The sequence below is a fragment of the Gopherus evgoodei genome, chromosome 5, assembly GCF_007399415.2.
Source record: "Gopherus evgoodei ecotype Sinaloan lineage chromosome 5, rGopEvg1_v1.p, whole genome shotgun sequence".
Taxonomy (NCBI): domain Eukaryota; kingdom Metazoa; phylum Chordata; order Testudines; family Testudinidae; genus Gopherus; species Gopherus evgoodei.
Window position 1 is genome coordinate 113,358,355 of NC_044326.1, and position 288,358 is coordinate 113,646,712.

Here is a 288,358-nt window from a genome sequence, read left to right on the forward strand (position 1 = left end):
AGAGTGAGGAAAAGCAGTGGCTTAAGACAGACTCTAAGCTATCAGACTGACCAATGAAATGAAAAAGAAAATCAGTTCTTATTGAACAATTAGTGAGACTGAGCAAGAAAGAAGGACTTCTTCCTTTCTAATAGTTTGGCAGATTCTGAGTTGTGCAAATCATTCATAATAAAAATGGGTGAAACATAGTGATCTTGGCTGAGTTTTGGATATTGTCCCAACTACTGTTCAGGCATCCTGGCTTCTTCTTCATCAACAACATAATAGATCTTCTTTCCTGTTTCTGCACCCCAGTGTGGTTTGGGGGTTATAGCTGAGTTTGAGGGTCTAATGTTAGTGCAAACTTGCAAACTGGTCTTGTGAGATTTTGCCCCTAAATTATGGAAAACTCATCAATTCAGCTGATTTAATGAGAATTCTACACTCATGAATAATGCAACCTAGTTGAAGTCCAGCAGTTCTCACAAGACTTCAGTTTTGTGCCAAAATCTCATGAAAATGGAAGTTCTTGTGAGATTTTGTTCACGTGAATTGGAACTGGAATATATACTTTTAGTTTTGGATCCAGCCTAGAACCAAATCAGCAGGGACAGTTTCACACCTGGGAAGTTGAATCAAAACCTCCTCCAGAAATTAGAAATATGTTAGGCCAAAACCACAATTTGAAGTCCATCTCATATTAGTTGTGACCTTTGGCATCAAACATACTAGAGGGTGTGTGTGTGGAGGGGGAGAATTTTGTAAATCATACCTGAGAATTACAAAAATGTTAACCAGTGATATTCCTGGGTGAAATGTTGCACCTGTGAATGACAAATCTTGTCATGACTGTCTGATATTTATAGTTCATGCCTATATTTTATGGCATCATAGACAATAGTGTAGGACAGGCCCAGAAATGCACAGTTCCAGTGCCAGTGGAAGCTTGTTGTGAATGCAGGGTGGTGCTCTAGATGTGGAATGGGGGGGTAGGAGCAGAGGGGAATGTTGGGGTGCCGGGGATAGGAAGGGGAAGGGGTGGTGCTCAGTGAAGGGCATTTAAAGAGACTCCGAGGGTGTGCGAGTCCTACCTGCTCCCATCCGCATCCCAGATGTGATGACCAGTCCCTGCTCTTGCCTCCACCCCACCTTGCAACAACTGTGCATTGTTTATGGGCAGTGACAGAGGGGCAGAAACATAGATCAACCCAGCCCACCCCACCCTCACTATATTTCCACTGCAGAGGTGCTAGCTCCCATTCCTCCCACCTCTGGTTTTGCTGCCCCCGCAGTTTCTTCATTTATTTATTGTAGTTCCTCAAACTATGTGTCTTTGGGATGTTGTCATCACTGGTGGCCCACCAGAGCTTCATGCTGATTCAGCATGCTTAAAGCTGTGTTTAATTTCTTCTTTAAAAGGGATTAAGCTAAAAGAAACTAAGGCTTCTTTACTTCTGAATAAGAGCATCCACACGGGTGGCTAATGCACTTTAACTAACACACTTTAAAGTCGTGTCTTTAGTTAATCTGGCTTAATGTTCCTGAGTGTCTCTAGCAGAGGTATCCCCAGACTGTTATGTTGATTTTAATTATTAGCACATCCCGGTGCCACGGGAGTGGGTGGGGCCAAGAGGAAAATGAGGATATTTACTGACCTGATTTATGGGCAGTCCCATTTGCCAATATCTAGGAGTCGCTGAATGGATTAGGTAGGTGCCAAGTCCCTTCTTTCCTCGCAGCCTGCCACCACCACTGGCAGGAACTGCAAAGCAACGTTGCGGGGGAACAATAACTCAGGGTATGTCTACATCTACAATTTTGCCGTGCTGGTTGTTACAGCTGTATTAGTATAGCTGTATAGGGCCAGCGCTGCACAGTGGCCACATTTACAGCAACCAGCGCTGCAAGTGGTGTTAGATGTGGCCACACTGCAGCGCTGTTGGGCGGCTTCAAGGGGGGTTCGGGGAACGCGAGAGCAAACCGGGGAAGGAGACCTGCTTGATTACCAGAGAGGCTTCCTCAGGTATGCTGCGATACCTGCTTATTCCACGGAGGTCAAGAAAAGCGCTGGTAAGTGTCTACACTTGATTACCAGCGCTGGATCACCAGCGCTGGATCCTCTACACCCGAGACAAAATGGGAGTACGGCCAGCGCTGCAAACAGGGAGTTGCAGCGCTGGTGATGCCCTGCAGATGTGTACACCTCTTAAGTTGCAGAGCTGTAACCCCCTCACCAGCGCTGCAACTTTGTGATGTAGACAAGCCCTCAGAGCCTTGTGCTGCTTTATTTACTCTCCTCCCACCCCCGATCTCTCTGCAGGGCTGAGGGCCGCTGCTGCTCCTGCTGCGTGAAGGGGACAGCGAACGGAGGCAGGACTCAGCGGAAGGCTGTGGGTCTGAGAAGAGGGAACCCCCTAGGCTGGGGACGTCACGCTCCAGCTGGGGGGCGGAGTCGGGGACTCCCCCAGGCGTCTGGGCCGAATCGCGGCGCACAGAGCTCGGCCCCCAGCCAATCCCAGGAGGCGAGGCGGGCGGGGCCGGGCGCTGGCTGGCTGTAGCAGCGCCTCGGGGATGTAGCGGCTGCCGCGCTGCTAGGGCCGGATGGCCTGTGCGGGGCTGGCGGGCTGGTCCTGGCCGCTGCAGGACCTGGGCTGTTGCGCGCTGCTGGCGACCGCCGGGCTCTTGCTGGGGCTCTGCTGGCTGCTGAGCCGCCCGCCCCGGGGGCTCCCGCCCGGCCCCAGCCCCTGGCCGCTGGTGGGCAACCTCGGCTTCGCGCTGCTGCCCGGCCCGCTGCGGAGGCGTTGGCTCCTGGGCGGGCAGGGGGGCTCCCGGCCGCTCTCCCCGCACCTGCTCCTGACCCGCCTGGCCAAGGTCTACGGCAGCGTCTTCAGCCTCTTCGTGGGCAGCCGCCCTATGATCGTGCTCAGCGACTTCGAGGCGGTGCGGGAGGCGCTGGTCAGCCAGGCCGAGGTGTTCAGCGACCGGCCCAGCGTCCCCATCGTGGCCATGCTCACCAAGAAGAAGGGTGAGCGCCGGGGCTGGGGGAGCAGCCGAGTGAGCCCCCGGCCGGGCTCGGGGCACTGTCCTGGCGCCGGCCGGCCGGGGCTGCAGATCCAGGGGTGGCTCCCCCGCATTGCACGGGGGTCCCTACAGGAGGGAAATGTGGCCAGGTGGCTCCCTTTGAGCCGGTGCAGCATCCTCTCCAGGCAGGTTTTCCCAACCGGCCTTGTGGGAGAGGGTGCCAGGTAAGGGGCAAACCTCACCTCTCCAAACAGGGAAGCCCCTTACCCTGGCAATGGAGCCTTAAGGGGTGGCCTGCTGGTTTCCTTATACTCACAACAAAAACGGCTTGAGATACAGCAGGGCTGGGAAGAGATTGGCTTTTATTTCCTGGCCCGTTTATTGACATGGGTCAGATTATTAAAGGTCCTATGGTGGCCGGGGTCAATATCCACTGACTGGTGGCTGTTGTTCCCCCCCTCCCCCCATGTACGCAGGTACAAAGGAGCATGAGACAAAATGTGTCAGGGTGTATCCTGAAGAATTGGCTTGCTTACCTTTCCCAGAAGTCTTAGGTCCTGTGTGCAGGGTGGAAGGATGGTGTAGCAAAGGCCTCATCTACACTCAAAAGTTGAGTCAACCCAGCTACGTCACTCAGGGGTGTGAAAAATCCACCTCCCTGAGTGATGTAGTTAAGTTGGAATAGCCCTTGGGGAAGAATTCTTCTTTCGACCTACCTACTGCCTGTTGGGGAGGTGGATTAACTAAGCTGACTGGAGAACCCCCTCATCACTGTAGTGAGTGTCTACAATGAGCTCTATAGCAATGCTGGTGTTTCAAGTGCAGACAAACCCTAAGTCACTGGAGTGGGTCTCAGTATATCTGGGTTCAGTTATCAGATCTGCCACAGACTTCCTGCAAGGCTTGGGCAAGACTCTCTCCCTCTTTATTCCCCATCTGTAAAATTGGGAGAACGGTATTCCTGTATGTAACGGGGAGCTATTACAGTAAATTCATTACCGTTTTGCAAGATATTTGGATATGATGGTCATGGGTCAGGACCTATGTAGATAAAAGTTGGATAGGAATTGGCTATACATTAGAAAATTAGGTTGGTTTAACTACCTTAGTTGAGTGAAAAATCCACACCTCTGGGCACCCTAGTTAAACCAACCTAAATACCCATGTAGACAGCGCTAGGTCAACAGAAGAATTCTTCTGTTGATGTAGCTACCGCCTCTCAGGGAGGTGAATTACCTACTCCATAAGGAAGCTCTACTGTGGCACGGCTGCAACTGTGCAGCTGTGCCTCTCTAACATTTAAACTGTAGACAAGCCCTTAGTGGGGATGAATAAGAAGAACAGGGATTGTTTTGTATTATTAGTCTAGTGTCCAGGACTTAATATATTTAGTCCTAGATCAGTACCAAAATATCACTATAATTCTGAGGGGCCAATGTCATCTAGTGTGTCCTATGTTCATCATGCTGGTATTTGAGTGTACAATAAATAAGTGGTTTTCTGACACCGGGTCTGTCTCCTTCTGTAAGTAGGTGTTAGAATTCTTAGGTTTTGGCACATCTTACTTTTGGGAATTCTAGCTTATACAGGGGGTGTTTTGTATTTTGTCCTAAACGTGGTATGTTCTGCCATCCAAACCAGCCATGTCTGAGGGCTGGCTTCTGACTGCTCTTCCCGCTTTTTTGTGAATTTCAGCCATTAATGTTTTCATTTTTTCTAATAAGTATAATAGATTTAGTGGCTCTTGGTCTCTCAGGTAGTCCAGACCTGGCCCACTGAGGGCTTTAAATGTCAAGGCCAGAAGTTTGAATTTGATCTGTATCTCACAGGGAGTCAGTGAAATATGCAGAGTCCCAAGGTGACATGGCTGTGTGGGCTGGAAAGCAGGTTGCTGCATTCTTAACTAGCTGTTGCTTTTATCACACTTTAAGTTCTGATGCCTTGCGAACCAGGGCTGAAAAATTCACTGGACTCCTAGTAACCAGATGTGAAAGGTTGGGGCAAGGATGCTACCACTTAAGGCCTGTGGTAGCATCTTTTCTCCTCTCTGGACCTCCTGGTTGCTATGTATACTTGAGGGAAAACTATCAACTGGAAAATCTTGGCTGCTGTTTAGGATGGAGAGTGTTTTTCACTCTCCCAGCCTCTGGCCTGGTCTACACTATGCGTTTAAACCGATTTCAGCAGCGTTAAACCGATTTAACGCTGTACCCGTCCACACTACGAGGCCCTTTATATCGATATAAAGGGCTCTTTAAATCGGTTTCTGTACTCCTTCCCAACCAGAGGAGTAGCGCTAAAATTGGTATTACCATATCGGATTAGGGTTAGTGTGGCCACAAATCGACAGTATTGGCCTCCGGGCGGTATCCCACAGTGCACCACTGTGACCGCTCTGGACAGCAATCTGAACTTGGATGCAGTGGCCAGGTAAACAGGAAAAGCCCCGCGAAATTTTGATTTTCATTTCCTGTTTGCCCAGCGTGGAGCTCTGATCAGCACGGGTGGTGATGGAGTCCCAAATCCAAAAAGAGCTCCAGACTGGACCATACAGGAGATACTGGATCTGATCGCTGTATGGGGAAACAAATCTGTTCTATCAGAGCTCCGTTACAGAAGACGAAATGCCAAAGCATTTGAAAAAAAAATCTACAGGCTACACAGTGCTGCGTGACAAGCGTAACGGGAAGCAAGAGACTCAAATGGATGCTCATGGAGGGAAGGAGGGGGTACTGAGGACTCCAGCTATCTTACAGTCCCCAGCAGTCTCCGAAAAGTATTTGCATTCTTGGCTGAGCTCTCAATGCCTGTAGGTTCAAACACATTGTCCGGCGTGGTTCAGGGAATAGATCGTCAATTTACTCCCCTCCCCAAGTGAAAGAAAAGGGAAAGAAAGCGTTTCTTGACTTCTTTCAGTGTCACCCTATGTCTACTGAATGCTGCTGGTAGATGCGATGCTGCAGCAGTGAAGAGCAGTATCCGCTCCTCTCCCCTCCCTGGTGGCAGACGTTACAATAAGACTGATATCCGTCGTCACCATCAGCCTGTGAGTGCTCCTGGCTTGCCTCGGATGAGGTCGGCCGGTGGCGCCTGGGTGAAAATAGAAATGATTCCTGGTCATTCCCAGTAGATGGGACAGAACGGCTGGTAACCGTCCTCATCATAGTAACTGGGGGCTGAGCTCCATCAGCCCCCTCCCTTTCCTGTGTAAAGAAAAGATTCTGTACTGCCTGGACTATCACAGCAACGGGATGCTGGGCTCCTCTCCTCCGCACCGCTTAATGTCCTGCCTGGACTGTCATAGCACCGGGAGGCTTCCTCCTCCTCATTTTATCTCACTAGCAAGTCACTATTTCTTATTCCTGCATTTTTTATAACTTCATGACACAAATGGGGGGGGACACTGCCACGGTAGCCCAAGAAGGTTGGGGGAGAAGGGAAACAACGAGTGAGGTTGTAGCAGGGGCATCCCCCGTGAATGGCATGTAGCTCATCGTTTCTGCGGGATCTGACATGGAGCAGCTGTGCTCTCTGATACACTGGTTCTCTAGTACACTTGCCCCATATTCTAGGCAGGACTGACTCTATTTTTAGAAACCATAAAGGAGGGATTGACTCAGGGAGTCATTCCCAGTTTTGCTTTTGCGCCCCCAGCTGATTTCAGCCAGGGGCACCCATGATCGCAGCAGACAGTACAGAAAGACAGATAACCGTCATCTCATTGCCAATTTACACTGGCAGCAGACGGTACAGAACAACTGGTAACCGTCTCTGCTATCATGCAAAAGCAAATGAATGCTGCTCTGTAGCGCTGGAGTATCGCCTCTGTCAGCGGCATCCAGTACACATACGGTGACTGTTTTAAAAGAAAAAAAAGCTGAACTGGCTCCATGGTTTCCTTGCTATGGCATCTGCCAGGGCAATCCGTGGAAAAAGGGCGTGAAATGATTGTCTGCCGTTGCTTTCCTGGAGGAAGGAATGACTGACGACATTTACCCAGAACCACCCGTGACAATGATTTTTGCCCCATCAGCCACTGTGCTCTCAACCCAGAATTCTAAGGGGCGGGGGAGATTGCGGGAGCTATGGGATAGCTACGGAATAGCTACCCACAGTGCAACACTCCGGAAATCGTCGCTAGCCTCGGACCATGGACGCACACCACCGAATTAGTGTGCTTAGTGTGGCCGCGTGCACTCGACTTTATACAATCTGTTTTATAAAACCGGTTTATGTAAAATCGGAATAATCCCGTAGTGTAGACGTATCCTCTGTTTGTTGAGTCCTCTCATGAATAACTTCAGTACCTGCCTCTGCTGCTCTGTGTAGCCTTCTTGAGCAGCAGCAGATTGAAAGTGGCGTGATCTTTGACCATTTAACTGCAACCCACCAAGTTCCGAGTAGCAGCTATGAAACTGACTGATCCTGTTAGCCCACATGTACACTATGCTCACATTTTTCTTCTAGCTGTCCACCAGTAAACTGCTACAGCTCAGCTCTACCTGTAGCAGCAATGTGGGGCATTAATGTGGTCTGCCAGCTTCTGGCAACCTCTGTTTTAACCACCACATCACCCAGAGCTGCTCTGAGCAGTGTTAGACAAGGTGGTGATAAAAGCACCAGCAGCAAGTCCATTCTAGCATTCGCACCATTGCTGTGGCCACTGAAGCTGCACCAGTGGCTGTGCAATGATGAGAAAGTTGATGAGAAATGCGAATGGAAACAAGGCCTACAGGTAGAGCTGTTGTGTTTTTGTTGTCAGTAAGGTGAGATGAGGTCTGAGTTGTGTCCTCTGCAGTTTTTCTGCTACAAAACCAAGGCTGGGCCATAGCTCATTAATGGTACCATACACACAAATTGAATAGGATAACTGGTGTATTTTGGAAAGTCTGGGAAGGTAGCCCATAGTAAATACTTCTACAGGGCACAGAGTACCCTGAGGACATACACAGATAGGGGCATCAGCACCACATGCAAAAGTGCATCCTGGGATATTTTTTGTACTCTGTGGTAAGAATGAGTCATGCCATGCCAGTCAATATAGTGCAAAATAAGCATGTGCTTGGTGGTTATGGTAAGACGACAACTGTTTGCTTATCAGGGTGGTACAGAGTGGGCCAGCACTATAACCAGTGCATGCAAGCATTTTAAATAGAATATCAACAACAATTTAAATTCCAGAGGTGGAGAGGGGAGTTGTAGTACAGGGAATGTCTGAATTTCACTCTGCAGCTGCTTTGAAAGCTCTGTGTAGCAGCAAAGAAATTGAAGTCTGCAGGCTCTAGCAGGTAAGGTGACACTGGCTTATCTGTGGTTCATGTTTGGAAAGGTATCTCAGCAATACACTGTGCTCTGTTATGGGATAGCTGCCCAGAGCATCCCCAAGTGTGTTGAATTTTTGAAAATGAAATCTTAAATTCTACAGAAACTGATGGTGTAGGTCCCCTTATTTGGAAGCCCAGCACTTGGTTCTAACTATGGCAAATAGTGGACTATTGGATTTTAATGATCATTCTGGTCACTGTAAAGTACTTGCCCTTATTTTCCTTGAGAAAGAGTGGAGCTAGAAATCAGTGTTTTATGCTCTCTGAAAGTTCTGCATTCCACACTTTCTGTAGCATAGGCACAGTGTTCATCTCTATTTCCAGCAGATTATGAGATATTGGCTAAAATTGTTTGTGTAACCCACTAGTCAGTGTGTGTTGTGTTCCCCTGATTCACAGAGGATGTTAACAGCTCCTAGCTAGAGTGTTTGGCTCTTTGGCTCAAGCTGTAGATACTTACGCTTTTAAGACTGGAGGTGATTTAGTTCAATCCCTGCTGTCAGCCAAGGTGATAGCTGTCACATCAGCATGTGTGGGTGTAAGTAAGTTGATTGTTGGAATTGGTAATGTGATTTAAGATCTGTTGTTTCACAACATTGTCAGAGCTTGGAATCAGGACATACAGGTGTGTGGTATGATTGGTTTTTTTTAAAAACAAACAAACAAAAAACTTTTCCACATATTGGCTCAGGATCAGTGATAAAATACTGATCGTTGGTTTTTAATGTTGCATTGTTAAGAAAACTACTACTCTCCAAATGAGAATACACTATTCAGAACAGTTTTCAGAGTGGTAGTCGTGTTACTTTGTATCAGCAAAAAGAACAAGGAGTACTTGTGCACCTTCGAGGCTAACAAATTTATTTGGGGATAAGTTTTCGTGGGCTAAAACCCACTTCATTGGATGCATGCAGACTCCAACGAGAAACTGCAGAACTGGAATTAATTTACAAACTGGACACCATTAAATTAGGCTTAAATAAAGACTGGGAATGGATGGGTCATTACACAAAGTAAAAACTATTTCCCCATGTTAATTTTTCCCCTACTGTTACTCACACCTTCTTGTCAACTGATTATCCTTACAAAAGTGTTTTTCTCCTGCTGATAATAGCCCACCTTAATTGATTAGTCTCATTAGATTTGGTATGGCAACACCTATTCTTTTCATGTTCTCGGTGTGTATATATATCTTCCTACTGTATTTTCCACTGCATAAATCTGATGAAGTGGGTTTTAGCCCACAAAAGCTTATGCCCAAATAAATTTTAGTCTTAAGGTGCCACAAGTACTCCTCTATTTTTTTTTTTTTTCTGTTCAGAATGGTGTATTTGACTATCTTTTCCTTCTGGGCTCTGTAGCCTCCCATTGTAAAGAAATGCTTAGTTGTTTTCTCTTCAGTGCAATCCATTCTTCTTCCTCTCATTCACTTAAGTTATCCAGAAAGGGATATAGTCACATGCAATTCTTTGTAGGGTACATGCTTTCAGCAGAGCAAACAAAACCGAAACTAAAATTGCTAAAAAGTAAACCAACTTAGTAATTCCAGTAGCTCCAAATAACCTTTTTTTTTCTCGTTGGGCACCAGTGATCCCTGTACTACTTTATCCTTTTCAACATATTATCATCACTGACCCCCCACTCTCCATGCTTCTCCTCTAATCCAATCCACATGTTTAAAAAAGAGCCTACATTTTCAGTTGAATGCAACAACTGTATTTTTCCTATTTACATTGCCATAATGAGTTAATTTTTATTTTACAAACAAATACATGATGCAAATTGCCTGGAAAGTGCATTACAAAAAACAGTACATATATCATGTTTACATTTCCCCATAGACAAATACCACCAAAAAGTAACATTTCTCCTACTTTTTCATGTACTGATATAATTGATCTTAGATAAAGTTAATTAACTTGTTTATGGTTTCAGGAGTAAGTTTATCATCTAGTCTAAAAAATTCTTGTAGTGACAGATCCAAAAATGGAGTTGTATTAAACCCAGAAGCCATGTTGACATAATTTAAAATACATAGATTTGTGTTTTATGGGAGGTCAGCAAACTTTGTGCCAGTATTGGCAATATTAAGTATGGTCTTCCATGTTGTAGTAGTTGTTGGAAGACATATTGGATAACTCAGAAATATATAGTGGCTGAACGGTTGGGTGGTAGAGTTTCTGTCAAAAGTGGTATGCCTTGTCTATAGATATGGAGGTTTCTTGGTTTGGTTTTTTTTGGCAAAAAACCCCAAAACTCTCACTGATATAACTCCAACAGTGGTAGCAATGGTGTGAGCTCTAGCATTATAAACCTAGAAGTCTAATAAGACCATCTAATTCAGGGATTTTGAGCAATCAGTTTTTGAATTGCTCCTCTCCAGCTCCACTCTGGCACCAATAGTGACTGCTCCAGCTCCGTTCCAACTCTGCACCGTGCGCCAACTCAAATTAATTTTTAACTAAAGAAAAAAGTGCATACTGTAATTTTGAAAACATTTTTATTCAGACTTTTAAAACAATTTAAATGTCATCAATGATACAAACTAAAATCATTCATAATTCATTCTGTAAAAAATTATTGCAGCAATCAAGTCGTCTTTCATAGCCTGTCACAAATCATTTAAAATTAACTTTAAAGCCGAAAATGGTCGCGCTACACTAGCTTGAGTTGTTGTCACGCTTAAAGCAATTCTACAGGCATCCTGAATGTGGTGTGGGTAGCTGTGAATGGCCTCAAAAACAGACTTAACTTTTAGCCTACCAATAGATTTCATTGCCTCACAATCTTCCTGAAATTTTCTCTCAAATAATGCTTCATTGCATTTTATGAATTGCAGAAACTCACCGGCATCTTTCTTGCTTATTCAATTTCTTTTCGAAGTCGTCATCTTCTGAAGAATTGATGCTTGAATTATCTCCATTTTCCCGTGATGGTTGAAGATGTCTCAAGGATGGATGCTTGAACAAGTTCAGAGTGGAGATGGAAGTTTGAGAACAGCCTGCTATTTCTGAAGGATGCGAACTTTCCGAAACTGCAAATTCAATTGTTGATTACTCCTTTTGTTGTGTTTCATTTTCTTCAACCTGTTTTGCCGAGTTCAAATGTAGCAATAGATTGTGTTGTTCAAGTTGTCGAGCAATATCAAGGAGCCCTTCTTTTGCCCTTGGTATTTCCCTTGAGGTAAGAAGAATCTGATACTGTGGGTCAACATAAACTCTAGCAAGGAAATGAATATTGTCAAAAAGCTTCTCTTCATGTTTCTGCATGGAGGATAGAATTCCTTCTGCAATTTGTCCACCATTTTCTTGCAAGAATTTTGACAGCTTTCGCCATTCCTTCATTAAAACTCTTGGGGTTACATCGACAGCTTGAAGATTCACGGTTGTTTGGTTTGGCTTTGCCAAGAGGTCTCGCAGGTTCTTCGCTTCGTCCCATTCGGCTTTTGTTAATTTGAGTTCTCTTGTTCCAGCAGCAGCTGCTTGTTCACAGTAAGATTGAAAAATGAGAAGTCAATCAATCATTGCAAATGTTGAACCCCAGCGAGTCACAGTATCCAATGATTGTTACCCCATGTAGACCAAGCAGAACATTTGAATACTTGGGGTTTGTAGTTTGACAACGACTTGCCAAATTTTAGCCAGGAATTTCTTCGCATGTTCTTTGTTCAGGCCATCCCAGATTGCCAACTGAAGAGTATGAATACCACACCTCATCAGTTGGACTTTTGAGCCGTCCTCATGAAGCCATGTTGGAAGTATGAGGCTAGGGTCATTAACCCATTGCGCAGCAGCATCCATGTTGAATTCGATTTCATCCATTCCTTTAGTTCCTTCATCAGGCAAAATAGCTTCAGTTCTGTCCACATCCCTGTTCTCAGAAATGGTTTCATTGTCCTCCCTGAAATTTTTGACAGCACACATCATGTTTGCTGCATTATCAACACAGATGCTCAGCACTGGCATTTCACTGATCCCAAATTTTTCTAAAATAGCTTTTACTTGACTTTTCATGTACGAAGAATTGTGACACCCTTCAGTGTTGATTATGTCCAAGGTTTTACCACAGCTTTATCTTTTCCTTCTTCATAGTACTGAGCATTGATAGCAAGGAAATTTCTGTTTCCACGGGTTGCCGCATCCATTTTCAGGTAGCACAGTTTTTGCTCCAAAGCTTTCTTGAGCTCTTGGTGACCAGACTCAGCTGTGCTGACAACTAAATGACGAACCTCATCGTGCCCTGTCGAAACTCCAAGGTGCCGACCCATTTCACCTGCAATTTTTTGGAATCCTTTGTTCTTTAGCCTAAAGGAAATGGTTTCCTTGAGTTCAACAGCACTCACTACCATCAGCCCTTCATGGAAAGTATTGGCATCCATAATGACTGTAACCTTTGAGGACTTCAAATACGAGTCAAGTTTTGTTTGCTCAATTTTGGGTTTCTTTTCAGATGAAGCTCTGCAAAAAATCTTTTCTCTAGGACTTTTCAAAGAGCCAGATAAATTGCAAGTTAGTTTTTCTTATGAAAATTTGCAGTAAAAATATTCAAAATATTTTCCAAGTTTTTAATTAATATCTCAAAAATGCTTTAATATAGATATATCAATGAAATTTTGTATGTGCCATAGTGTTTAGTATGTTCCACAACACTAATTGTTGGGAAATAACGAGGCTATGTGTTACAAGGTTGAAAATAAGCTTTCCCGTTAAAGTTTATTTCCAATGTTCTATCATACAACATCATTCAAATAAAATTATTTAAACTACAGGCGTCATGAACTGGGGGGACTGGGCCAATTTTATTTAATATTTTTTTAAAATCTTTGACTATTTAACAGATACGACCCTGGAATATGATTTAATGCTAAAACATGCATTAAAATGGTACTCTTAATTTATTTTGTATAATTAACTGTTTCTGAGAAAACTGTTTAAAAATTTTAATCTTCTTAGATGCTTATAATGATACAAATAATTTTACTTATTTTTCAACTTTGGAACCATACATGTTAAGCATAATAATAAATAATAACCAAAATGTATTAACTTATTATGAAACATCATATTACCGCTCGTAGCCAGAGGCAGTCAACGACAAGCCTTTTTTTGAAATATGAAATAAAAATGACCAACTGCCAGTTTGGGATGCGTATGGTTTAAATAGTTTTGGATAACGTAATATGGTAGCACATACTAACGCTAAGATACAGACATGATTTCATTACTGTATATTAGTGTTTTTTGAGATATTGATCAAAAATTCATTTTTCATCATCTTCTTGAAGGGACTGTTGCTCCTTTAGGAAGAATTTTAGGACACGTGTTCACAAAAATGCTTTTTCTTAAAATGACCTAAGGATTCACCCTCAAAGTTGTGTTGGACATTTTCCAATCACTCTGGATATATCACAAACATCACTCCTAATTTATGCAAAAATGTTTACTCTGTGTGTGTGTGTGTGTGTGTGTGTGTGTATAAATAAATAAAATGCCTGCTGCACGTGACTTTTTCAGTAAATTTAAAATTACAAACAATGCTACCAAAAGACAGTTGAACAGATGACATATAAAATAAGTCTGCCAGAGTGATACGGGAGCATGTACAAATGAACAAATGTAACAGGAGCCCGTGTGAGAAATAAGCTTAAGTGGTTAATATCTCTTGCAATATCTTAATACATCAATAAACAAAAACTTTTTTTTGCAATATATCTGTTTGTGCTATCATAAATGTTACATCTTGCGTCACACTTTTCCGTAATCGCAGCACTCAGCGTATCTCATTGATCAACCCTTACAAAAGAAGTATCAACACATACTTATCTATCTATGCAAGTACATATTCGTCTAACCTTGGCACAAGGGTGGGAGCAGTCCGCAGTGTTGCCAGATGTCTGATAATTAATCTGATTCTTTAATAAAACACATTTCCAAAAAATTTTATAATTTTGTATCTGTACATTAAATCTTGATTTCGGCCAAAGTGAGAAGAGCTGTGACATATTATGTAAAGTGGTAAAGTAGATGTTAATATCAATTGTTATACAATCTGAAACTTTTTGGCACCTTTAGGACTTTTTTTGCTAAATATCATTCATTTTGGATTGAAAATGGGGTGGGTGGGGAGCCTGGAGCAGTCAAGATTTTCTGTGCTCCAGCTCTGTTCCAGCTCCAGGCAAAAACCTGCAGCTCCACTGCTCCGGGCTCTGCTACAAAGCCCTGGTCTAATTCTCGTTGCTTGATGCACTTTTATGGCTTATTCAAATTCTTCCTTGTATATACCCATTCCTGGGTACACTTGGCTCTCAGCTCATGTACAGAGCAAAGTGCTGCTTTCCCTAGCTTTTTTTTTTTTCCCCAATGATCTTCTGTTAATAAAAAAAAGTGCCCGATTACTCCTCTTTATTTTTAGCTGGCATTCAGCCAGTGGATTCAAGTTTTTTTTTCTGATCTCCGTTGTTCTAATCTAATGCTTTCTCCTTTTTAATATATTTCTCCATCTCTGTTAGTTTCTGCCTATAGTAAGCTAGTTGTCAGTGTTGCTAAATGAGCTGGGATTTCCAGGATTTTGATGATCTCATATGACAGTCTTCTCTGTGGAACCATGTCTGAAAAGATTTTTACAGTAAAACCTCCGAGTTATGAACACTTTGGGGATGGAGGTTGTTCATAACTCTGAACAAAATGTTATGGTGTTTTTCAAAAGTTTACAACTGAACATTGACTTCATACAGCTTTGAAACTTCGCTGTGTAGAAGAAAAATGCTGCTTTCATTTCATTTTTTTTTTTAGTAGCTTACGTGTAACACAGTACGTTTCTGTTTATGCTGCTGATTGCATACTTCCAGTTCCAAATGAGATGTATGGTTGACTGGTCAGTTCCTAACTCTGAGGTTCTACTGTAATATGAAATTGGGACAGTCTTGGTTCGCCAGCTCAGCTTTTAATGCATAAATTGAAGGGAGTTTGCTCCCTTAAAAGATAATGAGACTGTCTTCTCCTCTGGATGGGATTCATGTCCTGAAACTACTCTTCCCCCTTCTGGAGGCAGGAAAAGGTAGTGCTGAATTGTGGTTTGGTTTTGTTGTAGTACTTGCTTTAGGCCAAGATAGAAGTGTTCTGTTTCACTGGAATGATTAATATGTTCTTGGACAATTTCAGTATCAGATATGCCTTAACTTTTCACTTGTCCCAGTTGATGTTACTGCTGCTACACAGAAACACTGCCGTGGGGTCGGTAATCTGACAAGCTGAGAACCAACAAAAACAAAAAAGTGTTCTATACAGAAAATGTATTGCTGAGAAGCTGTCCTTCAAAGCATATTTATAGGGAGACAAAATGAGGTTCATTTGAATAGCTGTTCACTCAGTTGGTAAAGTACAGTGACCTTCTTAATCAAGGACTGATCATAATACTCTGCTTAATTTGTTCAAGACCTTTGGAACTAAACAATGTATTCAGATTTTTCAGCCTAATACAATCTCTCACTTTAATAGATAATTCAGTCAGAAAAATCTAATCATGAAGACCACATACCAATCTTTATTTTGCCCTTCCATATCTCTTAGATTGTCCTGACCCTGAATAGTTTACATTCTCTTTGGCATATACTACCCTTTGTACATTATTATACCCACTCATTTAAATAACTTTGGATTTATTTTAGTGTTAATTCATTTTCATGTTTTGACTATTAGGTCCTTTTATCAAAATGTGGATGCCTATCCAGTATCAAGAACACACATCTTTCTGTTACCAATTTCTATTGGTCAGTGAGTTTCTCTCTTGTTCTGTATCTGACCATATGTTAGATTTGGCATTAAGCTCTTACCAAACTGCCTTTCACAAATCAATGAATTTTTAAAAAAGATCTTTGAAACTTAACATTAATGGTGAGACATGTGGTTGACATGTAGCTTTTGTGAAACAAGCTGCTTTTTCTTAAAAAACATAATGTGAGTTCACCATAAGTAGCACTAAAATATTGGTTCTTGCTCTGATGGCTTAAAATACTTTTCCAAGTTAACCAAATAAACTTAACCTGATCAGAGAAAGTCACTGTAGCTAGCTGTTTTTTGTTTATATAGTTATTACTGTAAATGTGTACATTGTCTATTGTCAAACACAACAAGATGCATCTATCTGCATGTAAATTAATATTTATAGTTGACTCCAAAGAAGCCCATGAACAAAAAAAGTATATAAAATTGACTCGGGGGTATTCTTCATAATAAGAAACACCCATGGAGAACATGTCTAAAGTTTTGAAAACTCCCCACTAATGCAAATCCAAGGGCATTTTTACCCAGAAGTTTTAAATATATAGTCACCTTCCCAGTCTGTCTGTAGCTTTTATATCCTGTTGCCTAATTGTTTCATAAAAATGTAGGCGTCAACTTGAATTTTCTCTTTCATGGGAGTTGCATGCACACAGACAGTACTGGGAGGTGTGTACCATGGAGAGAGTCGTCTTGTAATGTCACACTGCAGAACAAACTGTGTTTGAATATTTGGTTATCTCCATCTTGCTCATGGCATTTGTGTAGGAGGTCTCCCCTCCCCCCTTTTTTTGAATGAGGGGTGGGGGGGTCATTTGTTTAAAGGGTTACTGCTACCGTATGTCCAAAATTTGACATTGCTGTGAAATGCTTACAAGACGGTAAGCAATAATGGTTCTATACTGCCATCCAACTGAGGATCTCAAAACATATTTCAAACACTAAGCCTGTTGAGGTAGCCATTTTACAGATTGGAAAACTGAGGTACAGAGTTGCCCAAGGCCATGTAAGAAGTCTTAGAGCTGGAACAGAGTCATCTTTCTCTGGCTCCTAGTTCTGTGCCTTGATCACATGACTCTCCTTCCTTTTTGGAAAGTTCCTGATCTGGTTGTGAGTGTTGGGGGTTTTTTTGGGGGGGAAGGGGAGGAATTTAAATTAAATTCTCACCTTGAGAATATAGTTGCTCAATTTGGGATTCACCCCTTCTTCTCCTCCCTCCTCCCCCAGGTGTTGTTTTTGCACCATATGGCCCGGTATGGAGACAACAGAGGAAGTTTTCTCACTCAACTCTTCGTCATTTTGGATTAGGAAAGCATAGCCTGGAACCGAAAATCATTGAAGAACTGAAGTATGTGAAAGAAGAAATGCTAAGATATGGAAAAGATCCATTTAACCCCTTTCCTATTATCAGCAACTCTGTGTCCAATGTTATCTGTTCTATGGCCTTCGGCAGGCGCTTTGACTATGAAGACATTGAGTTTAAGACCATGCTAAGTCTCATGTCACGTGCACTAGAGATAAGTGTGAACAGCCATGTACTTCTGGTCAACATTTGTCCTTGGCTGTATTATCTTCCCTTTGGCCCTTTCAGAGAACTGAGACAAATTGAGTTTGATGTCACAGTTTTTCTAAAGAAAATAATTGCACAGCACAGGGACACTCTAGATAGAGAAAATCCCAGGGACTTCATCGATATGTATCTCCTCCAAGTGGAAGAAGAGAGAGAGAGCAACAGTGAGAGCAGCTTTAACGAAGACTACTTGTTTTTTATCATTGGTGACCTCTTCATCGCAGGCACTGACACCACTACCAACACACTGCTCTGGTGTCTGCTCTATATGTCTCTCCACTCAGAAGTACAAGGTAAATGAGACTTTTCTAACCGTATTTATTGTACGCTGGACTACAAGACTGTGTTGTTGTTTTTATAGAGTGCTGTATTTTATCAGGAAGGCAAGTAACCCAAAATTGTGTTAATCTGAAATTAAAGTTTTATAAATAGGTAGAACTAACTTAAAGGGCTAAGCACCTCAATATTCTAGTTTTATCAAATACAAGCGCCCTCCCCCCAAAATAACCAAACCAACCATGAGTACCCCAAATGGCATTAACGTTGCCCACGCAATCCCTGCCATACTGTGCATTTGCCACCTAAATTTTCTAGATATGCATCTAAGGCAAGTATTGCAGCTAGTTGACATGTCAAACTTGGATACATCGATGTTTTGGCCAGGAACCCCCCCTCTAGGTTTCATAGCCTGAGCTCCAGCCCGAGCTGCTGTCTGCTAGACAAGGAAGGTTTCAAGTACGAGGCACTGTGACGTGGCTATAGTACTGCCTACAACACTTCTGTCAGTGCCTCCTAATCTAGAGTAATCTCTTCAAAAAGGTCAAGGTAATAGTTTAGTCTCCAAACTCAATCATAAATCTTTTTCAGGCAAAGATTGTACAATAGGACAGCAGTTCAGCATTCTGGAGATAAATGAGTTCACTCAGTGCTAATTTTAAAGCACCATTTTGTTGCCTGTTGTTAGATTGGAACAGCCAAACTCTGTCACCTAGGGACAAACTCTTTTCTAGGGTGACCATACTTCTTAAAGTAAAAACAGGATGGCCCAGGGCTCGCCCAAGCCATTGTGTTACCTATGTTGACCTTAATTGTCCTCCAGCGGCTGTCTCACAATGCCTAATACTGACTGCTCTGGTCGCAACTCTGAACTCCACTGCCAAGGGCTCACAGGGACTGGAAATTGCCCTTTTAAAGCCCTACAGAATGTTTAAATGCCTTTTCCTGATTGTCCAGCTTGGAAGTTGGTGAGCATATCTAGCAGTTCTCCATTGTGTGCAACTCCCTAGCTGACCATGCCAGCTGCATGCTCTAGAGATGCTCTGTCCTGGAGTAAACATGAGATATTGGATCTCTTGGGCCTGTGGGGAGAAAAGACTGTGCAGGCACAGCTACAGACCAGCTGTAGAAATGTGAACATCTGCAAGCAGGTTGCTCAGGGAATGCAAGAGAAAGGGTACAACAGAGATCAGCAGCAGTGCCTCATGAAAGCGCCTCTCTTTCACCAATAGAAATCTGTCCAATAAAAGATATTTCCTCACCCAACTTTGTCTCTCTCATAGGAGTTGGAGTATCTTTACCACTTTGGCTAACAGAGCAATAATATGAATGAAAAACATTTTAAAATCCACTTCATGGGTTGGGGTTTAGAAGGTGTTTGTGAGTTTTGTGTCTTTAGCCTCTTTCTCCACTTACACATGCTAGTAATTTTTCTCCTTTTTGCTGTTGATTTGAACCATTTTTGTCACTTGTCTTTGAACCCCATCTCTTTCTGCTGTTTTCAGATGAGGTGACCAGAACTGAGTGTAGTATTCCAGGGGAGTGTGAAACATTGATTATATAACAGCACTATTTCCTTACCAGTGTGATCTCCCATCCCATACTTTATGCATCATAATATTTTTCTCTGCTTTCACTTGGCCAGACTGGGAGTCTTGCTGTGCCACCTCTTTTTCCTGGCCATGAGGCTTCTTCAGCTCTTGTGAGGAAGTGGCCTGGTCAGGCAGTTCACAGAACTAGCACTTGTTGGCGGCAAACTCTTCTGTCAAGGAGGAAGCTGGGCTAGAAGGGAGGCAAGGTGAGAAGAAAGAGTTGGTCTTGCTATTTGCTGGAAGAAGAAGCTCCACTTTTAGCCCTTGTGGGATCTAAAGAGGGAGAGACGGGGAGGAGGGAGACAGAGGCTTGGTCTACACTACGCGTTTAAACCGATTTTAGCAGCGTTAAACCGATTTAACAACGCACCCGTCCACACTACGAGGCCCTTTATATCAATATAAAAGGCTCTTTACATCGGTTTCTGTACTCCTCCCCGACGAGAGGAGTAGCAATAAAATCGGTATTACCATATCGGATTAGGGTTAGTGTGGCCGCAAATCGATGGTATTGGCCTCCGGGCGGTATCCCACAGTGCACCACTGTGACCGCTCTGGACAGCAATCTGAACTCGGATGCACTGGCCAGGTATACAGGAAAAGCCCTGCGAACTCTTGAATTTCATTTCCTGTTTGGCCAGCGTGGAGCTCTGATCAGCACAGGTGACCACACAGAGCTCATCAGCACAGGTAGCAATGCAGTCCCCTCAGAATCGAAAAAGAGCTCCAGAATGGACCACACGGGAGGTACTGGATCTGATCGCTATATGGGGAGAGGATTCAGTGCTAGCAGAACTCTGTTCCAAAAGACGAAATGAAAAAATATTTGAAAAAATTTCCAAGGCTATGGTGGAAAAAGGCCACACCAGGGACTCAGTGCAGTGCAGAGTGAAAGTTAAGGAGCTCAGACAAGCCTTCCAGAAAACCAAAGCAGCAAACGGAAGGTCCGGGTCAGGGCCGAAAACATGCCACTTCTACGCTGAGCTGCATGCAATTTTAGGGGGCTGCGCCACCACTACACCCTCCCGTCTGTGGATTCCGAGGTGGGGGTTGTAATCTCACCCATGGCTGAGGATTCTGCAGAGGGGGAAGATGAGGAGGAGGAGGAGGAGGAGGAGGAGGAGGAGGAGGACCTTGCAGCAAGCACACGGCACTCCGCTAGTCCCAACAGCTAGGAGCTTTTTGTGACCCAGACGGAGTTACCCTCCCAGCCCTCCCAAGCCACTAGCCCAGACAGTGAAGCCATGGAAGCAACCTCTGGTGAGTGTACCTTTGTAAATATAAAACATGGTTTAAAAGCAAGCGTTTTTTAATGATTGATTTGCCATGAGGGCTTGGGATGCATTCGCGGCGAGTAAAGTTACTGGAAAAGTTTAACATGTCTGGGGATGGAGCGGAAATTCTCCAGGGACATCTCCATGAAGCGCTCCTGGAGGTACTCCAAAAGCCTTTGCGGAAGATTTCTGGGCAAGGCAGCCTTGTTCCATCCACCATGGTAGGACACTTTACCACGCCATGCATGTAGCAAGTAATCGGGTATCATTGTATGACAAAGCATAGCTGCGTATGGTCCCGGTGATTGCTGGCATTCAAGAAACATCCATTCTTTATCTCGTTCTGTTATCCTCAGCAGAATGATATCATTCATGGTAACCTGGTTGAAATTAAAGAATTTAATTAAGGGGACAGAGATGGCCATTTTCCTACTGGGCTGTTGCTTAAAATAAATCCTTCCTTGCACGTAGCCAAGCCGGGAGAGGGGAGGAAGGATAGCGCTGAGCTTTTTTGCGTTTGGCTAGCAGGAATCTTCCCAGCTACCAGCCACACGGTGGGGGGGGAAAGGGGGGTGATTAGCAGTGATCTTCCATGATACCAGCCATGCGGTGGGGGGAGGGGTAAAGCAATCATCCTAGAGAATTGGATGGGGGGTGTTGGCTTCTGCTGCTGCGTGTTAACAGGAAAGAAGCATCAGAGGGCATTGTGTATATGAAGACTGGAGAAGCCGAAAGACAATGCTTACCATGGCCGCATGCAAGCTGAATTCTGATGCCTGGACCTGCATCTGAGAGATCTGTAACACCAGAGCCGCAGGCACTCAATATTAAGATGCAAAATGCGACCTTGTAGTGAAATCACATGTGCTATGTAAGGTGAATAGTGTTGTTCACTGTGAAAGAGTACAACCATTGTTCTGTAAAATGTATCTTTTTAAATACTTATCTCCCTTTTTTCCCCTCCCTTACGCAGCTGCACATTTTTCAAGCCTCCCTACTCCATCCCAAAGGCTATCTCAGATAAGGCGGAGGAAAAAGAAGACGCGAGACGAAATGTTCTTGGAAATCATAGAAGTAACCCGCAATGAAAGAGCTCATCTGAATGAGTGGAAGGACATGGTAGCAAAGTACAGGAAAGATGCCAGTGACCGTGAGGATAGGAGGGATGAGCGTGAGGATAGGAGGGATGCTCGAGATGAGAGGTGGCGGCAGGAAGATCAGAGGTGTAGAAAGGAAGATCAGCGGTGGTGGGATGCAACGCTGGAGCTGCTGCGTGATCAAACTGACATCCTCCATCTGGTGGATCTTCAGGAAGAGCAGCGGGGTCACTGCTGCTGAAGCCCCTGTGTAACAACCTCCACCACTCACCATGTTCCATATCTTCCTCACCCAGATCTGTAAGAACGCGTGGGGGAAGGCTTCGTGCACCCGCCCACTCCACACCCGTGGACAGTCCAACCAAAAGGCTGTCATTACATTGAAATGTGTTCAATGGCCTTTTCCTTCCCTCCTATCCTCCTCCGAAACCACACCCAGGATACCTTGTCAGTTCTCTGCCAATTTTTATAATGACTTTTTAATAATGAATACATGATTTTTAAACGATAGTGACTTTATTTCCTTAAGCAAGCTGTAATTGAAGGGGGAGGGTGGGTTGCTTACAGAGAAAGAGTCAATAAAGGAGGGGAGGCTCATGAAGGGGAAACAAACACAGCCGTCACACTGTACCCTGGCCCGTGATGAAACTCTTTTTCAAAGCTTCTCTGATGCGCACCTCTTCATGGTGTGCTCTTCTAATCGCCCTGGTGTCTGGCTGCGCGTAATCAGTGGCCAGGTGATTTGCCTCAGCCTCCCACCCTGCCATAAAGGTCTCCCCCTTACTCTCACAGAGATTGTGGAGCACACAGCAAGCAGCAATAACAAAGAGGACATTGGTTTGGCTGAGGTCTGAGCGAGTCAGTAATGTGCGCCAGTGCGCCTTTAAATGGCCAAATGCACATTCTACCACCATCCTGCACTTGCTCAGCCTGTAGTTGAACAGCTCCTGACCACTGTCCAGGCTGCCTGTGTATGGCTTCATGAGCCATGGCATCAAGGGGTAGGCTGGGTCACTGAGGGTAACTATAGGCATTTCAGCATCCCCAACTGTTACTTTCTGGTCTGGGAAGTAATTCCCTTGCTGCAGCAGTTTAAACAGAGCAGCGCTTCTGAAGACGCGAGCGTCATGAACCCTTCCTAGCCATCCAACGTGGATGTTGGGGAAACGTCCCTTGTGATCCACCAGTGCTTGCAGCACCATTGAAAAGTAACCCTTGCGGTATACGTACTGGGTGCCCTGGTGCTCCGGTGCCAAGATAGGAATATGGCTTCCATCTATTGCCCCCCCACAGTTAAGGAATCCCATTGCAGCAAAGCCATTCACTATGACCTGGATGTTTCCCAGAGTCACAACCTTTCGTAGCAGCAGCTTAGTGATTGCTTTGGCTACTTGCATCACAGCAGCCCCCACAGTAGATTTTCCCACTCCAAATTGATTCCAGACTGACCGGTAGCTGTCTGGCATTGCAAGCTTCCAGAGGGCTATTGCCACTCGCTTCTCCACTGTGAGGGCTGCTCTCATCTTGGTATTATGGCATTTCAGGGCAGGAAAAAAGCAAGTCACAAAGTTCCAAGAAAGTGCCCTTACCCATGCGAAAGTTTCGCAGCCACTGGGGATCATCCCACACCCACAAAACTATGCGGTCCCACCAGTCTGTGCTTGTTTCCCGGGCCCAAAATCGGCATTCAATGGCTAGAACCTGCCCCATTACCAGCAGGATCTCCAAAGCGCAGGGGCCCGCGGTTTGAGATAATTCTGTGTCCATGTCCTCATCACTCTCGTCGCCGTGGTGCCGTAGCCGCCACTGCCTCCTCGCCTGGCTTTGCAGGTCCCGGTTCAGCATAGACTGCACAAGAATGCCCGAGGTGTTTACAACGTCCATGATTGCGGTATTGATCTGAGCAGGGTCCATGCTTGCTGTGCTATGGTGTTTGCACAGTTCACCCAGGAAAAAAGGCTCGAAATGGTTGTCTGCTGCTTTCACGAAGGGAGAGGTGAGGCTGTACCCAGAACCACCCGTGACAATGATTTTTGCCCCATCAGGCACTGGGCTCTCAACCCAGAATTTCAAGGGGCGGGGGAGACTGCGGGGACTACGGGATAGCTATCCACAGTGCAACGCTCCAGAAATTGACACTAGCCTCAGACCATGGATGCACACCATCAAATTGATGTGCTTAGTGTGGCTGCGTGCACTCGACTTTATACAATCTGTTTTACAAAACTGGTTTATGTAAAATCGGAATAATCCCGTAGTGTAGACGTACCCAGAGACAGGAAAGAGACATGCATGATCAAAACTAACTGGGCTCCAGTCCTATTTCAATTCCACAGATAAGTATATTTGTCCAGGATCTGAGGGACTTTTAATTACTGCTTTTTTTCCCCCTAAGCAAAGATAATGTAGCAGTCTAGACATGCTATTAACTAAAAAATCAAGAAATCTTGCACCTTGCAGTCAGCCATGGAAACAGCAAAGCATCTAGGTAGTTTTATTACAGTCCCACAAATCTCTTCAGGATCCCACAGACTTCATCCTGGGGATACAACACTTTGGTGACCTAGTGTGTGTGTGTAGACAAGTGAACAACCCTGAGATGGCTCATCCTCAAAATTAAAATTATTTTCTGCCCCTTGAAAAATGTTTTCCATTGAACCACTCTGGACATGCCAGGCACTAGTTCAAAGATCAGAATCTATCGATATGAAAAGCAACCCTGGTATTTTAAACAGGCAAATGGGTAATCCACTGTCATCGCTATAAAGAAGTTAGTTTACTTTGTGTTCCTCATTTGAGCAGAAATTAATTTAGCATATCCATAGATGGCAACATATGTCTGTTTAGCAAGTGATGATTGCTGAATCCGTTTCCTTGCCTTTGTGGTAATACCAAGAACTTTTTCTTATGCTGACTGAGCAGATAATTAACCTTCAATTGCTGTTGAGGATGTGGCAGGTCTAAAGCTGAAAGGTAGAACTGGCAAACAGAAGAACCACTACAGACACAGGGTTTCCAGGGAAGTTGTGGATAACTAATATTAGCTATTACTTAAACAAACAAACAACTCAGTTTGGATATTTTTCCCCTCTGGCCTGCCCTTCATCTTTTGCTTGTCTATTTAGATTGAGAGTTCTTTGGGGCAGGGTCTCCATCTTCATAGCTGAGTGGAAAGCACTTAGTGAATGCTGCTGTAATGAACTTAATACTATATGGTGAGCCCTCAATGCAATGATAAATAGGTTGAAAGAAGGAGATTGCACCTTCCTCCATTACTTTGGGCCTAATATACATGACAGGGTAGGATAGAATAGAGGGTCGGCTTTCATTTATCCTTTGGTAGCTTGGGTGAGATGGGGCAAGGAGGAAAGAGAGAGTGTGTAGAAACTCTTTCCAACAGTGTGGCTGATGAGATTTTTGTGTACTGGTAATGGGTGTTCTGTTTTGTTAAACCATTACCCCACCACTCTGAGGAAGGCTGTGCAATCCCTGAGCCAAGTAGAGTGCTAGAGAGGCCAGGACTGAGAATCACAGGCCCAAAGGGAGAGACTTTAGTTCAAGTTAATATTTGGATTTAATGAAGTAGAACTCCAGTCCATTACTACAGAGGTCTGCTGTGTATCTGAGAGGGCTACTGCCTCTACTCAGGTACTCATATACTGGAGCTGGAACCCCAACAGCCATGGCTGCCCCTCCATATGCCAGTAAAGGAAGGTAATCATCTTGCAGCTAAGGAAGGTGTCTGTGCCTGGTCATCCCTCCTTGATAGGAGGGTTGGGGAAGAAGGGGAGTTTCAGAATCCCACTTTTGGTACAAGTTGTCATGGGGCATGCCTACCGTAGAGCACCCTGCTGAGCTAGTGTGGCTCTGCAGGCACTCCCTGCCTTGGTTTCATCTCTCTGAGGGCCATTTAAGATCTCACGCAGCCCACACGGTATAAGACACAATCCCCCTCCTGGGGTTGTAGTTTAGTTCCAGGTTATTTTGGATTTTAAAAGGGCTCTTTCCCTAGTCTCAAGGGTTGCAGAACCCTCCTCCTCGGGGCCTGTGGTTCTCAGTCCTGGAAGCTCCTTTCCTTTGGGAGAGGTTCTCTCTCTGTGAGCATCTACCTGTAACTGAGCTCTGAGGATCTTTTATTGGCCCAGGTGTTCATTAGCCAGATGGGCTCTAATTTAGCTCCTTGTGGGTAGCCTGGGCACAGACTCTCTTTAAAGGACCAGCAAACTCTAAACTGTCATTAGAAAATGCCTATGCACTTGGCTGCCTAGAAGTGAAAGTCCCTAGCCATCCTATTATCAGTACTCGTAGTTTTCCTCAACTGTATCGTGATTGAGAGTAATGTAAATCTGAAAGTGTGTCAGTGCCTTTGCTCCTAGTTTTCATGTTTCTTTTTACTCCTCCCTTCTTTTGCATAGAAAAGGTTCATACAGAAATTGAAGTGGTCATTGGGCGTGACAGAGCTCCTTCTCTCACTGACAAGGCTCATATGCCCTTCACAGAGGCGACCATCATGGAGGTCCAGAGAATGACTGTGGTTGTTCCTCTTTCTGTTCCTCGAATGACCTCAGCAACTGCTGGTAAGTGTTTGTTTGTAGGTTTGTTTGGTTTTGGGGGTTTGTGGTTTTTTTTTTTTTACATTTTGTAGCTGAAATGTCTGATGGGACAGGTGTTGAGAACTTTGACGATTGCAGTTATGCAGGTACAGATGTAACTTCAGTGTGTAAAATGCCATCTCTTTAGACAGAAGGGCTAGGAATGTTTATCCAATCATCCAAAGTGGTTAACTGAAGATGCCCAAGTATTTCATAATTAGAGTCCTATCTGTTGATGAACAGGAATTGTGTGAGCCTTTGTTGATAGACTCAGCCTTTGGGAACAGTAAAGAGAATCTGAGCTTTCATTTTACAAAAACAAAAAAGTCTCTAGCCCTTTTCCTGGCACAAAGAGCCTTGAAAATATTAACATGATGTAAACAGATTGCTAAGCTGGAAAGGAATGTGCTGCTGATTTTTATTTCTACAGAAAACAATCTCACCCTCTCCCAAAGTCCTGTTGCTGATCCCTATTGCCAGGGGTGTGATAGCGGTAGACAGGAATTGATTAACTTGGGTGGATGGTAGCAAAAAAACATCTTGCAAGCCACCCAAAAGCATATCCTTCTTTAAATTTTTCAACACCTGCTACAGTGATGCTAGCTGCTTCAAGGAGAATTCCCTCCTTTCATCCCCCCACAGTGCCTCAAGGTGGTCATGGAGAGATGAACTAGTTCCCTTTACCACATTCTTCTCATAGACTCTACAACAGTGTATGTGGAGGAGGAGAGCTGGTGCCAAGCCACTGCTGCTTTGAGTGGGATTCCTGTACCTGCTACAGGCAGACCCTCTCCTTGCCAATGTTTGCCTTCCTCTCAGGTCTTAGGAGCTGACACTGGGTGCTCTGGCCTGGAGCTCTGACACCTCCAGCACAAATCCAACTGACCACTGAGCTGGACATCAGAGGGAACATCATCCCCACTCAGTCAAATAGCTTACAGACAGACTGCAGGACATATTGCTGGTTGCAATCAGAGTTTGTGGGATGGCCTGCCAGCTCTGATAAACAGCTGCCTGCTAGAGGAGCCTCAGTGAATTACTAGGAACTAGAAAGGGGAAACATGATAGACCAAGACTTACTAGACTGGAGATTGGGAAGGATTATGGGTGTGAGGATGGGGAAGGGAAAATGGAATTAATGGACCTGGGGGAGAGGACAAGGTTTTGGAATGGATTGATGTTTGTGGGCAGGGGAATATTGTTGAATACATTTTGAGGAAGCCCTGTGTTCAAAAGGCTGGCAGTATAGGCCTGGTCCTGTCTGTGTTCCTGTGAAACTTTTTGGGTCAGTTTAATGGTTGCAACAGTAAAAGATCTGAAATGTCTCTGCCATTCTAGATAATGGTAAATGATCTTAGTAAACTAAAGGGATTCGCACACATCATGCAGTGTTTGCTTTGCAGTGCATCACCAGTGAATTCTAGTTTTATCAGCATTAGCTAGTTGTGGGAGGATCATCCCAATGTAAGGGGTTCCTTTAGTGGGACAACGTCTAATGGTCAATCTTACTGTCTTCTGCTGCTGGCATATTGAGTGAGACTTTCTGGAAACATAACATGGCTGAGACTTTCCCACACCCTGTTGATCCCTGACTGTTAGCATAATTTAGTATACTTCTGGCTGCTCTAAGTTGTGCTGAGAGACTAAGCTGGCACACAGCCAGCCCAGAATCAGGGGAGCACGAGGACCACCTTTGCACCCAGACTTCCATCCTCTGTCCTGAGATGTGGTGGGTGTTCATTGTCCATAGCTGAGGATCTGAGCTATTGTTTAATTACTATAGTCCTCCTTCTGTTAAGCGCAAAATCTCTCATGTTTGCTCTTAACATCTGTCAAATCTCCTGTCTCTGGTTTTTGTTTTGAAGTGCTACGGGGATATACTATTCCTAAAGGCAGTGTGATTGTGCCCAACTTATGGTCAGTGCACAGAGATCCAAATATATGGGAGAGACCAGATGACTTCCAACCAACAAGATTTCTGGATGAAAATGGCCAGCTAATCAAAAGAGAAATGTTCATTCCTTTCGGAATTGGTAAAATATCTAGATACAGCTGGAATGGGCTTTTTTGTTTAAAGTTTGGGGTGAGAGTTGCACTTCCAAAAAGCCTTTGGCATTTGCCATTTTCTTATTTTGTCATAGAAAATAATATTCATTGTTGAAAATAGAATAAAAGTTGAAATGTATATGGTGCACATTGATTACTTAAACTTTTTATGGGTTTTTTTAAACCTCTTGGGAGTGTCCTGCAAAATACAGTAATTTAGTTCCTACCAAACCCAGCTGCAAGTTTAAATAAGTGCAACCTTCTCCCAGTAGCGTCCCCAAGATGGGTTAGGTGATACTATAGAAGTGGTTTTACTGCCATAAAGTGTTAAAACTGTATGTGCTTCTAATGTTAAATAATAAAACCAAGTGAAATCCAAAACAGGACGCTGAATCCCAACTTTAGAAAGTTCAATTCTCTGCTTGGAACAAGGTTGTAGGGAAATTGTAGGGCTGTATTTGAATGAGTCAACAGTATAAGAATCAGTAATATTTAACTTTCTAACCTCTCTTTAGGTAAACGTGTGTGCATGGGAGAGCAGCTGGCAAAAATGGAGCTGTTCTTGATGTTTGTAAATCTCATGCAAAATTTCACCTTTTTGTATCCTGAGAATGCTACAAAACCAGCCATGGAAGGAAGATTTGGTCTAACTTTAGCTCCATTTCCATTCAATATAATTGCTTTGAAGAGATGAAGAAACTTGAAAAAAGACTAAATGAAGAGATACTGCACTTAGCAAATTCAGCTTTATATTTTTATCATTCTAAGGTATGAAAACATATGAACTAGTAACTCCAGGTTAGCTGCTGAGTTCCAAAAGTGACTGGATGAGAGCATGTTAGCCAGTCTGATGTTCTTCGCCTTTTTATTTCTTTTTTAAGATGCAGTTACCCAATCTGTTACCATTAATTTTGGGACAAAGGACCAAAATAACACATGACGCTTTACAAGTATCAAGTGTCATTTTGGTCAATATGTTGTCAAAGTGCTTTGTGTATACACTTGCCAAACAAAAGGAAGGATGTGATCAACTAATACTAGAGGAAGCATTAAATGACTTAAGGGATTTGTATGTTTGTATGAAGAAACATGGTGACTAAATGCTATGTTGCTGAAGAGTGTTAGAAATGACAAGAACAGTGATACTAAGGCTCGCAAGTGGCTCTTTAATGTTTCTCCTGTGGCTCTTTGCAGCACTAGATATTAAAACACATCTGTGATTTAATTATTAACCAATCAGGATGCTTTTACTATGTTATTAACCAGTTGTAGGTGATAAAACAATACTTGGTCAGTCATTTTGCTGTGAGAACTATATATAATAAACTATATATTTCTCTATCATACTATTTAAATATGAATATTTAGTACTATAGTAAACTAAACAATGAATTAATACTACCGTGGCTCTTTTGGATAATGCTGATTGCTAATTTGGCTCCTAACCAGTGAGGTCTGAGTATCGCTGGACTAGAGGACACTTTCTGTAATCTTGGGAGGATTTTTGATTTTTTTAATCTAAATGACTTGTAATTTATAGATAGAGGGCAAACCAAAATGCCTCACTGGATCCTGAATCAGAACACTCCTGAGTATTGGGACTTTGTGAAAATTCAGATTCATACTCCAAGGAGAGCCCTATCTCATGCTCTCTATGGGTACGTCTACACAGCCAGTAGAAGCAAGCTTCTGACTGAGTCGACAGACTCGAGCTCACGCTACTGTCCTTGAAATAGCTGTGAGGACAGAGCTTTTAAGTTGTGGCTTGGCACACCCCCGTTCTCTAGGTTTAAGAGCCTGAGCCCAGCCTTAACTGCAATGTCTACACAGCTATTTGTAATGTGGTAGTCAGAACATAAGAATGGCCCTACTGGGTCAGACCAAAGGTCCATCTAGCCCAGTAATCCTGTCTTCCGACAGTGGCCAGTGCCAGGTGCCTCAGAGAATGAACAGAACAGGTAATCATCAAGTGATTCATCCCGTCGCTCATTCCCAGTTTCTGGCAAACAGAGGCTAGGACACCATGTGGGCCCAAGTCTGTCAATCTGAGCTCAGAGGCTTGCTGGCGTGGACTGTGTAGACCTACACTAATAGGCCAAATTAAAATCCCAGCTCCAACAACCATCAGACTGTGCAAGTGAAAAGAAAACATGAGTATAGAAGCAAAAACAAACTGTAATTTAATGAGGTGTAATTTATCTTTTCAAACAAGCATCCTAAAACTGTTATAGGATAGTAAAAAGTTGAGTTGGAACCAATGCTAGCAGTGTTAGTAGTAGTAATGGCTAAGAGGGGTGAAAACATTATGTACTGCTTTGAAATATTTACTGCTTTTATATTGCTTTCATCTCTTGCAAGACAAAAACCTTCATTTGATGCTCCCGTTACATGTTGTTTGTTTACACAACAGATGATGTCAAAAGGCTATGAGACATCAATTCATTGATCTCTTGGTATGGTTTTAGCAATATGAAATCTGAGCCTTTGTCAGGGACCGCATCGAAGAACTGTTGGACCAGCTCCATGTGTGTACCAACTTAATTCTAGAACATCGGTCTCATGCGAAGCATGACTATCTTTCAAGAGTTCTTAAGGAGAATGACATTTTCTTGTAGAGTAACATCATCACTCATGCTGCAGATTATGAGCAAGATGTAAAATTCCTGTTTGTTAGCTTGTTGCCACCATGAACAACCAAGTATTGCCTTGCCATGTATATTAGGCACGGTCTTAAAGATGTCTCAGTCCTGGAGGAGTTTACTTTGCTGCACTAAGAATCAGACAACTGATCATAACTAATGTGTGCAGACTTTCAAATCTTGAATAGCTGAAGCACATACTACCATTTTCTCCCCACCAAGATTTGTATCTTGGTGATTTTAATAGCCACCACTCACAGTAGGGCTATAGCAGAAATGATAACGCTGGTTAGCAACTCACCGGTTGGGCCTTGTTTACAAATGTCCATTATTATTACTTTTTTTTACCCTAAAACTATTGACTTTTTTCACTTGGCCAGATGGAATGCTAAACACAGTCTTGACCTATGCTTTCTGATTAAAGACAATTCTGGTATTCCTCTGCAAGCTTCAGGAACAGTCCTTAGAAATTTCCTTGCCGCCAACAATGGCACATTATTCTGCATGTCTGCTTTGGAGTTCCATTGATTGAATCGGCACTGAAACCATGCAAGAATTTCTGCAAAGCAAACTGGGTTGCATATACTGCAGAAGTTGAAGATTGGATACACGGTATCAAACCAATCCCAGAAAATTGACTGTTTTGTTCACCTTCTTATTAAATGCATTCCTCACACCTATCGCAAGGTCTATATTTCTTGCTGGCAGCTGGAGACAGAAGCACTCTTCAAAGAACATGAGAAGAGTGGTGATCCAGACACCAAAAAAGCAGGAATAGTCACTGAACTCTGCTCGCCTGAAGAGATTGAATGAGACAGTGGAGGATCTTGACTTCACCCATTTCAGTTGCAAAGCCTGGACATTCCTCCATAAGCTTGGAGCTGCTGACTTAGTGAAACAACACCAACTGAAATTTTCAGCCAGTTGTGTTGCCACACACCTGCTCTGTAACTCAAAGATCAAAACCAACAAGTTGACTAGACAGAAGACTGAGGAAAGAGCTCTTTTCAAATGTCCAACACAGCCCTACCACTTCGCTGCTATTATCTCCTTAATACTGCAGAAGAAATAAACAAGGCTCTCATGGCCTCCAAAGCGGGAATGCTGCTGGCAAGGGTGGCATTTATCCTGATATCCTAAAGAATTCAGGGACCAAAGGGACAAGCATAGTTGGCAGACCTATTCGCTGCCATGTATTTAAACAGGGAATAGTCCAAAAAGCTGGAATGAGGCAATAGTCATTGGCCTCCTCAAACATGGGAAACCACCAAATGGTGCTACCAGTTATCACTCAATATTGCTCATCTCCACAACTTGTGAGTTAATGGAGCGGGTTTTACTGGCTCATCTCACCCCTATCTTTGAGGCCATCCTGCCAACAGGCCAGTTTCAGACTGGGACAAAGTTGCTGTGACCAGGTTCTCACCACTAATAGTTACATTGAAACTGGCTTCCAGAAGAATCTAAGACCCAGAACAGCACTATAGGTTTATCCACTGCCTATGACATAGTATGAAGAGAGTGGCTATGGCTCAAGGTATCAAGGGTCATCAAATACCAACTCCTGACCACAATGTTCAGCAACTGTAAATATTGCATCCCTTTTGAAAGGGCCGATCAGCAAAGCATGTATCTTCAGTGATGGTTAACCTCAAGGATCCCTGCAGGCTCTTTCACTATTCAACATCTATATTAGTGATTTACGTTACACAATTTCACATAAATTCATTTATGCTACTGATGTTGCTCTTGTGGTACATGGCAAAAGGCCTCACTATCATCGGCAACATGCTCTTCACCAGCCTCAGGATAATGGCAGAATACGTTCAATATTGGAAACTCGGCCCCAGTGCATCCTCCAAAAATCTTAGTAACTGCCTTTGGTAACTGCCTTTCTCCTAAGCAACAAAATTGCCAAGGAACTACTTAGTGTGACCTTCAGCGATCAACAGATTCAAAATCAGCTCTATCCAAAATCCCTGGGTACACCTTTGGACAGTAGCTTGACTTTTCAAGTTCATCTGAAGAAATGCAAAAGGCAAAGACTAGCTTTGTCCAAAAGCATGCAGACACAACATGGGGTGCCACTATATGTGGATGCTTCAAACAGTGCGTCTAGCATGTGTTCTTGATTGCTGAATATTGTGCCTTGGTCTGGATAGGCAGCTTAATGCTACAATGAGAATTATAACAAACATGAAAATCATCACCTGTTCAATGGTTGCCCACTCTGACACACACACTCTCACCCAAGATCCAGAGAGACGCATACAGCTTGTGATTGCAGACACCAGAAAAGAATTTCTAGGCTTCAATCTACCCCCAGAACAGTGGTCCACATTGTACTGTTTGAGAACATCACGTAGTAGATGCTGTCAAATTTCTCATCTCTGGAAGATGAGAGACAATGCACAATGTGTCTATGGAACCCAGTTGCAAACTGTGGGACCAGTCTAAGTCAGAGCCCATTTCAGTCATTTGCCAGTGGTATCTTAGGCTTCTATCAAGCCATTTCTGAGACTACCTGTTGGCTCACCAATCTGTACTTGGCTATATGAATGTTGCTAATTACTCCTCTTACCATAAACGAGAAATCTCCTTAGAGCAGGTCGAGGTGAAGAGGTTCCTGCACATCTGGAATTTGTCTGTCTGAAAATCCTTATTCTAGAAATCTTCAGTTGCAAAGCTACAATAAAATGCTGATAATTTTTTAATTAGACTTCTGTTAAATGCCTACCCAAACACCATGATAATGCTGGCTATGCAACTGATTGATTTATATAAAGTACATACACTTATCCTCTTAAGTCGAGGGTAAGCACTTCTAAAATTTTGGCAGAATCCAAAGAAACTACACAAAACAATAGGAGTAGGTACCTACATCTTAATTATATGGGATTGCACATGAATTGTTGTGTGCTCTTGCTGCAGTCTGCCTTCTAAACCAGTGATCTGCAGAGAAGTTTGGTATGTAAAATGTCATACTACTTCCGAAACTGTTATTTTACAAATAATCCCTTAAGAGTTGTAGCTTCTGACTGTACATAGAATCCAATGCTGCATGATGTGATACATATGCTATTAGGGTAACCATTATCATGTCTGCCAGAACACTAGTTGCTGCTGCAACTGACACAAAAGCCTTTCATCCCTGGCAAATAAAATTAAGGTTTCTACTAGTTCCTGAGAGAGAGACTAGAAACTGCATGACCTAGAGGAAGTAAATTGCTCTTGTTTATGTAATTTATACCCTTCTGCTGTGGAGCAAAGGTAAATTGGTAACAGACGTAAGCTGAGAGGAGACCTGGATTGTGCAATATTGACCTAAATTGTTTTTGTGACTGATAAGTTTTGAACGTGCCCTCTATATATCTATTGCTGAATGCAAAAATTGGTGCCTACATTTATGCCACTTGAGAATTAGTTTCACTGTAATCTTTTGTTTAATTTTTAATCAAGGCTTTTTCAAAGCTATTAAACATTCAGTTTTAGTCACTGGGAGACGCATAGTAGTGCCCTTGACATTTGGTTAGCAGAACTACCAGCTTCCACCACCTCTATAATTGTTTGATGCTAGACATTAATACATGCCTGCATAAGAATCTCTCTCATTTTAGTAGTGCCCATCCTTCCAAAACAGTTGAAAAATGTTGACACCCTGAAAAAGGAGGAATGGTGGAGTGGGGAATAAAGAGGATTGGGGAGGGGAGAAATAGGGAGGGAATGGGGGTGCACAGAGCCCCTGGCATGGTGGGAGAAAATGGGGTACCTTGGCATGAGAGATGGGGGAGGGGTGTTGCAGACAGTCTTTGAAATGGAACAGGATCAGTGGGGAGCTTGGGTGGAATAGAGGGATGTGTAAAGCCCCTGGCACATTGCTTTTGTAGGCTGAACTCAGTTCACAACTAGTATTCATAATTTTACATTGGACTACTTGCTCCCCTCTGTACTCCTTGGGGAATGTTGACTGCTGTTAACATTGGAAATATTAAAGTAAAGCTACTATAACATTAACCTGATTTTACCTGTATGACCTGTTATCAGTACTGCAAAACTGTGGGCGTTCACACACACAAGATTTAAATATAATAGAATTAGGCTTGGTTTATACTTAAAATTTAGGTCAGCATAGCTACAGCACTTAGAACTGTGAAAAATCCATATCCCGCAGCACCGTAGTTATGCTGCACTTATCCCAGTGTAAACCATTGATGAATATATTCTAGCCAGCATCATATAAATAGTATGCATTAGACTATATCATTATTATAATATTTATGCTTAAACTGTCTTATACCATAATCCTATTAATTTATTCTAAATATCCCATAACACCTTGCATTTGCTGAAGTAAGCATTTGGTGCAAAAAGTTAGGAAACTTGTCAAGATACGTTTATTCTCTGCCATAGTACAAAGCTAGGGAAGTGCCTTCATGCAAAAGTACCTGGAATGCTAGTATCCAAAACAAAGATAAGGAAGGAACAGAACAAGAAGTTAGGGAACTGGAACAAACAGATGGGTTGGATTTTAGTGATGCGTAGGTGGATTTGGGTTGGATTTTACGTGTAGGGAAATGTAACTTGTAAAATCATGTAAATAATGGCAGCTGAAATGTATAACTTGGGGAGCACACCTTCTGTATAAGGTGATTGTAACATCACTGCCTGGGATGGCTCCTCAGAGATGAGTATTGAACCTTTTTCCCGTACCATATTAATAAATCTCACTGAGTGGTTATTTGGTCTCTTGACCATATATTTCAAAATTAAATAATAAACCAAAATGTGATTAAGCAATTGACTATACAATTTATCAACAGGACACAGCTGGATCTGTGCTTGTCAACTTAACTACCATCAGTGTTCAGGGAGGTGGTGGTCCTAAAGCAAAGGAAAAACCTTTTCCATCACTGTAGGCTCTCTCCACTACAGGATTATGGTAAATTGGTAACTTCATGAGAGCAAACAAGTTAAATAGGGTCACACTCTGGAACAGTATGTTAAAGTAACTTACATGCCAGTGGGCTATATTGCCTACTTGAAAAAGGGCTGTTAGTTCAGATGCCATTCAAGCCAAGCAGACCATATGACAAATTACCCATTTAGCATGGCAAGAACATTAAAGATTATTATTGTTACTGTTTATACAGCACCACACTTGGGAGTAGGGAATATAGGAACTGGAGTGTCATCTTAATAGCTCCAAGAATTGGAACCTTGTCTGTACCAAAATCATAATCATTCTATATTATTATTTGTATTACTGTAGCATCTAGAAGCCCTAGTCATGAACCAGGACTACCTTGTACTGCATTGTACAAACAGAGAATGAAAAGATGAGGCCTGCCCTAAAGAGCTAATAATCTAAGTATGGAAGATAACTTTAATTGATGCCATGTAGGCTGCCAATGCTGCCTGAAAACCCCATCCTGTTACTTGATGATCCTGTTGAGAGAGGATTTTTAAAATTTTAAAATGGAAGAGAAGTAGAAAGTTAGTGATGGGGGTGTATGTTTGTTGCAGCAGCAGAAGATGTCAGCAACAGCATTTTGAAAATACGGTAAGGAGAGAGATGATTATCAAGACATGCACCAGATAACGGTGAGAGCGGTTCTGTTTCTCCTTCTGAACCTAACAGGAGGGCTCTCCCCTCCTCATGTCTTTTGTATAAAATACTGTGGGCTTCACCTGGCTGAAGAGAAGCGGATCTTCTTTTTCTCTTGTGCTCCTGGGAGTCCTGACTAAAGAGCTTTGCTTATTTTGCTTAATATTATTCTGCATATGTGACCAGGATTTGAGTGTTTGTTTGATAAAGTCTCCCTCAGACAGAGCAGGTGTTCAGTTCATATCTATGAATATTGAGCAATAGAATTTCTGTTTAGGTGATGCTTGTTTTCATCTGTAATTGGCTAGTCCTGAATAATCTTCAGTCAGATAAAGTTTACTAAGGAACAAAGCACCTCATCTGTATCTCAAAGCCGGCTTTTGTTGCAGTGATCTTTTAGCACAAAATGCCAAAGATGAATGCACTTAATTTTTTCTGAAGAAACAACTTAATCTGGTGAATTGCTCAAATAAACTTTGTCACAGTATGTTGCCAGCTGCTGGGATTTTATAGTCTCTCTCTCTCTCTCTCTCTCTCAATAATAGGTGTTTTTCTTAAAGTCCAGCACTTACATTCTTGTGATTCAGATTGTAATTTAAAAAAAAATTTTTTTTTAAATGTATACATATGGTTGGGAGGAAAAGTCTGAATATGTGATCCAAGTGTAACCCCACAGACTCAAAACACTACATAGATTCGAAGGCCAGAAGGGACCATTGGATCTAGTCTGACCTCCTTTATATCACAAGCCATTGAACTTCCCCAGAATAAAAAACTGCCCAAGCAAGCATTTGAAAGCAAATAAAAACACAATATACTTGTGACACCCTGACATCTTAATATTCACCACTGTCATGTAATTAGGATGTGTTTTGTACCAAGTATGTCTTGTGAGATGTCATTCTAAAAGTCTTGATCTGCTAGACATTAATATCTCACTGTATTGTATGTGCTATCATTGTATGTGAAGTTACGAAGTTTGGTTTGTGTGTGTTACTGTAACATGCTGTGAGTTTGAAAGCACCAAAAGCAGCCTCTCAAGTACAACAGGAGAAAGGCCAAACAATGTTAATGACTTATTGAGGAAATGCACACAAGCGCAAAGATTACCCCAGGAACTGTGTGCAATAGAAACCTCTCAGAGATAGCACTACACAGTGGGAACTGTTTGATCCAAGTCACAGCAAAAGAGCTTCCCAGATATCAAAGGGTGGGACAATGACATCCCAGGGGGACTTCAATCTCCCTGCAACAACATACCTAGAAACTCCTAAGGGGCAAGGACTGAACTGTGGGAAGTGATGGTCCCAGGCTAGAAGGATCTTTAGCTTGTGTATGAAAATGTGGGAAAGCCAAGGCAACTTGTGCCTTAAGAGTCTACCAGGCTGCTTACCACTCAGCGTGAGAATTTGCTAATACATATCCTACCTATCTAGTGTGTTAAGCTCAGTTTGTGGCTTTTGTTTATTTACTAAGATAATCTGCTTGGATCTATTTGCTAACCCTTATCGCTTAAAATCTACCTTTTGTAGTTTATAGACTTTTGTTTTTCTCTAATCCCACTTTGTGGAAGTGTGTGTGTGTGTGTGTGTGTGTGTGTGTGTGTGTGCGCGCGTATCTCCACATTGAGGGAGAGGGTGAATTTAAATTTGCTTATGCTGTCCACGCCTCCTCTAAACACGCTGAGGGCCTGGCTCAGCAGGACAAGATAAGGGAGCCCAGGCTGGTGGAACAGGTGAGCTCATTGGTACCCAGTACATCAGGTGCCACCCCAGAATGGGGGAGAGGGTAACCCTTCATAGTACTACTTTAAAAAAAAAACACACTTTTGTGGTGGCAGTACTGTAGTTGGTGGTTGCTCAGGCTGTTCTTTAGTAGATTAGAGAGGGAAAAGTGAGATATACCAAAGTTAATGTAATCACGGGGATAAGCCAGTAGAGTTGAGTATGCTTGTGCCAGCATTGAGGTTGAGCTAAAATCTTTAGAATGGTCTCCTGGCAGGGCAGTTGCTGATAAAACAGATTTCTCAATCATGGAAAAAGCTGGGTAAAAGGGAATGTAAAATTTATTGCTTGCCTTGAACAGATGTAAAATGCCAAATATTATTTTTTAAACTGTGTTCCTGTGAATTTAATGTTTGTTTTTTTCTTACACAAACTCAATATTTCTTACAAATGTTTAACAATCTTTTCAGCTCAACAAACATTTGGGTAGTGCTTGTCCTGTACAAGCAAAAATGGTTCAATTTGGTTTGAACATGTCAAATAGGATTATGCAATCCGCTTTAAGGGCCTCAATCTGTACCCTATTTGCATGTGTAACTCAGGCCCTAAGCTTTTACTTAAACTGATGGTATCAAAACCTGCCTCCAGGATCTATTATTGTGTAGAAGAAAATTGCAATTAAATGATTATAAATAATCATGTCTAAAGCTTGTTTCCTGAGTGCCCCGAAGTCTGAGTGCAGTCAGTGTAAATTGATGGAGTTTGGTGCCTGGTATAATTCAGCTTTCACTATCCTACAGAGAAAGGATTACCTGTTAAATAAGGGGTCCAGTTTTGTTTATGGCCTATTAGAACTAGCACCAAAACTTTCTAGCCTACACTTACTATTGTTATATGTTATAGCATCTTATTGTGAGGAATTATTATAATCCATAACAGCAGTTATGATGCCTTTGTGTGCAATAAAATCTGACCTTTGCTATTGTATGTATTTTAGGCAGTTTCTTCAGTGAGTCTACCAGTAGCAGATTCCACCAAGCAGGCTGTTTTGAACATGCATGGGATTTTGTTGCAGGGGACCTGGTGTTGCTCGTTTAACCCTTTTGAGGAATCAGAATCGGTAATGACAATGTGGAAAGTATTAAGCTACCCCCAGAACACCTCATTCACTTTCTTAAAAGTTTTACCACTTTTATAATTAAAATCAGGACCTCCATTATATGCAATTTTCTTTCTCTCTCAAACTAGTGTAAGAGGGAATGAAGGATGACTTGGCTGTACTGACATATCTTTAGTACGAGCATTCCTACCACCCATGGCTTGTGAATCCACCAAAGAGAAGAAAAAAGGGACATGCATTGTGATGCATGGGCTTAAATGTTACCTGTTGGTTATTTTTGCACATTTTGCTGTTTATTATGAAGAGAGAGTGGGAGTGGACATGGCCCTTTCAGGGCCTGGGGTAGCTCTTGCCCAGGGTGTGGGGTGGGATGCCTAGGGGAGTGGTGTGGGTGGCTCTTGCCCATGTTGCGGGCACTCTGCCACCCAGCTGAGTTTTGCTCAGTGCCGGGCGGGCGTCTGGGCGATTGCTGCCCTTCACAGCCCGGACGGCCGGTATCGCGGGGGGCGTGGCCAGAGGCTGCCGCGGCCCCGCCCTTCCCCTGACACCGCCCCTCCAGCTGGGCTGCTGCCTGCAGCCGCCCCCGCCCGCTCACTCCGCTCGCCATGGCCTTCGCCACGCGCTGCTTCGTGCGCTCCGCGTCCTCCGCCGCCACCGCGGCCGCCAAGAAGCTGATCGTGAAGCATGTGACCGTGATCGGGGGCGGCCTGATGGGCGCGGGCATCGCGCAGGTGAGCGGCGGGGCCGGGCCGGGCCGGGCCTCACCCCGCTGGGGAAGGGAGACCCGGGGCGAGTAGCAAGGGCGCCCCCGCCCCCGCCCCCGGGAGTCTCTGCCCCGCCCGGCCCGTGTCACCGCTGCGGGGAGCCCGCGCTCGTGGGCTGTCCAAGCGGCCCCTGGCCCGCCTTGAAGTGCAGCCCGGGCGCCTTGGCTGCGTTATCCCGGCCTGGCCTACCTGCCCCTTTGCACGGCGGGGTGGCTGCACTCCGCCCCAGGCGCGCCTCTCCGAGCGGCGGCGTGTCCGCTCCGTGCAGCTCCGCGCCGCCCTTCGGAGGTGGGAGTCTGCCCTGCGGCAGTGAGCGCGGCTGGCTGCGCTGCTCTCCGTGCGCACAGGAGTCGTGTGCATGTGGGGGGCGAACAGGCCCCTCTTTTTTAACTGCTCCTGGCTTTGTTGCGTTTTCTTGCCACTTCGCCCCTGTCCGCTTCAGCTAGTTGTCTCCCCAGCCACTGTATATTAACTGTCATTAATTATTTGAGAGCAGGAAGCTCCTGGTTATGTATTTGTACCGTGCCTAGCACCCTGGGGCCCTGATCCTGATTAGGGCTCCAGGGGATTAGCATAATATAAATAACACTGCCTCTGCCACTTCTTCGCTCTTATGGTTTCTGTTATATCTTGTCGTTTCTGCCACAGGCTCTCTTTCTGCCGTGTGTCACTTAACTTGGCTTGATATTTTAACTCTGAGCAAATAATTAGCTGCATAAAGGTCCTGTGTAGGCAGGTCTTCAAGACTTTGTTCTTAAACATCTGATAACCTGGGACTTTGGATTTACAATCACACTCTGTTCAGTTTTTGAGTGCGTTTTAACCCAGGGGTAGGCAACCTGTGGCAGGAGTGTCAAAGGCAACATGCAAGCTGATTTTCAGTGGCACTCACTCCCTGGCCACTGGTCTGGGGGACTGTGCATTTTAATTTAATTTTAGATGAAGCTTCTTAAACATTTTAAAAACGTTATTTACTTTACATACAATAGTTTACTTATTTATTATAGATTTATAGAAAGAGACCTTCTAAAACATTAAAATGTATTACTGGCACATGAAACCTTAAATTAGAATGAATAAATGAAGACTCAGCACAACACTTCTGAAAGGTTGCTGACCCCTGTTCTAACCTATAGTAGTCATCTCTTATCTCTGGTTAAAAATGTGAGAAACTGCAGTAAACTGTCCAGCACAGAGTTGATGCATTCATTTTCTTCATCCCCTTTGTGCTCCACATTAGTATTAGAATGGATATGAATTGGATTCAGCTTCAGTAGGGACACAGTAAATATGTAAGTTGGTCCATTTTAAAAAAAGGAATTAAAAGTAGTTTCAGGTATTGCACCTACTGCTTAGTTACCTTGTTTTGTGATTATACAGTAACATTTTCCAGTCTTTTAAAATGTTTATGGGGGGGTTGACAAAACAATGGAGAAACTGACTATGTAGGGGAAATGGTAACTATACACAAAGTGTGGTCATGCACAAAGCAAACGCTGCAAAAACAAATATTTTTAAAAACTTTACTATAGCAATCTTAGACCCCGGTCTTGAAATTAGCTCCCATGCTGTCCCACTGAAGCCAGTGTGGTTCTGTGAGAGACATGCAGCCTGTCCATTTGGACTCTGTGCAGGATCGCGGCCAGAGGGATTACTTGCAACACTATGAGGTACAAAATAAGTAGATGATTTTTGTTTGTTTTTTAAAACCTTAATACAAGCCATGCCTTTCCAATGTATATTTGTGTTCAGGGTGTTCTTCACAATTCTCCAATCTGTATTTGTCACGGAAAAGTACAAAGTTTGGGTTTTTCTTGTGACTCTTTCACACCCTGCCTGACTGATAAGGCAGAAGAAGAAAGACCTATGAAAATGATTTAGTACCAGCTTGACATGGAACAGATTGATTGACAGTCTCACTAAATAGCGAGAGAACTAAATTTTGTTAAAATACTGTATCCTTATTTGTAATCTGTAGTGTCTTACAGTGGGTTTATTAAATGGGATTTGCTTGTTTTCCCAGAGTGTTCAGCCATTATAGCCTTTGACTTGTAAAGTTCACTTTTAACTTGACATTTTTATCTATCAAATGGCTGATTGCCAAGCCAAGGACAGGACTATTTCAGATATATTTACTTATTTTACAAGGAAAATAATACTTTGAACATCTATAGCACCTTTCATTTACAGATCTCAAAGCACTTTACAAACAATAATTAAGCCACACAGCACTCCTGTGAGGTAGGGGTGCTATTATTTCACCCATTTTACAGACAGGAAAACAGGCACACAGAGGTAAGGTGATTTGCCCAAGGTCACAAAGCAAACTAGGAGTAAATCCCAGGAGTTCCTAGCTTTGGATTTCCAGTTCTGTCAACTCAGTAGTGCTCCCTCAGAGGTATAGCTTTTTCTGATATTCTCGTTGCATCTATTGTAGAAGGAGGTCCATGTATTTGTCTGCTACTTAAAGTGAGGTTAATCATCTATAACTTTAATTTCTCTATAAAAATAATCTCTCTCACCCTTATCGCTGGAATTTGGGATTTCTTCTGAAAGAGCCTCAAGGCCTGTCTCAATAAATGTGCAGTGCCACATGAGTATGTGGTGAGATCCATAAATATGTGCCCTGAAGTTTCAGGAATGTGCGCACTGTTTAAAATTCATTAGTCCAGAAAGACAGCTGAAGGCTGTTACGTGTTCTGACTCTTTTTGGCAACTGTTTGTAAAGAGAAACAGGCATGGTTCTTGACAGGGACCCTGGCATGCAGGAATCCAAGTCCTCAGGGTGAAGGGATGCCTTGGGTGTCTTTGCTTCCTTGTGCTCACTGCATCCTATTGTAATTATAAAGATGGGATTATTCCAGAGCCAGGGTGACTGTGGTACTGCCTGGGAGCAACACTTAATTTTTTATTTGCAGTGACATGTTTTTTCATTTAAGGCTTTGGAAGATGCCTTCTTTTAAATCTTTCCGTACTGCGAGTGGGGGAGGTTGGCTGTTGCTTAAGTATAGGTGTGACATACGGTACAATCCAGACTAAGGAGCAGCTGTGTCACCCCTGCCCTGAAACCTTGGTTGTCTTACAATACCTTGCTTTACAATACCTCACAAACAGCCTTCCAGCATGCATGCCTCACCCTCATTGTCTGTGCACTTACAGCTTACCGACTTCACTTGGGTTACACTCTTGCTTTTACTAGCCTTGGATATACTGCAGAGTAATTCCAACACACCACTAGTCCTCGATTTTCCCGCAGAAATACGTGTCTTGTACTCCCCAGCCCTCTCCTGGACAATTCAAGTTATATTAAGCCTGTTGTTCCTTTAATAGAAATAATATGCGCACAGCTTGTCACCCCAAATGGAGTTTCCCACACACTGGATTAGATAAAACAATAACATTTGTTTATTAACTACAAAGAGAGAGATTTTTAAGTGTGTAGAAGTAATGAGGGATAAAAGTCAGAACTGATTACAAGAAAAATAAAAAATGCTATTGGTGCCTAATTTAACAAACTGTTAAATTCAAAGCTTTCTCACCACATGCTTTCCATAGTCTTACTGATCAAACTTCTTATATCAGGACCTCCCCTCCCCTAGTCCAACAGCTGTTTTCTCCCTTCAGGAGCAGTGAATTGACGGGCAGGGGGTGGGTGGTCCCTTGGTGTGTATCTTCCTTCTTTTTATAGTTTGTCTGTCTTTTCCCCCCTCCACCCCCAAAAAACATTTCCAGCTCAGTACTAGGAGGCAAAAAGTTTACGTGGAAGGATGTTCCCTGCTGCTTTTTTCTCAACTGTTGCGCTTCCTTTGTTTCCCTTCCTGCTTGATGCCTCTGTTTACTGCTTAAATGCAAATTAAGCAGGGCAGGTATTCCATTGTTTAGCGACAAACTTGTTTCTCAACTTTTGTTTGGAACGTGTTAATAATACAGTGGAATCTTATAACTTCACATGCAGTGTTGCCAAAGATATTTTACCAGTACAGTAATGACCAGCAAATTGGAAGTTTTTAAATAATACCTCAAAAGATATGATTTGTACAAAGATTATTACAGTAGTGTATAGGGCAGTGGTTCTCAACCTGTAGCCCAGGCAGTGCATAACTGCGGCCCATGTAACACACTCAGGGCCATGCAGGTAGTACACCTCTACCTCGATATAACACAGTCATCAGGAGCCAAAAAAATCTCACCATTTTATAAGTGAGACCATGTTATATCAGGGTAGGGAGAGAAAACCACTCCCCACCTCAGCTCACCTCTGCTCTGCCTCCGCTTCCTCCCTGAGTGCACTGCTACTGCTCCACTTCTCCCTCTCCCTCCCTCCCAGGCTTGCTGCACCAATCAGCTGTTTGGCCCGGCAAGCCTGGAGGGCGAGGTGGGGAGAAGCAGTGGCTGTGGCATGCTCAGGGGAGGAGGTGGAGATGAGCTGGAGTGGGGAGCGGTTCCTCTGTGTGCCCCCTTACTTGCTGCAGCCCCCAACCCAACTCACCTCTGCTCTGCCTCCTCCCACGGTGAGCTGCAGCTCTGCTTCTCCTCCCTCCCAGGCTTGCCGCGCCAAACAGCTGATTGGTGCAGCAAGCCTGGAAGGGAGGAGAAGTGGAGCTGCAGCATGCTTTTGGGAGGAGGCGGAGCAGAGGTGAGCTGGGGTGGGGGGGCCCTGGGGAGGGCTGCAGCAAGCAACAGGCGGGCATAGAGGAACCGCTTGCGGTAACACGAATTCAGATATAACAAGGTAAAGCAGCCCCGTTCCCCACAGCGCTGCTTTACTGCGTTATATCCGAATTCACGTTACATTGGACCGCATTATATCGAGGTAGAGGTGTATATATATTGTGTGGATGCAGCCCACATAACACAGAGAGAGCTGCATATATAGTCCAAAACAGTAAATAAGTTGAGAACCACTGGTGGAGGGTGTGAATACAAGAGTACATTTTGTCACAACAGGATCAGGACCAGCACCTCTTCCTGTTTTTCTTCTCTTTTTTGAAAGAAGAAACTGTGAATGTGGCTGTGGTCAGAGTGAGGGCCTGAAAGAGGTGGTAGTCTTGTCAATAACTCCCTTCTCTCTAGTAGTCTCTGCCACCTGCTGTATTTTAGTATAGCACCTTAGAAAACAATAAACTAGTTCAAGGGAATATTTGTTACATCATTTCTTTGTCCAAGTTGGAAGCATTACTTTGTTCAGCACCATGTAGAAAGACTAAACAAAAGACAGGGAATATAGTTATAGCATGTTGCAATGCAGCCTTGTAGAACAGTGATTTTCAACCTTTTTACATTTGTGGTTCCCTTAAAAAATTTCAAATGGAGTTTGGACCCCTTTGGAAATCTTAGACGTGATCTGTAGTGCAACCACTGATGTAGAATGTTATAACCATCTTTTGTCCTTGACCATCAGTATGGTGCCTCCTAACTGCACCTTTTCTTCATATCCTTGTACTACTTGTTTTGGTGTACAAGTAATTTGCAATAGATGAAATGTGAAGGGAGGAGTTAGCACAGTGGTGGTAGCAGTTGTCTCTCAAGCGTGATAAATTACAATATATGGAATTTTTCAAATCTTACACCATGGCTGTGGTGGAAATAAAGAAAGTAATCTTGTTTTCCACTATTACTCATATCTATGAAATCTTGATCAACTGAGCTGTTCCAGGTGGTAGAAAAAGCTTATACAGAACTCAAGGCCAAAAGAAATGTGTGTAACTTAAAAAAAAAAAAAAAAAAAATTCCAGTGAAAACAGATGTTTCAACAAATGTTTCCTAGCAGGGTATGCCACCCAACAGTATAGTACTCTATTAATGCATAGAAACCTGCTGATTAAATCAACTAATAATTTTCATTGTCCAACATGAGAAGAATGCAAATGCATACACAGTGAATAGTGATCAACGCCCTCCACCCCCACAGCACGCCTTTCAAGATCATGTGGTGTACTTCATCCAGTGCCCAAAAAACTATGTGGGTGAAATCTGACAATCAGTATGCCCTTAGAGGAATTATCACAGAAAAATGTGTCTTGTATATCCTGGGACCAACACAGCTGCAACATCACTGCAAATAAATAATGAAGTAGCATAGATAGTAAAAAGCTGACTTTTTAAGATTGAGTTGTAATAATCTGAGCTGTATGTAACAGAAGAAAGAACTTTAGGTGTATTTTTAAGATTTTAAACTGAAAAGTCTCTCTTTTTTAATATTGTTTATAGATGAGCCAATATTTAGGTGCCAAATACAAAATCAAGATTCCCCTTTATCCTATGGAGTAACTGCTTAAATTTAATTTTCTCCCCTCCCCTTTCTCATTTTCCCTCCTATTAGCCCAATTGACTTGTCTCTTTGACATTCTTAATAGCTCCTTTCTTCCCATTCCTTCTCCCCAGGTTGCTGCAGCAACTGGTCACACTGTGGTGTTAGTGGACCAGACAGATGAAATCCTGAAGAACTCCAGGAAAGGGATTGAGGATAGTTTGAAAAGAATGACAAAGAAGATGTTTGCAGACAAGCCTGAGGTGACATCTTGGTATTTATAACCACTAGACAAACTTCACTGAATTTGATAGAGTTACTGTTTTAATGTTGTGATTGTTGTCAATTAGTGCATAGATGAATACAAGAGAATCAGATTGGTAGAATAGTATTAAAAATGCATTCAAAACGCTAGGAAGATAAGAGGTTAAAATATTTTCAGGGTTTTTTGATCGGGAAAGTTGGTGCATTGTGTCTTTTTCTGGTTTTTCAGATTGTAGTCTTAAATGACAGATTAACCTCAAAAACTGGGAAGCCTTTGAAAACTAATGTTAGAGCTCAAAGTTTAAGTGGTACATTAATTATCCTTATCTAATAGGTTTCTTTAAACCATCGTAAAGTGCTGTACACCAACTTTACCCCAAAGCAGAAATTACAGGATTGTAATTATACCATTTAAGGAACCTCAGATAGATTTGCTTTAGTTGCTGCATGGGGGAACGGAGAAGCATAGCTTTGCATTTTATGACAGACATCTGCTCTCCCTTTGTATCAGGATCACAGTTTACCCAAAAGTGGTGGGCATAACTAATGTGCTTGAAATAATTGCTGGCTTTGAAAGAGTGAGCTTTCCAAACTGTACTGGGGCCATTGATGGCACTCATATGCCCATAATGTGCCCTCCACCAGGAGCAGATGAATATGTCAACCCAAAAGGTAGTACTCCATTGTTCTGCAGGCCTTGATCAACCACAGAGATGGGTTCCTGGGCACTGTGAGATGTACTGGTTCTGCGGAGATGCCATGAACACTGTGAGATAGCAGAGTTCTGTGGAGATCAGGCACTTACCATTTTGGACAAGTGGGAACCATGTATCTCCCAAATTGTTATCAGTGGGGTCTCAGTGCCCTCTGTTATATTAGGAGACCTTGTTTACCCTCTTCTACCGTGGTTCATGAAACTATACCCTAGAGTTAGAGGACTTGACAAAAGAAGGTTCAGGAGTTGCTGGATGGTGGTGGAGTGCACATTTGGGAGACTCAGAGCAAGATGGAGCCATAGGGATAAAAGGGACCAAAACAGTCATCTAGTCTGTCTGTGAAAACACTTGGATGTCAGTGTTTCTAGTGCCATCCATATTATTGTGTCCTGTTGTCCACTGCACGATTTCTGCAAGGCAAAATGGAGACTGTTTTCACCTGAAGTGGACTCAGGATGCTGCTGGTTTGTAAGCCTAGTACAGACAAGTAGACAATGCACCTGACACTACTGAGGTTGGATCTGAACAGACAAGGGAAATCAGGGATGCCATGTGTGTTCACAGGGTGCTGTGTGTGAGAGGATGTGATTTTTAACATGCTAACGAATGGGGCACATTGCAGCTTATGTGCCACTGCTTTATTGTATGTAGGCATTAAGCTACTGCTATATTAAGGATTTTGATTCTTCTGGATTTAATAAATCCTTTGGCTAGAACGTTGAGACTTACTCTTTTTGTAACCACAATAGTTTATTGAAAAATATTCATTCCAATTACATTGAAAAATCCTTGGCATCCCAGCTGCCATCAAAAAACCAAACCAAACAAACAACCACACCAAAAGAGCAGAATAGGCAAACAGTCAGACAGAAGTGGCAAACTGTATAAGTTCAACCACTATGGTTGTACCGGTAGTGAAACTGCATGTCTCGTGTGTGTGTGTTCTCCTTTGCCCTGGTGGAGTGTGTTGTGTGGGATGTCCGTAGATGTGTTCCGTGAGTGGTTCATGGCCCACTGAACCCCTGAATTGTCCAGTGGCTGTGCAGGCTGCAGGAAGTGGTAGCATGATGGGGATTCTGTGTTTGCTGGAGCTGGGACTTGCTGCTTGGTGGCTATGAGTGCAAGCAGCCTCTCACACGGGTCCTTCTCCCTCAGTTTCTGTTCATGATCAAGGAACAATGTCACCATTTTCTCTTCCAACTTGGCTGTCTCCCTCCCTCTCTGAAGCTTCCAATCCTGCTTCCCTCTCTGGAAGACCAGTTGCTCATCTGCCATGGCCGCAGTGTCCTGCAGCATTTTGTCCCGGACACTTCTCCTTTTCCTTGTTGCTGGTTGTGCATCAGCTCCCCAAGACATCTAGTTTGATGCCTGTCCAACAGAGATGGAAAGAACTGCCAAGGAAATGAAAGTGCATTATTTTGTGTCCATCGGCGGGAGGAAAGAAAGTAATCCCTTGCCCCTTTTTTACATTCTGCATTATGTCAAGACCACAGGCTGATACTTTTATCTCCTTGGTGGTGTTATTTTTATTATTGTTCATTCTTTAGTCACTGACCTGTTAAGAAGCTCTAGCCAGCCACATTGCCAGCCCAGATACATTATGGTACGAATTGCATACTAGAGTCAATTAAAAATCCTCTTAAAAAAATTTCAGCTATGGCTGGGGGGTAGAGTGGGTCTTCATGCCAAAGGGCCTGTTATAAGTTTCTATTGTAACATTATTTCAGGCTAAGTAAGCCTTAGAAGACATTCATCTACCAGAGGTGCCAGAGGGATCTATTATTGTAGGCCGGCAAAGGAATACCACTCCTCTATGCAAAGGAGATTTTTCAGTGTCGGGTGACTGAACAGCACGTCTATGAAAGGAATGGGCTAGTGAGCTACAGAGTTGGCTGTAATAAGTGTATCCTGCCCTGGAATCTGACCAACCATATAGTTTTTGCTGCATGAAAAGTTTTCAAGCATGTACTAGCCAGGAGTGAGAGAAAATTCAGGCAAAAATCAGTAAGATGCTGAACTAGGGTGGAAATGCTTTATAGCTATGGAACAGGCCACCTTCTGCTGCCACTTCCACCCTGGCCTATTTTGGACAGCATGCTACGAGTGGACAGGGACCCAGGCGACAAAATACAGCCACTGCAGCCATTATGATGGGTAATCCAGGCAGAACTGCACCAGTGCAGGCAGCGATGAAACTCAAAACAACATGCTGGTGTGACTGAGTTGCACACATAGCACTGCGTGGTGAAATATGCACCCACGCTTACTGAGATTATTACCCCTTTTCTAACAATAACCATATAACCAGTAAAAAGCTATCGCTAGCTGCTCGTTTTAATTTTTTCCTTTCTTGACGTCCATCATGGAGCCCACATGGAATTGAGGTGTGGGTGGGGAAATGGCCGGGCTTGTGGTCTCAGTAAAATACAACTCCCTGCATGTAATTTTTCTCTATAATAATAATTGTATTGCTCATAGCCTGGAAATCTCTCCCACTTGTTATAATAACCAAGATTTTAGGTGTCACTTACCAGACTACAACTCCCGCTGCATTGTCACTTCCTCTCCTGACTGTTCCATCCCCATCCCCAAACAGTTACTGTGAATATGGGCCCAGGATGCCCTAATTGATCCAGTTCCATTACCTGGTGCAGATCTGATGCCAGCACCCTGCTGTGTTCGGGGTCTTGCTCCTGTGACTCTAGTGGTGACCCTTTCTCTGCCTCCAAGTTTCTAAGCATATCCACCGGGACTATAGACTCAGTACTGGGGTTGGTTCCCAGCTGTTGGTTGAATTCCTTGTAGATGATCTTGAGGTGCATGATTTACACTCAGCACTGGTCAGTGGTTTGGTTGAGCCCCAACTCTGTCAAGCTTTTGTGCTGGTTTTTGTTGCTTTTCCCAAAATCTTGGGCCTTGCGGTCCTCACACCATAGATGGAGAAGAAACCTGGTATGGACTTCTCTCTGCTTTTCTGACAAGCAAGGCTCAGCTGTGTTTGAAGTTGAGCAGTCTGCATGCAGTGAAGGGTTAAATGTAGAGCAGCTGCATTTGAACTAACAGGTTGCTTTCAGTGTATAGGGGGTGAGTGAGAAGTTGGACGGTAGAAGAGCTGGAGCATACAGGCCCCAGGAATTGTGGGGTCACGTTGGTGGTTTATCAGAACACAAGCACTACAACACATGCTTTAGCTATGTCCTCACTGCAAAGTGAGAAGGCTGGGACAGGGGCTACAGCATGACACTTTTATCTGTGCCCCTGCATGAGCCAGCAAGCCTGTGTTCTGAGGCGGTAACAAGCATAGGTTAGAAGGCTCTGTGTGTGGATGGTAGGAAGGTTGGGTTTAAGCATGTATCAGAGCCCATGTCTGCATGGGGAAATTTACCAACATAAAAATACCAATATAATTATATAGCTATAGGGCTTGTCTACATTACCTGCAGGATTGACGGGCAGCGATCCATCCAGTGGCGTCAATTTATCATGTCTAGCGCTCTCCTGTCGACTCCGGTACTCCACCGGAGCGAGAGGTGCAGGCAGAGTTGAAAGGGTAGCGTCAGCTGTTGACTCACTGCAGTGAAGACACAGTGGTGAGTAGGTCTAAGTACGTCGACTTCAGCTACGTTATTCACGTAGTTGAAGTTGCGAAACTTAGGTCGATTTCCCCCCCTTTCCCACCCCGGTAGACCAGGCCATAGTTGTAGCAGTATAACTCCCTGTAGGAACACTTGTATTCCAGAATAAGGAGTACCTTTTTTCAGTTTAGTTTATGCTGCTCTGAAACCTGTATAAGCTAAATTGGGAAAAGGCACTCCTTATTCTGGAATACATGTGTCCACATGAAGAGTTATACAAGCATAACTATCGCTGTATAATTATAGTAGTATAGTGATGCTGGTAAATTTCCCTACGTAAACAAGTTCTCAGACCCCAAAATGTAGTATACAAGTGTCTGTTTGCAACTGTACCGCGTCTCCATTCTCTCGTTTAAAAAGCCTGTCTTTGTATTTGATCTGTCCTCATAAACTCTGTCAGTGATTAACAGCTTTGACAGTCACAAAAGAGATTAAAAATTTTGTTCCCATTCCCAGGAGAACTCTAATATATTGGATGTTGCCTGTAAGCCATTTCATTCCCTGAGGTGTCCATGAAGGGCTTTGAATTATAACAATGAGCTGTGAAACCAGATAGCTCACTTATGGAAGGAAAAACAATATAATGGTTTAAAACCGAAGAAGTCCTTTTTCACTGAGGGCAGGTCAGGATTCTCCTGGGACAGTATTGAAGTGATAAGTCAGTTGTTTACTGGAACTGTCATTCTGAAGGTTGAAATAAAGGGCGGGGTGGAGAACAGTCATCCTAAAAGAATGAAATAAAGGATTTGTGAGAAGACTTGAGTTGCTGTGAAAGTTTTAGTCCATCTCTGGAAGTATAGTACCCTCATGAATTTAAAGCTTTCTAATTGATCTGGAAATATAGTGCAGGTTATAACGCCTAATATTTTTAAGGCTCAAAAAAGCGATTAGTGAAATAAATTGACCTGTGAGAACTTTCAGACCAAAGAAATGAAACCTTTTAGAAATAGGTTTTGTGACTTCTGTTTCACCTTTCAGGCTGCTGCTCAGTTCATTGAGAAGACCCTAAAGAACCTAACAGTGAGCACAGACCCAGTAGCAGTAGTACACAGCACCGACCTTGTGGTTGAGGCCATTGTGGAGAACCTGCAGGTGAAAAATGATCTCTTCAAGAGACTGGACAAGTTTGCTCCAGAGTATGTATGATTAAAGTACAATGAACTGGAATCCGTCACCACTTGTCTCTTAGGTTGTTTTGAAATTTGTAGCTAATATCTTTTTCTTGAAATGACAGTTTTATGTCATTTTCTTAGCTTCTATGCTTAAGCAAGCTTTTCTTAGGCTCCCTTTCACTCCAGACTATCACGTGATATGGAGTATTTGACATGGCAATTGCTGATTTTCTGAACACATGGCATGTGTAGTTACCCAATTTATTTTCAAATGTTATGCCTCATTCAAGGGATTTCGTGGTATGCATAGGCAGAAAATGAGTTCATCGCAAATTCCTTCTGTTCTGTGGATTTGTAGTATACTTTTCCATGTCATGTTAAGGATCTCTTTGTTTTAATTGTTCCAACAATATGTTTTTCAAGTCAAAGAGAAACATTAGGCCTGGGCTTTTCTTTTTTTTGTAGCAGTGGTTTTAAGGTTTTGTTTATAACTTTTTAATACTGACAGTTGGTTAGCATGGCAGCCAGCAAACCAAAAGATGTAATTGTCAAACTTATTTCTTTGTAATATTTTACACACGTTCCATCTTTCACCCCAATATTCATCACAAATTTTATGCATATAGCACCAGTGCAATGCAGAATTATTTCCCTCCCCCCATTAAAATAGGAATTGACTTCTAAGGGAAATAAAGGGCGCACAGTTCTCCAATCTGAGTTTATGAGCAAAGATTAAAAAAATACAGAGAACCCAGTGAACCAATTAGAATGAATTATTTAACTAACCACCCCCCCCCCTCCTCCTTTCAGTTCTTCACACCAAAGAGGTTTAATTTTTATTGGTGCTATAGAAATGGAGATCTGACAGGCCCTGTCCTAAAATGGAAAATACTATCAATTACTTTGTCAGGCTGATAAATAATCAATCAAGGAGGCTGCAGAGGTGAGAATCATGATTCCAAACCCATTTTGTCATGTGCTTCTCAAAAACAGCTGCAGAAGTTCTGATCAGTAAAGGATTAGCAAAAGTCAGAGTTGCATTTAGGCAGCCTATATGCAGGACCAGCGCTAGAGTTTTTCGCGCCCTAGGCGCATGGCCATTTCGCTGCCCGCGTGCCGCTCCCGCGGCTCCGGTGGAGCTGCCGCAGCCATTTCTGCGGAGGGTCTGGAGCCGCGGACCAACGGACCCTCTGCAGGCACGACTGCGGCAGCTCCACCGGAGCCGCCTGCCGCCCCCTCCCGGCAAAATGCCGCCCCCCAAAAATCCTGGTGCCCTAGGCGATTGCCTAGTTCGCCTCAATGGAAGCGCCGGCCCTGCCTATATGCTCTGAGATAAACATCACTCACATACAGTGGCTGGGATGGGTACCAGCACTCATACAAATACTATTGGTATCACTGAGCTGTAATCCTAACCCAAATATACCCACAGAATGGTAATTTAAAGTTCTCCTGACACAGCTATTGATAGGATTATTATACAGATTGTACTAAGTGCATACAATAAGTCAGTTCCAGTCTGTAGTATTTAAATCAAGTAGGGCTCAGGGAGAAGATGTGAGATTTCCTTGCATCTAGTGATGATGACTTCCTCCTTCCGCGCTTCCTAGGTACAGCTAACCATCCAGAGTGGGTGACATTTTATTGTGTGGCTCACAAAGTTATATGTTCTATACAGTCCAGATTCCACCAACTGGCAAGTATGGGAGGGCAAGAAATTCCCCAGGGAGGAGACTTCCTTACAGAATCCCTCCCCCTTTAAAAAGCTTTATCCCTTTCCTGCTCCTCTGCAAATTATTCAGTTCAGGCTATGGAGACGTGTTTGTATTCGGGGAAGATTGTCTACCTGGATAAGTACCCAGTATCAAATAATTTTGTTTGTATTATAAAGATAGCATAATAGTTGTAATGAAGGTATAGAGTGGACTCTAAATTCAGGAAATGCGCTAAGTGGTTGAGGCACTCTGTGTAAAAAAAAAAAAAATAGAATTAATATGTTAGCACAGTATTTACTAACTGCTCTCATTCTTTGCACCAGCAGTGGTGTCTGCGTATTATATGTTTAAACATTACGTAGCGTGGGATGCCTAGCTCTCTCTACTGAGATTTAAGGTAGTGATCTATGACTTCTCACGTGGAGAAAATGAATGGTAAGACGAAAGCAAACATATCTCTCTGATGGGTCACTAAATGCATATCTGTAAATGTTGACAACTACTGCATTTTCCTACTATGTATTTTGATTGATATTAGGCTTTTATTTTCATTATGGGGGGGGGGGGGCGTGAAGGAAAGAGAGAAGATCCTCCTGCCGCCATGCCTTCTTCAAATTGGCACAGAAATTGAAGAATGGTGGTGGTAGAGAATTATGTTACTTCTAAGTGTCTTTTCCCCACTGGCTCAACAAAGTGATAGGATTGTAGCCAAAAAGAGTTCTAATATATTCCCTACCCTAGAATGAAAAATTCTGCTTTTATGTTTATTTCTCTTCATCTTCCTGTGCCTTCCCCATAGCTTGGAATAATTTTGAGTCCCTGTTTCCTGTATGTGCACATACCCACAGAAGAGCTGCTAGTGGAAAGGAGACAGGTTCCTAAGTTGCTTTCTTTTTTTCTCCCTCCATTAACTACCCATAAGCCTAATTGGTTTAAGAGCTGGTGAGATGGATGTAAGAGCGAATGAGGTTTGGGGTTAGCTGACTCCTTTCCCTTTCTTCTTGCAGGTCATATATGTTGCTGTATGCCAGGTTAAAGGTTGGGTCTTTCCTTGTAACCCAAACCACTGGCAGTAGCAAATCTGGGCAGGGTCAGAGCTGAGACTCCTGCTCAGCAAATGTAGTGGCAGCTCCTTGTGGCAGCATTCTGAGCTGTGCAGTGTTGGAGGGTGTGCCAGGTGTGATCTCCTACTGCTTTTCCCTCAGAACTCCAGCCTGCTAGTAATTAGCCAAAGCACTGAGCAGCATCAGCCTTGCGTGGAGATAGCAGCCTATTCTCCCTTATCAGAAGAATCCTTGAACTGTGGAAGCTATTGAAAATATTACCTAATCCCTGTGACAGTGCAGCTTGGCAAGGGGTGGTACAGACCTTCCTCTCCAAAAATATCTAGCTTGCTGAGGTTGAAGTGAAGACCAAGTGTTGTATAGCTCGGTTTGAGCTAGAACTGAAAACTTATTTCACGAAAGTAAGCTCAAGTAGCATTTCAGCTTACTGTTCAGAAAACTGTTTGAGTTGACTTAAAATAAGTTACTTATTGTACTTTCCTGCCCTTACTGCCGTTTAGTATGCAGAAGCAGTTATACGTCTGTATTCTACACAGTAAACTTAGTTAACTTTATCGCTGTGATTGCTACAAGGAATATAACCCTTGTGCAGAACACATAATGAGCCCCAGCCTATTTTCTTCCTCCTCCACTCTCATCCCTATCTTAAAGAAATGAGATGGAAAAAACCCCAAATTCCTCTGTGTGGAGGGCAAAGTTTTCTACATTGTTTCTTGTGTCCAGACTCCTTGGAAAATCTTTGTGCCAGGTGAATTGTTTTCTACTGTTGAAGGCTTAGGGTTCACAGGAGGGGAGCCTGCTGCTGTGAACCTTCTCAGAAACTTGTAGAAGTAAATTGGTTTATAGCTCAGCCAAGTTAGTGAGCTTTAAGCAGATTTGCTTCTACAATCATAAGTCTTTAAGGAGCTCAAATAAGGTGGGGCTGCCTCTATCTTCCTGTGGTGATGCTAAGCTTCATTAAGCTACCTGGCAGCCCCACGCAGTTCACTACTTTGTGGAGTTGCTGAACTCTGTTGCGGTGCGGGGGAAGGAGTCAGCCTTGCCAACTCTCCATTTGTATAGCTTAATACTTTTGCAGAGGAATGAAAGCTGCATGGGGCAAACAGGTAGTTTGTGGGAATTTAGCATCCCCAGAGAGCACTGGGGAATGGGGGTAGCTATTGTCCATGCTGACTGCATGAAATTTTATGCTTGTAGATACAAATTGACTTAAACTAAGCCAGTTAAGTGCTTTAACAGTACAGAAGTTTTATACAAGTACAACTCAAAGCACTAAATCTGCACCCAGCAAGCTGAAGGGGCTCTGGCTGCAGCTGTCACCCGTGGTTTCTATTTCAGCCTAGGTGAATCATGCCACTGATTTGTATGCATAGCACTCTGCATTCTTATGCCACCTTCCATGTGAGGATTTGCTGGCACTTTACAGACATTAATGAATTTACCCTCACAGCAGCACTGTGTTACAGGGAAATAGAGAAGTGTAATTACTTCCTCAAGCTTTGCCTAATTGTGTTGGCAGGTTATCTTGTTTTCAGTATTACATTTGAGAATCCTCTTACTATTTGGAAATGTATTTATGATGCCTCCTCTTCATAAGTAATCAGTGACCCTGGGTAATGTCTCTAGGTTTGATTTTCAGCATAGTGATATGGATGGGTTCCCCTCCTTATGCACTGCGTGTCCTACTGTCATTGACTCAGTTTCTGTCCTGCTCTAAATAGACCAGTGTAGGATTTTCATGTCACTTCCTGCATCCATTATTATGTGTGCATTTAATTTATGTTGCTGCTACTTTAGACAGGAGTATCAGTCATCGGATAGTGAGAATTCTTCATTATTTCTTTTCCGGAGAGCCCCCCTGCCTTTTCTGTCTGCCTCCCTAACTGTAGACTGCCAATTTCTGTGCAGTGGGCATTGCATATCATTTTGATCCAGGTTTTATCTTTCTGTTAAGGCACCAACCTCAGCCGGGAGTTGGCTAGTGTCTGGATTGTGGTTTGTATTCTGAAATTGTGTACAAAACTGGCCAGAAGGAGGAATTCTTTCATCCACAACTTCAGCATTTTTAAAAACGGAGCTGGACAGTGTGGGTAACTTCACTGGAAGGCTATATTTTTTCTCGTCTTTTGAGTTTTGAGATTCTGTATAATTCTTCTTCAGACCCACTAGGTGGCACTGCAGGCAAGCACACCTGATGCCAAAATCTTTCATTAGGGGTTTGTCAGTACTTCCATTTACTAAATGCAATTTTCAAAGGTTGTAAAACTTTGCTCTAGGCTGGAACTTTGACTAGGAGGTCCAAGTCATGGAGGCGCTTATCCTCTATCTAAATTTGGTTTAAACAAATTTATTGGTTTAAATAGATAATGTGGGCAAGGCACTCTCAGATACAGTTTGGAAAAAAATCCTCATTAAAGCTAGATTGTATTTATAGAACAATGCAAAGCTTTAATTTAACAGTAAGGTTCCAATTTTTACCCACAGAAGTGGGCATTTCAGAGATTAGAAGCTTAACTGAAAAATTCGGATCCTGCAACCGTTAGTTTGTGAGAAGGAATCTTCTCCGTTAGGTTTGTTTAAGTATTTGAGAGACTTCTGGATGGAAGTTCATTGGAAGCAATGGTGAACATTCTGAATAGGGTGGGTCATGAATTGTTGTTGTCCTTCATATTCTTTGACCTTTGGAAATCTTAACTACTGATATCAGAATTGTGGGTGAAAAACATTCTTTCAGTGCCCTACTCCAGAATAATCTAAGGGCTTGTCTACACAGTGCATTAGTCTGCCTAGAGAGGTGTAAATGCTAATGTACACTAGCATGTTGCATACTAACTGGCCTATGCGACCCTGCTGGCACTCACTAAAAGTTCTCTAGTGCGCATTAATGTGCACTAGCATGGTGCACTCCTTACACTAGAATTTACATCCCACCGCTGTGGACTAGTGCACTGTGTGGACAAGCCCTAAGGCTTGTTTTGTGGTGCTGTTGCCAGGGAGAAGTGATTAAAGGATAGCTGGGGAAATATGTAGGTAAGATTTTTAGAGACGCTTTTGTGATTGTCAGACAAATTCAGATATTGTACATGAAATAAAAATGCAGCGGCTTTCACAGTCTCTTTTTACATACCAATTGTTTTTCTCACCCCTCAAGATCTGTGATGCTCTCCTGACTCAAAGAAGAAACAGTTTCTCCAAAGCTTTTTCCTGTCCCAGGACATAGTTATAGCTAAGTGAACTACGGTACATAACAACATTTGACTGACTCCAGGGGATGTTTTTCTGGGAGGGAGTCTGTTTAGAACAGGCAACTGGAAGTAAGGACTTCATTCCTGACTTTGCCACTGACTTGTGTGACCTAGAGCAAGTCACTTAATTTTTCTCTTCCTCAGTTTCCCCATCAGTAAAATAAACCTTATCTATCTAACAAGTGTTGTGAGGCTTAATAATTGAAAAATGCTCTGAAATCTCATTAACAGAAGGTAATATATGAATTATTTAAATTTAAGAAATGATTTATGCCAATGGATGGATTTCCTTCCCTTGCCATTATAAATCTTAAAAAAACACCCCACCCACCACATATCTGGATATGGTCCTGTCTACTGAATGACTGTGCTGTGTGCAGCAATTCTTGTCTCTTTGTGGCATCTCTGTTTTCCTGCTCTCCTTTTCCCTTTTGCAATATATCTGCTGTCTAGATCTGTCAGTGTATACCAAGGGTAGATAACCTATGGCACAGGTGCCAAAGGCGGTACATGAGCTGATTTTCAGTGGCACTCACACTGCCTGGGTCCTGGCCATGGTCTGGGGGGCTCTGCATTTTAATTTAATTTTAAATGAAGCTTCTAAAACATTTAAAAAACCTTATTTACTTTACATACAACAATAGTTTAGTTATATATTATAGACTTACAGAAAGAGACTTAAAAATGTTAAAATGTATTACTGACATGTGAAACCTTAAATTAGAGTGAATAAATGAAGACTTGGCACACTGCTTCTGAAAGGTTGCTGACCCCTGGTGTATACTGTGAAAAGATTATTGGCAAAAATTTTCAAAAGCTAGGCTCCTAGATCTGAATTTTCCTGAAATAAGAGATTTATGATGAAGACTACAAAACTTTTGTACTTTTAATGGAAAAAACACTTTTCTTGATCCAGTGAGGTGTGACCTATATAGTCTTCTTGGAGTTAAGAATTCATACAACTTTCAGAGACAAGCTTAACTATTGGTCATTGCGGTGCTATTTTAGTTGTATGCTGTGGGAAGCAGTGAAGGGTAGTGTCAGCTATGTATGATGGGGTACTTTTAAAAACACTTGGCCTACGATAGGCTAGCTGAAAAAAAAAGACACTCCTGATTAGCCACTGAATGCCCATAGCAGGTCTGTTGATCTTTAGGGCACAGACTTTGTTCACAAAGATAGCTGTCATTTACACAATCCTCACTTCCTTTCCCCACAGAAACACAATATTTGCGAGCAACACTTCATCTTTGCAAATAACAGACATAGCCAACTCCACCACCAGGCAGGACCGCTTTGGTGGCCTCCATTTCTTTAACCCAGTGCCTGTGATGAAGCTTGTGGAGGTAAGTGTTTGATAGTATTCTGATGATAAATATTATAGCATGGTAATATACTTGTACTTCACTGAGAGTTCATTAAAGTAATAGGATGTATCCCAGCATGCAGCCCTCCATACCAGGAGTTACTTTTAGAGATAAGAAGGTGAAATGACCTCCATTCCAAGAGAGGGAGATGGACTGAATAGTCCTCTTTCATTTCTGACTCCTAAGACACTCTGGTTGATCCATCTTCATGTCCAGTCAGCTTCTGGCCTCTCCGCTTAGATTCCCAACAAGATCATCAGTTTTGATGATGATTTCAGTCACATGGACAACTTTCTGATAAGAACTTTTTGTGTTTTAAGTCATCAGGCAACGGGTAGAGGAATTTTGGTTCCAACAAGCCCAGACTGGATATGAACTGATGTTAAAAGAGGTGAAAGACCCCATGTTCTGTTGCCAGTCCCGAGTCATTAATTCCTTTATTGTGAATGTTTCAGAACGTTCTAATCTAATCCTCAGGATCTTTGAAATAATATATATTCTTATGCTTCTGCAATATTTCAGGCGAAGTGTGTGGAGATTTTGAAATATTTGTTTTTAATACCAGGTTTGAATCTTTATTTCTTAGTTGTATTAAGGTACGAAAAATACAATTATTTTAAAGCTACTTCACTGTTCATCTAAAGGCACATGTGCCTGGTGCCTATCTTTTTAATAGATTATAAAATATGTATTCATCTTGCTACTTAGAGTAGAATAATAAATGCATCCCATGTGGAAGTGTACAGGAGCACATGAAGTCCGTCCCACCATAACAACACTACTATAATCCTTGCACAATTTACCCCCCTCACCGAAAAATAATGACCAGCATGACTATTTTTTCTAACCTCTGATGCCTATTCAGTGGGAATAGGGGTGAGCCATAACCCCAGATCTGAAGCACTTACCATAATTCCCCCACACTTGTGGGGGAGGGGAAGAGGAAGGGAGTTTGAATTTCACAGCTGTATCTATCTTTGAAATAGGTCAAACCAAAAACTGCAGAGACAAACACCTATGAACTTTTGGGTATGTCTGAAAGTGACCTTTGGGCCCATCTCTGCTACACAGCAAGATTTCCTCCTCCCCACGCCCTAAAGTGCTGTGCTTCTTTTTTCTCTCTCTCTCTCTCTCTCTTTTTTTCCCCTTTTCCCCCAACATATGAATAATTCTAGAGTTTCCTCAGTAACAACATTCACCTATGTTGTGCTATCTGTTATAACGTCCTAGTTTCTGAGGCTTATTTTTTTGTAATAATTTTCTGGATGAAATCTTCCATGCCTTATCTCATCCTAAAATACATGATATTTCAAGAAAATTTGAACAAAATCTGCCCATCTTTTGAGTTCTGAAAATGTGAAATGATGCACATTTTCTGCTGTAAAAATATTTCTCTCGAGGCATGAATCATATGGCAGATCTTTGCAGGCTGAAATTTTCCACCTCCGTAGTGAATACTGAGGACTAATCTTCAGGACAGCTTACAAAGTGGTATTTACAGGACTGTGAAACAGTAGCTTTGTATCTTCACTGGAGCTGGTCAAAACTCAGAATTTCCATTCCATGGGGAAACTCTGACAATGAGAAAATATTTTCCCACAGAAAAGAAATTCTAAAAAATTTCATTTTGGAAAACTCAAGATGTTTCCATTCAACTTTTTTGTCCAAAATGAAACCGAGCAGCTAGCAACTCTTGGCTCCAAGGGACCCGGAGGACTGCCTGGGGAATCCCCTGCTGTAGAGTGGGGAGTCTTAAAAGTCCAGAGCTGAGGCCATCATGGTCCTGTCTCCACAGCAGGAGTCTGGAAGCCCTGGGGTCTGTCACTGAGGCAATCTGTATGGCACAGCTGCCCCAGAGCTTCAGGCCCTGGAAACCCAGGCTTCCCAGCAGCTTCTCAAGGTAGCTGGTAGAACACCGGGCATGAAGCCGATAGGTTTCCATCAGAACTCTTGGAGTGCACTGGCAGAAGTTTGTCAAACTGAAATGAAAGAACGTTTTGGTTTGAAGAATCAGCATTTTCCAATGAAAAACTGTTTTGTTCTAAAATTCCCAATCAGCTATAATTGTCACTGGCCTGATCCTGCAGAGGGTGTTGGCACTGGGACTTTATATAGGCATAAATATCTGTCTGAGTTCTCTTTTTTTGTAGGGTTGAAACCAATGTTAAAAACAGAAATAGACATATTAGTTTTTCCTTTTGTCTAGAGGCTCTTTCAAGGCTGTCCTGCAGCATCATAGTTTTTGGGTTGGCAAACACTGCAGACCAGTGTTCACTAGGTAGAATAGGTGTTTCAGATGGAAATAAAGAAAAAACGTAGAAATATGTGTTTTATCATTACAACAGTGAGATTTGTTTAGAGAGACATTGTACAATAATACAATCATCAGACCTCTCTAACAGGAGGTTACCTTATTACATGGTGAGCATCTTTACATTACCCTGACATGTCATCTCCAATGATTTTATCAAATTGAGTGAAAACTCTGACTACACATATTTAACAAACCAGGCATGGCTACAAATGTTAACATTCAAAAAAATTGGACAAATACGTTGGGGGGTTTTGCCGGTGAAATGTTCTCTGTCTGAACATTAAGTGGTAACCAAATATGTAGAAACATTTCAGTTATGAAGCTTATTTTTATGAAACCTCAATTTGGGGCCTAATTCCATGTGACATTAAACGTTTATGTAAAGAAATACAAGGTCAGATTCCTATAGTAACAATAATTCATTCATATTGCATATATAGAGTATTTTAGATTAATAGTTTTGCTATTAAATGCTTGACAGAGACCTGTCTACCCACAGTTTTGCACCAATGTGAACACTTCATTTTTGGTTAAGAGTGACTTATTTCAGTTTAGCTTAAACATGTTCCCAACTTAAGTTGAACTGGAATAACTTTATTTAAATTGAAATAAAAATATCCACATGGCCTTTTGAACTGGCTTAACTAAATCTGTTTAAAATCACACTTTATATTAATCCTGGGCATCTTTGTGTATAGACAGGTCTTAATATACAGTGGGCCAGATCCTACCTTCCAGTATGAGCATTCACCTCTAAGTAACAAATGGTTTTAAGGGCAAAACTGAGTCTTGTTACAATGTGAGCAAGTTAAGAGTTCTATTTAATATTTTATTATAGATAATCCCTTCTAAAGGACTTTAGTGCTTTTTCAAATCATATCTTTATAGCAGTGCTGAATGCAATGAACTGTAGGATCAGATTGCACTCAAATTCTGTGGTGATGAATACATGAGAACCTGCCTAGATACATAGTCCTCTGCTGTGTGGCACCTTGCATAATAGTGGAAGAATTGCACATTTTGGCCCTACTCTTTCCAAAAGTGCCGTGTCTGTTTAGAGAAAATGAACCTATGTGTCTTTTAAGGCCCTGTCTGAAAAACTCGATATGGTAACTGAATGGCACTGAGTTTCTTTGTTTGAGAATGACAAAGGTCAGAATAGGTGTAGTCCACTTGCATTGCATTACCTAAAAGGGGAGGTCTGGAAGAAGGCAAACATATTTAAGGAGGAAAGAGATTCAGAACAGAATTGCAGGAAAAGTGATACTTTTGATTATACATCTGGAGAGAACGTACCTGTGCCACTGCAGCAGGCTTCAGTATCGATTTGAAATGTTCTAGTGTATTTAAATTTTATATAGATTTTTTTCAGTGAGATGTGCATTTTGATCCTGTGACACTTAAGCATTTGCTTTAAGGATTAACAGTTTGAACTCTGGACAGTCTAGCCACGTGGCTAACTAAAACTACACTGTTAAGATGCTGTGATCAAATCTGTCACAAATTCCTTTGAAGATTGTCTAAAGGTCACTTATTTAGTCCATGCAGAAATTCTCACTGACTCTAACTGGACACCTTTCACAGACAGATATTCTCTTACCTGGTTGGTTCTTATTTGCATCGGTTTAACTGATCGCCAGATGTGGGATCAGGAAGGAATTTTCCCCCATGTCAAATTGGCAGTGACCATGTGGAGGTTTCACCTTCCTCTGCAGCATGTGTGTGTGGGTCACTTGCCAGGATTATCTGGATATATCTCAATCATTTCCCTGCCAGTGCAGGGGTCTCAGGTATTGGTGCCCCTCAGACCTCTCCTATTCTCTGTCTGTGGTGCACAATAGTCTAGTCTCCTGTGGGCCATAATACTTGGCCTAATTTTGATAGTTGGAGTTAGCTGGGCAGTGTTGGTGGCATGTGATATTCAAGAGGTTAGACTAGATCAGGATCCCCAACGCAGTGCCTGCGGGCACCATGGTGCCTGCCGGGGCATCTATGTGTACCTGCATACTGGCCGGCGGACAAGCATCCATCAAAAAGCGGCGTCACCAAAAGGCGTCGCCGCCGAAATGCCAGTGATTTTTGGCGGGATTTCGGCGGTGCCGCCTCTAGACATTGCCGCTTCATGGTCCTCAGTGGCTCGTTGTCTGGCACCTGCCACCCGGAAAAGGTTGGGGACCACTGGACTAGATGATCTGGTGATCCCTTCTGGCCTTAAACTCTGACTCTTTTTCAGAAAAGAAGAACAGATTTTTGGGGATTTTTCCTTTAACAGTTTGAGAGACTAGTATTTGGGCTTCAAAATTCCTAGAAGTGAAATAAATTCAAGCTTCCTTGAAACTAGTGTACTGTCTTATGTGTGAATGTCTTCCAGATGCTTAGATCTAACTTCTGTTCTAGCTGCTGAGAAACAAATCCTGCTGTTTTTATTCCATGCTCACTGTGTTTGTGTGTTGATATCATCAGTAGTCATTCTGGTGCTTAGGAGACCAAATTCCACTGAAAATCTTGTGATATAGTCTACCTCTCACTGCTTATGTAGCATAGTTGATTCTGAGTGGCTGCATAGAGAGTCCAAGTTAACTAACAAACGTTATTTCCAGAGCTGTATTGCCATCATTTTCTCATTCTGGGGCACTAATAAATAAGTAAACAGATATCTTGTTCAGTTCAAACTGTTAAAATCTTTAGAAAAATCCAAGTTTGCCAAAAGGTGAGGACAAAATTGCTAAGAAAATAATTTGGGTCCTTCCTACTCTTAAGCTTATACGAGGCCTTTGCACAGTTTAAAAAGTAGAAATTAAAAACTGTTTTCTTTAGACCTCATGTGTTGATATAATAGTGTCTGTGCACCTGTTTATATTGGCCAAGGAAGCCATGTTACACCCTTTCTATGAAGAACTGTGTGTAAACATGGTTCTCTAGAATGTCGCCAGTGCGTTTCCCTGGGCATTAGAGACCATATGGCTTTTGAAGTTTTTATACTATCCACACAGGAGCCTTTGCAGTAGAGTTCTAAAAAGATGAACTCCATTGCTTTGAACCTGGTGGACGTTTTAAATGTCTTACAGTAACAATTTCAGAACGTGGAGGGTGCTTTGGAGTGCTTTAAAATAGGTTTCACTGTTTTATTGTTGTATGTATATTTTTCTGGGTTAGTGTGACTGTTCTTCCTAATATAGATATTTTGTGGAATATTCAGAGAACATTCTGAATCATGGTTTAATTTTTGGCACAGTGATCGGGATGGGGAGAGAAAATGGCTTCTGGTTGCTTATTAACACATGTTGGTTCCCTGCTAGGTCATCAAGACGCCAATGACCAGCCAAAAGACTTTTGAGTCACTCATGGAATTTACCAAAACATTGGGAAAGAATCCAATATCTTGCAAGGCAAGTAGCTCTAGATTGTGAGGAGAGACGAGCAACACTCAGGGAGCTTCTGTTCTGCTCATTTTAAAAAACTGTTCATTTTAAGGTGGTGTGTAATTGCATGAACACAATGAAAATTTTCTACTCTGTGTCTAGTGCAGATCATCCCTTCCTATGCAGATCCCTTCAGGCGAGAACAACTCTCTAGCTAAAAGTCCTTGAAAGAGAGAGAGATCCCAGTCTGCCATATCAGTGTGTGAATGGGGTGGGTCTGGCTGTTGTGTGGAAAGGGCAAGGGATAGTTCTGGCAAACCTAGTGCAGGTCAGGGATCACAGTTAACTGCTCCAGTCCATTCAGACCCTAACTACAGTGGAGAAGCAGAAACCCCTCCCTCTGGAATCTTGGACCCCTTGCCCTCCGAACACCTGAGGCACCACAGCCAATTCATGTTCTGCTTTGCTTTTGGATCCTCCACTGTGGGTAGTGTATGCACATTATTCTCTCTCAGTGTAGGTCAGACCAGTGTTAATCTTCACTGCTTTCTGCTCATTAGCTGTAGAGAGGGCTTCTGGGGACTGGAGTTGTGGGGAAGGAGGGACAGCGTGATTGCTCCCTACCTTTCATGGAGGCATCTGGCCCATAGAAAAAAGGAATTATTGTGAAGTAGTTGTTGGCATCCTGGGTTCTATTTTCAGCTGTACCACTGCATTGCTTTGTGGTCTTCGGCAGGTTTTTTTTTTTTTTTTAAATCTCCATACCTCAGTTTCCCAAATCGTAAAGTGTAGATAACTGTTTCCCTTCTCATCAGTAACTGTTTGTAAAGTACTTTGAGTTCCATGAGCGAAGAGCACTATGGAAGTGAGACCTTGGACAAGTTCCTTCACCGTTCTGTGTGTTAATTTTCCCCTGTGTAAAACGGGGATTATAATGCTTCCCTAACATTGTGAAGCTCTTGGAGTATATACTTGCTGTGTAAGAGTGGGAGGTGTGGTGTTTTTGTACTATTATGTATTAATTATTATCCTAACGTGATAGTATATTAAATAGTACTGGTATTTACAGTACTCTTTCATATGTTCTATTTTTCATTTCCCTTTACATTTTTGATTACTATAGAAGCTTACATTAAAACAAGATCTTGGTTGTTTGGGAGTCAACCTGCCCCTGCTGCATAATTCTCAACCCAGATCATCACCTTCTGTTTGCAAAATTGGTATTGGTTGCTGTTGAAGTGATTATGATGTCACAGAAGTTTGATTTACAATGATGAATTAACGGCAGGAGTAGATAAGTTCTTAAGCCATGAATGTGTTTATTAATAAATTCACACACAAAAGGGAAGAACTCCTCTCCCTAGATCACCAAAAACATCCAGTACCAGCAGAATTTTTCTGACTAGCTAGTATTTTCCAAGTAGCACTCTAAGAGGCAACACTGAGTCTTTTAAGATGAATTAATAATTAAGAATGGAGATGAGGCACTTTTAGGTTCCTCAGCCATATTTGATCACATAATAGTTCTTAGTTATTAGATTCATTTCTGTTAAACAATAGTAATGAACAGGTAAATCAAGCAAAAGACCAGTAGCCCAGAGTGAAGTGAAACTTGGTGAGATAATAAGAAACTTCCTTGTTGAACTTATAATACAACGTTCGGCAATAGTATCAGTATAGAGGGTTTATTTAGAATCTCTCTTTTTTACAGGATACCCCAGGATTTGTTGTAAATCGTCTCCTGGTGCCATACCTGATGGAAGCAGTCCGGCTTTATGAGCGAGGTATTTACCAGTGGTATTTACTCTGTAGGATGTTGATGTTACTCTGCTAGATATTAATCTCTTCTGATAAGTGTTGGGATTGTTATAAATCTTTGATCTTTTAGGAATCAGTCAGGTGATAAAAGGTTGTGATCACGTCAAATGTCAGCCTATGGATGTAATTAAAAGAATTTCTCATCTGAATTTTGAGATGCTGAGCAATCCCTGGATGCTGAATCAGTATTTATAAATTGGTTATGTGAATTTTCCGATGGCTGGGAAATGCTTGAAGTTTAGAGATGATGGGGAGAGTTGGCTTGGTTAGAACACCTGTTCTTGGGTTAAAATGGGTGACTTTATGAACATGTTTTAGTAGCCTAAGAACATATGTACACATGAAAACTAATCCGGGATAAGGTAGGGTATGAGTTTAAAGTAGATTAACTATTCCAGATTAACTCCTTGTGTGGACGCTCTTATTTCTGGAATACGAGAGTCCGTACCTGAAATTAATCTGGAATAGCATTCTGGAATAAATCCTCTTCTGGACAAGCCCTAATACCCATTTTCAAAAGTGTCTTGGGCACATAGGAACCTTGGACTTTCTGCACTTAAACATTATATCTGCATAGCTACAGTGGTCAAGGATTTGAAAAAACCAACCCCCTGACCAACATAGCTATGCCGACAAAATTCCCAGTGTAGGTGCAGCTGATGTTCCCACACCAACAGATAAACTCCAGTTGCTGTAGGCTGTGTGTATTCTGGGGTGTTATGCTGGCTGGCTGACAGACTCGGTAGTGTAGACAGAACCTCAGTCCCATTGACTTCCAGTAACCTCTTGCTCCTCTCCCACTAGCCCTAGTTGCTTTAGCACTAAAACAGGAGTTCCCAGTCTCTTTTGCATTAGAATTTGGAAGGGAAAGATTCCTGACTCCCATAACCAAACCCAGCTAATCTTAAAAACCTAAACCATTTTAAAAAAAGCTAGTAATGTGAGTGGATAAGGGCAAATTACAGACGCCATGTCTGCACTGCAAAATTAAGTTGACCTAACTCACACTGGCATATAGGCACCGCAGTAATTACTCTGTGCCTGTCTACACTTTTCTCCTTGTATCAGCAGTGCACATCCTCACCAGGAGTGCTTGTATCAATTGCACTGTCAGTTTGGGGCATTGTAGAACAGTTCCTGAAGGCCAGTAACAGTCAGCGTAGTGGGGCAGTTACGTCAGCAGGAGCAAAATCTAAGTGTAGACACTTCCATAGTTAAGTCGACATAAGCTGCCTTGTCGACTTAACCTCGGTAGTGTAGACCAGACCTTAGTGCAGTTGTTCTTATTTCAGGCACTCTGGTCATCGCTGCATGCTATTAAGATTGTCTTTTCAAAGTTTTGTTTTTGAAAGCAGCATTTTCTTACAGATGAAAGCACTCCATTACCAGAATTCCAGCTAATATGCTATAAATATTAAAAAATCTCCTTTATAGTTTGTGGAAGTGATGGTTTGATCTCCAGGAGAAATTTAAACTTGTGCTACTTGTTTATCCATCAACAAATGTACCTAATTACTTCTCGAAGGGAGAACAGAGCAAATTACAGTGACTTGAAAGGCAAAGGAGTGGGAGTGGAACGGGACAGCTTTTCTCTTAATAAAATATCACAATTTGGAGTACGGAGATGCCTTTGTTAAATGATAGATGTGATTTTACGCACTTAAGGAGACAGCAGATTTTTAAATTTTATAGAAAAATTGACAAAGATTTTATAATAAAATCAACTCCCCTTTGCCCAAGCAAAAGCATTATTTTGATTTCAGCTTTGTTCTGGTTGGTGTTTTTGGTTGAAGAATACAAGGATTCCACACTTGTTTAAAATTTATTAATGAACTTTAATTATTTAGTGTGTTGACTGAAGTTGCGTTAAAGCCTGAAGACCTGAAGTTACATTGATTCATATTCTCTGTTGGAACGTGTTAAACTTGTATCCTATCTGTTCCTCTTGTGTTGATCCTAATGGTAGTGACTTTACTGACCTTAGCAGGGAATCTAGGATATTTCTTGACAATAATAGTCATTGAAACTTTAATTTTTTGGGGTCAATCATTGAAGTCCTTAGGCATGCAAAGTACCCACTAGCTCAAATGTGTATTGTGCCTGAATAAAGATTTCAGGATTTCAGCTTTTGCATAGATTTTATTCCTCTAATGAAACTGTGCAAGTAATTATTTAAATTTGTGCCGCCTTATAAGGATTAGTATAGGAGAATTCATATTTCACTCTTTTTATTGAAAAACCAAGAAACCACAGTAAATTAGTCTGGCTTACATGGAATCCTGTATTTAGGTAGCTCTGACTATGAATTGGGGAACATCTTTTTTGGTACTGTTGTCCTTCTAATTGTATTCTATCTTTTTGTTTCCAGGAGATAGAAAGTTCTGCAACTAGTTAATGTCTGTAGGTGATCAAGTATCTAAGGCTTTGTCTACACTGGACTTTTGTCAGCAAAGCTTTTGTTGTTCAGGGATGTGAAAAAAAATCACACCTACCCACCCCCCATGCAAAACGACAAAATTTTTGCTGACGAAAAGCGCTTGTGTGAACAGTGCTTTGTCTGCAGCAGAGCTCTCCTGCCCACAAAGCTATTGCTGCTTGTTGAAGGTGGAAGGCTTTGTCAGCTGGAGAGCTCTCTCCTGCCGACAAACAGTGGCACAGCTGTTGCTAAAAGGTGTGTAGTGTAGACAGAGCCTAAGTGGTAATGTGTCTACTATTGCAAAGAAAGTAAACCAAATATTTTGCTATTGTAAGTAGGTACAATTCCATGAACTTCAACCTAGTTGCATCCATTCAGCTGTGATGAATTAAGCCCAATAGTTTAGATCATGTTGAAATTAAGCATCATTAAAAATTGTCTATTAGTGAAACAGGCTGGTTCTTAACATCTTTCAAAAGTAAAATGTGGATCCCAAGCATTTCAACATGATTTTTTTAAAAAGGGCACAGAAAGGGAAATGAGCCTTAAAAACAGCTGCTTCAGAAGCGGATCAGCAGTTGAAGGTGTCATGCTTAAATAAAAGGCAGTTTGAAAATGTATTGCTCATGTTCCACGATTCAGAGCATTCTCGTTGATTTATGAGTAAGAATGGAGCCCAGGGGCTTGAATCCTACAAGCTGCTGCACACTCTCATTTCTCCTTAGTGGGAGTTGACTTGACATGTCACAGAATCGGGCCCTTTGAGACTTGTTTAACTCGATCACTTCAGGCTTGAACCAAAGTCCCTGGAAGTCAATCGAAAGATTCCCTTTGACTCCAAGGAGCTTTGTGTAAGTCCCCTTAATAGCTAGCCTGTCTCTGACATCTTTCTTTGTATCTAATCTCTATCTGGCTGAGTTCTGTTCTACGTTCCTTTCCTTTCCTTTTTTTTTTAAAACCACGTGAAATTATTTTTCAGATTCACATTATAAAGCTATAAATTAAAAGTCTCAGTGTTTTGGAATCTTATTAATGACATTTCTGTATATTGTGTATGTTTATAAAGTCTGAAATGCAGAGACTTATACCGGAGCAAGATATTTTTATGAAAACTTAAAAATAATGAAGCACAAAATTTCTTCAAAGTGACTTGTTTGCAAGATTTCAATCAACTTTAACTTCAGTTAAAATGGCGCTTTCTTCTTCTCCTGCTAGCGTACCCTGGATTAGGGGGTCTTTTGTATTATGATCCTCACATACAGCACAAAAGCCTGTGCCAATACATGCAATAGAATAAGGACGAAGTCAGGAAAATAGGAATTAGGCCCACAAACATACTGTGGGAGAGGCTCAGCTTTGTACTCTTCTTTCTAGCACTTTCTGCCAGCTCCTGCTTTGCTGGCTGGGCCCACATTTTGTAGCCGTTGAGCCCCCAGGGGTCTATCGGTTTATTGGCTTCTGGATTTTTCTCACAACTTTGATCTATGGGTCCATATTTGGCCTTAACCTGTACTTGAAAGTATGCCAGTGAGGATAGCCAGATAGCGCTATTCTGTATACTACTTAATATTTACTGTTTTATATTTCTGCTGATAACCATGCCAAACACAAGGCTTATTTCCATAACACATTTACTGTGTGCTGGCTCAGTTTTAGTGGACTTGCAAAGATTACTGTAAAGAGCTGTGCCATCATGAAATAACACTGTGTTAATTATTTAAAAATGGTGGAAAATAGATGCAGAATTTTCTCTGTTCATCAACTGTCAATATTTTCTCTAGGAGATGCATCAAAGGAAGATATTGATGTTGCTATGAAGCTGGGAGCTGGCTATCCCATGGGTCCATTTGAACTGCTGGACTATGTTGGGTTGGATACCAGTAAATATATTATAGATGGTACTGTATACACATTTTCTTTCTTTCTTAGCTAAATTGTAACTGGAGGTGTCAACTTAAGTCTGAGTCTTCCTCAGTTTAAACTGAGTGTAAGTGACTTTGCCAGTTAAGGATTGGGAGAATAATCCTGAATGATTAGCATCAGTAATAACACGCCTTCGTTTTCAAAGGCATGTGTGTATGATATCGGGGTAGTTCATGCCAAGTGACCCTGGTGGTTCTGAGGGTCCGTTTGGATGCGTCCGCACTAGAATAATTAGTACCCGTGTTGCAGCACTGGTGTTCAGTGCTTATGCAGCCATGGCTCAGGCTTTGAGCAGTTTGCTAACATAGCCCACTGCCGGAATATAGGTGCTTTTTCTAACAGGGACCAGGCCACAGTGTGTTGTGGGGGTGAGAGAAGCATGAAATGTAGCTGAACTGTTGAACTGTTCATCTTCCCCCTTAAAGAACATGAGGAGAGATGTTGTGCTCCAAAGAACACCATAAACTCATTCTGTAAAATCGCTTCCAAACTTCTCTGGCTTTAATTTATAAAACTGACTTAAATCTCCTTGGCGAATGGTGCATGTGTATGTATACGTGAAGTGAAATAAGAAATCCTTTTGCATATGCAGTTTTTGTTTTGATTGGAGGAGCTCTGCTAAGTGATTTCCAACAGTTATTTTGGAGAGAGAAACCCACCTCTTTAAAATAAATGTGGTTACTGCAACTCTAATCAAACAATTAGGAAAATGGATTGCACACTGTAGAAAAACAAGTTGGCTGCTTTTGAGTGCCAGAGCGACTGGAGAGTTTGGCAGTTCAGAGCAGCATAAGGGAAAGCTATAAAGATTCAGCAAAAATATCTGATAGGAATCACAACACAAGGACGTGCAAATTCTAAATGCAGGCCTGTGTTTACTGGAGGTAATTGTGAGAGAGAACTTGGAAGTTTGCCATAGAGTTAAGCAAGTTGGGTGAAAGGGAGCTCCCTTCTCGTGGAATGGTGTAAAGATTGTGTGGAAAAGTAACTGGGAAACATCAGGAAGAGCGGTCAGACACTTTTCTTGATACTAGGAGGGAAAAAGTGATAATTGGGAATCATCTTAAACTAGTCTCTTTGTCAAGACGATCTCCAGTGGGTGAGTGAGCTGGGAGCGTAAGTCTTCAGACTGTGGATAGTAAAGGCTTAAACAAGAAGCATAAATATGTACATATCGCTTCTAATGAATTTCTCGTATAAATATTATATAGTCTTCCTTCTGTAACAAATGTGTGAGAGAGTTCCCAGACACGTTTGTCATTATTGTTGCTCATACTCTATCTCTAGTGTTGAAATGTTATTGCTGAGCACCATACTTAAGTGTTAACATCCTGAAAGCCCGTTTCAAACGAGAGCTCAAAACATCTCTGTGAGGTGTAGGGAAGTAGTAGTAGCCCCATTTTACTGATGGTAAAACCAAGAATGGTTATTTGGCTGATGTAGACTGTGTTTTCAACAGAGAGGTATCAATGCAGGTTAATAATCCCAATGAAACTGTAGAAGCTAATGAAAAATGGGGAAGAAAGGGAGAAGAGGGATGAATTGAAAGTGACAGATATTTAGGAATATATTTCCTCCAGTCTATCTTCCAACATGTTTTACAAACCATATTTCACTACAGAGCTAATAGGGAAGTCATTTATATTTGTTAAAAGTTGAATGTCTCGTCATGTATAAGTGAACAACAAAATACGCAGCTCTAAAGCTCTTGGCTTCTCAATGGCTATAAGATATCAGACCCCAAAAGGAGATGTTCTGAGTTTGATTCCAACCTATTATCCCTGTAACCTAATGCCTCCCCTTGCTATGCTCAATAACAAGGGCCTGTAGTAATTGTTTTCCTGTAGAATTATTCTGGCAAATGTATTTTGAGGGGTCAGGTATAAGTGCTGTCCTTGCAGAGGTTACCATAGTGACATCTGTCATGACAGCTGCTCCTCCGCATGCAGTAGGTCTCAAGGTGAAGGAAGGGCCCCTCTCACCCCAGTTGATAGATGGTTGGACACTGGTTTAATGACTGGCCCTGCTTTCCTGATCAGAAATAGGAGACTGGGGAGCAGTTGATGACACATTGTCTGACGAATTGTTTAAACAGCTCAGCTGTATTCAGCTGGTGTTCTAAAAAGGTCTGCTTGAAACAGAATTTCACTTCCAGAAAATGCTCTTCAGTAAATCACTGGGCTTTCTGTTAATCAATACTTCTGAGCAGTGTTACGTTTTCTGACTGTTGCACAGATTAAAATCCTTCTTTCACCCTTGCTCTTCCCGTCCTTCCCTCTTGTCTCCTAGACTCTCCTCAGTATTTTTAGCACTATATAATATCGCAGCTGCTGGGACCATGGGGATAACCTCCTTCAATAATATGTAGAATATACCTAGGGTGTAATCCATTAAGGTACATGGGTGTCTAAGTCCTGTTTTTAGACACCAGTGCAATGCACAAAACTTCCATTCAGCTGCCACTTAACCCTATAGGTGCTTAAGCTCACTCAGCACCTAAGCTTTTGCATCTGGCCATGCACACTGCAGCCTCTCTCTAGGGACCTGGGCAGTCTCTTGCCTGAGCCCCAGAGCAATTCACATCTCAGGGAAGATGGCTATATAAGTCACATGTGGGGACTTGATCCAGTAGGCATGTGTGCTCCACCTCCTAGCTGAGCCCCCTCAGGTGAGTTCACACAGAATAACTGGTGGGAGGGAGAGGAGGATAACCTCTCATTATCTTTAATGTAGTGGTTAGGGAACTCACCCAGGATGTGGGAGACCTCCCCCCTCTGCCTGATAAGGAGAAGGGATTTGAACAAGGATCTGCCATCTGACATGAGTGCCCTAATCACTAGGCTCTACAGTCACTAATTTTTTCTCTGGTCCAATTAAAGTGGAAGAACTTAAATAGGAGAGAATGACAAGACCCACATGAGAACATTTCATGGAAGAGTACTGAAGTGTCCCTGACATCTAGGAGACTGTCGTCTTTGCAAATAATAAATATCACCACTAACCTATCGTTCCTTTCTTCCACCAGGGTGGCATCTGTTAGAGCCAAACAATCCTCTGTTTGCTCCGAGCCCACTGCTGAATAAATTAGTGGAGGAGAGGAAGATGGGTAAGAAGACTGGTGAAGGATTTTACAAATACAAATGAACTCCAGCATATGAGGGGTGGTCAAGCCATACATATAAGCATGTGCCATGCAGCATTTCTCCTACTACGCTAGGAATGCTGCTTGACCAAGCCTTTCCTCGAATGTCACAAGCAGTTCTGTGCATTTTGATTGTAATCTGTCTCTGAAGTGATTGTTTACACCAGTTAACAATTTCTGTGCTGAGGGCTGATTTGGTAGATTAATTTTTTTTTGTAATTCTGAAAGCTTTACACACATGGTGCCTATGTTGATCTTCCAGGCACAAGACATTTTCTTGCAGACAAAAGTGAAAACAGCATTCATGTTTTTGAACAGTTTATTATATTAACAAAATAACTCCTGCACATTTTAGTGAAAATAAAATTGTCAACAATTCTGTATTCAGTCCACTGGCTTTGAATTGGTATACTTGGTTCTAATCCACTGGGTGGCAGTCTGTTTGCGTCCTGGTAAATGTAGAGGCAGAAACGCAATGTCTGATTTTGTTCTGACGTTTTTTTAAAAAAAGCTAATCTATAGACCATAATAATAGTTGGGTTACAATATAGTAGTACCTTAAACAGATTATTTTATAGGTTCTGTATTTTTAAAAATTAATCTTGAAACGATTTGTACTGTCATTTGTGGCTGATTCCTCAGGAAAAAAGCTGTTTTAATACTGTGTTTTAAAGCAGTAATAATTATTTCTATTGGGGTAGCACTTAAGGGCTCAAATCATTGTGCTACCTGCTGTACAAATATATAACAAAGATGGCCCACCCTGGAAGAATGTATAGTCTTAAGGGCATGGATTTATTTTAAGCAGCTAGAATAAAAAGCTTGTAAGCATTTTTATAAATTTTGGGGAGTCCCATAAGCTACCTTTTTTTTACTGGGACTTTTTCAAAAACTACATTTATTTTTTTGTAGTGTCACTCTCCTTGTACCAGGCGGCTGTAGTTGAGCTCTTTAAGATCAAGTCCCATCTGTGTAAATGTATAGGCAGGGCACTCGTTTTATAATGGGTCCTTGGGTTTGGACTTTTCTTTCCCCTGAGCTTGCGAGAGCCCACATTTTGTTAATATTTCATGCCTCATTTTCTCAGGCTATTGTGGAGGAAATGGGCAGAGGGTCGGGATTTTCATTTCTTTGGTAGCCCTTTTCTGTTATTTAGTTTGTGATACTTTATAGGATGGGTGCCTATAACTATATTTTATAAATTTGAAGAAATAAGGTGACAATTCTTCCATTCAAAGATCCCGCAGAGCTTTGCAAACCCTCATTGTACAGATAGAGAAACTGAGGCACCGACTATTAAGTGGCTTGGCCAAGGTCACATAGGATGTGTGTGTCAGAGGCAGGAAGAGAAATCATTAACTTCAGTGAGGTCAGGATTTCAGCCCAGATCTGATGCCCAGTCCTGTGCCTTATGAGAGCAATGTCACATTAAAGAAATGTTACTGTAAACCAGAATTGTTGGTATTGATCACACTTTAGCCTGTTAAAACTGAATAAATTTTTAAAATATAGTTAAGTTTTTATGATCAGTGCTCTTCACTTTTTGAAATTTTTCCAGCATGGACACAGAAATGGAGGAAGTTAGTTTCACTTTAAGGTTCTCAGTGTTTGAATTGTGAATCGTGTTTTGTGGAAGCTTTTTTGTTTTAAACACAAAATCAGTGTTTGGGGCCAAATTTGAGTTGATAGTCTTCCCTTTAGTCATAAGATCATTTTTCATTTAATTTGAAGAATTTATGTTTAAAGTCCTACATAACTTTAAACATAAGCTATTTCATGATAAATTTAAATATAATCAATCACCAGTAAATGTGATATTCTGGGAAAACAAACTTTCCCTTGTGCAATATTTTCTTTTCAAGAGCTGTAACAGATAACAGTTTGTGTACGTGCATATAAACTATATACCCAAAATCTGCAAGTGGCATTTGTAGGTTCAGCTTGCTGTTCCTGAAAAGTTTTCCCTCCAAAACAAATGGAACATTTGAAGATGCTTAATCTGAGGGAGTGGTGTCTGTGTCCTTCAGGAATGCTTGGGACTGCTGTGCCAGACAAAGCAACATAGGTAAGAGATACCAGGTCAACATTTCAAACCTGAGTACCTAAAGTTAGCCCCATAAATCCATATCAAGGCACAGAAATATAGGATATGCATAAGTCCCATTGAAGCTATGCTTTTGAAAACCAGTCTACTTTTGTTGATGCATCTTAATATGGATTTAAGGGGCTAACTTCAGACACTCAGGTTTGAGAACATAGGCCAACAGCCATCAAATCAAAAAAACTTTTTTTTTTTAGGTTTAGTGTTCTCAGGAATGCATAGAACTTTTTGGAAGTAACTTGTGTTCAAGGGATTATGATGAAACAAGTTTGAAGTGGTAACAGCTACAAAAAGCCTTTGTGCTACAGTTCAAATATCCCTTCTCTAGAGATGATTATGCAGTAGTTTGAGTCAATTTAAGATTCAGATTAGGGTAGTGGTGATGCATGAGGGATCATACCCCTAAAGGAATTATTTCCTTTAATGACAAGATGGGATTCAAATCAAACTTGAAATGCAAATAGTAAATGGAAAATTGTAGAAGAACTTTTTCCATCATTTTCTGGCAAAAATTTGTTTAAAGACACCTTTGGGAAATTAGCTTAAAATGATGACTAATTAAATTCAACAGAGGAAACACCTGTTTGTACCTTTCATCACTAAAGATTACCCAAGGATTCAGCTCCTTGCCCTCAAGGGGATGAAAAGAGGATGTGGTAACCTGGCCCGGCTAATCACTTACACTCTTCCTGATAAAGTAAAGGAAAGCAAATTGTGAAAAACTGGGGAATAGGGAAGAAAAAAGTTTTTTGTTTCCATCTCTACTTGCTTTTAAACCCTTTGTCTTCCTTGTCCTTTTTCTCAGCAGGAGCATTCACTGCATTTCCCTCAAAGCTTTGGGATGTGTGCTTGGCACACATCTGGGGGACAGCTTGACAGTCAACAGAGGAGTCAGATGCAAGCTCAGATACTGCAGCTGGAAAGATGGCTCAGAACTTAGCATCTGGGTCATTTGGTTGCCAAACGTGCTCCATCTATGGTCATCCTAGCTGCTGACTGAGGAGAGCACAGGAACATGGCCTACTTCACAAATGCAGTTTTAACCAGAATCTTAATGGGGCTGTCTTAGTCGGAATGCTTTGTACTGGGAGGGAGGTGTAAGATGCAAGCCATGGCAGTGAGTATGACAGGGATGCTAAGAAGGCTCAAGCCTTGTGCAAAGGTCGTAAGTCTGGCTGCCTGTTGGTAGAGGAAACACTCGCTATGTTGTATCAGCACCAAAGGATATTCCTCCTAATGTCCCTTTTTGGCTTCATAATTACAGTTGCCCAGTAGATAATGCAAGCATATTTTGGTTATGTTTGTACTTACAGATGTCAGTCTGATTCTCCAGCATATTACTGTATGTGATGGGAGCTACTACTCTACTACTCTTTGCAGGATGGCACCTCCTGGCAATTCTGGGGATTAGCTCTGCCAGGGAGACACCCCTTCTAATAGTTATTCTCTGCCCTTCTCTTACTCCAGGAAGTGCAGAGTCCTCTTTGTGACTCAGCCCTTGGGCCAGGTCAGTATGTGGTTTCCCCTTCCAGGGATGTGCATCGAAGTCCCTGCTCACCAACAGTTTCAGGCAGTGCTCCCATTTGCTGCCCCAGGTGCCAGTCCCTCAGTGGCTGATAGGGAAACCTGAACCTGCCCTCTACTCTGGGTTCTGGCTGAGGGACCCTCTAAATCAGGGGTAGGCAACCTGTGGCACGTGATTTTCAGTAGCACTCACACTGGCCAGGTCCTGGCCACCGGTCCAGGGGGCTCTGAGTTTTAATTTAATTTTAAATGAAGCTTCTTAGACATTTAAAAAACCTTATTTACTTTATATACAACAATTGTTTATTTATATATTATAGAAAGAGACCTTCTAAAAAGTATGACTGGCATGCAAAACCTTAAATTAGAGTGAATAAATGAAGACTAGGCACCCCACTTCTGAAAGGTTGCTGACTCATGCTCTAAATAGTAGCCAAGGTGGGTTCCCTCCTGTGCCTTGCTGCCTTTCCCTGAGCCTCTCAGCCCTCCCAACTCCTCTGGGTTTGCCAGCTTCTCAACTCCCTCCTTCCAGGGAGTAACCAGGAGCTATTGGTCTCTCTACACCCCCTTCCTCCTAGGGAATGACTGCAGACTTATCTCCCCCCAGTTTGCTGTCATTCTATAAGCCCTGTCTGCTCCTACACAGGTGAGCTTCCCCTAGTTAGAGCTTTCCACCCAGGCTTAATTCTCCCAGAGTGCAGCCTAATTGGCTGATTAAGGCCACTTGGCACATTCAGCTCTTGCAGGGCCAGTGTGGAGTGTACAGCCCATCGCACTGTGGTAGATATTTTCCTCCCTAGATAGTGAGGATAGCAGCTAGATAGCGTTATTTAATTGACTCTAGGATGAGCCTATATGTAGCTGTTTTTTAAATGGTGTGGAGGACTTTTGAGAACAGATTGTCTTGTGCACCACCTTTTTCCATTGGCAATCACAGAACATCTCCGGCAGCTGTAGCAATGGTTTAGATGAAAAAACAATATTACAAAAACAATTACATGTATTGTAGCTGTTTATAGATTCGCTTTTGGCAGCTGGAAATGAGAATTCGTCACCATATGACCTAGCAGCTCTCCACTGACCGCAGCTTCAGAATCTCTGCTGTGTTTTGTATGCCAAAGAGTGATTGCGCAGCCAAATGAAGCTACTTGAAAAAGGTAACCCTTTCATCCCTTAGACTGATCACCTTTCTGACTCTCCCACAAAGCGTTTTGGTTGCAAATGGTTTTGGAGCAAAAGTCATTTTAAACCAGCTTTTTGTTTTCTAAAATGTCAGTGAATTGTGACAGAAATGGAGCTTCGCAGTTGTTATGGCAGGTTCTTAACCTGTGAGGCACAACCCTGTGTCAGGGACTCAGTGCTGCAGGCATTCAACAACCATGAGTCAGGCCTTGAAAAATGATGATGTTGGCTTGAAAATCATGAGTTTTGGGGGGTTTTTTAACCTGATTTCTGAGCCTTTAGTATGCACTCTGTCACATTTCAAGCTTTTCTTTACAACCATCAGGCTAGAAACTTTCTCTTTTTTTAAATGAATGCTCAGATTCTCAGGTAATTGCCTGCCTCCAGAAGCTTTAAGAAAATTTCCCGTATCATGAAAACTGTCAGTGTGGGGTTGCAACTACTCTGCCTTTCCCGTATTGCTAGATCCCAGCTAGGGAGAGGGGACTCTGGGGAGTGTTGTTGTGGAAAGGGGTGAGAACAACTTGTCTAAGACAAAGCCTTTTTACCTGTGTTCCCTCCTTTTAGGATGTGTGTTGTAGCAGTAGTAGCTTTCACGTGGTGAGATTCCACCACTCCTTTAAAAAATAAAGGGGTGACCAGTTAGAAATCTCTGTACTACTCGTGCTGTTGCTCTTTGAAGGATGACTTACTTGATGAATTATTCCAATTCTTGCAAGAGAACTAAAATGAAATTACCATCTGTTAAGTGCAGTCTTCCTACTCTCTTGGATACTTCGAGTATCAAGGAGCTAGGATTTTTTTTGTTTCATTTAGACAAATGCTGTTCAAAGAAGTGTTCATTTTGATGTATTCCTGATGATTTCAAATATTTAAAACCCTCAGCTAAAAAAAATATCAGCCCATAATTGTCAAACAACATAATATGCTTTTGCCATTCTCAGGACTGGAAAAAGCCATTTGCTGGTAGCATGTTAGAAAGTGTCCCTGTAAAGATGTTGGGGAATTATATCTTATATTGTACTGCAAGAGACTGCATATACACCATACATTCCTGTTGATGCACATGGAAGTAACTGTGTGATCTGGGTCAGGAAATCTGCATAAGGGCCTGGCGGTGAACCAGTGCAGAACAATGGGATTGCTGCTATTAATTCACCAGCCAGTTGTGTTTGTGTAGAGCAGCTCTGTGCTTATGTTATAGTTATGTGTGGGGTTTTTTCCTATTCCTACCCCTTTGTGTTAGTTTCTAGTGTTTGTTACTTTTTGCATTTTGTTTTAAATTATAGTGCAAGCACTTTGGGGCAAAGGACAAAGACTGCCTGTGGTTTGAGCATTGGCCTGCTAAACCCAGGATTGTGAGTTCAGTCCTTGAGGGGACCACTTGGGATCTGGGGCAAAAATCAGTACTTGGTCCTGCTAGTGAAGGCAGGGGGCTGGACTCAATGACCTTTCAGGGTCCCTTCCAGTTCTATGAGATAGTCAGGAGTGGAGCCCTATTTACTTATACCTGTGGCCTGTAGGCGCTCCTGATGTATAAGTAACTTAACTACCTGAACTGGCACTTCTAGTATTAACTCATGTATTCTGCATGTGGTGATGTTTATAATAAAATGAAGCAGGAAGTTAGGTTTGGTTTTCAGCCTTGGTTCGGATTGTGCAGGTTGGGCAGAGGCTTTTTAAGTACAGGGCAGCCGCTTAGCAGGCACTAAGGGCTAAATCCACAAAGGGACTTGGGTGTTACAATGCTGAGGGCCCTACTGCCCAGTCAGACATGCAGGATCCCCATGCTTTGTGTGGGAAGAATTAGGGGCCTAAGAGAGATTCTCAGAAGTCAGCAAAATGAGTGAAGTGTTTCCTAAGAGAGGCAGAGGAGCATTTAGGTCCCACCTCTCAAAGATAGTTGAGTGTCTAACTTTTGGGCTGAAAGGAACACCTGGCTGTGCTCAGGATTCACAGCTGTGAACTCTCTTCTGGAGTTACACACCTATGCCAGGTCAGTCCTTTCCTGAGAAAAATGAGAGAGAGATTTGGCAATAGAGTGGGAGTCATAGTCCAGTGGTTAGATCACTCACCTGGAATGTGGAAGACATTTTTCCAAATCCCTGCTCTGCCTGACTTGAACTTGGCTCTCCCATAATCATGGTGAGTGCACTGAGCACCAGGCTTTTCGTTTTTCTGCTGCAGATATACACACAGTATACTGTCTTCCTGCTCAGATCACCTCTGGCTCTCTTGTGGATGGGTTACTCATGCTCTCTGAGCATGCCCCTTGGATTAGGCTAGATAAGCAAGAGAATGCCTAGTATAAGAATCCCACTGGGCCTTGTGTGACTTCTGAGCATGCCTTCAAGGTTAGGTGGCAGATAAGCAGATTTTGAAGATCTCAGTTGTACCTAAATGTTGGATTTAGGCACCTAAGTCCCTTTGTGGGTCAAGCCATAAGTAACTGCACATATCCTGACTCTCGTGTTGGCTGTTCCAGACCATAGGATTTTTCCTTTTCTGTTCTGATACTAAGCAGAAGAGAAACGCACCAACAAAATAGTAACAGCCTGAGCTATTCTGGTCCCACACTTCTGCCAGCAACCACTTCTAGGGTGGTTTTCCATAAGTGGACAAATGCTTCCAGTAGACACACCATTCAAAAGAATGCAAAACGTTTGTCACTGGTAACCTAACCTCCCACTGGGGGCCTTAACTCAGCAGAGAGCCGCTTGCTGTAACTATGGGAAGAAGGTTGTAAACCTGCTTTTGTGAAGGTTGGTCTACAATAAATAGCTGGCACATGTATATGGTGAATTAACACCAACTAAAATCCCCCTTTTCTGCTTAATTGTCACTGTAAGTCAGCAGAATTGATTTAGTAAACATCTACAAGTACAGGAGAAACTTGCTCAACTGCACATACCAATAAAGTGGATTTGAGTGCACTGACCAGTGAGATTTGGCTGCTATGATGAAGATTCCATCTTCATGTTTTCTCTGCTTATTCTTGCACAAACTACTCTAGGAATGAGCAGTATCAATGTGGAGTTAGAAGCTTGTCACAGGCTCCACTTCAGCTAGTTTGCTCAAGAATTGGGGGTTTATTAAGAGAGTGATTGTACCAAGTGATAGTTTCTTTAGTATCACACATGCTTCAGAAGGTGATAGGTTTCCTTGGAGAGAGAGCGAATAGTGTGTGTGTGTTGATGGGTATAATTGAATATTTTTTCCCTAACAGCTATCATGTGCAAATGTTTAGGGAAGATCTGCAAAAGCATGTAACAGAGCAAAGGGAAGGTTGGTCTGTAGTGTACAGCAGTTGTAGTACTGTTCAATGGCTTAAACCGCCAAAGCAAACACAAAGAAGTTGGGTCAGGTATGTTGGTAGTAGCAACTCTAACTGCTTCCCAGCAGAAGTCCTAATATTGTAATAAGCAGTAGTATAAGCCCCACCCTATTCACCTTGATCAAATCCTTAGGACTAGAATCCATAACAGCTAGAACAATCCGTTTAAATTAGATAGCTCATGCTAAATTACTCTTAACTGGACAAGTAATGTTTTATTACAAAGCTTTTATTTAAAAAACAAATGCTCAGCACATTAACTCAAACTGGAATGACAACAAAATTCAGTTGACAGTATTTTTGGCAAAGGCTGTGCCTTACTGTTAAAAAATGGGTACATCGATGCTCATTTCAGTAACTGGCATAAAATCCCACTAACAGGCTAACAAACAGATACAAATACACAACAAGTGAAGTAAATTCAAGTGCTGGGCTTGTTTTGTTTTTACAAGGAGAAAGGAAAGGGGTGAGAAGAACTCACTGCAGTTGAATTTACAAAGTGTAAATGAAACAGGAGTGACATGTCTACTGACCAGCTGATTGTGGTGTTACATTTAGTTCTCTAGGACAATCTATTACATAGACTGAGAGGCCACTATTTGTTACAAATAGTTTAACAAAAAGCCACACTTTCCAAACAGGTTTTTTCTCCTCCAGCAGAAAAAAAGATAAAAAAAATCAGATACTTGAAGCTTATTTCAAAGCTCACAACTAGTAAAATATACACCAATGACGTTAGAAACTAAAAGTTAAAATATAAAAGCATTCAAGTTTCTTAAAGCTAAAAACAATTGATCCTTTTGCACCATTAAATAAAAATGTTTGAGCGTCTTCCTCAACCAAATGAATTCCATTCTTCCATGTGCTATATGAGTAGCTATTAGTCTACGTTATTCAGTTGGCTGAAGCAGGCAGAGACAGCTGACCTAGCTGTTGCCGATTCAATATGGAGACAGGAGAGAGAGACTTAGGAGTGCAAGGTGAAGATGTTCTGCTGACCTGGGAGTTCTGAAATGCTCATTTGCTCCTTTTTATAATCAGGGTTGGGGTCCTGTGGTAGTGAAGAGTTTTGACAGTGATTGTCTTTATGGTTCAGTGTCTTTAGCAGTGACATCATGGTGAATTCGACCTCCTAGAAAGACCCTGGGAGTGGTCTGTGCAGATGAAGGACACCTGGGGTTTTAACAAGCTTCCATTTCCAGAAGGGGTCCTGGTGGTGCTGCCTTTGTTTTGCATGTTGAGAAAGCATTTCTTTTCCCACCTACAGAGGAAGGAGGGGAAAAAAGTATCAACCAAAACCAATTTGCTTTAAGCACTGTCCAAGGAGCCCTCTGAACAAATACACCTTAACCAGGCTTCCTCTGGGAATGCCTATGATGCTCACAGTAATCTCATGGACCAACTGTATCAGGGGACTGATTTGGGAATAACTGGAGTTCTAGCAGTGCTTTGGCTCATAGTGGAAGCCAGCTGGAATGTTCAGGGCTCTTGTTTTAATATAGTCACCAGATTATTTTGCATTAACATTTAAGGTGCCCATAGCTCTAGAATGTGAAAGTCAAAAAAGTGTTAAGCAATGTCACATGACAAAATAAAACTACCTCCAACAAGGTGTGGTAGCTTTGGCCATGGGAGCGTGGCTCCTGTCGTCAAAGTGCTGTCCACGCTTTACATCAAAACTTGTCGTTCGGGAGGAGCTGCGGTGGGTGTTTTCACACTCTAATGACACAAGTGCCAGTGTAGACCTAGCTTTAGAGAAATAATTCCTGGGTAGGGGAGGGGGCTTTAGTTCTTTGCAACAATTGACCTAGAAGTCTGTTAGAGGATTAGACATCCTCACCCCTCATTACAACAATAATAGGAATTAGAGGTGCAGCTTGGTTGGTGCCTTATGCCCTGCTCTACTAAGGCTGTGTCTACACTACACAGCTTTTAGGGACATGGCCGTGTCACTACAGCAGTGCTGCTAAAAGTCATGCAGTATAGCAGCTGTTTGGTGGCTCTCCTGCTGACTAAAAGCATCAACCCCCAACAAGCCGGCAGGAGAGCGCTCCTGCTGACAATGCACTGTTCACACTGGCACCTGCTGCGGCAAAACTTTTGTCTTTCCAGGGAGGGGGATTTAACATCTCTGAAGGACAAAAGTTGTATCGTTCAATTACCAGCGCAGAGTGCCTTTGAAACAAATGGTCTTTTTTTAAGCAACTATGGGGAAGGCTAAATGGGAGGCTGCTTAGCAGGGTCCTCTGAACCCATGCCATGGTGTCAAACAGCGAGAACAGGCCCTATCAGCCAGCTAGGGCAGTGTTTCCCAAACTTGGGACACCGCTTGTGTAGGGAAAGCCGCTAACAGGCCAGGCCGGTTTGTTTACTTGCCCTATCCACAGGTCCAGCTGATTGCAGCTCCTACTGGCCACTGGAAGCTGCTGGAAATGGCACAGGCCAAGGGATGTACTGGCTGCTACTTCCAGCAACTCCCTTTGGCCTGGAGCAGCAAACCGCGGCCAGTAGGACCCGCAAGCGGCTGAACCTGCGGACCCAGCAGGTAAACAAATCAGCCCAGCCCACCGGAGGCTTTCCCTTCACAAGCAGCATCCCAAGTTTGGGAAACACTGAGCTAGGGTATGGCTTCTAGGTCATTCAGAGACTGCGGTCAGAGACCACAGGGCTCAGATATCTGAGGACAGAGTTTGTAAGGATCTTAGGAATGGCTAATATTATGGCATGCAAAAGGTCAACAGTGCAAACCTTAAGTACTGTTCATGTCCCCTCCAGAGATAAACAATCCTGATTGTTAGCCAGGTTTAGGTAATACAGACACCTATAAAGACTAACACAGGTACCCCTCTGAAACAGAGACCTGTGTAATTGATTCAACAGTCACCCATGCCCTCCTGACCCAGACAGCAGGATTATAAAAACACTTCCCAATGCTTGTCTAGTGAGTCATGCCACAGTACTAGATGGTGAATCAGGTATTTTCAGCATAAAGATCAAACTTCAAGGGTGAGCTGAGTGCGACTGTTATGCCATCACCATCTACATGTGCAGTACCTGAAGGGTTACAGTTCAACTGCCATTCACTTAAACTTTCCCATTAGAAGAGCTTTTAAATTTACTGGAAATTCTCTCAGATTTCAACAGACTTCATAGATAATCCAAAGATTTTCTCAGCTGTCTGGGATAAATGAGGTAATATCTTTAGTCCAACCTCTGATGGAGAGGAGAGAGAAAAGCTTTTGGTGCTTACGGAGCTGCTCTACAGGGCCTGGGAAACTACAGTCAAGGTGGAACCTATTGTTTAGTGTAAGCAGTTAACACCTCTCCAGTCTTTGTGGGGGGCAGGGAGGAGCAAAGGAGAAAAAAGAATGACAAACACTAAAGAAAAGGTGATAGTGATTTAACAAATGAGATAGTATAGCACCTTGGATCAGGTAAGCCACAAGATGATAAACCCTTTCCAAACAAATGGGTTACAGGGTTAATTTATTAAATTATGTCAAAGCAGAGAATCATATTGCTGAGTGGCTCTATCATGTCATCAGAGCTGTAACTAAAGCCTGCTAACTTTACAGTGCAAATATTTATCCAGTGTGCCAGACTTGAAAATGTAAAGTACATTCCTGTCAGCAGTTTAAACTGAAGTCTCATTATAGAAGGTGTTTAACCAATAGTCAAGATGCACTGTACAGACAGCTGTTGACTTATACTTTAATTGAGCAAGCACCAAGCTAAAGCTCTCTAGGGACCAAATCCAAACACATGCTGAAATCAAGACATTTCTTTAGTAGGTGCAGGATCAGGTCCTAAATCCCAACTAGTAAGTTGAATTATCAGAAGAGTCCACTAAAAACCATTATTTTGGTGGAAGAGAAAAAGTAAGGGAGGACTTAACACTGAATAAACAAGGCTGCTTCAGAACTGCACTAGAATGAAAATGCAAATCCTGCTGCAAAATCCATTCTGTCTCACCCTCCTCCCTACTTAACTGAATAAGGGAAATTTTCACTTGGTGCTGTGCTTGGTAGTCACAAAAACAGCAAGTAAAGCTGCTGTGCCCTTAAAGAGCAAAGTCAAATGCTCATTGCAAAGAAACAGCTGTTTCAACAGACATGGTCTGTATTGACTAATTCAGTTCCTATTTCCTTGGAAAACCATCCCAAGCCCCAACTAAAAAAAGCCTCTTCAGTTTCCTGCATTTTTTTTTAAAGTAGCACATTGCTCCATATCATATGGGGATCAAAGAGTTATGAAGGGCTCTACCTTTCCAAGGAGCACGAGAGAGAGGCCAAGCAAACAGCAGAGGAACACTGGTAAGAGCACCCTGCAGATTTATATTTACTTTGTGCCTTTTCATCCCAGATTTTCAAAGGTTTGGTCCAGGTTTCTCTTCCTGGGAAGGTTTTCCTCTCAGTCTTACATGAAAACATTCAGCTTCCTGTTGAGGAATGGCCGTGAGGCGCCAGGCCAGTAGTTCACAGCAGTCTGATACAAGTGCTGTGATTTAGAACTACTCCCCATTAGCAGCCACCAATGTCTACTTCAGTGAAGGAAATGAAATGCTCTTCTGTTGAGATGATTCCCTACCTCCTCCCCCTTCCCTTCCCACCAAGCTGTCTTTGAAGTCAGAAGGTTAAAATAACGACGACGGCCTTGCTCTGGCCTTCAGTTTTTAAACTGGGACCTTTACTACTTTGAGTCAAAGTACAACTGTAGCAATTTCTGGCTCATTTTCATAACCTCTCCCTTCCTCTCCTCACTCCTTTTTCCACCAGTAAAAGGAGGCTGCTTACATGGATTCCAATTGTACAAAGCAGTGTTAAAAAGGACGCCTAAAGTTATTGTTTCCAGGGTAATACTACAGAAAATTACACAGTAGTTATCCTGAAAATGAGGGCTAAGATACAGTTTTTCCCAGCTGCCTATTTTTTAAGGCTACAAACTGAAAGTAACTTCTACTGTTGATAGACCAAACAGTACCTTTAAAAAAACCCCGAACTACTATAGTGTTGCCTTAAAGATATAAAACAGGTCAAATCAGGATTCTTTTCAAGAAACCACAGGCATGTGCTGAGGAGACTGAAGACTTCCCACATCTGAGACTTCACTGGGGGGCTGCAGCTGAAGTCTGGCCAAGCCAGGCATGCCCCAGCAAAGCCCAATCCACAAGTGAAGTCGGCGCAATCAAAGACTGCAATTACAGTTCCCTGGCTGTGGTTAGGCTTCAAAGAAAGTGCTGCAAGTCACATTTTACATATGTGAAGTCTTGAGCCTAAGCCACAACCTGCCACTTGCATAGTACATCAGACTGCAGAAAATACACACAACCCCTCTCTGTCTTTGGACTAAGTAACCTAAATGGAAATACAATCAAACATAAAAAGCTCTTAGATTTTGATAAAGCTGAACTTCAGCAACTAGCAACCCCAGACTTGTAACTCACAACTGGAAGTTAGTTGGGTGAAACAAAAAATGATTTTTGTTTTCCAAAAAAGAGCGACTAAAGTTTTGCACCCTTTTCCTCCCTACTCTTTGCAATGAAATGGAATGAACACTAGCCCCTGGAGGCCTTATCAGCCTTATCTCACAGGACATTACAAAATAAAGTTACTCATCTTCATGATTAAACAAAGTTTAGAGAGGATGACATACTGGAGCTTACATAGATTCATCCAATTTGGATCAGTTAGTGGAAGCAGGATGTGTAAGTAGCCTTACAAAGGAGGTGGACAGCCCTCTGGAAAAGGCTATTTGAGAACAAGTGTGCTTTAAAATGGGCTGCATTTGCCTGGTTTTTCCAGCACACTCTGGGATGGGGCAGTGGAAAGAAGGGAAGGGGGGGGGTTCCCAATTACAAAACCTGCTTTTTATTAGTGTGTTTTGAATGACATGTCATTCAAATGTCCTGAGCAAAACTAATTGGAAATCCAAAAATGTATTTTCTTTTGGAATTTGCAGAACTGTTGCTAAAGGCTCAACTTCTTGCTACTGTTTCACAATATTAAAGACAGAAGTAAATAGAAAAAGAATATCAAGCGAGATGTTTAAGTAACACACAGTCACATTGAGGCCTTGTCTTCATCCATGCTAGCACCAGTTCAGCTCCATTGCTGGCGATTACAGTGGAATTACTAGTGTTATGCTGGTGTTTTATATAACATGAGTCAAACCTACTCCAAAACGGGGGTTAATGACAGGGCTTACAGTGCCAGTGGCTACCTAAAGCCCTGGCTTTGCTAGGGCTCCCACTGGTCGAGTAGAACCAGCAGCAGATTTTGTTAAAGGTCTTCTAGAGAGCCTGAAGATGACCCTCAAACTATCACTGTTACAGTGATTGAAGGGATTATACTGGAAACTCTGGACACATTCTTTCCATTTCAAACAAACAATGGACTTTGTGTAGTTTATAATAAAACCTTCAGGTTACCTCGAGGTAGCCAAGACTCCAGCAGCTTCTCTGAGGGAAGAATAATCAGTATATTAAGTGACCTGCAAGGGAGGAAAAATGGGTTGTGCCCTTTTTGCTTCTTTATGATGTATAATAAACATTTGAAGGAATAAATGTTTCAAGGGTGGGGGGTGGTTGCTTTAATTTTTTACATTAGAAATTCAGTTTTTGTCTACACTATTCCTGCTGTAAGATTTGGTCTGATAGAAGAAAGTATACATCACAAGTATCAAGGAAGTAAAACCTGCACAATTGAGAGAAGGGAATTTAGTCAAAGTTTCAGATTTTGTTAACATGCAACACCTAACTCAAGCACCTGACAGTGTCAGGTGCAAAGATTTCCTTCAGTTCTCATGTTCCAAGAAAGTTTCTTGCAATAACAGGGAAAACTTGATTTACTTTTTAAGTATCAAGAATATCAAGTAAAAATTTCTTCAAGTAAAAAGCAGCAGCAAAAAATGGCAAAAACTTTTCCCCCTTGTAAATCACATTTAAGCTATAGCAAGTACAATTTTTGGTTTGACTTTTAACTCTGATTTGAAGAACCAACTTCAAAATTCAGCCTATGCTCATGAATAAGTTAGAGAGAGAATTTTATATTGGAGCAAAAAATCTCTCAATTGTTACAGCCATCTGTTTTTACATAGCTCCATTAACCCCTTCTTTCCCAAGTCCAAAGTTTCCAGTACGAAGTAGCAATGCATAGAACTCACTATCCCAGCACTATGGAATCCAAAGGCTCAATCATTCCCTAACCACCAACTGCTACAAACAACAAAACCTTCTCTGTTGTGCTCTCATGCTGGAGTACTTAAGGCAAATAGCAATACACATTAGTCTCCAATTCTAACAACTCATGAAGGGATAAATTGGCAAGAAAAAAAAATCACAACAGTTTTAACAAAATAAAGCTTTCATCAACTTTCAAGTGAATGCAATTTTTTCCACGATGGAACCTGGAGCTATTTTTGCACTAAAATTCTACCTTCTGACCTTTGAATATATTGAGGGAGGCTGTGCTTTCCAAAAGTCACATGCTGGGAATCAGGGTGTCCAGAGTTCTAATTCCACCTAAATGAGAGCAGATTTCATAAAGTGAACTTTTCTGTAGCTCTTCATAAACATTGTGTGCATAGCACATTATCCTCATTTTTACACTGCGGAAGCAGACTCAGAAAAAGTAAATGGAGCCACTCACATAATAGCACAGATGAATCTACGTCAGCGGGGGGGAAGACGAAGTCCTGTCCTTCCCCATCCAGGCCAGGACTAGCAGCTAGGAACCCCCGACTGGGGTGCTCCCAGCAGCAGCACAGGGGAGATCAGACCCACCTCCAGAAACCTCCCCTGGCTTCAGAAATCTTCACAGCTTCTGAGAGCTCAACTCTGAAGGCCGCGCAGAAGTGAGAGTGGCAATCCCGTGACCCCTCCCCAACAGCTTGCGACCCCCCCCAACCCTTTTTTTGGTCAGAACTCCTACAGTTACAACATTGTGAGCTTTCAGATGTGAAACTGAGGAATTTTAAAGCCATGAAATCGATCAAAATGGACTGTGACTTTGGTAAGGCCCTACCTATACGTATGGCTGTGGAAGTCTTAACCCTGTACACCTTCAGATTTTTGCTCATGGTTGAAGACTTGAAACTGGGGAGGATCAAAGATTGATTAAATAGACTTGTGTGAGGGGCACTGAGAGATAGATAGTTGTTTAATTACGAGATCAGGCTCAGGAGACTGGTTCAGTTAACAATTGGCAGAGGTCATGCTGCCAAATCAAAACCTCTGCGCCTCAGGTTGCTTATGTGGAAGATGGTTGTTTTCATGTTTTACTTACTACATAATGTTAGAGTGTTTCCCAAGGGCAAAGTACTATAAAATGCCAGCCAGTGGTAGAGGAGAAATAGAACTCAGGACTAGAGCTGGTCAGAGAATCAGTGGAACCATATTCTGTTGGAATATGCAGTTCCATTGAAACTGAAACGCTTCATGATTTGCTTGATTTTGCCAAAAATTTATTTCAGGGGGGAAAAAATTCTGAATGTCAAAACAGGATGATTTTAGAACAAAATATTTTGATACAACTTTTTATTTTTGTAAAGGAGAATGTTGAAATTTTCAAGTTTCATTCTGATTTGAAATCATTCTCTTTCACAAACTATTTTAAGATTTTTCACCCTCAACACGAGGCTCTACTCAGAACTACAGTTGCCTGTTGGTGCTAAATTCACTCAACCATGCAATTCTGAGCAGGGCTGGAGATGGACTACCAGCAGCCTTCCACTCCCCTCCCTTTTCCCAAAAGGTCAAAATTAGAGCAAAATATTTTCTATGGATGGGATTTCAAGATCTTGTAAAACTCCTCCTGCCTCACAGAAGTTTCCTTTGAAACAGGGTTTTGTTTTATTAATTTAAAATGTTCATTCTATATAGTTAACACTGATTTACTTACTTTTTGGACTTCATAAATTTGGAACATGAAAAGGGACAAGTCAGTTTCATTTGTGTATGGCTGATTTCACTTTCTAGCTCTTGCAGTAGAGTATGTGGGTTGCAAATATTGCAGGTTGGGATTTAAATACCAATCAACTTAATAGTTTAAATGCATGGAATCACTTTGACCTTAAATTTGTAAAAAAAGTTTAGAAAATGTATATGTTCACCCTAGATTCACCTGCCAATGGTCCCTTAAAGATCAACAAAAAACAAACCACACACTATGCCCTAGGTAACAGATAGAGACATGGCACAAAAACTTTACAGGTTTATTCTGGAATCTACTACAAATGCCAAAAGGTAAGTAGAAGAATGTTCTATCCCTCATCTCTCCCAATAGGTGGCACTGTATTCTCCAAATGTTACCTGAAAAGGATAATTAAAAAAAAAAAGTTTGTCTTTTTTGTTTCTTCATAATCTGTGAACACCTGAAGGGGGGAGACTTTCCTTGTTTATATTTCACATTAGAAATGTCACTATCAAATCTGATCTCCCCTTGGTTTTCTGGCAGACCTGCTGTGTATGTTAAGTCCATATGTGCTTTTACACATTCTTTGAAGCTTCAACAAAAGATACCTACAGGTATTTCCAAAATGTTATTCCCTGATATTAACACCTGTTTCAACAAAAACATTGTAAATAGCTTCTGCTCAGTGGCCCAGTTTTCACTCTCTCAAAACATGTCATCATTACCCTATTTCTTCAGCCATCAGAGAGCTTCCAGGGTAGACAAGACCTAATTTCTCATGTGATAACAGATTTTTAAAAAATGCAAATAAGCTTTATATATCAAAGCACCAGAGGAGACCATGCACTTTGCTGGTCACTTAAGGCTTAGAAATTAGATTAATTGCAGTAGTCATATTGCTATTTTTTTTTTAAGGGAAACTGGCAGGGTAATTATTTTCACCATTATAGCTTAGGGTATTGATAAGATATACTAGGTACACTCTCTCTTGCTCCTCTGCCAGTGCTGAGGCGCCCCCTGGTGTTTACTGCCTGAAATGCAGGTTTTCTGTTGCCTCCTGGGGTCAGCCTAGCAAGAGTGCCTTTTTTTTCCCTCTAGCTAATCTTTTAAATGTAAAGTAAACCAGAAAAAACCACTTTATTTGCATGTGTATTGTGCTGGCTACTTGACTCTCAATCGGAGTGCTATTGTCTAAGACCCTTTGTCAATCCTTAATGGTTCCTTAATATGCAAGCCAGAAACTGCAAGAGAGCAGAAAAAAAAATCTCTCTCTGGCTCTGTTTAAAACCACCCTTTCTCTCTGCATAAAAGCCCTACCAGAGAAAAAGAAAATATTCCTACTGGCTTCTGGATTCTATCTTTCCCACAACGCTGCACACCATGTCATAACATTTCTTCCCAGATCTGGACCTTAGCGTCCAAAATATGGGTGTTAGCATGAAAACCTCCAAGCTTAGTTACCAGCTTGGACCTAGTAATTGCTGCCACCAGCCAGGAATTCTACAGTGCCTAGCTCACTGTGGTCTCCCCAAAACCTTCCCTGGGGGACCCCAAGACTCAGATTCCTTGAGTCTCACAACAAAGGGGAATAAACCATTTCCCTTCCCCCTCCTCCCCTCCAGGTGTTCCCTCCCTGGGTTCCTGGAGAGATATACAGAAGCAAGCTCCGTGAATCTAAACAAAGGGATTCCATGCTCCCTGCTTCAAGTCCTTGAAACACAAGCACTGAGAGATCTAACCTCTCTCTCCCTCACCCAGAGGTATGCAAAGTCAGGCTTAGTAAATCTAACACAAAGATTTTTCCCCCTGACTTCTTCCTCCCACCAATCCCCTGGTGAGCTGCAGACTCAATTCCCTGGAGTCCCCACTAAAGAAAAACTCCAACAGGTCTTAAAAAGAAAGCTTTATATAAAAAGAATGAAAAAGGACATAAAATGGTCTCTGTATTAAGGTGACAATATACAGGGTCAATTGCTTAAAGGAAAAAAATGAACAAACAGCCTTATCCAAAAAGAATACAATTTAACACATTCCAGCAACTACAAACATATAAATACAAAAAAAAACCAAAACACAATATAAACCTATTGTCTTACTATCCTTGTACTTACAACTTGGAAACAGAAGATTAGAAAATCTGGAGATAGAAAAAATCATTCTCAGAGCCGAGAGGGCACAGACCCAAGACAAAGAACAAAGAACTTACACCCAAAACTTCCCTCCACCCAGATTTGAAAAAGTCTTGTTTCCTGATTGGTTCTCTGGTTAGGTGTTTGGTTACCTGTGTTAACCCTTTACAGGTAAAAGAACATTAACCCTTAGCTATCTGTTTATGACACTCTCTCTCTTGCTCCTCTGCCAGATAACATTCAGGGTCACAATGTTCATACCTCAAAAAGACTTTTACTGCCAGCCACCTTGCCTATATCCAAACACACTTTACTAGAATAACTATGTGCACCAAACACAAAATTTATAAGCGTTAAAGTAAATAAAACCTGAATTACTCCCCCTCCCAACTCCTGACACATTAATACATCCAGGGCCACATTTCTGATGTTCTCCACACTCTGCTTACTGAACTCTCCAATCTGTCACTAGATTGCTTTTATTTTTTTACGTTATCTACCAGCAATTTAAAGAGCTTTACCAGACAAGCAATAAGATGTGTACTTCATCTTTATGTTTCTACATGACATCGACCAGGAAACTACCTGGTCAACTGCAGTCATCTGACCAAGTTCTTTGCTACGTATTATTTATGGCAGTGGGCTTGGTCTAGTTCATATTGTTTTTGTCACTGTCTCACGCATTTCCACTACTGCTTAGAAATAAATTTTGGTTTGGATTCGTTAGTTACCAGCCGTTCAAAATCTCATCCCTTTTTAAATAGAATTTGGCTCCAATATTTCTGTAAGGGAACAGATATTTAAAAGTAAAATAGTCAAATCAGTCTTCCACTTAAGTCTCACCAAAAAAAAAAAAAATCATTAATGTTTTGATTGTAAATAAAAATGATTCAGGATTTCTCCTCATGTTTGAGAGTGCTGCTGAACTAAATGCTAAAGCTGCAAATAAAGATATAGTTAATTCTCCCAACTTTATTTCTAATTACTTTATCACTCCTTAACCAGCTGAGAACTTGACATATAGCAGGGTGCAAACGATTAAGTGATATGCCAGTCGTGGTTCTTGTATGTGTCAAGTTAAATATTTCCTCAGTGTAACAATCTGCCCCCCCCCCAAGAGTGACCTTTCATTATCAATTCATTGATCTGAAGCCACCTTCCCCACCAAAATGCCACTTTACCATTGTCAAGTCATATGGCACCTTCAGATTGATTCTAGAAAAAGTGTTTTTCCAACAAAGCAATATTTCTGATGCTGTGTTAAGCAATATCTGCTTACAACCATCACCACCATGTGTTTGGAGACAATTCTGCAATGCTTTGAAATCCGCCATATGCATCTGAGGATCACAGAGTAGTTTCCAAACACTGGATTGCCAAGCACTGAGCTCAGTATTGCAGCATGCCATTTTCAAACAACTGTATTAAGCTTAGTCAGAATCCAATCTCCAAGTCTCATGCAGCAGACAGGTGAGCATGAAGCAGGGTTTCAAATGAAAACTAACTTTAAATCACCAACAGCTCATCCTTCTTTCAGCTACACTCCCCTTAGTACAGAAGTCTCAAGCTGACCTCCCCTGCTTAGACCTATGGATTCTCTCTTTGCTCCCTCCCAACTAATTTCTGTTTATTCTCAGAGCCCTAACCACTTGCCCTCTGACCTTCAGTGGACTCCCTACATTTGTAGAGATGGTATGTGGTGTGCCAATTTAGCACTGCTTCCCTAAGATCTTCAGATCTCAGACCCTTTAGTGAATCTCATTTTAAGGGCACTCCCAAATGCATTATGGTCACTCATCCCCAGGGAAGTCCCAGAGACTGATTTCAGAAAGGTCTGGCCAGTACAGACTGCAACAACCCTATTGTGGATACTGTAGTATACTAAGAAAACTGATGCCTATGGTAGGAAAAATATACCCTGGACTGGGTGTGGAAAGGATACCTACTCTAGCCTTCAAAGTAAACATGCATTATTTTAAGTCTGGGGGGACTTAGGTTTTCTGAATCTCTCACTGGAACACATTTGCACTGCCCTTATAATCACACACAATCACTTTATCAACAAGTGTCATTCAAAAAAAGCTATCTGCACAGAACAAACAAGACAACTCAGCTCCAATGGAGAAAAAGATACCTACCATTCTCAAATTCCATGTTATAAACTGCATGAGGATAGAGAGACAGGTATTATAACACTTCCCACGCCAGTTAGGGAAACACAAACACAACACATTCATTCACTTCTATTTCAGCTAGTAAGAACGTGCTCTTTGTTATCGACAGAGCTCATAAAAATATTCCAAAACACAAATAATTCACTTGAGGCAGGGCATCTGTCCTGAGAATCAAAGCAATCCAAGAAAAACTGAATATTTCCCAATGTTCAAGAGCTTTTAACTGAGTGGAATATATCGAAGTCTTACATGTTAAGAGATTTTAACCACTTAAGTATTTGCCCATCTACAAAAATTCAGAAAGAGTATAAATTTCGACCTGTGAGGATAGTAAGTCAAAAGATCAGTTTTATCATAACTCTAAAGCCCACAATTAAACCGTGTACATGACATTTTTATTAAACGTGGCAAGGAGATAAAGGTTGAGCCAAGTAGGATATTACTCACATGCTGAGAAGTGTCATGGTTTGTATTTCCCAATTTTAATACTTGGGCCACCACTGTTCTCTTATTGGGCAAATGATTCCATGCAAATAGCAAGAACCATCCTACCTGGTATGCCTGCATAATAAAAGTAGACCTAGTTCCACATGATCTACATGCATGTAATCTGCAAAAAAGGGACCTTGCCAAAGTATTTTCAATTTCAATACAATTGAAAATATTTACTAGAGGCTCCTTTTTCTGTTTTATCATTAGGGATATGTAGAGATGATTTTTGCTGGTTAGGCATCAATCTGTTCCTGCTTCTTATTCCTCCACTTGCAGTCATGAGCTTTTTCACTATATAAATGACTTCTACAAATAGTAGTGAGGTCTCAGAAAAGAGGATTTCAGGTGAATAAGCAACAGGAGTTGCTTGCAGATGTGTTTCTAACAAAGAATGAGCCTATTTTTATTCATGGTACAGAGTGTGTATTTTAGCACAGTACTCCATAAAACTTGTATTTAGCGATTGCAAGGAAGGAGGTACAGAGTCTAATACTTCAGGCATTCACGTTTACTTTTGACAAATCTGACTTCAGAATATTTGCTGTGCAGACTCTAATAGTCAGGTTTACTATAGAAAGGGTCTGGGTCAGATTTTCTGAAATTTTGCATAAAAGGCAAAACATCCAACCTTACATTTACTTGTATATTTCCCTTCCCCCATTCATTTCAACCAGATTGCACCCCTTAGATTTCACTATTAAAAACAACAAATAGCTCTTCAACACAACCCAGTTTAGACTGAACAACATGACAGCATAACATGCAGAAGGGTGGTGAGTTTTATTCTGAGTGGCATATAGCACAGGGGAAATACTAGGGTAGCTTAGCTTGTATTCCTCTGGTAGAGCACAAGCAGCTGAACATCCAATAGATAACAGTTTTACTGGCTACTTTCAAAGCGTGAAGTCAGCCATGGAAACAAACAATAGAGAAAGAGAAGGGACCTGGAATGTGGTTCAGACCTCACACTGGCAATGAAAGGGTTAAGGGGCATTGGTGAGCTCAATTAGCAACTACAGGGCACATCAGGCTCAATTAAGGCTATTATGTAGCGGAAAAGCTTTGTGGTTAGTATAAAGAGAAGGTTTCAGGGCAAAGGAGGAAAGAAGCCCAGGAGAGAAGGCCCTGGTGTTCTCTCCTGAGAAAGAAAGTCTGAATTGGTCAGGAGAGAGATTAAGAAACTACACGGGTGGATAAAAGAGCAAGAACCAGATGTCCTGGGGGGAAAGCTCTGGGCAGTGTTGCTCACTACCAGAGGCAGAAAGGAGCTGGGCAAGAGGGCCTAGGAACAGACCAAGATAGGAAGAACCCAGGGAACAGCAAGAAGTTGGAGGGAGCAGACCTTGGGACCAGGACCAGAACCCAGAGGGTTGTGGGGGATCTGGGTTCCTCTCCCCAAACCAAGGAAGGTTGTGTCAAACCCCATCATGCAAGATATAAAGACTACTGGAAGCCATTAGACAAGAAAGTGGAAGGACCACTGGACTCAGGGTTAGGGGCCAAAACCCCGACATAAGGTCATTTAATTCTATTTATCGGTTGGACTTTGTTACCCTTAGTCTCTCCCCACCAAGGTATGTCTACACTACAAAATTACAGAATTTATAGAAGTAGATTTTTTAGAAATCAATTTTATACAGTCGATTATGTGTACAGCCATTTAAGACCATTAACTTGGCAGAGTGCGCCCACAGTACCGAGGCTAGCGTCGACTTCTGGAGCATTGCACTGTGGTAGCTATCCCACAGTTGCTGCAGTCTTTGCTGCCCATTGGAATTCTGGGTTGAGATCCCAAGCTTGATGTGTCAAAAACATTGTCGCAGGTGGTTCTGGGTACATGTAATCAGGCCCTCCCTCCGTGAAAGCAATGGCAAACAATCATTTCTCGCCTTTTTTCCCCCGAGTTACCCATGCGGACACCATCCCACGGCAAGCATGGAACCCACTCAGCTCACCATCATCGTACGGCTCCTGGGTGCTGGCAGACGTGGCACTGCATTGCTACACAGCAGCAGCTCATTGCCTTTTGGCAGCAGATCATGCATTACATTGGTAGCCATCGTCATCACCTCCTGGGTGCTCTTTTAACCAGCCTTGGTGAGGTCAGTCAGGGACGCCTGGGCAGACATGAGTGCTCCTGGCATCCCTCGTAAGGTCTGGTCAGGACGCCTGGCATAATGGAAGTGACTCCAGGTCATTCTCTTTTTAAGTTTCATCTCCTGGAGATTCAGTCCTGCCTGCAGTCATTCTGCACTGTCTTCTGGCAAGTAGCCAGGAGATGATGATGGCTAGCAATCGTACTGGCACCGTCTGCTGCCAGCCTAAGATGTATAAGAGAGATGGAGTGGATCAAAAGAAGAAAGATACCAGATTTGGTTTGTATTCATTTGCTCCCCCCTCCTGCCTTCTGTGAAATCAATGTCCAACAACAGTTTCAGTGAGGTCTGTCAGGGCACCTTGAAAAGTTTAATGGAGATTCAGTCCTGCCTGGAATATAGGGGAGGAATAGCTCAGTGGTTTGAGTACTGGCCTGCTAAACCCAGGGTTTGAGTTCAAATCCTTCAAGGGGCCATTTTGTGTGACAGTGGGGTGCGTTTTTCCTTGATGCAATCCACCCCCTTTGTTGATTACTTCCCTGTAAGCTATGTCCTCAGTTGACCCTCCCTTGGCACAATGCAGCTCCTGGAGACCAATACCATCAAATTGCGACCACACTACCCCAAATTCGACCCGGCAAGGTCAATTTCAGCACTAATCCCTCATCAGGGAGGAGTATAGAAAATCAATTTTAAGATCCCTTTAAGTAAAAAAACAAAAAAAAACAAACCACACACACACCTTGTCGTGTGTACGGGGGCAGGGTTAAATCGATGTAATGCTGCTAAATTTAACCTAAGCTCGTAGTGTAGACCAGGACTAAGTGACCTGCCAGAGATGGAGAGAAGAATCTCTAATCTCTAAACTGGAGAGCAGACCTTGAAATATAAAAACAAACAGGGACTTAGCCCAATCATCACAGGAGAAAAATTCTTAATAGCTGAAATAGTCTATTTTCTTATACCTCGCTTTTTGTTAGTGTTTATGAATCATTTCAATTAAAGTATAAGACTTGAGAAAAGCAAACCAGTGCACCCAGCCAACCAGCATCTTCAAGTCAGCAACAAGTTAATTGCAGTGCTACAAAGCACAGCTCTAACCTGCCCTTTATGAATTGTGTGGTGTGCTGGCTGGAAGGGTTTATATTGCTTAATAAAGCCATCCTTGTGCTTCACAGGCAGACTTGCAGCTAGTCAGTGAGGTATGGTCTGTTTGAAAAATGTAAATAAGAACAGGGAAGTGGTACATCTCTAATACATAGCCGGTATAAAAACCATCAATAATCAAAACAAGGTTTTTTTGGGATATGGTATTTCTATAATTTGTGCTAAATTTAGATTTAATTGTAGAATTAAATCTAAGTAGTTTTACAAGATTGTCTTTCACAACTGAATTTTAGCAGCAAAGCTTTAGAGATGTTCTTACCATGCTTCAGATGTAGGCAGCTGTCATTCTGGGGCCTGTACCTGTAGAAGATTGTTGTTCTTTAACAAAATTTCCATAGAAGAGTTTTTGCACATTCCAAATAAGTTTTATACCACAATATGTTATAATTTGTTTTGTTCTTTTTTATGGTTCTTATACCAGCCATTTTGTTGTTTTTTTAAATATATTTTTCAAGGACAAGGACAAGGAAAAGAAAGACCTCACTGATGCTTTGAGCCAACCTATAAGGCAGCTGTTAATGTACAAAAACTAAAATGTAAAAACACAATGGAAATACTACAGTGATTACTAAAGAGACATGAAAGGATTATTTAGTGTCAAAATAATCACAGGTCTGACACACTTTCTTTGTCTAAGTATGATAGGGAAAATGGGCATAAAGGAAATAAACAAGCAAAACAAGACAAGGTGGCAATGGATAAGTTTATCCAAAGTGAAAACACTCAGTTTCTATCTGAGGAGTGAAAAAGCGTATTTGATGTATGTTTAGTCACTCACATTCAAAATAAAATATTTTAAATATAAGAAGAGGTGAATCAGAAACAAGTGAAAGTGTTCTGAAATGGAACAGTAAGTGGTGTGTGTGTGTGAGAGAGATTGATTCCACATGTGACGTGGAAAGTAAAAACAAAAACAAGAGAGACAGCCACTCTCAACATACCTGCCGTTGACTCCTGTAGCTTCTCTCTCTTCCTCTTCTTTTTCTTCCCCTGGAAGATAGATGATTTTACCATACCGCTCTATATATATAATTTTTTTTTCCTTTGTCATCTCCACCCAATAACCATTAAATGAATTCTTTGCATAACACCCCAAATCTGAGGATATTGCGAGAAAGTGGCATTGAAGCAATAGCATTTTCAATGTAGTTAAAACCCAATCTTACCTTTCTTCCAGCTGTTCCAACTGTAGCCACAGATTTACCCTTTTCATGCTTATGGAGAAATGTGCAAGGGCCTTAGAATGCGTTTTTTTTAAAATGTGACAATTCTAGACACCTAGCATTTGCCAGCATTACTTCGTCCCAGGTAGACCACCAGCAGAAATATTTTCTTGCTGATGTAGAAACACTAGGTGAGTGCCATAATTTACAGTCCTAAGATGCCTTCATATTTCATCTTAGAATCTAATAGGAAAGAAATGGTCTTATGTGACACCAACAGAAGGGTTTTCCAGGTGCAGAAATAGTTGGCAACTAAACTTGCCCTCCTGTTATAAATCATTCAGGGAAAGTTTGTTCCAGTATGTTAACTGTAAAAATCAAGGACCTGTGTGTCATGAGGCTGAACAATTTGCCACAGAAGCCACCCTTAGAGCAGATTTCATTAAAAAATTGTTAGCCCTTGTGCTCACAAAGGTAACCTTTTAAAAACCATGAACCAAGTATAAAATCCATGCAGCATGGTCTCTGAGTTTGCAAAGAGCCTGAAACAATAGCTCAAAGAGCCAAGATGTGGTATTAACTGAGGGAGGGGCGGTCGGCTTAACTACATTGCTCAGGGGTATGGATTTTTACACCCCAGAGCAATGTAATGGAGTCGACCTAACTTTTTAGTGTAGACCAGGCCTAAGACATTTTTAAAATCAACTATAGAATACCAGAAACTTGCTTGGAATATATTGAGTTCAAATGTAGTTTTGTTTACCATATTACTCATAGACTCATAGACTCATAGACTCTAGGACTGGAAGGGACCTCGAGAGGTCATCGAGTCCAGTCCCCTGCCCTCATGGCAGGACCAAATACTGTCTAAACCATCCCTAATAGACATTTATCTAACCTAACTCTTAAATAATCTCCAGCGATGGAGATTCCACAACTTCCCTAGGCAATCTATTCCAGTGTTTAACTACCGACAGTTAGGAACTTTTTCCTAATGTCCAACCTAAATCTCCCTTGCTGCAGTTTAAGCCCATTGCTTCTTGTTCTATCACTGGAGGCTAAGGTGAACAAGTTTTCTCCCTCCTCCTGATGACACCCTTTTAGATACCTGAAAACTGATATCAGGTCCCCTCTCAGTCTTCTCTTTTCCAAACTAAACAAACCCATTCCTTCAGCCTTCCTTCATAGGTCATGTTCTCAAGACTTTAATCATTCTTGTTGCTCTTCTCTGGACCCTCTCCATTTCTCCACATCTTTTCTTGAAATGCGGTGCCCAGAACTGGACACAATACTCCAGTTGAGGCCTAACCAGCGCAGAGTAAAGCGGAAGAATGACTTCTCGTGTCTTGTTTACAACACACCTGTTAATGCATCCCAGAATCATGTTTGCTTTTTTTGCTGATGAGTGGGAGTGTAAAACTCATGTTAATAAGTAAAGTGGTCAGCCAAAAGGACTGGTGAACAACTCCTGATTTGTATCAGATCACTCATTCAAGTATCTCAAAGCACTTTTGCAGACACTAAATTCCAAGCACACGTGGTAGGGATATCTACTTCACATATGTAAACAAAGGCACAAAATGTTAGATTATTTGCCCAGGATCACAACAATTTTTTAGCCACTGAATGCAACAGAACCGTTAAGGATAGGCCATAAAGGCTTTAGATGTGACCAGAACTCCTGCCTTGCTTTAACACTATATGAGCACTTATGTGGCCACCTAGCAGTCATGCCAACTCACATAGTAAAAGAATGTGTCAGGAGTTAACCGTTTCCCTCTTCATATATGAAAGAGGGCAGGACCTCATCTGTGATCTTTACAAAGCTTCAGTTTTTAACAAGGCCCACAATTTTAGCTTCTGTTGGCCTTCGCCCATTCTAACTGCCATCTCTACATCCTTCAGTGGCGATTCTTTCCTGCCCTACATTGCTATCAAAACTCTGGTCTTCTAAGCTTCATTGGGATGATGAGGAAGAGTAAGTCTGTGATCTGACCCAGCTAGTATTTGTTAAGGGTCTATTTCCAAACATTATGCCAGTTTCCACTCAGCACTCTGCCAATCCTGGCCTGCATCACTCCTCATGTTCACCTCCTTGACTGTCCTCAGCAGAGCGCCAATAGCACCAGATAACTGGATCTGAATCAGCTTTCAGAAGCTAGATCAAGACCAAACACTTAACTTGTGAGCAAAACCAAATGTCAAGGGCTCTGAAAGCACATCAGCACCTGTGCCATCTAGATCTCTAGAGAGAGTGCCTCTTTACAGAGCAGCTGTCATGATGCAACATGCAGTCTGAGAATATCAGGAGAGCAAGACCTTTTTTTGTTTGACCCTGCCATCTGAGGTGAAGTTATGAATACACTGGAGTATTAAGACAGATGAAAACTATTTGAAATTAAATCAGGAAATCCGGGAAAAGTTAGTTGTCAGCATTCCCCCAAAAAAGGATATTAAATTCTGACAGCTCAGACATTGCTACATTAACATTATTTTCTTGGTCTCTCGCAAATGGTGTTATCAAATGACAGAAGTAGTTTTGCTAGCAATTTCCCCCTCTTTACTGATGAGGATCCCAATACAATGTCTTTTCAAGAATACCATGAGAAATTTTTTTTTGCCAAGGATCTTGTCACCTTAAACAACAATGCACTTAGGAAATGTTCCTTCTCATGAGATTTCAGAGAGAGCCCGAATAAAACAAAAGCATCACATGGAGTGGGGGAGGGAGGGGAAGAGACGTTGTATACATTAATAGCCCCAAAACATAGTAACATCCAAGGGTATTTATACCTCATGTACTAGATGTATATTGACCAGTCTAAAGTCCAATTCAAACATAACCAGGCAAAGTGAGCATTTTAAAAAAGTGAATCACTGTTGAAGCAATTTATTTTAAGTCAAACTGCTCTCTGCTGGGCTGTTATGCTCATCACCTCTGTGACACAGAACTGTATTCTTCTAAGAGGAAAAAGGTACTGCAACCTTGTGTCCATCATACACATGCACCCAGAGAAGTGTGTGACAGTACTAAACAAAACAGTTGGTGACACCAAAAACAGGAGTGCCCTTATTTGCAACATCAAAAATACCCAATGGTCTCAAAATACCACTTCTTCCTCACTGTCAGAATGTAATGGCTAGCAGCATGCTCTGATTTGGGCTTGAAAATAATGCCAACAAATCATTGATCTGGAGGTGCTGCACTGGATAGACATCAAACCCAATTTCCCTATGGTCTCCCCTATATAGGTTATTGCCAGCATTTCCTCACACAGGGTGCGGGTTCTCCTACCCAAGGCACTGTTACAGATATTGCCTAGCTCTCTGGTTCATCTATGGAGTATTGCTGGGCTGGCCATGCAACAGAACAGGGAGCCCGATGCAGCTGCAACTTGGAATATTCCGTAAGAGGAAAGCTCTGTGGTGAGGTGCACAAATACCATGTTGATGGGTGGCACAGAAGAGTCTATTAATAGGTGGAACAGGTCAATCTCTTACCATAGACAGGGCTTACAAGAAGTAATAGTGTGCGCTAACATAGCTGGGCATGGAGTCAGGTGGGAACAGCCAATTTTTTTGGTAAGAAAAATAGCCCTGAAACCACTTGACTGACTAACACCCTCACTGCTAAGAATTCCCCCCACACCCTCACCCCCACTCAGGGTTTATTTAGTGAGTTAACTCAAAGAAAAACGGTTTATAATGAAAACTGTAGCTACCATGGGCTCTTTTAGGTATTTGTTTTCAGTTGACTCAGAACATCCGGAGTGCTTTGTTTTGATTCTGCTATTTTCTGGTGTTTTTCAGCCTGTGTGGGTTTTTATTTATTTATATGAAGATTTCAAATTCAAATGTGGCCAATGTTTAGAGACACAAAAGTCTAAACAAAACATTTTTTCTTTTGAAATTCTTCTTTTTTCTTGTTAAAAATCTGAGTCAAATTCAACCTGAATTCACAAATAGGCTTCAGTGCTCCAAAACGATTAAAAAGGCAGCTTTATTTAGCTCCAGGATCAGAGCATCACACAATGATTAGAATATTTATTCTCCAACACCTGTAAGATAGTGTAATAAAAGTGCATTCTCTAAGTGACCAAGATCACAGATTGCAGAGGCAGAAATTAAACCCTGCTCTCCCAAGTCAGTGGCTAGGATGCTGCTTCCTACAGAACCACAAGCTTCATGTTTTGACCAGGTCACATTTGCCCAGGTCACATTTTGACCTGTTAAAGTAGTTACAAGCACAGACATTATGAAATTAAGTTTGGAGCCTCCTTTTCAGCAATCAATGGGCAATAGATCAGTTTGGATATGTCTTCATGAGGTATAACAGTAGATTCAAAAGGCTACACTTTCAGAGCAGCAGACTGATATTTAATTGCTTGGCTCTCTCAAGGCTAAATTCTCTCCACAGCTTTGAATATTCACTCCAGAATGCAGCATGAGCAAGGGCCAGATTTTAGCCAACTGCATTTTCCTTCCGTTCATAAATCTCTTACAATTACATGTACAATGAAGGAACATCCCAGCAAACACTGTAAATAAGTCTTTTCCTTACTTTGGATCTTACTCCGGGTGGCGTCATGCTGAAAACTTTATTCACAACTTGATTTGGTATTTCAAAGTAATTTAGGATTTTTGGAGAAATGGGAAATTTTAAGATTTGAGATAAAGATCACTTTTCCGCAAACACACTGATTTTTATGTTCTCCTATAAAAGTGTCCATTCTGTGGAAGTTCTCTCAAAAGAAGATTTTTGGATAGCAATAGGCCAGACCAAATGGAAAACAGCACGTGAAATTTGAAAAGAGTGGCTTTCACAGAGCTATACGTAGTAATATAATAAATTGTATAGGCCACATGATAATCTTAAGGGAGGAAAATCTTAATTCACTAATTCTACATGTTGAACTTTGAGTTTCCTCTTTCAGAAAAACATGAGGCATCATGCTCATGCATCACTCAGAAAGTATTAGGCTACAAAGTTTTCCAAACTTGGATGTTTAAAGTGAAGACCAAAACTTTTACACATCTATATGTATTGTCATTTTAGGCTAGGATTTTCAGAGAAGCCTCAGGGACTTAAGGTGACCAAACTCCCTTTGCTTCTTATCTACTCCACCCACACAGTTCTACACTAATTTGTAATTATGACACAAGAAGCACTAATGCAACTGCTAGCAGATTTCCTTAAAGAAAAGTAAATACAAGGGGAATTTTTTATGACCCTTTACCACCCCACCTCCCAGAGCCTTTTAAAGTAAAAATCAGTTAGGAAACACTAGTCGAAAATATCCATCAAGTGAATGACTTACATAGTTATCTCTTGCAGACCAGCCTGGGTAAAGCTGCATGTGTAGCTGCCTTTCTTTCCGAGCTAGTTCATAATATTTAGCTTGTTCTTCACGGGAGAGAGCATGCCACTGGAAATAAAACAAACAGTGTTAAACTAGGAAATACATCACACTCGAGCAATGTGTCTCATGAACAAATGTTTCTGTGACCCTTTTTTGGTCTTTCCCCCCTGCAAGTGGAGAAGAAATTCATTACTGATCATGAGCTCTAGCATTTCCTACCCAACCATTTGAACATTTGTAAGCAATATAAATGCCAGCTGCCTACAGCAAGACAAAATTTGTTTATGCTAACTAGAGGATTCTCCATATAATCTATTCAAGAAGCCATGATTGTCCATCGTCACGTGAGAAGCCGACAGTACTGATAATAAAACAAATTTGCCTTTACACAGCCTTCTCCATTTCACATTTTGAATGCAACATTAAAGGTATGTCTTACACTACAGCAGTGAAACTGTGCAGCCATAGCACCATACTGTAGATGCTTCCTACAATCGACAAAAGGGGTTTTTCCATCAGTGTAGTTAATGTCTCTCAAAAGGAAGTAGCTAGGTCAATGGAAGAATTTTTCCCATCAACCTTGCTGCATCTACTCCAGGGATTAGGTCAACCTAACCCCAGCACTTGGGGCAAATTTTTTTCACAGCCCCAAGTGACGTACCTAGACTGGGTTTGTTTTTTTGTTTTTGTTTTTTTTTAAGAGTTAAGACTAGGCCTAAGTCTTGGTCTACACTTAGACATTAGGTTGCCGTAGCTACGTTGTTCATGGCAAGTCACACTCCTGACAGACACAGCTATGTCAACCGAACCCTCAATATAGGCACAGCTGTGTCAACGGGAAAATGTGGGTCATGTTTCTAAATTTATGGAAAAAACCTCCCATAAAGTATACAGCACATATGTCTACAGTACAGGGGAAGGCCGGCATAGCTATGCCAGCACTTTCTCCACAGTGGAGAGACAGCCTAAGTAAGGCTCAAATACAAGAGAGCCTCCTGTCTTAGGTTTAAAAACAACTAATATATCCATATTCCTATAGGCTCGACTCTAACATGAAGGCTGGTAAATGAAGTTACAGAAAGAACGTCAGAAGCTATTTGGGGAAGGGACTTTTTGTTTGGTATCTGTACAGTGCCTAGCACTGTGGGATCCTGTTCCATGATTGGGACTCCTAGGCATTATGGTAATATAGAAAATTAACTTTTGCAAGTTTGCACCAGTAAGGCAACCAGATAGCTGAAGCATATCCTTGGAACCATCAATTCCACATTGCAGCAGCAGCATCTTCAGCTCTGACTGTGACCTGTCCCCCTGCAAACATTAAACCAGTCTTTTGCTGGCTCCTGGGTGCAGAGAAACGTTTCTAAAAATACTGGAACAAGGACATTCCTCCTTTCCATCTTCCTAGCTTCATTAATGAATTTCCAATGGCCAAAAAAAAGCGATGCTTTGTTATTACCCACTTTTAAAAACTAACCTGCATAGTTGGCGGGGCACTGCCAGATAACAGGGGTCAATGTCTGACCTTTTTCAACTTCAGAACTAAAGAGTTTAGATAACTTTTTAAACTTGTGCAGAGTCAAATTTGTGGTTTTCCCCAGAAGAGCCATTTCCCTTGTTTGTTTGGATTCTTCACATAACGTGGAAGAGTTGTTTTTAAAAATGACAACGTGACGAACTAGCAGGGAGACTCAGAAGCAGGAGTGCCCAACTGAAACTAAACTACTTTTAACAAAAGACGAGGATTTCGGCTCAGGAGCGTCCTTTTAATGTCTTTTTGACACTTATGTCAAAGATGCACAGTAAAAGGTTTGGTTTTAACTTGGCAAGTTCCAAGATGTTGCTGAAAGCATAACAATATAGCCTATTGATGGCTTTCTACCAAACTAAATGCATGGTATCTCAATGCTCTCCAAAAAGCACCAACTATTCCAGAATAAATAATGTTAGTCTTTTACATCTGAGCAGTCAGTCAATCTGGGACAGCCAGTAACGAAAGTAACAGCTATGGAACAAATGCCACACAAAGAACGCCATTCAGGCAGCAGGTAGACACAGCTAAGGCAGCCAACTTTCATAGAAAGATGAGGCTAACTAGAAAGGTCTGAGTACCTCAACTAGCTGCAAGTTTAGACATTTCTGCTCCAATGCACGGAAAGTGAAAATGCTTAGAAAAGTGTTTCAGATAAGATAGACATGTTTTTGGGAAGATTATGCTGTTCATAGCAAAATGATGCATTGGCTATAGCTGCCTTACGACCATGAAAACAAAAACATCTAATAAAGGGAGCTCACCTTTCCATTCAAAACTTAGTAGGAAGTTTACATGTAACATGAGCAGATGAAAGTGCAGTGGCAAGAGGAATTCCATTTTATTTTCTGGGGTCACTGGTTCCTAAAGGTCATGCAACTGTTTCTGATGTGGCTGAGCAGCAGGAGTTTCATTTCTCACTGGCTTTATCGTTCAGACTCCTGGACTATCCAGCAAAGCCTGGACTTCAAAATCTTACAGAAGATTTACTTGTACAAGTGCAGAGGCCCCTTTGGATAAAGGAGATGTTCTCCCATATCACATCTCTTGAAAGTGTGCTACACATGTTCAAATTAAGGTTTCATTGACTACTTCTATATACAAGGATTTCAATTCAGGGTCTAAAAAAAGAACTCAGGAAAGCAAGAGAATTCAGAGTTCAGAATGCACATTGGAGCTGGCACAGAGACCATCATTCACAAAGTTATGCCAAGTGTGATGGGGGGTGTTGAGAGGGCAGGTATAACGATGCTAGTAAGGCTAGAATGATAGCCTAGATTTGCAGCCTTAAGGCTGCATTTCCTGACTTATGGGCATAAAACAATGCCCTATTACATTATCTGATGCTTTAAAAAAAAACAACAACATAGGCAGGCATTAGGAGCCATCATAATCTATAGATAAATTCTAATTTCACTACAGAGTAGACACGAAAGACCCATAAAGTTGCATTTTGTCAGATTCTGCAATTTTCATGGGTTTTTTTTAATTAGATATCTATGTCTTGATATTTAACAGTTGCATCCACTACAGTCAGCAGTTCTCACTGATCCCAGAGCTCTGCCAACTTAAAATCTAGACTCCAGAGAGGCTCAGAGAATAGGAACTCATCCCACTTACAGCCAGGAATTTGTCAAAGAGGTCACCATTTCACAATAGCATCAGAATGCCCAAAAGCCTGCAAGGGTGTCAGAATACAAGCTCTTTGAGGCAGAGACCACGTCCCTGTGTCTAACTGACAAGAGGCAATGAAAGGGAATGAAGGAGAGAGAGCAAATAAGGGCTCATCTTCACTTGACACACTAGAGTGGTGCAGCTGCAGCACTTCAGCATAGACACTATTTACACCAACAGGAGGGTTCTCCTATCAGCACAGGTAATCTACCTCCCCAAGAAGAGCTAGCTAGGTTGACAGAAGAATTTTTCCATTGGCCTAGCACTGTCTACATCAGGGTGTATCAGCTTTACTGTGTTACTCAGGGATGTGGATTTTTCAGGCCCCTGAACAATGTAGCTGGGTCAACCTAACTGGAATGTAGACCAGGCCTAAGGTTACAAACACTCAAGAGGCGCGTGCGCGCGCGCGCACACACACACACACACACACACACACACACACACACACACGTTTTGTGTTTGTTTTGTTTCATTGAGGGAGATGGGGTGGTGGTGGATTAGTTAGAAAGTAAGCCACATAAAGTTGTTGACACACCTTAAAAGTAGGTCTTGAGGTACATTAGTGAGATTAGCGTGATAGCCTGGATTAAAAGATTCTGAGACTTGTGAGATAAACAAAATGGAGCATCAAGGCCAGAATGATTAGTGGAGAGAAGGTGAGTATATTATTTTTTATATATAAGAATAATCAATCAAATAAAGCATGTTTTACTGGAGCCAGAAAGCAAACTCTACAATATACTTTACGAACAGAACCATAATCACATTGACACCAAACCGTTTTAAAAGCCAAGGGCTTTAAGTAGCTGGCAAGCACAGGTCAAACTAAAGAAGCCCCAGAAGAGAGAGAAAAACTGATCTTATTGGCAGTCTCAGAACTTGCACAGAAGGAAGAGAGAGAGGGGCTTTTTAATCATGTTCCTTGCACGTATTCTGATCTGATTTATAAAGTAAAAATGCAGTGTACCAAGGCAACACAGCTTCACTACATCTCCTTGGCTAGTTTACTCATGCTGGGCATGGATAATTCTAAGGTCTGGTCTACAATAGGAAGATAGGTTGGTATAACTACATCACAGAGTGATGTGAAAAATTCACATCACAAACAATGCAGTTAAACCAACCTAAGCCCCAGTGTAGACAGCAAAGAATCCTCCTGTCAACCTAACTACCAGCTCTTGAGGATTATCTACAATGAGAGCATCCCTCCTCTCAGCATAGGTAGTGTCTACACTGAAGCAACAGCTATGCTGCTGTGGCATTTTATGTATAGACAAGTCCAAGGGATGGATTGTGGTTCTACTTAGAACATGCATTTTATTTTTAGATCAACTGAATCTAATAAAAGTCTTTCCACTTGCTTTTTACTCCCAAGATAGAGTTAGGGAAATATTAAGACAGTCCTTGGTAACATACACATTAGACAGAATCACAACTTTTATGTTGAGTGCTGCAGTCAAAAGATAGGGGCAGTCTGATGATATGGCTACTCCCCTGCATGAAACCAAGATGACAGTTTTTAATTTTTAGTTGCATATCCTTGCTTCTACTAACCGTTAATGTGTATTCTAGTCAACACATCAAGAGCCAGGAAATTTGCCTTAAACCCTCTAAAAAGGCTATATACACCAATTACTAGTAAGTACATATGACTGTACATACCCTTCTGCCAAGAATCTGGTTGATAGCTGCGCTCATCTTTCAGAGTACACTCTGCTACGACGTTGCTCTCATTTCTTTCATGTATAACATAAAGCATTCAGAGGTTTTTTAATGTGAGGTCTTTCGCTCTTGCTCTTTTCTCTGTTCATGCGGAGGCTTCCTAAAACGTGGTGGGGGGAAAAAGACAGAACATCTATTTACCCTTAGCCTAAAAGTTATTGAGAGGAATATTTTCAAGCTTCAATTTGAAATTAAGGATGTGCTACTGTAAAGTTTGAGAGCTCATGTTTGATCTATTACTTGCAACTTTTGAACTTACAGTAGAATCTCAATGTTACAAACACCAGAGTTATGAACTGACTGGTCAACCACATGCCTCATTTGAACCAGAAATGGAGATGGAAGGAGGAGGAGGAGGAAAACGAAGAAAAGAAAAGAAAGCAAATACTGTACAGTACTGTGTTACGCTACTAAAAATAAAAGGGAAGTTTACTAAAAGTTTTGACGAGGTAAGGAAACTTTCTGTGCTTGTTGCATTTAAATTAAAATGGATAAAAACAGCATTTTTCTTCTGCCTAGCAAAGTTTCAAAGCTGTATTAAGTCAATGTTCGGTTGCAAACTTGTGAAAGAACAACTGCAACATTTTGTTCAGAGTTATGAACAGCCTCCATTCCTGAGGTGTTCGTAACCATGAGGTTCTACTGTGTTCTGTACTTAGGACTGAATTTAGTCCTCATGGGAGGACTGTTGGATTGGCAGTCCTTGACGATGAATGAAATTTTACTTGATTTATCCATGAAAAAAAACACACACTGCCAGCATGTTTCCCCAGTGCTTGGAGGACATCTTTAGAGGTGAAAAGGTAGGTCAGTCTCCTTGCCCATTTATTTCTTGAGCCCTTTGTGTTCATCTGCTAAAAAGGATGCCAAATTATAGTGGTGGCTTTTGCAGTTAACACCTTTGCACTAGAAACTGACTGAGTATCAGCTCACAAGCCTAGTTTCAGATATGCCACCGAATGGCAATACACTTTTCGGCAGCTACCACCTTAGATAACATTCAAGGGAGTGACCTAGAAATAAAGGTTTCATTCATCTCAATACTCTTTCCATGAGCCATCCACTCCCCCGTTTAGTTATGGCAAACTTTTACAGAATCATAATTCAGAGTGACTATGAAGGACACTTGCTTTGTTTTTTTACTTCTCAGCCCTCCTTTTAACTATTAATCTGCAAACACTTCAGGATTTAAGGGCTAGCACAGAAAGGCAGACTCACACATGCATTAAGTCGCTGTCAGTGTGTGGATGTTCTTGTTTGACTTGAGGTGTTACAATAGCTGGGTGAGGAATTCCAGTTGCGTGAGGGCCTGCAGGACCAGGAATCATATGATGTGAAAACCTAAAAAAACAAACCAAGTAGAGAGTCTATAACAATAGGAAGAACAGGCTGCACCTCCAAAGCTTGTACATTAGCAGTAGAACACTACACAGCTTGCAACAAAGAATATGTAAAAATTAGTTAGTGAAGAGTCATGCATTGTATCTAAGCTTATTCAAAATAGGCCAACATTTTGGTCTGAAGAAGTTATTTTGTTACTTCTCAGATAAAGAGATGGCAATGTACACAAGTAAGTGTAACATACTTACTGTTGCACTAGATATCAACAAAAATACATTTTCCCTTAACCAAAAGGGACATTTCCATAGCAGCATACAAGTGCTGAAAATATCCATCACCAGCCAACAAAGGAGGGAGCTGCCATGCAGGGGGAGGGCAAAAAGGAAGAACACAGTTCTTTCAAAAAAAACCATAGGTATGTTGGTATTTAGTTTAGAACCTTTGGCTTTTCAAAATATTTTAAAGTAAACATGTAAGAGTCCAAGATCATTTCACCTATACCCCTACTTCCCCGACATTCTGGGCTAAATCTTTTAACTCTGAAGGCAAATCTGGTATTTTGGAAGGGAAAACCAACTGGTTCTTCCAGAACTAGACGACGTTCCCTTTCATTGTGTTAAGAATGAAGTCATCCTCATAATCAGGTGTACGATCCTCAAAGTACTGAGCATTCTGGTTCCAATCAAGCAATGCATTCAAGCACGTCGTTTATCTTTGAGCATGCAAAATAGTCTGCTGTAAAAGCAAGAACATGCCTCGGTAGCTTGCTTGCTTGCAGTCCCAAGTGTTCAGTACTTGCAGGATCAAGCCCCAAAAGAGAGCTGTTTATTGCATTTGTCAGTGTTAAAGCTTATGCTACAGTGATTTGCACAAGAGAGCCCAGTAACCCAACAGAATGAGGTTGGGAGGGGGCAAAGTTTGTTGTGGGGAGAGCAGCTATTTTCCCTCTTGGATACCCTGACTGAAACATGCCTGTAGTTCACCTGAAAAGGAGTAGAGGAAGAGCAATTAAACACAGAAGCCCATATAAAAAGTTGTGAGGAGCCCACCACTTAAGTGGACAATCCAAAGCCCAGTGTGAAAGCAAAACAAAATGCAGAGATGAGACATTGCAACCTTGTGTACATCAAGCACAGGATGTGTAAGCCATCTTTCCAGAGTGCAAAAGCATTACACAGAGAAGATTTGGAGTTTGGCATGGCCAAGTCTCAGTTAGCATTGCTTGCTTGCACTAATATGTAAACATAGTGCCTGATTCACACACCAGTACAGACATACTGTGTGTATTTACAGCTTGTTGGCATCCCTTTCCTTCTAATAGCTTTGGGCTAAGAAATTCCAACTGGGGAGTAGTTCTGCATATTTCCACATGGCACAGAACCCAATTTGAACTATTTAAGAGTGTAATTACATAATTCAAACTGGAATGAGAAGTTTTGCCTGGTTTCATATTTGAAGAATAAAAACGGGTATTTCCTAATTCATTGTGTCTAACAAACAATGCCCATTTTATATGAAATGGTTTGATTATCCATTAGCACAATTCATAAGTGTTCTAATTTCAATACTTCACTGACTGTCAGGGAAATACTGAATGAGACTAGTATGGGATCCAGGCAAACTGTACATACACAAACATTTTAAATAAAAATTATACATACATTTTTCACTGACTGAAAAGCAAACAAAGGCAGACCAAGATGCAAGCAGAAGAGCAACTTGCCCTTTAATGCCAGCAGTTACTCCCCGGTCATACACCTCCTACACCTACCTGGACATGGAAGGGTCGACTGAGAGTGAGGATGGGTAGGGCTGCCTGAATCCACTCGAGATGGGATATACAGGCTGACCTTGCCTGAGGTCACAGAAGAAAGGAACCCATCAATAATAGGATATTGTATTAAAAGATACCCTAGAGTCACAAGCACTTGATGGGAACTCAGCATGGTAGCATAAACAGTTATGTGCCATGTATTCTATAGCTCATAGGTGTCTACATGCTTGCACTGAATAAGATTTCTCTCGCCTACAAATATCTTTTCAGTAATCTAGGTTTTGTTTAAAAAAAAACAAAAAAACATTGCCTAGTTTTAAGTCATTGGGCCAGGTTCCAATACCATCAACTCCTGTGGAACAGTAGTCCCACTGCAATCAGTATATGAATACCAGAGTCTGGTGCACTGGTAGTGTATTAACAGTGACTTCCACAGAACTATTTGGAGAGTTTTCTTTCTTTTTTGGGGGGGTGGGGTGGGGATTTTTGAAATCCCAGGCCTGTCTTCATTTTACATTTCATACAGCATGTCACAAGTTGTCAGCACTTTTAAGAAGCTAAACAAAAAAGTTATATTTTATTAATAAATATAAATAAAAATGAAAAGTACACTTTAGTTACTTGGGTTTAAGACTTTTTGGGGGAGGAGGAGGGGCAATCAAGCGACTAAAACCAGCTCATTTGAAACCCTACCATTCTTTAGAATTTCTTAAAGATATCGTCACTATATCTGGAATTCTATCACCAATTAATGCTTCATACACTTTGAACTTTTTCTGCTTAGTTCACATCGTCTTCACTTCCAGTTGGCATTGATGCAACTCTTGAACAAGGATTAATGCACTCAAGTAATAAAGTTCAGACAGAATAATTGATCCAGCTTTGAAAGACTAAGCTCAAATCAATTCTATTCAAACACTTATTGATAGACAACTTTAGTGTTAAAACTGGGACTTCCAAAGCTGCTGGCATTTATAATGCTCAGGATGAGAGTTTTCACACTAAGTGAGTGGAGGTGGGTGGTGGGGAGAAGAGTGCTCAAACCCAGAAAAAAGTGGTAGAAATCTCAGTAATGCTGCAGCACAGAAATGAGCTGGAAAGAGGCAGAGCATAACTGACTGTGGAATATGTTCAGGTATGAGTGAGCACTGCTGAGTGGATTTCCAAATTTACAATTAAATAGTCTCTCCTTTTCCTTCCAGTTTCCTTCCTCCCTTCCACACCCTCCCAATCTTTGCATCAAGAGACTATTCAGAAGAAATGCTGGCACTTAACCAAAGCTTGAAAAGGACCACCAGAAATCATCTGGTAGAGGTGGAGGCGGCAGCTCAGTCTCGAGACCAGTGAACAGTAAACTGGAAATCAGGTGCTCTGTCTTTGTTATTAACTTACTATTGTGGCTTTCAGCCAGTGATTTTTGTCCTGATATCACAAGACACAGAGCACCCAGAGCTCAGACTCAGACTTTATGTCCAGAAGGGACCATCATCATCATCATCATCTAGTCTAACCTGACCTCTTGCACACAGCAGGCCACAGACCCTTGCCCAGCCACTCCTGCAATAGACCCATAACCTCTGGCTGAGTTACTTAAATCTTCAAATCTTGATTTAAAGACTGCAAGTTTCAGAGAATCCACCATTTACTCTACTCCAGTTCAAACCAGCCAGTGACTTGTGCCCCATGCTGCAGAGGAGGGTGAAAGACTCCCTGAATCTCTGCCAATCTGATCTGGAGCAAAATTCTTTGAAGGCCATATCTGGAGTTGGGAATCAGACCCTGAGCATGTGGGTGAGACCCACCAGCCAAACACCAGGGAAAGAATTCTCCGTAGTAACTCTGAGCCCTCTTCATCTACTGTCCTATTTCTGGCCATTGGAGATATTTGCCACTGTAAGCAATCATCATACCATCCCCTCCATAACCTTATCAAGCTCAATCTTAAAACACATGTATTTTTGCCCTCTTTGGAACTTCACTCCTCTGACCATCAGCAACCTAAATTTCTAATCTAAACTTCTTGATGGCCAATATATATCCATTTGTTCCATCTTGTTCCAACTTTGGACCTTAATTTAAAGACTCCTCTCTCTCCCTGCTGTTTATCCCTCTGATGAATTTAGAGAATCATTTCTCCTCAACCTTCATTTGGTTAAGATAAACAAGCCAGGCTCCTTAAGTTGAGAGGCTGCTCAGCACCTTGCATTATCTGGTCTGAAATGTATGTTGGTTTCCCCTCAATCTAAAATTGGAATGGTAATACTTACCATTAGATAGGGCACAGAATTGAGTAACAAGGTATGGGATTCTAATTCACTTAACCCCTCTGCATTCAGATTGTCCTCCTATAGTTATGTATACACATTTGTTATCCATTCTAAAATGCTTGGAGATTCTCAGACAGTAAGCATCGAGCATTATTGATCATTCTGTAATGGGAGATATTATATGTAAACACTACCTCCTGAAGGAATCCTACTCTGAACATGGGAGTAGGAGCCTTAGACTGCTAGTGTTAAAAATTAACAAAAATATACAAGCTCTCCAGTAACTGAGTACTGTCCTCAAATCTTATTGATTTTGTAAGGAACATAATATAAAGTTTGTTCTCTATTTTGGTGCAGTTTCCAGTAAATAAACAATTCCATACTTGAAAGTTTGTTACAAGTAATTGCAATTTTGTTTGTTAAAAAAATTTGATATTTCTTGAGACCTGTTTTTCTGCAATCCTACCACATGTCAAGACCCAGAAATGTGAGCCATAAAAACTATTCTCACTTCAAAGTGAAATCTGTGTATTTCAATTCCTGTACATGTTAAAACACAGATCCAATTCATTTCAAAGATAAAAAAATGTTGATCTTTCAAACTAAAATAAAATATAGTCATTTCTCTGACCGTAGCGATGTTTTTCTTAGTTCATAAATTCTGCATTTCATTCAATTATCCTAGAGGATGTGCGTGAACATATGTCTAAGCAGCAGCAAGAGGATCTTACCAGCCAAGAGGTGGCGTTATCTGTCCTACGCCACCAGGAGACAAGGGATAGAAGGTAGGGATATCAGGAGCTGGAGGGTGTCTGGACATGCCTGTCAGAGTATGGAGAACAAGTTTGGTATTTAAGTGAAAATGTGATTAATACTATAATACAAAAATAACATGGTTAACATCGCAGTAAAAATTGTTGTTCTATACAAGGAAGTCTAGCTTCATTTTTGGTTAGTATTACAAGAGAAACACCATTAATTCCAGCCTTTAGAATAATAAATAGAGCTTGCATCCTTTACTAGATGCAGGATTAAAAGGGCGGGGGGGGGGGGAGAACCTCTTGAGACAAGTAAAGTGGAAGGAGAAGACAAAAACAACCACTAAAAAAAACCCTGACCATGAATGCAGCCCCCATGAAATCTAAAAATCGTATGGAGATGCTGTGGCAATACTTCATCTCTGAAGTGTTGCACTGAACCTACTGACAGAGTCCTGAGCAAATGTTCTGAAGAGCCACATGAAATGAGAAAAATAAAGCGTTTTCAAACAGGCAGCACACCAGAGCTAACAGATTAGGTAAATTGTTACTTGTACATTTTTCACTAGTTCCCTTATGAATTTACAGATTTTCGAAACTTGCTACCACAGAGGATCAGTAGTTAATTAAGAATCATTTTCAGGCCTGTAATGGTCACACTTGATATGATTCATTTGGCTTCTGATTGTCACTCCAGCTCCAACTAAGCTCTTCATCAAGTTGACTCCTATGGGCTCCAAGGTCAATCTCTGTTGCACTGGTAGTGTTTCATGGAAAAAAATAAGAGTCCCATGAGAAGTGATCCATCAGTTCACATTCCCCAGAATACAAAGTCCTACAACTGTAGGAATCACCTCAAGATTAAAACTTATCCTAGTCCCAACTGGGTCTGTGGTTAACATGTTTTACCTAAAACTCATGCTCCAAGGAGAGAAAGAATTATGGCTAGAGGTCACAGAGACATTGGTTTATTTAAAATATGTTTCAGGAGGAGGAGGGGTTTGGAACAGCAAGAATTGCAAATTTAACTTCACATGTTAAATCAGCTACTTGAAAATGTGTATTAAATATTTATATAGAGACACTCTAAAGGTGAAAAATGGAATGTGTCTGATCTTTACTTTGAGACTCTTAATGTTGATATATTTTGACCACAAACTGATTTTTAAAATCTGCATTTAAGATTAAGGGATTTAAAAGGGTATGTTAGAAATCTTAAAATTGTAGTGGGGAGGGGGTGAGGATGGCAAAAATGTCACCTTAACGGTGTTGCTGCTACTCTGTCAGTTTTGACATTTCAGTACGAGCTGAAATGAATAATTTAAGACCAGAAAATTCATCTATGGTAAATTCATGGTTACAAGGGGGCGGGGGGGACACCCAGAAACTAGGATCTGAAGCAATTCATTTGATTGAGTTCTCAGATCAAAGAGTAACCAGAAGATAGGACACAAACACCAATGGAAGCATATGGCAGGAAGCTTTCTTGAAGTTTACCGCGGACATCTGGTCATTCTACATTTTACTAGATTCTGGTGTACAGACAGTATTTAAATTGGGAGACCTAGTTTGACTAAAACCGTGGAGTATTTGGTCACCTTAGAGGCCTCCAGCCTTCTCGTTCATTCCCACTTCCAGCAACCTTTCATCTGCTCAGAAGCATGAGCACTGGAAGATCCCCTAGTTCAGTGAGAATAGGACCTATTCCTTGTGTTAAGGGAAAGATCTGGCAAGGAGAGAGAAAGGAAGGACAACAACAGAAGAAACCAAAATAAGGGAGGACTTTAAGCTAGGGCCTATGATGGATACAAGAGAAAAATGACTGTTGTACAGAAAGACACATGAAAAGCAAATCCTGGCTGAAGTCTCAACATCTTCGGAGTTCCTGTGCTGTGCACCCGATGAGCCACCACAGGCTGGCAACTCTGACATAAGGGATAAAACTTCAGTGTCATAATGGGGGCACATCATAGCAATGGGACTGAGTAATTTGTTCAAAGTCCCCGATGAATTAGTTCATATACATATTTATCTTCTGCATTCATGCCCAGAGAGCAAGACTCACAAGACCAGCAGAGTCAGTACTACTGTCCCCGTTATAGGAGCTGGAGTAGTGCCCTGGTCTATACTTGCTTGCCCCAAGGCTTAAATTCAGACCATTTCACAGGCTAGACATTTAGGAATTAAACAGGAATCACACAAGAGTGTGACTGGTTCTTGGATACAGTCCATTGATATTGGTGGCATAGGAAGGACAATGAGCACACGAAGGATACATGGGATGAGTTTAGAAAACCTCCCTCAAATGGACAATACTGACAAGTACTCAACGATTTGTCTAGAGATGGGCTTGCACCAGGACCCCAATCCAGAACTCAATGGACCTTCACATTCTAGCTGTGCAGCTTGGCAGTCCTCCAGGAGTATACAAGAGTACTGAAACTAAGGGAGGCAACTGCTACTGATTTCAGTCTATGGATTACGCACATAGCTAGTCCCCTATGCAACCTGAGCCAGCTGCCACCAGTCCCTCCACAAGGCCAAGTCTGCTGCCTTTGTTTCCCCAGTAGAGACCATGACCATCACAGACCCAAGGCAGCAGCCTCTGAGCAGGCCCTCTACGGAGGGCAAGGAGCTCTGCTTTCTTTTTCTCCAGGTGCTACTGGCTGCCCTAACATCCAAGGTAAGCAAGAGACTTTTCTACAGCCTCCTAACTACCTGTTTTAATAATGATAGCATCTATTAAATCTGTGCCTCTATTGCTCCATCTGCTGGGCTACCCTGGCCTCTGAACCCTCTGTTGTTCCTTTTCCTTATCTCCAAATGCTGTGCCACTATCTTCTGACCTGGATCACCCCTCCACTCTCAGCTTCACCTTGTTCATCATTGTGCCTCGTGTGTCTAGCTTATACCCACCTCGCTTGCTCCTTCCTTGTTCTTGCCAGTCCCCTTCCCTCACCACACCATACTCCCCTCCTTCTCATTTCCCCTCCTGGGGGTCTCATTGGGAGCTTGTTTCCTTGCTCTCAAATCCACTCATCTCCATCGCGTTCTGTGCATCTTCATTTCTGGTGATCTGTCTCAATCCAGGTTAGTGCACTCCCACACCACGTTTTAGGAGCAATTGAACCATGAGACTAAATTAATCAAGACCCACATGGTTTTAGGTGAAAACTACCAGCACCCCTGGTTTCAAACAAGATTCGTAGATCTTCTCAAGTCTTTCAGTGAAGCCCCATAAATTGCACTTAGTGACATTGTGTTTGTATGTTGCAGGACAAAGCTGCCCAGCATACTGTAAATCTGTTCAATGGCCACTACATCCAGGAGATAAACTTACAAAACTATTTGATTTTGTATGTTTTACATGCACAAAAAAACAGCTGACATCTAAAGATGCATACATCTAAAAATCAGTCTTTTTGCAAGTTTAGAAATCTTACACAATTCACCTACATGCCCAAGATTGTTATACTTACATTGCTTCAAATTGTGTGTTCTGAAAACTACACATGTATTTTATAGACCACTACTCAATTAAGATAAGTAGCAATAAGGAGAGAGGGAACTGAGAACCTTCCTCTTGCACGGCACTACATTTTGGAATATGATGAAATATGGAAAGGAAATAAGGACATGAAATACAAGTTTGAGAAAACAAGGAACTTAAGGTTTTAAATATATAATTCAACTCACCTTCCTGTGTCTCAAATAATTGAGATTTCATATTATGTCTGTATGCTGCAATACTTGGGCACAACAGGGGGCGCCAAGGACTAATTTTTTTTAATAATTTTAAAATACTTTGATGAGCAAAATAAGACAAAGTGATAAAAATGTGCACTGTCCTCCAACTTTAAACAGCCAGTTAAGAGATCCGTATTACGTAAGACTAGCTGTCCCATACCAACACATGACATGTCAAGTTTCAGAGGAAGATAATTTGCTAAATTGAGACCCTTGAAACCAGGATTTAGAATAGATCCTTTGATATGCTGGCGGGCTTCAGGGTACTAGAGCTCTAAAACTAGCATCCACAGTTGTTTCTTGTGCTTTCCTTTAGTTGTTAGAAGTAACCTCACCTTGTTTTGAGTTGGCATCTGAGGGGATGTGTGAAGGGTGTGACCCTGGAGAAAAGTGCTCATCGCTGTAAGTGATAAGTGGGGTGAGAGGGTGAACCGCATGTGAAGGCTGCACCACTGGCACCTTATTTGACTGCAAGAGAGTAAAAACAAGAAGTATTAGTAATAATTCTCAATTCTGTTGTTTTTGGCGGGGGGTGCGGACACTCATGGTAACTAGTTTTAAAACGAATTTGCATTACTGACCACATTTAACCTCCTTGCTTCTGAACATAGAAAACATGGAACTCTCACCTGCTAGGACAGAGTGCTTTTGAGGGGGGATAAGGCATGATAGTCACGCTTGTAGTGGCAGCCTGAAGACTGTTGGGGCGGACCAGATAGAGAGGATGCTGAAGCCAGAAAGTTTCTGTGATTAGGTGGAGAGACAGCCACAGCTGCTCTTGGGAGGCCTAGTGGAGTGGGGTTATGGGAAGAAGCAAGAGGAGGAGCTGACTGGTAGGAGGGCAAGCAGAGGCCAAGCAGTCCACATAGTACCAGAATAGGACCAACTACACAGCAGAAATTAAATTATGGGAAAGCTCTACACCACCAATTGCAGTTTGCATTTCTTCGGCCTTGAACAGCGAAACCAGTCTGATCAGTGTCGTTTTTGTTTAATGTCACTGCCTGGTTCTTATGCATTAATACAGTGCTATACTGTTGAAAATTTCCAACACTGCTGAGGTATTGGCTCCTTCCTTCTGCCCTATTCCAATTCCCCAAAAGAATGATGAATTTTTAGATAAATATTTCAGTTCATAGCAGAGAACAGAACAGTCCCCCACAAGAGTGTAATTTGGGGTATGAGGAGTTGACAGTGTCCCTTTAACAAACTAGGTTGCTTATGATCAAAACATACCAGCTCAATTTCTGGAGAAGGGTAGCACCAGGTCCCTGCTGCTTAGGTTGACATGTACTACATTTCTAAGAACTGAAAAGTGCTAAGAATGCCTGAGAAGACCAGTATTTTCGTGTTTTTCCCAACACCCAGTTGGGAGCATAAAATACAGATACAAATAAACACACACACTTGTATTTGATATTTTCTACAAATTAGACATCCATTAAAAACAAAAAAAGTGTTTGCCTGATACACGCAGGAGTGGCCTGAAGCTGAAGAAACACCACTAGCAGTAATTATTCTCACAGCCAAAACATTATCCCCAACCCTTTACAAAAACACAAACAAAAAAACAAAAACAAAAACCCCACCACACTAGAAAACAACTGTTTTGGGGACTCACCAGGCCATGTGCACATTACCTATTTTCCTATATATCTTCATTCCTCGCTTCTCATAGCAGGACTATGCTATAGTAATCCTAGCATGTAACAGATCAATTACTCATCATTTCTATCCCAGTATTCTGTCTGCTGCCCCTCCACAAAAATAATTAGGCTACAAACAGAGATTTTTAATTAAAAATGAAGAAAGTGGTCAGACAAAAATGCTCTTAAAGCTCAGCAAGGACATTAACTGCCAAATATTTGGAATTAAGAAAAAAATTAAGAGCCCATTGAAATGAATTTTATTTGAATCCCGATATTCAAACCCTGGCATCATAATAGATTTTAGGACTATATTTCAAAGTCTAAATCAAGGATTTCTTTAGACTTCTAGAACTAGAAGCGTTAAGTGGATAACTAAATTTAAAAAAAGGCTGATAAAAGTGCATGGAGCAGTGTGGCTGGGAACCAGTGCAGTATTTTCTGCTTTCCTTGTTTTCAAGAGCACCACCTTAAGGAACTTGCATTAGAAGGCAGTATCTTCTTAATGTCTGACCTATCCCTCCAGTCATATAGCTCAGAATCTAGTGCCATGATATTTTGCTAAATTATGCTATCCTTGCTCTCCTCTTAATTTTACGGTTTTCAGCACAGATTTGCTTTCCTGTGGGATGGAGATAAGAACCTGAGGATTTTAATTTAAGCTTTGGCCTTGTCTTATATTTTGCAAGATGGAGAGAGAAAGCAGAGCTAGTAGGTATTTTAAAGCCAACAAGCATTAGGTCCATTTTTATGACAAAATAATAGAACCAATGTGAATTTTCAATAATATGTAGGAGTTCAGTTCTAAAGGTGATCGTTCAGACTGCTGTTCATCCCTCCTTTTTGTATAAATTAAATAAAATAGGTGCCAAATTTCAGATGATTTGCCAACCACATCTCAGTCTTTAGCTGAAAGATTCGTGCATTGATTCTCCAATCAGCAGTTACTTTAGCTTCAATAATCAGTGTATTGTAGGTCTGTAGATGTGTTTACGTCACACATCAGTTAATCAGTATTGATTGTTCAAGTTTGGTAACTAACCTTTTGTACCATGTTGAGTATAATTAGTCTGCATGTTCCACGGTAGCAAGGTTACTCAGGAATTAGTTTTAGATATTATCCATTTATGCTTTTAGTTAGCCCTTCCTTCTATACTCTAGGTCTTCAGTGTCCTGGTGACTTATTTATTTAAGCATCTTATTTCACACACCATAGACATCAGGTTATCCAGCATGCCTGCCACATGCTGCTTTTAAGTGCTTGGAGCAGGTAGAGCATGTTGTTTACCTAGCCCCCTCTCAAGAGCAGCAAGTGAATCACTCAGTAGCTTCTGTAAGAGGAATGGTGGCATCAGTCCACTTCCTACTGGATAGTTGTCTACACTAAAAAAAAACATTAGCCGGAATGGATGGCAAAGGCCTCAAGGACTGAATGGACAGACTACTGAACAACCCACTCATCTCTAGAGATTGTACCCTATATATGAGGGATCAGACACATTGGTGATGGGATTGTGGGGAAAGGAACTTTATTACCATTGTGTGTGCCATTACCATCCTAAGAATAGAGGAATTCCCTCTAGGTGTCTCAATCCAGCTCTAACAATGAATAGAAAATTAGAACCAATGGATACTCTTTTAGAAGACTGACATTCCTAGAAGTACCAGGACAAAAAGTGATCTTAATTGGCTGATTCATGCACGGATACCCCTTCAAGTCACTGCTTGCCAGAAGTTGCATTTCTGGTAGTGGCTGTGCTTGTGACCCCATAGATTCAGATTACTTACTGGCAAGTATCAAAGATGTACCCCATTCTACATATCTCTAGATTTCATTTCAAAGCTGGGGCATTGAATCAAACTCTGCTTGGAAAGTTTCATGTTCAGTTTCAATTTTTTTTTTTAAATGTATTATTTTAAATCAATGTTCTTCTGGTGATCACTGAGGAACACCAAAGTTCCATAAACTCATTCATGGAAAGGGATTCAACCTGGACTCGGTGTTCTTAAAAACCTTCTGTAAGTCTGGTACTAGTGAAAGAGTGATACTGTGCTTTACCCATTCATTTCCCTGAATCTTAAGACCCCTGACTGGGCTCTCCAGGGCATGCACCCTCATGGGCTGAAAATCTGCCAGAAGTGAGGGGCAGAGACCAACGCATGACACCCAAAACCATCACACTACTGAAGAGGCCAGAGTCATCTGACCCAGATAATATAATGGGATGAGCCAAGCATTCAATCAGGCCTGGTCTAAATGGGTGGGAAAGATTCAGAACAACATATGAATATGAGCTGATACAGTTATGCCACTATTATTCCCCATAGACACTTTTTGCAGGATATGAGGGGGCCTTTTTTCAGTTCAGGTTGCTTGGTAAGGGAGAATATCTATACTGTGTATAGCTATATTGTGGTAGCAAGCTCTCAGTGCCTCTTCCAGCAGGGTTCTTATGGAGCCCTGATCAATTTTAGAGCTGCCTCTCTCCTGGTGAAATTCCTGAGGGAGGACACCAGGTAGAGGTTTCTAAGGAGAGGGAAGTGAAGTCACAAAAGTGCAGCTTGCCTGTACACACTCAGAGGGCATTTTAAAGTTAACCTACAAATATCAATTTTAATTTATGGCATTTCATTGCTATATGCTGCATTCCACCCCTCCACCCCACCTCCCAATAACCAATCTAACAGAGGAATATTATAGAAGTTGCTGCCAAGTCAGTGTGCTTAGGCAGGATTTGTATCATGTTATAAGTGTTAACTACAATACTAAGTGATAACTGCAATTAATCCTGCTCTTGCTGAAAAGCTAGCAAGGTTTTGTTTTTCACTCAGAGGGTCTCCTTTCCAGAGTGTATTTTATTCATGTATAATGTGACAAGACATAGTTAGAGGGAGGCTGGGAAGAAAAAAAAAGGAGGGGGGGAGAATGTGGATTTTTAGGTCTTTGCAAAAAGAGATGACTAGCTAAAACATGTAGAGAATGTGTTGAGTTCCATCTCTCTCCAGGCCAGAGCCAGAGGTAATAGGATGTTGTACTGGAGAGCATCGACAGACACAATGGCCACAATCTAGGTCATGTAGAGTAGGAGAGGAAATTAAATAATTTGGTATCTCTTCTTGTACAGTTTGATAAAGGAAACCAATCTTCAACCATTTTAGAGATTGGTTTCCCTTTATCAATCTGTATTATGGACTGTGCACATCAGCCTTTCCCCAATTATTCTATAATGTAATGTACTTTACTCAGGGCCAGCACTTCCATTTAGGCGACCTAGGTGGTCGCCTAGGGCACTAGGATTTGTGGGGGTGGCATTTTGCCACCCTCGGCGGCAATTCGGCGGCGGGGGGTCCTTCCATGCTCCGGGTTTTCTGCGGCAATTCTGCAGCAGGTCCTTCACTCGCTCTGGGACCCGCCGCCAAAGTGCCCCGAAGACCGGGAGCCATGAAAGGACCCCCCCACCGCAGAATTGCCACCAACGACCGGGAGCACGGAAGGACCCCCGCCTATGGCGCCAAAAACCCTGGCGCCGCTCCTGACTTTACTGCAAAAGACGTGAGCAATTCAAATAGATCTGAACCTAGGGCCTATCACAGTTTGGGTCATAGACACTAAGCTCCAGGAAATGTTTTGCACAGTATTCAGTATACACTCAGGCCATGTCTACATCTAAAATTTTGCAGCGCTGGTTGTTACAGCTGTATTAGTACAGCTGTATAGGGCCAGCGCTGCAGAGTGGCCACACTTACAGCAACCAGCGCTGCAAGTGGTGTTAGATGTGGCCACACTGCAGCGCTGTTGGGCGGCTTCAAGGGAGGTTCCGGGACCGAGAGAGCAAACCGGGAAAGGAAACCAGCTTCGCCGCGGTTTGCTCTCTCGGTCCCGGAGCCAGCCAGCAAACCGCGGGGAAGGAGACCTGCTTGCTCGGGGTTCCGGGACCGAGAGAGCAAACCGGGAACGCCGCGGTTTGCTCTCTCGGTCCCGGAGCCAGCCAGCAAGCCGCGGGGAAGGAGACCTGCTTGCTCGGGGTTCCGGGACCGAGAGAGCAAACCGGGAACGCCGCGGTTTGCTCTCTCGGTCCCGGAACCCCGGCGTTCCCGGTTTGCTCTCTCGGTCCCGGAGCCAGCCAGCAAGCCGCGGGGAAGGAGACCTGCTTGCTCGGGGTTCCGGGACCGAGAGAGCAAACCGGGAACGCCGCGGTTTGCTCTCTCGGTCCCGGAGCCAGCCAGCAAGCCGCGGGGAAGGAGACCTGCTTGCTCGGGGTTCCGGGACCGAGAGAGCAAACCGGGAACGCCGCGGTTTGCTCTCTCGGTCCCGGAGCCAGCCAGCAAACCGCGGGGAAGGAGACCTGCTTGCTCGGGGTTCCGGGACCGACAGAGCAAACCGCGGCGTTCCCGGTTTGCTCTGTCGGTCCCGGAACCCCGAGCAAGCAGGTCTCCTTCCCCGCGGTTTGCTGGCTGGCTCCGGGACCGAGAGAGCAAACCGCGGCGTTCCCGGTTTGCTCTCTCGGTCCCGGAACCCCGAGCAAGCAGGTCTCCTTCCCCGCGGTTTGCTGGCTGGCTCCGGGACCGAGAGAGCAAACCGCGGCGTTCCCAGTTTGCTCTCTCGGTCCCGGAACCACGAGCAAGCAGGTCTCCTTCCCCGCGGTTTGCTGGCTGGCTCCGGGACCGAGAGAGCAAACCGGGAAAGGAAACCAGCTTGATTACCAGAGGCTTCCTCCTTCCACGGAGGTCAAGAAAAGCGCTGGTGAGTGTCTACATTGCATTACCAGCGCTGGATCACCAGCGCTGGATCCTCTACACCCGAGACAAAACGGGAGTACGGCCAGCGCTGCAAACAGGGAGTTGCAGCGCTGGTGATGCCCTGCAGATGTGGACACTCTCAAAGTTGCAGCGCTGTAACTCCCTCACCAGCGCTGCAACTTTCTGATGTAGACAAGCCCTCAGTGACTACACAATTTAAAAAAAAAAAAAATAGCCATTACTACCACATGCAAGTTTCAAGGTTTAGATTTTTATACTGGTGTGATGTTTGTGTGTACACAACATACCTTTCATTCCAAATAGTTTACAAACTTGGATTCTAATCCTGTAAACCCTTAATCATTTGATCAGTCCCACTGAAGACAATGGGACTATTTGCATGACTATGAACCACTTTTGTGGACTGGTAAGAGTTTCAGGCATCTGTTCCTATAAAGAAAGTTGAATCCCCCATTGAAATGCAATGTTTGGATACAATACCATAAAGCAGTTTATGATTCAGTTCTTCTTAAAAACAGGTCTTTTAATAAAGTCATACATATGCTGAAATGGCTCCTCACCCAACTCCCAGATTGCATATAAACAGACTGAAGCCTATGTATTGGGGGAGTGTGGGGAGGAAATGAGTAGTTAAGCACGTTGATGTTTGTATATACAAACACCCATTTCATTGTTGTATTGGAAAATATAGTTGAACTTACATTTTCCTAAAATTCCACAGAAAATTAACAGCTCCAACTTTTGTATGTCAGTCTGTACCCCTAAAAATTTACATGCCTTTTAAGAGAAAAGAATCAGTCCAGACTTACTGAACAAAATATTTCCTTCCTCTGCTGTTTAGAAGAATGCTGTAAGACACATACATAATCTCATCTTTGTGCAAAGTATGGAGGATGCCCTCCCATAGGACAACAAAAACACACCACACACCCCGAAGAAGCAGAGGTTCACAGATTTGCAAACCTAAAAACCTGTGTTATGCTTTAAGCTACCTTGTCATAGAGATGTTAAACTAGGTTTATGACCATTAAAAGTTAATCGCAAAGAAACACTTAAGCCCATTAACCTGAGTGCATGCCACTTATGCTCTCACTGACCAGGCTCAAAAGGGCAGTCACACCTGAACAGCTAAAAAACTAACCCTGCTCTTTAAGGTAGAACAGAGTCATGTCATTGGCTCCATCTCTGTTACCTAACTAGGATGATCAGATGTCCCATTTTTATAGGGACGGTCTTGTTTTTTGGAACTTCCTTATTTAGACACCTATTACCTCCCACCCCTTGTCCCGTTTTTTCAGTTGCTATCTGGTCACCCTATACATAACAGATAACAAAACTTCATTGGAGCATGGGGTCTCAAGTGTATGGTGTGATTTTCAGAATCTCATGTATGTTGAATAACTGATACTTATTGAATCCTCTCTGGGCCACTTCCACACGTCATGGAAGTTTTGCCATTACCTGTGACCTCGCAGAATGATACATCATTATTTGTTACTAGCATAGTGCTAACAGACTGCTAGATACTTTGCAAGCAGGTAAGAAAGTCCCTGCTCCAGAGAACTTGCAATCTAGACTGAGAAGTCACAGCAGAGCTGGCTGGCCTGATAACTAAAGGGAAAAAAAAAAACACAAACAAAAACAAAAACAAAAAAACCAGGCAGCTTAACTGTGTATGCTGAACTCCTCTCACATCCTGAGACACCTCCTGGGCATTCGGACGACACTGGTAAAGTTATTAGTGAAATATTGGATATTGCCTTCAAGTAATTCAAAATGTCACAACTGCATCTACTATTTCCATAAATGAAAAACAAAATGTGTTTAATAGAAAAAATAATAAATGCAGCCACAAATGAAACCACACTTTCCCATGTACAGAAAGTCAGCCTAAAAATTTTTAGGCTATGAGCAGACGCAGAAAATTTTAAAGAGTTAATACAAGGCAAACAGGTTTTCTGGCTGATGGCTTTTTCTTTCACAGACTACTAGGGCTTTATCTACATTAGACTTTAAGAAATCTACCATTATGACATTACCACAACTGGAATTTCACTGCTGACAATTTCCACAAAACATTTCATTGTAAGGAAGGCTTTAGAGAACATATTCCACATATCTGCAAAAAGAATCTAAGCCAAGCTTTCTGAAGGGACTAGTGATTTTAGGTGTCTTACTTCTTTGAGGCCCAACTTGAGCTATCTTAGAGGGGCCTGATTTTCAAGCAGTTGAATGCCCAGGACTTTCTGAAGAGTACATTTAAAGGTGCTTCAAGTTGAGCAACCAATAATTGGGATATCCAAAAGTAGTCACTTTTGAAAAAAAATCTTGGCCATAGTTTTCACTTTCAAAGGAAAAAGGAAAAAAAAAGATTTGGATGAGTATTCCTCCAACACTACTCAAGAATACATTCAAATCAATTCATCTGAGGAGACTTTGGGGGGACAACAATGCCATATATTAGATTCAGTTTAACCCCTAAACATTTTTGTTCTATTTTCAAAAGGTCTGTAAAGGAAAAATGATTAATTGAAGCTTCAGTGAAAGCTAGCAGCTGTAAGATATCCCATATGCAACAAGAGTGCAAAACTATAAAAAGACTGAGCCACCGCAGAAATGTTTGTTGGTTAACACCAGCAATGAGTCAAGCTGTTTTGGAAACTTGCATTGAGCTGAATGGAGACTTTGTTCCACCAGGTGCTGAAAGATATTAAATTAATAAATCTTCCAGAGGGCTCTTGTATCCGTGATGATGAGGAGTTAACAATTGGACCAGGAGTTTAAGGAAGATACAACCTATGATCCAAACACCATGAGCAAATGTGGAGAATATGGTGGTAATAAGTGGATGAATACCCTTATTGAAGAGGAGTAAAGTTCATGCTGTCACCCCCATTCATTTCAATGGTAGTCGCTGCATGTATTAAACGTGTATATACAAAACAGACACCACCAAATCAGAGGACTGAGTCAAATCAAGTTACCAGATTACCTTTATTGTTCTGGGCAGTACCTAAACAACTAGATAGCTCTGATATTTTATTCGTGACATCCATACCACCACCCACAATCTGTTTGCAACCTAGAGGGGCTTTAATCCCAATCATTGTTTGAAACCATTCCAGAGAATCCTCATATTATGTCAAATCCCTTCATTTGATATAATCCAGGCTGACCTGCCCCATGACCTGATCTCAGCTACACAAGTTTCTGAAGCACAACCATCAGTAATTACTCTTACTAGTTCCCTGCCTCTAGGCTAAAACAGCTCTGAACCTCAGCCACTGGATGGCTACAGTAGCATCAAAAATATAATAAGACTCAAGGAGTCAGAAGTATAAAAATGATGTAGGAGTAAAAGATAGCCTGCCTATACTTTACACAGAAAGGAGACACCAAAATGCAATTGTTCCACTGGCTGATTATGTTCCATTGGAAGCCACTGTTAAAATACTATCTGCACTCTACTTGTTTCATGCTGCTGTTAAGAAAGATGAATTTAATACAAACAATCATATGAACTTGCTACAGTGACACAGAATTTAGTGGTACGCCTGTTTTATAGACTTCTCCAACCCAATCCCATTGGAACCTCTCAGACCATTCTGCTTTTCTCAGCAACTGTAGAATATTTCATATGTAATTTATTTTCTCTTTTTTTCAAGCAAGGCATGTTTATGCAGATTAAGTTATAATTACAGCTGAAACAATAGTCAGTGAAATAGCGTTACTATGTTACACTCACAAAATTCATGTACCAGGGAGCAGGCACTTGCTGAGGGGCAAAAGGACCTAGAAATTAATTTGATCCCCAGCCAACTTAAAAACATTAAATCATTATCAATGAGAGGCACCACGACCTGGATAGCAAATTCATGTTCAATACCCTTAGCAGGGAATATTCATGCTTTGTCCCTGAAAACAGAGTTGCTAGGTTAAATAAATATAAAAAAATACCACACACAACCACCCAATACATGACACGTTAATGAAAACGTTAACAAAATAAGAATTTGGAAAATTTCAGCTAGATCCTCTAGGGAAAAAAAAATATTATATATACACACACACCCCATTGCTAACATAGCAAGTGTTTGATTCTCTCTTGAAAGGCGCAGAGACCTTATGGGAGGAGATCTCCTCACCTGAGAAGTCTTTTCCCCAAAAATCTGTCGTCACTTGGTATCCAATTTTGTCAATTCCAAGAGCAAGTGTTGTGCTCTGACATATCAGAGATTAAAATTAGTTTTGGCAAGGAGGATTTAGCAGACCAAGAGAGGGGCAACTCCAAAGGCAAGGGAAATCATCCCAATCTTCCCATCAAAACAGTGATGGAATTGTAATGGATTTGCAAATCCTTAGGTTTATGCATATGAGGACTGTTTTTGTTCCAATAAATGTAGTTTTGAACAATGTAGGTGATGAGGAGCCTAAAGACCTTCATGAGGTTAGCCTCCCATTGCCACAAAGGTTTTACAGGCAGAAACAAGACTTAACAGGTGGGTGAAATGAATGTGTGGGCTGGATGGTGGGTAGAGAGGATGTGGGTAAGAAGAATAGAATGTTTTAGCATAAACTAGCTACGTGTAGGTATAAAATGATGATCAGCATCATAGTAATTGCAACTCACCACTTTCCTAGCAGGTATTAGATAGTAGCTTTTTGGGGATGTCATGGCAGAGGCGTGGCAAGCTTGAGATATCTACTAAAGTTCAAGTTATTTTTCCTCCTCCCACCTAAAAAACCATTTACTGACAGTAATAATTTTTATACAGAATGAACACTAAGTATCCTTGCAGAATGAGGACTCATCTGACTTGCAGAGATTATTTTAAAGAAACAGAATAGAAAATAATTATATACTCAAAATGTATTCAAGTCTCTGAATCACTGCATTGAGTTTTGATCACCTGACCTTAAGTAAAAGGTAGCAACGATGAAGACGACCAGAGAAGGACAACAAAGATGGTTAGTGATGCAGCAAGAACTAACGTAATGGGTGTCCACAAAAAATTAGATTAATATACCTTGTAAAAGAAAAGAGTCACTGGGGCTTCAGGAAAGTTGTGAAAGTCACTGTGAAACCTGACCCAGACCATCCTTTCGCCCTGCTTCATAACATGACAGAAAGCCATTTAAATAAATGTATATATGTATAACTAAAAAGGAAAATATGTTTAAGTGTATCAGTCCATGGATTTGCTACTCCAGAGTCAAATACTGCAGCCACTCAAATAAGGGATTGATTAGTTTTATAAAAATATAACGCGACCCGATATAACATGAATTCAGATATAACGCGATAAAGCAGCGCTCCGGGGGGAGGGAAAGGCTGCGCACTCCAGCGGATCAAAGCAAGTTTGATATGATGTGGTTTCACCTATAACATGGTAAGATCTGTTGGCTTCCGAGGACAATGTTATATCAAGGTAGAACAGTAACTAAATCTCATGCTTTAGAGAATAAACTGATCACCTGTAGAGTCAGAAAGGAAATAGTGTGCAGTTGCAATCAGGCAGGTAAGTTACCGAGGGGGGTGGGGGAAGAGAGGGAATGTCCTCTGAATTAGGCATTCACTACAGAGGCAGATACCCAACTTGGACAAAGTGGTCTGAAATGGTATGGCAAATCCTATATTCTTATGCAAAGAAGATTGTGAGGGTGCAGTAATTCTCTTCATTCAAAGGAGCTAACAGCTCATTTTGTAAATGAAGTGCTACACATTTCAATATCACTCTCCAACTGGAGCTTTATGCAAGACAGGATCGGAGCTGAGCTAGCATGGGAGACGAAGAGGATACAAGGGAAAAAAGCAACCAGGCCCGGGCCACCAGAGCCAAAAAATAGATGCCCAGTAAGGGGCACGGAAATGTGCTAAAAAAGTCTACCTTATTGCAGAAATGTTCTGCTGTTGCTAGGGAGCAGAAGAAAGCAACTGGTAACTAATGTAAAGGAGCCTGTTTGTCTTCTAGCTGTCCTCTAGTTCCTGGGCAGCCCTGTAGCAACTGGCCATAGCTGCACCACATGGGAAGACAGTCTGCAGCGGCAGCAGCAGCATCCAAACAGATGTTTTTACCAGTCACCCAATGGGCTAAGGGGGCAGACAATAAGGAAAGAGACAGAACAGGGGTAGGGGGAGGTTAATATGTGAATTAAGAGGATGGGAAAGCCCTCCCTCCAGAAAAATGGGGGTGAGGGGAAAGCAAGGGTGGCAACTTAAGAAATGCAGGTTGCAGGAAGGGTTAGAGGCAAAAAACCCTGAATTTGTACTTTGGGGCCCATCAGATGCACAGATTTCAAGGCCCAAAGGGGCCAGTATGAGCATTTAGTCTGACTTCCAGCACAGTAACTTCTCACTTAACGTCATAGTTATGTTCCTGAAAAATGCGACTAAGTGAAACGATGTTAAGCAAATCCAATTTTCCCAAGAGAATGAATGTAAGTGGAGGGGTGGGGGAGTAGGTTCCAGGGCAGCTTCCCCTACTCTGCAAGCACCAGAGGCAGGGGGGTTCAACCTTCAGCCCACCCACTCCTCTCCTTCCCCCAAGTCCCCACTCTTGACCCGCCTCTTCTCCTCCCCACCTCCTCCCACTTTAGAAGGGAGGAGGAGGAGCCAGGACACAGCGAACGAAGTAAACACCAGCTGATTGCCACATAAGGGAGGGAGAGGGAGGCGCCCTGAGTCCTCACTCCTCCCCCCTCCCTCCCACCCTCCCCTGCCTCTCGAATGCTGCAAGCCAGCTGATTGCTGCAGGAAGGAGGCGGGGGTGGAGGGGGAAGGCGCTGATCCGCACAGTCTGCCCGCAGGCGGGAGGCGCTGGGGGGAGGGGGCTGTAGGGAGCTGCCAGCTGTGGAGAAGCCAAATAATGTAAGCGTGGAGCATTGCACAACTTTAAATGAGTATGCTCCCTAATTGATCAGCAATGTAAAAACGAAACAACATTAAGCGGGACGACTTTAAGTAAGCAGTTACTGTATAACAACACAGTCCAAAACCCATAACTTCTTTTGAGCAGTACCATATATTTTAAAAAGACTATATTCAGTCTTGATTTTAAAAGACTTCACATTTGGAGAATCCACCATGTTGCAAAGTAAGCTGTTTAAATACTTAATTACCCTCACTGTTCAACAATGTGCACCTTATTACTAGTCTGAATTTGTCTGGCTTCAGTTTCCAACTACTGGATCTTGTTATGCATTTTTCTGCTAGAAAACTATTATACCCCTGAGACACGGCATTTCCAGCATGGCCAGTTTAGAAAGGATGAGAACCTTGTGGGTCTGCAGACAGTGACATAAGGTGGGTTACATAAGTAGCGTTGGATTTGCTTGCTGTTGGTATGCTTCACAGTCAGGTATTTTTAAAATCGGTCAGAATAGAGTTTGCAACACATTGGCAGGGACATAGAGCAGCATATAAAATCAGAGCTTTAAACATAAAAATAATGGAGCAAAGAGCTGGAAAATGATGGCAACACGCAAGAAGGAGGAGCGAGACTTAAGTGCAAGCTAGATTCCAAAAAATAGGTTCATTCTGTAAGGTCTACATAGTTAGCACATGGGATCAAGCAAGGGAACATTGTGAACAAAGAATGAAGGGGGGGAAAAAATGCAAAAAATGAGTTGATAAATACTAGAAGAACCACCACGTAATTGACCAGTTTCAATAAGCTATTCAATGGTTCAGATTGTACAACAGAGAAACAGCAAAATTGCAGAAAGGTGACCTGTAAAGGATATTTTTTAAGAGAGAGTTTGTGCCCTTTTGCAATTATCATGCTACTTGTTTATTAGCAGTTTTAAGATTTAAAAAGAATCTGGCCTTCTTTGGTTTTGCTGGATGACCTCTAGCTGGGGCAGGGAGAGGAGGAAGACAATCTCAGATATGTTTATTGTGAACTGACACCTTAAAAAAAGAGACATGCCTTTATTCCATGTGTTCAGTAGGCACTGGAGATAAATGAGTGATTTAAGAAATAAAGTTTTAAACAGCATGATTAGAAATCATTGCCATATCAACTGTTATTATGCACTTGAGACCAAAAATTGACTTGTTCTTCAGTCTTCCAGAGTAGGCAAAAGCTGAATGTCTACTGCTGAACACAAGAAGCCTAAACAAACAGCAATAGGCACTTCTATCAAAGGACATAAGCCCATTTACAGATCACCATTAATATACTATGAGTAAACTCATAGTATAAGATCGATACTTTTGAAAATAACTATTGATGAAGGAATGGAATGCTGACCAATATATTAGACACTAGGACAATGCAATCAACAAGACATCATTCTCGAGAAAAGCTGTGTATTTACAATGTAAGCTACACCACTTATTAAAAATAGTCCTCATATCTAAACAGTTATCTTTCATTTTCAGCATATAGTATTAATTTCCAGGAAATGCCCTGCAACTTGATCACCGATTAAATATTTACTTAGAAGTCGGTATTTTTCACTAGGGATTCCTTTAGTTTTGTCTAGTCTTAATATAGTTTTTTTGATGTCTTTTGTAATATGAAAAATGTTAAAAATATCAAGGTTTCAAAGTCAAGCACTCAAGTTAGGAAATGTCAGAATTAATGTTGTCCATGCACCCTTAATATATGGAGATATACCTATCTCATAGAACTGGAAGGGACCCCAAGAGGTCATCGAGTCCAGGACCAAGTACTGATTTTTGCCCTAGATCCCTAAGTGGCCCCCTCAAGGACTGAACTCACAACCCTGGGTACACAACCCTTGTACATATGTTATAAGCATCTCTAATTACATTTCACACACCTTTTTCAACAGAACTCATGAGCAACCTTAATTTTGGCATTTCATGGTTTGAGTTTGTGACTTTGAAACCTTAACATTTTGAACAAATTTTACTGTAATTTCCTTTTTTTAAAAAAAAACTTTAAAATGTGAAATTATGTGCAATCTTTTTAACCCCTAAGTTGGGTCATCAGCAGAGTTTGGATCCTTAGATCTGCAGCACAGTCCTTCGCCACTCGAGAAAAAGCAGCAATTGGTAGCAGTAGTAGGGTTTTATCCTCACTGTGGAGGAGCCACTGCCAGAGGGTTTCACAGCTATTTCCTTACAGCAGAAGAATGTGGAGAGTCAGGACACCTGGGTTCAATTCTAGGTTCTGGATGGGAACGTTCTCTAGTGGTTATAGACCCTTCTGTCCCTGTGCCCCCATCTTTCCAAACTCCCATTTTGCATCTTTCCAACTCCTCCTTCCTTACCCAGCCTTCCCCTCCCTATCATGCCATAGGCAGATCCCCTCATTTCAAGGTGGTTTGACCTCAGCTCTCACCCTTTTTCCTGGGCTTTGCTATTTTTATTGTCTCAGAGGAGCACAGTTATCTTGATTTATAGATTGAAACTTGGTCTTCAAAGCAATTAATGAACCAAACTCCAAGATACGCTGAAGATTAGGACAGAAGACAAACGGGCACATGAAACTGCCTGGGAGCCAACGCAGGGGACTGATGTCCTTCCTCACATGCTTTTTACATGCTGCTTCAGCACTGCTGCCCAGACTGGATTTGCTGAAGTGAGGATGTGCACTGCATGCAGGGCAGGAATCCAGGTATTTTGCTGGGTGCCCTATCTCAATGATCATCATCACCTTGTGTGACAAAGGTGCGGCTGCACAGTAGCATATTTAGAATACGTAATCTCACCAAGTTATGCTATTTTCTTTAAACAATTTTTAGCACTTCTAGCCCAGAAAAACTGCATATGTTTACATTACCAAGGCTGCTGTTGTTCAGTGTCAGCAAACTCACTAACATCTCCAAGAGAGGTGCAAATTTCTTACTCTAATCTTATAGAGGCATTAGATTTAAAGCCTAGCAATGACCACTTAAGCGCCTTTTCAATTATGTTGTACCAGATACACCTAGCTAATATGCTTATCCACTATGGCTATTCATGTCCCTATGTTCAAGAGATTAAGAGACTGCAAGTTTTGCATACTGTATATAATTTAATTGGTTAGTAATAAGTGTCTTGATAATCTTGAGACATTAAGGTAGAAATATTTTCAGGGCAGTTATCTTCAAAGTCTTGGAGTCCTGCAGTTTAGGATAGGATGGTTAAACAAAAACCCCTCAAACACTAGAAGCTGGTCCAGCAACAAACAAGTCACATCAGAACAATAAGCTGACTACTTCTGAAACTCCTGATGTCTTACAATGATATCGGTATTGAAACACTGTGGGGGACTAAAGATGAATTTGCATTAATCGCTAGGAGATCATTTACAGATTGCTTGTTCCACATAATCTAGTGAACAGAACAAATTTAAAATCAGATGCATCACAAAACATACTTCGCTCATTTATTTTGTAAGGTGATGTTTAAGTTTACACCATAGCATGTTATAAATGTTTATATAGCATAGTACTGTATATAAATAGTTAAAATAGTAAGGATTGAAGAATTCTGTAATGAGGTCTCATTACTGAGGATGAGGTGAGATTAGTAATAGTATTTTTCTTTGAACAGAAAATTGTCAGGTTTGTGGATTAGAGGAGCTATTAGTTTACAATATGCAAGAATTACAGAAATTGGAAAATATTCCCCAGTCCTGCCTTTTGTCCCTGCTTATAATGCAAAAATTCTTGTGGCTCAGAGGGGTGTTTATGCAGACTGTCGTTATATATTTGGAACATCTGAAAGTAACAAATTCTAGAGATCAATATACAAAAAGCCAAAGGAGCGAACTGCTAACTGCAGCAGCTGCTCAGTGATCAGACTTTGCTTTTACCAAGTCTTCTTCCCTGCAATGCTTTCATTAGTATTAAACATTTTACGCTGCAGTAAAATTGACAGTCTCTGCTCCAAAGAAATTGAAATATAAAAACTCACAACATAACAGGACCTTCCACCCCTCAGCCACAATGTTGCTAACTTCAACAAGGTGCTAGCAGACACTGGTCTTTTTACCACCATCTACATCTGCTCTGAGTCTGTCACAGAATACATGCCCACTTGAAGCAAAGCACACAGCCTTAATTATGTTGAACATGATTATGAGACTTGTGACACTGCACACTGTAGTTAACATGCTGGTAACGTAATATACAAAAGGGAAGAAGAGAAGCAGAGGGTCAGTTTATTGAAATTCAAGGACTTCTGTAGACACTGACCTTGCATACACTCAGTGGAGAGAAAAAAGTTTTTAAACTAACTTTGAGTCCAGTTAAATCGTATTAACAGATTTATCCAATAATATGCAAATTTGGGTTTAAAAAAGTCTTAAGTCTCATCTCTAAGTGATTTGACTTCTCTGCTGGTGGAGTCTGCTAATGACTGAAGATTTAATGCATCAAGTCTTAGCATACATCAGTGCAGACAATATAGTCATTTATTGAAAGTAAAAAAGTCATCTCATTAGACATCCATCATTGGATATGGTCAAGATGGTCCAATGGCTTTAAATAAAATATTCATTTTAAACTGAAGAAAAAATCCTCTAACGGTCTAATGATTACACCCAAAGCAGCAGTCTGTCTACTAAAGCTTCAATAAGATTGACAATGCAAGCTGCAGCACATCTGGAGGTAAAACATCTGCAAGTACTTGAAATTGTTGTGCCTTCTGTGGAACAGTTCTGCAGAATTTAACAGAAATTAACCTAACAGGGCCCTACTGCATTTACTCCATTAAATAATTATCTCTTTTAGACAGGTTATTTGAATTTTCCTACAGAATTTTATTGCCAGGATTAATTTTCTACTAAATTATACAAGAATTTGTAAGAACTGAAGAAACCTGTTGAAAAAACGTGGTACTTGAGAACAGGACTTTTCTATCAGAGCCCATAATTCAATAGTGACAAGAATAAGATGCAGATTTGATTTGATTTGTAAACACATCTTAATTATGTTTATAAACAGAAGAACAAGAATAATTTGGAAGAGTTTGGTACTGTTATATGTAAAGGGCATTGAAATCTACAGGTAGGAGATGACTTGTAACCGACACAGTATATATAGTAATTGACTCTTGCCAATAACTTCTTGAGCTGCCCATTGAAAGACTAACTGAACCCCAAGCTAGCTAGCTATATCTGCCCAATGCTTTTACCCAGTGTCAACATGCACAAATATGAAATGCTGATGGAAACTAACAACAGAAGTCAATGGGATTAATGTGCTTAAAGTTATGCTTTATATGCTTTGCTGGACTGGGCCAGAACACTCAGCATCTTGCAGAATACAGCATCTAGAATCTTTTCTGAAAATTGCTCCATTAATGTTTTCATTTTATATGTAAAGGAGATGCTTCAGTAAGAGTCTTCTGTGAGTATCAGTCAAGCACTAAATATCCCTGACACATACTGGGCAGATCCATGAATCTGTCTGCGCAGGGAAGAGAGCAATGCAAAAGAGAAAGGAGTGGTTTGAGGAGTCATATGTGTGCCCGCACACATGTACATCATCACTCATATGTGGAAAGATCAGAATTTTTGCAACAGTCTCCAAATGCTAAGGAAGGAGTTGATTGAGGCTTGCTTAACAATTCAGCAACTCAGACTCTAGATAAACATCTGAATGCTGACCTGCTAACTAAGTGTTTGAGATTCGTCCATCATTACTAAGAATACATCTCCAGGATTTATCAAGTTAATTAAGAAACGTTACACAGCTTCAGTACTCAATAAGTCAACTTTACAGTACTTTGAAAAGTGCAGACTTGCACTCTCTCAGCATTACAGAAAGCAAAATGTCTTGATCGATCTTAGCATCTGCTTAACTTGCTGTAGGATTCCATCTAATAGACTATGTATCCCTTCCTCTTCCACACTGACCAGATGAACGCTCAGCAGTATTAATCCTGCGGGTGATCTGGACTCTCTTCTAATTGCTGTTGCTTAGGTTTTACAGAGGAGCCCAAACGGTACCTCAGGCTTGCGACAAAATGGACACTCTTCCTTTACGTTTAGGCCTTGACTATACTGGGGGTAGGGGTGGGGAGAAAGACACACAACCAATGGTTTTGACTCTCACGTCTCGGACTATTTTCAGTCACTAGGAGCCAAACTGTTTTTCAAAGCAGGAAGAAGGGGGTCCAGAGGACCCATGACATATCAACCCATATCAAGCAGAGACTGAGCCTTAGAAGCCCTGACTCCTCACTGTTGGCAGTTGCACACTGCTGCTGCTTGAATGCCATACCTGCATGGCAGACTATGATCTGCCACATCAAGCACCTAGAGGGAGAGGCATGAACAAACTTCACAATAGCTAAGACTGCAGCAATGCTTCTCCTGACCTTCCTCTCCACTGCCCACCCAGTCATTTTGTTCTCTTACTCCTGAGCTCCTTCCTCCAGCTGGCCAAATGGCTTAAAAAAACAAAAACAAAACAAAGACACACTGTTGGTATATACAGCACAGATGATTTTTAAATTTTATGCAGGACCTTCCTGTCTGCTGCTAGGCTTAATTTTTATTCAAGAGCTGCCTTTTAAGTTTAAAGGAGAAATTTTTTTTTCCAAAAGTTTGGAGAGTTAAACAATTCTAACCTTCGCCCACTATAAAGTAATCTTGTATATACTTGCCTGGCATACAAACAATACAAGGTCTTTTTGCCATGTTTAGTTTTTTAATTCAGATCTTTAGTAATCAACACTACTGGATGTACTTCTGTTTTACACAAACCTACTAGCATTAATAGATAAATGCAGAACCAAGTCAATCCTACAGAACTCTTTGGAACAATATGAATTATTCTTTTTTTTTTTTTTAAAGGACTTCTGAAAGTTCACCATTATCCTTCCATTACAAATGGCTCTTTCAATTTTTCATGCAATTAGCACCTTCCCCTAAATATGTGAGGAGGATGGATGATTTTCCATCATAACCGCTTTCCTCCTTAGTAGTTTATAGGCCATAATATCCTCTGGGGAGAAAGAAACATTAAGAGGAGCACATTGCAAAACGATTTATCAGACAAATCTGCATGTGTCAAAATAGTTTAAGGCATTAAACTTAATATTTTTTCCCCAATCTCTTCATGTCACACAGGAGGTAACAAAATTTAAAGCAAGAATATCCCTTATTGAAGTTTATAAGATTCTCACACTTATTCCTCATCACTAGATCTGGATTCACACATTTATTCTACACATTACAGCAGTGCCGTTACCACCACAAGGAGTTTAAGGGTTCAGGATTTCTGTCAGCTCTTTCATTTGTTCCAGCACATAAAAGGTCTTAGCCAGGCTGAGATTTGAAAGAGAAAGAAAAAACAACAACAACAACAACAAAAAAACAACATACAACCAGTCCAGCTTTAAAGAAAAGCTGAAAAAGTATTATGGATGGACTAAAAAAGTGTGGTGCCTGCTTGCATCTTCCCATCCCCTACAGCCTCTACTTATATCTTGTTCTGATAAAACGTGAAAAGATATTTTAGGTCGCATAGGAAGATAGAGATATTTGATTGCTTGTGGAAAAACAAGAAGTGACTGATAGGTGACCAGAGCCCACAAGCATGGAAGGTCTATCCCCTCAGGAGATAGGAGCAGCAAAACTAAGACAATTACTGAGTACAGGAATAAACACCACACACACAGAGAGGGACAGGGAAAAAAACCAAGCCAAACCAAAACAGGGATGCAATTCATAAAAAGTGCCAGAGCGAAAGCCTTGGAGACAAATCTAGTCTCAATTTCATCGCGTTACTCTGCCAATAAAGTGTCCCACCATGAACCCAGACCAATCACCTTTAGTGGCAATAATACAGTTCACTTCAATACCCATCACCAGGTCTCCTAGACCTCTTCTATACAAGGAAGAGAGTCTGCAGATGAACCCCCGGGTTCAGACAACATATTTCTTGTCAGACTGAACTCTCAGCTGTCAGCATCCTTGGTGGTCTTAAGAGCCAATTTGAACTTTTTTTTTTTAAAAAGGGGTGGTTTTATTTTTTTGCACTATAAAACTGTAATGACACCCACTCATTTCCCATAGGCCACTGCATAGCTGTCACATAACAAAACACTGATATTGCAGAATAGTCTGGTGGCCAGCCAGTGTAGAGCCTCATTGTGTTAAGCGCTGCACAGTCAGTGACCATCACTATCCAATAACCATTTCAGTTGCTACTATCAATGTTAGCCAGATTTGAGACAGTGACTAGGAGTAACAGGTTCTGTCCTATTAACTGATGATAAAGTGGGGGAAGAGTGGAGAGGAAGGCAAGGTGTCTGCTTAAATATTACCAAGATACTTTTGCAAAAGGAGCAGCATCCCTCCACAGAAGCTATATCACAACAAGGAAAGAAGGTATGGCTTTGAAAGAGTCGAGCTGCTAGGCAAGCAATTAGGAGCAGTAACTATTTGAGGTCTGGTGCAACCATAAACCAAAAGGCAAGGAAGGGGTTATGCTGCTGAAGAGCGACAGGATTTGATAGCCTTCAACTACCTGAAGGGGGTTCCAAAGAGGATGGAGCTAGGCTGTTCTGAGTGGTGGCAGATGACAGAACGAGAAGCAATGGTCTCAAGTTCAGTGGGGGAGGTCTAGACTGGATATTAGGAAACACTATTTCACTAGGAGGGTGGTGAAGCACTCGAATGGGTTACCTAAGGAGGTGGTGGAATCTCCTTCCTTAGAAGTTAAGGCCCAGCTTGACAAAGCCTTGGCCGGGATGATTTAGTTGAGGATTGGTCCTGCTTTGAGCAGAGGGTCGGACTAGACGACCACCTGAGGTATCTTCCAACTCTGATATTCTATGAACCTTCCAGAAGGCTTGAAGTTTTTACCAATCTTTCTTCAGCACAAATTGGCAGTGTCTTTTTTAATGAGTATTTCAAAAAGTTGAAGCCAGGATCCGGGGATACATCAGATCCTCCCATATTCCTCAGAGAAGGATGTTCTTTAGCCTACCAGTCTCAGATTTCAGTGACAGTTCAAGGTTTAGTTCTTAAGAAAAACACTCCAAACTTAATCACACTGCTGTCTGAATAGAGAGGAAAGACACCACACCACACCTGAAAGGGAGGGGAGAAAGCCTTTCAGTTTACTCTATGCATTTGACAGCACTTTGTTGACCAGGCAGTTTCACGCTTTCCCCAGGTTATTTCGCATTCAGCAACAAGGGAGATATTTTAAAAAAAATGCAATTGTGAAACCACAGAAATAAGGAGGGGGACTCAGACATCTGAAACTACCTTTATGTGAAGGCTGACAAGATTTAAAGTTGATTGTTCTAGCCAAACAGTTTTGCCCATTCTCAGCACAGCCTCTTGCCCTGTAAATTTACATATGCTGGTACCCATTCTCTCACCATGTTTAGTTAATTTGTATTTGTACACCTCACTCCCAGTCTAAAAAAGAATCTGCTTCACATATCTAAGGATTCCAACACATTTTCATCAGCTACCTTGTGCCAGCACCAACACGACAGCACGCCATGAAGAGCAGGCAAAGGAATCAGTTAATCCTTCACATGTTGCCTCCACATTTGAGGATGAAACTGGCAAGAACAGTTTATACTGAACTGTTTTTTAAAAAACAAACAGTTTTAAACTAGTTAAGGCTGACACTAGTTACCATTTGCCTGGTTGCTTTGGGCAAAGTTTTAAAACCGTAATTGGATAGTATAAAACGGCGTTCTTTAGAGGACTAAAAATCCCACCACAACCACTAAGGCTAGGTTTATTTAACTAGAGCCAGTTTAAGGGCTTGTATACACAGTTTTTCTACCAATCTAAGTACTGTAACACTTCACTTAATGCTGTAGTTATGTTCCTGAAAAATGCAACTAAGTGAAACAATGTTAAGTGAATCCAATTTCCCCATAAGAATGAATGTAAATGGGGGGGGGGGGTGTTTAGGTTTCAGGGATTTTTTTTGCCATACAGTACAGTACTGTAGCTGGGAGGTGCCCCCGCCTTACCCTACACAGGCACAGCCCACTGGCACTGGAGACAATGAGGCAGGCAAGGAAGCTGAAGGTGCGGTAGGCTATTCTGCAAGCACCAGGAGCGGGGGGGCTCAACCCTTGACCCGCCCATGCCACACTTCCCCCAAGCCCCTCCTTAACCCACCTCTTCTCCCCTCCTTCCCCTTTACTCTGCCTGCCGCATCCTTGCTCCTCTTCCCTCCGTCCCTCGCCTCCTGCTCACGGCAATCAGCTGGCTTGCGGCATTCTGGAGGCAGGGAAGGGATTGGGGGGCAGGGAGGCGGTGCGTCGAGTCCTTGCTCCTTCCCCCTGAACACTGCAAGCCAGCTGATTGCTGTGGACAGGAGGAGGGGGAAGGCACTGATCCATGGGGTCTGCTGGCAGGCGGGAGGTGCCATGGGAAGGGGTGTAGCAAAGCTGATAGAGGGCTGGCAGCTGTGGACAAAGTAGGCAGCCAAACGACATTATAGCAAAGCATTGCACAATTGTAAATGGAGCATATTCTGTAACTGAGCAGGGACGAAAGAGTGAAACAACATTAAGTGAGAGGATGTTAAGTGGGGAGTTATTGTAGATGCAACCCCTTGCTGTGGGCACAAGTACAGTAGTAACGGGTTCGTCTACACCAGAAGTTCTTACATTGGCACAGCTGCACTGATGTAGATGTGTTGCTACACTGCATCTGGAGAAGGACACTTTATGCGGATAGGAAAGCTCTCCCATGGCATAATAAAACCACCTTTGCAAGACGGCAGGTAGCTATGCCAGTGGGAGAAGCTCTCCTGCTGACCTTGCGGTGGGGAGAGCGCTCTCATGTTGCTCAAGGGGGGTGATTATTCACACACCCCCGAGCAACACAGTTATGCTGACATAAGCAGTACTATAGACATAGCCTTAAGGTGCTTGCTATACCACTATAAACCTTTTATACCAGCATAACTGCCCATGCTAGGGGACTGCATCTATTTACCCACGTCATTTTTACTACCAAATAGTTAGATACAAAAACTGCATGCAGCCAAGCCTTAAAACCACTTCAGCTAAACTTTCCCAACATACTCCTTTCTCTCCACCACCCTTCTCTCCTCCCACACATACTTTAACAATTGCTGCCTTTGTAGAACAGCAGGCCAGAAATCAATATTCAGGGGCGGCTCCAGGAATTTTGCCGCTCCAAGCACGGCAGGAAGGGACCAGCGGACACCCACGGGAGGTCCACTGAAGCCACGGGACCAGCGGACCCTCCACAGGCAAACCGCCGGAGGCAGCCTTCCTGCCGCCCTCGTGGCGCTGGTAGAACATCCCCTGCGGCTTGCTGCCCCAAACACGCGCTTGGCGTGCTGGGGCCTGGAGCCACCCCTGCCAATATTGTACCTAAATCTAGCAGAACAATGCAAGTTAGATCAGTGCCATAATGAGGGCTAGGTGAGTGAGGCACTTGACTTGGGCGCGGAAGGTGAAGGGTGCAGAAAGTCTCTCCTTTGGCGGCAAGTCCTTCCCTCCAGAGGGACTGAATTGCCAGTGGTCATCGGCAAGGGAGAGGGGGCAGCACGTCCGGCTCTTTGGCAGAAATTGGCGGCAGGTCCCCCACTCCCTCTTGGAGGGAAGGACCTGCCGCCGAAATGCTGCCAAAGAATGGCGGCAATTCAGCGGCAGGTCCTCCCTCCGAGAGGAACCCGCTGCCGAAGAGCCAAACATGCCACCCCTGTTCCTTGCCTCGGGTGCAAAAATCCCTAGATCGGCTCTGAGTAGATTAAGACCATTCTCCTCCTATTGGAGAACTTCTCAGGTTTGTAAGCTAATTTCTGGAATCCCAAACAGTATAATCCAACACAGAGGGAAGACACAAACTGATCCTTAGAAGTCTAATTATTCAATTGGTTCAACATACCAGAAGGATACACCCTCCTCAGCATGCTATTTATATGATGTTTTTTGAAGAAGAAGAAGGGGAAAGAAAATGCTGCCTCCTCCCACAAAACTAAGCAGCTAACCTCCCACACCCCTCCTCCCCAAAAAGTAAATTTATATACATATAGGGGGACAGATTTGCCACCTCAGAAAACCTAGGCCAGGTGTTTCATGCTTTAGACTTCAGGGTAAGACCAGGCCAACTAATCTGTAGGCTCACTCAATAACGAGATAAAGGATTTCAGTTAGATGCTGAAGCTTCTGCTGTGAGAGACGTGGGATGGAACAGTGCTAGCAGGCAGCAGAGGGTCACTCCTACTGGAATGCCTGACCTTTCCCAGGGCTTTGATCATGCTGACTCACAGTGTGAGATAACGAGCCCTCTGCAGAATTTGCTGGTGTTAAACACACACACACACACACACACACACACACACACACAGAAAAAACCCACACACAGGCCACCGCACACCAGCAGCTTTGAGGCCTCATGTTTTTACTGCCAGATACCTATCTGTGCTTCCTGCACTCTACCCAATCCCCTACTTTCCTTTCTAGAGATTGTTTCTAGACCTGAACTTTCAACGGACCCATTTTCTTCGGAGTAATACTGACAAAGTTTTCGAAGTCCAAATGGGAACAGGTAGCCCATCTTCAAGCCCTTGCTTACGACTGGTTTAAGAGTTAGAGCAATAGTCTCTCACACACACAAATCTGCATATGGGCTGAAGTCTTTAGTCCCACTTCCATTTTGAATATTTAACCCATATTATTTATTATATATAGGGCTATTAAAAATAAGTTACATATAATTATAGGAGTCGCCCTCAGAATGGTTCATTTGGAATAATGTAAAACAGCAGCTATGGTACTAGGTTAGTAAAGTACAAAACATCTGGAGTTCTGGGGTAGACTGTGCTGAATATTGCATATGCTAATTAGATCAAATCTTAAATCGTTTTCTTTAATAAGACCCAAATCCACTTAACGCCTAGTCTATTTTTGGCTTTGTTTTACATAAATTTGCAAGTGGATCATCTCAAATTATTATTGCTCATGCAATTTTAATATGATTTAAAAAAAAGTTGGTAACAATTCCTTAAATAGTATGTTGTGGACTGCATTGTCTACAATGGTTTTACAACAAACATGGGTCACTGAGGAGAGCTCTCATCTGCTGCAGGCAGACTGAAGCCATATCTAGCAAACCTGGATGTTATCCTGGTTTAATAAAAAGTTGTAATCAGCCATGTTGTCTTCCTCGAGGAGATTAACTGTGTAGATTTCAGATGCAAGTTTTACTTTAGGGCAGGCTTTATGATATTAACAAGTCTCCTTTAGCTGCTGAAATTTCATATGTAACATACTAGTGCTCTCTCATCTCTGTTAATAGGTTTAGTGAAATCTTGAGGCTCAGAGGGAGGGTTGCCTATTAAAAGTGTTGCTCTGCAGCAGTGGATACAGAAGTGTTACATACTACAGTACCAGAGAAAGAAGAACACCTCTTAGCATACTATTCACATTTTGAAGACCTTTCTTCATCATTAAGAAAAAGAGGAGTCCCTAACAGTTGACAAGAGGGGGGTGAATAGGGGGTATTCAAACTTGTCAACTGTTGGGAATGGATCACATCCACCCTAACTGAATTGGCCTTGTTAGCACTGATCCCCCCACTTGGTAAGGCAACTCCATCTTTTAATGTGCTGTGTATTATACCTGCCTACTGTCTTTTTCACTCAGGCATATGCTGAAAGTGGGTTATATCACTTGAAAGCTTATGCACAAATTAATTTGTTAGTTTCTAAGGTGCCACAAGGACTCCTTGTTGTTTTGGCTGATACAGAATAACATGGCTACCTCTCTGTCATGTTTCAGGACAGATTTTCTTGAGCATTTGAAGAAACCCTTATGCTGCTGCTTCTCGCCCTGGTTAGAGCTATGCTGATTTTTTGAAAGGTGCACTCGCCCGGAACCACAGGTGGATTTCTGTACCCTTTCTATTCAAGATTCACGAAATAAAGATTTCATAGATGTTCCAGAGCTGAATCTCCTCACAAGTTCAGGTAAAGCCATCTCCTGAAATTAATACTTCCTTCAAATAGCACTTATTACACCTAATCTGATAGTGATCCAAACTCTAAGCCTTTGAACCATCAAAAAGACGATGCAACCCTCCACTCCCCCAAAAATTCAACTGGTTTCCCCTCCTTGCCTCCCATACTATGATCTGGTACATATGACTCTGCCATTAAGGACACAGTGGAGTTTTAGCCAGACTCCTATGCAGGATACACGTTTGGTTTTGCATTTGATAGAACTGTCCTCCTCCTGTGCTCCATATGGAGTGATGTAAAAGCTTGTGTGACGTAGCCAAGCACAGCTATTCCTACATCTACTATAAATGCAGTTGAGTTTCATTTTTAGTTAAGCGGGTGGGTGTGGAGGCAGAAGATACGAAAGCATGGACATTTTGGGCATGCAGGTTTATTACCCCTATCTCTCTTCTCCCCAAACCAGCATCGCTGCAGCTATCACGAGGCTCTCTCTCTCACTAGGATGCTGGAAAGCTAGCCTCCAAGGCAGGTCAGTCAATCTCTGTTAACCAGCTGAGAGAGTGGGTGTTGCTTACATAAGTCAGCTCTCTACCCTCCAAAACACCACTGGCCTCTCCTACAGCCACATGACAGGTCCCAAAAGCCCACAATATACGATATAGCCACAAGGCTACTGCCAATCCAGGTTTCTTATGTACTAGGGTAATGAACAGTGCTGCTAAATCATCACTGGACAGGCTAAGATAGCCTCACCTTAGAGGGCATTGAGCAGAAAATAACGCAGGAATATTTTATCTACACTTTGATGAAGCAAGCTTTGACACTATGGTGATGAATACCATAGAAAACCCTGAGGTAGGTAGGTACAGAAGGCAGAGGAGGATGGTCTTTCCAAAGGAAGTGCCCAATGGTCTGTATCAGAGATTGGTTTCTCATAAGTTTGGAGAAACATCCTAGATATATGAAGTATATACAAAGGGGAGAAACAAGTACTTGTAATGTAGGTATCAGATACATGCAGGTCATGCACATGAAGAGGGAAAAATGCAACATTTACACGTAATGTGTGAAACATGAAGACAGTTGAGACGGTTTCATCATTTTAATCTTGCTGTTCAGCTAACTGTTAGTTTTGACCAAATCAGGGAAGAACTGGGAAAATGGACAGACACTGGTATAATTAAAAATCAAGGGTGCATAAGTCTTAGAGAGTTATGAGACATGTACAGTTTCAGTTCATTGAAGTGATGATGTAACCAGAAAGTGTGTTTCGTTTAAGTTTCAATGCAAAAACATAACAGCATGTCACTCGTGTTCCAAGATTAACTAACTGTATTTTCCTGAGGTAATCTGGAATGTTTAGGACTGAGCTATGTAACGTGCTGCAGAGATCTCTCTTCAGTCTGCACCATCACTCAATCCCTTTCTATCTCAGCCTCTTACTGATCGATTCAGTTACTGCTTTTTCAGAACACTAGCTGTAAAAGAGTGCCTACTGAGAACCGTATGTACACATTTCTGCATCTACACAACCTACTAATAGGATTGTAGGATCTCAGATCTAGATTTCCTTCTATGTACAGACACTGAAAATGTTTGGTCCACCGGAGATACTGTTTATGTAAACATTTGGGGAAAGAAAGCTTGTCCAGCAGTGGGTTGGATATGAATTCTACTCTCAGCAAATCAGTTAGTTGGTGTGCCAATTAATAATTTTTTGTCACTGGAGTGTGAAAGCTGAGGCATGTGTGCCCAAAGTTGATTGCATGCTGAAAGGGGGTGAAATTACAATACTGTGGTCCTCGCTAGATGACAGGTAGCATTTCCTGTCTTGCATAAACTCAGTCAACTGCTGTAGGCACGCCAAGCATTAGGTTTCACTACCCGATGTCATGAATACAGACACAGTAATGGAGGATTCCTTCATTAAGGCTGCCAGAAATAGTGGTACAAAACAACCTAGGCACGGACTACTTTAGCAATTACAACATGATCACAACAGTTCCTAACACAGCCTTAGGGCATCTAGTATAGGGGACATCAAGCGAGACTTGGGACCCCTCCACACTGTCCTCATGCTTGCATTCTCCTGCTGCGGTTACTACTGACCTCCCACCAGCAACATGAGAGATCTCTGCCCAACCTTCTTCCATAGCCCACTCCCCCAACTCACCCATTCACTACGCAGTCTTGAAAAGCAAGTTTAAAGTCCAGGCTGTCAATTACTGGAGCCAAATTCATCTCTGACATGAAGTGGAGCTGCATCAGCTTGCACTAGTGGTGATTTAGTTCTAGCATCCTGGTTATTTTTGTAATTCAATACACTTATTTCTGGGTGAAGCTGATCAGACTTTTCATTTTGAAAGAAAGAGGACCAAGCTTTCTTTGGCATTGCTAACTGATCTGAAAAGGAAGGCAGTAGGGAAGGGAATTGAGATGAGTAAAGAAAAGACAAATTAAAAAGTTTCCTATAAAGTAGCAAAGGTTTGGTTTGGTTTAAAAGTAAAGGATTGGTTTGAAAGTTAACTACAATAAAAGCCCAATACAGCAACTCTCAATCCATATAGCTTCAGGAACTTGGGACAGCTATACTGGAGATTTGGATTTCCCCTATTCCTACACAGCAGCAATAGTCCCCAAAAAGTCTAACAGCACAGTAAAGCAAGATGCATTATAAAGAGACAGTACTTCAGTCAAGTTTTGATAGTACAATTTTTGTAATACATGCAGTATAAACACTTTATGCATATAACTGCCTGTCACTCAGAGTTCCACTCCATCAGGATACAAATGGATAGAATTTAAGAGTACGGATGTATTTGAGGCAGCGTAACTACACAAACTTTTGCTCTCTGATTAAAAGTAGGGTTGTGAGAAAGACAAATGCAGAAATTCGGAGTTAAAAACGTAGCTTATTCATACTCCTGTGCCATTCTCAACCAGTGTCACACACTTAGCTTTGAGTTTTCTGGCTTTTCGCCATTGGTTTCATACTATTAACATTTCAGTCCATGGTTTTCATTTGACATTGAGATACTATGTCCTACATAAAAGTAACACTTATTGTACATAAGGATGCTGTTGACTCTAGTGTTCATGTGCATTTCTTTAGCATTCAGCACCATAAGGAGGAAGCAGTTTGGATTTTTTCCCCAATAAATATAACATATATAATTAGGTTTTTAGTAAATCAGTTCACTGTGATTAATTGTGCAGTTTTCAGAAGAACAATTTCAGGTTTCAGTGATATTTCATTCAGGTAAAAGCTATTTTAACTCCAGTAATTTAATTAGCTGATAAGTGAGAATCTCAGAAACAGGTTGGATCAAAAAGGGATGTCATATTTTACTCACTACTGGGTATAGAAACACAAACTGGGGACAGATCATCAAGTTTTCATCTGAGGTGCTTTAACCCAGCCACACCAGAAGCAGCATTATCCAAGGATCGCAAAGGAACATTAATGACTGCTTTTTAAGTGGCTTCCCATGATGGAGGCTTCAGTTAGTTTTGGAGTGTGCTTTTTTTTGCTGTAGGATATGGAACAAAGAGAAAGAATGAAAGTCAAGAAACATTGCATTACTACACTTTTTTTTAACCATTGTTCAAGTCGAATGTCAAAGTTAAATGACCCCATGATGATAATGTCTCTTACTTTTGGTGTCAGATTAAACCATTTTAAACCAAGTGCTTCTAGTCAAGACCTCTCATCTTGGTTCAAATCAAATTATCCAGTTATTCCTAGAGTCCTCCGGGATGGGGCAGGGTAGGAGACGCCCACACCAACCTTTCAAGACTTTTCTTTTTTTTTTTTTAATGCATGTTAAAAAGAAGAGCAGGGGGTCATCAACTCATGTTCCCCTCATTTGCAGGGTCTGATCTTACAAACACAACTTGTCTTAGTCTGACATTATACCCCAAATGAAGTATTTCCAGGATCAGACCCAAGTATTTTCAGGATCAGGCCCTCAGTTTGTGGTGTTTAACTATATTTGCCCCACAAATAGACAAAGTTTTGTATTCTATATAATGAATTAATCTCAGAAGGGATACTTGCATAATTTTGTGCTGCAATAGTACATAATTCATGATGCTGCTAACAACTGATAATGATAATTGCAGTGGCTAAACAACATGGGTGGGAGGAGACTGATGGATGGGAAAGATGTTTCCAAAAAATGCAGAAACACACATACACCATCCACTCTTCTGCTATTGCTGGCAGGCACCAGATTCAGTTCAGCTTCTCATAAAATTTAACTACAACATCCCTGGTGACAGATACCGCACCACTGCTCTATACTGCAAAGGAGGCAGCAAGGATTCCAGTTAAAACGTGTTTCAAAACAAAATGATCTACAAGATGCTAATTTAATTTTTGATGAATGGAGTTAAGTTTTGAACAGGATTTTTTTTGGGGGGAAAAGAGGGACAAACCACTAAGCAGTCTTCTGACATTCTGAATTGGTTAGAGGTGTTGTAATTTAATGCCTTCAGCCCATCAATTTCAGAGATCCCCAGGCTGTCACAATATGGACCATAACTTCAGACAGAATGCCTTGTGGTCCCCTTCTTTCCCCCTTTTTGAGAGCCCATAACATCCTTCTGGCAGTTACTGAAACTGTTTATGTGGAAAAGTTATTAATTTTTAGCTGCCTTTAATTGCAATTTAGGATCAGGCAAATAGCCAGCTCTCTGCATTTCAGTAACAAGTGCTCCACGGGTCACAGTTTGAGAAGTGATGTAACACTATTCTGTTAATATTGCATGTTCAGTACTTTCTAAGGTAATGAGATGAAGTCCATGCCTTTTCTGGAACAAAAACTCCTTTAGGAATACTACTCCCCATATTCTCACAATTAAAAGCAGGAGCTATTGTATTTTTTTGGTACAGATTTAGTCCTGAAATATAATGAGGAGTTCTTGATCTTTGGCACCTACATTTCATCAAGTACCACTTAATGCTAATTTTAAAAATCAAGCAAGCTATGAAATAGCATTTTTAAGAATTACTTTTAATACAAGAGGTCAGATGTTTCAGGAGTCTGTTTAAATTTAGGGCCTAAGAAAGTGCTTTCCTTTTAGCCTGGAAAGGTAAAAAGTTTTTTGTTTCAAACAAAAACCAATTATACCTCTGAAGTTTTCTTACAAGCCTTTGAAATCAGAGCACCAAAGGCCTGTTTTTCAGAGGTACTGAGAACTTATTACTACTCCTATTGAGGTCAAGTGGGCATTCTGTACCCACAAGTGTCAGACAGACATCAGTGATTGGGTCATATTAAAGAAAGTAAGAACAAAGTTGCATTCTTCTTTTAAAATGCTCATTACAAAAATAGTACTAACAGACCTGGTTAGACCAATTCTATTTTACACAGCATGATTACATGATAATATATTTTCCACCTCTTTTTGTGATACCAAAGTCCAATTATGGTGGCAAGTATGTGATCAGCAAAGTTAACAGGTTTGTTTTTGAGTGTGGTTTTAAACTCTGCTACATTTGCATACATAGCAAAGCATGCGTCTTAGCAGAATCAGGGAATGTGCTTAATTTTATACTCTGCAACTTCAGAAAGCCTCTGCAACTTCAGTGGGACTATTCCCAGTGCAAGATTGGGGTTTAGGATATTAAGGCCTGGTCTACACTTAAAATTCCATAGTTATGTCAAACGTCCACCCGCCACAAGCACCATAGCTTTGCCAACCTAACCCCCAGCACAGATGCAGCTAGGTCTTTCTGACAACTTAGCTACCCTCGGTCAAGAAGGAGGTGTTCCTACTGTGATCGGGGGCAGGGGGAGGGGACATAACATTTTCTTCACTGTAGGCTATATCCACACTATGGGGTTATGCTGGCATAACTAGAATGCCATAGCTGTACTACTATAGTCCCTGAACCATAGACATAGCCTAAGTCATGTACCAAGGCAAACTAAAAATGCTTCATTAAGTTGGCACACACTAAATTTCAGTTTTATCCACTGAAAACAGAAAAACCTAGATTTCTCTTCTCAGTGCAATTTAAGATTTGGAGGGAGAAAAAGCACTACAGAGATTTGCCTCACTTTTCATTAGGGCTGTCAAGCGATTAAAAAAATTAATCAATTAATCACCATTGATTAAAAAATTAATTGCACTGTTAATAGAATACCATTTATTTAAATATTCTGGATGCATTCTACATTTCAAATACAAAATATGAAGTGTACAGTGCTCACTTTATTTTTGATTACAAGTGTTTGCACTGTAAAAATAATAGTATTTTTCAATTCCTCTAATACAAGTACTGTAGAGCAATCTCTATCATGAAAGTTGAACTTACAAATGTAGAATGTGCAAAAAAAATGCATTCGAAAACAAAAAACAAATGTAAAACTTCAGAGCCTGCAAGTCCACTCAGTCTTAGTTCTTGTTCAGCCAATCACTCAGACAAACAAGTTTGTTTTACATTTCCAGGAGATAATGCTGCTTGCTTCTTGTTTACCATGTCACCTGAAAGTGAGAACAGGTGTTCTCATGGCACTGTTGTGACCCGCATTGTAAGATATTTACGTGCCAGATGCACTAAAGTTTCATACGTCCCTTCATGCTTCAGCCATTCCAGGGGACATGAGTCCATGCTGATCATGGGTTCTGTTGGATGACAATCCTAAGCAGTGCAGACCAACGCGTATTCATTTTCATTACGTGAGTCAGAGGTCACCAGCAAAAGACTGATTTTTTTTTTTTTTTGTGGTTCAGGTTCTGTAGCTTCCGCATTGGAGGGCTGCTCTTTAAAACTTCTGAAAGCATGCTCCACACCTTGTCACTCTCAGATTTTGCAAAGCACTTCAGATTCTTAAGCTTTGGGTAGAGTGCTGTAGCTATCTTTAGAAAACTCACATTGGTACCTTTTGTGTTTTATGAAATCTGCAGTGAAAGCGTTCTTCAAATGAACATGTGCTGGGTCATCATCCAAGACGGCTATAACAAAATATATGGAAGATGTGCGTAAAATAGAGCAGAGGACATACAATTCTCCCTCAAGGAGGTCAGTCACAAATTTAACTACTTTTTTTTTTTTTTTTTTAAATGAGTGTCATCAGCATGGAAGCATGTCCTCTGGAACGGTGGCCAAAGCATGAGGGGGCATACAAATGCTTAGCATATATTGGAACATAAATACCTTACAATGCCCGATACAAAAGTGCCATGCAAATGCCTGTTCTCACTTTCAGGTGACATTGTAAACAAGAAGCAAGCAGCATTATCTCCTGGAAATGTAAACAAACTTGTTTGTCTGAGTGATTGGCTGAACAAGAACTATGACTGAGTGGACTTGCAGGCTCTGAAGTTTTACATTGTTTTGTTTTTGAGTGCAGTTATGTAACAAAAAAAAAAAATCTACATTTGTAAATTTGCACTTTCACTACAGAGATTGCACTATAGTACTTGTACACCTCTACCCCAATATAACCCAACCCGATATAACACAAATTCGTATATAACACGGTAAAGCAATGCTCCGGGGAGGTGGGGCTGCGTGCTCTGGCGGATCAAAGCAAGTTCAATATAACGCAGTTTCACTTATAACGTGGTAAGATTTTTTGGCTCCCAAGGAGAGAGTTGTATCAGGGTAGAAGTGTCTGAGGTAAATTGAAAAATACTATCATTTTACAGTGCAAATATTTGCAATCAATACATACTTTGATTTCAATTACAACATAGAATACAATATATGAAAGTGTAGAAAAAACATCCAAAATATTTAATAAATTTCAATTGGTCTTCTATTGTGTAACAGTACAATTAAAACAACAATCGTTTCAGTTAATCGTGTGAGTTAACTGTGATTGACAGCCCTATTTTCATTTAAGTTTGTATCTTTCACTAAACATTTTTTAAAAAGTCAGCATTTATACACACAATATCAAGGGACTATAAGAACCCCTCATACAGACACTTCCCGACTTTTGCAAGCATTCTGTTCCAGACCACCTCACGTAACTCGAATTTTACATAAGTTGGAAACGTATACCCAACAGTTACACAACACCCCCCCCCCCAAAAAAAAACCAACCAACCAAAACTTTCTAGCTTACAGAACTTTTTCCATAAGTATGAATTTGCCTAAATCGGGTTTGCGTAGCCCAGGGGCATCTGTATATTGTTGAAGTCTGCAGCAAAGTTAACATGTAATCTAATTCTTGTGTGGTTATATTTAAGGGGGTGAGGAGAAGCAACTGTATTGAAGCCAATGCTTCAGGCAGCCCTGGAGCAGACTAGATCCAGTTTGAAAAGAATTGGCAACCCTAGAACTTTTTGATAAGATAAAATTTCATTGATGTTGGCTCACACTAGGCCCACTTCAACTCTGCAGTTGTCCTCTGTGTTTCCTTGGCATATCTGTTCCTTTCCTCTATCTGCTTTAGCGTAACTTTATTTTTCTCTTTTATCTTTAGATAACTGCACCCAAGGACCGGAGGGATTGATTTTTTGTTTTGACTTATTGTTTGAAGATCTGTAACTCAAAGCAGCTCTCACGCCTCTGATGTCTAAGCTTCAGCAGCATAAAAGGTAAACCTAGTCCTGTGTATCAAACTAAGCAGTGATACTATTTTATAATCAGTCATCTATGTGTTTTATTTTGCTTTTGTGGGGAAAGAAAGGCTACTTTAAGGCTTTATATTGTAGGTAACAAGATTTTGAGTAAGTAGTACTGGCATATACAGTAGTCATCATGAAGACTTATTTAAAAAGAGAAACTTTGTGAACCGCAGACTACTACTGGGGGTGTGTGGGGAGAAGAGACCCTTATTCCGAACATAAGTACATCATTACAGGTCATGTTATACTATGTACGAGACTGCCACAACCAAAAACACTACCATGCAAGTCTCAAAACCACTACACACAGTTACTTGAAGATGAATCATATGAAATTAACTTAATACCCCACAAAAAGGGGGAGATAGTAGGAGACACATTTGTGCAGAAACAGTAATGTGTCAACACAAAAAACATTCTGAGATAGGAAATCAAATCAATGGACAATTTAAAAAAAAATTGTAATTTCTACATTAAGCTTCTTTTGAAATGATCTGAGATTCCCCTCTTCACCTTGCAGTTCTCTTCTCTCCTTCCCCAAAGGTTGCTAGGATGTTTTAAATAATCAATTCTGTAAAATAATAAATAAATAAAGCAGGCACTCAGATTTCCTATACTGGTGATATATTTTATATTACAGAAAGCCAATACACACTACACACACACACCCCTTGTTTATGATAGCCCATCTCATCTACGCCCTGAATTTACCCAGCTTTCTGAAATATGGTTACATATGCAAACATTATCTCCCAATTGTAACCTCATTTTCTGCTCTGCTGGACAGCGTGACCAGCATTTGTCATCATGCCTCCCCTGCCCACATCATTCATATGTCTATAATTGTCATCAAGATGTGGCATGTCAGCAGGACTCCAGCGTTCTCTGTTCACCATCTCCACACAGTAACTCAGGTAACAAACCCATAATCTCGTCCTGTTTTCATGATGGTTGAATTACACATAATTGTTTCTGCACAATGATTGATTTCTGCCTGAATAGAGACCTCTGCCTTTTTTCAATGCAAGCGAGTGGCAGCCAAGTCTCTCCATCTAGGAGGAGGCAGCAGCCTTTGAAGAGATCAAAGCCAAGGCCGCAAGCAGTTGTGCACCCTGGGAATATGGAAAGCCTTTATGCTCTCAACCCCATTTCTAACATCATGTTGGATTGCAGCTGCATTACATTCTGCCAGCATTCTTAATGCTTTTAGTATTGACTCTGACATCACCAATAGCTGTTTTAAAGTAACAAAAGCTGAAAGATGACTTATTTTCACAAGTCTGTTTGGAACGTGCAAAGTTAAGGGAGGGAAGCATTTGTTTTTAATATGAAATAAAAGAAAGCACACAAATTATACACATTTCACACAATTAAAAACATGTTTTTCATATGGAAAGAACAGAGGGGGTATTTTATAGCTTGGACCACATAAAATGAGCCAATTATGCACCTGCTTTTTCAAGCATAAAGACTTTAGTAAAAATACAAATGGATAAACAAGTCAAACTGGAGAAAATATTTTTTACTATCCAAGCACCTGATGTAAGGTGAAATAATACAGATGCCTAAGGATGGTCTCTCTCTCCCATCTTCTTGTAGTAACCAGACAATGGTTCATTCGCGCATTTGTAATACATCACGTGTTCATTTTAGAAATGCATAAAATCCTCAGTTATCTAAAGGATTTAAAACAAAAACAAAAATCAGAGCACCTTCCTTCGAGGCTTTTTCTCCATAAAAGTGCCTATACAGTCAGTGTCTCTCTTTCACACACCACACTTATGCCATCTTAAAATTGCTCCTGCCACATCAATGTTTTTACAATTGCCAAACACTCACATACAAACCACTATGACAAATTTTGACAGTGCAAACCAAAACAAACTGGATTTGTCTTTATCAAGACAAATTTTTCCAGATTCTGATTTTAAAAAACTTGCATAAACCAGATAAATTACTGGAAGAAAACTTTGAAGTTTAACAATTTGAGGAAACAGAAAAGAAGAGTAGCAGCATCAATAACCACACCGCAACTCTGAAACAGTACTCTGGCCACAGATGCACAGCACCGGGTATTTTGGTAAATAGTTTTTACCATTATGAAAAACTTGGATGGCAGCTATCTTAAAAATATAACAGGAATATAATAGAAATGTATCAGCTGCCAGCTAAAAATTTCTTAAATGTGTGGGTGCACTAATGCAGGAATGGAAGAATATGTAAAAATAAAAGCAATGCAACTTTAAAAAAGGAATAAATGGATGCTCATAATATTTTAAAGCCAACTCCTCTTTTTTCCTGCATTGTTTTAACAATTGCTTTTTTATTTTTTTAGTCATAGTGACCCTTGTGTTGGGGATTATTGATAGGAAATATTCTCTGGTCTAGTCCCTCTTTCTTATGGATGCAGACCTTGCTGTTATATGCCTTTGTCACATCAAGATTAGACTATTGTAATGTGTTCTCCATGGGCTACTCCTTAAAGCCATTCAAAGGCTGAAGCTGGTGCAGAACATGTCGGTCCAATTTTGATTTCCTGGACATATTGTAAAAGCCATTTATATATTACAGGCCTTTGAGGATATGTTCTTAGGGACGATTTTTCTGGACGGGAACAGGGGCAACAAGTGGGTTTTCCATTTTGTTAGCTGGCCAAGATAATTAATCAAATGAAGTTAAGTTTAAGTCTATTGACAGTGTGAATTTAGAGAGCAAGATTAATGCTGGTGTGTGGTTATCACAGATTTAATTATTATGGTGCTCAGCACTTTTGTATGAGCATTTTTTATTGTTGTTAAATACAGTGAAACTGTATTCTGCTCCAATCCAGTCCCTCTCATCCCCACCCACCTTATTAAACAAGTTGGTAGCCTTGCACGGCCAGTCCTGCTCTCCTGAAGATGGACTGGTTCTTCACAGCCTGTCTACTGTGAACCTCTCCCTCCACACCTGCTGATTCATGACTGGAGTGAGAGGGCTGTGATTCAGTGCAGTGTCTGGCCTTGAATCCCAAGAATGCTGCTTTAACCCATACCTCCTATAACAAGCCTACATGGCACATAAAAGGATGCGTGATACACTTTTGTTATACATATTACCACTAACTCCACGCACAATGGAAGGGGTAAAAGTCAATTTTTCTGAGCTATGAGTTCTCTTTAGTTGGGGAAATACACTTTTGATTCTGTCATTGAGATAAACACTGTTCTACTGTGGACAATACAGACCAACAACAAAAGTATATGAGCAAAGAAAAGGAGCCAGAGATCGAAGTGTTACACACAAAAACACCTTCATCTGTTTTCCACTGGGAAAAAAAGGGAAGGAACCTAAAAACTCTACTTAAACATATACAAATCAGTTTTGCTGAAAAACTGGTAAGTTTTTTGGGGAAAAAGCTTTCTATAATTTATTTTTCCCAAAAGGCCTTTGTCAAAGTTTTGAACAAAATATTTTAGCCTCCTCTACTTGGGGCCCTTATGGCAGACTGTTAATACCGCTTTGCTAGCAAGAACACAGTCAGCTTTTACCTGTCATTCTGATAAGAAATGCCATCTATCTTATAGCCATGCACTGCAATCGTTCCCAGTAAAAAAATCCAGTGCATTAGACAGTTAGGTGAAGGAATCTGAGTGAACCATATCCTGTTTATTCTCTTCCTTTGTGTTCATCCATACACCAGTCGCTCTCCAGTCCAAAAGCTTAATGACACAAAGACCCAGTTTCAGATGCAGTTTCGAGTCTTATTGCTTTAGTCCAGTTCTCAAATTTCTGTATTGGTGACCCCTTTCACATAGCAAGCCTCTGAGAACAACCCCTCTCTCCTATAAATTAAAGAGACCTTTTTTTAATGTAACACTATTATAAATGCTGGCAGTGAAGTAGGATATAGGGGTGAGGCTGACAGCTCGTGCTCCCCACAAAATAACCTCATGACCCCCTGTTGTCATGACCCCCAGTTTGAGAGCCCCAACTTTATTGGGGCAATAACCCACCTGCGCAATTTAGTTAAAATGTTTACCAGTCACAGACTTCCTCTTCTCCCAGTCGCAAGGGGTATGAGATATGGGAGTGAAGGAAAAAGAGAGGGTCTAATGCGAACAACCCAAATCACTATTTCAGTGAAGTGACAGTTCCTGTCAGACACTCAGCTTTTAAGAGATTGCTTTAGTTCCCCAGGAGGCAGGTAAGAAGGGGACAAGTTTTAAGAGCTTGAATAAAAATATCGAGGTTTTGCAGTTTTGGTTTAAGCTTTAGAGGAGCAAATGTGGGTGTAAGGCCATATCTACCTGATGCTGTACGGCTACTTCACCATTTGCGCCCTTGTGGGGGGGGGGAACCCACAAACCTATATGTGTTTCTAGAGACACTTAACATTGAAAGTGTTTTGAACTATTATTTTGCTATTCAGTTTGTTTTTAAAAACAAAAAAAAGTTCCTTTGTAATTCTTATCAGATATAGCACAATATCCTCAATTAGCACTGCACATGTTTACACATGGTTTTTTATATAAAGATTCTTGTATGTTGGAATAAAGTCTACAAAAGTGTTCACTGAAAGGCTCAATCCAGCCTAAAAACTTCTGCAGTTGCTGTCTTACAGGGAAGCTGTTCTGTATTGCCATCTCTAGCAATCTGAATGTTAGATTAGGCATTCTGCAGCCATCCCATCCCCACCAAGATTTAGATACCCCTGAATGACATCATGCTCCACTGAATAAAAAGTGTGTTCCTTCTCACATTCAGTCCCAGAAAATTTTTTGCAGAAGCTGAATCTGAAGTTGCTTGGCTTCCCCCAGCTGGCAGCTCTATTTTAGCAGTCAATCATCAGTGGAAAGAGGAAGGAACCATGCGGCTCTAAAGGCCTCAAAAGGCAACTGAGCAAGGGGTGAGCCACCTCCTGAAGTCCAGCAATCAGACAGTAAGTATGGAACGTTCTTTCCCCTCCCCCTCAGGAAGTTATTGATTTGTGCTTAGTCCAGCCATCTGTCTCCAAACCCTAGATTGCCAGGAGTAACAGTATCTTGTGGTCTGCATAGCCCTAGATAGTCAAAGTGGAGGAAGGAAGCTCATTGCAAGTTTTTCCACTCTTCCTCCTTTGCCTATTCCCCAGAGGTCTGCAAATTCTTATCTGTAGAGGCCTCAAAGTATCTCGACTGATCTTGCCCTGCATATACTGACATGACAAAGCCAAAATGAAACTGTGCAGTTAGAGTTTTGGAAGGAGCTGCAGATATAGTACAGCAAGATTTTACTCCTTTTACCAGGCAATTCATATATAACAGTCGATACCAGAAATCAGCACTTCCTGAAACACTCAGGAGTTTCTACATGAAATTAGACTAGTCAAACCTCAGTCTGCTTTCTGCTTCACTCACCGGTGCCAGTATACGCAGTTTAAAAAAGCACCACTGAATGCACTGAAGCAGCGTTACAAGTCTAAATACAATAGGCCTTACTCTGGGGGCAAAAAAAACTGGAGTTTAGTCAAGTTAAAAGGGGGCAAGTATGATATCAGAAAGGTGAAAAGAGAATTGTTTTGTAAAAGTAGCCTATTACAACCATCCCTATTCTCCTTAGTCATAAGTGAACTTAAAAATGGTATCACAGCAGAAGAGACAGCCTTACTCTGTAGAGCAGGACAAATGCCAAGCTTTCCTCAGGACTGCTTTTAGACTACTCCAGCTAAGTTGCAGCCATGGTGGGATCAATCATGATTACAATATGCTGGTCGGTTTGGTTTTAAACCAATCTGTCTCATTCCCCTCACCATACCGCTCCCCCCCCCCCCAAGTTCACCCACAGCCATGGTACCACAATAACTACAACATGATATAATCATTCAAAACAACAAAGTGTGGGTCTTTTAAAAGCACTACAGTAGAGCCTCACTAATGGCCAGCACATGCACGGCATGTTACTGAACTTTGTAATTAGCAAATAAGATCCACATCATGGAGGCAACTTTGTTTGTAAATAAAGCTACATATTCTACATTTTTAAAATGAAGGACTGCACTAGTTAGTGGTCTGTACCGTAATTTCTGAAACGTTTTCTTTCTTGTGTTAATTCCACAAACGGCATCCACTCTACAAGTCCTCAGCTTCAAGGTACTCTGCTCAATGCCATATCCTCTATCACACCACCTGCTAACATGTCTTCCTTTGTGACATCCCACCACTTCTTCTTGAGTCTTCCTCTGCCTTTTATCCTTCAGTCTTGATCTGCTGGCTATTACTCGCATAGTTGTCAGGACTGTGCTTTATATGACCAAAGTATCCGAGCCTGTACTCCCTCATTTTTCCCCCTTTATTGGTATTACTTGTATACACATTCCTCACATTGGTCTTGCTTGCTTACACCATTCATCCATCTCAGCGTTTGCATTTCTGTTGAACAGGTCATCTACTCATGTTTCTTCTTTGTTGCCAAACATTCAGCACCATATATTACCACTGGACGGACCACCATGTTATAGACTTTCCCTTGTAAGTGTAATTCTAAAAAGCAACATGCCTTTTTAATGCTAGACCTCACTAAGACACTATTAGATTCATAGATTCCAAGGCCAGAAGGGTCTTGTGATAATCTATTCTGATCTGTATAACACAGGCCATAAATTAAAAGCAGGGAAGTGGGTAGAGGTGCCAACATGCAAGAACTGCGGGGGGGAAAATGCCACCCAGGTCACTTTCATGAGCACTTAGTTTCAAGACATTGTTTTACTATATAAGAAAATAAATACAAACAAAATGGAATTATAACCCCATAATGCAGCTGAGTGACAAACCCCAAGAAAACATCTGAGCAGTTGACGAACCTTTAGCTGGAAGTTTACAGCCACACAACTTCCAACTTTACCTCTTTTGCGCTTTCTACAGTACATTTATCTTCCCCTTATATCCATACCCTACAAAGGCTACTAGACCACGTTCATTTTTTTTCTGTTTGTGGTCCTTCCCAGATACCTATTTAGGTACTGCCAGACTGGTTGTCATCTCATCCCTAGCACCAGCACCTGTCCTACATCTACTGCCAAGTATTGTCACGTAAGGCCCAAAGCCAAGATGTGCAGAGAAAAGTAGAACTCCCAATGACATCAGTGGGAATTCAATTTTCTTCACCTTTCAGCATCAGGCTTTTAAATCCTGCTAATTCTCACTCTCTGGTGTGTTTTTTCCTTTGTTTTAATACTTGCAGTAGGTTTAGATAGCAGGGCAGAGAGTGTCTTAAAGAATTTGTGAGTCTAGCATAGCTGAGCCTTTAGGTTCTGCTGTAATAAAAAAATTTTTCATTAAAATACTTTTTAAGCTTCCTTTATCCTTAAAAAAGTGAACAAAGGATCATCTCCAAAACAAAAAATATTTTGCTATTTGAGACAGCATTACTAGGATTCCCCAGCAAACACCCCCCTCCCCACCCACACACACTGCAGCAACTGCTGGCATAAAGCCTAGAAAATTTCTAGAAGGCATATGTGCCTACATGCTGTGAAGTGGAATCACAGAATCCCAAGAGACCCAGTGCATCAGTTCGGGTTAAGTAGGATCTACCTAAACCCTTATGCAGTGGCACTTGAAATGAAGCCCTGAGTGTTGATTACAGAAACACTTGTGTGGATGAAAACCTTTGGGAGCATATCAATCCCTGTCTCACATAATAAATACAACCAAAATGGTTCTATACGCAGAAGTATAAGGTTACAGGTAGTGTCATCAACAGTATGTTTGCTATTTAAATTACAGTTAATAAAGATGCAGTAAAAGCTGAGTAACTTGGTTGTCTGTGCTAGCCAAATTTGACTACTTAGCCATATTCTCAACTACATTAAACAAAGAAACAAAACAAGCAAACAAGGATAGACATTTAAGTCTGCTTTCATCTCCAAAGAAGACAGTTAAGATCTTATCTGAAAAGATTTTCCTAGCTCAGACATAAAATTGTCACAAAACTGGGTGACTGGGCAACAAAATGGCAGATGAAATTCAATATTGATAAATGCAAAGTAATGCACATTGGAAAACATAATCCCAACTCTCCATACAAAATGAATAGGTCTAAATCGGCTGTTACCACTCCAGAAGGATCTTGGACTCGTGGATAGTTTTCTGAAAACGTCCACTCAATGGGCAGCAGCAGTCCAAAAAAGCTAACAATGTTAGAAACCATTAGGAAAGGTAGCTAATAAGACAGAAAATATCAGTGCCTCTATATAAATCTGTGGCATGCACATCTGGACTATTGTGTGCAGATCTGGTTGCCCCATCCAAAAAGGGTATTAGAAAAGATACAGAGAAGGGCAACAAAAATTACTAGGGACATGGAACAGCTTTCATATAAGGAAAGGTTAAAGAGACTGGGATTTTTTAATCTTAGAAAAGAGATGACTAAGGGGAGGTATATTATGGAAATCTATAAAATCTTGAATTATGTGGAAAAACTGACCAAGGAAGTTTTATTTACTCCTGCATACAATACATGAACCAGAGGTCACCCATTAAAATTAATAGGCCTCAGGTTTAAAACAAACAAAAGGAAGTACTTCTTCACCCAACACACAGTCAATCTCTTGGAACTCCTTGCCAGAGAATGAAGGCCAAAAGCATAACAGGGTTCAAAAAAGAAAAGAACAAGATGTTTGTGGACGATAGGTCCATCAATGGCTATTAGCCAGGATGGTCAGGGATGCAACACCATGCTTTAAGGGTCCCTATCCTGTTTGCCAGAAGCTCAGAGTGGATGATGGGATGGATCACTCAATGATTGCACTGTTCTGTTCATTCCCTCTGAAGCATCTGGCATTATTAGCCTAGTATCCTTTGTCTGAGTGGCCAGACAGACCATTGGTCTAACCCAGTATGGCCGTTCTTATGTCTTCATTAAAAAACAATTACAGTTTTAGTTACCCATCGGAATCTAAGTCAGTGAACACACATGTCCGCTGAATACACCCAGGCTCTTCTAAAGTCATTCACATCGCCATTTTCCTTTCACAGAAGTGGACAATTCCTGGCTGATTATCACAGCTGGGACACATGTTAACTCACTACTGTACTTTTAGTTCAAGCCCAAAGATTCAATTAATATATTTCTATTTAAGTGCTCAATCACTTTCTTGTTGAGAGGACAGATTCCTTAGAAGTGGGAGGTCAAAAATAAACAAACTATCCCACAAGATTAGAGTCTCAAAATAGAAACTATTAGGCTGCTAAATTAAGTTATTTTGCATGTAATTTTAATATGAATTTAGTTTTGGCCCTCTATGCACAGTAACTAGAGAGGATAATCCTGAACACCCAGGGTAGGAATAGCCCACAAAGTAGTTATACAGTAATTCCTCGCTTAACGTTGTAGTTATGTTCCTGAAAAATGCTACTTTAAGTGAAATGATGGTAAGCGAATTCAATTTCCCCATAAGAATCAATGTAAATGGGGGGATTTAGGCTCCAGGGAATTATTTTTTTTGCCAGACAAAGGATATTATATACATATACAGTGCAATAATTTTAAACAAACAAACAGTTTAATACTCACCAATGATGATTGTGAAGCTTGGTTGAGGCAGGGGCATAGCAGGGTCAGGGCATGGGGGCTTGCCTCACTCTGCCTGCCTGGTGCTCCTGCTGGGGACTTGCCCACTCCCCAGCTGGAAAGCTGGGCGGGCAGACCAGGGCTATCCCCCACCTTGCTCGCCAGCAGGAGCACCAGGCGGGTTGGTGGAGAGGAGCAAGCCAAACAGAACATTGCACGACTTTAAACAAGTATGTTCTCTAATAGATCAGCAATAATAAAGACATCCAGGTTAACACTGTTTCACTAAGTGAGGCGTTACTGTACAAGCTTCTTCACAATGACCTACCAATGATCCCGACAGATCAATACCAGTGGCAAGAATGACATTCAGACTTCTTGCACAGTCTAATCCAGGGGTAGGCAACCTATGGCACGGCTGCCAAAAGGCAGCACACGAGCTGATTTTCAGTGGCACTCACACTGCCCGGGTCCTGGCCACCGGTCCCAGGTCGCTCTGCATTTTAATTTAAATTTTAAATGAAGCTTCTTAAACATTTTAAAAACCTTATTTACTTTACATACAATAATAGTTTAGTTATATAACAGAGAGAAACCTAAAAACATTAGAACGTATTACTGGCACGCAAAACCTTAAAATTAGAGTGAATAAATAAAGACTTGGCACACCACTTCTGAAAGGCTGCCGACCCCTGGTCTAATCTCGTTCCTCTCTGCCAACAAGAATGCCAACTATATACCCCCACCAGGAACTGCCCTACCAGTAAAACTAAAGCACTTTATCTTCAGTCTTGGGATAACTAGCACACATTCATATATGCACCTCCATCCCGGTGGAAACACCACAGCATTTTTAGCTGTGAAGGCAAGCCCACATAGCATAAATGAACCCACTGTAATGTCACTGCAAGTACAGTGGTGTACCAATCCCCTCTAGATGCGTGCTAGTATGTGCAGCATACCCACAAGTGCCAAGCACTAGGCTCTGCGATCTCTGGTCCTTAGTTGTTTCCCTTGAACATCCATGCTTCAAGTAACAGAATTCTTTTTATTAATGCTGCCAAATACTACAAGGTGCAAATATGCTAGTCATGGTGACTTTAGCTTATAACAAACAATAAGCCAACAGATCCAGCCGCTCGGGACAGTCCAGGATAGGTTACAAGGATAACTAAACCTATAAAGGCCCCTGAGGCTGCTACTGACATGGCTAGTGTTTTGTCAGCAAAAGACCACTTCTCTGTCCAGCTTTCAGGCCCATCTCTCAAGCGATCTGTTGCCCAGCCTCCCCGCTGAAGCCAGTTCCCTGACTGCATCCTCTGGGCTTACTACTCTTGCTCACATGAAGTCACTGGCTCTCAACCTCATCCTCTGACTTAGGCTGTTCCTTCTCTACTCTAGGAAAGAAGGGTCCCTCTATTTATTGGCTGTCATATGGGCGTGGTAACATTGCATAGTAGTGATCCGGCAGATTCGTTACAAACACATTGTCCTCATCCACACAGGCCAGTTAAGATACACAGGCACAATGTTTAGCCATGCCACATAAGAACAAAAGTTAACTGTGATTTAGCTAATGTAGACATGGCTTAAGTTAGGTACTAGAAGAGATTTTATTTGTGGTTCAACAACTCAAAATTAACAAAAAGTGAGTGTTCTTGTATACTAGTGGTAAGAGGCAAATTTTCATCACTATAGCACATGCATCTAACAAGGTTTTTAGAAAACATATACTGACACTTCACTATTTTAGTGACATTTCCTTCTCATATCAGAGGAGTTTTTCATACCTAAAACAGATTTTAGAAACTTACTAAGTCAGTCTCGCAGTTTTTCCTACATCCAGACTGAATGACTGAAGAGTATGACATGTATTTGGCAACATTTCTTCCCCTTTTGCATTCATGAACTCTAGAGGTTCATGCTTCCTTCTTGGCATCTAACATTATGGATGTGATAACAAATGAATGCTTGTTTCTTTAGAGCCAGATCCTGCATGGTACTGAGAGCCTGCAACAGGCAATTCTGATCAACATTTTCTCTGGAGCATGACTGAAAAAGGAAAGATGAATACACTGCAAATGGGATGACATTTTACTTTTAAACCTCCTTAAAATTAAAGTTGCAATCTCCAGTTTTTAAAAGTTGCATTAAATTCACTTGTCTATACACAGCCTCTAGCTATAGGGGGAAATAAGAGATTGTCACAAATAACCAAATCAACCAAAGCCATGAAGAATCAAAAGTGGAGTAATGAGCAAAACTGCAATGAGAGTTTTAAAAACAGTGAGAGTCACGTATCCACATTTATAGCTCAGTCCAAAGCCAACTGCTTTCTATTCCTCCACAGCCAGTAAAGATTTTTAACAACTGGTCAGTTTGTGGAAGTTCGTTTCCAAGTAAGAGTCACCCTGATTGCACCAGCTTATGGAAATGAAAGCAGCAGTGGAAAACTACTCTGTGCTGAATGTCCTCACTAACGCCTGGAGAAGGACAGTCAATACACAAGTGAAAAATTTGTCTTTTAAAAGAAGTGTTCTGTGTATGCACAGAACCTTCATAAGGCCCCAGTGAGCATCATTCTACATTGTCACAGCTACTACAGTAGTCCTTTGAAACAGGGGCAAACCAGAGGTACTCAGGTAATTTCTGTTCTCTCACCCATTCCTCTCTCCAAATGCCCACTGTACTTTGTTTAACAAACAAGAAACTTGAACCCCATATGGTTCATCTCTCTGTTTCAAAGGACCTATCTCAGACATCACAGACTGATGCTCCATGAGGCATCACAGCTGATCAGAGCCAGGCCAGCTGGTAGGAATGCTTGAAATAGTAAAGTTCACTTGTTCATGTTGAGGATTTCCCTTTTCTCCCCTCCATGTATGAGCTGGATGCCCACACTTCAATATTTTGATTTTTTTTAAAGAGCCCCACTTCACTCCTATCCAGACTGTACCAATGAAGTACCAACTTAGGTACCAAGTTTTGTGTGGCTCCAAATGTGGTTTTTTAAATGTACAGTATTTAATAAGCGAATTTGCTTAACCCCAAATGTCATCTTAAAAAAAAACGTGTGGCATTTCACTGCTGGTGAAAGAGTATCTTGACAGTATCTTGGTAAACGAAGTCCTCTATTTACCTATACACTGCCTAATATGCCACCATTGTGTATGGTGGGGTGGAGGGAATGGAAAAGGGAGTGAAGAAAAGGGGCCATGGTTTCAAAAAAAGCATAAGAGGAGTAGTTTTGTCTAGGGCCCATACAGGTCTTGATCTCAAGCAACTGATTCCAGTTCCCGCATCTCTCATCATCATATCTTGCACTAAGACCCAAAACATATCCATTAGAAATATAATTCCTGAATTAGGCTGGTTTCAAATTGGTGACTATCCAGTTTCCCAGTAAGTGCCAATGTTGACACCTTCAAGAATAAAGCTTGCTTTCTTGAAAAGTAAGTTTAAGAACTCAAGTTCTGAGCTATCTTCTGCTCTGGATATAGAGGCACCAAACCCCCATCCCAAAATCTCATACTGTTTTCAGGCTCCTACAAACACTCCATAATCAAGTGCCCAGCCCTGTTCTTGAAGCTTCCAATGACCAAAACTGTTAGTCTATATAATCAATTTTGTCTTAAGTTTCTCTCAACTCTGTTTCACTCATCTTGAGGTGTAAGCTCCTCAAGGCAGAAAACTGTCTTGGGCATCTGTACAAAACCTAGCATGATCCGGGCTCCAAATACAATTGGAAATTTTGAACACCATTTTAACTACTTCCCACATTAGAATTTCTTCCTGAGGAACTTCTAGCAAATTCCATATGCATTGTCCATAGTGGACCATATCCAAGCCTTTTTGCAAATGTTGAGAATATTCTTCAGCCTAATTAATAATTTCAGATGCTAATCAAAAACCAGTTTGGACATTAAAATAATTCTTACATTCTCGCATGTGTGTGCATACATGCTTAGCCGGGGCGAGGAGGAAGGGTAGAAATAGAGTTGGAGGAATTCTATAGCATACAATATAAAGCCTAATCCCTAGGAAAGAGATGCATTTAATAGCATAGTAGGTGTCATGGTATAATTCCCCACTCTGAACCTTAGCGTCCAAAGATGGGGTACCAGCATGAATTCCTCTAAGCTCAATTACCAGCTTAGAACCTGTAGCGCTGCCAACCAGGAATTACAGTGCCTGGTACACTCTGGTCCCCCCCAAAAACCTTGCCCGGGGACCCTCAAGACCCAGACCCTCTGGATCTTAACATAAGAAAAGTAAACCCTCTCCCTCACCGTTGCCTCTCCCAGGCTTCCCCTCCCTGGGTTACCCTGGAAGATCACTGTGATTCAAACTCCTTAAATCTTAAAAGAGAGAGGAAAATCACCTTCCCCCCTCTCCTTCTCTCTCCCACTCCCAGACGCTCCCTGAGAAAGAAAGTAATCCTAACACAGACAGAAAATAACCTCTCTCTCCCCCTTCCCTCCTTTCTCCCCACCAATTCCCTGGTGGATCCAGACCAGTCCCCTGGGTCTCACCAGAATTAAAAAAAACAAACAAACAATCAGGTTCTTAAACAAGAAAAGCTTTTAATTAAAGAAAGAAAACCAGTAAAAATTATCTTTGTAAATTTAAAATGGAATAGGTACAGGGTCTTTCAGCTATAGACACTGGGAATACCCTCCCAGCCTAAGTATACAAGTACAAATTAAAATCCTTTCAGCAAAATACAAATTTTAACTCCTTCCAGCCAAATACACATTTGCAAATAAAGAAAACAAACATAAGCCTAACTCACTTTATCTACCTAGTACTCACTATTCTGAACTTATAAGAGCCTGTATCAGAGAGATTGGAGAGAAACCTGGTTGCACGTCTGGTTGCTCTGAGCCCCAGAGTGAACAGCCACCAAAATCTAACAGCACATGCACAAAAACTTCCCTCTTTCAAGATTTGAAAGTATCCTGTCCCCTGATTGGTCCTCTGGTCAGGTGACAGCCAGGCTCACTGAACTTAACCCTTTACGTGCAAAAGAGACATGAAGTACTTCTGTTCTATTAACCCTTGACTATCTGTTTATGACAGTAGGAATTCATTGAGGAATTTAAAAAATACAAAAGGTTTTTATGAAGGTTTTGCTCCAAGATTGCTACCAGAAACTAGTCTTGCTCAAAGGGCAAAAAACAAACAGCTACCTACTTTTTCTTGTCTTCAACACCCACGCTGTGTGCCAACAAAGAGAAACCACTAAGAGAACTCTCAACCTCATGGGACTCATATTCACCAGGTGTTATTGTGGTTTTCATATTATTGTGTGTGTGCACATCACTTTTGCTGCAGCTACCGAAACGTATTTCTTTGCTCTTTCGCCTACCCACCTATCTGATAAGGAGTATACTGTTATAGTGGCTTCTATTCTACAGCGCTGGAGGTACAGAAGAGCTTGTAGCTTGTTTTTCTGCAAGTAGTAAATGAAAGCTCAGTTACCAAGGTGGGGGAAAAACACAAGAGGAGAAAGTAGCCTAACCTTAGTAGAATTGAACACAAAATTGACTTTCATCTCTATGTCAAGAACAGTGTCAATATCAGCTCATTAATTTTCCTTTTTCAATGTTTAGTACACATCTTGCACTTTATTATAGAGTTTAGTTTCTGATTAAAGTCCAGGCAAAGAATCAAGTATGCATGGAGGAAAATGTTAGTGTTTTAACATCAGCCTTTTAAGTCATTTTTCCATTGTTCTGAAATTTTCAGTAATCTTGACGACAGTTTTTTCCACCTAGCATTTTTTCTAAGCATGATTAGTGACAGTATTGGATCTTCCTCTCCCAAATCAAACTAATCTTGACATTAACTCCTTGAAAACTTAGCTACAAAACATCACTGGTACTCCCCTGGCCCTTGCATATAGGACTGTACGTGTGGCACATAAAGATCCAGAGGAAAAAAGTTCAAAGTTGAATGCCTGGACACAATTTGCCCACCCCAAACTGCAAGCCTCAGGCAGGAGCAGCCCCATTGGCCTGACTGCCCCCCCACCAAAATATAGAAGTCAAATTACACCTATGGTTGAATGACCCAAACCCTGCTGACAACAGTGCACCGCTTATGCATGTACTAATTCCATAAGATCAGTGGAATTATTCACATGCATAGGGTTAAGCATATGCAGCATTGCAGGATCAGGGCCCGAGCTTGTATCCCTGTCGTCTGAAGGAAGAGCTGGTTTTACACTTTTGCATCTATATCCTGAAATAAACACTGTGTTAATTAGAAAGGGCCACCACAGCTAATATCCATTCAGTTTAAATGAGCATTTATTGGATTATCTGAACATAAGCAAGTCAGACTGTTCAGATAGTGTGAAAAATTACCAGTACCCTGAGGTGATTTAAAATTCTGTCTAACACCTCCAGGCAACAGATGCAGTAAACAAGTAGTTGCTTTGTTATGCAAATGAAGAATCTCAGGTATACCACAAGGCTACTTCACACACAAATGGTCAGACTGACACCACTGATGAGAGTTTGGGGTCTCTTAAACGGACTTATATAAACTGTTTTTCAATCTTGCTATCTGCAAGGAAACAGAGGGAAGCTGAATGGGTGACAGTTAGAAGCCGAACAAAGGTAGAGAGCAGAAATGATGAGGTGGGAAGGCATAACTGGTTACCACATAGGTTGTGGTTAATAGCAAAGTAAGCGAGTATAATCTTCTGGATGCAGTATTTTGATCTCTCTCTCTTTCTCTCTCTCTCTCACACACACACACACACACTCTCTAAAAGACAGCTGTCAAGTATAAAAACAAAGGATGACAGTTCATTTAAACAAACAAAACAAAAGATTAACTCAAGTATGTAGCCTTGTGGTTAAGTCTGGAGATTTCAGTTTATGGTCAACATTAGCATATTACAAGAACACTACTTCACAGGAATTGTGGTGTTGCTTTAAGATGCTCCCTTAGACATTAGGCTGGGAGTATTACAATTAAATGATTCTGCTTTCTATCCCCCACAATATCAACTCAAATGTTTCTACAATAGAAGGAAGCTGATCAATTTAGTCTGAAACATCAATTATTATTCTACTTTCTGCAGAGGTGTACTAGCAGTGTGCAGGTAAATAACTGATGTCCCACTGTGATGCATTTAAGAACAAAAACATTTTTGAGATTTTAAATTCTCTAGTCATTTTTATAGGGCAACATTAAGAAGTTAGATTTATTTTGCTTCCAAAAAACTCATGTATTGTTTCTTGGAGGTAGAGGAAGTAGCACAGGGTCTTATTAAATCCCTGATCTTCAAGGAGACACAGGTCTGAGCATTAAAGACTTCCAACTGACTGCATCCTTTCTGTTAGCAAGTCAGAACTGCAATTTAAAATCAGTCAAGAATTTTTATTTTACATATACCTTTCAGCAGAAGCCAGTATAGAAAGACCACATGGGATATACACTGCTACCTCAATATAATGCAACCCGATATAAACACGAATTCAGATATAACGCTGTAAAGCAGTGCTCCGGGGGGCAAGACTGCACACTCCGGTGGATCAAAGCAAGTTCAATATAACACGGTTTCACCTATAACGCAGTAAGATTTTTTGGCTCCTGAGGACTGCGTTATATCGAGGTAGAGGTGTAGTTTGAATGCTTCAAAATTAAGCACACATATATAGACCTTCAAGCTGAAATTAAAAAAAAAAATCTGTCTTGAATAAGACGACGTTTAAGACACAAAACTATAAAAGCAGTATATTGTACAAACCTTTGTTTTTATTCTTTCAAATGTAAATAAGGTTCCATAATATAAGACAAGCATTTGCAGCAGGTTTCAGAATGCCAGAATCTATTGTGTCATTCTGAATTCAAGCACCTTTATTTGGTGGAGACTGTCTCCAATATTTAAGTATAATGTTTTGCTGTTAAAAATACCAATACAGATCAAACAAGTTTCAAAAAAAACTACCAAAAACACAGAAATGAAGATAGAGTAGAGAAGTTGCCAACTAAACACTTTCGCATCTTACTAGCTCTGTTACTAGAAAAAAATGCAATGCATACAATGAATAAAATGTATGAAATTGTTTTCCACTGAAATTATGATTCTACAGCAGGAGACACAAATAACTTCTGGTTTTCCAAGGCAATTCTTCTAATGTGATTTCCTCAATTAGAATTAAATTTACAAAAACAAGTGGGAATTTAGTATACAGATGTTAATCAAGCACACTTCTACACCAACCAGAGAATACTACTCATCTTGACAGTAAATCAGGTCTAATGGCCACCACATGGTAGAGCACAAACACAAAAGTTGCTCTCAGCTACATCTTACACAGTTCATCCACAATTGTTTCACATGCTATATCTTCAACTATGGTTATTTTTCCTAGTGACAGTCAATCTCACAGACCCAACAACTTCACACATAGCTGATATTTATTCCTAACACAGGCTGCTAAGAACCAATAGATGAGGAAAAACATTTGTCAGCTCTTTTTGAATGTCATGTACAGATTAGCAATTCCAGTACTCCTACACCCAATCCTCTGTTTTCCCTCCTAACCAGGAGGGCTAAACTAAAGCCAGTATAGTAGTATCACTGTCCTTCCTGTTACTGTAAAAGGTAACATTTACACCATTCCATCACAATTTATTCCACAAAGTCACATAAAAAAGTATCTTTTTCAGCCTTATTCAGACACAAAACTCGATACTTCAGTTATTAGATTTGCAGCTTTTCCTCCACCAACCCAACCAAAATCGTCAGGAAATTTATATACCAAATGAAAGGAGCATGCAGAATGGCAATGCATTGTTCATCTTAGTTGTATTTAACATAATATCAAAAGTGTAATACACTGAACAGAAAGCAATTTGTCTCTCCAAAGACTATTGTGTAACAGGTAACTCACTGTTCTAGGGATGGGTGGAGACAGAGATCCGTTAGACATGTAAGGGTCATTGTTCATATTTGGCATCATGATATACCCAGAATAACCAGAGTATGATGGGCCTTGCTGTATAAACCACCATCTGGATGTTTCCTGGGAAAGAAAATAAGCGGAAGCTAAATTACCACCCCCTAAGTTTTTTCTGGTACATTAGAGGCATTTTACAGTAAGAATACACAGTATCTTTTAAAAAATATTGGGGAGGGAGTGCTGGAGGGGTGTATATTGCTAGGGACTTCCATTTTATTTTTATTGCATTTCTGACAGCAGTTACTCCCGTAAATGGCTTATTAAACAGACATTTGTTAGGAACTGCACTTAAAATATGGGAAGACTTCAGCATAGCCAGTCTATTTTGTGAGTCTATTCAAACACAGAGATTGGACTAGGATGATTTGCATAAGAGCTTGGAAGAACAGATACACATAATGCACTACATTAGATTCTAAAGCTACTTGGTGGTCTTTGGTTTTGACCCCCATAATTTTTACAAGCCATAAGAGAAACACTATTTCTAGTGGTGCATTTTCATTGCATGAACAGCAAGCAATGCTACAGACAAATACCCATGGAGATAAAATTTATAAAGCAGTAATTCTTTCATTTTTGGTAGCATCTATTGGAATTGTCCTGCATATGGACTTCTCCCATCAGTTACACAGCTGGTTGCAAGAAAGTGCAGTATTATGGTTAGACAGAGCCACTTCCTTCACTGAGTGACATACTGCATGTATGAACAATTTTTCTGGTCATGCTAATTGAAAGTGATTAAGGAGAATAGGAATACAGGCTGGTGTACAAGGATACCCTACTGTTTATTGGGGCCTAAGAGGGTTCCATTTGTTTAATATCTTATTTAAATAAGAAAAAGGTTATTAACAAGGACCAGGACTGAAGAAAAAGCTGAAGCCCCAAACTTTATGTGGAACTCTCAATTCTAATGGAGATCATCCTCCTTATCACTAACCCCATTATAATAATATACTGAAGATAATCCTACATTACTGTCCAGCTTTCTAAACTAAACATGTACATTGTCAGTTTCACTCATCTTCCTTAATGAAGTATTATAGTTCACTAATTTGCACATCAAAACATGTGAATGTTGTTCCTGATTTTAAGGCTTTTTTTCTTTTTTTTTTTTTAAGTGACAGACTTAGGTTGCAAAGTGAGCGTACAACTTAATATACAGAACTCAGTAGGATTGTCAGAATGAGGGAAGAGTGAAGATTTTATGTATGAACTACTGATATTCTAAAAATAGTTATTTCTTTGGCAAAAAGATCTGTTTGGCCTACTTGCTTCAATTGGCAAACAGCTGAAATAGCATTTAGTTATTGAAGTTAGATGAATAAACAGAAAATCTCATTTCTGCTCAATTTTGAAAATGTTTTGATTTTTTTCATAAATACAGATCACATATTGTATATACACATGTTAAACTGATTGCTTACTAAAAGGCAATTACATCTGTGTACACTCTGAGAGGGACATAGATAAAGTAATAATGTAGAGTAAAGAATAAGCACATCTCACCTTCTTCAGAATGTTCTCTGCCTTTGTCATGATAGGATTCCTGAGCTTGGGCTTGCCTGGAAACCTAGCCACAAAGAATCCACCATTAAAACGGGTATTTTATGCATATCTATTCACTTTTGCTTAGCACTCGATCTTTCAAAAAAAATATTACGTGTCTAGGTCAGGAGAAAAAATTGTATATTTGTCCTAACTTGTGCTAAAAAGGAATTGTGCTGAAACACAGAATGATCATTTTTATTATAAATTTAATAACCATGTGCTTCTACAAAGCAGTTCTAGCACAAGTAGTGCACTTAATTTACTAAAGGGGCTTATTTCTCAAGAATACTTTAAGCTTTAGGAACCAAAATAGTATTCCTAAATTAGTACCAAAGAAGAATGAATATTGAGTGCTCCCACTATATGGGCTTTCAAAAATTCCATCCTTGTTCTTAAGTTGTTTTCATGTTAGTGAATTGCTACCAAAACAGTTTGTGCAAATCCTTTAAAGAGTTTATGATTAATGCTCTGACCTTTGATTTTAGCAAAGAAATTTCATGGCTACTTTAGGTCTAATGCTATTATAGGATCCTGTGACTCACATGAACTTGCTTGTTCTGGGCTATGGAAACTGACATATGAAGGAAAGAGAAGGTCCTCTTGCATACACACTAAAAAGGTGTTTAGCACTCACTTAAAATATGTCCAAGCAACAATGCAGATTCCTTTATTTATTTTTTAAAAGGCTATTTTTACAATATGCAGTTTGGCTTGATCACAAGACAGGCTGGAACGGAGAAAAAACCAGCTAAGCTTTTGGATAGTCCCTGAGTGGAAGTTGCAGTAGAAGCCAAGAACCAGCATGTCAACTCTGACTACAGGTAAAAGGTTGTTTGTTAGCTAGCAGTGTTAATCTACCCTCAAAAATAAGACTTCCGGACTCAAAGCAAGGTAACTACTAATGTTAACTACTAATGCTGATTCTCAGTATTGCAACCCCAAATTTCTGACTAGATTAGCTTATTGCAAATGAACTCCCAATCAATATTGTTACTACACATTCACCTTCTATTACTCCCCCCCCCAAAAAAAATCCATGCCCATTCATTAGTTACTAGAAGTATCACTATATTAACTCCACCAGTGCAGTCCATTAGCTGCTCATTCTAGTTTCTTAGGATCACTGCCAATTGAAATGCAGCAATTAGGGAGAAAAAAAAAACTGGTTAACAAAATGTTTCAGATGTGATCAAAATCAAACCCGAGTCTGCACAAATCTTGTCCAGCAATCTCGGATTGCTATCCAATTCCACCACTAAAACTTAAACACCAAAAAATTAATGTAGTGAATGCATCATCTCTCAGGCACCAGATGTTTCCCCCTTCTTCCCATGGGGGGGGGAGAAAGGGGGAAACATCTACAAAAATCTGACTCCCCAATATAATGAATTGTCCCAAACCTCTCTGTGTTTCACAGATGATCTGCAACTTTCTCCCCCCCCCCCCTTTAAGAGAAAAGGTAAAAGGTCTAGTTGGTTCCCTCCCACAAGCACCCACGTGTCTCTATTTACTCTCTCCGGTAGCTTACTGTACTATCAAGGCGCTAGAGACGAAGGAGCCCCTAAGCAAAGAACAAGCTTGATAATGCACAGCACATGGCTCCAAAAAGGGGGTTTTATCGCAAGACAGGCTGGAGCACACAAGACAGACTGGGAAAGAGCAACGACGCGGTCGTGCTGAATCGAGCATCACGGGTCTCCCAACGGTCTGAACCCGAAGTTGGGGGCAGATCAAAGAGCCGCCAGCACTGAATGAAGTACTGCTATTGCTCAGGCTCTGCCCACATTTGCCTGGTTTGCAAAGAAGATCTCAGTGTTCGCTCTTCCACTCCTGCCCCCCCCCCATCCCTTTACACACTTCCAGGTGCATGCCCTCCCATTCATGGAAAACTTGGCGTACTAGTTTACAAAGCGCTTTGGTCAAAACCGCGTCTCACTGGGCGGCTGACGACGTCCTGTTTTCCTTTGCACTCCCGCCGTTCCCTGCCTTTCCCCTGCATTTCTGAAGCCTTCACTAAAAATAGAGGTGCCAGGAGCGGTGCGCACAGTGCTGCTTGCATTTGACTGTATCGCCTTTAATTCATCCCGATCTGTGAACCCGATCCAGGACCCTCGAGGTGTTTAACTGTGGAGTCAGAGAGGCCAGGCTGGAATCAAGGTGCTTCAGAGCCCTAGAATGAGCAAAACCGTGAAGGGGCGTGTTGGTCTTCCCTGGCCTAAGCCCAGGACTGAAGTCTCTAGAGCCTCCCCACAGCCCAGATCCCTTATCAGGGTGTCTCTGAACACTTGGCCTCACGAACCGCACCGCAGCTGGCTGGCTGCCCGCCGGCCCCCCTACCTCATGCCCGTTGCTGTTGGGAGCGATCTCTGACTCGTTAACGAGAGAGGACTTGATGTCGGCCAAGTCTCCTTCTTCCTCCGGGTGGCTGATCTCCGCGAAGATTTTCTCCTTCTGGGGATCGCCTTCGTCTTTGAAAGGGATCATTTCATCTGTGGCGCACAGCTCCGGATCCCCCCCGCCGCCGCCTCCGGCTCCCGGCAGCTGAGGCATAATTGCGCTTTAAGTCCTGCTCCGCCCGGGGAAGAATACTAATAAAAAGGAATAAATAATATTAAGTCTTTACGAGCCGCTTGCCCTCACTAGTCTCAGCCTCCCCCCTTCCCGCAAGAGAGTGGAGGCCAGGCAGGCACAGCCACCTGGGGGAAAGGAGGGTCTGTCTGCTGCTGCTGTGCGCGGGCGGGGGTACATGCACTTTTCTCCTCCCCCGCTTTCCGCTGTGTCTGCAAGAGGACAGAAGAGTTTGGAGAAGTTGGGGCCCTTCTGGAGCTGCTTTGATCTTCTCCGGGGCTCTTCTAAAAAGAGCTGCTCCCATTCCCCCTCCAGCTACGGGGGGGAGACCAGCCGGCCGAGCTCCAGCTAGCGCAGCCGGAGGGGCGAGCCCAGTGCCTGGCGGAGCTGGGGCGTTCTTCGGCTGCCGCCCCGGCAGACACTCAGGGTCTCCTTTCCTGGGGGGGAGGGGGCGCTACAAAGTTCGCCTCCAGAGTTCAGTGGGGGTCCCCGCCTGCCTGTCGGGGAGCTGGGGAAGATGAGGGAGGCCCAGAAAGCGCTTCCACCGCTAGCTCTCACTAGCCACCACACGCGCAAAGCCAAACCCACCGAGACTCTTTGCTTTTGTCCTCTCTCGCCTGAGCTGCCCTCGGAGCGCCGCTCTCTCGCTCCCCTTCGCCGTGCCCGGCTCGCCCGGGCTGCCTGAGCCCCCCGAAGAAAAGCGACCAACCCCCCCCAGGCGCGCAGGCGGCGCGAGAAGGGAAAAGTTCTCGTCCGAGGAGTCCCAGCGGCCCAAGGCTCCTCTGCATTCACAACCCCTAAAGGGTGCCAGCCCAGTCTCCGCGAGCCGCCTGCTGCAGGCCGGGGATGGAGCACCCCATGGAGGAGAGACGCCCAGCAGCGGCGGCCCCCTTCGCCTCTCCAGGTGCAGCTGCTGCCAGGCTTGAGGGGCGCCACCAGCAATCCACGCGCGCGCTCCCAGGGCACCTTCTCCCTCCTCTCCCGGGCTGGCCGAGGGGAAGGTGGCGAGACGCTGCGTGGAGCCTGGAAGACGCGGTCTCGTGGCCTGGGCGTCTCTCGCTCTGTCTTTCGGGGCAGAAAGTGGAGAGGGACGGACCGGAGCGAAGTGGGAGCCAGTGTCTGTAATGTAACTTTAACATCCCCTCCACCCACTCCGCCCCCCGCCCCCGCCTTCTCTCTGTGGACCAGGCGGGGGCGGGAAGGGAGAAGATGAAAGCGAAGCCGCCGCTCTGATTGACAGCGCATTGATCGACACTCTGGAGAGAGCCGGGAAACGGATCCGCTCAGCAGCCCGGCTTAGCCAGCGGCCAAGCAGCGGAGAGAGCTGCTGCAGCCTTCTCGTTAAATACAAAGAAGTCGCCTCGACTGTCATAAGCTAGTAACGAGGAATCGGAAAAGCGATCGATTCGTTCAGTTCCAGGGCAGAAATTGGGGGAGAGAGTAGAAAGTAAGCGACTTGGGGGGAGGAGGCAGGGGGAAAAAAAGAGGAAAAAATCTCTTTCTTTTGTAAAGTGCAGAACTCCTGCATGGTGCAAACCTCCGGCCGTCTGCATTTAGCCAGTGAGGATTTTGCAAGTTCTCAGCATCTTGCAGTAACGTTGATTATTTTTTATAATGCAGAGCCGCAAAGGGGGGCTCTGCAAGGAATTACTACTCTAGGGGTGGAGGTTTATAATTCACCTCAAACACAGACACCCCGAGGAGGGCGAAGAATAGTTATCTAAACATCCCCAGACATCTGGAACAAGGATGTTTTAGGATGCTTTAAGACTCCCCCTTTTTGGAGGCACAGGGACTGCACACGCATTAAATGGTTCGCAGAGGGAAAGGGGCACTAAGTATTTTTTAAAAATGTTTGCAGTAATTTCAGATGAAGGGCAGAGTTATTAGATCATCATTAAATGTAGCAAGCCAGCAACTGACTGAGAGAAGTACCTGGCTAGTAGTCCTTGAACGGACAATGAGATAAACAGGCATCCGGGATTCATGTTTCAAGTCATCAAAATAAAGTCTGTAATTAAAAAAATAGGAATAGCAAAAGACAATCAACTCTCCTCCCTATCCCATTCATTTAGGGTTTGTATTGTTAGCCCCTATGTTTTAAACAGCATCCAGAGTATCTGTATAAAACAACCAGCGTTCAGGGTCTTTGGAAATGTCACTAATATGCATTTACTCTGATTAGTCTATCTATGTGGTGCAGTGAAATTTGTTGTGCAGAACCAGCTGAACTTACTTTGGCTTTGGAAGACTACAACTCATGTTTTGTATAGAGGTTGTAAAATTGATAAACATACAAGCTCAAGAACACGGTGAAATAGAAACGTAAAGATATCTTCAATCCGTTTTAAACACATTATAATTTTACGTTTTATAAGAGACACCTAGAAGGCAAACCTGGCTCTCTGTGACATAATCATGAAAGTTAGGATGAAATTCCAAACGTTAAATGTTTTCTTTACATCATTTCCCGTGCAAACTGTAATTAAAATCCAGCTGGAATATAAAACCAACAAACCCTGGTAAGAAAATAGGAAAAGAGGAATGGGGATATGTTTGTTACCTTATTAAACAAGTGCACTAAGTACATTAGAAAGCAAGACATTCAAAATACAGACCCCAAAAGAAGTTGAAGTGTACAATGTCTCCGTAATTAAACAAACACCTTATGGAAGATGGGTTGAGTAAAGTAATTAAGAGGCGATTGTTGGGAAAATAGGGACGTTAGTGATTATTTGTAACGTCTGAAAGCTACACCTAATTCAAATCCTATTTTCTCCTTCATGTTAATTGGGCGGACTTCCATGCTCATTGCAGAACACCTCCCTTTGCTCTCGGGATTATTGCAGGCAAGAAGGATGAGTTCAAGCTACCTAATGGGACCCAGTTTAGAGAGGGGGAGGAGAAGATGTTCTTTTTGGTGTTTTCTAGCAGGGATCTTCTATTCTGGAAAACTAACGAAGCCCATTAGATGCTCTAGGAATTTTCTTTAACATACACATGTGATTTTGAGTGACTTGATTGTATTTGTGTATATTGCTGTCCCGCTCTTGTCACACGCCCAGTTACAGGGAACTCATGATAGCCGAAAAGGTTCGCTTACAGATCCAGAATAAAATAGTTTTGGCATGAAGAATAAAAACCAATCTGGAGAAGATGATTTCAACCTTTCTATGATTAAAAAAAATCTTGAACAGACATTCTGTGTGAGAAGACTATACTAATTGTCACGACTATTACCATGTGGGTCTCCAATCAACATGCAAACACCCACGTATCTAATCGATTGGAATTGGCATTCCAGCGGGAGGGGACGTTGTCCTGTTGAAATCCTTTCCAGTCCCAATGAGATGTGTCGATGTTGTTGTTTACTGTGCAGAATACTGGAGGAGGATGAGGGGAGAAGGCATGTTATAGGTTTCTTTTTATCAGTAGGTGAGGTTCGCGTGGCGGATTTAACAATTAGCGAGCGATTTGTTTGTGTTTTGTCCTCTCTCTCTCTGCTTTCCTTACGTACAGGCACGGAGCAGACTTCCCCTCTGTGGAGGTCCAAACAAAAGGGGTGGTTGGAAAAGTGGAGGCATGTACAGTACACACTTCTGCCGTGTTACACAGAGAGATGCCCTTCTCCTTATAGCCAGAGGGGGTAGGTAAAATCCGAACAGCAGTTCCCTGCCAAATTAGTCCGCACAAAAACAAACTGTGTGTTTAATTAAAGAGAAGGGAGCTGTGTCCCTTGTTAGAGGGCTCCTCGCGCTACCCCCTCCAGTTTCCCCCCCTTCATGTGGGCTGGAGCTTTTCCCTTGGCAGTTTTTTGGTGGGAGCTTTTTGAAAGCAGAAGGGGGGGTGGGGAGCGTAATGATTTATGACAAGAGGATAAACTCAGGAAACCTCAACTCCAACGCCAGACTTGACTGGAGACAACACAAAGCTGTCGGTATTTTCAGTTCGCAGGACTGGAGGGAGAAATGGAAGAGGAGGAAAAGGCAATTTAAGTCTATTGCAAACAAAAGCAGGGACGAAGAGTTAAAATAGAGGGTGAGGAGCAGAGAGAGGAGAAAACAGAAAGATCGCAAACACGGAGACAGAACAAATCAGGTGGCAATCAGATCCACCTCCCCCCTCAATAAACGATGGAAATAGGCCATGTTCCCCGTTACCTCTTCCCTCCCCATACACACACACCCGCAGCCAGACCCAATATTCTTCCGGATTTGGTCTGAGGAGTTGGTGCAGTGCAAGTGAAGGAGCCAGTTCATTGTTTGACAAATCAATCACGGTATAACTCGAGACAGCCTCTGAACTTTGGGGGGCGAGAGGGGAGAAAGCGAGCTGCGCTTTTAATATTACTTAAGCATGAAGGGCTGGATCTTTACCGCCCCAGATAATCAATCTCAATTCGCCCTGGGGGCGGGAGAATAATTATAGGAAACATACTAATCGGTAACGGAGCTGAATAAACACCAGCGGATGGACCAGTGGGATAAATCACTGGAATGAGAGTGAGGGTATTAGCCAAGGTCTGACATCAGGATATGACTAAATCGACCCGAGACTGTAAATCCTCTATCAAAAGATAACGATACGTTTCCAACAGCCACAAATAATAAAGAGGAGAGACCGCGACCTAATAGCTTGGTAAGAGCGGAGCAAGAGAAAATAGGGGGGATTACACATGCAAATGGAAACTCAAAACCTCCCCACCCCCAATATTGTTAAATTCGTAAAGTAGAAAGGCCGCCTGGAATAAGTTTGTGAAGAAAGTAAATGCCCATCAGGGAGCCCGCCACCTTTCCCACCCTGTCTACAAATGTACATTCAAAACACAGCCTTCTAATTTGCTTCCATTCAAAATGGGGGTGGGGGAGATCATGGCAAATCTCTGGGAAGCAGAGAGCCGGCAGCGATACAGGGAGAGGGGACGATGAGGAGAAGGGAGCAGGCGGCATTGCGTGAGAAGAACCCACTGCTGAGAGCCTCCCCTTAAATAGGCAGAGGGCGGGGTACGGGGAGCGGACGGGCGGGGCGGCAGCTCCCTTTGATGTCCCGTCGGCTGCCTCTTTCATCCTCTGTCCCCTCCCCCCCCCATCCCCTTTCTGGCCCCTTTGTGTGACTAAATTTGGCAAGAACATGGAGACGAGCCAGGTTTTCCACGTGTGCTCAGAGCTCCCAGCTGAGCAGGCAAGGGTTCTCTTCCGGGTAAGGAGACAGAAAGAAAGATCAAAGAGTTTGTGGAGTTGGATCTGAAATGTGCATTGAAAATAAAAATCAAGCCTTGGACGCATTCCAACCCCGAGCAGCCTGACTGAGTCACACAGAGAAGGGAGCGTTAGGCATGTGGGGTAAAATAGAAGAAATAAGAGTGGAAGAGTTATCCCCCCCCTCGATTTTTTATGGAGGTTTTGCAATTATTTTCCTAAGGAAAATCTCACGTGTATAATTACCATTCTGTGCAGCCAAATGGCTTCAACTGGAAGTATTATTTTAGCAGAAATAGCAGCAAAGAGTCCTGTGGCAGCTTGTAGACTAACAGACGTTTTGGAGCATACGCTTTCGTGGGTGAATACCCACTTCGTGGGATGCACCCACGAAAGCTCATGCTCCAAAACGTCTGTTAGTCTGTAAGGTGCCACAGGACTCTTTGCTGCTTTTACAGATCCAAACTAACACGGCTACCCCTCTGATACTTTAGCAGAAATGTGTCTCGCCCTTTTCTCCAGATGTGACAATCGGAACTAGAGTGCTGATGAGTGAGGTTTGTTATGACTCACTGCAAAATTTGTCATCAGAGGAGTGAAATACTTTGCTAAACAAACAAAGAAAAACAACCCCCCCCCTTTCACCGACTCAGTTTAATCTGCAATGAGGGAGGGAGGGAGTTTTGGCAAGTCTGCTGTAATGTTTAGAAACATACTGTGTAGTGACAAAACATACAGCAGTGTATTTTTACCAAGGAAAAATATTTATAGACACATGCTTGATATAGCGCCGGTATTCTCTGAAAGTCAGAAGCCTAATGCAGACTTAACTGTGGAATCGCTATCATTGCCCAGCCGAGAATACTTTATAAAAAAATCCAACTCGGCAGACTTAAAATAGGGTCTAATGAACAGATTTTAAAGATATTGCTGATACAGAACATACCATTTTTGTATTTTTTTAATATTAACTGTAAGGTGTGTTTGCAATACAGCTACGAAGTTGGAATGAGAGAACCAGCATTGAAACATTAACTGTTACAGCCTGGTGTTTGTTTCTCTGTAAACTTCCCACTTACTAAACTGTGTCAACATTCTGAGATAAAGCTGTCTCTGCTTTGCCTATATTTTATGTTTGCTGTCGTTGCTCCACTGGGATTGAAAAGAAAAGAAAAAGAAAGAAAAAGGATGCTAGATTCTAAACTAACAGCTGAACTTTTCTTTATAATGCTTTTTTAAAAGGCTACCTGATTGAATGAACATGCTTCCTGAGTCTTTGTTCACCACTGTATTTAGATAACATCTTGATTTATATTAAAGATTAATGTGTAGGCTAAATCCTGAAGTTCCTGCTCAGGCAAGTTCCCAAATGACAGGCGGCTTGGGTTAAATAAGGACTGAATAAAGGATTTATAATAACTAATTAATGCTTTGCACTTATAAAGTATTAGTCAGCATTTGATTTCCAACAATTATTTCAGCACAATGGGTCCTGCTAAATTGACCAGCCCTTAGTTACACAATCACAAGCAACACAAATTTATATACTGTACAATGTTACCATTACAAGGCAAAACTTCAAAGAGTGTAAAAATTCTTGAAAGCTTTCAATTGTTGGATGCCCAGCTCAAGACACTTAAAGGTGCTGAGCACCTGCAATTCCTATAGACTCACTTCACTGGGAGTTGTGGGTTCTGAGCACCTCTGAAAATAAGTCAAAGGTGCCTTAAAGCAGGCACCTTTCTCTCTGTAATCTGGTTCACCATCTCTAAAATGGAAATATACTCTCTGAATGGGGATTTATGAGGATAAATTCATATGTGTGTGTGAGATGTTCCTGTACTATATTATCATATACCACAGTCAAGAGCACCATAGGAAAGCCTATAAATAGAAGAGACCTCTGTTTTAAGGATGGCTCCTTTAACAATGCAAGTTTCCCTTTAGTGCTTTTTCTAACACTGGGTACAAGACCAACATTTCTTGCCTAAACACAAAAGTGCTACTAACAGATCCATACTGACTCTGCAATGTAAAATGAAGACAACAAGCATTATGCTAATCCAGCTGTTACTTTCAGTCACAAATTAATGTAAATGTCAGCTGCAATAATGACAGTCTCCCTTTACTCTTTTTAGTCTATAAAGGGAGCTTTAGTGAAAGGTACCAGGCAGACAGCACCATAACCTAACCAAAATGCTTTGTTTACCCACAGGTCAGGTACAGCATGGGCCATGGCTGTACAACTGAGAACCCATCATTGATCTTCATTCTTGACGTAAAAGGACCACTTCCAGAGGTAAGAGGGGTCAGTCTTTGGCCTCTGCTGAGATACTAACTGGTGCTAAGGCAACACCTATTTACGAGGTACTGGACGTTGACCACCCAGCCCATTTCCCATAAGTTTCTGAGCTGTCATCAGGTTGGAACTCATAGACTCATAGACTCTAGGACTGGAAGGGACCTCGAGAGGTCATCGAGTCCAGTCCCCTGCCCTCATGGCAGGACCAAATACTGTCTAGACCATCCCTGATAGACATTTATCTAACCTACTCTTAAATATCTCCAGCGATGGAAATTCCACAACTTCCCTAGGCAATCTATTCCAGTGTTTAACTACCCTGACAGTTAGGAACTTTTTCCTAATGTCCAACCTAAATCTCCCTTGCTGCAGTTTAAGCCCATTGCTTCTTGTTCTATCATTGGAGGCTAAGGTGAACAAGTTTTCTCCCTCCTCCTGACGACACCCTTTTAGATACCTGAAAACTGCTATCAGGTCCCCTCTCAGTCTTCTCTTTTCCAAACAAAACAAACCCAATTCCTTCAGCCTTCCTTCATAGGTCATGTTCTCAAGACCTTTAATCATTCTTGTTGCTCTTCTCTGGACCCTCTCCAATTTCTCCACATCTTTCTTGAAATGCGGTGCCCAGAACTGGACACAATACTCCAGTTGAGGCCTAACCAGCGCAGAGTAAAGCAGAAGAATGACTTCTCGTGTCTTGTTTACAACACACCTCTTAATGCATCCCAGAATCATGTTTGCTTTTTTTGCAACAGTATCACACTGTTCACTCATATTAAGCTTGTGGTCCACTATGACCCCTAGATCTCTTTCTGCCATACTCTGCCATACTCCTTCCTAGACAGCTTTCAGTCACTGCTGGCATCGGCCAGATTTGAACGAGTGACCTAGAGTTGACAGGCTGTATCTCAATCCTGAACCACGGAGTTCCCAAACCTTTGATTTTAGCTGCAAATGGTTTGAACTCAGGTAATGAGGAAGTTGCGTGTTGCAGATTCAAAGTGTTTCATCAGTGGGGTGTCTGGTACATAAAATGATGCCATCTCATTTGGGTGGTTAACTTGAAGCATATAGAAAAGTGATGTTAGTGGAACTCATTAAAATGCAGAATTTCTTATGGAGTTCTCATAAAGTTACCAAAAGGGACTAAACCCTGAAGTTTTGACTCAGTCCTTACTCAAGCAAAACTCTTTTATTTAAGTTAATGAGTTGCTGAGTAAGGATCACAAAATCACTTCTGTACTTGCCCCATAATTTGGCCTTCACAAACTTGTTCTTTGAGAACAAGAAATATAGAATGAAATAATTTTATGTCTTTTTTTTTAAACTCAGCTGTCATAAGTCTTTATAAAATAAACAATGTTATTTAAAGTAAAAGGGCACTTCAGTTATATATCTAGCAGCAGTACTAAAGGCTAACAGTATTTTGGAACTGGTCATGTATAATACATATCAGATTAAAATGTTGTTTAATTATTATTTATTCATTATTATTATTTGTATCATACACATCCAGCTTTTCAGTCCTGGGATGTCATCAGAGTTCTTAACTCAGAATGACTGTACAAAAAGTGCTGTTTTTTCTTAACTAAATCCCCATGAGATTAAGTGGGTTTGATGGGATTTTAATGGGCAGTCTCAAATGAGTGTTTTTACTTGAGAAATTTTCTTTAGAGGAAAATGTTGGTGGCCTAGAACTCATGAATACTTTAAAAATAATTTTACAATTGAAACAGTTAACACTCTGGGGAGCTCCCTGGAATCGTTTCTGTGTCAGAGAGATGAGAGTCAAGCTGTGCAATATTGTCTCATTTAAGAAACAAATCGATTGTAGGTTTAACAAAATAGAATTGCCATATCAGGGGCAAACTACACACCATATTTTCCCTTTATTCTCTATTATCTTCTTTTCCAAAGTACAGCTTTTCTTCTGTTTTGTTCTTTAACCTTCACACAAAAGGCATAAAAAATAGTATGGTTTGTTCAAATGAACTCTGTCACAGAAGCTAATTTTGCTGACTCATGCTGATGTCAAGTACTGGGACTGTGCATGGAGATACAGAATTATTTCTGCTGATTCACCACACCAGGTGAATCCTATTAGCTCCAACCCAGGTCTATAAAAGAGGTATGAGCCCATTCTTTAAGGGGGACAGAATTAGTGACAATTCCAGATATTCAGGCACAGGTGAATGCTGAAGCTTATGTTTTGTTTTTCTTAATACGATAATAAAGGCAAGCCCTGTGAAGAAGATAATGATTCACTGGTTGTGCAGTGTTTTCAGAGCATGATGAGGACTCTATCTGATTACACAGTCCTAAAATATGTGCTAGTTGGAAAATATTTAGGCGCCTTTGAAAATTCTATCTGTAATTACCCTAACATAAGGTAAAGCGGGCAATATAAGACACTGTATTTAGACCTTCTATCTGAAGAAAAGTGTTTCATTTCCGAAATAGCAACTTTGTCAGGTGATGCTGAAGTTTCTTAGAGTGAAATTCTGCCCTTGAATAGTTAGACATTGTGTGTGGACCAGTGTGGGGACTGGAGGTAATGGAATTCTCTCTTTCAATGAACTAGGGCAGTGGATATCTAAGCTGCAGGTACATGGCTAAACTTTCAAAAGGGCCTAATATCAAGCTCCATTTGCACGGGCTTTGCAATCATAAATGTTTGTGCACCCATCTTTGAGCATTACCTCTTGCATGCACTAGTGACATTGCTCAAAATGCCATTGCAAGTGCTGTTGTGTGCACCACAATGGAGGTCACCTGTTGAAAATGTTATGTATTGGTACTTGATAGTAGAAAGTGTTGTTATTTATATAGTACCAAAAGTATGCTGGTTGCCCTACAGGCACATGATCCTCATAAAATACCTCTTTGCATGGACTTTTTTGAAACTCAAGCTACATTCTCATGTTGAGGTTCCTCACCAGTTAATATGCAGAACTCTCTGCATTTCACTGTTTTCCCTTACCTGAAAGGGTGACTTGCTACCATCTCCATACATTGAAGGAAATCTGCGATAGTAATTTTTAACTTGTTTTTAAATGACATTATTTCCCTATGCTCTAACAAATTATTGCTAGCAGGAGAGGTCTGGTAGTTTCAAACAAGGTTCTCTGAAAGAGGTGGGAGGTGGTGAGTAGCAATGGGCAACTTTCCAGTGGCAGCTGTACACTGAAGGCATGAGAATGTGGGAGTCTCTGCTTGTTGAGTAAGACAGTTAAGCAATGCAATGAATGTTTGCTCCAAGTGCACGACTCCTATCTATTTTTTTTAATTCTTTGACCGCAGTCTGACCAAGTCCATTTCACAAATGCAGCCGGAGATAGAAGGGGAGGATCTGTGGGCTATGCCACAGAATTGTCTGTATTGTAAGAAACAGCATTTCCCCAAGGAACGTCATTAAAACAAATAATACAGAAATGTCTTTCCCCCCTTATTGTGAGACATTTGGAGGTTTATTTTATTGTGAAGTTGAGCCTCCTACTTCCTGGCGAAGTAACTGACATTCATGTGCTCAACCAAGATATGAAGATTCTTAAATTAATAGTAACAGATGCATGCCAGCAGAATCCAGTGTTGTTTGCTAAAGAAATGTGCCAGAAGAGTACAATTGGAAGGGTATTGTAGAAGTGTGTGGTATAGTTTAAGAGGGTTCTTATCAAAATACCATAACTTCATGGTTTAGGAGCCTGATAATAAAAACATGCAGCTTGATGGTGACTGAAATACAAATAGCTACAGTATATCAGAACAACATTTTCTCTTAAAAACAAAAAGGAAAAAAAATCTGAGTTGAGGTTGAAAACGTCACCTTTAATTCAGTTCCGTTATGCATAGGCATTGTATAATATTGTTTGTCAAGAAGACGTTGGTTAAGTAGAAAATATACTATTCCTACTGGTGAGTGATTAAGTATTCTAAAATCACTCCCTAAGCTCAGGAAAATGAGGAAGTGTGGGCAGAATTACTTAATTCAGTTACCCCTTTTTATAAGTATTATCAGAGAAAGAGACTGAAACAATACAGTATGCTCTCGAGAAAAGAATTTTAGGCTAAATTCTACAGACATTAATCAGGAGTTTTGCCTGAGTGAAGACTGAAAGTTTTGAGATGAAAAAAGAATATGAATTTAGCAAGAATGCAGGAACCAAGGTGGAGCTGTATTATTTAGTCTAGTGTCCGAAAATTCTTTATGCTAAATGGGTCTGACTTTCAGAGGTATTGAGCATCTACAGTTCCTATTGACTGCAGCTGGAGTTTGGCTGTTCAGTATTTATGTAAATCAGTCCCTATATTTGTATGTTGTGGAATTTCCTAGAGGAGCAAAGATACTGCAGTGCCTACTCCTAGACTCAACACATATTTAATATTGGAGTGGGGTTGTTTTGGTTGTTTTAAACTTTAAAAGCTCCATGAAATTTGCAACCACTGAATGCAGTTTTATTGTGCTGTAGTGCAGTCAGAAGAAAGTTGCTCAGAGAGACTCATACTGTTGCAACAAAGGTAAATTAGTGCCTCATTAGTTACTAGAAAATGACAAAAATAACAAGGAGTCCTTTTGGCACCTTGGAGACTAACAAATTTATTTGGGCATAAGCTTTCGTGGGCTAAAACCCACTTCATCAGATGCATGGAGTGAAAAATACAAATTTGTTCTTTGAGAACAAGAAATATAGAATGAAATAATTTTATGTCTTTTTTTTTAATCTCAGCTGTCATAAGTCTTTATAAAATAAACAATGTTATTTAAAGTAAAAGGGCACTTCAGTTATATATCTAGCAGCAGTACTAAAGGCTAACAGTATTTTGGAACTGGTCATGTATAATACATATCAGATTAAAATGTTGTTTTAAATACAGTAAGAAAAATATATATTATAGCAGATGAAAACAAGGTAGGAAATGACAAAGATACTCAATGCTACTTCTGGGCATAGTGGACAAGATTTTCAAAAGTTATTAGTGTTTTTGGGTGTCTCAATTTTAGGATGCCCAACCTGAGAAAACTTTTAAAAGAGCCTGATTTTCAGAGGGTAGGTCCTCGACACTTTCTGAAAATCAATACCTTTAAGGTATCTCAGGTTGGGCACCCAAAAATGGAGGTATCCAGAATCACCAGTTGCTTTTGAAAATCTTCATCAGTGATACCTATACAGCATTTACTGTTTAAAGTGCCTGCAGAACAAATTGTGTTTTGATGCCTAGTAATCTAATACTGCTAACCTTCGTCGTCTCAGCCAAAATAAATGTTGTAATAATTGGTCCATCAGGCCTACCCCAACCGAGAGCTCAATTATTAAAAACTGTGTGAAAGTTCATAAAATGTTACATTAACCTATAACAATCTTTAACTCCTTGGGCCCCTTTAATTTCATCACAAGTAACATAACAGAAGAATCTATAAAAAACTGAACATATAGAAAACAATATAAGCATCTTATGCAATTTCAAGATCAGAAAACTCGCAGTCTTATCTGAGTTAAAATGAGATTTAATACATAAATTAAGAAGACCATATTTTCCCCACAATATTTGAATTTACAATGTACCATCAGTCACTAATTACAATGACTAAGCCTCAAGCAATAATGATGATTAATACCAGCTGATGTGCATGTGCCACTGTTTTGTTGATAATGAAATTAAACACTCCCTGTATCTGACTTTCCTATCTATGAAATCAATTCTGCAGTTCTAACTCAGCCACGACTCCTGTTAGTATCAATATGTTTGGGTTGATGATCACCCAAACTATATTTCTAATTAAAAAAATATATACTGGAGTTTAAAAAAACCTATATCTTTGTATAAATACTAGCAATGTTACATGGGATTTATGTTCCTTTAAGGAAGATAACATTTGGCATGAATGCAGGCAGGTTGATACTGTGCCTTAAAATTGTATGCTATCAAAGGATGTTTCATGAAAATTAACCATGAAGACAAAGCTAACCCACAATAAAAAGAGAAGGCAATTTTTTTCCAGGGAATTTAATTTTTTATGTAATATTTTAAGTTTCCGTAAAGCATTTTTTTCTTTTAATGCAAGTGGATGTCACAATACTTTGAGCTATTTTCTTTTCCTCTTGTGAATCCCCAGTTTAGCCCAGATACAGACGTCAAATTCACCAGATTATTTTGCATTAGAAAAGTTCTATCTTTAGCAAGAGCAATTAAAACAAAGGGGCTTCAGGCCAAAGTGCTAAAGCTGCATAAGGATAGGGAAAGTTGTAGATTAATCTATATATTAATTATTGGATTCCCTTCTGGGAGTCATGAATAGTTAATTCTTTAATTTGTGTTGCGTTTTTAAGGTAGTTTATAGTTCCGTAAAACCTACCGCATTAGAAGTTTTTGCATGTGGATTTTAAAGTGAGGCTGTTTTAGAAGTGTTATTTATACTCTGGGAAAAAAGCTCCGACATGCCAGGTATACAGGTACCCATAATTTTTATGGGTTCTTTGCTTTTAGACACAATGTTTTCTGCAGCTCTGACAGACTTGTGCTGAGTAATTTTTATTTTAAAAAGTTCTTGGATGTCTGCCTGTTTTTATTTCATTTAGCTGAAATTGTGGTTAAAGCATTCTGACAACAGTGGTATGTTCTTCCAGTTCCTTACTCCTGGCCTTACCTGTGGTGTTTGCTATGTGGATGCTAATTTATTAACATATTTGGATAGTATCAATAGTATGTGAGGTGCTATACAGATAGGGCCCAAATCCTGGGGGATTTAGGGGCCTAAAACCTTTGAGGATAGGATACTGCTCTGGACCCCAGCCCCAAAGAGGTTACAGTCTGCAAGAAGCTTGTCTCCTGGAACCAATAACTAACCTGCTTAAGTTAGTCTGATCTGGGGAAATGAAATTATCCTTCTGTTGTATCTGGAGTTCTCACATATGAGGATGAAGGCGAACTGAATGCTGACGGTGTTCTAATGTACAGATCAGTGCATCACTCCACACTGCCAAGTGTGAGTCAAGGGCCATGAGATAAGGATGTTAGTGGGTTCTGTTTTGCCTTACACTATAATTCCCAATCAACTCTACACTGTGCTATTTGCTAGCTCCCAGCCTGACTTGCCTCCTCCAGACATATACCCTGGAGGGTTTGTTGGATCTCACACCCCCTTTTACAGCTACCCTTGAGTAAAAAGCCCAAGGGAAAATTTATGTAGCATAAAAGAGAGTGTCTATTTTGGGATGGAATCATCAAAGGGGTCTTCAGATGATATTAGATCCAAATAGTACAGGACCTGTCCTGTAAACTGAGGATACACCACAACCAGGAATTGTCTCTGACTTTCCAGAAGGTTTCACCAATACCATAGGTGTTGGAGGAAAGTTCAAGCACAAGATCCAGCTAAAAAACTATGTGGTACCTGTATACCATAAAATGCGAAACATGCCAATTGCACTGAGACAGTTACTCAAAGAGGAGGTTCTGAATCTATACAAAGCAGATATCATTGAACCTGTTGACTCATCAGAATGGGTTTCTCCTATCATTCTTGCCAGGAAACCTAATGGTGCTAACTGCATGTGTGTAGACTTGAGAGATCTAAATTCCAACATTGTTGTGGATTGTCAATCTCTACACAACATCAATGAAGTGTTTCTCACCTTGAAGGAGGCAAGAGTCTTTACTATACTTGATTTATGCTCAGCTTAATACCTGATCCCCTTAATGGAAACATCCTTCAAGTACACAGCTTTCATCACACCAGAAGGTTTGTGCCAATTCAAATGGACACCTTTTGGGTTAACCTCTGCAGCATCCATCTTCCAAAGAATGATGCTTTGGAGAGACAGAGGGTATCACTTACTTTCAAGATGACATTCCAGTGTATGGCAAAGATGAATCCGAACATGATGTCCTCCTAAAATAGGTTATAGAAAAACTTCAACAGCATGGACTTATCAGCAAGAAGAAATATCAATTCTGTATTGACTCAGTGACATATCTAGGAAATACGATCTTTCAGAACAGTATACAACCAAAATGAGACCTAATGAAAATCATTTCTGATGCACCTGAGCCTGACAACAAGAATAAACTTTGATCTGTCTTGGGATTGTGCAAGTACTATTCAAAGACTGTACAGTGGTTTGCTATGGAAAGTAGTTCCTTTCATTTCCTAAAAAAGGAAGTCAGGTTTGAATGGGATGAAGCATGCAAGAACAGTTTATTGAGACAAAACAAGCAATTTCCACCAACCTGGCTCTTAGCCCTTTTGATTCTGAGAAGCAAACAATTGTCACAATATATGCATGTGAGTACGATCTTGGTGCTGTCTTGACTCATCAAAAAAATGGACAAGAAATCACTATTGAATTCACCTCCAGAGCCCTAACTGATCCAGAAAAATCCTATTCTGTCATTGAGAAAGAAGCTCTGGCATGTTTCCGGGCAGTAAAACACTTCAGAACCTATCTGTGGGGTAAGAGATTTATCTTAATGTCTGATCACAAACCTCTTTCAGCTTTATTGACCACATGAGGTTCTGGACAAGCAACTCCAAGAATTGCCAAATGGTCCACCAAATGAATGGACTTTGATTTGAGCTCTCTTCATCTTACAAGTGCCAAGAACGCTACTGCAGATTGTCTGTCTCACCTGCCCAGACCTTATCAAGAGGATGCCATAGAGAAAGAGGATGAAAAGATTGTAATTGCACAGATCTCTGCTACAACTCAAGGAGCGATCACAGAGTCTCAGAGTAGGCAAGAACTGAGAGAAGACAAGGTACTTCAGAAACTAAACACTGCATAATCCACAGATGGCCTTGCAGGCCGGTGACACCAGAACACTAGCAACCATATATGTATCACTTTAGCTTCCTTGTAAATGAATGAATTTTGAGAGTTAACTATCTTGTTATGTCTACACTTCTGAGAGAATGATTAATTCACCTGGCACATGAAGGACATCTGGGAATGAGTCTAATCGAAAAACGACTGAGACAAGACTTCTGGTGGCCAGGCGTGGACAAGTAGGTTGAGGAAATAAGAATATCAAGGCTTGTGCTAGTAGTGATAAGTCTCAGAAAACTTTCAGCATCCCTCACACAACAGTTGACTATCCCAACTGTCCATGGGAGAAACTGGCTCTTGACACAACGGGATCATTTGAAGATCAGCCTGTTACACAAAGGTTTGTCATAGTAATGGGAAAATATCTTTCAAAGTGGCTGGAAGTTACATTCACTGGTGATTAAGTTCATGTATCAGTCTTCGCCAGAGAAGGTTTTCCCAAGAAATTGATAACTGACAATGGAATGCAATTCACCTATGCTGAAATGCAGCACTACCTCATTTGTAATGTCATCAAGCACAAAATGATTTCTTTATACCATCTGAGAGAATGAACAGACTGGTGAAAGAAAGTTTGCCACCTACCAGCTGGCAGCAAGACCATGCAAAGAAGCTTTATGTGAAACACTGTTTGCTTACAGAACCACTCCACACTCACCAACAGGAGTATCGCCCTTTAAACTATTAAGAGGACTTAAGGCAAATGCATGACTCTTAAGAGGACTTAAGGCCAATTTCAAGGGCTTACAGCTTCTACTTTTTCAACCAAACCTTCCAATGAAACTATTTGTGGACATGTTAAGAACAAACAGAAGAAATACAGACAGTATGTAGATTGTAAGAAAGGTACTAAATCTCACAAATTTAAAATTGGAGATTTTGTTTGTGTGAAGCTGTCATACTGAGTCAAAAAGGATGTTCAAGATATTCATGTCCTTTGCAGATAACAGAAATCCAAGGAGATTCTGCTGTAATAATAGATGGAAAGAAATGGAAGATTTCAAGATTGTCCACAGTTCTTCAGTCAGCAGCTGAAGAACAGAATGCTGATTTCCATCTTGGACCAGAGAACATTGATGACACTGTTCTGTCGTCTTGGGGGAGGCTATGAATGAGCTGGCAGGAGGGCCAACTCACAAGAAATACACCACTGTGGAGCCAAAGCTGCTGTTGGCAGGGGGCACTAGATGAGAAGACCCTGGAATGCCAGGCACTGCCATGAAGAGACATGCAAGTGGTGAGTCACTCTTTACCCCACAGTGCCAGTGGGTGTTGCAAGTGCTCAGCATCTGTCAGAATTCATTCCTCTGTCCTTAGAAGCAATAAGAGAGTTACAGTCAAGGACAGGAACTGTCCTGCTCCACTGAAGGCAGTGGGAATTTTGCTACCAATTTCAGTGGGGTCAGGAGCAGTGCAGTTAAGGACCACATTTTACATTTTTCATTCCTTACTTAGACAAAACTTCCAAATCAATGGGAATCTTGCCCAAGAAAATGCTGCAGCAGAGTTTTGCCCAAAATGCCACAGGGGACTTATTTAAAAAACAAAACAAAACAAAAAAAATGGATCAGGGTTGTGCAACAACATCTCTTGCAGAAGTAGCAAAACGACTCTCTGGGACAGTTATATTCCCATCTGTGTCCAGTCTCCTCTTTGACCCTTTTATTCACTGTTATGTGAACTGATACAAGAGGACTAAGACAGACACCTGGCTTGCATCACTTGGTGCTATAGCTCAGCCTCATAAAAGTTGCTGTTTTGGGTACTGCTACTACTGGCCTTCTTCCCACTTCTTTAATTTTTGATGTTTGAATCCCCACTGTACTATTAACAATAACAGGTATTCTCTGGATAAGCTTATTCCCTCTCTCATGGCCAGATTCTGCTACCTGTACCCATGTGGAGTAGCAGGGGCGGTTCTAGACATTTCGCTGCCCCAAGCATGGCGGCATGCCGCGGGGGGCACTCTGCTGGTCACCAGTCCTGCGGCTCCGGTGGACCTCCCGCAGGCCCACCGGAGCCGTGGGACCAGCAGACCCTCCGCAGGCAGGCTGCCAAAGGCAGCCTGCCTGCTGCCCTCCCGGCAACCGGCAGAGCGTCCCCCGTGGCATGCTGCCCCAAGCACACGCTTGGCGTGCTGGGGCCTGGAGCTGCCCCTGTGGAGTAGTACCTGACTCTGGAATCAATGGAACTGCTCTTAAAGTACTGCTCGGTGTGAGTATGAGTGAAAGAATCTGTCCCTCAGCCACTGTCTATCCTTTAACTAAAGAAAAAGACAAACAAAAATTAAATCGTTGACAACTAATTTTCTGGTAATTTAAAGGTCCAGTCCTGTAAGGTGTTTAGCAGCCTCAGCTCCTGCTTAAGTCAGTGAAAGTTGAGGAGGCGTAGCACTTCATAGGATCTGCCCTAAACTTGCTAAGATTATTTTAAATATTACATTGAAATTTCCTGTGCAGCTTCACAAATACTAGGCCACTGTAATTTCGTCATGAACCAATTAGGAAGTACAATTTATTTTATCTAGTTCGTAAGCTTCCAATAGGAAGGACACTGAAGAATTAGTGGGTACATGTTTCAGAGAGTCCAAAATTAATCTTTGCTTATGGTTTTAGGGGCCTAATCATGCTCTTGTTGAAGTCTGCTGGATCCCAAGCTATGTCTCTGCAGTGCTCAGGAGGGGCAGCAAATGTGGCTTTAAACTGTCTTCACACACTCCTAGTCCTGAGGCTGTCCCGCTGCTGGTCCAGTACCCAGTGCAAAGGAAAGCAGCCTCAGTGCTGCTCTAATTTACACTGGCCAAAGGATGTTCCTGCATCTGGGGATAACCAGGGTTAAGGGGCACCACGGTCACTTCATCTTTCTCCTGGCTACACCCCCGATGCTGATGTGATGGTGGGTGTGTGAAGATGATTGGTTTAGGAGTTTCTGTTGTGGCCCTATGCCATCATAAGCTTCTCCTATGCATGATGAATCTGTGCTGGTTAGATCTGCCAAGTTAGAGGCCAATTTATGTCAGCAGACCAACACAATGTGGCCACAGTGTGGGCCAATAGCACTAAATCTATCAGGTTAAACTAGAATGAAGAGATATCTGCCCTCTCCAGAAGTGACCCTGTGTCCTAAAAAATAAAATTTCACTCTGTGCTCCTTGTATGTGCTCCTTGTATAAGCTCCTTGAGCAGGACCATGTCTTTCTTGCGTGTGTGTATCCAGTAACCAGCACAATGGGACCCCAATGCAAATTAGGGCTTCTGGATGCAATGGAAATGCAAAGAATAAATAATAATAGCAAGGTGAAGATTGTTGCAACCAAGACAGTGGCTTAGGAGAATGGATCCTGAGATTCCTTAAGGCCAAGTCTTGCTTCCACTGAAGCCAATGGCAAAACTCCTATTGTCTTCAACAAAGCAGAATTGGGGTCTTGGACTTCATTCAGACAAAACTTCTATTGAAGTTCCTACTCTGGCTGAAATCAGGATTTAGCCCCTCATCTTCAGGATTACTGAATTTTATCTCTCCATTTTTTTCTATGGTAATGGAAAGCCCAAATGTCCCCAAACAGAAATGAAAGGTGTTGAGTGCTTCTTCTACTTTTAAATTAGTGTATGATTAGTAAAGAGAGGAAATAATCCCCACCTTCCAATTTAAAGTCTTTGATCTTGCAACTTCTTGTGTGGCATGCAGCACAGGACACCGCTGTACTATCCTACTGCACAGGCCTGATTCTATCCACATATATGCACATTGGTGAATAGTTTACTCCTGTGTGTAGTCTTTTTCACTACAGCAGTACTACTTGTGTGAAGATGGGCTCCGCAGCCCGAGTAAGAGTTGCACAGTTAGGCTTGAAGTATTTATCTGCTTGCTCTCCTTTTAGGCATTATTCTTACTACTAGAAGAATGGGAGTGAGACTAGAGAAACTTGACAACTGTGTAGCAGCACTCTAATTAATGCAGGATCAGATTTGCTTATACTCTCTGTCCCTTGTGCTTACACATGCAACACTCCATGCCTGTTCTACACAGCCGGTTCAAGTCAACGTATGCATCTCTGTTTTATTCTGATTTTTTAAGGCTCTCATCTGTATTACATCATTAGCCTAAGAGTGACATATCTCTGGAAATCCCCCATCTGAGCACCCGCACTCGTCCTGCATACCATATGAAAGTACAGGACTAGGGAAATACTTCAAAGGACCTGAATGCACAATACATTTATTTTCAAATGACTTTTCTTTTGAAGAAAGCAAACACAACCAAACTGAGACGCAATGAGGGCTTTACAGTCTATTGTTTCCTAATGGGAAAAGAGTGGAAGAGTCTCAAAACTTGGGAGGGCTGCTGATGAACCAGGTGTTTTATTTGTCTTTACTGCTTGATCACGTCTGACTGAGGTCAGTTCAGGTAGCAGCAATGCAATGCACAAAGCCATTTTATTTTCAGTTTCTTCTTCTTTCAGATGCAACATTCTGCATCAGTGCAAGGTGCTGTGTATGAAAACAGCCCTTTGTGTAGTCAGATTGGGCTACGCAATTAATCACATTTACGCAGCCTAGAAGGGTTTCTGTAGAAAACCCACCATCTGTTTAGTATAGTGTATGTCTGTCTGTAGAGAGAGATGATAGTGTGATGTGAAGGATTTATTGGCAGGAATTTGGGAGTTTTATTTTATTTAGACTTACACAAACTAAAAAACGGCACCTAGCCAGGGTTCTAGGCACCCCTGACATAATCCCCTTAATCAAATTAAACAGCTAAAACCACACAATTTTTCCCTCTGTTCCCACAAATCTAATTCACGCCTCAACAGCCCATCTCTTCAGCAGCCTTTGCAAATAGAACTCCCCTAGAGCGTACCCTGAGTGTCAATAGACCTGGGCTATTCTGGACTGGGAGGGAAAGTCTGTCCTTGAGAAGCACCACTTAATAAGTGGACCACTCCATTCTGCACCAACTTACATTTGTTGGGTTGTTTTAGGCATGTGACCACGTAGAGGGCTGTCTGTATTACTCACAGGTAGCAAGGTTGCTTGTGAGTTGTACAGATTACTCCAGATGAGCATTAATTAAAACCTTTATGCTACATCACACTGTTGGGCATTCTATATATCCAAAGTATCTTACTGAAAACTCTACTTTAGAGATATTTTGAAGTAGAGGTTCTCAAATGAGGACTGTCAAGCAATTTTAAAAAACAGTCACAATTAACCGCCTTTTTAATTGCCATGTTAATAAGTCAATACCAATTTAAATTAATTATAAATACTTTTGGGTGTTTTTCTACATTTTCAAATATATGTATTTAAATTACAACACAGAATTCGAAGTGTACAGTGCTCATTTTATATTATTTTTATTACAAATATTTGCACTGTAAGAAAGATAAACAAAATAAATAATATTTTTCAGTTCACCTCATACAAGTACTGTAGTGCAATCTCTTTAAAATGAAAGTGCAACTTAAAAATGTAGATTTTTTTTATTACATAACTGCACTCAAAAATAAAACAATGTAAAACTTTAGCACCTACAAGTCAAAGCATGAAGGGACATACGAATGTTTAGCTATGCAGACACCTGTTCTCACTTTCAGGTGACATTGTACATAAGAATTAGGCAGCATTATCTCCCATAAATGTAAACAAACTTGTTTGTCTTAGTGATTGGCTGAACAAGAAGTAGGACTGAGTGGACTTATAGGTTCTCAAGTTTTACATTGTTTTGGTTTTGAGTGCAATTATGTAACAAAAAAAATCAACATTTGTAAATTGCACTTTCACCATAAAGAGATTGCACTATAATAGTTGTATGAGGTGAATTGAAAAATACAGTTTATTTTGTTTGTTTTTCTCACAGTGAAAATATATTTGTAATAAAAATAGTAATATAAAATGAGCATTGAATTCTATGTTGTAATTGAAATACATATATTTGAAAATGTAGAAACCTCCCCAAAAGTATTTAGAATAAATTTAAATTGGTATACTATTATTGTTTAACATTCCCATTAAAACTGCAATCAAGCGTGACTATTTTTTTAATATAGTTAATTTGTTTTGCGTTACTTACATGCATTAACTGAGATTAATTGACAGCCCTATCTCAAACCTTTCCATAGTATGCACTGTATCTTAATGGAGTATCTTGTGGGCTTTCCCTTCCATTCAAGATTTCCCAAGCTACTACCTCATATGCAATTTCATAGCATCCCTTGATGAACACAATTACTTATATGAAAAAGTACTGTAAGTGCTGAGAGTACTTAGTGTATTAACTTCTTTTAATGCACTTCAGAGCTGGAAACAAATAGGAGCCAGCAACATATGAACAACCAGCTCTCTATAGAACACCAATGGTCTACAGTTTGGAAACTTCCATTTTACAGAGGCTTTGAAAATGTTATTGGAACTATTTTTCATATTCCTCCACCTGTATAATCCAACTCCTTTAGTCTTACAGCTATATGCTGAGGCTTCTTGCTCCTTCTCTGAAGGTCTGTTCAGTGCTGTGTGTTTCTCCAAAAACTGAACTCACTTGTCCAACTTGCTGATCTACCTGGTTAGTGTCTCTTGTCTCAAGACAGAAAAGGGATATGATAATGTCATCAAGCTTGCTTTGCAGTGAATCTAAGGAGATGATAGTTGAGTCTGTTCTGTGATGCTGTCTGTGGGGTTTTCATCACTGAAGATAACAGATTTCTGATGCTTCTAACACTGGAGCAGAGCTCTCGGGGGTGGGCAAAAGACCCATCCCCTCCAATTTTTCTTTGTATTTAGACATGATCTAGCCAGTGGGAAGTTTCCCTGCACTTTTACCTTAATATTTCTGTCTCTTTTACTCTGTCTTTCTCTGCCAGCAGAGCTAAGGGTTTGCTGAGTTAAATTCATGCAGAGAGTTGACAGAACTTGACTGCCAGCATTGTAGCTAGAATTATTTTACTGACTCTTCCCAAAAATCCTAATGCCATCCCTATATCCAATAGTGTGATAAGAGTGGACAAAAATAGGTCATGTTTAGCAGATGGAGAGAAACGCCACAAACATGTCACAGATGAGCTTTGTAAGGAGGCAACAGACTTTTAGTGTATTTTACTTCATCTGGTGTGGAATCTCTCCACTCTATCAACCAGGACATGTTTTTTTGGGGTGGGGAAGAGTTCTCAACAGTTTGTAACTGTAGACTCAGGAAGCTAGAAACATAACAGGGAAAAATGCTTTTTTTTGGTAAATAAAATCGAGTGAGTATCAATGATCATTTAAAAAATCGAATGGTATTTTATTTAAGTGAACTATCACACCATTCTGTTAATACAATACTGGAGGCCACCAAGAGATAGTGCAATGGTTTCTTCATGTATTCTGTTTCCTGGAGGACTTTCTAGGGGGAAAATAAATATAGGTAGAATCTATAAGGTAAAATAGTACAGCAGGGGTAGCTATTTCTGAAAGAGTAAACCCAATTTTCAAAAATGGTAATAAGTGCATAATAGGTTATCAAACTATTATAGTTGAATACGCAAGTCAAGAGTAATTAAGGGTTACATTTTAAATGCTATTTAATTGCTTAAAGATGCAGATAAGCTCTCCTGAAAATCCTAGTAGGTGCCTAAGTACCTTCAGCATCTACATGCTTTGAAAATCCCACAAGGCAACAACTTGCAACTTTAGATGCTTAAATACCTTTAAAAATCTGGCCCTAAATGTATATTTTGTATGCTCAGCTGCTGTTCTGAGTATCCAAATATGGAACATATATGTCCTGTCTAGGAGTTGACAATCAGTTTTTAAAAGTGGGATCTACTCTGAATAAAGGTTAGTAATTTGTTCTTTTAAAAACAACTCTGTTTAAAACCATCTGTCTAAAATATCACACCTTTATAAACTTTATCCTTTCATAAAAGATGTCTCCCCATTTTCTCCCCCCCCCTTTTTTTTTTTTGCACATGTTCAGTAATAATAATCCCAGTGCAGGATGTTTCATGGAGAATATTGACTGTGAATTGATTGCCCAGGCTGGTAATTAAGATCCAGGAAATGTTTCTGCTCTCAGGTTTACATTGCTCTTTTAAACTAAATGTGTGAAGATACGTGAATATCTTACACTGACTCCCCTGTATTCCTTGTTTTCCTTTCTGATTTTATGGACTTGTCTATGCTACTGCTTAAGTCGATGGAAAACCTCCCCCTCCTCCCTGAGTGATGTGTTACATAGACTTAAAGCGGGGTCTGCACCTCTTGTTGAGGTGGAGTAATTACGTTGAGGGCAGAGCGCTCTTCTGTCAATGTAGCGTGTCTTCACCAGGCGCACTACATTGATTCAGCTGTGCTGGTGTAGCACGGCAGTGAAGACAAACTTTAGGTATGTTATGTTGTTAATGTGGCTGTGTAGGGAATTACTGTCTGAATGATTCATGTTTGTTTGTTTGTAACTTGACTCCACACTGATATATGCAGGGCTGTTGTAGCTGTGTCAGTCCCAGGATATTTGAGAGACAAGGCCGGTGAGGTAATATCTTTTATTGGACCAACTTCTGTTGATGAGAGATTCAAGCTTTTGAGCTACACAGAGCTCTCTTTCTGTGACAGACAGGTACTGAGAATGTCACAGCTAAATACAAGATGGAACAAATATATATATATTTAGCATAAGTAGTTAGCACATATTATAAAGGACAGTTCAAAGGGAAGTGGCCTGTTAACACTCCTGTTCATAGAACAAAAAGAGAGGTTAGTGGGCTACAGATTGTTGTAATAAGCCACAAATCCAGTGTCTTTATTAAGTCCATGATTTTTAGCGTATAGCAAAGTTATGAATTTAAGCTCCCAGGCTTGTCTTTTGAAAGTGTTGTGCAGGTTTCCTTTGAGGATGAGGACTAATACATCAGATACAAAGTGATGGCTTTGTGAAAAGTGTTCACCCATAGGTGATTTGGTATTTATCTTTTATCATTTTCCTGTGTGAACTCATTCAGGAGCATAGCGATTATCTAGTTGTCTGGTCGTATGAGGTACACCTTGAGTTGTGATAGGCATGTGTAGGACTCCTGGATCTTGAAAGATGTGTTGATCATTGTGTCAATGGATATATGTCTGCAGATTTTACATCTGTTCTGGCAAGATCTGGTGCCACACCGAAATGTCTATTAACTCCAAAACTATGGCTTAAGTTCTCAGGTAGGATGGATTCTGCCCAGCCCAAGACCTGGATATGGGAGAAAGGTAGCTCTAGGGCCTTAGGGCTGCCCATATTTGCTCTTGGCTGCCTATAGCCTCAAGAGGCCATTCTGGCAGCCAAGAACAGAAGGAGATATATTGTGCTTTCTGGCCCTTGTCTCTTCATACCCACTATACCAGGCACTGTGAAGGAAAGTGGTATAGAGCCATTGTAGCAGTTGTATAACATGCAGGGAGTCCCCAGTGGCTGGACTGTCCCTTTGACTTTGATAAAAGCAGTGGCTGCATAGCTCCTCTGAAAACTAGGCCTTTTCTCTGCCTCAGTATCCAGATTTATTAAACAGGTAATAACTTAAGGAAGGATAGTCTTATGAGGTGTAACTTATAATGTGTGAAAGCATTTTCAGATTCTCAAGCAGAAAGTACTATAGGAGTTACCAGGAAGATTGTTCCTTATTCGATATAGGCTACATGCCTCATTTGTCTCAGCAGAGTGGGGTGAGCTGCCTTCATGGAGCTGCTGTTGCCCATTCTATACAGGTAGATGAGGAGTGGGCTAGGTTTGATTTCACCTCAAAATGTGCCAGCTGGCACAGGTTTAGATCAGTAACAGTTCACTTCTCTCATGGAGTGATGATTCAATCACCAAACCCTCTTGTTCAAATGTTTGGTGCTTCTGTGACCTATAGAAACAAGGGCTATTGTCTGACTCTTGCAACAGAATCAGAGTTGTTAGAAAATAAAATGATGATGCATTGTCCACCTGAATTAATATTTTTAACTGTGAAAAAGTGATTTCTAAAAGGCGTTAAAATTATTATTTCACCTTGTTGGATTTTTACTAGGTTCAATTTATAGTTTATAAATATGTGAGATTGTTAATTCAGTTTGTAACTTGTCTGAACCCTGCAGCTTGTGTCAATGCTGTTATCTATTATAGAAATGCAAACATGCTCTTTGATGTGTTATTCTGAGTGACTTGGGAGGATAAAGATGGAATACTCCGTAGACATGTATAAAAAGAATCCATAAATTGTAAGTCTACTAAGGCCCAATAATATGTTTCCATATATTTTTATTCCTCTCTCAATACATTTGATGACAATAACTTTAATGGGAAAGAAATAGTTCATCTATCTACATTCACTTAGCAGAAAAGCCCAAGCCAGTTCTCCTGCCGTGCTGAGAGAGTTTTCTCTTTCTATAGTAGAATGATGCTGTTACTTTCAAACATTATTGTATTTATTTTAGAAGATAAACTTAATGCAAACTGTCACATAGGGCTGTTGGGCAGAAATGTTTGCTATATGAGCACCTCGTGCTAGTCATATCAAGGAACAGCATCGACCTTGAATGACAATGGAATATTATGTATTTCTGGCTTGCAAGAGCCCCACAAATGGGAATGTAAAATAGTCAAAGTAGGATTTCCTGAAATTTAGGGGTAAAGGGATATAATCTGGACTGGCCTTCCGTTAGACTGTGAATGCAGTCAGTAACTGCTGTGGGGATTACCAGCAGCACAAGTGCTGCAAAAAATACCAACATGTCGATGGAGCATTGGTATTCGAGATTCAATGTAAGGGCTGGATTTAAATGCCCATCAGGCACAGCTGCAGCAGGAGCAATGTAGAATACTCTTTAACTCACCTTAACTTAGTCCTACAAGACCCATGTTAAAGTGTGTAGAGATCTGTATATGTTAATGTGTCTGTAGGAACTTTTTTGGACAGAAACAATATCTTAAACATTTCTGAAAGAGATTAAAAGTTTCACTGGGACTATTTTTCAAATCCCTCTGGAGCTCCACCTCTGAAGCCAGTCTTCCTTAGTACTACAAGTCCAAGTATAAGTACTGCACTGAACTGAAAGAAGACAATTGTAACTAATGTTTCTAAAACCTGTAAATATTACCTAAAACAGCCTTTTCAATATATAACAATACAATTTAAGTCTTGGAGTTTAAAAGGAGTTTATGTAAGTCAGGTACCCATGACCGGATCTTGCTCCCATGGAAGTAAATGGTACGCTCACCACTGACTTAAATAGTGAAGGACCAAGTCTCTAACTCACTGCATTTTAGTAGGAGTTGGGTGCCAAATCCCAGCTGAAGTCTAACTTCTGGCCTCCTAGATCAAGAAACAAGTGTTGTGTCCCCCATTAAGAAACTGGGACTCTAGAGCAAAGGTTAGGAGATATTGGACCTTAAGCTCATCGCTGGTGCAGGAATGAATATAGCCTGTTCTGGGCCTCAGACCAGTGTAATTTATTCAAGGTCAGGAAGAATCCCACATTTAGACAACAGAAGGAAACATTTTTGTAGCTATTGCAGTGTTTTGGTTTTATTAATGGTTGAGCAGCTTTCAGATAGCAAATGTTTGGGATGTTAAAAAGTAGGTTTGGCTGAGATAGATTAATGTGCCGAGTGTGGGGAGAGGTCATCAGAGGTATGTGATCCCATAGCCGCACATGCATATCACCACTATGTATAAAGTCAATTAGATTTGTGCAGTGGTCTCCTATGCCAGCACAGAGCTGAATGCAGATAATGGGGCTTAGGAACTAGATCTAAGCAATGTGTGTTTGCACATGCGTGCATACACACTCAAGCAAGATAATAGCAACTGTACATGACATAAACCAGTTTTATAATCAAAACTCCAGAACTTTGATTTCTAGCTCTGGTGCGGTTAAAAGAAGAAATATTCATATATCTAACAAGCAGTGCTGTTTTGTTTGCCATTCCTTTCAGAGCAATGATAATTAAATAGATTTTTAGTTAGTTCTATCATATTTACTGCACTAAGGTAATTTTACTGCACAAAATTGATTAACCTGTTTAATGAGTACATGAGTGACCAATACTGATCTCACATCAAAATGTGCTATTGCCGCTGTGTGCTGACTTGAATTTTAATTTTTCACTAGGTTCTTTAATTGAACCACAGATGTGCTAGAGACGACACTAGGCATCTTAGATGGCAGTGTATATATTATAAAACATCAGATACTAGCTTCAATAGATTAGACATCTAACACACTGCTTTACAGTATCCTAAGTTTAAAAGAAATCTTTGGCATTGTCTTAAAATAGGGAACAAATTTAATTTATATACTAAAACTTATGTACATGCACTACTGTATACCCAAGGCTTTTGAATAAAGGTATATAAATAAATCAACAATGAATAAATTAGGATTACAAGTGTGTGGGAGGTTCCCATAAGGCTTATATATTTAATCCTTGGAGTCAAAAAAAGCTCCTACAGACAGATGTTTTTCCCTTCTTCAGTATCATCAGTGTGATACATCTGTTGCTTCAGCCAGTGGCTATGCCAGACTCAGGAGAAAACATGCTGCTCCTTAGATGATGATAACTGCGGGAAATAAAATTTAAACATTCGAAGAGCTACTGTGCTTTGCTTTTGATTGTAACAAATATCTTTTTTTAATGCCCTCTTAATGTAAAAGGGACCAAGTCTACTCTCTGTGCCCTCATTCACCCATTTTTTGTTGGAGAAACATGCCTACAAATTGTCTTTCTCTATCCTTTGTTGTCTCTCCCCCCTCCCCATCACATCTTAAAGGAAAAATGCAATGTCCTTGTAGGCTTTGTTCCTATGATGTTTGTGACAAACCAGGTCAGATTAAGCAAGAACCTAGTGGCTTGCTCAGGAAATGGGTGGGTTGTGCTACAAGGGAAAGACAGGAAACAAGGTTCATGTTTCATTAACACACTTTGAAACATACAAAGAGATTTAGGAACAAAACTCATTTCAATGAGTTAGGGTTTGTGAACATAACTCCATAATGTATATGTTGAGATGAGTCTATCATCTTTAACTCTGCCTGAAATTAGTGTGATTTGCTTTTCTTGCATCCTCTTGTTCTGGTAGTATATCTAGACTGCCTCTAGCTTACCACTCACAGTGTTGCCTATAGTCAAGGAAGATGTTTGACTTCATGTGGATTTGACTTTGTGTGGAACGGAGAGGGTTGGTTCAAGGACTTATGCCAAAATGGACTTTCTGCACTTGGAAAGACTCTGGGGAGGGGCAGGAGGAAGGCAGCATGACAAAGTATGGCAGACTGAAGGGAAGACATCCTGGAGGCACACATGCACTCAGTCAATTGGTGTCACTAGCTCAGCTGGCCACCACTCCGTTTGGTGGCTAGTCTACAGAAATGGAGATAGTCCTCGGCTCATCTTTTTTGTATAACTATTGAACACTGGATCAGGCCCTGGAAACCAGTCTTCCAAACTTTAATAATCACATACACATTGTATGAATATTCACCCAGAATGCAGTCCTGTCCTGCATGCACTGGGCTTGATGTAAAACCTGAAATGGAGACTCCGGGGACAGTTTTTCTTCCCCCATCCCCACCCACCTCAAGGGCAGAATTGTTTGATCAGCAGTAAGTGAGTTCATCAAGTTGATGTTGTTGTAAGGCTTTTGAAGTTTCCAAAGTGAATTGACTTGGGGGGAGGAGGGGAGAAACTCTCCTCCTCCCCCCCACCTCCCAGTGCTTCCTGACCAGAGTCCCACTGTGGCAGAAGACTTTGCAACCTATTGCAGCTGGTCCTGCAGCAGCGTTCCTACATGTGACAGTTTTGAAGAGTGTTGGATTTAGATACTGTATCTGGTATATTGATGTTTTCTACCATTTGATAAGATTTGCATATTCAATTTAGCATGTGCTTGATGTTAAAACTGTGAGTAGCCCCACTGATGTCAATGGGATATGCTTTAAATCAAGCACCCTCTTGAGTATTTTGCTGTACTGAAACCTTAGTTACCCCACTCAAGCACATAACAGACTCTTGCTTCTTTCTTATAGTAGAACACTCACTTTTATGGAAATAATATTATAGTGGTTTTATGTATTATAATGATCCTGTGCCTAGTCTAGCTGAATACATTTGCAGGGACAGAGGGTAAAGAGTATGCATACTAGACAGAGCTAATCACCATCATAGCCCTGTTAGAGTCACAAATAAAACATATTCTTTAGACATGTGTATATGCGTACAATAGTGTCTTTTCATGTTTTAAATATTATCCCATATTTTTTCAGGTCTCCTATATTTTATGTAGTTTGTAACAGAATGCTTGTGAAGGACAAATGTTTATCCAATACACATTGGTGCCTCCAAAACGAAATATCTTGGAACACTCTTGCCGAAAAAGAGAAAAAAATTCTGCACCTCCTAAAATCAAGAAACTTGCCAAAATAAATTGATTCTCAGAATAAAGAACTAGTATTAAAATAAAATTAAAATGGGGGTATCCCAAGATTAAATCCTAAAACAAGAGTTAATGGGGAAGAAATTTCTTAAACTACTAAAATATAACTTTAAGGTATATATGTTAAAAAGATATACGAACTTATTTTACATTAAGACATGTAATTTCAAGAAAATAACCAGTTTAAAATTAAAATAATTTATTATCTATTAAAAATTATAACACAAGTGGAGGAAGATTGGAGGTGAAATATTGGGTTTCCTTTGATAGGTAGCGTAATTATGAAGTGTGCTTTTGAAGTTCATGAAGACAGCCTTAGGACAAAACATTTTTTAAAGTAAAAATTGGCTTGCACTCTGTTTGAGTGATTTATTTTATGCTAAGAACTGGGTGTGAGACATGATGTGATTTAAAATTTTATCCCTTGATGGAACTGCTTGAGGGTGAGATTTTGTTTCTTTTCTTTTCTATTTAGTTTTGTTTTATTTTATTTTATTTTTTTGGCTGTTCGATCTCTAAAATTTTCTATCTCAAAGCAAATCTGCTGAAAATATTTAGGAAATAAAAAACTCAAGAGTGAGTAAACTTTCCCTTGATATCCAGGAAACTACAATCTAGAGTCTAGAGAGAACCACCAGGCAGGCATACATTTTTCTGAGTATGAAGTTCACCTTTTCTAATTTGTGCTGTCCACTGGACTGTTCTCTTTGGAATAAACAAAAGTTACTTACATGAACTTGATCAAAGGGAACCAGTGAATCTTGGCGTACCCAGAACTGAGAGCCACCTTGTTACCCCCTGCCTCGAGCGTGAGAGTTTCTGTCTAGTAGTAGCTAGCTGTGAGCTCCCTGAATCACCAGACTTTTTAGGCACTCAAAGACTCTCTTCTGGGCTATGCCAGCTCTAATTTCACCTTACAGGTTAGCAGTAGGTGCACCTCAATCCTTGAGTTCCTTGGCAGTAGTTCCCTGTGATAACCAGCCCCTGACGCTATCTAGTTGCAAAAATCCCAGATCCTCGGCACCCAAAAGATCAATGTACCCAGTTTACCAGTTTGACTTTAGACCACTGCACCTCTAAACCACAAAGTGCTAGTGAGCGCTTATAAGAAAATGAAAACAGGTTTATTTAAGAAAGAATAAAGATTTAACTAGAAACAAGAGTGGGTGCAGGAAACAAATGATTACAATACAAACAAAATCCTAAAATGTAAGCATGGGTCTACACTTATCAATTGTTTCCTAATAAAGTAGATTTTTGCTCAAGAACCAGGCTCCAAATGTTCATGAAAGCACCCCGTACCCCACAAGGGGTTTCCTTGATGAATGGATACAGGGTGCTTTTCCCCTCCACCTTGTTATATTGAGAACAGCCTTTTGTTTCTATTCACAGGCAGGGTGAATGCCTGTCTTGTGGTAAAGTTTCTTTTTTTTAACCTTTAAGTGGTTTTGATTATTTGTCATTGCCTCTGTTAGTTTCCCACTCAAAGTCTTAGTAGTGTGCAAGGCTAAACAATTGAACCTTGCATTGCATCCCTGGCTGAACAGAGTAGGGTGTCAACTCCCCTTGCCTCCCTTGGTCCTGACTGAGACACATTATTTTCTGGTGACTAATTTCTACTCCAAGTCCACAAAGCATACTTTCAGTATAAATACATTATTCATAAATATTATCCATACATATGTCTTGCAATGGTTATGAAGCTTGACAAGTTACGAGCTTTCTCTGGGTACCTTACATGTTCCACTTTATGGATAAATAGCCAGTAAGATGTGTTTGATGCAATGAGTTTGTCTGCTCTGAGGTGAGAGTTGTTTGTCAGGAACAGAGCCCTTTTGCCACAGGGTCTCTGTCACAGAAACTTTTCTGTTGATTTCAATGGGTGCAGAAGCAGGCCTTTACTGAGTAACATGTCACAGACATGCTTGCTCTACTAGTCTTTACAAACAAGAGGGGGGAGAGTCAAAGATATCTGTGCTGGTAATGGACCTAAGTGGCAAGGGTGGTGCTACAGGTCAAATTATGCCCTCAATGACTTCTGTGCCACCTCAATGCCTTCAAAGGGTTTGCACAGGTTTAATGGTTCTTTTAGACTGTGTTGCTCACTCTTGTGACTTCATCATAAGTCTTGCAACAAGTTCTTAAAGCTCTAGCTACTGGAGTCAAGGGACTGAAAATCTCTGCTTCTATTTATAAACAATCACTCAATCAAACAAATAACACCGCCCCCCCCCAGTAAGTTTCAGAGTTGCAAAGAAACTTGAAAATATGACCAGAGTGCACCTTAAAGGCCCAGAAACTAAAAAGCAAAAAAGAACCATAAGTTTATTATTCTTTAAAAATCTCATGGGGTTTTTAAGATAACAGCATGACTTTTGAGGTCCTGCATCATGACTTTTGAATTCTTGGGTGTTAGAAGCACCGCATATATTCTGTTAATGCATAAAAAGGGACAGAATCCAACTTGCTCCCTCTTAGCTGTATCAGCTTTGCAATGTCAACAAACTAAAACATAACAAGATATGTTTAATCACTAACATGAGCAGATAAAACTGAATACACACAAGTAGCAGATCTGCTGGGTAAGAAGGTGCCACTTTTTCTTTGTCAATTTTCAGATTAGAAATCCCATTTAATCTAAAATAAATCACTCAAGATGAAAGTCCATGGATTCTTTTTGTGTGTGGAAAAAACATAACAAGGGTTATAACCAGACTCTCTATGAAACCAAGAAGGTTAAAAATAGCTGTGCAATCAAGGAGCAGAATTCACCTATAAATGGGTGGCACCATATACTCCCACTTTCTATTATATTAAACAAAATCAAATGTTTTCTTTTTTTTTGACTGTTGCTGATCATTTTTTCTCTTCACTCACTCATTCATGCCCGTCACCCCAATCGGGGTATGGGCCGCCAACCACAGATCTCCAGAGTCCTCTATCCTGGGCCATTCTCTCTAGCTGGTTCCAGGTATAGCCCATTTTTTTTGCTATCAGCCTGAAGGTCGCGTCGCCAGGTGTTTCTTGAACGGCCTCTTTTCCACTTGCCTTGGGGGTTCCACCGCAGTGTCTGTCTGGTGATGTTAGTTGGCTGCTTATGTAGTGTATGTCCTATCCAACCCCAACTTCTCCTTCTGATTTCTTCCTCTGCTGGGAGTTGACAGGTCCTCTCCAAGAGGTGGATGTTACTGATGGTATTTTTTCTCTTGCCATGGGGAAATGTTCACGCTTTCCTATCATTGGACATCCCTCAACTGTTTTTGTGGTCTCGTTTGTTCATAAAAGATCTGTGTCAACAGCATACCAGTTTCATTTTGATTGCAAACAATACATAAATATTGCAAACATATTTCTAACAGGGTGGAGGGAAGAACTTTTCTGAGAAAGAGCAGAAAGATTCTTGAGGGAAGCTTATGACAATGGGGGCTTCAGACATAATACATTTTATTTTCGGGTCTTTGGTAAGAAATACAACTACTCTAATTACTAGGGAATATTGCTGCCACTTGATCTGCTTTCAATCCTTGTTTGACAGTTATGTGCCCCATCTGAATTTTATACTACCTTATATATATGTTTTTGGTACAGTGGTTCTGGTTGATTTATCCCAATTTTGTCACAGATCAGCTACAAAGTGAATTGGGAAGTGTTGAGGGCCATTAGAGCTGGGAACCATCGCTTATCGATTCCCATCTCCTGTGATGCACTATGACCAGGGACCTCCTCCCCTCTCCAAAAGGGGAGAAAGTGATACATCATGCGAGTTATAACCCCAATCCATAGGAGCATGGAGTACGAGGCACCCAATCTATAATTCCCAGAAGGCACCACAGTGCCATTTTGAGTAGAAATATTTTAGGTTTGGGCTACAATATTTTGTCGACAATTTGAAATTTTCTGTGGATCCCCTTCCCCAGTTTTCCAACCAGCTCTAATTCCTAGATCTGCTACTACCTCTGTAGGAGGGCCTTGCCCCGTCTATGTGAACAGTAGCACAGGGAGGTCTTCCCTTCTTACAGATACAGTAGCTATATAATGCTTGGTGAGGCTTAATTTATTTACTTTTTTTGTATTTGAAACATTTGGGGGCAAGGTTTATACCTTCTTTTGTGTTTGTGGGTGCTACCAGAAACTAGGGCATTATTATATTTTAAGAGCTTAACATTTTGAGAATTGACAGAAAAATGTAGATTACTTTTTCCTGTACTAAACCACATTTTAACACACAACTTAAAAAGAGCAACACTGCCTGTTATTTCCTAATAGCACTACATCTTGGATGCAGTTTGAGGAATAAGGCCAAAGGTTGAATGTTTTCCACTGTCTGAGATATATGGTGATATCCTCAGAGCCTATCATGTCTTATTGCTGAATCAGTTCTTGAAACAAGCCTGGAAATCATAAGACTCAAACTAGTATGAAGCTGGGAATCACATGGCTAATCTACAAAAACTTAAATGTATGTAAAGCAACATGCAAATGACATCTGCTAATTGGAAATTGCAACAGATAAAAGAGGTTTGGCAGCTGAATCACAAATGATTCAGAATAAATGCTCACATAGATTTAATAGCACAGAAACGGTTCTACTGTTTGACTCATAGACTCATAGACTCCAGGACTGGAAGGGACCTCGAGAGGTCATCGAGTCCAGTCCCCTGCCCTCATGGCAGGACCAAATATTGTCTAGACCATCCCTAATAGACATTTATCTAACCTTCTCTTAAATATCTCCAGAGATGGGGATTCCACAACTTCCCTAGGCAATCTATTCCAGTGTTTAACTACCCTGACAGTTAGGAACTTTTTCCTAATGTCCAACCTAAATCTCCCTTGCTGCAGTTTAAGCCCATTGGTTCTTGTTCTATCATTGGAGGCTAAGGTGAACAAGTTTTCTCCCTCCTCCTGATGACACCCTTTTAGATACCTGAAAACTGCTATCATGTCCCCTCTCAGTCTTCTCTTTTCCAAACTAAACAAACCCAATTCCTTCAGCCTTCCTTCATAGGTCATGAACAGAATTCAGCAGCATCAGGTGAGCAGGAGTGAGCTACCTGGTCTAACAACAAGAATAAAATCTCACTAAGAAAACATTCCTTTTGAGGGCTTTATCCTTTGACTTTCAGCTGCAAGAGTTAAAACAAAAGAGAGAAAGTTTCTATAAGAGCAGAAAAGCAAAGGAAGTGAGAGACTATATCCCAGGCTTCTAACTATTATGTGTGGGGCTTCAGAGCTGATTTTATAGGCCACAATTCAGCAATGCATTTAAGCACAGGCTTAATTGACTTCGCTAGGACTTAAGCACATACTCAAGTATTTTTTTGAGTCAAAGCCTCACAGAGGAAGAATGACTTCATGGATAATATACTAAATGGGGACTCAAGCAACCTAGGTTTGATGCCTGTCCCTGACTCTCAGTGTAGCTGTGGACAAGTTACTTAATGTCTCTGTGCCTCAATTTCCTTATCTGTATAATAGGGATAATACTTCTCTGCCCTCATGGAAGTGTAGTGAGGATAAATCCATGAATTCTGTGGAGGCAGTCAGACACTGTGATAATGGGTACTATATAAATACATGGAAATAGTAGGTAATCACTTTCCCTTGTGTGCCTGGCTGGGTCTACAGTCCCTGCTTTCTTTCTTCACATTGCACACCTGTGGAATAGCTAAGCAGTGAGTTAAATCTCAGTATGCTGGTATTCAGGCAGAGCTTGTGAAAGTTGAAAAAAGTAGCTTGCTGCATGGCAGAAAGTGCAGTTCCTATCTTTGGTGAAGGCAAATGAAACTAAGGAAACCTGCTGCAGCCATCTTTGATATGGGAAGAGCACTGACTCCATGGATTAGAAGCACTTAAGAGGGAACAGCTCATAAACTCAGCAGTAACAAAAGTGCATAGAACTAAGGAGGAAAAAGTAATAAAATAGATAGAAGCCTAAAAGAAACTATATAAAATCACAGGTAGAGAAAAGTAAGAGCAAAGAGTTAATGCAAATACCCTGCTGCTTTTCTTTTTATCTTCATCACTGGCATTTAATATCCAGGAGGTAAGACAGTTGCTCAACAATGGCAGAAGTGGAAAAGTACATTCAGGAATCTGTTCACTGCGCTTCGAATTGGAAGTCTAAAATGACAGGGTTCCCATCTGCTACACTAGTTGCCTATTGCAGGGAGGTGAAAGACATTTGAGTTGCTGCCCAACAAAATATCTAGCAAAGATTAAGATCTCCTTGAAAGAAAAATCCCTTAATGTTCTGATTTTTCATTTATCTGTAAAAAGAAGGCATTAAATAAAATATTAATCTTCAGGCAAGAGAGATGAGAACCAGGGGAGACGCTGACCTTAGGCCAAATTCCCTAACAAGCACTCACACGTGAATTTGTTGACTTGGGTCATGAGCAAGATGCAAATTGTGTAACATTGTTCATCAACCAGCCTTGACAGAATAGCTGTTCGAGGACCAGAACTTACATTGCACAGACTGTTAGACACAGTTATAGAAATGATAGAGTCCTAGGCTGTGAGTGTGGAAAAGAATGTAAAATGTGTGTGTATGCTGAAGACATATAAGCCTATGGTCCTCAGCAGGGCAAGCTTCAAGAAATGAGACTAATTTCAAAATCTTTAAAGAACATGCAGTAGATCATATCCCCACCCAGAGGATACTTGACTTGCCTGACACTTGGAATAAAATATTGTACATGTGGCAAGACAATAGCACTTCATAACACAATGCCAATCCCAGAGGACAGAATTCAAATGGAAGTTAGGGAAAGGGAGAGCCAGCTGCTATGGACAAAGCAGACATACTGTCAATAAATAAGCAATGATTCCGAGTTGATCAGGGTGTGGCAATAAAGACTATACTGAAACCAGCCCTATCCTCTCCCTTCTAGATCCTGCTCGTTTTTACCTGAGGCCCTGATTCAGCAAAACACTTAACAGATGCTTAAGTTAAAAATGCTTTTAAAATCCATTCCTATTCAGACAAGCATTTAAACCTATTCCTAAAGTTAAGCATATGCTTATGTGTTTTGAGGAATCAGAGCCTGGTTTCTCTCCAACAGGGTTGAGGGAGCTGGGTAGCAGGACAAAAGTAAAGAATAAAAACTCTTTAGCTCAACCAAAATGAACTTTAGATACAAAGATATGACAGCTTATTTTAGAAAATGTGATAAATACATTTAAGAGAACTGTCAAAATGTTTAATTAAACAACAGAGCCCCGTCCCCTTTTCCACCCCTCTGGATCTCCTTGGAGTGAGTTACTTGAAGTCTCATGTCCATTTATTCTTTTTTGGGTATTCTTGACTCCTTAGAGTGCTGCTACTTAGATGAATAATTAAAGCTGAGCAGAGATCAAATGTGGTGTGTACTCAATTTAAGGGAAGCTTTTGTAAAATATTCAGTTTGCCGCACAGAGTATCACAGACTCCAGGATTTTGCCATAGACTTAAGGGCCAGCCTGCTACAAGGTAGATGGGGGATTCATTGAGAGTCCCCAGGGAGGAAGAATGGCCAGTGGTTAGGGTGCTAGATTATGATTTGTCAGATGTGGGATCTATTCCTTGCTCTGCCACTGACTTCCTGTGTGAGCCTGGGCAAGTCACTTTGCCTCTATATGCCACAGTTCCCCAGGATAGTAGGATGAAGGTAATAATAATGATTAGGGATATGGAGCATCTGCCATATGAGGAGAGACTGGGACTTTTCAGCTTGAAAAAAAGACAACTAAGGGGGGATCTGTTAGAGGTCTATAAAAGCATGACTGGTGTGGAGAAAATAAATAAGGCAGTGTTATTTACTCCTTCTCATAACACAAGAACTAGAGGTCACCCAATGAAATTAATAGGCAGCAGGTTTCAAAAACACAGAAGGAAGTATTTTTTCACACAAGGCACCGCCAACTTGTGGAACTCCTTGCCAGAGGATGTTGTGAAGGCCAAGACTATAACAGGATTCAAAAAGGAACTAGATAAATTCATGGAGGATAGGTCCATCAATGGCTATTAGCCAGGATGGGCAGGGATTGTGTCCCTAGCCTCTGTTTTCCAGAAGCTGGGAATGGGCGACAGGGGATGGCTCACTTGATGATTACCTGTTCTGTTCATTCCCTCTGGGGAACCTGGCACTGGCCACTGTTGGAAGACAGGATACTGGGCTAGGTGGACCTTTGGTCTGCCCCAGTATGGCCATTCTTATGTTCTTAATACTGCCCTATCTCACATGGATGCTGTGAGGATGAACGCACTAATGATGTGAGGTGTTCAGCTACTGCAGCAAAGGGGCATTTAAGTACCTAACACAGGCAGATTCATTGGTAGATATGTTCTAAGCTCAGCTGATTGAATGTCACTGAGGTTCCCAAAGGATGAGTCTGTCCTTTGTGAAGGACCAAGCCTGTAACAACAGTTATGGAAGATTCCTGCATGCCATGAGGCCAGTAGAATGTGTGTTCTATTCTGCTCTGTGTGGATCTGTTTATGGTTTCCATAACTATGCTTCTGGCAGGGACAGATATGATCTTTTGTGCCTAGCATGTGCCTCATTTTGACCATGTAACCCAAAATTTATTTCCTAGTCCTTCCTTTTTCAGCTGCAGCACAGCTCAACACCAGAGTTACTTTGATTCTATAAATGGTTCCAGTTATTAAACAAATATATTATTTATTTATTTTATTATAGCCAATCAACCTAATGGATTTGATCACTCTGTATGGTTTCACATTGTTTATAGTGGAGCAAGGAACTCAGAGTGAGACTTCATTTACAATGAGTTTCCAGAAGGGTTGCAAGATACGGCAATGTACAAATTGTGATGCTGGAGACATGTAATGACTGAAACTGTCCTAAATTGAATATGAAATATGTGGGCAAATACTGTATAGCATATTATGTTTCATGCTCATAAATTTGTGTGAGATAAGCTGTTGTGACTCCGCAAATTCAAAATAAGATTGCTTATTTCTTAGAGAGTTCAGGGGAAGTTACAGATGCTCAACAGCTCTCAGGATCAGGCCTACATAATTCTCAAATAGTTAAATGAAATGCAAAATATTTTACACATATGATACTAACTTATTTTAAATATTTGGGTTAATTACTCATCGAACAATACTGTTTAAATGTTAACATGGATTCTTTTCCCCATTTTATACCTGTCACAACTGGGAAAATCTATGAATGTATGTAATCCATCTGTTGATTTATTGGCCCAACTTCTTTCAGAGTGTGTCACAAATCCACATGCTGTCTCTGGGTGCTGGATTTTGTATTTGGATCTTTGAATAAAAACTCATGTAGACTGAGAGCTCCCTATTGGCTATACATCTGAGGAGCCGCAAGAGTGCCAGTTATTCCAGCAAGGGTCTGGTATAAATTACACCCAGTAAATTGGCTCCAGATAAGTCTATTTTGGATTGTGGAACATGAAGAACTTGTGTGGTGTGCTAAATCCTCCCCACTTTTTCCCAAACAATGTCCCTTTTTGGGGAACTGCCATCACAGATGTGGAAGGCATATTGATGTGGAGACTGGCACAAGTTGGATGGCAAAATCCTAGTGGATCAAATTTTGTGCAAAGGCCTCTGTCACCCCCTTAGACACATAAATTATTTAAAAACTGGGAGACATGCAGTGAGGATCTGAGCATAGAATCTGATCCTTCATTTCACTCTAGTGAGACCATTTTTATATGTCAAATAAGTAGCAATATGTATCTTGATCTCAATGTATAGCTGAAGATATGTAGTTAAATCTAAAAATTTGTTTAAAATCATTTACTGCCATGCATCTAAAATAAAGTGGTTATTCAAAACATATTTATATTTACACAAATAGCAGTATGAAAAAATAAATACATATCAATAGTTAAAGACATATTTTGAGGCTTTAAGATGAAATAGATGTGTATATCTATTCTATAGTGGTAACACCTCAAATGTGTTTTTTAGTAATTCTTTGTGTGTATATATTGAACACAGAAGCATCTTGTTGAATTTGAATTTAGATTTCAACTGTAAGATAGGCAATGTGGGTCAAAAAAATCTTGGAAATTTGTACCTGTAGTGTTGCATGCATACACAATTACACATGCACAGTGAGGAGAGAGTAGTGATAACACAGTTCCCCTGATTATAGAACCACTTCCAATGCAGATTGTCCCCCACAGTTGAGTTTGATTTTCTTTAGCTATATTAATTTAGAAATGTTAGGCCAGAATCTCTAGTCTGTTAAGGACAAGCAGCGCTAACTGGCTTTAAAAGGTTGGAGATAGACAATGGAGAATTCCCCTTGAAAATAGGGGAACTCACCACTGGAGTCATTTCTTATGCCAGTGGCTTCCAAATCTCCAGCATAAGGGCAAGGAGCCATGTGAGGGGCTTTCCAGAGACAGGGCATGGGAGGTGGGGTGAAATTCTGTTATGCCCTGATATAAGGGCCAAACTTCATGCCAGCAGGCCCCCCTACTTTAACATAGTGGAGAATTTGGGCCACTATCATTATTGCCAGTGATTCCTAGTTATATGATCTCTCAATATATATATACTTACACATGTTTAGCTACATCTCCTAGTTTAATTGCACTTGGGCAAATCCTGCAGTCCTCACTCGGGCAAAGGAGTTTTGTATGAATAAAGCCTACAGAATCTGACCCAAAAACAACATTATAAGAATATACAACCTGGATCCTTTTATATTATAGTGTGCTACCGGTTGAGTGTAGGCTGTTCCCTTCCTGTAGTAAAAGGGGTGTCATTTGAAATCCCCTTCAGACAATCAAGTTCGTTTCCTATAGAGAGATTGTCTTAAAAACAAAAACAAGAAACAAAACCCCACACAGAAGAGAGGGAGCAAGTACAATGAGCTAATTGTCTTGAGTGTGCACTCTGCGAGTTTCATCCTGACCTCATGCCAATTTTTCACTGGCATAATCCTACTGTCTTCCATGGAGATATTCCTGTTTTACACTAGTGTGAGATCAAAATCAGGCCCTATACCTCTAAGGCACTTGTTTTCTACAATTTTGCTTCTTTACCTTTCCCTTATTTAGTAGTATGGATATATGGTCTGTTCCTGTAATTTTACAATTACAATCTTAGTGTTTCACATTTAATACATGCTCAGTCTCTTAATGTGATGATGATGTTGGTGTATTTATTCTTAGGAAGCCTCTCAATCCCCACAGTGGAGAAGTTTAGGTAGATATCTATCTTCCACACTATCAGACCCTATTTTGCATGTTTTGTGAAAAGGGTAATGCAACACAGAATGCTGTACATGGGTTCTTCCAGCTATGAATTAGTCTTTTATCTGTCTCTGACCACAACAGAAGTTGGCAGCCTTTCTATTCCATATCCTCAAGTCAGACTAAGAATATCAGTTCCGCTTAGGGAAGCTGCTGGGAAAAGTTTAACCCTTTCAGCAGGTCTTTCCCTAATTTTTTTTTTAGTTCTTGACCTTCCTAGTTTAAAAAGAAAGAAAGAAAGTGTCTGTAAATGTCCACGATGATGAATGCAACTTTAGGAGGTTCCAAGCATTGGAATTTAATAGAGCACTTTTTATCATTTTTACATTTTCAGATAGCTTTCTTGCAGTGGGGATGCGTGGAGGGGAGATAGGGGGACTGCTGTACATGTTTCAAATATACAGTTAGAGAATTTGCATAGAATGACAACAGTACCATAAGCTTTTGAGGGTTGTAATGTCCAGCACTTAGAATGTGCTACTGTGCATCGTGGTAGGATATGAGTCTTGGTACAATAAAGCTCTTGAAATGTCATTTGAAGGAAAATGAATTAATGTGAAAGGGAGCTTGTATAGGAAGAAGGGAAGGAGAAGAATAGTTTATGAAATTAATCCAAATATTTGAGCACAGCATAAAATTATTTGACATTATGACAAACAGTAAAATGCAAAGTAACACATTAAAAGCAGACGCAAGAGACAGTTGCAGTGTGCGTACCATGAATGTAATATTCCACAAGAAGAAAGAACTCTTTAAATAGAGAGGAGGGTGCCATTTTCTCAGTTCTGGATGTTTGAGTTGTACCCAAGTGTGGGAAAGGAGATGAAGAAGTCTGTGAAGGTTTCCTAAATGCTATTGGTATTCTAGGTGATTTTTTTTCTTTTTTGTATTATTCAAGAAAGCATATTTTGCTGAAATTTCTTTTTATACTTCTCTTGAACCATTTGGTGAAAGGAAAATGGAAATGCCATGATTACAAGTAATATCTGTTTTTAAAAATGGGCTTATTGTGAGTTCTCGGAACCTGGACTCATGAGACAGAGGAAACACCTTTCTCTTTGGCCTACAGGGAACTTGGAGAGTTGCAAGAGCGAGCTCTGAGCTACATTGTTAGAATAGTATCAGAGGGGTAGCCATGTTAGTCTGGATCTGTAAAAGCAGCAAAGAGTCCTGTGGCACCTTATAGACTAACAGACGTATTGGAGCATGAGCTTTCGTCGGTGAATACCACGTGCATCCGACGAAGTGGGTATTCACCCACGAAAGCTCATGCTCCAATACATCTGTTAGTCTATAAGGTGCCACAGGACTCTTTGCATTGTTAGAATAAAGATTTCAGATATCTGGGACTGCCAGAAGTTTTAAGGTGGGATAGAGCGGGGGCAAAATCTACCTTCCATCTTTGCCATATTAATGTAGTTTTTATTTTCATAACTTGTTTGTGTCAGTCTTCCCTGCTGTGAAAATAACCAGTGATTTTCTTTCCTATATATAGATACCTCAGTCTAATGAAATAATCTGTGATTTAATAGTGACTTGAAACATTATTTTAAAGGCTTGACAAGATAATGCATATTTTCCCATATAGGTAGAATTAACAAAAACCTTGCGTACCTAGATTCCTTCAGGATAACGTTGGACTACTTACTTTCATCTTAAAACACAAATAAAAACAAGCAAGAAAAAACAAAGCCATGAATACATAATGATAATTAATTCTGAGTGTACAAACATCTTATAAATTAAAAATGAGTTATTTGAAAGCCATTATTAAAAAGCATTCCGTAAAAAGCTTGATCATGTGAAGTAATTTATACTTCACAAATCGCACTACATTCATCCTAGTTGTGAGACTCATGATTAACCTCCGCCTCTGAGGTTTCTGGCTAACAGTAAGATTGTATAGTGCAGTGCCAGAAACCAGCCTAGCGGTTCTTCTTACTGTTCACCCACAGTACTCATGCGTTAACTCTGGTCTTATAAAGCCTAATGTGCAACTCATTAAATGTCTTCAAGGAAGGGAATGTAAGGATCTAATTTTATTGACTGACTTGGAGTGAAGAAGTATACCCAGCTTGCTCACATCCTCTGTGGGATTGGATGTGGAGACACCTCTTTTTTCCACTGCACAGAGACGCCATCACATATGTTCAGAGGCTGATGAACTGAAAAGATCTGTAGGCCACATGTGTCCAGCGGAACGTGTATCAGCCTGGATAAGAGTTTCTGTGGGAGATGGCTTTTGGGAAAATTCCCACACACAAGCCAGTGTAGCATTTCTGTTTTTCTTGAGCCTGACTCTCCTTCACACTGAGTCGGCCTGATGCTGCTCTGGCAACATAAGAAGTCCTTTAGTGGACATAAGTGACATTTACAATCATTTTCAGGTTCCTTTATCCTGACAAAAGGGTGTAAAGGAGGTCTTGGTGTAAATGAGAATCAGGCAACTATTTCTTCACACAGTAGCTTCTGCTGAGTCACAGAGTCTGCCCCACAGCCAATAAAGAGGAAAGGCTTGTTTTAATGAGTGAATATCAATACTATTCAGTGACTGCAGAGCAGATGGGAGCAAGGTGCACAGAGGTTCACAGAAGACATTTTGGTACCCTAGAATAAACACATTTCTGAGTGATGGAGGCTTAGATGGAAAGATTATATCTTAAACCAGGGGTCGGCAACCTTTCAGAAGTGGTGTGCCGAGTCTTCATTTAGTCACTCTAATTTAAGGTTTCACGTGCTGGTAATACATTTTAACCTTTTTAGAAGGTCTCTCTCCATAAGTCTATAAACTATTGTTGTATGTAAAGTAAACAAGTTTTTTAAAATGTTTAAGAAGCTTCATTTAAAATTAAATTAAATGCAGATCTTATCAGTTTAGTGCAGTGGTTCTTAACCTGGGGTGCATGCACCCCCTGGGGCAGGGCTGGCGCAAGGATATTTTGCGCCCTAGGTGAAACTTCCACGTTGTGCATCTACCTCCCACCCCCCCACACATTGGTTCATTGAAGGGCAAATCCCAACGAGCCTTTATAGACCCCAGGGGCCAGCTTTGCCCAGGGGCTGCTCCTCAGACAAAGTTCCCCCCTCCTCACCCTCTGAACTCCCCTTCACAGCCCCCCCTGAGAGCTCTCCCCATCCCACCCCAGTGGCCCCCAGCCCGAGTCCACTCACTGGCTTTGCCAGGCTTGGGCCGCTGCAGCAGCTTGGCAAGGAAGCACCGGAGAGCCAGAGTATCCCGCTTGTGGCAGCAGCAAGCCGCAGCCATGGAGGAGCTGGCGTGATGCAGGGGGGCAGCAGCCTTGTAAAGGTGGCAGTGCTGCTAGCAGGGAGCAGCTGAGCTCCCCCTGTCCCTCCTGCCCAGGCTGAGGCACGGCGCCCCCCAGGGGCTCCTGTAGGCTGCAGTGGATGTATGCAGGTGCCAGCCCCCATGTGCCCCCTGGCTCCCCGCTCACTTAGGGTTACTATATTTCAACAATGAAAAAAGAAGTGATAGCCCTGCCCTAGCCCCACCCCCATCCACTCCCTCCCACTTCCCACTCCAACTGCCCTTGTCAGAACCCCCAACTCCCCCCTGCTCCTTGTCCCCTGATTGCCCCCTCCTGGGACCCCTGCCCCTACCTGTCCCCCAGAACCCCACCCCCTGCCTAAGCCTCCCTGCTCCTTGTCCCCTGACTGCCCCGTCCTGAGACCCCCCCACCCTAACTGCCCCCTTAGTACCCTACCCCCTACCTATCCCCTGACTGCCCCAACTCTTATCCACACCCCTGCCCCCAGACAGACCCCCGGGACTCCCACTCCCCACCCCCTGACAGGACCCCCAGAACTCCTGACTCATCCAGTCCTTCCCCTGCTCCCTGACTGCCCCCTGAGACTCCTTTCACCAGGCCCATGCTGGTCAAACGCTGGCTCCACATGGAGTGCTGAGGGGGAGAGCTGTGGGAGGGGCAGCGGCAGTGGCTCACACTTCTGGGAGCTGCAGAACCTGAGTGCAGTGAGGAGGGAGCCAGGGGGTGCACCTGCCTGGGCTGCGGCCTGGTTCCCCCCCGGGGGCTCCTGCAGTGGATGCATGGGGGCGGTGGTCCCCGTGTGCCCCCGGCACCAACCTCACCGCGCTTGGGCTCACTGCGCTTGGGCTCACCTTGCTTGGGAGCTGCAGAACCCGAGTGTGGTAAGGGGGGAGACAGGGGGCATGGCTGCCGCCGGTCTGGGGTCCCGGTCGCCTGCCCCGCTCAACCTCGTGCCGGCCTGGGGTTCCGCTCACTCAGCTGGCAGCGGACCGAGTGGGGCTGGCGGCCGGGACCCCAGCTGGCAGCCACGTTCCAGGCAAAATCTGCTCGTGTACCACCTTTGGCACATGTGCCATAGGTTGCCGACCCCTGTCTTAAACAATAAGGACAAAATTATTTTTGTGGCTTAGCTTCCCACTGTGGTTGGTGGGTTGATGTCCCTCCCTGCTTTTGTCCCACTTCTCGGTGAAGAAGACAGCAAGTGCCTCAGACTGGTGTGCCAACTTCTAGGCCTCAGCCTCAAGAACCATGGAGGACACAACAAGCTGGACATTCCAGCCAGTTCAGACAAGGAAGTGGAGAAGGTGCTGCTCCTACCAGGATACCGGCCAACATTCCAGTGCCAGGCTGCTGTGCCTCCAAGGTCCAGCCAAGCAACAGCTCAGCAGTTTCCCTGCCCAGCCACCTCCTAGCGTGAGGGGACAAAACTGGGTAGCTTCACCACACTTTAGAGCTCCCACAATGTCCATGTCTATGGGCTTACTTGTGTGCCTTCTCACAGGTTGAGTAGGGGATTCACAATCTGGCTTTGTCTTATGAAGAATGCCTGGCCTGTTGGTAAATGTTTTCTAATAAGTGATAGGCAGAGGCTTTTTAAAAATTTTTTTTATAAACTTGCTTGCAGTAATGTGGTCTTCCTCTTCGCAGGATAATCAGTCTTTTAAGTGGGATCCAACAACTTTTCTCAAAAGAGTGGAACACTAGACTCAGCCAAGAAACACTTTGAAATGATATTTAACCTAAGGCTGCTAGTGTTACAGAACATGAAGGGATAATATTCTCCTTTTCTCTCCTTCAGACTCACATGCACGTGCTTAATTACATTATTTATCCATATCTAAATACTGTGTAAGGTGTTTTCTTTATCCATCTCCATTGCAGTTCATCACTGAGGTATTTTTAGATGCTCCATACTGTACCTGCTCAGTGTTAATCTTTCTATTTCATTCATCTGTAATTTTGCATATAGGTATAATCCTAACGATTCTTCCTTTAGACTTGATAACCATCTGCTAGCTTTGGAAGGGTGTGAAGTGGGGAAAATTATTATTTAGAGTAGACCAAATGGTATAACTAAGAGCAATGCATATACTTCCCTGTGGTGTGATCTTTTAGCTTGAGGAAGTCTTGTGAGGGAAATGGTGAAAGCCCTATCTGGGGATATTTAAAACTAGTCTGAATGCAGTACTTGAGAATATACTGAATGGAATAAAGGGATGGACTAGTAAACATGAGGTCTTGCCTTTATGTACATTTTGTGGGCCACATGCTGCTCTCAGATGCCCTGATGTAACTCTGAAATCAGTGTAATTACTTCTGATTTACATTGTTGTTAGTTATTATGTTTATCATGGTAGTGCTTATGGGCCAGCTCATAATGATTAGGAATCACCATTATGAATGACAAGAGATAGTCTGTGGGCCAGGGGCCTACTGTGAGAATGATTCGATAGCCTGCTGTTTTGGGTGCTCACCTAGGAGGTGGGAAAGCTGAGTTCAAATCCCTTCTCCACATCAGACAGAGAGGGGAATTAACCCTTGCCTCATACATTGGTGGTGAGTGTACTGGGCTAATGCATTCACATGCTTTTGTCAAAGTGCCTGAAAATCAAAATGAATTTTTTTGGGTAGAAACAAAACAGAGTTTTGTGTCAACATTAGTGAAATGTTCTGACTCTTCTGATTCAATTTAAACGATTGGGCAAATCATGTGACACAAATTCACAAAAAGTTTTGCATTTTTTTTGGTGAATAAACTATTAATTAGAAAAAAATTTGCCTGACTCTACCAACAGTCACTGTGATTTAAGATGTAATAGGTCACACAGTTGGCACAGTTGTAAGTGCATTGGCAAGGGGTTCTAAAATTTATCAGTAGAGCTGGTCAAAAAAACAAAAAAAGGTGCCCATATTTCTGTTTAGCTTTGTTGGATTTTATAAACTGTTCACTTTTTGAAACTTTCCACATGTATTTGGTTTCTTTTTAAAGGGTAATTTTTGAAAACGAGCATTTTTTTTAATTTTGAAAAACTCCACTGTGTGACGAAGCTTGCCAATTAAAATTGGCAATGCACCTTTCAGTTAAAAAGCACACAGACCCTTGAAGATGAAAACTGATAAAATGAAAACTGATAAAATGTTGCCTAAGACTCTCCCCCGCAACATAAAATGTTACAAAAAACAGTCAATGTTGTCATGCAGGTTTCCAATTTTTTTTTTTAAGGGCCAAATTTAATTCAAAATTATTTGAACAAAAGACTAGGCTAACTGTAGTTATTGGGCAGCTATTCAATGGGAGTGGCAAAAAGAGAAGCCTACCTGCCCTTAGGGAGAGCGAGAGAGTCTGGACGCGGGAAGCTCAGTTATGCATCAGGCGGATAATGCCACTTCAGCATGTCTAATTGTTAATGCTGCAGTATGTGTAAACTAGGGCAAACTGCATGTCATATGAATTGAAACAACCCAAGGCTGTTTTTGCATTGCACACACTCTGCTGCTGTTGGAAAGGAGACTTACCATTGACTCTGATGGGAGAAGGACCTGGCCCTGTGTTGTCTACTTTGTTGATCAATAGTTTCTAACACTAGGAATGTGAGAATGTAATGTGATCCTTTTTAGAAAACAAAGTCACATCAGCAAGTTAAATTAAAAAAAAACTTCCTGGGATACTGTTTTTATGATCCCTGACAGTCCCTCAGATGTATCCTCTGCAGAGGTTCAAATGGGGGAAGTGCCACAGTTCTGCTTTGACTTCCAACTGCAGGTGAGCATTGGGGTTGGAGTGAGGAGCGACACGCAATGGAAGCTCTGGGAGAGATTGTGTCTGGAGGTCTGGAGAGTGCAACCATTGTGACAACCTTCTCAAGGATTATTAGAGGCATGGAAAAACTCATATGGAGAGAGTTTGAAAAGACTGGGCCTGTTTACCTTAAAGCAGTGGTTCTCAGAGTCAGTCCGTCGCTTGTTCAGGGATAGCCCCTGCCATGTCTGCAGGTTTGGCCAATCGCGGCTCCTACTGGCTGCAGTTTGCCGCTCCAGGCCAATGGGGGCTGCAGGAAGAGGCATGGGCTGAGGGATGTGCTGTCCGCTCTTCCTGCAGCCCCTATTGGCCTGGAGCGGCAAACTGCAGCCAGTGGGAGCCGTGATTGTCCAAACTGGGGACGCAGCAGGTAAACAAACCGACCTGTCCAGCCAGGATCTTTCCCTGAACAAGCGGTGGACCGACTTTGAGAACCATTGTCTTAAAGAAAAGATGAATAAGGGAATATGATAAAAAGTATACAAAATAATGAAAAAAAATGAAGAGTACTTGTGGCACTTTAGAGACTAACAAATTTATTTGGGCACAAGCTTTTATGGGCTAAAACCCACTTCATCGGATGCATGCAGCGAAAAATACAGTACGAAGATATATATACACAGAAAACATGAAAAAATGGGTGTTGCCATACCAACTTTAACAAGACTAATCAATTAAGGTGGGCTATTACCGGCAGGAGAAAAAAAAAACATTTGTAATGATAATCAGGATGGCCCATTTCAGACAGTTGACAAGAAGGTCTGAGTAACAGAAGAAGAAAAATAAGAGTGGGAAAATAGTTTTTACTTTGTGTAATGACCCATCCACTCCCAGTCTTTATTCAAGCCTAATTTAATGGTGTCCAGTTTGCAAATTAATTCAGTTCTCACTGGCATCTGTTTTTGAAGTTTTTTTTGTTGGAGAATTATGACTTTTAGGTCTGTAATTGAGTGACCAGGGAGATTGAAGTTTTCTCCGACTGGTTTTTGAATGCTATAATTCTTGACGTCTGATTTGTGTCCATTTATTCTTTTGCATAGAGACTGTCCAGTTTGGTCAATGTACATGGTAAAGCGGCATTGCTGGCAAGTGATAGTATATATCACATTGGTAGACGTGCAGCTAAATGAGCCTCTGATGGTGTGGCTGATATGATTAGGTCCTATGATGGTGTCCCTTGAATAGATATATGGACAGAGTTGGCAACGGGCTTTGTTGCGAGGATAGGTTTCTGGGTTAGTGTTTTTGTTGTGTGGTGTGTGATTGCTGGTGAATATTTGCTTCAGGTTGGGGGGCTGTCTGTAAGTGAGGACTGGCCTGTCTCCCAAGATCTGTGAGAGTGAGGGATCATCCTTCAGGGTAGGTTGTACATCTTGATGATGCTCTGGAGAGGTTTTAGTCGGAGGCTGATGGTGACGGTTAGTGGCGTTCTGTTACTTTCTTTGTTGGGCCTGTCCTTGAATAGATGACTTCTGACTCTGTCAATCTGTTTCTTCACTTCAGCAGGGGGATATTATAGTTTTAAGAATGCTGGTATATATATCTTCCTACTGTATTTTCCACTGCATGCATCTGATGAAGTGGGTTTTAGCCCACAAAAGCTTATGCCCAAATAGATTTGTTAATCTCTAAGGTGCCACAAGTACTCCTCGGTTTTTTTGCTGATACAGACTAACATGGCTACCACTCTGAAACAAAATAATGAATGGCAAAGAGAAGATAGATTGGCAACTTCTGTTCTCCCAGTCTCATAACACACTCCATTCCAAAGTCACTAAGTAACAGGATGACTAGAATTGGCCCGTTTCACTTGTTACTCATCTTGAAGGATTTACTGTCACCAACTATAGTTCTCTGGATCTTTCTAATCCATCAGCTCTTGGATCCATCTTCTAATCACACTGTAGTTCTTTATAATTTTTGATTATGCTCAGCTATTTTGTCAATTCTTAATTTAATCCAGAGAAGTCACATTCATTTTCTTGTCACTGTGGCATTGAATGTATTGTAAGTGCTGTTCAGTTAACAAGGAGTTAAAGTGTGAGCTAATTTTGCAAAACAGGGAAGGGTTTGAAAGCTTGTGTCCTGTTACACATTTTTTGCTCTCCTCTCAGTCTGAATGCAGCTAGTCTGGTGGTAACAAGTTACTCGAAAGAGTTCCAGCTAGTTCTAGGGGTGCTGACAGCTACCTGTCTGGGTGCTAATAAAGCCTCCTGTGTTTAACCCGTGCTTTAAGAAGAGAAATCATTTAGTTCAGAGCTATCATAGCAACCTGTATTATTTTAAAATGTCTTAGAAGAGTAACTTAAATCTCTGCAAAAATAAGAATGCTAAATTACAAACAGGACATTTAATATAAGAGTAACAGGAGACATTTAAAAATATACAAAACATCCATTTATGATATACACATAAAAGAAGTGAGTAGGTGTTTCCCTTTGATAACTGTATTTTAATTTGTGGTACAGTGTGGGAGCCTTGAAACACCTCCATGATGTGCCATGAAGGTAGATTGCTCAAGTGTAATGAGAAAAGATCAGAATAGCAGCTTGCCTTTCACCTTTGCAGACCTGAGGCTTGACTGTGATCTCAGTTATGCTGCTATAAATCAGGTGTAACTTCCCTGTATTAGGAAAATTACTACAGAATTACAGCAATGTAAAGAGACTATAGTACAGGCCCCGAGTTTGTATGCTGCTTAAAGATCTTGTTGGTTTCAGTGTAGTCCACGCTTTGCCACATTACAGAAGAGGAACCTAGTATTCTTTGTGGAGGACTAAGGCCCTACTCCTGGCCCCACTGAAGTTAAAGGGAGCTGAGATTTACTTTTCATGTTCAGACCTTTATGCACCTCTTAGTTCTGGTTGGAGTTGAAAGTAGAAATGCTGAAAGGGCCTTATGAGAGGGCTTGTTCTCATGGACTTTTTTGGTCAGTTTGAAGACTCTAGAGATGTGGATAGTTAAGATAAGTTTCGGGTAAGCAACCAATCTGTAGAGTACTAATTAGAACTGAACCAAAACTTCGAATTGTTTGGGGTTATTCTGTCATTAGTTGCAGGTCACAGTTAAGATTCACTCTCAGGGATGCATGAGGGATATGTTCACTGCATCCCACTTCACTATATTTGACCAGTCAGTATTATAAACCCTTCACTTTTATGTAGCACATATTGATTTACCAAAAACCTTGATAGGATCATACTAAAAACTAAAAAGATCCTGATCCAAAACTCTAGATCTCAACACCCCCAAACTTCAGATGGTTCAAAATTCCAATATAGATTTGAATTTTGCGTCTAAACTTAAAACAGCTATATGTCTACACAGTCCATGGAAGTGAGCCTCCCAGCCCAGGTCAACAGAATCCCACTAAAACTCTGAAAATATCTGAGTGGACAGTGCTTTGAAGTTGTAGCATGGGCTGGAGTTCGGGCTTTGAAGCCCACCCCTCTGCTTATGCTTCAGAGCCCGAGCTCCACCCTAGGCCACAACTTCAATGTGCTGTCCACAAAGCTATTTTTAGAGTGCTAGCCCCGCTTGCCCTAGTCTATCGACCTGGGCTGGAAGCTTGGTGTTGCAAGCTGTGTAAATGTATCCTATGAATTCAGTGCACTTGTGTTGTTCGCAGGCTAGCCAAGCAACTACCCGAAGAACTGATTAAAATCTTGATTACTGTGGGGATGAGATGACCCAAGAAATGGTGGCTAATATTTGATGTTATCTTGCAAAAGAACAGCCCTAGATCTTGAATTTTTTCAGTGCTCATTTAGTTTCCCATATATGGATGACGTCAGTCATCCCCTGACAAACACCACTGATGATGAAGTGTATGTGTGATGGGTTGGATCATAGAAACCCCCTCAGGGCTGCCAACGGATGTGCCAAGTTTACTTCTGCCCCTGCTTTCCCTGCCAGCTTGGGACTCCAGCACCCTGTCTTGTTGAGCCAGACATGCCAATCTGCTCCAACACAGACTCAGGGTCTGAACCATGTGCCCCAAAGCTGCAGACTTAACTAAAAGCAACTTAAGAAGTGTTCCTGTCTTTAACACTCAGATGCCCAACTCCCAATGGAGTCTAAACCCAAATAAATCCGTTTTATCCCGTATAAAGCTTATACAGATAAACTTATAAATTGTTTGCCCTCTATAACACTGATCGAGAGATATGCACAGCTTTTTGCCTCACCCCAGGTATTAATACATACTCTGGGTTAATTAATAAGTAAAAAGTGATTTTATTAAATACAGAAAGTAGAATTTAAGTGGTTCCAAGTAGTAACAGACAGAACAAAGTGAATTACTAAGTAAAATAAAATAAAACACTCAAGTCTGAGTCTAATACAATAAGAAGACTGAATACAGACAAAATCTCACCCTCAGTGGTGTTCCAGTAAGCTTCCTTTTACAGACTAGTCTCCTGCTAGTCTGGATCCAGCAATCACTCACACCCCTTGTAGTTACTGTCCTTTGTTCCAGTTTCTTTCAGGTATCCTTGGGAGTGGAGAGGCTATCTCTTTAGCCAGCCGAAGACAAAATGGAGGGGTCTCCCATGGGCTTAAATTGACTTTCTCTTGTGGGTGGAGACCCCCTCCTCTCTCCTATGTGAAGTCCAACTCCAAGATTGAGTTTTGGAGTCACACAGGCAAGCCACATGGATGTCCATGGATGACTCTGTTTTTACAGGCAGCAGCCATTGCTTACATGCTACCTTGAATGTCCTCAGGTGGACTTCTTACGTGGATTGGAGCCTTCCAAGATTCATTGTCCTTGAAGTGTTTCTTGATTGGGCACTTAATTTGCACATTCCTTTTCAAGAAGCTCACCAAATGCGTTACTAAGGGTATGGCTACACTTGCAGCTGTACAGCGCTGGAAGTTACAGCTGTCTTCGTACAGTTGTGTAGGGAAAGTGCTGCAATGTGGCCACACTGACAGCTACCAGCGCTGCAGTGTGGCCATATTTGCAGCATTTGCAGCGCTGTTGGGAGTGGCTGAACAGGCGTTCTGGGATACCTCCTAATACCTCTGGAGGCCAATTACAGCGCTTTTGGTAGCCACACTGGAGAGCAGCACTGCATCACCAGCGCTGCAATCGTTATACCCCAGGCAGAGCAGGAGTACAGCCAGCGCTGCAGCCAGGGAGATGCAGAGCTGTATATGCCTTGCAAGTGTGGACAGTGTTTAAGTTGCAGTGCTGTAAACCCACCACCAGCGCTGCAACTCTCTAGTGTAGCCAAGCCCAAAGGCTACTTAGAAATCAAGCAAGTACACAGCCAATATTCATAAATTCGAATACAACGACACATGCATACAAATAGGATGAATAGATTCAGTAGATCTTAAGATCAGAGATATGTTACATGGCATATATAGCATAAAACATATTCCAGTTATGTCACATATATATATTTGCATAAGCATAATTTCCATAAAGCCGTATGGGGTGCACTGTCACAGTATGTGTTGTGTAGATAGTGATTGTTTTGCTGAGGACTGCAAAGCCATTGCATACAAAATGAGAAAGGGCTGCTCGTCAAACACCAAAGGACTACTTTTTCAGAGATTATGAACACCTGCCGCTCCCAGTGACTTGCTGGGAGCAGGGCTGGCTCTACAGTTTTCGCTGCCCCAAGCAGTGGCCAAATTGCTGCCAGACAGTGGGGGCAGTCCCAGCGCCCTTAGGGCGGCAGGCACGTTTCTGCAGCAGTGGCAATTCAGCGGCAACTTCTGTATTTAGCTGAAGCCACCGCGGACAGCTAAACATAGAAGCTGCTGGTGAATTGCCGCCACCGTGGAAATGCGCCTGCTGCCCCAAAGGTGCCCGGACTGCCCCTGCTGTCTGCGGGGGCAATTCGGCACACTGCTTTGGGATGAAAACACAGGGACTGCTGCCTCTTGCAGATTGCCGCCCCAAGCACCAGCTTGGAATGCTGGTGCCTGGAGACAGCCCTGGCTGGGAGTAGGGTATTGAATATAATTGACCCCATTAGGGCCATCATCAGCATTTGTACCTGGGACCCTCAAGATTAAAAGCATGTGTCTCTTCTACTTGAGTTAAAGAAACAATTACGTTAACTAGCGTATTCTTAACCCCTTATGTGATCCAGTCACTCCAGGGAGGCAAAGACCCATACTGTCCTAATACCTCTTAAAATTACACCCTCAACTAGCTGTAGTTATACACTGACAAAGAGCTCTTGTCCCTTAATTAAAGTGTATGTATTAAGAGCTTACAAATGGCCATATTGTGTCAGTCCAATGGTCCATCTAGCCCAGTATCCTGCCTCCTGACAATGGCCAGCGCCAGATGCTTCAGAGGGAATGAACAGAAGAGGGCAATTTATCAAGTGATCTATCCCCTGTTGTCTAGTCCCAGTTTCTGGCAGTCAGAGCTTTACGGACCTGCAGACCATGGAGTTGCATCCTTAACCATCTTGTCTAATAGCAATTGATGGACCTATCCTCCATGAAATTGTCTAATTCTTCTCTGAATCCAGTTATAGGTTTGGCCTTCACAACATCCAATTGGTTGACTGTGCGTTATGTGAAAAAGTACTTCCTTATGGTTGTTTTAAATGTGCTGCCTATTAATTTTATTGGGGGATCCCTGGTTCTTGTGTTATGTAAAGGAGTAAGTACACCTCTACCTCAATATAATGCTGTCCTCGGGAGCCAAAAAATCTTACTGCGTCATAGGTGAAACCATATTATATCGAACTTGCTTTGATCCGCCGGAGTGCGCAGCCCGCTCCTGGAGCACTACTTTACTGCATTATATCAGAATTCATGTTATATCGGGTTGCGTTATATCCTGGTAGAGGTGTAATACTTCCCTATTCACTTTATCTACACCAGTAGTCCCCAGCCTTTTCATCTGGCAGGCGCCAGACAAAGGACCGTGGCGGCGGTGGAGCACCCACCAAAATGCTGCTGAATTTCGGCGGCATTTCGGTGGTGACGGCATCTCGATGACATCACTTGCCGCTGACAAATGACATCATCAAGAGGCAATGCCGCCAAAACGCTGCAGAAATTCAGCGGCATTTTGGCGGATGCTCCACCGCCGGCCAGGATGTGGGCGCATTTAGATGCCCCCATGGGCGCCATGGCGCCCATGGGCACTGCGTTGGAGTCCCCTGATCTTCACCATTCATGACTTTGTAGATCTCTATCACATTCCTCCTTAGTCATCTCTTTACTAAACTGAACGATCCCGGACTTTTTAATCTCCTCTCACATGGAAGCTGTTTCATATCCCAAAACATTTTTATTGCCCTTCTTTGTACCTTTTTCTAATTCTAATATCTTTTTTGAGATGAGGTGACCAGAACTGCACACACTATTCAAGGTGTGGGCCTACCATGGATTTATATAGTGGCATTATTATCTATGCCTTTCCTAAAGGTTCCTGATATTCTGGTAGCTTTTTTGACTGCCACTGCACATGAAGCAGTTGTTTTCAGAGAATTCTCCGTGATGACTCTGAGATCTTTCTTGAGTGGTTATAACGAATTTAGACCGCATCATTTTGTATATATACATGGGATTGTTTTCCAATGTGCATTACTTTGTATTTGTCGATATCGAATTTTCTTTGCCATTTTGTTGCCCAGTCACCCAGTTTTGTGAAATCTCTTTGTAAATCTCGGCAGTCAGCTTTGGACTTTACTATCTTGAGTAATTTTATATCCTCTGCAAACTTTGCCACCTCACTGTTTAATCCTTTTTCCAGATCACTTATGAGTATGTTGAACATCATTGCTATTTATCTCTCTCCATTATGAAAACTGATTATTTATTCCTACCCTTTGTTTCCTATCTTTTAACCAGTTACTGATCCATAAGAGGATCTTCTCTCTTATCCCGTGACTGCTTACTTTGCTTAAGAGCCTTTAGGGAGGGACCTTTTAGCCTCTGACACAAAGGCTTTCTGAAAGTCCAAGTACCCCACTGGATCACCCTTGTCCACATACTCCCTCAGAGAATTCTAATAGATTGGTCAGGCATGATTTCCCTTTAAAAAAGCTGTGTTGACTCTTTCCCAACATATCATGTTCATTTATGTCTGATAATTTTTGTTATTTATTATAGTTTCAACCAATTTGCCTGGTACTGAAGTTAGGCTTATTGGCCTGTATTTGCCAGGATCATCACTGGAGCCTTTCAAAAATCAGTGTTATATTAGCTATCCACCAGTCTTCTGGTACAGAGGCTGGTTATGTACCACAGAATTTCTTATTGGTATTCCAGAGAGAACTCTTGGGTGAATAGCATATGGTCCTGGTGATTTATTACTGTTTAATTTGTCAGTTTGTTCCAAAACCTCTTCTATTGACACCTCAGTCTGGGACAGTTCCTCAGATTTGTCATCTAAAAAGAATGGCTCTGCTTTGGGATTCTCCCTCACATCCTCTTCAGTGAAGACTGATGCAAAGAAATAATTTACTTTCTCCACAAAGGCCTTGTCTTCCCTGCATGCTCATTTAGCACTTCAATTGTCCAGTAGCCCCAGACTGTTTCTGATGTACTTAAACAAAAATGTTTGCTATTAGTTTTTGTGTCTTTTGCTAGTTGCCCATAAAATTATTTTTTGGTCTGCCTAATTATACTGTTACGCTTGACTTGCAAGAGTTCATGCTCCTTTCTATTTTCCTCAGCAGGATTTGACTTCCAGTTTTTAAAAGATGTCTTTTTGTCTTTAACAGCCTCTTTTAGACATGGTGGCATTTTTCTGGTCCTCTTTCTTTTTCGTCTTCATCTTCATCTTCTTTTTAATTTGGGGTATACATATAGTTTAAGCCTCTATATGATATTTTTAAAAAGTTTCCATGCAGCTTGCAGGCATTTCACTCTTGTGACTGTTCCTTTTAATTTCCATTTAACTAGCCTCCTCATTTTTGTGTAGTTCCCGGTTTTGAAGCTAAACGCTACTGTGGTGGCTTTCTTTGGTATTTCCCCCCCTTACAAGGATATTAAATGTAATTACATTTTGTTCATTGTCACTGAGTGGTTCAGTTACCTTCACCTCTTGGTATTATTTCAGGTAGTAATTACAATTTTTATTTCAATTGTTTTCATTAAGTTGGATACCAATGACTTATTTAACAGTCTGTCTCAAAGTCAATTTTTTTAACATACAGCTCCCTGCAACCAGAAGGACAAATAGCATGCTCTGCACAGTGGTCTCATGTGGTTTTGCAGTTATTACACTTAACAGAGAGATTAGTGTTACTATGATTTTGGAAATTTAGCTGTCGTCTTTCATTTACGTTTAAACCTCATTTCCCCCCCTTCTTATCCTGGGGGCATTACATAAAGAGTTTCTTGTTAAATTTATGATGGAGTCATCCAAACTGTGAAAAAGAAAATGCCTACCCCACAGTTCCCATGTGAAATGTGGAAACCAAGGAGGTTAATTTCAACAAAGCTTTACTGGAAATTATTTTTATTGAGTAAGGAATGAGGAAGGCATGCAGTTTGAGCACATAGATCAAGAAGGCATCCAAAATTGCAAACTTTTACAGACTACCCCCTACACTTAGAAGTCAGATTTTTTACTAATATTCTTAGCCTTTTCAGTCAGCATAATCCAAAAAGAGAAGGAAAAAAACCCTAAAGTTAACTAGTCATTTTTGTAAATGAAGACCATTCTGCAAGAAACAAATCATTATGGATCTGGATCAATAATTCAGTAGGAGCAATACCAGGGCAATGATTAAAGAGAGAATTTAATTTAAGTAGGGTCCAGAGGTCCCAGTCATGATCAGGGCTCCATTGTGCTAGTTGCTGCAGCTGCATGTGTCTATACACATACGCTTGCTCACTTGCTCAGACAGTCCCTGTCCCAAAGAGCTTACAAGCTAAAAAGAGGAAGGATAAACAAAGCAAAAAAAGATGTTCTCATTTATTTTTACATTAATTTAACACCTAACTGATGCAATATAAAGTGTTTACATAGTACCAGTTTGTTACTGTTTAATGAGAATACAGTACATGAACGAACGCTATGTTGCAAAGACCTAGAATCAAGGCTTTCTCAGCTAAGGAAGGGAAAAAAGGGAACATGTCAACGGTTACTATCACATGCGGTAGTCTAGTTCTAGTCCTCCTTAGTTACTTCGGTGTCTCAGAGTAATACATTGGCTTAGTGCATATGATCATGCCTCCCACTAACAGTTGGTCCCAGAAATATTGGTCAAGATGCTCACTGGTATTTAGGTATCTAACTCCCATTGACTTTAACTCAAGTGGTAAAAGCCTCTGCTCTTACTCAAGCATTAACTGCCATTACTTAGGGACTCAAATTAATTTGCTGGATGATAATTGCCATGATCACTCATTCTTCCTATAAAATTTTTTTTTTTAGTAGATGTGCCCTTTCTCCAGTGCCCTTGTACCTCTCCAGTTCTCCCCAATCTTTTTAAACTATGTGTCAGAGATTGTTATTTTTTTTGCTGCCATAAGTCCCTTCACCCCTTAAAACACTTGTTATCTGGACCTCCTTAATTTTCCAAGTATACTCATACCTGTTTTGTAACCACAACTCTTTTTACAAACCCTATTTCCTAATTGTCCAAGGAGTCTAATATGTCAGCAGTTTCAGAGTTGTTCATATCAGTCCCCTCCTCTTGTATGAATGACTCCATCTTTGCTCTAAAAATGTTCAGGAGGGGGACCCAAACATGTGTAGAAGCCATTCGAATTCCCCAAGCCCTGTTTGGCTCAAATTAACTTATTTTATTTGCTGCCTTTTATCTTTTCCTTGCAAACCTTAACTGACTGCTTCTCATTTAGTTTCTTTCTCCTCCGTTTCCCATGCAATTTATTCTTTGTCCTCAGAGCTTTGAGCAGCCCGTTGTGAAACCTCATTGGTTACTGATGTGAGCACTGCAATGTGCAGGAGAATCAGCAGTGGTTGGCCCTTGATTACCAGAAGGTTTGCCCCCTTACCCTCTCTACACACTCCCTGTCCGTGGCCCCACAAAGTCCCGGGACCTCCTGGTCAACCTCCTCCTCGCCCTGGCTAAAATGGCCATCTACACAACCAAGGAGAGGAGGTTAGCCGATGGAGACTCCGGTGACTGTGGGGCTTGTTTCCGATCCATGGTCCGTTCACGTATCCGGGCGGAGTTCTTCTGGGTGGCGTCCACTGGCTCCCTTGACGCCTTCGAAGAGCAGTGGGCGCTGTCCGGGGTTCTCTGCTCGGTGTCCCCGTCAGGTTCCCTTCTTATGACCCTTTGACCACACTCCTGTCCCTGTTCTTTTATTAGTTTTCCCCCGAAATCAGTGGGGTTCTGAGGATCCTTTAGCAGTGGGCAGGCTTCTGCCCGCCCACTTCCCGGAAACCCAATAGATACTTAAAGACTGCCTTGCAAACAGTGGCAGGGAGGGGAAACATACAGTAGAGAAAATACATTAATACACTTACAACAGCACCAGTTACCCAGGGGTGGCGGGGAAGAACACCTAACTGGAGAACAAAATTCATTTTTAAAATGTAGGTCATATGCTAATATATCTCCCAATGTAAGCTGGATAGCACCACTCAGCATGAATGGTAACTGACAGTACTTTTTTCTGTATTTACTTGTTTGTTTACATTTTCTTTCACCTACTGTATGCACACAACTAAATTATCATTCAAATTCAGTGTCTGGGTTAAGTTATAGAGGGTAACAAAATGTTTAATCAGACATATTCCCAAGACAAAGCTAAGGATCCAAAACATCCCTAAAATTTGAGGGTGTTCAGAATGCAATCCCAGATCCAGCTCTTGAATATGAAAGTGACACCTAATTTTATAACAGGCCTAAACCATATGCTAGATCTGAGGTCTGGTTTCAGAGCCAGATTTTTTGGGTTGTAACTGTGTAAGAGAGGGCTAGTCAAATCACATGCTTCATGGCAGCAACTGTTTGGCACAGGCTTCAGGATGGAGTTTTTCATCCATGGTCAACTTTATACAACTGGCCAGGTTTCTCATGGGTAACTGTTGTTTTTGTGTGCATCTTCCTTTGAAGCCTTAAGTGTAGGCCATTAATGAAATCAGGATACTACATTTGTATGACTGATCCGATGTGATAAGGCATTTTTTCTGTTCCCATTACAGTTTTAAGGGAAAATGTTCCTTTACTAGATCTATCAGAAAGTTCAGATTTGGAGCCAAATGCAAATTTTCACAAAGTTCAGGGTGATTTAAATGCTGGCCGTGATGAAGCTGGAGCTGCTGTGTAAGAATTGATGAAAACTATACGTTGACCTTTTGGGGGCGAGGGGGGATGTTTATGTATGATTATGTTGGCTTTGTTTAATATGGGGGTTTGGAAAAGAGGAGAGGCAAGAAGAGAAAGAATGGCTCAAGATAAGCCACTTCTCAGCAAACACTGAATTGTGAAGAGACAATGCTAGGACAGGAAGAGGCCCTGAACACAGGAGATCAAAAGAACTGTAGCAGGTTTTAAAAGGAACACGCACTCAAGAGAGGGAGGTAATTGTTCTGGGGAACAAACACAGGCACCTGCTGACGATGTCTGAAGAAGTCAGGTCTGTCTATCCTGGCTCAGGGGATGGTAAACGTTTAGTTGAGAGAGACTTGGATGTGGACTGTTTGTTTGTTTTTAAATCCTTTTTCTCTAAATGCTTTGTTCCTATTGTTAAAATAAACAGTATTTTTAAGCATGCTGTTTTATCGCTACACACCATTAGTCCAAGACTCCTGAAAGGAAGAACCTCAGGTCTCCAAATTCAGTTTTGCCTGCTGGGTAAACATGGTTGATGCACAGGGTATGGTAACCCAGAGCCCTGTAGCCCATGGTTGGAATAATAGTGAGAGAATTGTGGAATTCCACTCCAGTACAGGAGGCATGAGGCCTGAAACTAAGGAGGGTACACAGGCAAATTGAACAGAGGTGTAGCTGGCCCTGGATCATGACACAGGCCACTTTAGTGAAAGATTTCTTTATTCCTTCTTTAGTAAAAGGGCACACCAAATACTGAATGCCAGGACTGGATGCATCTTTTATTGAAAAGTTCCTGAAAAAAGAAGGAAGTCTAGTTCCTTGATTTAAAGCCCCGTTGTCTCTCTATGGTGAGGACAACAGCAGGGTGCAGTACCGGTAGCTCTCTTCATGCCACATGTTAAAATCAGATTACATGGGACTAATATGCAACACTGAGCTATCAGAGACTCCTTATCTTTCTACTCAATATCATGTGTACCATTTCTTACTACTGATGGCTACATGTATTAATCTTTGTCTGCAAAGGCTGTGTGTTTGGGAGGATGGTAGCATGAAGTGATGGGTCATGGCTTTGACATGTTCCACTTGAAGAGTCATCATACTGAACAAATGACTGTCCATTTAAACGTTTACTTATTTATTGTGGCACAGGTTTGTCCCACAATAGTTAAGGTTATGCCAGCATTTTCACAAATAAACCTTCATTTTCTAAGTTTTATATCTGTCCATAAAAAGTTACCCCAGGCAGATAGAGGGATGTGGCATACAAGATATGGAGATGCTGGTGGGGAGAGGCTAAACACCTGATATGAATTAAATTGCACCAAAATCTGAGGTAAGTATTTGCAGCTAGGTCCTTCATGGGAGCCTGGGATTAGTATTGTATCTGCTGTGAGGGAGCCATGGGTTTCATTCATGGTATAGGTCCCTCATTCTCTTTGGATGAAGAAAGAGCTGAAAGTGCTGTGCTCTGGGGTGAGACACCATGTGTTGCTAACTGTTATTCTTTGGGATGGCAAAGGAAGACTGGTGATGAGCCAAAAAATACACGCACCTCGTCAAATCCGTAACTGGCCAGAAGGGTCATGTCTAGAGTGAGAGAATTTAATGGTGAGGAAGAAAGCTGATAGAGTTGTGAAAATGGAATACAAAAATCTCATTCCTCATCTATCAGAAATAAGAGTGCTTTCAAATGCACCTTTCCTGCCTGTAACTCACATATCTGTTTATGTATGTTATATGGCCTCCATCAGAGTATCTCACAATTATTAATGAATTTCACCTCATAACACTTCTTTGAGACAGGGGAGTGCTGTTATCCCCATAGAACAGATGAGGGATGGAGGCACAAAGAGACTGAAGTCTGTGGTGGAGCTGGGAATTGAACCCAGATGTCCAGAGTCCTTTGTGTGGAGGCCTTAAGCAACATCCCATCCTTTCTTCCTTCCTGGACAAACCTTTGTTCTTAAACTGAAATTTGTGTAAGTTTTAAATGGAAAAGAAGCTTTAATTCTGCTTCTGAATGAGAATATCCCACTGCGCCTCAGAAAGGCTAAGACCTATGAGTCAAATTTTCAAAGGCGCTTTACCTCAGTCTCTAAATTTGCACATACAGATTTCACATGTGGTAATGCTCATTTTTGTTTTGTTTGTGCAGATCAGGTAGTTAAATATTTTAAAAAACCACAAAACCCCTGCCTTGACCATGTCTTTGGGTCATTTGCCTTGTGTGTAGGTAATCGCAGGGGCCTCCGATGAGTAAGTATGTTTGTCTTGTTGTTCTCCTTAAATATTTGTTCAAAAGAATTGCACTTGGAATCCTTAATTAGAGGGCACGGAGCCATTAAAGAGTAAACCCTTTTGCCCTCGGGCTGATGGGGGACACTGGTATTCAAAGCTACAAGCCCAGCCAGTTTTTCTACTCCTTTCCTTTTTATCTGCATAGAAATATTCCATTTCGTTTGCCCTTCAGACTCAAGGTACTGTCATTTCCCATAGCCAAACTGGGGTTGTCCTATTGAAATACTTTTGTATAGTGTCTTCTTTCAATGCAATCTTAAAGGCATGTTCAGGGCTGCCATCCATTTCTCTCTGATGCCTGTTAATGGTGTTCTCTGAACAGAATTTATTGTAGAAATACTCCTTGAAGTACCTCATATGTTTTATTGTTAAAATACATGTAAGCAAATAAAGCATAATCTACAAATGACACACACATTTTTAATTGTATAGCAACAGCATAGAACCTCCTTTACTTGTGATTTCTTTGTTGTAACATACGTTCTGCTTAAGGTCTTGTAACCATTGGGCATGTTCTTTACAGTGTGAATCTTCTTTTTGTGGCTTCCAAGAAGCACATCACCAAAGCGAGAAGAAGAAAACAATCTGTGTAGCTTCAAAACAAAACAAAACAAAGAAAAAAGGAGAAAGAAACAAATGAAAAAAAGGAAAATGATGTGTTTTATCTTGTTGTAATACAAATCCTGCTGTTCTTTATGTGGTGATGAGCCAGATGTCACTGTGCCAGCCCATGGGAAAATCAGGGTTAGGCATCTGGGCATAAAGCCTGAATATTGTAAAGAATAATCATCATGAGGCACATGGTCTGACATTGTTAAGTGAACTTTCACTCACAACTTTGGCTTTTGCCAGGCTGCTTCCCTGTGATGGATGGAGAATGTACAGATGCAAGGAAGATGAAGCAGGCCACAGACGTTAGCATCACAGGAGAAAGGAAGGCAAATAGGGATGAGCTGCTGCTGAGTAAAATATGTAAAGCTAGTGTTTCCAGAGAGCTTGTGTTTCTGAGTCATTAGGGTATTCTTCCAAGAGGTCAGCTTACGGTAGTGCTCTCCTCTCCTGCCCATGGTAAAGAAAACAAATAAAAGACACTGAAAAGGGATATCCTTTCCTCCAGGAATGAAAAACATCATGTACTGCATGGGCCACAGCAAGTGAAAAACATCATGTTCCCCAAAGACACTGAAAATAGAAGTTTTTATCCAACACATTACTGTCATGAAATCCCCAATGATGACAAAGTGGAGAGGCCATGGCTTATGTACTTGAAAATCCAGAATGCTGCATACTGTTTTTGTTGCAAACTCTTCCAGTCTAACATTCCAGCCACACTGGGTTCTACAGGAACAAAGGACTGAAAAATCTGGCTAGAAATCTGGCATGCCATGAGAAGGCAGCAAATCACCAGAGAGCATTCCATAAGTGGAAAGAGCTTGAGATGAGACTAAGGTTAAAGGCCACCATAGATGATCAGCATCAGGAAAAGATTGCATCAGAGACTCTTTACTAGCAAAATGTTCCTAAAAGGCTCATTGACATTGTAAGAATGCTTGGTACCCAAAATCTAGCACTGCATGGCACTTCAGATCAGCTGTATGTGCCAAACAATGGAAATTTCCTTAAAATTGTGGAGCTGATGGCTGAGTTTGATGCTGTACTCCAAGAGCATCTAAGGAGAGTCACCACCTGAGAAATGTACACACACCACTACCGTGGAAAAACAATTCAAACTGAGATCAGACAGTTACTGGCAACAAAAGTCGAACAGAAGGTTGTGGCAGATCTGAAGTCAGCAAGATATTACTCTATTATTCTGACATCAGCCATACGGAACAAATGATTTTAATGGTGCATTTTGTAACAACCACAGAACCTAGTGAAGGTGTCCCTACAGTGGTGACTGTCAGACAGCATTTTCTAGAATTTATTGACATTGATAATACTACTGGAGCTGGTATGACAAATGTGCTTCTTAAAAAGCTGGAAGATACAGGAATTGAGATAGCTGACATGAGAGGTCAGGGGTACAATAATGGTGCCAACATGAGAGGAATGAACAGAGGAGTGCAGACACGGATCCGAGAGTTAAACCCTCAAGCTTTTTTTGTCCCATGCAGTTCTCATTCATTGAACGTGGTGGTCAGTGATGCAGCATCAGCTTCTAGTGAGGCTGTTGAATTTTTTAATGTAATTCAAAGCATCTATGTATTTTTCTCTGCATCGATTCATTGATTGCAAATTTTGAAGCAACATCTGGGAACATCTTCTCTGACACTGAAACCACTGAGTGACACACGATGGGAAAGTTGAGTGGAGGCGATAAAGCCTATCAAACACCAAATTGGGAGATAGATGATGCCATAGTTGCCATTATGGATGATAATGCTATGACAGGAATGTTTGTGGGAGAACAGTGGCAGAGAGAAATGGAATCACCAGAAACATAGATAACTTCAAATTTCCATGTGGCTTAGTGTTGTGGCATGACATACTGTTTGAAATAAATGTTGTAAGCAAGAGATTCCAAGGTGGACCTTGCTATATCTGGAGCAATGGAACAACTGGACAAGGCAAAGTCATACCTACGGTCTCATCGGTCAGATGAGGGATTTCAAAACATTCTGAAGAGTGCACAGACATTGGCAGAGGAATTTCACACTGAAGCTATTTTCCAACCCATTCAAGAATACACGAGTCACTGAAGAAGAAGATATTTTGATTACGAGGCACGGGATAATCCCATAAGAGACCCCAAACAACAATTCAAAGTTGAATTTTTTAACCAGGTGCTAGATTGTGCAATACAGTCAGTTGAAGAACGTTTCATGCAGCAGTATATTTGCGATGTTGTATGATATTCCAAAACTCCTCACTATACCTGAAGAAGACCTCCACCAGCAATGCAGGGCACTAGTGACAGTGTTGACATATGTTGACATGCATGGTATTGATGCGACTGATTTAGGTGGTGAACTGAAAGCCCTTTCAAGATACATTTCAGCAGGATCAACACCAAAGGCTGTTCTGGAATATATGTGCACAAATAAGATGACCACCCTCTTTCCAACTGCTTTTGTTGCTCTGCGCATATGTCTAAAACTTCCTGTAACAGTTGCCAGTAGAGAACGCAGCTTCTCCAAGCTGAAGTTAATAAAAACACATCTACGCTCCACAATGACACAAAAGAGGCTGGTTGGCCTTGCAACCATCTCAACAGAGCATGAGCTGGCCCAGACTGTGGACCTTTAGGAGGCAGTTCAAATCTTTGCAACCAAGAAGGCACTGAAAACACCACTTTGATTATTCAAACAGATAAAAATGCCAGTGTTTACTATGAAGACAAGAAAAGTTACATTTGCTGTTCAGGCATTTGAAAGTTAAGTGTTACTTAAAATTTTTGAACAAGCATTTTAAGTTGTTAGTTCTCCTTTATTGGGGCAGGTAACAGAGCAATACCATGAGAGGAGTAGAAAAGGAAGAAGGCAGAATTGAGACCTTTCAAAGTTTTGGCCCAAGGTAGGAGGCATGGGGGCATCATTTGAGCTCCCTGCCTCAGGTGCCAAAATGTTGTGGCCTGGCCCTGTTGGGGGTCATGGTGATAATCAGCTGAACGTGAGCTTCCAGTGCAATGCAATGGCCAAAAAGACTAATGGGATTTTTAAGTACATAAACAGGGGAATCTTGAATAGGAATAGAGAGACTATCTTACCTCTCTATTTGGTGTTGATGTGACCACTGCTGTAATACTGTGTTCAACTCTTGTGTCACAATTCAAGAAGGATTCTGATGAATTGGAGAGAGTTCAGAGAAGAGCCATGAGAATGATTAAAGGATTGGAAAACATGCCTTTTAGTGATAGTCTCAAGGAACTCAGTCTATTTAGCTTATCAAAGAGAAGCTTAAGGAGTGACTTGATCACAGTCTATCAGTACCTACATGGAGAACAAATATTTGACAATGGGGTCTTCAGTCTAGTAGTTAAAGGTTACAATTCTTGATGTCTGGTTACATGTTACAATTCTTGATGTCTGATTCGTGTCCATTTATTCTTTTGCATAGAGACTGTTTGGTTTGGCCAATGTACATGGCAGCAGTGTCCCTCTGCCATGTACATTGTCCAAACCGGACAGTCTCTGTGCAAAAGAATAAATGGACACAAATCAGACATCAAGAATTGTAACATTCAAAAACCAGTAGGAGAGCACTTCAATCTCCCTGGACACTCAATAACAGACTTAAAAGTGGCAATTCTTCAACAAAAAAACTTCAAAAACAGACTTCAACGAGAAACTGCAGAACTGGAATTAATTTGCAAACTTGACACCATCAAATGGCTTAGGTACAGTCCAGAGAAGACAAAGGTGATATTGGTGGTTCAGAAATAACAACTGGAACATATGGCAAAAATTACATCTGTTCCACCAGTTGAAGATGGCTCCCCACCAGCTGACTGGTGGCAGTCTAGCTAGATTTCCAGTTATTGCTGGGTGGCCATCTTTCATCAGTAGCCAATATGACCGTCTAACATTTGCATCTGGTGAGCAGGTCGAAGCCTTTTCTTTCCAAAGCAGACATTGTCGTCAGATGCTACGGGTGTGGTGCTCTGCTCTGTTCAATGTTGATATCAATCGGCTGCATGCGTGTGTTCCCTCTGTGTGCTGCCCCAGCTCTGCGCAGATAGCTGACACAGCAGATCCCGAGAGACCCCCCAATGACCGCAGACTCTAGTAAGGTACGAAGGCACTTCGGCCAGGTTTATTGTCAAACAAAGCACAATAATAGTTCCCTCTAGACTTTACTCTACAGAACATACTACTACTATGTGCCCCCTGACAATGGACTCAGCTCAGTCAGTGGCAGGACTTTCCACTGCCCCCTAGGCTGGACAAAGACACTGCCCCAGGGATGCTGTAAGGTTCTTGGGAGGCTACGGGCCTACCCAGGGTGCTCTGCAACAACGAGGCCCACACACACTGTGAGTTATTGGCTTTAATGAAGGCAAAGTGACACACCTGCAACGGGGACTCCTGGCATTGCAGTCACGGAGGCGGGGAACCCAGCGCACCGAAGCTCAGCCTGGTATGGAGTACAAGGGCGGGACCGGGACCATGCAGCTATATATAGAGGATACAAGCACAACTCATACATAAGCAAATAGGGGCTTTCCACAGGCTGTGTTCACCTCTTGGCCAAAGGCCAGGGACTTTCCACAAGTGGTGTTCGCCCTTTGGCCGAGGGCCATGCAAACTGGTCCTAACCAGTTAAGAGCGGGTTATAACTGGCGTGCCATGTCCTACAGTGACCGGCCGCCGAGAAAGCGGAACTACCCTAGCTAGGTCGTAACACAGTCTTCCGCGGTTCCCTATAGATGTATTCTTATACACAGGTACAAACAAGTTACACATCACTCCTGACGTATTGAGGTGCAACCCTTCTACGTAGCAAAATACAACCCCACTACGTAGTAAGGTGCCGCCTCTCACATGTTGGTTCGAACAAAACAACTCTATCCATCATATTACCTTTTTGGCCCTGTCATTGGGATGGGTCAACTTGTTCCTTGTTATCTGTGTGGAGTTACAAGTATGCAAATGTTCTGATATCTGGTGTCCTGTACCTTTTAGGTATGTCTCTTTTTGCAGCATCAGCCCTTTCCTTGCCAGCTTCTGGGAGCAGGGCCTGCCTCTGGCTCACAGCTTAACTTTGCTTTATGTTAGCAAAGTCTTGACCATTACTTTAGTTCAGGTCTTAGGCCTCATACCAGGCCTCTGATACCAAGGTTTATATCTCAGGGCCTCCTCTTACTACAGAAGTCACCACGGTAATTCATATATTTGCATTGTCACCTTAAGACGAAATTACTATAATGTGTGCTCTACTAGGGGCTACATCTTAAAACCATTTAGAATTGGAAGCCAGTGCAAGACATGAGAGCCTGTGTGGTTAATAAGTGGTCTCAAGATATGAGAGCCTGTGTGGTTAATCAGTAGTCTCACCCTGCGAATATTCAACCAGTGCTCCATGATCTGTCTGGCTGCCTATAACTCTTTTGGACCTTCCTACCTAAGAGACTACCTCTCTCCATCTTCCTGTAGGAGTGGAGGGAGGAGCCATTTATGACCTGGGTGGTAGAGGTGGGTGAAGTAATGTGAAGAAGGCACAATCATGGTTGTAGTGAGTTGTAAGAATTTCAGTGAAGGATTAGCTAGTGATATTCTGGCACATGATTTTTATGGTTGTGTGGCATTTGCACTTGAGCAGCTATAGCAATAATATTCTTAGCTATATGTAATTCCTATGGATTAATACTTGTATGGTGTTAATGGTCATAAGCAGTGCCTTGGGCCACCATCTCTTCTGGACAGTCATTAAACCCCAGCAAATGTCCTGTCACTCAATTTGTTACTGCTTAAATATGGCTTTTTGAAATACATTGTCAAACTGGGAAAGATGCAAATTCTCTTTATCCTTTTCTGAAGTTTATGTTAGTAATGTCATGCCACTTCTTTAAAAAGAATCTATATGTTCCCTATATTGTTTTATAAATTAGAGTCATGAATTTAACGTATTTACATGGGAGTGAAAGAAGGAAGACTTTTGGCCCAAAGGGTTGATTATGGTGAACAGAAACTTTCCATATAGGGATATTTGTAATCTACCACATGGTGTGCATGAATTATGATCACAATTACACCAGTGCGAATCCAGAGTAACTCCACTGAAGTCAATTCAGTTACTCTACGAGAGTGTAAATTAGTTCAGAATTTGTCCAGTGTGGGCTATAGCCTTCCTTGAATCCATATTTCCTTGAACCATGGTTGTGTTTGAACCATAGTTATGGCATCACTCTGACATCATAATTCCAAGTATTTTCTGCCAAAACCTATGAAGATCTGAGCTTTTCTTTCGGAAGAAGTTAAATTAGTTAATTTGCTGAATAAGTATGTGGTTGAGTTTTGTGGGTAAGCCTAAGAGAGAAGATTGAAATAAAAAAACACATTGTACATCAGCTTACTGTATGAAAATCAAGACCACGACAATAGTAATTTTGTAGTAGATATTTAAGAAAAACTTCTATAATTTTTGCATTAAAACTGTAGTATTTTAGTACTTGTTTGTATAATGGTAACCTATAGCCCATCTTATATTAAAGTTTGGAGTTAGCCATGTCCTAATCGGCTCAGCAACATTTGTCTATTTGCAGAAAGTGTGGGAGTTTTTTTCTCTCCTTTGCTATTTAACACCCAGTCTAGATATCTCCTCACTAGTGCTCTTTTTAATTTTAAAAGTACAATACACCAAGGAAAACTGCAGTCATGATTAACTATAGGTAATTAGATATTGTTTTAAATAAGAATATACTTATACTATATATATAGTGATAATAACTGTGTGATAAATTCTGGAGCCTGATGATAAATTGCATGTGTCATGCACTTTTGAATTTCTCACCTGCCTCCTATCCGTTTCAGCAGGGGTTTCTAATATTCTGCATCTCTGAGCACATTTCAAACAGCTGCCATTTAAAAAAAGAAATCTGACTGTAAAACTGTTTTGCCAGCCCAACAGCAATGCAGCAGCAAGTAGCTGCTGCAACAGCTGGGTCGGCTAACTAAGCTCCATTGCTCCGTGCAAGTGATGGATCAGGACTTAGGTAAGAAGGAATAGATAGAGATGGGGGAGAGAAGAGAAATGGAGTCAAAGAGAGAATGGAATAACTATAGAGGAGGGAGTGATGAGGAACCACAGAGGAAAAGAGGCATCCTTAGGCCCCCAGAGATGCCTCTGAAGTTGCCATGGGGAATTGGTTCAAAGGAATGGGTTAAAGTTCCCTTGAATAGCAATTAAAGAAAACTTTTTTCTAATAAGTCATGGTTACGTACATTTTATGCTAATTTATGTAAATTTGATAGCTGACTTTTACATAGCTCAGTGTAGGTAGGTGTATTCTCAATATGTGTCGAGTCCAGGAAGTGATAACTGAATGCCACATAGCTGCAAATCATCCTTGGAACAAGATAGACATTTAAACTGGGTAGACAGGAGGCTTAAGGCAAGTTCCAGTCTCCAATCTCTTTATTCCTTTCCTCAATCTGTGTTCCAATGGCTGCGTTGTCTTTTTAGTACTTCCGGAATTGGTGAGGTCAGTTTATTCTCAGTTCATGCATATATGTTGTTATTTTCTGAAGTACCCAAATCCAGCCTCTAGGATGATACATAAAATCTAAATAGTCAGTAGACCAAAACTCGATTCAATGACCCAGGAAAACCAGCCACTCTAACAAAACAGTTGGGGCATAATCCTACAGCTTATTAAGGGAAGCCACAATGGTCAGTGAGGTCAGACATCAGGAAAAAGTTCTTGAGGGCACAAAGGCTTTTGTTGTTGGTCTGACTGGACAAGGGTGATTCTAGGGGAATACTGGAGGTTTTGGGTTATTCTGATGGCCTGAGGTTTGCACTAGCTCCATTTCGCAGGATTATCTGGTTTCACACTAGTGAGAGAATGATGCTGGATTGGGGCCAAGGTTTTCCAAAATCATTGGGATAGGGTGGGCACCTCAACTTTTGGGTGCACAAAGTGAGATACCTTAAAGCAGCCTGGTTTTCAGAAGTGCCGAGTGCCCCCCTCCTCTGAAACTCAGGCTCCTTTCAGGAGTTTCAAGCTGGGCACCAAAAAATGGAGGCAACCAAAATCAGTAGTCACTCTTGAAAACTTTGGCCTGGTTTCATCATAATATTTTATACTAAGAATCTCAAAAGTGCTTTACAAGTTTTCAGTATTACCAACCCCAAGCATTCAAAATCATGAGTCAGACTCTAAAAACATCATGAGATTGGCTTGCAAATCATGAGGTTTGTAAAATAATAAATGCTAGGATGTTTTTATTTGCCTCTTTGTGTATGAGCATTTAGGGGGTCATATGTTCACTCTTTTCGTCAACCAAGAGAGAGAGGGAGAGGTCTTTTTATTAAATGAAAGCTGAGGTCCTCATGACTCCAGGAGTTGGGGCAATAAGAAAAACACCAAATATGAGACTTACAGTAAAATCATGAGAGTTAGTAACACTGAGTATGAATAAATTCAGCCTCACCACAACCATGAGGTAGGTAAGCAACATCAGCCCCATTTTAATTATGGGTAAACTGAGGCACAGAGCAGTTACTTTATTTGCCCCAAATCACTCAGTATAGGAACAGAACTTAGTAGTCTTTACTTTGACTTCTCTGCTCTAACCACTGTGCTACATTGTTCTACCTTGGTTACAGCTTAAAGCTGGACAACTGGAAACCTTTGTGACTTACTTTAGGGTTTGATTTTTGTGGTGACTTTTGTGACTTAATTTATCCACATTCAGAATCATGTAAGTGGCATTTGGTAACCGAAAGGTACTTTCCATTTTCATCCTTTTCATAGTCCCTGAATTAGGTAATTGTGGAAAGAAGCCAACAATACACCTTTTTTTTGGCAAATAAATGTTAAAAACTAGATGCCTCAAGCATGTTCCATGCTTTGCAGGAAATTCCCAGACTTTTAGAGAGACAGGCAGATGTAAACTCTGCAGAACAGATCAACATTGCAGCTATTTGCATAGGTGGTGAAAACTAGAGGAGTTAGATCAGGGGTAGGCAACCTATCCCATGGGTGCTGAAGGCCGCACGCAAGCTGATTTTCAGTGGCATTCACACTGCCCAGGTCCTGGCCACCAGTCTAGGGAGCTCTGCATTTTAATTTCATTTTAAATGAAGCTTCTTAAACATTTAAAAAGCCTTATTTACTTTACATACAACAATAGTTTAGTTATATATTATAGACTTATAGAAAGAGACCTTCTAGAAAGGTTAAAATGTATTACTGGCACACAAAACCTTAAATTAGAGTGACTAAATGAAGACTCGGCACATCACTTCTGAAAGGTTGCCAACCCCTGAGTTAGATGGTCAAATTCATTTCCCCAAATCTGGGAGTTTTCTATCTAAATGTATCTCCTTTAATAGAGTTCGCTTTTGGAGCAGCCACTTCCAGAGTGAAAAATGTGCTTCTACTGATATTGCATCATGTACCATTTTATTATACAAACCAGGATTTTCATAAGCTCTTGCCTTTTTAACCGGGCTTTTAAAATGCTAAGGAGAGAAAAACAACTAAATCCAAATGCATCTGCATTTTCATCATTTGTCTGGCTTTCCCAGTATCTTAGAGCTGACCTATTATTGACATACTGATGTGTCCTTTCTCTCTCAAGAATACTTAAGGGCACAATTGTGCCTGTGTATGGTAGTACCTGAAAGTGTTTGGGGTGATGCCAAATGATCAATTTTCATGTGGCAGTGAGGAAGTAGCTAGACAACTAACTTCCTAATAATAATAGGGTGGTGAAGGGATTAGTATGTGTGTCATAGGAAGGTTGAGAACTACTTGGTTGGTTTTGTGGCGGTATAATATAACACTCTTTTAACCTTAACTATCTTTTAATTAAGTGTTCTGTATGGAATAGAACTGCATAAAATGAAACTGCACAAGACAAGACACTGAGAGTCTGGAAGACACATTAATTACAGGTCAGTTCTATCATGCTGGGAGAACACAAGTAGATGACGATGATGCATTTGGTTTTGGCTGTTTTTCCTCCTTGCTATCTTGGACATGAACTGAGAACTCATGGACAGTCTAGTTTGTATACCAAAATGGTGCCCAATACAATACAAGACACAATGCATTTTGAAGTCCTTCCAAACCCAGATTTCTTTTTTTTTTCTGTGTTGACATGCACTCAAATGAAACTCCTGGATCTGATCACCCCTGAACTTGGAAAAGTTCAGATAGAAAACCAGACCCATGCTTGCAGCTACTTCTATGTTTTAGAGACAGTAGTTGTTCTCTGATAGCACATGTACCAGGACTCATACTTGAAGTGTGCCACTCACCTTTCTTCCCACACCTGGCTGTCCTCACTGCTGCCATGCCTGAAATAAAAGGAAGCTAACTCAACCATTAGCTAAAGAAAACAGGTGAGGGTGGCAACTGCTAACTGTGAAGGAAGAGGTTCAGGGAGGTGAGGAGGTCACTAACGTCTTGATCCATAATTCTTTATCCTTATCGATAAACTAGGCAAATACAATTTAGATGGGGCTACTATAAGGTGGGTGCATAACTGGCTGGATAACCGTACTCAGAGAGTAGTTATTAATGGCTCCCAATCCTGCTGGAAAGGTGTAACAAGGGGTGTTCCCTAGGGGTCTGTTTTGGGACTGGCTCTGTTCAATATCTTCATCAACGACTTAGATGTTGGCATAGAAAGTACACTTATTAAGTTTGCGGATGATACCAAACTGGGAGGGATTGCAACAGGGAGGAATTGGAGGACAGGGTCAAAACTCAAAATGATCTGGACAAATTGGAGAAATGGTCTGAGGTAAACCAGATGAAGTTCAATAAAGATAAATGGAAAGTGCTCCACTTAGGAAGGAACAATCAGTTTCACACATACAGAATGGGAAGAGACTGTCTAGGAAGGAGTATGGCAGAAAGAGATCTAGGGGTCATAGTGGACCACAAGCTAAATATGAGTCAACAGTGTGATACTGTTGCAAAAAAAAGCAAATGTGATTCTGGGATACATTAACAGGTGTGTTGTAAACAAGACACGAGAAGTCATTCTTCCGCTCTACTCTGCGCTGGTTAGGCCTTAACTGGAGTATTGTGTCCAGTTCTGGGCACCGCATTTCAAGAAAGATGTGGAGAAATTGGAGAGGGTCCAGAGAAGAGCAACAAGAATGATTAAAGGTCTTGAGAACATGACCTATGAAGGAAGGCTGAAAGAATTTGGTTTATTTAGTTTGGAAAAGAGAAGACTGAGAGGGGACATGATAGCAGTTTTCAGGTATCTAAAAGGGTGTCATCAGGAGGAGGGAGAAAACTTGTTCACCTTAGCCTCTAATGATAGAACAAGAAGCAACGGGCTTAAACTGCAGCAAGGGAGATTTAGGTTGGACATTAGGAAAAAGTTCCTAACTGTCAGGGTAGTTAAACACTGGAATAGATTGCCTAGGGAAGTTGTGGAATCTCCATCTCTGGAGATATTTAAGAGTAGGTTAGATAAATGTCTATCAGGGATGGTCTAGACAGCGTTTGGTCCTGCCATAAGGGCAGGGGACTATACTCGATGACTTCTCAAGGTCCCTTCCAGTCCTAGAGTCTATGAATCTTTTATATCAATAGAAAGCTCTCATTGGCTTCAATGGGATTTGGATCAGACCTTCCCTGCAGAGGAAAGGGATGAAAATAGTGTTAGCTACTGGAGATGCATTTTCAAAAGTGCCTAAGTGACTTAGGTGCCTAGGAGTGAAATTTTGGCTCTGTTAAAGTAAATGGCAAAAACTCTGACATCAGTGGGGAGCCAGGATTTCAAGTCCCATTGTTAAAAGTGACTTAGGGCTTGTCTACTCAAACAATTAGACAGCAGCAAGCTGGGGTGTGAACCTGTCCGACACTACCCTGCTGCAGTCTAGCTGTCCACGTGCACTCTGCTGATGCACATTACCAGTTTGTTAGATCACTTTGAGCTAGTTCTCTTTGCAACAGAATTAGCTCAAAGCGCTCTAATGAAAAGTTAACGCATGTCAGCAGGGAATACATGGACAATTAGAATGCAGCAGGCTTGTGCGGGATGGATTCACACCTCAGTTTGCTGCAGTCTAATTGTTCATGTAGAAAAGCCCTTAGGTAGTTGGGAGCTTAAGTCTCATTGGAAATCAGTGGCACTTAGGCTCCTAAGTCACTTGTGAATATGGAACGTAGGGTCCTATGTCACTTAGGCACTTTGGAAAATTATACCCAAGGTCTGTAGGGCAGCACAATTACAAGAAAAGGCTAAGAAATACTTCACAATGAATTTGCTTTTCATTCCCCTTCATTTTCATTCATTCATCTGACTGAGGAGTGCCAAATTTCTGGACTCTAAATTGGAATGTCTCTGAAAGTAGAGCTATGCAGAGTCTGTATAGTCCTGATCCATAACTCTTTCCATGCCAGAAAATGTTCTGCAGCTCAGGAGTTCTGACTCTTGCTGTTACTTAACATTTGCATGTGGTGCCATCGGAGATTTACACAGCAAGGTGATTTACATAGCACGGAAAGTCATGGGCTCTGCTCTGGAACTAGAACAGCATTTGAATGAAAAACGAGGCTACATGTACACTAGGAGTTAAGGTCATGTGATTCCCAGTTCGTGGAGACCTACTTGTGCTAGCTCTCAGAGCCAGCGTGCTAAAAACAGTAGTGTAGCCACGGTAGCATGCGCAGCAGCGGTGCAGTCTAGCAGCCCTGAATACATACTTCTGGGTGGGTTTGTATTCGGGGTAGCTAGCCCATGCCACTATTCGCCCCTACCTGTTCTACTGTGTCTACACTGCTTTTTTTGGTATGCTAGTTCGATAACAGTGAGCACGAGCATGTCTACATAGCTGGGAATCACACCCCCAGCTGCAAGTGTAGATGTAGCCCTAGAGGAGCACAGGCCATGTAAAAGAACTGAGGGGATCTCCTTTTCTTATAATCTACCTTTTTTTAGATTAAGGATGTACTAAATAATGAAATATAAAATGAGAAGCATACCCCTACTTCACTTTGTGAGCCATCAATCATAACTCAAAATGAATCTTCCTGCAGGTTTAACAGAATTACTATTGTTCATTAATAATTACCATGAATTTCACTTTTGGGTCTCTCTGAACTTTGGGATTTTGTCTGGGACTGAAATAGCATGAGAGAGGATATCTTCACAATATTTCTATCCTAGTTTTGCTGGCCCAGAAGGCTCAGATAGTTTGGCCATGCTGTAGTTAAACATTCAGACTTTCTTGGGGTTCTTATCCAGGCCAAACCTCCAAAACTTTTGGGCCTGATTCTCGGGTACACTGAGTCCCATTTTCTTTGCTCTGGTAATGTAAGGGGGCCTTAAAACTGATGTTTTTTCAGCCCTTTGAATTTCCTTCTTATGCTATTTTTAACCCTCCTTCCTTGCTGTCAGCATATCTTTCTATAGACTTATTCCCTATTCTACTTTACCTTCTTATTTAAAGACACTGTCTGCTCCCTGCAGCCCTTCATATCTGTTTTTCACTAATCCTTTGCTCAGCATTTGCTTCCTTTCACTCTTTTTCTGACACTCACTCATGTATTTTCTTCCTCAATTCAAGTTTTTTGTTCTTTCACCATCTCCCATGCCCTATACACTTAAGAAAATTTAAGAGACCTTTCCAGAAGTCCTCACAGTCAAAATGTATCTTTATGTTTACTGCCATCATCTCTACTCCTCATCTAATAGGAATATGCAGAATCACCTGATAGGGCCAAATCTCTTCCTTTAACTAGATTTCTAATCAATCTCTGAAAACAGACCCATTTGAAGTCCTGTCCATCTGATCTTTTATAACCATGTCTGGAACGTTTTACAATTATGTTTATATTGTATCAAGGGCAGAGCATGATTAATGTCCTCACACTCACAAAGTGCCTTACAACATGAGCCAGTGAGAAATGATTCACCAAAAGAGAATTTACTTGTGGCCAATAAGGCCTATTCCTCAAAGGATAATCTTTATACAACAAAAGCAAAATAAGTAGAATAAATGTGACAGTGTGCTGGAAATCAGCCACTGAACCAACACTCTAGTCACTATTTAACCAAATTAGGCCCACGGGGAGGGCCTGAATAAGTAGGGTTCCTGATTATCAAGTCAGATTGGGGATGGATAGCTAATGAGCTAACTAGCCCATTAACAAGGAGACTGGATAAGAGAGCACGGGAACCAAGTGTGTGTGTGGGGGGGGGGGGCACAGGAGAGAGAGAGAAAGAGAGAGAGAGGAAAGGTGAGGTGGACCTGATAAAGGGAGCTCTTTGTGTAGCCAGACCTTTTCCACCCCTAGGGAGCAGGGGTAGTTAAGCTGAATGAGTCTGTAAATAGTACGACTGCATGAATATGTAAAAGGTGGGGAGGTGAAGCACCGTAAGTAAACTACATGGTGGTGTCTACAAAAGGAAGGTCTCTGGCCGGTCTATGTAAGAGGAGAGGGTGTCCCATCACAATAAATAACAAAGGTAATAGAAATCTCCACATTATGGGTCCTGCCAAGACCTGCTCTGTGATCTTGCTACAGGCGTGTCCCAAATGCATTGGCTCTGCTGTCTCCCACCAGATGATCCTGTGTCAATTTTTGCTTCCATACTAGAAACCTATTCTTCTCCCAAGCCTGTCTTACATACCCAGTGCTCTGGTCAAATTTCCAGTACTGCACATTCCAGGAGATGGGGTGCTCCCAATTGATTGACTTCATAGTTTATTAAAGGTGATATGTATGTTTTGGAGCAGAATGCGCCACAAGTAAAATCAGAATTCAAGATGATCTACGCTAGTTTTCTTGTTAATAGAAGTCATTCAGATAGAACATTTCCTATTAGGAGTTGGAATATGTATGGGTATTCTATGTGTGTGCCTCATTCACCTTAGCAGTCTGTCTTAAGGTAGGGTAGCAGCACTCCTACATTTGTTTTCTTGTTAAAAACAACTACAAAGCAGAATTTATTGTTGAATTGCAATTGGAATGTTCTCTTATTTTTGGGAAAATAAGTATAACAACAGGCTCTGAAGTAATTTTCTGCCTATGGAAACATTTTTGTAGAAATAACAAAGTCTCTGTGAAAAAAATAAAATTCTGTGGGGAACATTAATTTTGAGCAAATTCTGCATTGCACAGCAGCGCAGAATTCCATCAGGAGTATTTTAGCATCTCCTTCTACTAGAGAAGGTACATACAATGTCACAGTGATACATACACAATTGTATTTTTATACAAAGTACTCAAGAGGTATTAATGCTAATTCAATACAGTTTAACTGAGTTCAATAAATTTAATCTTAATTCCATAAGGTTTGTTCAGGATATTGTCTGTCTGTCACAAAGACCAATAGAATGAAGATCATGAGTGAAGGGTAGGGTTATTCTTCATGTATGTTGCTTTGAGTTTTGATTTTTCACAGTAGAAGAAAGTAAGTGAGTGAAGGAATGTCTAGTATAGTGAATGCTTACGGGAAGAGGGTAGGTTTAGAAGAGAAAATAAAAAAAGAGCAAGTAAAAAATCACTTAGAAAAGTTAGATGCCTGCAAGTCACCAGGGCCTGATGAAATGCATCCTAGAATACTCAAGGAGTTAATAGAAGAGGTATCTGAGCCTCTAGCTATTATCTTTGGGAAATCATGGGAGACGGGGGAGATTCCAGAAGACTGGAAGGGGGCAAATATAGTGCCCATCTATAAAAAGGGAAATAAAAACAACCCAGGAAACTACAGACCAGTTAGTTTAACTTCTGTGCCAGGGAAGATAATGGAGCAGGTAATCAAAGAAATTATCTGCAAGAGCCTTGTGGATAAGGGAGAAGCGGTGGATGTGATATACCTAGACTTTAGTAAGGCATTTGATACAGTCTCGCATGATATTCTTGTAGATAAACTAGGAAAGTACAATTTAGATGGGGCTACTATAAGGTGGGTGCATAACTGGCTGGATAACCGTACTCAGAGAGTAGTTGTTAATGGCTCCCAATCCTGCTGGAAAGGTATAACAAGTGGGGTTCCGCAGGGGTCTGTTTTGGGACCGGTTCTGTTCAATATCTTCATCAACGATTTAGATGTTGGCATAGAAAGAACGCTTATTAAGTTTGCGGATGATACCAAACTGGGAGGAATTGCAACTGCTTTGGAGGACAGGGTCAAAATTCAAAACGATCTGGACAAATTGGAGAAATGGTCTGAGGTAAACAGGATGAAGTTCAATAAAGATAAATGCAAAGTGCTCCACCTAGGAAGGAACAATCAGTTTCACACATACAGAATGGGAAGAGACTGTCTAGGAAGGAGTATGGCAGAAAGAGATCTAGGGGTCATAGTAGACCACAAGCTTAATATGAGTCAACAGTGTGATACTGTTGCAAAAAAAGCAAACGTGATTCTGGGATGCATTAACAGGTGTGTTGTTAACAAGACACGAGAAGTCATTCTTCTGCTTTACTCTGTGCTGGTTAGGCCTCAACTGGAGTATTGTGTTCAGTTCTGGGCACCGCATTTCAAGAAAGATGTGGAGAAATTGGAGAGGGTCCAGAGAAGAGCGACAAGAATGATTAAAGGTCTTGAGAACATGGCCTATGAAGGAAGGCTGAAGGAACTGGGTTTGTTTAGTTTGGAAAAAAGAAGACTGAGAGGAGACATGATAGCAGTTTTCAGGTATCTAAAAGGGTGTCATCAGGAGGAGGGAGAAAACTTGTTCACCTTAGCCTCCAATGATAGAACAAGAAGCAACGGGCTTAAACTGCAGCAAGGGAGATTTAGGTTGGACATTAGGAAAAAGTTCCTAACTGTCAGGGTAGTTAAACACTGGAATAGATTGCCTAGGGAAGTTGTGGAATCTCCATCTCTGGAGATATTTAAGAGTAGGTTAGATAAATGTCTATTAGGGATGGTCTAGACAGTATTTGGTCCTGCCATGAGGGCAGGGGACTGGACTCGATGACCTCTCAAGGTCCCTTCCAGTCCTAGAGTCTATGAGTCTATGAGTCTATAAGTGACACACAGCAACACCCACAACATCTAACCAGCCTTTTACATTGAAACCAAGGAAGCATCACTCAGTAATAAGGGCTTACTCATGAGTCATTTTTAACTGAACTGGATAAAGTCTGAGATAATGGGCTATATTCAGCACTCTGATATGTGGACAGATTTTCCATAGAAAATACATAGAAGTTAAATACATAAATCAAAGGGCAGAATTTGGGTCTAATCTCTGAGAATTTGATAACTGAATTGTAATAATAATAAAAAAGCCACTCAGGGCCGAAATCTCAAATATCTGTATAACCCATTAACTTCAGTGGGTTTGCATGGGTGTGACTGGGACCAGAATTTGGCCTACTTTATTATACCATCCTCAGCAAAGGCTTTTTAGGTGCAGGAAGGAGCCAGTGATCCTAAAATATGAAATATGAGCAGAGCCAGGGTTTTATCCCACTACTGTTTCTGCTTTAAGCCAGGGCAACATCTAGTCCCAACTCACGATTTATGACTGCTCTTTATAGTAATAAAAAGTTTGGAAAGAAGCTTCCTGGCACTGGTTGCTGAAATTTTCTTTCTTTTAACACAGTTAGATGATTCTTAATAGAAAGCGTGAGTGTACTCTGTTTGCTCTGTAGTGGTTACACTGAAACTCATTAAGCACAACTGCATCCAAGTTTACTGTTTTATGTAAATAAGACCTCTGAGAAAGATATAGATGTGTAATAAAGATGAAAAGAAAAGCAACAGACTAATGTTGGGACAAATTAATACCGGCCTTGTCATATTCAAGAAGAAAAAATCATTTGCTGTGCAATAACTGTATGTTTGAAAGCAGGACAGGGGTAAGGGATAGCTCAGTGATTTGAGCATTGGCCTGCTAAACCCAGGGTTGTGAGTTTAATCATTGAGGGGGCCATTTGGGGAACTGGGGTAAAAATCTGAGGATTGGTCCTGCTTTGAGCAGGGGGTTGGACTAGATGATCTCCTGAGGTCCCTTCTAACCCTAATATTCTATGAAGGTGAGAGAGCAGTAGAGTTTGAGAGAAGTAAAGATTCATATAAACAGGGTTAACTGCAGACCGGTAGGAAAGTGGGTCAGCTCTAGTTCTGAAGCTGTTACAGAGAAAAAGTCAGCAACAAAACAGGCCAGTGTCCTGTTGGCCTACCAGAGGCGTACGTTCAGTGTTTTACTTTGTCAATGCTCTTTGCTGTGATCAAGAGGGGTGGGGTGGTACACCACACTGAATTCTTGTTATTAAAAGCATAATCCAGCACTGTTCATGCCACACTTCTCTTATCCAGGGATTTAGGTTACCGGGTGGCTTTAGCTCTAGTCTTTGCTATTTTAACATATTAAAGAAAAAAGTCATGGTGTGATGATTCACGTCTTCACTATGCCATCCTTTACAAAATAAAGACCTGCAATCATGTAGGGGTAACTTGGGCACTGTTTGAAGGGCTGGGGCTGTATGAGGACTGGGAAAGAAGTTCTTGAGATTTGTATGAGCAAGGCTCACAAAACTTGGATGATTTGGATAATCTGAACTGAACCCATACTTAATTTTCACATGACTGGTTCTGGCTAGGACTAGAAGTGGTGTACCAGAGTATTGCAAGAATGGACATTCCTGTGAAATTTCCAGTTTTGCAAACTGGAAAGATATGGACAGTTCTAATATTTAGGCCTTCTTTATACTAGAAGGTGCCTTAGTTCAACTGACTCAATTAAAAAAAATCATGCCAATAAGTTACCATATAAGCTAAATCGATATAATAAAGGAATAAGAGTTCAGACATTGTCAACACTAGGTACTTTCATTGATTTAACTAGATTGATTTAGTTAAACTGGTGCACTCTGATAATAAAGACAAGTTCTAAGGCTCAGGAAATCTGGGACAGGGCAGAAGTTTTGTGCGATTTCCATCATATAACCCAGCTAAATAAGTTTGAACTCAAAATACATCAACATCAGTCTGTAAAGATCAGTTATCCAGAAAATTCAAGAAAAAGCATCCATGGCGATTTAACGGACACAAACAAAATTCATGCTGGTTTGAAGGTGCAGTTTGAACTGGAACCAGGGAGAATTTGAAGAACAGTTGGGGTGTCAAACTGATTTCGTAAGACAGGCCTGCCACTTGATGCAAGACACATTCAGAAGTTATTCAGACAGAAGTGGATAAAGACAAACCATGTTGGTAATTATTTACATTCATCCTTTGATTTATTTTAAGATTATTTCTCTTGGGATATCTACTCTCCAGCTGGAGGGTAAGCACTCTTCAGTGCCATTTCCCCTTACTTGGATACGTACCCTTATCTAAAGGGGTGTCAAATGTATCCAGCCTACAGAATAGTTTCATCCAGCCTGTGAACTTTCCATGACTATTTGGGCTTGTCTGCATGACCCTGGAGTCCAGATGTTGCTCTGTAACTCCCCCATGAGGACCCTGTTGGCCTGCACTAAATGTTCCTTAGTGGACATTGATATAGTCCTATTTGAAGCGGGACTACATCAATGAACACTAGCAGAGTCTACATGGGGAGTTAGTCAGTAATTACTGTCAGAGTTACTGCTACAACTGGAACATTGACTTCAATATTTTTTATTGACAAAGCCTAAATCAACATATAACTGCAATAGGTGCTTCTGCAGCATTTGTAGATTACTGAATAATGATTTTCAAAGAGTATGGTATACTCTGCTTAATCAGGATGTGCTTAACAGCCACTTTAAGGGAATTTATGTAACCTAAAGATAGTAAATATCAATGACTGCTAATGAATAGAGCTGGTCAGGCATTTTTTACAATATTTTTCATCAAAAAATACAAATTTATCAAAATGGAAATTGTTTCAGGGTCAGTCTCAACAAATCTCTCACCTCAAAAAATGCTGAGGGGAAAAAAGTTTTGAAAATTGTTGAAATGTTCCATTTGACATTTTTTGAGACAAATTCTGTTTTTCTAATTCAAAATTATTTAGACTAAAAAAAAGGTGAAAAAAGATTAAAATGGGAACAAAATGTTTTGATTGACACAAAGTGAAATTTTTTTGGATTTGCTAAATTTTCAAGATTTTGACTTTTGCCTTGATTCAAGATGGGAAAAATCAAACTCTTGAAAATATTTGAAGGATAGGAAAACTGTTTCCCACAGGTTTACTGACAAACAAAAGTCAATCACAGCACAAAGTCTGCTTGATGGAGATAGATTTTCCTGCTTCAAATGGTTAAAAGGAAGTTCTGCTTTGAAAAATAGCATGTGGGGTCCCATGTTAATTGATCTGGAAATCAGTAAGAGACTTATTTGCTCAGCTTATAGTAAAATGATGTGTTCTCTAACCAGTATTGCAAACTCACTCTGGAATGTGCAAGCCAAGTGCATTCTCTCATATCCAGTAAACCTGACTCAACTATGATATGCAATAGGAATATACACAGTTGCGTCTTGTCTACACTTATATAATACTTCACATAACTTAAATATGAACCAGGTTAGGCCAATATTCAGTGATTTGAAAAAACATCTTAAGCCAGGGCTGAGACCACTATTAATTTATTTTTACTCCAAGGAACAATTGGCTTTCAGGGGCACTTCTTTTTCTTTTCATTGCTTTTATTACTTCTCTCTTTCTAGTTTGCTTTCTTCCTGTTACGGTAATGATAGTAAATGTCAGTGAAACACTGCTTTTGGTCCAAAGTTGGGAAAGTCAGTTTTGGTAATTAGTTTGAGTATTTAATACCATGGCCTGGGCTTTTTTGGGTGGGTTATTGATGAATTAGGTTATTCAGTTCCCCACAAAGCTATTAGGTATCACTGGTGATAACTGTAATTTCAACTCTAGCCCATTCCTGAACATGATAAATAAATCATGAGTTACCCAGCTGGAATCTTGCATCAACCAAACATAAACAAATGGGTAGTTGGAAAGGTCATAGATTAAATAGCACCTCCTAGCCAACTGTTATCTGGAAAGTCCCAAAATGTTCATTGTTAATGTACGAAACTCAAGACAGCTCGGAGTGCCCACAATGACAATGTCCACTGACAGGAGAATTCAGCTGTGGACCATGTGCCAATCCATAAGCCTTTCTGGAGAGCTCACCTCAGTCACAAACCATAAAGGAAGGAAAAGAATGAATTCAGAGCCCGTAAAATTTAACCACTTTAAAGTTATCACAGGATTGTTTTTATGCTAAACTGTGTTATATCTAAAACCATCAGAATTCAAAACCAGGTCTACAATGGGATGTATTAAGGCAACAGACTGAATGGGATTTTCCCCTTACCCAAAGTTGGAGTGTGATATATGTTTCAAAAGACAGAGGATCTGCGTTCACCTAACAAATTGCCATTTTGCTTGCCTTTCTTCCTTAATTGACTTTTTTCTGGACATCCAACTTACAAACAGGTAACCCACTGGCAGCAGGACAGCCATATGTTCATATAGGGAAGCACTTCCATAAATCACATATTAGCTGTTCACCAATGGCAGATGATATAGTCTCTCTCTGTCTTCCTCCAATGAATATTTCACTATAAAAAATGATCTGCATCCAACAGACTTGAAAACTAAGAGTTAGTATATGCATGACAGTTACATTACTCTTAAATATGTAGGTTTAACAATCAAAAGGCAGAGGATTGTTGATCCAGTTGTAGAAAAGCAGGTAGTGCTTTTTTCAGATACACACTGATTTTTCCACCAGCACAAAAATCCCAACAAGTGAAACGAAAGAACTACTGGCACTGATATATATATATATATATATATATATATATTTGCCTGATAGGGATTTCCCCCACCCCCGCCCCACTTACAAAGCACAGGCCTTAATGAGTTCCAGGGGGACAGTGACCTGTCAATCACAATATACTTTTCAAGTATAGTCATCTTTGCCCCATCACAGAACCACAAGGCATGAAATAATTAGAAAGCCCACAGTAACTGCTCTGTTTTACAAGAGCAAAATCCTTGTGTGGGTCATTTACATAAACTTGTCACTTTCCATTATAGTTCTAATGCAGTTTGGGTAATAATCATGGGACCAGAGAGGGAAGGTCAAGGTACAATGTCCCTCCATGTTTGAAGCGCAAGGTACATATGTGCCCAGCTTTCCATCCCCCCACTGAATTAATGTAAAGTATCTTTTATTTTCTATTAAAGAAAAACTATTCATGCTGCTATGGCAGCAGACCATGTGCAGCCTCTTCTTCTTAAGAGAGAAAAAAAGGCTTTTGCGTCAAGCCATTGTTAGGGGAGAATTCACTTTGAGGAGCATTTCAAAGCTGATCCGATTGGGGAAAGAATAATGTTAAATGTTTCATATGAAATATTTATAAGACGTGCACATGAGCAACTGACAAAGTAGCCTGGAGAATAAACAGTTTCCTCTGACAATTTTAGCTGTATTTTTTAATGATGGGGTAGAGTGTGTGTGTGTGTGTGCACAGGTGGGGGGGCTGTATATATGTATAAATACATATAAAGGACAGGCAGACACACTCATGCGCAAACAGTTGAATGGGTTGATGGGATTTAAGGCAATCTGCATCTGAATGCTGCTTCCCAAATATGGTAGGAAAAAGAGATTGCTGGAGACTGTTTTAATAATTGTGAACGAGGAAGCCCTGCACTAATGCCTGTAGCAAGGGACATCCATGGAGTAAAAGAAGCGGCAGTGGCTGCTGCTGTTCTCTGGCAACCATTTTGTTGGTATTTTTCACAGCCATCATAGGGGATCATCCACAGTTCTGCCACAAGAAAGCGAGCCTCTTTGCATTCTGAAGGGGATTGACCTTCCACATAATTTTTTTTAAATGAATGACTATAATGATAAGCCAAGAGCAGATTTGCGTACAGCCATCCAAACTTCTGAAGTATTTTTTTAACCTTTTCATCTCTTTAGGATGGGGGTGCGGTGTGTGGGGGGGTGTAATCTAGCTTTTTCATGGGTCTGGCAGAGATCTTATAAAATGGGTTGTAATTGCATGTTATAGTCCTCATGGCAATAGGTAAATACAGATTTTTCATGGCTGGCGCTTCATGACATTTTCAGTGACATGCATGATACGGCACATGTTACATACACAGAATCAAACAAATCACATTATCTGCTTCTCTTGTAAAATAACCTTCCCCCCGAGGCAGTATTCCCTTTCCCTTTATCTTTTGATGTCTCTCCTCTTTGTGTTCCCCACCTCTAACTACTGAGGTCTGTTGTCAATTTTTGCTGTGATATCTATCTAATTTAGACTGCAAGCGACTTGGGGCAAGGACCTCACTTGCCGATTAAACTCCATGCACACCTATAGGGCCATATCATTAAAGGCAATGCTTTTGATGTATGAAAGAGTCGTATGTTTCTCTAGGTGGTTTGGAAGAATAGCGCGCTATCATTTTTAAAAGTGTTAGAGCAGACACATCCAGCAGACTCCATATATTGTACAACATATTTCGTATGAATGGTATAAGTGGTGACAGATGCTATCATTTGCTCTATTTCTGCCAGTATGGCCATTTTTTCTTTTGTCTTTGAGTGGGGTACATGGGGAGATGAGGAGAGGTAGGATATGAACTGTGTCCAGCCTCTTGCTTCTTATCTCCAAGATCACCAAGAGGGAAAGCATTGTTGATGGATTTAGATCAGCTTTTCCCCCTCTTCAGGCACAACAAAAGTCTAAATCCCTTTTCAGGCCAGATTGCTCCATTTCACTGCATGGGCTAGGCAGATTGGAAACATGTTTGTCATTCAGCTTTACTCCCAATATAATCAGTAGACATTGGGGTGGTGGGATTTCAGTGTTCAGTGTATCGCCCTTTAATCTATGGAGTCTGCCTTTAAAAGCTGCTGCTGCCATCACTGCTATGTGCGAGCTGCTTCTGTCTGTCATCTCCGGAGACAGATATAAAAATAATGTTAACCAAGAGCATAAGCAGAGGCTTAAGCAGGGATTTGAATCTAAAATGTGATACTTCACATAGACCAACCTGATGTGGTCCAGCAGAGCTGAACCCCTTATTCTGTTCTAACAAAGTGAGTCATATAATGGAGGAAATTGTAGTGCGATTTACTGCTTCTCTGTTTTAGTTCTGCTGCTGAATAGGCCTAAATGGTAAATAAATATTGGTTACAATGAACTATGGTCAAAGCAAAGTGGCTTGGCAGATGTGACAATAGATTTCAAAGGTCTCTTTGGTAACGCCACAGGCTCATCAGCTTCTTCAAGTTCACTGGGGTTTAGTGCATGGTGTATCAGCTCCATCCGTACCCGCGACAGTAGCCTTAAAGAGACATGTCGTTGCACCAAATAGGAGTGAAGGCACAGGCTAGCTTTGTTCTGAGTATTTGTATTTGTACCCCACTGATGTTTGCACAGGTTAATTTAATCCTGTTTTGTTGTGTGTATGTCTGGTGAGAAATTGTATTAAAAATAATTAGGTAGACTGTGTTGATGAATATATATGCTGGCTATCATATCATATTAATAACATCTGTTATCTGCACCATATTTATATATTAGTACTTATTAAGCGCCAATAACATTAAGCACAAATATTGTAACAATGATATAGCCTAAAATGGCCTATATCCTAATCCTGTTCCTGTATGCTAAGAATCCCATAACTCCTTGCATTTGCTGAAGAAAGCATTTGACATAAGCAGATCAGAAACTTGTCAGAATCAAGTTACATTCATTCTATGTCTTAGAACAAGCGAGGGAAGTACCTTAACAGACCAGTATTTGGATTGCTAATATCCAAAACAAAGATAAGGAAGGAACAGAACAACAAGTTAGGGATCTGGGACAAACTGATAGGCTGTATTTTAGTGATGTGGGAGGAGATGTGTAACTTGTAAAATTATATTATTAATAATAGCAGCTGAAATGTGTAACTTGGGGAATGCACCTTCTGCAGAAGGTGAATGTACCATTTCTATATGGAATAGCTCCTTGGAGACTGTTATCGAACAGAACCTTTTTCCTGTCCCTATTAATAAATCTGACTGACAATGGATATTAGTCTCTTGAGCATATTTTTTTAATGAACCAAAATGTTGTCCAGAAATTGATTATATAATTGATCAACAACTGTAAATTCTTCAGGACAAGGATTGTCTCTTATGATGTCTATGTCCAACCCCTAGCACAATGCGGTCTCAGTCATGGCTCAGACCTCTAGATGCTCCCATAACAGAGTAATAAAAAAATGATATGATCCTTGAGTGAGATGTTTTGCACCTTCTGGATGTGCAGTAAAATTTCAAATCTTACCTGCTGTTACACAAATATGTTATGGATGTATGCAGTACCTTACCAAAGCCACACCAGTACCCACCCATGTTGGATATAGCTTATACTTTTCTGTGACATTCAAGGGGATTAGTAAAATACAACCATATGTGACAGATTTCCCCAGGGTGCAACTTATAACTGGGGTATTGATGAGCCCTCTGTTTTGCCAGTCTGGGTTCCCTCTCACACTGTGATGTCATGACAAGCTGCCATGCCATCCAAGTTTGCCCTCACACAAAAATCTGCAGTCAGGAACCACACCCAGCTTTGTTCATGAATGCTTTGGCCAGCTACTGCCTGAACCAACAATAGAGAGGCTCCAGCCAATATACCCCCAGCACCCCAGCCTATGACCCCAGAGCTGTACCATCCCGCCCTGGACAAAAGTTGGACCAGTCTGAAATTATTACTTAGTCCACCACTTCTACAAAGGAAAGTGAACGTGCACCAACTCTTGTTCCTGAGCTGAGATTTTTCCCCAGCCACTTCACTCAAACCACACTGTTTTTGGTAAAATATAAAACAGATTTATTAACTACAGAAAGATAGATTTTAAGTTATTATAAGTGATAGCAAACAGATCAACATAGATTACTTAGCCAATAAACAAAAAACACAATCTAAGCCTAATATACTGGATAGGATTTGAATTAAGCAGTGTCTCAACCTGTTAGATAGTATAAACAGTCCAGCAAGGATTCATACACAGGCAGGCTTCCTTCTATCCTGCCTGGGACTAGCTCTTTCCCCAGTTCAGTCTTTATTCCTCACGTGTTTCCAGGGGTTCCTTTGTGTGGGGAGTGAGGCCAGTTGGTGATGTAACATCCCCCTTTTATAGCTTCTTCCATATGGCGGGAACCCTTTGTTCCAAGCCAAGTTCCGAGCCCAGTTTGTGGAAAAATACAGGTACCAAAATGGAGTTCAGTATCATGTGATTTAGTCACATGCCCTTGCATACTTTGATGAATCATGGCAGCCATTATCCATAGGCTGACTGAAGCATCCCCAGGACAGTTCATCAAGCATCAGGTGAAGATATGCTTTCCCCATAGCCCATTGTCCTTGTTTATAGGCCATTCAACTTGAATAGGCCAATCACAGTGTGCTGGCAGACTGTATGTAAAGCTTTGTGAGTGCTATCCTGGTGCAAGCACGTTTGAAATACAAATACATAGTTAATATTCATAACTCCAGGTACAAAAATGATGCATTCATACAAATAAGATAATCATATTCAGAAAACTATAACTTTTACATAGACACCTCACACGGCATATCCTGTACAAGATGCATCATAATTATATCATAATCCTATTACTATGTTGAATATGGGGTGTGGAGTGTCACACAATATTTACCGGCCTGGCTTCCTTTGTGTCCTATCTGGCACATGTAGGCAGTGTGAATTTTGGGGACATGAAGTGGCTGTGAATGGCCAGTTATTTTATTACTTTAAATGTTAAGTAACCCCTAGATCAGGGGTAGGCAACCTATGGCACGTGTGCCGAAGGCGGCACGCAAGCTAATTGTCAGTGGCACCCACACTGCCCGGGTCCTGGCCAGCAGTCCGAGGGGCTCGGCATTTTAATTTAATTTTAAATGAAGCTTCTTAAACATTTTAAAAACCTTATTTACTTTACATACAACAATAGTTTAGTCATATATTATAGACTTACAGAAAGAGCCCTTCTAAAAATGTTAACCTGTATTACCGGCACGCGAAACCTTAAATTACAGTGAATAAACGAAGACTCGGCACACCACTTCTGAAAGGTTGCTGATCCCTGCCCTAGATGCTTTTTGTACAAGAACAGTGGGGAAATATCAACCTCATGGTCATAGGGAAAGCCACAAATATTGAATTGCTCTCCAGAATACAAGCCTTCAAATCTAGAAGATCTCAAATGTAGCATAAATAAGAACATTTTCCTATGGGCATTTTCTATCCTGCAAATTGCTCATCATCCATAATTCCCATTATAGGCTTCAGTTGTGGATGCTCCCAACAGTGACCTGGGTCAAGATCTACGGCTTTTAAATAGACCAGAAGGGCACCATGGAATGAACATGGTATCAGAAACAATCAGGCCTTGTAGTGGATTACAGCAGCATTTTTAAATTCGGGTATCTAGCGATAGGCATCTAAATAAGAATGGGATGGGGAAATAAATGAGAGTTCGGGTGGCTCAGCAAATTGAACCACTGAGCCTTAAAAGAGAATCACTAATGACTCTCTCTCTTCAGATAGGAGGACATGGAAAGGAGGTTAAAGTGGAGACAAAAGTAGGAAGGACCCTAGGGGTAGGTCTTCACTACCCCTTATGTCGGCAAAAACACACGCCCCTGAGTAACATAAGTTGTGCCGACATAAGTGCTCATATGCACAACTCTATGTCGGTGGGAGACACTCTCCCACCGACATAGCTACTGCCATTCGTTTAGATTTTTTTTATGTGAACGTGAGAGCTAGTAAGCTTGCTAGTGCAGACATGGCCTTGAAAAAGTGAAGAAATGTCTAGTTTTTTAAACACAATGGATGACATTCTAGCTTGACTGAAATCAATGGCAAAATCCTTGTTGACTTCAGCGGCCTAACAGTTGCACTCAATGTTTCTAAGTCTCTGACCTGTGTCTCCCATTGGATTACAGATTGCAGCATATTAACAATGAGAAGCCAAGAGTGGGAGGCTGGGAAGAGAGGTAATCGTCAAGAAGCTCACCCTCCTTCAAAGTGGCCTGCATACATAATCATTTAAAACAGCCAATTTAATTAAAGAAAATTCCTTGCAGGCTGAGACTTCACATGACAAGATTCAAACAAGAATTTTTTTTTTTAAAAGTTGCTTTCAGGCATAAACCCATAAAACATAAGGGTTTGATATTACAATACAAAAAACTCTACTAGCCTAAGCTGGTCAAACATATTGATCAGATTTACAGAAATATCAGCTCTCTGAATGGCTAATAAAACTCCCCCCTTATTATGGACACCAACCATGACCATAAGGATTCAGGCTTGTTAGCAACATTAGCCTCTCATTAATTCAGATGCCTGAGAATGTAAAATTAAACCCAAGAAATAAAAATCTTGTCCATTTTGAACCTGAACGTGAATAGTGCTGAGCACCCACAGTCCTTGGACGTTGGTGTGTGCTGAGAGTGCTCTGCATTTTTCTAAATCAGGCCCCATTCTTTAAAAAAATAATGCAAGTAAAATGAATACAGAAGACTAGAGATGAGTGGCAGGATGCAGTATTTCCCCACCAGCACCCATTTCCTGTCCACTCTGGCCACATCTGAGGTCTTACACACGCAGATTTACAAGGCACAATAGGTAGCAATGCCATAGGATAGAATTAAAGAAGAAAAGTTTTTTAAATTAACTAAATGCCAGGATACACTTTTCAGTGAGGATACTGATTAGATGAGAATAGTCTCCTATTTATGACAAAAGATTGGAAAAATCACCTGAATTATGGAAAGAACAGTCCTGCATTGAGAGGATTAACCAGGTGATTTAGAAGGTCTTTTCTACCTCTAATTTATTTGATTTGAACTTTTAACTGTTTGCCTCCTCTTCTAGCTTTCTCATTCTCTAGATAAGAGCTAGGTATTATTATTTATTATTATTATTGCTCTCTCACTGCTCTATACTACTTTGTTCTGCTATTGTACATGCTAATACTTACTCTGCTTTCTTCTCTACGAGCCACATTCCAGAAGAACTGGGTGCAGAGTAAACACTGAAGGTGAAAGCTACCTTTGCTACATCCTCCATTTCTTCTCCGCACACTGCAGAAGCCCCTTCATTGGTGTTCTGTTGGACCCAGCATCTGTATGCAGGGAGGAGGCAGTACCAGGCTTACTGTTCATGTCAAAGGCATTATCTCTTCCAACCAACCTGGTGGCAAATCTCCTCCTAAGGAAATGATGAGTAATTTAGCTTTAATTGAGGAAAATACCTTCTTTGCACCCAGTCTCCTCAGGCTGTCCCCAGAGACCCTCGTTTGTGTGGACAGTGGCCAATAGGGGAATATTTGCAAGTGTAGCATGCTACCGTGGAGGTAGGGAAGCAGTGTAAAGACAGAGAAGCTGTAAGCCCACTGTCTTGTGAAGTTTCCATCCAGTTCCCTACCAAGTAGTCAGTTATGCATATAGGCTATACACTTCAGTCTGTTCATTCTCTCTTTCTCCATTACTCCCCTCTAAATTGCTTCAATTGGAGCAACAACACAAGCATAATAACTGGCTACTGTGGAAATTATGATGATGATGTCACTCGTAGGGTTATGACAACAGCCACCTGAGAAGCAGATGAACTCTTAACACCTGAAAATCAAGTAAATGTCCTTAAAAATAACAAGAGCAAGGGAGAGAGAAATGCTGAAGAAATGTTCTCTGAGCTATGTTGCTTCTAAACAGGATACTCTTCCAAATTATATACTAGACTTCTTCAGCATTGTAATTTACTTATGAGTCATGTCTCTTTAGCAGAAAGTGGCTTGCTTTTATAATTTCTTTTCCAGGATTATCTTCACTTTAAAGTGAAGGTGAGCATTCAGTCAAAATATTCCAGCTCTCATCCGTGGACCTGATAATATGCATAGATCCCTTCCCAAAACACTGCCATCAATAAGTTGTCTGCATGAGAATGATGCCAAGCCAAACTGTTTGAAGTCCCACCTACTATCAAGAATCCCAGCAAAGACTGAGAAGTTAGTTTTGACAACCACTATACTACTTAAATTATGTTCTTAGTTCTTTTTCCACTTTAGGCCTCTGGATATTTAGACAGATGTATATAGAGACTTTCAAAAATTAAGGGAACAGCCAGGTTACCTCACTTTTTACTGTTTAATGACAATAAATAAATAAATAAATGCTATCGCCAGAAGTGAATGAGAGGTCAGGGCCTGGCTATTATAGAGTGTATTGGGTTTGTCCTTTGTTTTCATTGATATTGAGTATCAGTCAGTGAAAGTGTGGAGTCTCTTCTGTATTGAATTCCCATTGGTCTTGCTCCCCGATGACAATAGTTTACACCTCTATTGCACCTTCTATCTGAGGTCTCAAAGTGTTTAATAAAGATTAACAAATGAAACCTCACCAGGGGCTTTGAACTGCAGTGAGAATGGGACACTTAATTCCTTTAGACTTCTGTGAAAATCCTACTCTTAATAACTGCAAAAATATGTCATTATAATTTAAGCTTTTGGTGGGAGCAAGGTTCTTTTCTTGAGCGGTGGTTATGTTTACTACTACTGCTGCTGCCACTGCCCAAGGACAGTCTTGTAAATGAAGTATTACACCTAAGTGACTTATCTTGGTGGGGAAAAAAAAAGAATTAATTTCCTTTACAATTCAATGGACCAACAAATAAGAAACAAGAGTGTCTGTTTGCAGAGCACCACGAGAGGCAGGTCACCTGGCCTTGTTTGGTTTGGCAGAGCCAGAGCATTAGTATGAAATGAAGCTGCTACAACATGCCTTCCCTTTTCCTAAAGACACTAAGACTCCTTTACAAGAGGAGTGTTCCAGCGCAGCACACGCAGCAGGTAAGTGTCTGCCAAATGACAAAAAACCCACAAAATGCTTAACAAGCATGTGAGGATGGGGTGGGGATTCCAAATAGAGACAAATCTATGTCCCTCAGGGAGTTGGTATTGAGCTGATCAGTGTGAGATATTTCACCACTAATTAAGTCTTGATCCTTTGGCTGCACTTGAAACAGATCGGAGTATATCAAGTCTGAGAGCAGGTGCTGACTAGTTTGAAAGCACTGGTCCATCAAATCAGGTAAGGGTTTTACATACAGTAACTCCCTTTAAAAGGGAGAATGTAACTTGCTAAGTGATATATATATATACCAGACTCTTTCAAGTATAATACATTATTGACAGAGTTATAATGCCTCTGATTTAGTTTTATTCCCCAGAATGTTTGTAAAATTCCCCTCTGCTGCAAAAGATCTATCTCTGTCTCAGATTCTGTCCTCGTCAGTGTTTTTCTTGTGCTGAATGAGTGCTTAAGGAAGCAGGACCAGGTGCAGCTTAGAGGTCAAGAGAGATTACGTTTTTGCACAGGCTGGCTTGGTAGGATCTCAGACTCAAGTAAGAAATTCAGATTTTTATGGGAGATACGTCTATCATTCAGTTTATACCCTCAAAGGCTTCAAAGGGCAAGAGCAGAAGAACATGCAAGAGATCAGATACTTAGTTGAACTCTATCTCAAACTAGTAGAATCTTTTCGGGGTTGGGTCAGTGTCTGTAGTAACACATAGGTTTCTGGTGAAGGTGGGAATGAGGAAATGCAGAGGTAAATGAAAGTGAAAAATAATAATACCTCTGAGCATTTTTGAATCCCAGAAAGAGTTAACTTCAGATTTGGGATAAGCTTTGTATAACATTTTGCAGGATATGAAAAGCAAGCACATACTTTCAGTCTGAATTATCTTTATTCTAGACTAAAGGAGAACAGCAAACTAGGACAGAATAAAAAAAAAGCCCCTATACGAATGTGCAACATGACTTACCTCTGATAGGACTGTCTGTGAACTGAACTCAAGATGGCAGCCTGCTTTGCAGACATGAATACTCCCACCATTGCTAATTCAAAGTGTTCACAATCACAAGATTGACTTAAAAATCATAGGAATTTTTTTTAAAATAATACAACTAGGTTTCTTTTTATTTAATAAGAACATAAGAACAGCCATATTGAGTTAGACCATTGGTCCATCTAATCCAGTGTCCTGTCTTCTGACAGTGACCAGTGCCAAATGCTTCATAGGGAATGAATAGAACAGGGCAATTTATCCATTGATCCATCCTCTATTGTCCAGTTCCAGCTTTTGGCAGTCAGAGTTCAGGGACACCCAGACCATAGGGTTGCATCCCCAACCACCTTGGCTAATAGTCATTGATGGACCTATCCTCCATGAACTTATCTAATTCTTTTTTTAACACAGTTATACTTTTGGCCTTGATAATATCACCTGGAAATGAGTTCCACAGGCTGGCTGTGTGTTGTGCGAAGAAATACTTCCTTATGTTTGTTTCAAACCTGATACCTATAATTTCATGGTGACCCTTGGTTTTTTTGTTACATGAATGGGGGAAATAATACTTTCTTGTTCACTTTGTCCACACGGTTCATAATTTTATAGACCCCTATCATATCCTCCCTAGTCATCTCTTTTCTAAGATGAAAGACCCAGTATTTTTAATCTCTCCTCATATGGAAGCTGTTCCATACCCCTGATAATCTTGCCATTCTCTGGACCTTTTCCAATTCTAATACATCTTTCTTGAGATTGGGCAACCAGAACTGCACACAGTATTCAAAGTGTGAACACACTATGGATTTATATAGTGGCATGATATTTTCTGTCTTATTTGCTATCCCTTTTCTAATGGTTCCTAACATTCTGTTAGTTTTTTTGACTGCTGCTGCATATTAAGCAGATGTTTTCAGAGAATTATCCACAGTGACTCTAAGACCTGTTTCTTGAGTGGCAATAGCTAATTTAGACCCCATCATTTTGTATGTGTAGTTGGGATTATGTTTTCCAATGTGCATTACTTTGGATTTAGCAATATTGGATTTCATCTGCCATTTTGTTGCCCAATCACCCAGTTTTGTGAGATCGCTTTGTAACTCTTTGAATTTAGCTTTGGACTTAACTATCTCTATCTGCCTTCTGGTGTTTGAGAATTACCTTTTGAACCTTTCTTTGCCACCATGAGATCTAGGTATTTACTTTAGTCATAGCAGAGATTCTCACATAATCAAATGGGGATTTAAGAAAAGCACCAAATATCACAAGACTCATGACAGAATTATGAGAATTGTCAACACTGAAAGGTGCAGTACACAGAAAACAACATTCTACAAGTTACCTAGGTATATGCGATAAAAAGTTTCAGCTGTCTCTTCCTTTAATCAACCAGTTCTCTCTGGTACATAGTCTTTTTAATGTACGACTCCTGCACCACCATCTCTCCACAACGTAAACAAAAACAAGTTAAATTAAAACAAAACTACATTTACCCTATCTCCATATTAAGTATATGTACACTCCATATAAATATATTTTGTATTTATATAAATCCCTTCAATGATCTCCAAATGCTTTATAAATTTTGTATTTATTCCTCAAAGCCCCCATATTATAGGGCATGTATCATAAGCTACATATTACAAATGAGAAAACTAAGGGTATATCTACAGTACAAAATTAATTCAAACTTATTCTATTTGAATTTTTGGAAGCAATTTTATACATTTGGTGTTGTGTGTCCCCACTAAAGCGCATGAATTCGGCGGAGTACATCCACAGTACTGAGGCTAGCATCGAATGTCAGAGAGGTGCACTGTGGGAAGCTATCCCACAGTTTCTGCCGCCCCTTGGAATTGTGGGTTAAGCTCTCAATGCATGATGGGGCAAAAACATTCTTGCGGGTGTTTCTGGGTTTGTGCCGTTACTCGCTCCTCCCTCCATGAAAGCTATTGCAGACTCCATACTGCAAGCAAATGGTGCACCTTCTGTCTCTTGGTACTATGAATCCACCTCGCAAGTCCTCTCGTCTTTCTATCTACTCTTTTATCTAACCATTTCCCGCCTTTTTTCAGCTACCATGAACTGAGCAGCACAGCTTCTGCCACAAACTCTGCTCTCCCGCTCTTGCATCGCTAGCTAATTTTTCCATGTTGTCTGTCCTGGGCTTGCGTGCAAGCTACAGAAGGCAACAATTCCTCGCCATTTTTTGGCCACCGTGAACTGAGCTGCACAGCTTCCGCCACAAACTCTGTTCATGCTTCCACTGCGAACTCTGCTCTCCTGCTCTTGCAGCTCTAGTGAACTTCCCTACTCCGTGAAAGCTACAGAAGACAACCATTTACCGCCTTTTATTGGCCATCTTGAACCAAACAGCTCTCCTACGTTTTGCGCCCTTTTTCCAGGATTACCTGTGCAGGCACCATACCGCAGCAAGCGTGGAGCCTGCTCAGATCTCCGCTGCAGTTTTGACCATTGTGCATTATCCTGCAGTATGTGCAGTACCTGCAAAATCGGACGAGGAAGAGATGACAGCACAATTACTATACTGATGAGGACATGGACACAGATGTTCCTAGAAGCACGGCATGTGATGATTGGGAGATCATGGTGCTATTGGGCCAGGTTCATGCCATGGAATGCCAATTCTGGGCCCAGGAAATAAGCACAGACTGGTGGGACTGCATAATGTTGCAGGTCTGGGATGATTCCCAGTGGCTGTGAAACTTTTGTATGCTTAGGGCCACTTTCATGGAACTTTGTGACTTGCTGTCCCCTGCCCTGAAGCGCAAAGACACCAAAATGAGAGCAGCCCTCACAGTTGAGAAGCAAGTGGCCATAGGACTGTGGAAGCTTGCAACACCTGACAGCTACCAGTCAGTCGGGAATCAGTTTGGAGTGGACAAATCTACTGTAGGGGCTGCTGTGCTGCAAGTAGCCAATGCAATCATTGACCAGCTGCTATCAAGGGTAGTGACTTTGGGAAATGTGCAGACCATTGTGGGTGGCTTTAATGAGCTGGGGTTCCCTAACTGTGGCAGGGTGATAGATGGAACGCATATCCCTATCTTGGCCCCGGCACACCAGGGCAGCCAGCACGTAAACTGAAAGGGGTACTTTTCCATGATGCTGCAAGCACTGGTGGATCATAAGAGATGTTTCACTAATATCAACATGGGATGGCCAGGAAAGGTGCATGACATTCGCATCTTCAGGAACTCTGGTCTGTTTGAACAGCTACAAGAAGGGACTTACTTTCCAGACCAGAAAATTACTGTTGGGGATGTTGAAATGCCTATAATTATCCTTAGGGACCCAGCCTACCCCTTAATGCCATGGCTCATGAAGCCGTACAGGCAGCCTGGACAGTAATCAGGAGCAGTTCAACTATAGGCTGAGCAAGTGCAGGATGGTGGTAGAATTTGCTTTTGGACATTTGCAAGTGCGCTGGCGCAGTTTACTGACTCGGTTAGATCTCAGCACAACCAATACTCCAATTGTAATTGCTGCTTCTTGTGTGCTCCACAATATCTGTGAGATTAAGGGGGAGATGTTTATGGCGGGGTGAGAGGTTGAAGCAACTTGCCTGGTGGGCAATTTCACACAGCCAGACAACAGGGCAATTAGAAGAGCACAGCAGGGTGCGCTGTACATCAGAGAAGCTTTGAAAGCCAGTTTCATGACTGGCCAGGGTACGGTGTGACAGTTGTGTTTGTTTCTCTTGAAGTTACCCGCCCCCTATATATGAAAGGAAATAAAGTCAAAATTGTTTAAAAACTGTTTTTTATAATTTGTTGCACAACACATTAAGAGAAATCTGAAGGTAGACCGGGGGGTGGAGTGGGGGTATTCGGTTAGGGGGGTGGAGGAGGAGGGAAGGACAAGTCCAGAAGCCAAATCAAAAGTTTGCATATGCCAGCTTTCTGCTGCTTGGGCGATCCTCTGGGCTTGAGTGTGTGGGTCTCCGTAGCCTCCCCCCTCGTGTTCTTGGGTGTCTGGGTGAGGAGGCTATGGAACTTGGCGAGGAGTGATGGTGGTTATACAGGGGTTGCAGCAGCAGTCTGTAGTCTTTCTGCCTTTCCCACATTAGATCCACCATACAACGGAGCATGTCAGTTTGCTCCCCCATAAACTTGACCATAGCATCCTGCCTGCTGTCATCGCACACGTCCCTCCTCTCTTCATGTTCCTGTAATGCTTTACGGGACTCTGCAATTGTTTGCCTCCACGCATTCAGCTAGGCCCTATCAGTGCGGGAGGACTGCATGAGCTTGGCGAATATGTCTTCCCAAGTTCATTTTTTCCGCTTTCTAATCTGGACCAGCCTCTAGGACAGAGTGATAGGGGCCGTGTTGAAACATTTGCACCTGAGGGAGGAGAAAAAGGGAGGGTAGTATTTTAAAAGATACACTTCAGAGAACAAAGGGGACACTTTGGTGTGAGTAAGCCATCACACATGGCCAGGCAACAGAATTCAGCTTGCAGGCAGCCTAGGGGCATGCAGGGTTCTGCTTCTTCTACATTCATTTCAGTGCTTTCAAAGTGCTGGGCCCCCTTTCCCATAGCAAGCAATGCCTGGTGGGTTTGCCCATATAAAAGGATGGTCTGCGGGCTCTCTGGGATGATCACTTCACACAACACTCCCCCCCACCACCACGTGGCTCCGATCAGGCTCTCACTCACCAGAAGTACTTTTTCCAGGGTCATGGTCCGGGAGCCGCCTGGGAGTGGGGGGAGGCTGTTGGCTACAGCATTAAGAATAGATTCTGGCTAGGGGGGAAAATGGATTCCCCACTTCCTGCCTGTGCACTGTCCTCCTCCTCCTCCTCTTTGTTCTCCAGTGACTCTTCCTCCTCACTCCATGCACCTTCCCCCTTGCAGGTGTCCACAGACAGTGGTTGGGTAGTGGGGATGTCACCTTCCCATAATTGCATAGAGCTCATGGTAGAAGCGGAATGTATGGGGCTGTGACCCAGAGTGCCCGTTTGCCTCCTTGGCTTTTTGGTATGCTTTCCTGAACTCCTTGATTTTTGTACGACACTGCTCTGTGTTCCTGGAATAGCCTCTTTCCGTCATGGCCCCGGAGACTTTAGCATACGTATTTGCGTTCCTTTTTTTGGAACATAGTTCTGCCATAAAAGACTCGTCTCCCCAACATGCGATGAGATCCAATACCTCTCGTTCAGACCATGCTGGAGCTCGTCTGCAAATCCGGGACTGCATGGTCGCCTGTGATGGTGGACTGTGCTGACGGTCACGTGTACTGATGGTGACCAAACAGGAAATGAAATTCAGAAGTTCCTGGGGCTTTTCCTGCCCACCTGGCTAATGCATCAGAGTTGAGAGTGTTGTCCAGAGCGGTCACAAGGGAGCATTCTGGGATAGCTCCCGGAGACCAATAATGTCAAATTGTGTCCACAATACCTTCAACCCAGGATTGTGATCTCAATTTAAGCACTACTCCACTTGCCGAGGTGGAGTACAGAAATTGGATTAAAGAGGCCTTCAAGTTGAAAAAAATGGTTTAGTCGTGTGGACGGAGTCATTTTTTTTTTCGAATTAACTCAGCTAATTCTGAAATAACAGACTAGCGTGGACCAGGCCTAAGATACAGAGTTGGGAAGTGACTAATACAAGGCAGCGCAGGATATATGTGGCAGTGCCAGGCTTAGAACCTCCCAGTTCTCCCCATTCTCAGTCCTGAGCCTTAACCACAAGGCTCTTCTTTTAGTCCTCAGTAACGTTTAAAAGTCAACTGTTTTCTGAAATGAATGGAAGATGAAGGCTTTCCATATCAGTGCAGTGCTTTTCAAAGGAACAACATGGCCTTCATTTATTTTAATGAGTAAGTTAAGCTGTTTTGTTATTGTTAAATACCTTATTAATTTCCAAAGCCAGCTTTTGAAAGCTCACTAGAGATTCACTTTTTAAAAAGTCACTCATGCTTTGGCAGAAGAAGGAAAATCTGCTAGTTGTGGTACTTCAAAAATGGATACATTGAGAAATATTTATGGAATATGAAAGAGTAGAAGTTTTGGAGATAGCGTGATGTGACAGGGTATATCAGGCCCTTTGAGGCCCCCTGCTGGAGGCCTCGTGGTCCTACTACACTCTATCCCAGGAAAAGTGAAATAGAGATGAGTCCTCCAGACCAGAGGTCCCCAATGCGGTGCCCGTGGGTGCCATGGTGCCCGCCAGGGCGTCTAAGTGCGCCCTTGTATTGGCTAGCAGACGAGCATTCCCCAAAATGCCTCTGACTAGCTGCGTCATCCAGCGGCATCACTGCCGAAATGCCGCTGATTTTTGGCGGTATTTCGGCGGCAACACTTCTGGATGATGCTGCTTTTTGGCAGCATTTCAGCAGCGATGCCTATTGATGTTCCTGCTTGTCAGTGGAATTTCAGCGGATGCTTGTCCGCCACCACGGTCTTCCATGGCTCGTCATCTGGCGCCTGCCAGATGAAAAAGGTTGGGGACCACTGCTCCAGACTGCATAGAGCAGCTGCGGGGAAGCAGCCAATCAGGGTCTAGCAGGATCATATAAAAGAAGCTGCTGGACAGACCAAAATCAGTTGCTGGCTGGAGTCAGAGGTGCAAGGATGATGCTCCTGGCTGGCTGCAGGGACTCAAGCATGACTTCAGCCCTGAGCTAAGGGTAACAGTAAAGGTGAAGGGGCTGCAGGGAAGTGGCCCAGGGAACAGTAGCTGCAGAGTTGGCTGCTATTCATAGGATTCCTGGGTTGGGACATGAAGTACTGGGTGGACCTGGATCACTGGCCACAGGTGGAGCGGCCAAGGCCTTGAACAAGGGGAATTTAACCAAGCCTAGGGAAGGGGCTGGAGACCCTGAGGAGGGTCAGCATTTGTGGACTTTGAGACACCCCCTAGAAGGAGACTGAACTGAGAAAGGGACTCAGCTGGGGTCAGCTGAGACTCGCCAGAAGCAAAGAGACTCCAGGGAGGGAGCCCAGGGGTGCTGCTCTATCCCAGAGCAGGGACCATTTGAGAAGGACCATTTGAAAGTTAACCCAGATGGGCGCAGAGCACTAAGCCCGGATAGAGGGCTAAAGATACTAACTGAGGGCACTGTGATAGACCCCGTTGGACTGACTGAGGACTGAGTCCAGGGATAGAGCTACAGATAGAGACATAGCTAAGGGACTGTGATGGGCCCTGTTGGACTGTGTACCCCCGAAGGGGTTTATTTTGTTGTACGCTACAGACTGTGTGTGACTCGGCCGGAGGGCTGAGTCACTGAAAAATCTGCCTGAAAAGGTTAATTGTCAGAAGTGGTGACCACAAGCAGCAATGCAGGTGCAGATACACACCCGGCCGACAGGGGTACTCATGAGAGGCAGGTGGGCCACATTACACATGAACAGAGCATTGTACTGGCATAAATGTGAAGTTGTTTAGAGAGTATCAGTATAGAGATACTTGAAACTTGCACAGGAAATGTAAGAAAGCAGAACAAATATGCAAAAATGGTGAAAACTATTTATTAGGACCTAAAAAACTAGAACTCTGAGTAAAACATGCATAAGTCTCATGTAACAACACAGGATACAATAAAAATGAAAAAGAGTTGGGTGGGATATGTACTTGGATTATTGGTTGCACATATCAAAGAAACATACTAACTAGGCTGCATAAATCCTAGCCATACACTTTGACAGAAGAGATCAGACTCACAATATTGGTTTCATATTCTTAAAACAGAAATTTCAAGATAAAGTGTACAAAATCTTATTAATGTTTATGGGTAACATTTTCAAAAGTGCCTAAGTGGCTTAGAAGCCTGTGACAGAGTGGGAGTAGCCTAGGGCTGGTTCACCACTCTGTACTTTGTAATCACCCCTGCCTAGGCCAAACTGGGAGATAATTGATTAACCAGTTAATGAGGTAATTCAGATCATCAGCCGGGGAGGGTTACATGGAAAACAGGAAGGGAGAAAGGGAGGCTGGAAGGAAGGGCAAAGAAGCTCAAGATCACAGAGAAGTGAGTCCTTCTCCCCGTGCCAAAGGGTATATGTTGAAGCTTGGGAAAAGCGTTATCATGATGGGACATGAAGCTGCATAATATGCTGTAAAAAAGTACACTATGATGTGTATGTATGTGTGAGGACTGCTTGCAAAGAGAAATCCAGGGTTGAGGGAGCACTCCCTGTGACACTTGGGGGCTTGTCCAGGACCTTCCTACTCCAGTGTAGGTGAAGGACTGGAGAGGGGAGCCAATAAGAAGGCCGATGAATTTTTGACAAACTCCTGTGTGGGATAGCTGAGCAGCAAAAGGAGTTATAGAAAACACTTCAGGAGTTTCAACAGAGCCAGCTCACAGAAAGACAATCTTTGTTATTCTAGCAAGCAGAGGTGGATTAAGCTTTTGTGGGGCCCTAGCAAGCAGACGTGGATTAAGCTTTTGTGGAGCCCTGGGCCAGAGCAAGTGGGGAACCCCTCCACACCCCTTCTGCCTGCAGTCCACCACTCCACCTGGCACTCCTGCTGGGGAAATGGGATTGGGGTGCAAGGGCATCCATTTTTTCAGAGACCCCCAATTGGCCAGGGCACATGGGCATGGGCTCCAGTGGCTAATCCACCACTGCTAGCAAGCAGAAAAACAACAAAGCCTACAGTAATTTATTGCAGGTCAGTCTCGGGTGCAGCAACAGCTCTAGGAGCGGCTGGTCTTGATAGAGAGTGACAAGTTTCAGAGGGGTAGCAGTATTAGTCTGTTTCAGCAAAACCAACAAGTCTTGTAGCACCTTAAAGGCTAGCACGTTATTAGAGCATAAGCATTCGTGGGCTATGACCCACTTCTTCAGATGTATGGAGTGAAAATTACAGTAGGCAGGCAAAAATATACAGCACAAGAAAAGATGGGAGTTGCCTTACCAAGTGGGGGGGGGTCAATGATTCAATCAGTGTGGATGTGTCCCATTCCCAACAGTTGACACGAAGGCGTGAATGTCAACAGAGTAAAAAATTTTGTAGTGCTAACGAGGCAAATTCCATCATGGTGGATGGTTCATACTCAACAATTGATGGGAGATTACTTCTTGTAGTGACCCAGCAATTCCCAGGCTTTATTCAGGCCTAATTTGATGGTGTCAAGTTTGCAAATTAATTCCAGCTCTGCTGTTTCTCGTTGAAGTCTGTTTTTGAAGGTTTTTTTGTTGAAGAATGGCCACTTTTAAGTCTAAAATTGAGTGTCCAGGGAGATTAAAATGTTCTCCCACTGGTTTTTGTATGTTATAATTCTTGATGTCTGCTTTGTGTCAATTTATTCTTTTGCATAGAGACTGTCCGGTTTGGCCAATGTACTTGGCAGAGGGGCATTGCTGGCAAGTGATGGCATATATCACATTAGTGGATGTGCAGGTGAACGAGCCTCTGATGATGTGGCTGATATGGTTAGGTCCTGTGATGGTGTCACTTGAGTAGATATGTGGACAGAGTTGGCAACATGGTTTGTTGCATGGGATGGTTCCTGGGTTGGTGTTTCTGTTGTGTGGTTGCTGGTGAGTAGTTGCCTCAGGTTGTGGGCTGTCTGTAAGTGAGGACTGGTCTGCCTTCCAAGGTTTGTGAGAGTGAGGGATCGTCTTCCAGGATAGGTTGTAGATCCTTGATGATGTGCTGGAGAGGCTTTAGGTAGGGGCTGTAGGTGATGGCCAGTGGTGTTAGAGAGTGATAACTGGATGATAGTAATGGAGCTGTGCAAAATGGGCCTGACCTATTGATCCTAATACCTTTTGTTAATGTTCAAGAGGGTTCAGGAGGGGTCTTGGAAAAGACAGTATGAGCCATCAGATTGGCTCCCTAACTCTCCGAGAATTTCAAGCTGCTTACATAATCTGAGTGACAAGCTGTGGATGATGATGCCATAAATACAGCCATTTTAGACTGGATTGCTCTGTGGCAAGAATGATACAGGGAGAAGTTTTGAGCAGCAAGTTGGTCAGAGGCGGCAAGACCTAGGGCCTTTGCACAGAAGTTATCTACGTGGCTGAGACCAGATGGCTGAGAAGCTGAGGAGAACAAGGACTCCATTATTTTGAAACAGCTGTTACAGAGTCTCCCTGAAGTCACTAGGGTTTGGGTTTGAAGGCACCAACCTGTTACTTCAGAAGCTGCTGTTAAACTCACGGAGGAATTTGTAGATGCTGGTGTCCCTAGTAAAGCAATCTGTCCATTTAAAGGACATGACACAAGGAGGAAAGGCAGGAAAAGGTCCTGGTAGGAAACCAAAAAAAAACCAAAAAAACAAGGGTATGTGTGACAGAGTGGAAGTAGCCTAGGAGTCATTTGCCACTCTGTGCACCTTGTAAATGCCCCAGCAGGGTCCAAATTGGGAGATAATTGATTAGGACTGGGTAATTAACCAGTTAATGAGGCGAATCAGCTCGTCAGCTAGGGATTGTTAAAGGGAAGACAGGAAGGGAGTGAGGGAGGCTGGAAGGAGGGGTAAAGAACTGTAGTATCTCAGAGATGGGAGACCTCTCTCTTCCCCCTCAGACCTTGTGCCAAAGGACTATGTTGGAGCTTGGAAAAAGCCTTATGGTGAGGGGACATAAAATACACTGTGGTGAATTTACATGAGTCTGTGAGGACAGCTTGCCAAGAGAAATCCAGGGTAAGAGAGCATGCTCTGTGACAGAGCCCAAGTCCCATTTTCAAAAGTGGCTCAAGTAGACCTAGTAAAAATGTTTTCCAGTGGAACAGTAGAAAATGCAGATTTGGCAAAATCAAACAGGTTTCATAGGAATGTATCGATTTCATTGAATTTGTTGATAAAAATTATCAAAATGAAACAGTCAAAACAAAGTCAAAATATTATATTAATGTTCCATCAAAAATGTTGATACGGTCATTCTGATATTTCTGAGACAAATTTTTTTCAGAAATGTTGTTTTGTGGGTAGTGTTTTGAAATTTAAACTTTTATTCCTTTGCAGGATGAAAGGAAATTTCAAAATGTCTGAATTTCCTGTGGACAGAAATTCCAATTTTCAACCAGTTCTAGACTTTGGCATGCAGGAGTCTAAGGCCTGGTCAACACTAGAAAGTGGTACCAGCAAAACTTGGCTTCTGTCCTGACGACAAAACCCTCCACTTTCTCCAGTATATTTATACCTCTTTTCAGCATGACATAAGCCCCCTGTTGCTCTAGGTCTATCAGCACAGCACCAGTGTTGACATACATGAACCTCCTGGTGGAATGAGCAGTCCTCCTGATTTAGTCCCGCAATGCAACATTTCCTTCAGCAGTGATCTGACTGGTAGCACTTTTGAACTCTAGCTGCACAGGGTTCATAATGTAGCCAATTACCTCATTTTAATCATTTCATTGTGTTATTGTTGTGGTTAACTCATAGGTAATCAATGTGTGATGAATGGATATAAGTAGGATAGGAATATGAGATTGACAAGTATTTAGTAGTGATGAATGTATATTAGGTATATAAGTAAGGCCATTATGCAAGACGCATGGGCTAGGGCCTGTAAAATTTCATCTTAGCCACACTAGATCTCAGGCTTAAGGAGATTGACATGAGTGGGTGATTCAAGAATGACCCTATGCCAGTAAGGTTACATGATTGCTCTGAAGGAAGTGCCAAGAAGTGATGTTCCAGGAAAATGTCACAATGTACCCATCTAGACTACAAGACACTTGACTGTAACAACACATAAAGTTCTGCTCTGATTTCAGGTTATCATGGAATCATGTTTATGAAAAATATTAATGAGAATAAGGGGAACTAAGAGAACCTATGAAAAGTGGGACACCCCAGTTCTCATGGGGTGTGGAAGTACAAATAAGGAGAAGGAGATTGGGATCCTCTTGCATTTGCATAAGGTGTTAGGCCTGGTCAGAACAAGATAAAAGGAGTTTCCTGGTATGGAGAGGGTGTGAAGACCCCAAAGGAAGACCTCATTGGGAAGATCTGAGCAGGAACCACCCCTCTATCAGTGACCACCTACTGAGGAAATCCACCAGACTCTATTATATGTGAGAATGAATACAGCATTGACTGGTGCTTGGGCTGTCTCAGGTTGTGTATAAGTTTAACTTATAAACAAACAAGATTGTTTACTTGTAACTGTGTATGTGGTCACCATATTCATTTTCATGCACTTCTAGGTGTCTCCCAATTGAAGAGAATTGTACAGGGTACTGTTCACTCTATTGTTCTGAAAACTCTAGCAGACAGGAGCTGAGCTCACCCTGAGGGACACTATCATTTAACACAGAACTATCAATTCAATTTTAAATGGAGGCTACCTTAGTGACCATAATTCACTTTACATTGAAATGATCAGCGTGGTCTTCACAGCCACATCTGTTCCTATTACCTGCAGTCATTTTGCTGAGAACAAGCTCCTCACTTTGGCTCTGGTGGTGTTGCCTGATCCAGGAGTGAGGTACTTGATTTCCTTCTGCCTAAGGGGAGATGAGTGTGTGCAAGCAAAGCTATGCCACTCCCCCAGTTTATATTGCAAGATGAACACAAGTCCAGCTCTAGTGCCTATGTTATCACCAAATCCTCTTCCAGACTGGCAGACAAGCATATGTCTGCA

The 288,358-nt window shown here is 41.5% G+C and overlaps 3 protein-coding genes across 3 annotated transcripts; 2 read left to right on the forward strand and 1 right to left on the reverse strand.

Moving 5' to 3' along the window:
* The first annotated feature begins 2,580 nt into the window (after positions 1-2,580).
* Positions 2,581-29,776, forward strand: LOC115652897 (cytochrome P450 2U1). Its single transcript, XM_030565521.1, has 5 exons — positions 2,581-3,004; positions 17,330-17,965; positions 26,327-26,488; positions 28,369-28,536; positions 29,065-29,776. The coding sequence occupies exons 1-5, from the start codon at positions 2,581-2,583 to the stop codon at positions 29,241-29,243; spliced, it is 1,569 nt and encodes a 522-aa protein (XP_030421381.1). The 3' UTR covers positions 29,244-29,776.
* Positions 29,777-40,198: 10,422 nt separating this feature from the next.
* Positions 40,199-75,132, forward strand: HADH (hydroxyacyl-CoA dehydrogenase). Its single transcript, XM_030564542.1, has 8 exons — positions 40,199-40,368; positions 46,786-46,914; positions 52,245-52,402; positions 59,622-59,748; positions 65,383-65,472; positions 67,157-67,229; positions 71,461-71,577; positions 74,628-75,132. The coding sequence occupies exons 1-8, from the start codon at positions 40,243-40,245 to the stop codon at positions 74,744-74,746; spliced, it is 939 nt and encodes a 312-aa protein (XP_030420402.1). The 5' UTR covers positions 40,199-40,242; the 3' UTR covers positions 74,747-75,132.
* Positions 75,133-83,137: 8,005 nt separating this feature from the next.
* On the reverse strand, positions 83,138-181,092 carry LEF1 (lymphoid enhancer binding factor 1). Its single transcript, XM_030564795.1, is given in 14 exon segments — positions 83,138-84,146; positions 100,112-100,152; positions 100,794-100,842; positions 106,334-106,441; positions 111,246-111,405; positions 112,524-112,646; positions 114,418-114,501; positions 117,419-117,509; positions 121,528-121,660; positions 175,509-175,615; positions 175,618-175,640; positions 177,077-177,147; positions 179,463-179,713; positions 180,282-181,092. Coding segments are annotated over 12 exon segments (1,197 nt in total). The 5' UTR covers positions 179,676-179,713; positions 180,282-181,092; the 3' UTR covers positions 83,138-84,146; positions 100,112-100,117.
* Between the last annotated feature and the right edge of the window lie 107,266 nt (positions 181,093-288,358).

Excerpts from the sequence above, each read along its gene's own strand:
- LOC115652897 (XM_030565521.1), top strand. The coding sequence starts at position 2,581 with ATGGCCTGTGCGGGGCTGGCGGGCTGGTCCTGGCCGCTGCAGGACCTG. Across the intron at positions 3,005-17,329 it reads CATGCTCACCAAGAAGAAGG|GTGTTGTTTTTGCACCATAT; the intron begins GTGAGCGCCGGG and ends CTCCTCCCCCAG. Across the intron at positions 28,537-29,064 it reads GTTCATTCCTTTCGGAATTG|GTAAACGTGTGTGCATGGGA; the intron begins GTAAAATATCTA and ends ACCTCTCTTTAG.
- HADH (XM_030564542.1), top strand. The coding sequence starts at position 40,243 with ATGGCCTTCGCCACGCGCTGCTTCGTGCGCTCCGCGTCCTCCGCCGCC. Across the intron at positions 46,915-52,244 it reads TGTTTGCAGACAAGCCTGAG|GCTGCTGCTCAGTTCATTGA; the intron begins GTGACATCTTGG and ends TTCACCTTTCAG. Across the intron at positions 59,749-65,382 it reads CTGTGATGAAGCTTGTGGAG|GTCATCAAGACGCCAATGAC; the intron begins GTAAGTGTTTGA and ends GTTCCCTGCTAG.